At 35.4% G+C, this 288358-nt stretch overlaps 1 protein-coding gene across 1 annotated transcript; it reads right to left on the bottom strand.

The window, feature by feature from the left end:
- Positions 1-125637: 125637 nt before the first annotated feature.
- Positions 125638-270139, bottom strand: LOC150102708 (neurexin 1-like). The gene is made up of 17 exons (XM_090398723.1): positions 269407-270139; positions 195827-196137; positions 193324-193350; positions 177341-177499; positions 173904-174056; positions 166985-167282; positions 166565-166900; positions 161927-162144; positions 152511-152619; positions 151878-152074; positions 149519-150092; positions 149095-149214; positions 140561-140739; positions 137025-137196; positions 132445-132695; positions 130756-130846; positions 125638-126716 (listed from the first exon to the last, which is right to left on the bottom strand). Exons 1-17 carry the CDS (start codon positions 270137-270139, stop codon positions 126007-126009), a joined length of 4638 nt encoding a protein of 1545 aa, XP_090254849.1. The 3' UTR covers positions 125638-126006.
- Positions 270140-288358: the final 18219 nt, after the last annotated feature.

Here is a 288358-nt window from a genome sequence, read left to right as displayed (position 1 = left end):
TGATTTTGTATGCAAGAAGCTCATTAATAAATGATTCGATTTATCGTTTGCATTTTCAAAAAAATCTTGTGATAAGTACTTTAAGATAAATTCGATGCGTTCACTTCTTTTACGGTTAGCATCTTGAAGAATGATTAAGAAATAAACGAATCCTTGAAATTCAACATGCATAAGAATGTCACACACCAGTGATTAATGACAAATATTTCAGCAGAAGCCATTCTTAGTGCAAACAGTCAATACTCGGAGGCATATTACATCGATATACATGTTATTTAGCAAAACCTGGCAGCATATCTACCGCCAAGCCATTTTCAGAAATATTTTAAGTCATCAAACTTTTTTGGAAGTCGATAGCATGATTCTCGAACACTATTACAGGCTTATTTTAATGTTTTTATTCGCAGAATATCAATAACTAATCTTTAATATATATATGAAACACTTGTTCGACATTTATAATATCAAAGATATGTATTTATGAGAACACAAAGACGGATATATTAATGCCAACGTGTTCCTGTGTATGCCCAACAAGTCAAACAAAAAATACTACGACAGGCTAAGTTATTAATTATGCTATCTAGTGGTGTATTCTGTATCATATACTGAACTTTTCCTTTATGTTCTCGCATGAACATCTGGTTTTTATAGTCTCAGGAATTTGTTGAATTACGTAACTTAGCTCCGTATGCTTATTAAGAATTCATTTCTGTACGCATTTTATTCTCGCATTCCATTTTAATTTGTTATTGTTGTATTTCGCTTCTCATCTTTCGGAAATTTCACCAGTTAAGCCTAGAGAAGGCATTCTTGACATCCAGAGAAGAATGTGTTCAGAAGATGCTTTAGGTTTTCAATTTTTCTTGCTTTACTTACACATGAACCAAGTTGTATCTAAGAAAACTGCTGAAAATGTGTTAAAGGGATGTGAAAGATGATGCCGGAATGTACTTATTACACGAGATATTGATTTTTATTTTGTTTGTTTCTTCTTATGAGATCTCTCTCACGGATAAACTCCGGTCACGTACATGTTCTAAGTTAAACTGCAGCTATCGACAGGAACGGTTTCAAGACCGTGTTTTGCTGGCGGGGTTCCATCTTTTTACGGGTGTTGATGTTTTAAACTTTAACAAGTTTACGTGCGTGAGAAAAATTTTAATTTTATGTTTTTCGAGGAGAAGCAAATATTGCCTTCAGTCATACGTCTGTAGCTGGCGTGGAGAACATGACTGTTATTTTTGTCAGCTATCTAGTTTAGAATGTTTTTCCTGAACGTTAGGCTTGAGACGTGACAGTTTGATGCGAGTAACTGTGCACGAGAACATGCTAAGAAAATACTACGCCATGCCTACTTAAAACTCCCGTCACGGTGCCACTCTCCGTGTGTTGATATTAGCTTGCCTCTTAGAGCTACTAACGTCGAGTGTTACCTAAACATTATAGTTTAGCTCTATCGATCATGACTCGATTACAGGCTAGTGTACGGTATTACTCTAGAGGAAACAGATAACTGATCATTTTATTTGCTCTTTAGGGTCCGTTTTCAATGTATCACAACCTTCTTTTGCAGACAGCTTTTTTTCCTTAGCTTCCAAAGAACAACCCTTCCCATTATTATACATGCGAAAGAAAATACGGGTTTTCTATCGAAGCTGAAAGACAAATGAATATCCTGATAACTTTTTTATTGTATTCTGTGTTAGAGTATCTATTTATGCGGTATTCTCTACATCTTAAACAATTTAGATTTGCATTAAAAGATTTATCAAATACATTGCTGCATAAAATCGTAGAGGAAATTTTCGTCTTGCTTAAATGTCTAAAAGGAATGATTTACCAACTACTTATCTTGAGAATGGGCAGAATAGTTTTGTTCATAAGCTCACTAAAACAATGCTATCTCTTTTTTTTCCCTGAAGTAACACGATTGTTTCAATGTTCAAAATATGACAAACTAACGAGATCTTAATTATTAATAACTTTATTTCTAAAAAAAAACTGTTAACATCTAAGCCATAGAAAACCTTTGAAATAAGCTGCAGAAGTCAGCAGTATGTAGAAAGGCTAACTATTAGCATCTGATGCTGTGTTGACTAGAGCGTTCGCCAAGGACTATTATTACTGATTTAATGCCTGCGCTAACTTATTCAATAGCTATGCCATATACTGTTAGTTAGTGAAACGTTTCAGGAAAAAAACTACAGCACAACAAAGTGATAAAAATCATTGACATTATCTGTCGTTGATTAAATCACACACGCTGCTGTCTGCAAGTTACTAATTACGCAAACGATATAAAAGCCCATTTGCTCATTTCCAAGCTTAATAATATTTGGTTACGAACACAGATGTACGTAGATAATTCTGTGTATTCCACTAGACGCCTTATCTCTAATACTTCGGCTCAGCTATCAGAAACACTAGAATCCAATTACAAATACTAATTAGAGGTTTATTGCATCATGCAGTGGTCCATATTAGTGTCAAGTACCTTGTTTAATGGTGCCTTCCAGATAGGGTATAGTAGTATCCACACATCCCGATTTAAATAAATTTGTGTGTTCTCCACTCTGATGGATGATCTGGTGTGGTATATGTGCGAACTCAATTAAAGGGCTCTTCACAGGGAACCATATTTATAGATTAATTGTCTCTTCCTCTTCATCAATTCTGGTTTCAATTATTGCCTTCGTGACCTGCACCGTTTGTCTAAATTTAGTCATCAATCAACAGACTTTAATCCTAATACAGAAACTGACATTTGAATGATAAGAGCGACGCAGAAGTGATTTTCTTTGTCTGTTTTATTTAGAAGGAGAAAAGTTGAGTTCCTAAAGTTACGTTTTTAAAATAGTAAAGTGTAGTTAACGATCATCAATACATTATATTCAACTAATGAGATAAGAAAACTTCAACTCATTCTTAAAAAGATAGTTGTGTTGGAATGCAAGAATCTTTTTTTTATTTTTTAATAAGATAAGTCTAATGACTGTATGTTCGCATTTAGCACATTTCAGGATTTCACTGCAAGTCTCGTGTCACATGATTAATGTTGTATAGTAATTTATTGTATGATTTCATGCGAGGTTACCTGTCGCAACAACCACCATTTTTTGTGCACTTCCTGAATATTTTTAGGAAAACAAGTAATCTCAAGTGCTTGGAATATCTCCATCTTCGTTAAGAATTATTTAACATTTACTCTGTGTTACACCACGATAATATTTATTTTTACACTAACTACTCATTGAGAAATGACTGTATTCAAATCCCAAAGATCTTCTCTAATCTGGTACCTTTTTAAATGAGGGTGTAAATGAACACGCCATAATTTGATCGCCTAATATGCGCAGACATTGCTGAAGGCCGAGATAACTAGGTCGATTAGGATTTAGTTATATTTAATCCATCAGGCATCTAGTGATTTTTTATTACGATATTTCTACTAACAAACCTGAATATAAGGAAGGAAAGAAATGATAGTCAATGTACTGAAACCAAAACCCACGGATTCATATTACTTATAATTAGAATAGTTTGGAGTTCTTTCATTTAGTATCAGAATGCAAGTAGCTGTATTCAACCTCTGAAAGTAGACGGCTGTTCCCGTGTGTTATGAAAAATGATCTTGATTAAAGGTGGTTGGGCAAACGCTACAATCACGTTTAGTGGATCATTAGCCAAATTGCATCCACAGGAGACATTCCATAAAGAATTCATTTTGCACGAAGTCTGCCTTCTTATGCAAGTTTTCTAAAGAAAGCTTTTAAGAGTAGCGTTTGAAGTGTGCTAATTTTGTCCTTGATATTGGTATAAGTAAGCTCATCTTATTAAATACTTCGCTATTAAAAGTAATATCTATATGGTTACATAGCCTTAAGGTACACGAGGTAACTTTTTAATGTGTATAAAAAGTATTAGCTTATCATTTAAAAGTGCAATTACTAATTTTACAAGATTATCTCAATCAGGAAACTTTTATTTGTCAATTTAAATGTTTGAATTGAAAGACAACATTTACGTAAAATAAAACATTGTGCAAACTGTTGTATGACATGGAATCAGATTTTTTCATCATTGTCAAAACTTAAAATGAGTTTTAAAACACCGAATCTACCTTATTGCGAAAACATTGCCCGACATAGTTATCTCTTTACCTTCTCCAAATCTAAATATTCCTTCTAAACAGATTCCGATGTCAATTTGCCACTTATAGAAACGATATATCGGTGATACATACAACACAACCCGCTTTTGCACATCCAGAGACCGCGTGCGGATAAGGCACCCAGTACAGTGAGAGTAATAAATCACCATGACGCATACTTTATTAATGTTTAATTGCTCCGTGTAATTACCCCGATCTTGAGCTGGCCGTTAATTATATTAAAAGTTTACATTTTAGCGTGTGAAACATTAGTTGCAGTTAACACTGGACGTCTGCACCATTTAATATTGCCCACACTGAAACGCAACTTCTCACTTTCTGTCTCTTAAATCATTTAGTCTTCACTACTTCTAGATGTCAAGGGTTTTTTTAGAATATTCCAGTGACGAAAGTCTAATGATTGATGACCAAATGTACGCAAACGGTGCAGGTCACGAAGACAATAATTGAAACCAAAATTGATGAAGAGGAAAAGACAATTAATCTACAAATATGGTTCCTTGTGAAGATCCCTTTTGAGTCCACACACCAGACCAGATCATCCATCACAATGGAAAAGTGCAGATTTATTTAAATCGGGATCTGGGGACATTACTATTCCCTATCTGAAAGGCACCATTAACACGGACCACTGCGTGACGCAGTTAACTTCTAATTAGCATTTGAAACTGGACTGAAGTATGCTTCTGCTCCAGAGGAAACTATTAACTAGGTATCAACTAATTTTATATTTAACACAGTGAAGACAGTCGCCTACTAATATCAAATGCCATTTTTTTAAAAAAACATTCTTCTTTAATAATAAGTTTTTGAGCATTATCTATACATGAATGAAATAATCAAGGCCTTCAACTTTTATAAACTCGTGACTCTTCCTTATCCATAAATGACCCTTGAAACTAGGCTAATCCTATTAGAAGGTGGAAGACATTTGGAGCACAGCACGCTGCGTCTTGACACATCTTTTGTCGCCGTCCTAGTAGCTTTATGAATATTCCATCCCGTCCATTACTTGATATATTAGTCCTAACCCTTTGCTGTCACACTCTTAATCTGCTCTTTCTTTGTTACGCTGTCGACAGATTTCATCTTCCCATCCTTAATGTTGTTTACACAGTCAGTGGTTATCTGTGGGTTATTTCTGAAGCATATTTTTCAGCGGAGATCCTCGTTACAAGTTAGCATTTCAAATTAATTCTTTTGTCGAATGAATTACGACCATTTAATCCTACTCTTCGGAAAAGGAACATCAGAAGTCCATTGCATTTGCTGGAATATGCGATATGGAGACTTTGTTTAATACTTTTTTTTTGCTTATTACCAAGTTTTTAAAAATGATTTTAACATCGTCACGTTGACTTATCAGCAAAGCCGTTCTTTCATTCAAGAGAATACAAACCCATTAAGTAAAACTAATAAAATAAAATATTAACGTACCCAAAGACATTATTTCACATTTGTTAACCGATGGTCATTAGGGTTTTGATGTTTACCCCTAGATGGCGCTTTGGTTTTTTTCTTTACATCTGATGAAAAAACAGGAGAAACAATCGTCTGCACAACATAATAAAAGTAGACAAATATATTCAAGCAGCAGCTAATAGAAAACAAAAACATTGACGTGGCATTACTATGACTACCAGCACGTTGGGGTGGCTGTCTTACAGATAACAGCCCTCCCTTGCTCAGATTCCAGTAGATATCTAATGATATCGAAGCTAAATCCATAGCTATGATGGCTGCAGGGCATCCCACCGTCCCTGAATAGAAGAGGTAGTTTCTATACGTCTCAAAGCACCTTCCAGAATATCCCAGAGGTAATCGCGATCAGCTTGAGAGTCTGCGATTTCGCCTGTCATTCAAGACGGCTGATGCTTTTCTTGTTCCCCGAATCAGTTCCTTGAGAACAGTATAGAAACATATTTCGGATTCATAAAAAAAATAAATCCACCATTTTAAGATGATAAACACATTCCCAACACGCACAAAGGCAATTCACCTGAAGTAAGCTATTTGCTAATCTGCTGAAGTGAATTTTTCTATACAATAAAGAAAAAAAAAAGCAACTTGGAGTATTTTTACATTAAAAACTCGTTAAAACACCGAACAAGAAGCGTCAATTAGTAGCCACTTAGTAGCTCCCTCTTTCGGAAGAAAGTCTAAAAACTCATTTTTAACGAACTAGGTGAGAAGCAGTTAAATATAAATTTAATCGCTAATGATAATCTGGTACATGCGCCGAACCCTCTCGTTCTCCTATAACGATAATTAATTTTTCTTTCTTCGGTGCACCTGTAAACATTCATTATAGAAGTTGTCAACAAATGTTTATAGAGCGATCCAGGCTCATCGCATATAAAAAGACGAATGGATTTTTAATATCCAGTATGTAAATTTCTAAAAATAGGTTACAAGTTTTCTTTGTGAAACATACAAAAACTCATCGTTTCACGCTTACGGAGAACAGAACTCCCCATAGCCTTTACCAATAACACCAAAAGGACCGGATGTGTTCACGAAGAAAATCTGTAATCAAATGCGGTTTATTTTTTAAAGCAAGCCACGCACGCCTCTTTACATATGAATATAACAGAGGAAATGAATTAATTTTTGAAGTACTTTGCGCTAAATGTTTTGTCAAAATTCTACAGAACACTCCCGTGTGAAATAGAAACATCCTTTAATAAAGACTACGAGATATTAAAATTTAGAACGTATTATGAATGTACTGTAAATTCCTTGGGTTATTATTATGTGTTTCGTCGCTTCTTTTTGTGTCTACACGAGCGAAGCCGAAACATTAAAAAAAAAATGCTGCTTTGCTTCTTCAACAGTTACAACGTGCAGATGCAAGAAGCCCCAAGGGTTGAAAATACATTCGTGTTTAATGGGAATCGGTACTTAAATTATTACATTTTTCAGTCGACTTATTTCTTTTCAACAACAAAAAATTAACGTTGGAGCAGCGACCTCTTGTAGTCTACAAGTATTAGAATATGGCTCTCTCTAACACCGATCTACAAGTAGTTAGTATTGAGAGGGATCAAACGAGGACGTTATTTCTAATTGATGCTCTGAGTAACCGAATCAATCATAAAACAGATTCACCCTTGCAAGTTTTGACTGAATCGCTATTGTCCGGGAGCCTTATTCATTTAAAAGCGATTGATTTCGACTATTTGACGGCTTCGTTTTCTCTACATTAACCCTTTTTCATTGAATAGTTTTGCTCTTTCTTATTTACTTCTTTACAAACGACCATAGAGTCGTTAATTAACCATGTTCTTATCTAAAAGATCCTGATTCTTCTCCCAGCAAATAACATCATTTGTGTTCAAGATTTCTCATATTTTATTTTAAATTATCCATCGTTGGTTATCTCTAGCAAAACAGATTAGAACCAATTCCGGAAATTTATTTTCAAGTACTTATAGTATACTAATCAGCTCCCATTTGAAGGATCTTTTTTTTTTTTTTTAATCATCTCACGATGGTCATCACCATGATTTCGGCTTAATTAAGAAAATAATTTAGTACAGCATGTCTTCAGTCTCGCACTAATTAAAAATTTGTAATCTGTTCCACAAGAAGGATACATTAATTCAAACAGTCGCTTTATTATTATTATAATCTTCGTGTAATCTTTGCGAATGATTAACTTGTTGCTCAGAAATAGGCTGCTTCAAATGATTCCTTTCCGGCTGTTCGAGTTCGCATCTAATAGTAGTTCATCTACAGATTTCTGTTATTCATATCAAACTCAAACGATGCCGTATGATAGTTATCTTTTTTTAGTTTATTTCTTTGTCTTAGTTATTGATCAATAAAATAGGGTGCTCAAAATAAGATGACAAATTTTCGAGTAATTCCGCAACCTACTTATTGCAAACCATTTCGCAATGAACTGCCCGCAATAAAACCGGAAGTAGTTATTTGTTTAACCTAGCTATTTGGAAAATAGTTTTGATGTATATAAATTATTGCTTTACCCTTTGTGAGCTCGCAGATGTAAGCAATTCCTCACTACCAAATATACTTCTTTATTTTTTGTTCTTTTTATCTTATCTTGATTTCTGGGCTGCTCTCCGGTGTCCATTTTCGTCCATCAAATTGAGGTAAGCGCAGGCGTTCAGTTCAGAAAATGAAGAGATCTCTATCTCATCCGGTTCAGTGATTTCTCTTTCTTTCTTCCCACATCCGCTTGCGTTTAATTCGTACACTCTTTCCGGCCATCGTATTCATCGCTTACATTTAAGATCAGTTAAAATAGGCGATGAGACTTGCGTAATTCTATTTTATAGTTAGTGTTTATTAGAATATAATTCTTCCCCCCCCCCCAATTAAGGAACTAGCAGACTTCTAAATTATTTTTATAAGAATGGAATGATTTAAAATATTATGAAAAACTTGCTTTGTGAGAATCAAGTTGAAGGTTAATCAGAGTGAACAGACCGGCATTTCGAATAGGTAATATCGCATTCAGATGCTCATAGCATAGATATTTCTATGTGAAACACAATGAATGCAATGTTTTACGCCAGTGGCAAAAATTGCCTGCCTAGCATAGGACTAACGCGTTAGAAAGTTGGCTTCCGCTGAAGCGTCCTCAAATAAAGGTCGAAACCGGTTTGGATAGTGACCCTTTCCATCATACATGTTCGCAAGGAGATGTGCTTTGCATTATGGGATGCTAAGGCAAGTGATGTGAAGTCAGTCCACCTTCACCACGAGTTGTCCCAGTCCTGAAGATACTTCAGGCGCAAACTTTGTTTACTTACACTTGGATAAAGGATTAAACTAAATATATAATTTATAGGGTTAAAAAGTTATCAGAATATTCTAAGATTTTATCTGAGGTTGGATAAAATTACGTCCACTGGAGCTCTTAGTAGAGCATATTCTAAATCTGATTGGTCTATTTTGAGAGAGGAAGTCAAAGATTCTGTAATCCCCATATGAGATTACATTAGTTTAAATCTTTAGTTGAAAATTCTTCATAAATGGATTCGAATTTCGATCTCGTGTGCGAGAGGAAGGCAGCACATGCCATCAATCACAATGCATATGGTCATTCGCTGCTATAATAAATTAATTTTTAGCCACTTCAACAATCATACAGTGCTGTCCGCATGAAACAACTGAAATATTTGCCTCATCTGCTTTTAAAATCAAACAAGTTCAAAAGAAGTATCACTTTACGTAAGGGTCAAAATACTTTTATGCAAACAACGGGATTGAAGAGAATCTCTTAAATGAAAAGATTTACAACCCCCCCCCTCCCCTCTGACATTTATAATTCAGCTAAAATATGAATATTTCCCTTTTGTTTCCAATCTGAAACAAACTCCCATAACCGGTACTCTGTTGTATCTATCCATCGAATATACAAATTTCAGACTAACATAAAAATTCGTAACGCAATTTTGTTTATGCGTGCTGAACTGGCACTGCTCAAATTACCGATTAACAAGTTCATAAGTCAATTACCCATGACTCTTACAGTAATTAATGTGCGTATACCTAAGATTAAGGCTAACCACTAAGTTTGTATATCTTGCCATAGCCAGCCATAACAACAAAAGTAATGATGTGAAACTATTGGTCTAAACCAAGCCTTGGAAGTTTCTCAGATTTTAATACCTTCGTGCGTTTGCGCTGAGTTTTCAAAGAAAAGGTGCTGTTGTGTATGAGAAAACTACCGTTACATTAAGTTCTTTATAAGAATGAATTAAGTCCCGGATATTGCTGAATTTTTCAGGATTTTATTGAATACGATAAACGGATAAAATGTATTTCAATGAACAATTTTTCAGTGCTCCCTTTATATTTTTCCTCATTGTTTTATCTCCTATGTTACGCATCTTCTTTCTTTAGGAGTAAAACTGCGATACGAAGTTATATTTAAATTATAATCAGTCTTCTTGAGTTGAGTAAGACATTTAACTACACAGTCTAATAACGAGGGTTGAGGGGGAAAAAAGCTACAGAACTCTCTCTCTCTCTGTGTTGTCAAGCTGTATGCGCACTTGGCTACACTCGCATGATGTAATGCATGTTCTTCTCAAAGTCAGGTTGCACGCTCAATTAATTACATGAGCTCGTAGTACGGTTTTCAACAGATGGTCATGTGCAAGAAGGCAACAATAAAAACGCAAAGATGAAAAGTTTAGGCAGAAATTCGCAAAAATTTACGAGTAAGACAAATTAGCGCTTAGGACACCGTGAATATTTTAATGAGCAAAGAAAAGAATTTGTAATTAAATTCCATAAAGCCTTCAAAATTTATGAAGTTAATTTTGACCACATTTTCTCACAAGAGCTTTTTTTTATCTCATACGTGCATGCAGATTAGCTCGACTAATGATGCAAAATGACTGATTTAATTCGCTAATTTACATAATTTAATCATCACTTACTTATTGAAATTTATTGATTTGATTTCTTCTTGGACCGGATAAAATGAACTAATTCATCTTTTCCAAGCCTACGTTGTTTTTCAGTTTGTCCAGCAATCTTTTTTTACCACTGACAAATGTTGCGAAGTATCTCAAATACTTTCAGCATAAAAAAAATTAATTATTTTTTCATTATCTGGCACGTCTTAAAAGGCTTGAATACTACACAGGAAAATTCCTCCCACTGTTCATCAGAATTAATATCGTTAATTCGCAGTCTTTTAAATCTTAAAATACACATACTCGCATCTATTCAACAAGGCAAATTTCTCTTCCAATTCAGTCCGTTTATTGCTGTCTGCAAGTTTCCCATTTTACGCTCGATTTTATTATCCCAGCATTAAAAATTAAATGAAGATCTAGTTTTGAATTTGTGAATTTTATTTTCAACTTTTCTTTTTTGCTTCTCCTTCCAACTGTAGCTATAACCTAACTTCCGATCACTCGAAATCCATCTCTCTATGCTCAGAAAAGTTGACATTGACGCCTAGTGTTAGCACAAATCTCTATGGCAACGCTGTTCGAATGATCAAACAGCAGTTCTGTCAATGTTCGATATCCAATGATTGCCTTACCGTTGATGCCTCATCTTTACTGTTGACCAACACACAAGAGCAAACAGACTTCTGTTTTTCATAACGATATTGTTCAGCAGACGTATGACAGTGAGGGCGACATCCAAAGGGACGAACTCATCTAATCACTGTTCTCTCTTTCTGCCGAAGGACAGTGACTGTTGATTTAATATCACCACAGGCTACGTTCCGTCTCTACCTCAAACATAGACGACACCAGACATTTAATTGCTTTGTAAACATAACATTGTTTTGATTACGTAGTTGGTTCCCATTTTATCCTTCACTTGCTAATCACGTGATTTCTTGAACTACTAAGATGATACAGGTCGTTACTTGAGAGCAGTGCGTCTTCACGTTTAACAATTCCTCGTAGCAACTAGTCCGGAAACAAGAAGCTCCTCGAAGTGATCGTCCGCATGCAAACAACGCTTTTAAAATTTATTTTGAATCCTCCTCCCCCTCTCTAACCTTTCCAATAAACTCTTTCAAACATTCCACACAGTGTTTAAAGTTTCTCCAAGCATTCCTTTGTCATCAGTAGTCCTGTCCCGAATCACCTGGCGCGATCGTGTCATTCCTTGTTTAAGCTTTAGCATCCTTAACATTCCACGCTCTCGTTTCGTAGGTCGCAACCGCGCGTATTAAAAAGTAAAGAATTACTACCGAAGGTGATCCTTAAATGCAGGTAGATAATGACACTTATGAAGGCACTGCCAACGAACACGACACTCCTTTAATTAGCATTCTGCGCAGGCTGTGCTCATGTCTAATGACGTAATTAGTAACTAGCAAGACAAGGGACTTTTGCTACGGAGTCGCTCTTGACCTGTTGTTGACCGCCGTTGTATTCAGTGACTGTAACTAGTACGGCAGCAGTGTTTGGTCTTTTCCCTGGAGGGAAGCTGCTACTGATTGCCTTTAATGCTTTGACGGAATTCAAGCTATCATTTTCGTGCTATTTTATAAAAGTAAAATTATCGTTCATAGCTTTGTTGTCTCCTGATTATAATTAGCTTTATCGATCGAAAACAGACTGCTTTCCAATAGTTGGCCTGCATGAATTGGCAACAATATAATTTAAACAATGCATTGAAGCTATATTACAGTTGACAACAATTTAAAATGTTTATTTCGTGGAAAAAAAGTGGGAAATAAATATATTCAATTGTTGTCAACTATACTATAGCTTTAAAGCATTGTTAAAATTATATTGTTGAGTTAGTATTTGAACATATAGCTGTCATTCAATCAATCACACCTCTGAAATAAATATTCTCTGTAAAGAAAAGATACTGATTTTTTCCCCCTCAGATAAGCAAAGTTTCCTCGGCACAATCTTCCCTGTACATAACCCATCGACCTCATTATCCGAGATGGTAGCCTAGGGAATAGTCTCGCGAACTATTTGTTTTCTCCAGAAACTATGGCGCTCTTTAACTATCGGGAAATTTCAAGGGTATCCTTAAGGAATGTTTCAACCATGACACGAAGGGCAAAGGTATTTCTTGTCAAGCACATCTGTTCTCTACCGAGTTGTTAGTTTTACATTAAGTGACCGTCAAAGGGAGTTACTTGAAAGACTCAGAGACACGAAATAAAGAGAACACTTGCACGCAACAGTTCATCTCTCGTCCTTTCTGTAAGTTTCAAACTAACCGTTCACAAAGGCTATTTCCGGTGAGCGCGCACTATCAGTAAACTGTTGCCTGAGGCTCCATACAGAAGCGAACCATTTCAGAAGAAACAATAACATACTGCAACACAAACAAATTGCACCTATTGAACCACGCAGGGCAAGCAAGCAAAGGGAGAAATTTGCGCTTTGTATTAGTAGCAAGCAGCCGCTTCGAGGTTTGTAAAGTGAACTTTTATCACGGTGGAAACGCAAATAGATCCCTCGAGGAAACGGATTACTGGAACTATTTACGATTGCTTCTTCCTCCATATGAATTTAACAGATGCAATAATGAAATTGTAAAAGTAGTGGAGTGAAACTTTTACCATTGTTGCTATGAACTGAACTCGCGCTAATTGTTGTAGCACAAAGTTTAATAGAGTAACATTCCATTGTTACAATGACTGTAATTATTGTAGCACAAAACTAAAAGAGTAGTGAAACTTACAATTGTTGCAGTGGACAAGGAAAATGTTTCAACATTAGAATAGCGAGCATGCGTAGTGCATCATTGAGTGAAAAAAAAAAAAAGATCGTACGACAAGCCTTAGTTTCTTCAGATCGAACGTGTAGGCGATAACATCAATGACAAGTGACAAGTCCATTATATAACATTGGTAAGAACTAAATTGGATTAGATAAGGATTTTTGACACTTAAAGGTACTGAAATGCTTCGCGGACGATGGACGGTGTGCAAACAGGCCAAGAGATAAGATGCACGAAAGGAGGGTGGAAAGTGCAATTTGACAGCGTCGAAGTGATAGAAAACGTTAATCCAGTAGGTACAAGAGAACAGAGGAAATATTAGATTGGCTTAGTCGAGTAATAGCATTTGAAACAGAATGGTTTTATTTATTTTTAACCTTCTAGACATGCAGTCTAGCAACTCGTTCGTAATGCAACTGTTGAAATATTTTACGTGGAGTATATTGTCTTATTTGAAGGCCTAATTACCACTCATTTAAGCTAGTGCTTGTATAATCCTTTTCCAATTGGATTTTTTATTTTAGTCTGTTTAACATTCCAGACTTCATTATGTATCTTTTTTCCTGGCTACAGACAATTCATTAAACATCTAACAATGTTCGGCAGCATCTGCTCAACTTTTCTAACCTTATCACCGCTCTCTGGTATTTGCCCTAAAGCAGAATTCATCCGCGTTAGTGCGCACTTACATTTCTTTGTATTGCCATGTGAAATTTGCTCGACAGTCAGGATAACTTGGATATATCTTGAAGCGCTGTATTTTTCTGAAAACTGTGCACTTCTTAAAAGGTTTACGAAGCCATTAGCAACTTGTTTACTACCTGAACTTTTCTGCACTAGAACAGTAACAGTGTCGTATTTATTAAAAACGAACTACTGTACATCAAGGTTCTAAGCCTATAGTAGCATTAGTACCGTGAGTGAGCTAAATGTTTTGTTTGTTTGTTTCGTATTTTTCTTCAACCCTCTTTTCTTCAAATTTCCTCGGCCGGCGCGCGGGTGGTCTCACGCCGGCCGAGGAAATTTATCTGCCACTCAAAAATAATCGCAAGCATCCATTCCAACCAGCAAGCTTGCAGGTTGGATAGCGGATACGATAACTGGTCTGGCAACTTACAGTAATTATACCAGAGCTGTTTATTGTAATTTGTGCGTCCAATTCTTGTTTGAATTCCATTTATGATATAAGGAACACTTTATAAGAGTTTTGGAGAATTTTTCCTCGTAGAAACTCGGGTTTTTTTACATATCTTCACGATCCTTACAGAGCCTCCGTAGCTCAGTCAGTATAGACGAGCGAAACGAACCCAGGTCGGAAAGACCTGGGTTCGATTCGCGTCAGTGACGTGAGGAATCTTTATCTTGTCTCTTTCGACTAAAGGTGAGTTAGCCGGTCTCATACGGAGGTAGGGGTTTTCGCCCACCCATAAACGCATACATGGATTACAGTCATGAATACGTCCGAGATAAAATATGGGGGGGGGGAGAGCAATGGTCTATTATCCTGTAAAAATCTCACAAAGTCACTTACGATCGGAAAACGACACCAGGTCCACTGGCTTATCCCTTAGTTAACTCAGAATAGTCAATTAGCACGATAAATAAGTCGCGATTATTTATTGTAATTACGATCTTGATAATGGAAGGTCTAGTATCCCGTCCTGATTATTTAACTATGTATAGCCAAGAATCATTAGCATTAATAGGAGTAAACAGTTTCAATATTCAATTTTATTTGCTTATTAATGTACTGAAGCGGCTAAGATTAATCTTTTAGGTTATCCCCAATGTCTTACATCAGATAAGAAAAAATAAAAGTACATTGCCTGAGCTTTTTTTTTTTTTTTTTTTTTTAAACAGCCGAAGTCCAGCGTTTCCATCATTTATCGAAAATTTTGTATTACTTCCTCTCAAAAGTAACTTGCCGACAGCGCTGGACTTGAGAACAATCGTACGCCATAAAGAATTAATGAAATGTTAATAAAATCCAAAAGAGATCCTGAATGCAGTTTATAGATATTTAAATTAAGTTCTGCGCCTTTAATGAAAGAATTTTTATGCATTGAAATACATTAGCAAATTGGAAAGCTTCGTCACTGATGGAAACTATTTATTTCAGTTATTTAAGTTTCTTGAAGAAATGTTGGCACACTTAAATATGCCACCTGCATTTTAATATGGAAATAATGTCTTTCAAGGAACACCGCGCGCAAAACATATTACCCAGATTAATGCAAATGATAGGGACGCGCTTACAGACGGCCATGTAGCTCTTCTGTCCACGAAGGAGAAATGATTATGAGAATTTAGATTATTATCTAAGCGTTGGGAACATCGATTTAGAAGAAGTACACTAATACAATAGAGCTTTATCAAGATATTAAAATTTTTCCTTTATCTCTATTATTACGAACTAAAATTTTTATCATACCTAACAGAAGGCTGAATGGCAGCTTTCATTGAGGAATACATTCGCTGAAATTTAGAATACGAAAAATAAATATTTAATAAACTCGCAATGAAAACAATTGAATCTCGAATACAACAATATCAGCTTAATTGTTGTTTTCATTATGAATTTATATTGTTGATTTTCGAATGCAACAATATATACGAATTTCTATTGCTAAACAATATTGTATGATTCTAATTAGTTTTTTTTTTTTAACTGGGTGTAAAATTTAAGGGCAATTGTGCAAAGGAAGAAATTTGTTTTGATAACATTCGTTAATAAAAACTGGAATTATTCCAAAATAATAATGACATAAAATGACGTTAAAAAAAAAAACATCATTCAATTAAAATGTGCTGGGATGCTGATTGGATTAGCAATTACTTCTCAAGGAACGCCTAAGAATTACGTGCCAAGTAATACACCTCATACTATCAAGAATTGCAAATGCTCTGCATTTATAATGAAGTGTTTAATTAGAAAAGTGCAAAATGGGAATACAAAGAAAATTATTGATGGATGCAAATAAGAAAGTTTACTTCCCATGGAATAATAACAAAGGACTGCCAACAATTTCTTATTGTACTAAGTACATGTATACAGAATTTGAGTTTTCTAATGGAGGCCTAAAATTAACTTAAGCGTAATTTTTTAACAAAGAAAATATTGTGGAATTAATTCAAATGTTAACTGAAAATTGCAACGCATGAATTAATATCGATTTTCTTATCTCTGTGTTTATCCTGGGGGTTAAAAGAGCCGTCTGTCATATGCAAAATCTTGATTTTAGCAGTGAAATATAAAACTACATAAGAATTCCCATTTAAATTGAATTCTGAGCAATAATGCCTAAAATTGAAACCGACCAACAAAACTAGACAACAATTAAAGTTTACATAATTAACATTATTTATAACACAGTAAGGCGCTAAAGGAACAAAAGATGTACAACAATTAAATTCAGGTGGAAATAAGAGCCGCAAACACAAAAAATAACCATAATTAGACAACAAAAATCTATGCAACAAATCCTAACTTACATAATTATTAATTACAGCTTCAGGGACGTTAAATCCACGCTACAATGTCATATAACAATTAAAGTCACGAACAAAAAAAAACAACAACAAAGGAATTAATGCAACAATTAAAATGTGAATGCTGCGAGTAATGTGAGTGAAGCAAGAAGTGATAAAGTAGTCCTGAGGATACACAAGACATACTCTTGAGGATCGCACAAAGAAAGCATTCGGTTTATGAAGAACGAGCAGGTCCGCTTTTGCCGTAGCGGAGAAATTACTTGGGTATACGTGTGCTAGCTGTGATTAATGACTTATGCTAATATGTCACCTTCACGCTCAGCAAGTGACATTTACAACCAGCTGCTCCTGGCTCCGAAAAACTTAGAAGCGCTGACTCTGGAAAATAGTGTTGAGGTTCGAAGAGCAAAGAAATCTGCCGATTTCTATTCTTTTGGAATTAAATGGCCATTTGAAAGAAAATTTTCACCTTTTTTTTTGTCTGTGTGAATATCAATAAAAATAGCACACTTCGTTCCCAGATTGATCGGAATACGTTGAACTTCTGACTGCACATCTTACGTACAAATGAGATGAGGTCTTGAGAATTAAGCTGTAGAAAGGGCGATTTTTTTTTCTTTTGTGGCACACGGAAGTTAAAATTCTAGGGAAAATTGGATTTTGTATATTCGTCTTTCTTCCTATTACGTACAATTTTCAGCATTTCAACCAATATTTGCTGCCTCACAATACTTTTCTTTTTATTACGGAATTTCTTTCAATAAATATGGAGATCCCTTTCTTTTTACATCTCACAGTGATGCGGCCTAACTAGGTAGAACTTCGTTGTCAGCTCTACAATGGATACAATTTCTGAAGAAGTTGTTAGCTACAGTAACTGCCATCGGACTTGGTCGATTCCAGGTGCGCCCTCTAGGATCTACTGAACTGAATTTTTCATTTTCTTTTGCTCTGAATAAACCCGACTGACAGTGAGCCAACTTCGGAGCTTTGGGGGAAGAAAGGAAGATTTTTTTTTATTGGAAAAGGTTTGCTGAGGGTAAAATAGAATCCTTTTTTATTCGTTTTTGGATTTTCGTTCTTTTCTTGCTTCAAATTAGAAACAAGACAACCGCTTTCAACAAATACTGCCTCCTTACTTGATAGCTGAACTGACACACCTGAGTCACTACTGGCTGGCGAGTTAAATTTACCAAACTGTGCAAAGATTTCTCGTATTTTATTTTCTTTATATTACACAGCTTTCTTACCCATTATCTCCATTTATATTTCACTTTATAATACTGCTCCTTTTTAATTGTTGAAAATATTCAGTAGTTTTAGATAAGATCAGCTGTTTTATCTGTCCATTCATGTCAGTGTGTGGACAGCGGAGAAATAGATCGAAAATGCAAATAACTAATTATAATTATGTAATACTTCTCCCATTGATGGATGATATGAAGGCGAAAAGAAGTGAGTTCTCATTAAGACTGTAAAGCAGCAACCATACTAAGTATAAACACGTTTGTTATCATGTAATTACATGCTTATCCTCTGAATTGAAGTATTATATACTTGCTTACATTTTGCAGATAATAATTTACGGTCGAACAGTTCTAAATAATTTTTATTTTATTTTTAAATTTTACTCTACAGAGTTAAATTTCTCTCACTTTATTTTTTTTAGTTAAATTTAATTTAACTCTAAGTTGCTGTGATTGATACACAGAGTAGAGTTTTTGACTGACGAGAACGGACGCATTTTAGATTGATCCTGATTAGATTGCATATAAGGTTTTTCAGGAATCTCACATTGCACTTGCGTGAATTAGACCTCTTGCATGAAACATGCAAGAGGTCTAATGGCCGACAGGCCCCACCCGCTATGAGGACCAGTGGTGGCCAATCTAGGCCAAGTACATTCTCGACACTCCATTTCCCTGTTTTAGGGCAGTTATCTATAATATTTTGATGGTGGTAGACACCTGTGTCTATGGGATTTGCTAGTGGATCCTCAAACGGAAACAGGATTATCTGTAACCTGCTGGACACCTGATTAATCTCAATATCTTTGTCTGTCTGTGCCTTTATACATTTTTCACCTATTGTTATCATGGCAAAACCGTTGAATTAGGCCATATTTGAGGAGGTGTACAAGGAATTCTTCAGATTGGGAAAGCTGCTGAGTGACAACTGGCCGGGGAAAGTTAAGCTTTTTAATACATCCCCCCCCCTCAGCAGTCACAGAAGACAAAATGGATGTTTTAAGCGACGACCACACTACTCAGACGCAACAAACTTTGTACACTCCCCAAATTTAGAAGAGGATACATCCCAAGACAGCATCTATCAGACCTTGGAAACAAATACAGAATTCCAAACAGTCAAGAGGAAAATCTCCGCCAACACCGAAGAACCCAATGTACCTCCAGTTATCTTAAGGGATAAGGATAAATGGATTTCTGTCTCATCAACCCTCAGGGAACAAATCATCACATTCTGATGATGGAGTTAAAATTCAACCTGCTACAGTCATGGATTATAGAAGATACCAGATTTATGGACAATACCAATCTTCCACACCTTCACTTTACCCAGCGAGAAGAACCGAAGGAATCACTCCTGAAGACGTGATCACTGACCTCACAAGACAGGGCCTGTCCCCGGTTAAAGTCAGCAGGATACTCAGGTCGGATAAAAGACCAATGCCTTTGGTGCTGGTGTAAATCAGCAATACACAACAACAGATCTATGAACTAGTATTCTTTTTCTTTCACTACGCGTTATTCCCGCTTCCTATGCAGGGTCCGCGTGTAACTTAGATGCGACGTATTAGTACCTTGCCTAGCCTGCCGCTGGGGATATATTTTTGACTGTAGCAGCGTATGTTCACGGGGCTGGTTTGCCTGCTTGCGGGATGAAAAACGCCAGATAAACTGGCGGAAAAAACCATACTGCCCAAGACCGGCTATGGCTGAGGAAGATCCTCACGTCTTCGACGGAAATCGAACCTGGGACACTCTTTCCCCATGCACATGGTTGCGAAGCGCAAAGTCACTAGGCTAACCGCGCTGCGGACTCAAAATATCAACTGAGCCGCTTAGGAAAAGAGATCTGCAGGACAGTCTCATAGATGCCAAAGGTTTGGGCATGCCCAAAAATTATGTAAGGCAGCCTTCAGGCTTGAAGTGCGGCGAGGGACACCAAGCCACGCTCAACTCCAGCCTGCTGTGCAAACTGCAGAGGACCTCACCCCGCCAACTTCAAGGGATGCCCTTCCAATCCAAAAAATCGAGGATCAGCAAAAGTCAATCTTGTTCCTCCGCGTAACAACATTTTAAGCAACCAAGCAGGTCGTCCCCCAGTCCGAAACACCTCACCTTCAACCGCACAGGAAGGAACAAAGATGACCAAAAAAAATGCTGAGGCTGCAAGGACTAAGCTTCCTACATCTCTCGAGCTAGAAAGTTTTAACAGCCTCGCCTCTTACCATCTTACAGAAAGGCACTCAAACCATTACAACAGCCATCTGTCATGAGTAAAAAATTCAAACCAAAAACTCTTAAGATAATGGCATGATGAACAAGGTCTTGGAACTGCAAGAATTTGCGAATCTCAGTGCTGATATCATCTTGATTAGTGAAACACACCTAAAGCCAGCTAATAACCCAAAAATCCGTGGATACACTATGTACAGAAACAACACAATTGGCACAAGAGGTGGAAGCACAGCCATATATATTAAGAGTTACTTGAATAATAATACAGTAGCCAAGCCCTAAACAGTAAACCTGGAGGCACATACTTGCAATGCTAGGAGTCTCAAGATCTATGCTGCTTATAATCCCCCGAGCATTCTTCTGCCTACAACAGATCGGGACTCCATAATAATAGCAGGACACCTCAACTCAAACCACACAGCTTGGTACAGCTCTTCAATTAACACCAAAGGCTACACAATGCTCAACTCTGCTGTTGTGGCCGGTCCTACCGAGCCCACCCACTTCAGCCCTTTAGGTAACTCAGATGTACTAGACATCGTCATCTTTAAAAATATAAGATACCAATTCAAATTGGAATCAGTTTACGAATTATCTTCTGACCACAGTTCCATAGTGCTTAATCTATGTTCATCAGATCAATTCTCTCCTACGCACACATTCATACCATGGGATAAGTTAGTCAAGGTTCTTCCCGATCATATTGGTCCTGCGCCCAACATTAGTAAAAAGGAAGAGATAGACTCAGCAGTAAATAACCTAATTCTACAAATTCAGAAAGCAATAGAATCAGTCAGACAATCCACTATCTTCCACCCAACCAACCGTATCCTAGAAGAAATCATGGAGCTAATCAGAGCAAAAAATAGTGCCAAAAAGAGATACCAGAGCCCCAGAAGACAAAACAGTATTAAACAATCTAAACAGACAAGTCCGGGAAGCTCTTCAAAAACACAGCAACCATTAATGGCTAACATCAATACTGAAGATCATTCTGCCTGGAAATTCTTAAGAGCGATCCGCACCAAAAAGCAACTCATACCCCCCTATACAAACCAAGAAAGGGACAGTTCACAAAGCTGAAGCCAGTAGATAACCTTGAATCTTAGTGTAATCCATCTTATACAAATCTAAATATCAACCTTATATACAAGATTCACCGTCATGTTAGGTCAACCTTACGACAGAACACAATCACGCCTACAAATCCGGCAGAAATGATAAACATCATCACCCATCTAAACAGTAAAAAAGCTCCAGGACCAGATGGCATAACTAACAGAATAGTAACACTACTCCCAAGAAAGGCCATAGTCGATCTCGTCAACATTACAAATGCCATTTTTAGATTCCAGCATTTCCCTACTACATGGAAAACAGCCACCATCATGCCATTGAAGAAGCCCTCACTTCCCGAAAGCTACAGACCCATAAGCCTGTTGTCCAGCCTCGGAAAGCTGACAGAGAAAGTGATCCTCTCAAGATTCCAAGCAGAAACAGATAAATTAGGAATTTTGCCTAGTGAACAGTTTGGCTTTCGTAAGGCCCATAGTACAGCTCAATAAGTACACCGGCTGGTAGAAATCATTACTAAAGGCTATAACTGGAAACTCAGTACAGCTGGCATCTCATCGACACAGAGAAGGCGTTTGACAAAGTATGGCATCAAGACCTTCTCTACAAACTGATAAAATTTAACTTGCCAATCAAGTAAATAAAAATAATCCACTCTTACCTGAAAGACAGATATATGCAGGTCAGGGTCGGCGAAACGGTTTTGACCAGACACAGGGTCTCTTCTGTTCTCAATCTACGTAGCGGACATCCCTCTGAACCCAAGAACAACATTCACTGCATTATATGCAGATGATACTGCACTGATGGCAAGATATCTGAGCCCAAAACTGGCAACTAGAAGACTTCAAACCAGCATACACATTTTAGAAACGTGGATGGCAGACTGGAGGATCGATGTTAACCCCCAGAATACCTCAGCCATACTGTTTACTAGAAAGAAAATCCTGGAGGACATTTATTTATTGGGAGTAAAGATTTCATGGCAGACTGAAGTTAAATATCTTGGAGTGATTCTTGATAGTAACCTCCTATTCAGCAAACATATGTTACATTACCTCGAAGACATCCAAAGTCTTAGCACAGCTCTATCCTATGATCAACAGACAAAGTAAACTGGACACACAAACAAAATTAACAATTTACAAGATGGTAATTCGACCGGTCATCACTTACGCATCCCCCGTATGGAGTCACACCGCGAATACAAACATTCTGAAACTTCAGAGATTGCAGAATAAGTGCCTGAGGATGATTCTGGATGCCCCTTGGTTTATTAGAAACTCCCAGACCCATAGAGAAGTTAATATCCATTATATCGCTTCCCTTCTCCTAGATCGAGCTGAGAATTTCTTTACTAAGACAAGCAACCATCCAAACCTGTTAATCAAGGAAGCTTCGGAATATAATGAAGCGGAAAGTTACAAATATAAAAGACCAAAGTCTATCTTAAGTTCAGCTGAACACAGCTAATTTCACTGCCCTCAACGGGCGAGTGTAATTATCTCTAGTAAATATAGCTCACAAACACTCCATTCAAAGTTCTTTCATTACAGACAAACGGGAATATGAAAAGCAATTTTGCTTCACCCATCTATCTAGCCAGAAATGTTATTCGTTCGTTCGTCTTAGTTGCTGTTGTGAAATTATTCACATCAACTTCTTTTACGATTCTGGTTTTGTCTCTGTTTTTATTTTGAAATCATCTATTTTTTTTTTGCCTGGTCGCATTTGTATTTCAATTTGTTTCCATTATTTATCGGAAGATAGTGCAGAGTCCTTTTGAAGAACAACAAAAAAAATAATTATTAGCAAGCAAGAGAAATGAAAGAATGGTTTTGTATTCAGTTCGATACACCAAAGTATTTTTGTGTGACGCTTTCGCGATACAATTAAGTCAATTGTACCTTTAGCCCACTGAGATCGATTATTTCTTTGGATAAGTTGTACGGCGTTCACCGTGACACTCCTCTCTCTCTCTCTTTAGAACTTTTTTCTAAAAAGAATATCCGATCTCTTTCTTAAAAGATAAAGAAAGAAAATTGTCTGTTAAATCTTTGTTAAACCAGTTTTCCAGAAGTGATATTGATTGGAAAGTGCGTTTGCCAATTCAGGTGGATCGTATCAGAGTACCGCCAAGTGAAGATAAAAGCTGTCAGTTGTTCATTTATCCTGCGGTCTACAAACACTTCGGATAAAGATATTAAACAACTTTCAGGATCTAGTATTCGTTTACTGAGTAAGCAAGAACTGCACAGTGAGCTGTAGAATGCTGCATATTATCCAGCAATTCAAACGAGGCCTTTTTCTAAAAGTACTCCCAACAATGTGAGGCTGTGTGAGATCAAAAAGATAATGGAAGTCGCCTGAAATAATTCAAGTTTGGGACGCTTATCTTCAATAAAAATTCTCAGAGATCTTATGTTTTGTTGCTCATGTAATTCCTATAACGAGGGCTGCATATCTGTGGAGTAAGTTGAACTAGAACGCAAAAGTATTTGTCATTGCGCTAGGAGCATGTCGTCTATTTCGTTCTTGATCTAGCATCTACTTCCCGACAGTGAAAACAACTGAATTATATTTATAGGAGATGAAATGCTAAATAGATTCATAGGAACGTGTGTATTGCGGTTGCAGCACGTTATTTCTCCTTTACATTCTTTTATTCAATGCACACAGTCACCTATTTTTTCTTGCAAGTGAAACTGTTTCCGCTCAAAAACATTTGTTAGTTTTTTTTTTGTTTATTTTGGAAATACAATAAAGTTCTCAGAAGTTTTGCCAATTCTCTCCAGTCAGATGCACGCATGTGTAAAAGAAAAACACCTAGAAAACTTGTTGGAAGTAGCATCTTCACTTAGATTTCTTTTATTACTATTGTTGTTCAGTTTTGTAGCTTGTTTCGCATGTTAGCTAACTACTAGGTATCCGGCAAAGTTGGTACGTCCTTGATATGCTTTATTATGGTGCACACGCCAGCATTTCTCTTTTAAGCCTTTCAAGTTTTCTTTTGGTTCTCCTCCCTTGTTAAGGGGACAGAGACGTGTAATAGTCAGTATCTGTTTTCGTTCCATACCTACCACAATGCAATCAATCATTCCCGTCGGCTGGCGTCCGAGTGTTTCTTGCTGCATCAGATTTGATTCCCTGCAAATCGATAAAATCCTTAGATATTAGATGAAGTAGAGAGAGTTTGCCCTCAGATGTTGCTATCAAGAATAGAGGTTTCGCTTGATGTGCGATCATCTATCTTTATTCTCTTTGAATCATCAGTGCGGCTAATCATTTACTTTCCATTGATTCTTTGAGTTAAACCCTTTCCAGAATATTCTTTAGCTATTCTGAAGTGTTTTTGGCGTAATTTGAAATTCAGATCTTGTTTGCTGGCTTTCGAGCTACTACGTGGGATTAGTAGTGAGTTGAATAATAACTATCTAAGGAGAAAAGAGATGGATGAACTTTCACAGTGCGCTAATATATTTCAATTGGTTATTATTAACGTCCAGCAGGTAAAGTTCTTCACTTCCGTTTATGCTGAAGTAACCGGACGTGACGTGTTTGATGACCAATTCTTGCTTATGCGTACATTATAATGATAATGTACAATTGAAAGTCGACAATAGCTACTCTGTTTCCTCTCCTTCATAGTGTCTTTATTGTACATTTTAGCTGTAGTCACGTACTTTATACAAAGAAGGGTTTTTTCTACGATGATGACAGCAACAGTGGCATTCTTGGCGTTGCGCTCTAAATAAAGATCTCGCTGATTGGCTGTTCTCAGACAGGAAGTATGGCATGGTTATTACCGGATACAGAATCGAAGAGCGAGGAAATACATTGACAATAAATCCAGAAGAAGGGTCAACAAAAGGCATTGTAACACAGAATCCGCATCATCTTATGACAACGCCGAACAAGTTATCAGTTCTCCAAAGTCAACGACCTCAAAAAAGAATTTTATCTTTTTAGGTCAGCGAATTAATTGAAAAAAGATCTCTTTCCTTGAGAATACGTAACAAATATTTCTTGCGGATTATTTTGTAATCTTAAAAGGCGTTTTTTTTTTGTTTGTTTTTATACGAAAGCATTTAATAGTCGCAGGTTTTTTCGTATAAGGCTATCACAGAATTCTATGCTTAAGCTTCTTCCATTAGAGCTTACAGCATTAAGAAGATATGTCTAATAGATTTAGAACTTTCTTTTTACTTAGACAAATTTTTCCTCCTTAGGTAAAAGAAAGATTTTACGTGAGTGCCTCAGAAATTAAACGTACATTGACGTCACAGCTCTAACACCCGCTAGCAGAGGACAGAATTAATGATCAGACCACAAGAGGGGGGGGGGGGGTTACGAGTGAAGAATTAAAATCCAAACAAAAACATTAAATACACCGCCAGGCGTAACGAACTACTGCTGTAAAAGATAAAAAGAACAAAGGAAGCCGATATCTGTTGGGGTCTGTCGGCAGGAACTCTTCATTTTACAGTGGGAAACTTTCATCTCCATATGGTTTTAAATTAAGGCGCGGTATGGGAAATCGAAAGAAGCAGCGATGGTCAATTTCGGTTTCTGCATTTACTTAGAAGGACAAGAAGACCATTAAAAGCTTCGTATCTGTCAGCTTCCACAGTCGGTTGGTCTCCATCATTAATATACTCTGCGAACTATGAGAAAAACTTTGGATACGTAACCTTCCCTAGTTCTGCAACCAAAGCTTTTTTTTTTTCTTCTTACAAGTGAAGAATTAACATGATAATTTTCTACGTTTGTATTAAAGAAAAAGATATTTTTAACGCATCTGACAATCGACATTTTGTATTGAATTACACCGAACTTCGACAGCAACACCCTCTGTCGGTACGAACTAAAAGTAACGCAATTCACAACTTATTCCCTGAGAGAGCACTTCTCAATGCTCTTAGGGAGGAAGTTACTAAACAATATACTGCATCTTCCAAAGAGGTTGACGCTTTTCATTTTTGAAAATAATTGAGTTTGTGACCTATCTGTGTGGAAAAATGAACATTTTTATTGACGCAAGGGAGTCATTCGGATACTGTTGTGTATTATCCTGCAGTCTGAATGCTAGAAAAACAATCTCGAGCAGGTGCATAAATCGCTGAATAAAATCAAACTTATTTTCATAGCTACTTTATATTCCTGAAATTGAAAGTAAACACATTAAACGGGTAGGTGCATTTCCTGAAACTGTCTATTCATCATTAAAATATCATTGCTTCATCGCTATTAAAATTTTAATAGCGATGAAGGCTTTTGTATTTTTTAAATAGTTTGCTGTCGAAGTTAATTCGAAAATTCAAGACTTACAATGCAACCAATCAAACTCCTTGGACAGTTAAGTTAGTTGATCGTATTGCTCTTGGATGATTCCTGTCTTATCAATGGATAGTGGATATTTAATTTGGCTTAAGTTGAATTATCTTTTTCCCCGGAGATTAATATGGAAAGAGTAGCAAAGAAATTTTGCTAACTTCACAGTAACATTTCGCTTCTTGAAAAGATTTTTCTTAAGAAAATAGTTTCCCACAGACAAGCATTGTTAGTTTTTTATGATATCCTCTTTTTTATTTTATCCCTGCGTGGGATAAAATATTTATTACGAAGAAGCGTTAATTCAAATTACATTTGAATTAATGAAACAATTATTCACCTTTTATAAGCCCGCCATAAATTATTTTAGCAAAACTATCTCTTGTTGTTCGATAAAATAATTTTTAAAATTATTAGTCAAACGTAAAAGGTCGTTTCCAGTTACACGCAAAATCAGTTGCCATATAGTATTATGAAAATAATTCGAGCCGTTGGCGATCTGTGGAACATAAGTTGATTGCCACAAAGAGCTCCAATCTAGCTAATTTACGTTTTTTTAGTACAGTGCCACCTACAAGAGATGAACCTCGAGGACATTAATACCATATAAGGTTAAATAATTCGAGGATCTTCCCATCTACAGATGTAACATGATACTTTTTTTTACAGTCATTTCCTTCGAAAAATAACAGGAAACAAATATGGTCTTCTGCAGATTCTGAATCCAGAACTTTTTATTAAAGATATGTGCTCATGATCTAGGACCGAATCATAAATGCAATTTAGATATCAGTGTAATTGGAAGAACAATACGGGCCCTTTTTTGTATTTGAAAATACCTGGGCCCGTATTTTATATCATATACAAAGAGTTCAGCTGAATTCATACTTGAGCAAGCAAGCTTCCTCCTGTCACGCAGAATAAGAAAATAGCAACCGACAAACATCATGCATGAATTCTGTGTCATTAACTATTTTGACAAAATATTTAACAAAAAAAAACCTTTCTTTTATCATAATAAAATTATTTAGAAATATGTGATACACGCAATTTTCATGCCCATCATGTTTGTAGACTTACTAATAAAGATGAATATATTTTAAACTTATCTGATTTACTCCTGCTAAAACTAATGCCTAGACACCAGATCACACGGCACAGTCGGCTAACGATTGGGAGCAGGTTTACTATCTTTAGCCGACATGCTACTAGCGGGTCAGAAGATCGCATGATTTTGTTTAAAATAAGCAGAAAAAACAATCTTAAATGGTCTTCAATTGGAAACAATAGAGGGATAAACATTTCCCCCCTCTTGTAATAAAGATTATTTCCTCGTTACATGTGCGGAGATATTTGTTACTTGCTATACACATATAAATGAATTAGTTCCTTCATTCTATAGCATATATTAAAAAAAAATTAATTTGAACACGTTCACACACGTTGTGTAAGTTTCATGGAAGGATGGGTCAGGGTCTGTCATGTTTCTTGTTGCTGGACTTCTAGGGATGATTCCTCGTTCTACATATACTTGACAACCATGAAAATGTTAAAAATTTCGCTTATATTGAGAAACCAACAAAGAAGTTTGGTTTAGGAAAGAATTTCCTCACAAATCTTAGTTTGCACTTCTTCCAAGACGGTGCAATTAAAGTCTACATTGCAGACTAATTCTATTTATTTCTGCTACCCGGTCAATCAAAGACGGTTTCTATTATAGTGCAAACACTTTTTTTTTTACATTGCTGAAGTGAATCTTTTCAATTCCAAAAAAAAAAAAAAAAATGATGAATACTGACGTTATTATAGTATAAATATAAAACCAAAATGAGTGTGTGGATTTCATGCATATGAACTCCGCATCTCAAGATAGAAATCGTGCCTATTGAAAGATAGGAAATAATGATGGAAAAACGCGGCTGGGATAAGCTGGGTGTCTAATGAATTCTCAATTGACTGAAGGAAATAAAATCGTCTTGTCAGTCGGACAGACGAAACTTTTCCTGGCGTTTTGAAAAACCGAAATTAATTGTAGAGGGTCTTGCATAGAAACAATAATGAATAAATTGCTAGTATTATGAATATGAATCGCAGCGTACTTGGCTATTGACATTTCAAACATCTTTAAAGTTATAATTTTCTAGCAGTGTTTTTTTTTTGTCGTGTATCATTTTCTAGATAGCTGCATGCATCTTATAATTGACTTGTATCGTTCATATTGTAATGAGTTATCTTTGTGAGAAACAATATTGGATTAAATTTCCATTACAAGTTGCAACACATTTACGTTAACATTAAGAACAAATGTGGATCTAATGCTTTGAAAATCTAACCACTTCTCTTCGGTTGGACATTTATTTTGGTCCATTAATCGAATTTATTAAGCCTAACAAATGCCGTAATTTTTACTTTAGCTTCCTTGTAACATTTTGTCTTCCAGTGATACGAACATCATCCTAATTTGTAGTTGCGGTCAGGCTGCCCCTGGAAGAAGCACCGATAAAAGGAAAGACACTCGGCAAGAAGAAGACGGATCATAAAACGTGAAGCTAAACTCAATGAGGAGTAAATCGATCAGATAAAACAGAATATGGCCGAAACTGTCGCGTACGTATTGAATATTGCAGAAATTTTTCTAAATGTAAGCCGCAATAAATTTTCACTTTACGAAACTGTAGTTGAATTTCACATTGCACTAAATATAACCAAGTTTCTATTCTTATGTTAAATGGAGAACCAAAATAAAAATGCTTTCAAACTGGAAGAAATATGTCTTCTTAAAGAAGAAACTTTTGAAGCAATTTGAATACAGACACTTAATTTTTCCAGATCTCTACCTTCGATGGCGGCATCACTTGTGATCACTCTCAGAACAATAAATAATCCGCGACTCTGCGTATCTTCAAGCGTGTAATGAGGACTAACATCGTTTTAGTCGAAGCAGAAGGTTAAGAGAGAGACTGGTATGCTACACGCAAGGATTCCTAAATTAATTCTATTATTTGGGAAGCCGGAACCTTTGACAAGACACATTGGATATTAAAATTCTTGCCGGATAACTTTTGCTTGCTACTAAACAGACCGAGAGAGATCATTACATACTTGACAGCCTTCCCTTTGTATTGCACGGACTATAAAAACTATTTGGGGCGAACATTGGAACTGCTTCAAGCGTGGGTGGGTATCATACTTTCTCTGAGTTTTACCTGGAAGTTTCACTGGCGAGTCCAAATTTTAATCAGCCACTACAGATCCAATATTTGCATCGTGCAAATTATGACTGTTCCATTTCTACAGAGCGTTACTAAAACATAAAAATAATCTTAAAGGGGATATTAGTCATCGATTAATTATAAAGCAATTTATTTAATTATACTAAGGCTTATTCATAGCCAAGGACACAAGGTTTTAGTAGCATTTTCTGAAAAAGTGTCCAGGCCAATTAACTGTACCTTTTACTAATAGCGTAAATGTCAAATGGACAATACTGGAAACATTACCAATAATAGACTGAACAAAACCAACCATTTAATGGCATACGGGGATTCCAAAATAAAACATTAATATTTTCTAAAAGCAACCGAAGAATCAAAATTGTATCGTGGTACTGTGGGAGAATAAACTATCAGCTCCATCATCCTCAGAGGAGTATTTTTGTAACCACGGATGCTCAAAATACAAACTTTAAATCATTGATTTTTAATTATCCAGTAGGATGGAGTTGGTTATGCCACTCGGACGCACCGTTAGTGCCAAGGCTATCGATTATTCCGACCAGACACTTCTCTTGAAAGTTTTATCGTTTTTATTTCTCTCTCTTGTTTCTAAATGAGAGATTCTCGTGAATAATTGAGTTCTTGTTCTGCGAGAGAGAAATTTCGGAAATGATATTTTATAAACGTCACACACGGCTACAGTTTCCAAATAAGATCCTCTCTCTATTGTTATCTGGAGGGTACTCGATCCATTTGCGATGCTCTTTAAACCGTATGCTTTTCTTGTGTTTATAAGTTCCGCTCAGTGCGACGGCTGTGGTTCAGCAGTGCACTGGATTTAATATTCTATGTGACTTCAAGGTCAGTACCGACGAGAGATATTTGAAAAGCGTATCGATAAATATAAAGAGGCGCATAATTTCATGTGTGTGAGAGAAGAGATGCTGCACCTAATGTTGACCAGTAACGATCCAATTACGATAATGTGTTAGGAATGCACGGGTCCAGTCGATGTGATTCACCTAATGTGCTCAAAGACAGATTATCTATAGCAATAATCGTGATCAACAAATCCTCTTAATCTGAATACATATAAAGGAAAGCTGATTGGAAAGTCATTTTAAATCAATAGAGAAAATTATTCGCCTAAAATTGAACGAATCTCTAAGAAAAATCATAATTTCTGAAGATCACATTAGTGTAATAATCCTATTTTCCAAACTAAAAGTAAAAGAATGCCTTAATTTAGATTTTATCACTTAATGAGAGCATATATACTTTAAAAGCAGTGATTATGAAAATAATTTATGCGAAAGATGTGTTCTAACCACCAGTAAAAATGAAACTTTAGGTAGTGATGATGAGCCATCAATCCTTCATTGTATGGCACATGTGTTTGACAGAGAAGCCAAAATTACAGGGGAACTCCTACTACAGACTTGAGTATCGGAAATGTAATTAGATACCGAAGGTGGGGGGGGATGCAGTGAGGTATAATGTTAACTGCAACTACTCATCGACACTGCTACGGTGAGAAACATGTTAAAATACAGTAATTTAGGATAATGTAAAAGGGACTAACGGATAATCTGAAACTCTCAGTATTGATATTTTAGTAGTCACCGGAGACTTAAAAGTTCACTGTACAATGAACAAATTTAACGACTTTATAACAAGCTGCCTACGCTATTAATAACCCAGTTGGACTGCTTTATCTTAATCTGAACTTTGCTTAATTAACGGAAAGTGTATATAGGAAGCAAAACTTCATATTCCCATTGGTAATTACTATAATGACAGAATGCATATTATTATTGATATTTGCTGCACTCGTTTTGTATGCAATTTCTGCGCTTACTCACTGGAAAGACGCGAAATGGACATAGCACAACTATAAGAATGCAACGAAGCTTTATATAAAAAAAAAGAGCGTAGATGTTTGTACAATCGCAAAATCACGTGATGTTGCATAAATTGAAGTTTTTCAGACTGCAACTGAAATCACTGCCTAAATATGATAATTTAGGCAGTCATTTCGGGTATATATCTAAGAATTCGAAATTGTTACCTAATCTTAGTATATATTAGGAAGTTAATTTATATATGCATCTGAAATCATGCTTTAGTGATTTAAATGTGTCGAAACCATCTAATGAAAAGTATTCAGCACATGCATTAAAATGTCGTCTCTTCTAGCACATACATGTCGTTACAACTTCAACGACTGACTGGAATACTGAAGTAGGATTTGGGAAAAGAAGTCCAGTTGAAATGCTCTGATAAATATCAAAATTTTCCTATTCGCTCCGGAGCTCCGTCTGCAAAAAAAAAAAATAATTCAGAACTCCGAACATGTATTGACGGTCAAGAATATGATATATGTATTTTGGACCAGTGCCAGACTTTCCCTTGAAAAGACCTTAAAGTTCAGTCCTATCGTATGGCAAGTCACAGAATAGGCTTATTATACTGTACAAACACATGTTCTTCTACTTATCATTTCGGTGTGTCTTGACATCATTTCAAAAGAAAATCAGATAAGACTGCTACAGAAAATTCTCAAATATTTTTTTATAAGAGTAGAATATATTTCTTTGTTTTGTTATACACAGTGAAAATTAAACGCATTATTAAATAGGGAGCTTTACCGAAGTATTTTGTTTTTCAAAACAAAATTTAACAAACTAATCTCACAGCAATTAACAAGTCTTCTTTAGAGATATTTGCCCCAAGTTACTTAGTGAATTAAAGTACACCGAACCATATTCGTATTAATTCATTTTGGCGCTTAGGGCAAGTTATTTCCACTAAGTTTACCTTCAAAAGAAATGTCATGCACTTTGGCTGACTCTGGTGTATTTTCCGATTCGTTGGCATTAAATATTTCGCAAGATAAAATGAAATTAGCATAAAATTTCATTTAAATCTTAATTAAAGAAACAAAATAAAGGTGAGTATAAAAATTTAATAATCTCAATCAAAGGGTCTGTGTAGCGGGGTAAACAAAGTAACAAATACTTTTTTTTCCCCATAGTAGGATTCAAATCTTCCGATATACTTCTTTTTCACTGGAAAGGGGGGGGGGGAACAACTATCGGAATTTATTTTTATGGTGACAGATTAATACAAACTTCAGATTTTTTTAAAGGGAAAAAAAAACTAATTGAACAAGAATATCTCAGAAATTTTATAATTCTCTACATCTAGTCAGAGTATACTATAAATAAGTGGGTATTGCAATACTATACACACACTACGAGATTGAGTAATCATAAAAAGTTTATATAAGTAAACTCATCAATAGTCCAGCTTGCAGTTTCTTTAATAAACACTTATTATTAAATAAATGAGCATATGTATTTCAAGTTGCATGTTAGCGCAATGGTACTCTTTGCGTCAACATGCAAAATTTTAATATTGTTTTCACATCTTTGTAGAGAAATGATAGGGGAAGGTTTTTTCCCATTTCACTAAAGGACATACAAAATAGGTTTAAAAGTCTGTATACAATCTTAAATGTTACTGTCTATAATCCAATATAGGTAGTGACACTTAAGTACGGTACCCAATGTAGTAATTTATACAGCCAGTCTAGGAAACATCAAAGCAAACTATTCTGTTTGCTTTGATATTTTTTCATAGTGAAGTTTACTATAAAAAAATCACTCTCAGTTAGCAACCCAAAATAAGAGAGTGATAATTGTCTGTAAAGTGCAATTCTTATTGTTTCTGTTTAACCAAAATGCATGTATTTCAGGTATTTACTATCTTAAGAACTCTCTAAAAATGAAGCACGAGTTGAAAAACAAAATCCACATAGTGGAACAAGTTCCGATAGCACGTGAATTGCTAATGATATTTTCCGAAGACTAAGTGTGTTACAATTGCATGACTCTGGTATCGGAACCTGTTAATTTTACCGTGTAAGGTTGCATGTTCAGCAGCAATACGAAATTTCCAGCAGTTTTACTGTTTACATTCTGTTGGATAAAATTAAATCGGTTGTTTTGGTTACTAAAAATCGTTATAGAAGTTTCATATTTAGAGCTGAATTAACTGATTCTTCTATTGCGGCTAAACATGCAATTTCATAAGAGAGAAGGGAAAAACACATAAAACTTTGATATCGGAACATGGTACATTTCCAACGCCTGTGAAAAGCGCTATACATAGGGCCGATACCAAAGCCTCCAGTTAAAACCGAGCAAAGTTAACCTTCCACTGGCGATCCACGGTAGCTCGGGCGTAACGTGCTTGTTCGCGGAGTAGAAGGTTCCGTGTTCGAATCTAACCGTAGGTTTTAAGGAAGTTTTTCCTACCTTCTTCTACTCCGTGCTGAGTTAGTCGATCTCAGGCCGTGGACGTGAGGTTTTTCGCCGGGTACGCTGGTTTTTCCTCACAAACAGAAAAATCGACCCTGGAACCCACATGACTGCAGACAAATACACTCGCGCCGTTCTTGAAAATTCAATACGCCGTTTTTACGGTGTGTTGGGTTTTCAAGAATTCCAAACGGGAACCACCCAACCGCGGAAGAGGGTAGTTCCTTTCTCCCTTCAGATTTTATATAGAGAGTTAAAACTTTTTTGTTATTATTAAAACCGATTCTAATTACTTACATTGCAGTACAATGTTCATCACTCTTAAGTCAGTTTAAGGATATAAAATAAAAGCTGATGATATTCTCTTAAAATGCGTAAAAATATTAAACGTATAGAGCACTGAAGGGAAATAACGCAAAAAAAAAGCACAATTCCAGCTTTCATACAAGAAACTCTGTATCAGAATCATACTTTAAAGGTAGTAGATTAATATTAATCTACTACCTTTAAAGTTTTAATTATATCTAACACTGCTATGGAAAAACACACACTATAAGAAACATGCAGTAAATTGCCTGTCACGTGATTAGGAGAGAAATGGAGTCGCTAGTAGCGCCATCTCTCGACGAAAGAAAAAAAATTCAACATATTTCTGTTCACATGGCAACAATTGTCTGTTATACCAAATGCGTGCAACTCATGTCAATAAAAATAACGACCGATGTTAGCAAATCACAGTTCCCAGCTTAAAATATTTTAATTATAAAACCAGTCAATAATTATCTCTGTTTCCTTCCCATAATTATTCACTTAATAATCGGAATTAACTCAATCCTTTTCAATTGGACCGTAATATATGAATCGAAGCGGTTGAAAGCCCAAGGACAGTCATGAAAAGTCATCCAGAGGAGAAAGATTTCATGCGAAAATCTGGTTAGCATCCCCATACCGCGATAAACTGTGCTAGAATAATTAAATGCCGAGAACCAAATGATTTAACTAAGACTTCATTGTACACTATGTAAGAGCATCATAAGAAATGATTGTTTCCCCTCCAAAATGCTGATCACAAATCCAGACATGAGACGCCAAACTATACTTAGAGAAGTGTATATCCTCACTAATATAATTTCTCTGTTTCCATAGCAACATCACGTTGAAGCAATTATTTGTTCTGAAGAAGATGCAGTGTTTTTGTTTCTTGATCTTCTTAATGATATACCTGGGACAGTACTGCATTAAATTTCTAACGTTGTTTGCGAAACTAGACAGTGGGGAAGTCTCCTAGCACTTCAAGAAGTGCTAGGAGACTTACTAGCTTTGAAGAACTGAACGGTTTCCATAGCAACATAATTTAATCATGGGACCGAGTAAAATTTTACTTTCACCACTGTAAAAGTCGTAGTGTTGACATGTAAGCGAAGAGAATAGCTATTTACTGTCCTAATAGGAATTCCCAAAAGAAAAACAAAATTCCCAAAGAGATATAATGAAATCACAATTATTTTCTGACATTGAATTTCCACTACAAAATAATAAAATAATTTTGCATCTACAGACGCCACAACTGTTAGACTATTGTGACGTAGTTGAATTTGAAACAACCGAACACGTCACAATTAGAATACTGCAAGCTAACAAAACTTGCAAAACAGAATCAACAGCTTCTTCCTCGCAATATGTCAAAGCAGTCTAACAACTTAGAAAACCTTTTATCACTCAGGAAATTCTCCGCCAGGTGCGAGTTCACCATATATCCGCGGCTTTTAAATCCATTTCCGCAACTCGTCAGTCGTTAAGTTTAGGAACTCTTGAGTTCGAGGCTAACTTTGTGAAGGATAGGCTCTTGATGTATCGCAAGAGTCGCGAGGTGTGAAATGATTTCTGTGTTGACGTATGCTGACGACAGGTGAGAGATGTACTATAAGTCACCTGCTAGCGAGCGTTGCAAGCAAGGTCACCGAAACGAGGTACTGTATATTACGAGGCACGCGCTACTTTTCACCAAATTTCACCGAGAGAACTATTCCTTGTTGGATGTCAAACTAATAGAGAACGCCCATCACTGAGTCGCGCCAGTAAAGTGAGCGCGCGCTCTAAATATATTGTTAATCCTCTCGTTTCATACTAGAGTGGTAATTAGGAGCAAAATTTGGCAGCGATGCGAGCAATTCAATTCGCTGAATGAATTTTGCGACAAATGTCAAACGCACACACTTCGAAATCATTTTTCTTCAAATAAAAAAAGAAATTTTTGGTAATTTAAAAATTGTAATGTGCCTTGAAGCAGTTATAAAGAAATATAACAATTATAGATGGGGTTTTATACACGACTATAAAAATGCCCCCCCGAAAGCTATCGCAAAACTTCAATAACTTATCTAGAAAGGGTATGAAACTGACAGGCATTTAGGCAAACCAAACTGTTTTAATGCCAGTATGAATAAGAAGAAACACGGAGTCTGCCTTTTTCAAACAAAAACTAAGGGATATGCAAAAGGCATTTGCTGTTTCTTAAATTAGTTGCTAATATCGAAGTCGACTTAACAGATGACACTATTATAGAATAAGCAATTACATGATGGGTAAGCGGTTGCTTAATAAAAATAAAACTTTGGCGTAAATACGTAACAACAACAACAAAAAAAAAACAGTTAATAGAAGTTGTCTAAGTTACTTGTAATTACTACAATTAATTCATATTTCCAGCATTTTAAGTGCAACCTCAACTCTATTTACAATAATCTTTCTAATAAAAAACGAAATATAAATATTCCAACAAAAGGAAATATCCAGATGTGTATATTAAAATAGAGAAGATTATGGATCCAGCCATATTTTATAGCCAAATATAAAATAAAAAACTCTGAAAATTTCGAAACTTTACAAGAGAGCTTATGAAAATATACCCTTTGTTATCCGAGTTGCCTTGGTTTTCACTACTTAAAGACCCGAGCACTATCCAGGAGCCGGTTTTTTATTCAGCTATAAAATATTGCTGGATCCATAAATATTCTCCCTTATAATGTCTTACTTATGCTAAATTGAAGCTTCTCGGCTCTGTACTTCAGTCATTTATTCCAGCCACGTTTTCTGTTAATACAGAAATAGTTGTTGCCTAACCTATAAAATTGTAGGATATCAAAAGAGCAAAATATCTATTTCGGAACCCATATTGATAAGTCTGAATATTAATTTATTTTAACAACTACAATATAGAAATAACTTAAGTATTATTTTCTTTCCTCAGTCTCGTGTGAGTTTTTTATTTTATATACAAATATACAATACTAAAAATACTTAAACGACACTCTTTTTCTCCCATGTTTATGAACTAAATTACGTTGTCTGTGGAATAAAAATTGTATCTGGCTTTAAGGGAATCTTTCAAAAGCTATTTCAGTCATCTTTTACATGATGATATTGATGACCTATATCGTCATAAAAGATTACAGAGAGAAAAAAATCAGGTGAAAGAGAGCGAATGTTAGTTTTACAATTATAGTGAAACCTATAATCGATTTTGTATCAATCCATTTTTAAGACAGCGCATCACTGTCCGCTGGCCTACTTGTATCCGGACAGTCAGGCACGCACACATTAATAAAATAGTCCACTACCTGCTGCACGGAGAATTAACGACATCGCTAAAAAAAGAAGACATTTAGAGGAGTGTATTCATAATAGATAGCGAACGACTGTTCAAATCTCCTCCCACTTTAGAAAGAACTCCAAATAAGTAATGTTATATTCTACTTTTCCGCAGTAGAACTACAGTTTACTTAGAAGCATACGAAGCAACTGCTCATTAAATTAAATATACCACACTAAATATATATTTAAGGCACATGTGTGGCGTACAATAAAATTTACTTATGGTAAATAAAGTTTTACTTATGGCTAATGACAGGTACAAATAACTCATAAGGCAAAAACATCAATGACATTTCTGTTAGACTCATCGTTTCATACCTGGTGGCCTATGGGAACACCAAAATGTTAAAGGTGGCCATTTAAAGTTTTGCATAATTAATTTAAATATATCTCGTGATTTCATTTATCCTAGAAGACAAGCTTTCAATTGAACTGGATTTCAGGATATTTGCTCTTTAAGACGCTATAATAGATACTTATTACATTATTTTAGAAAACACGGATTTGACAACAGCCACATGGTAAGTCGAATAACGGTGCTCATCAAAACAACACCCTTTATTTATTTATTCAATCTTCTAATAAACATCTTACTAAAATTTTATAAAAGTTCAAACACATATTTCCCTGTTAAGAACAAGCAGTGTTTAGAATTTTTTTTCCAACAAAACTGCACGTGGAACGAAAGAGAAAACTATGAAGTGTTACTTGGCAACGATCCATATTAAGCAAAACAAAAACTGCTCTAAGTGATGTCGCATAAATCATTAAAAAGTTATTAACGATTCTGAAAAGCGCACAAACTGTAAATATCGTTAGATCTATCCTTCTTTGAAGAAAATACGTAAAAAAAAAAGAAGATACGAAATCTAGGGAGGGAAGTTTCTAACCCCTTTTCCTTAATGTGTTTCGCCGATGAAATTTTTAGAACATATTTGCTTTACTTTTATCAGAATATTCAGTTTTTTTTTTTTTTTTTTTAACGGTTAGGCCATTAAGGGGTTCTTTGAAAACAGTGAATTTCATAATCTGCTTTAGAATATGTAAAGTATATATTAAGATGGCGCAAGGATAGGCAGCTGCCTTAAAAATGGGAATATTTAATCAGGAGATATTCGGTCGATAGATCTTGTATATGACTCAAATTAAGTACAGCCGGCTTTTAAAATATACGCCAGTCTAATTATGTACGGCACTTAAAATAAGTCTCGCTTCCACTTCTTTAAGATAGCAGATAATCGCTGCAAAATATACATCGTCATTCCTTTGTTAATAGTTTCTGCAATATAGGTTTGCAACATCTTTTGAAAATGTTATAGAAATTCGTCCGGTCTTAATAGACAGAAGACTGAAAGAAATTGTGGATTTATTTCGTTGTCCGTTTAATGGACAAATGAATCCACACGTTATATTACGTACAAATAGGTGGTGGAATCGGTATTGTATAACAAGAAATGGTCCAAGTTCTAACCTCTCGCAATTAAGATATAAAAGCTGATTAGCCTAATATATGACAATATTTTGTTTTCTTCAGTAATTAGTGTTAAGATGTTTAAGCTCGTTTCTCACGAGAGGGGGGGGAGAGGACTGGTACGCATGGCAAGAGACTGTCAATGTTGGCTCAAACTACTTTAATCCTAAGAGCTCTTGGGTAAACATTGTTAGCTGGGTATTTACTGGAGACATGTCATTGCTTATTACATAGTTTGCGAAATATTTCATTTAGGGAAAAACAATTCTTGAAGAAAGGAGGCACTTGTTTTTATTAGGAGTAAGAAAATGATCCTATTAAACAAAACACGATGTAATGTGACAGGCTCAAGTTGGTCCAATTAACCACTGATTTCGGTGTGCACTGAGGCCCAGCTTTGCTAAACAAACTTTTCCGAGATGATAATGCCAAGTAAACAAATCGTTCGGGCCACTGTGGCAGATAAAATAACACGCGGATTTAATTAAAATGTTTTATTTTTGTATCTAGTCGACATTTTTAAGTGATGTTTCTTAGAATTGCTTTCAACGAAATCTTAATTTTCTAATGTTGCTTTGCTTCTCCCCTTATTTCATGCAATGCTTGACAATTGTATCAAATCTTTGGCACAAAATACAAACAGCACGGTGTTATCAGATTCTTCGCCTTCATCAAAAATAACTCTCCAACACCTGTAAAATATCTCCAAATATTTCACCAAGAAACCGTGTGTCAAACTCAAAATAGCAGAAAATTTCGTCAGTAGCGTAAATAACCCCGTAATAATTTTCAAAAAATAACAGAATATTTTGTGAAATAACCATTTCATTTGCACAGAATAACCTTGAGAAATAAATACCGTTTTCCTATAGCTTAGTGAGCCTTTCTTAGTGCTGTACAGCATTAAGATAATGGACCATTCCTAGGTCCATTAGAATCGACTTGTCACTACCTCTATGGCTACTAAATACTAAATGTTGCTGACCCAATCTAGAGGCTATTTAAATGATACAGACTATTTCGGATCTTAAGAGAAGAATGAATACTAACAATGAACAATAATTCCGCTAGCGAAATGAGTGATATTCTTTGTTTCACTCACGTCACTTCAACAAATGATCTGCTACTGGACCAGCATTTGTCTACACGCGAGATTCATGTGGAAAATAATGATTGTTGTTAACAATTATTTTTCGTCATTGTCTACGCAACTGCCAGGTCACAAGACGTGACAAAAAATTCTCGTGATAATGAAATGAATAAGTTTTTCAATTTTTCATTTTTGCAATGTCTCTGCCTTTTATCGTATTGCAAAAAAGAAACGGATCAATATAAGATCTGTGTATTCAACGTAATGACAAAGAGTTAAAAGCTCTGGGCTAATAAATTTGTTCTTCCCATATGATCGGAGATTTGTTTCATGTATTATCTAGAATCACTGTAGTTATTTAACTAAAAAAAACACAGTCCAATGGGGAAAATATTTCCTGCGCCTCTACAAAGGAACTAGAAGAATGAATTATACATATTGGTTGGAAAGAGAGTCCTTATCATTTCTAGGTCACATAGACTTTCATACTGAATTGTTTGTTAACCGAAGTCAAGGTAGCTGATTGGATATGCAGAATGAAAGGTTTGGTCACTTGGGACTCGTTCCCCCACACACCAAACCAGCCAACGAACGTACATAATTTAGAGACATGTCAATGATTTTATAGTCTTAGTTATCTTCACATAAAGGTCATCAAATTTTTTCCCATGATTTACTGAATACTTATCTGGTTTCTTCTGCTGCAGTCCCTCTGTGAATCAAAATATGGAGGTTCCAAGATACTGTCGCATTTCTCTAGTAATAAAAGGAAGAAAAACATTACATTCCCCCTGGAAATCCCATGAATTTTAATTTCTCCCCATTAAAATGATTGTCGAAAGTGAATTCGTAGAAACCATCGACTTACTCCAAGTATTTTTTCTTAACTGCATTTCTCAGCTCCATAACTGTAATTCTCTTGCGACCTCCGATTAAATTTACGAAAGTTGTACGGAATCTCTGCATTCAACCTGAACCTACAGCGTACACCAGACAGCTTACATAAATTACATAACTCTAAACTATCTAAAGCGTCTGTAGTCCGCAATATCAGCTACGTGCACCCGTTGACACATGCCGGAATGTTAGAATCGACGCTGACCTTTCAAAAGATCCTCCCGAGACATCAACAGTGTGTTCACGACACAAATGTGAACTGAACTTGCTTTTATCGATCAACAGGCCAAGCGCTCCTAGTTTTCAGTTACACTCACTACCTGTGTGTCGGTACAATCCTGATGATGTTAGCGTTCCATTAATTAGCAGTCACGTGACTCCCACCCATCGGATTAGAAGAGATGCACGAAACAGTGAATTAAGAAACCGGCGTTTACTTTAAAACGAATCGTTCATTGGAGTCCTGGGACACGAAGATAGTTTATAAGATTTGTAGTAATGATGTGGTTGCCACTTGCTATAAATACTTTCCAGGAAGCATAAATTCTTAAATAACTACAATTTCACAAAAAAAAAAAAAATAATAATAGCTCAGATAAAGAAATTATGGCCTCAATACTGACAAAGCAGTATTTAATGAATTTGGAGACAACGCAGTTATCAGCCTTGATACAATATCAAAATTGTCAAAGATAAATATAGGATTATAATAATCAAAATTGCGTATAATTTGCTTCTTAATATCTAAATCGCTATGATCACCTAGACCAGCATTTGTTTATTATTATTTGCTATTATAAAAAAAAAAAATATTTTTTTTAAAATCCAGAGCTAATGCGCCTATATAAGCATGACACAACATTAAGAGGATATCTCATTACTATTTAGTAATGCACGTCAGACAGATGGATTTATGCATGATATGTCTTTGTATGGTATTTAAGCTGATTTTTTTTTTTCGGGTGAGAAAAAAAAAAAAAAAATAATAATCCGTAAATACGGCACAGAAATGTACTGATTTCAAATTTAAAAAAGTTAGTAAATAAATGGAAAATTCTGAATGAGATGATAATATTCAATAGCCAATGTTTCCAAGATCTAGTGAATGATGGAAACAGACACCAGAACCTATATGAAGGCTTTTTTTTAGTAATCACAGTTTTAGAGAGCACAGTTTCCATCATTAAATCAAATATTCATATTATTAATAAGCAACTATTTTATTATTTTGAGACCGTGTTCTCAAAAATGTTATATGCCACGTGGATTCAAAATAGTCTTTACCGAAATAGCAAAGAAATTGTTGGAATTCCGGTTGTAAACAGGAAGCAGTTCACCAGCTGATCGCATTCTTGAAAAAAAGTTAAAAATAGTAATGACAATATTAACGAGAAATGTGTTATGACGTAGCAGAAGATGCTTGATTGTTGCCATAAATCACATGATTTCATTCATTGTTATCGAACAGAAGCATTCACTGCTATTCTTTGAGCTTTTCTACGACAATTTCTATATTTAATTGAAGAGCCGAAATCGTATCTTGCACAGATTGAAAACTCCTGAGCGGAATGGGAGAATAAAAGTACTAGTCATAACAAATGTCACTTTTTTTTTTTTAATATTATGCATTTTTTATTCGCTGTATGTTATCCGGTGTATTCATTCGTTTCTTATTTCAATGAGAACACCAAGTTTGTTAGTCGCGAAGAATTCCGAGAAGAAATTTTGAAAGACAAACACAGCAGTGACTTCAGATTTGAAGTTTATACGTTGCAGGCATATTTTCTCTAGAGGGAAAGTCACCGCCATGAAAATTTGACTTGCAAGTTATCGTATGTTTTGCTTGAGAAAGATTAACAGAAATCCTCAAACGTGCCCTTGGAAGTCAATTTGTGGGTGGAACTAAGAAAGTCACTGGAATGATTTTCGCTCCATTAGAGCGAAAAACGTTTAGTTCTCTAGCGAAACGAGACGTTTCGTTTCTGTAAGGAGAATTTTTGGTAGAAAATAACAGCGCGCGACGCCTCGGCAAAGAAAAGAACGCCGCAACACTTGTGTGTGTGTGTGTGGCAGGGGGGGGGTCGGTCCAATGATGGATCAATTCTTTGTTGTCGCGAGTGTGTTTTGATTTAGCACGTTCTTGAATACATCACGAAAAACGTTGCCCATTATGAACTCCGAAGCAGGACGAACGAAGGTGTGACACTACTTATTTGTGCTTCACGGCTCCTTAAGAAAAACTTCAGTCATCATGGGCTTTCATCCGAGTAAAAAAAAAAAAAAAAAAGGATTGGGGGCGGGAGACAAAGCGCGTGGAATGTTTACACGAGTAACTTCACTTGATAAATGTGCTCCCAGATTCAAGTTACAACGAAGTGTTGAATGGGGGGGGAGGGCGAATACAAAAAAAAAATTGTGGCAATCAGACTTCTGTTTTTCTTCTAACATATGCACTAACTTCCGGTTTTAAAGTCCAAACCGGAAGCTATTTTTTTTTTCAACGAGAATTTTTTTTTTTTGTAAGTCATCATTATTGTCATCTAATTATTAGGCGGTTTTTTTTCCTGATAAAAACGCATAATTTTCCGACAACCTGGAGTGTTTTTATTCATCATCATCGATTTCTCATTCACCTCTCTCCTACGAGCAACGGCATATCCGCGAAAGTAATAACGAAAAGGCCATCCATAATCCGTTATTATTTTTCGGAGAAGTGTCGTAAGTGAATGAGTAACAACTTCCGGCAGGCCATTTCCTCCGCAATAACACCCACGCGACACTGTTTCAACAACTGAAAACAGCCCCCCCCCCGTATTGCACAGTAGCTACTTGTGCTATCTAACTAGTTCATTTGATTACCCTCTCTCTACCATGAAGGGACCGGTCCCTTTCACTGTGGGGAGAGGCCATCACCTCTATTAATGATGTCTACTTACTCTCATCCGGAAACACAAATCCCAATAAAGTTTTATTGCACGGACGGGAAAAGTGGGAACGCTAACTACCTTCCCATTTTAGCAACCACATTCGCGCCATAAAAATTCAGCTTTACCCGTGCGTGCCGTATCTCGCATTAATGTGCCTCGGGAGGGGAAAAGTGACTTCGGTGTGAATCGTATATTTTTATATCCGGGAATACGTACGAAGACAAAAGGGCTAGATTTTATTGGTTAATTACATCGAACTGGTAAGAATGTAGAACGTCTTATTTGTTGCGTAGCTCTGATACAAATGCTTTGTGATTAAAAGCGTCTTCGATGGAACTACAAAACTCATACTACAACGACCCCTGGTATCAGTATTTAGATATGCAAAACGAGCCGTTTTTAACAATGGTTAATAAAATCAAAGCATTGTTACAAACATGAATCAAAAGCGTTGTATTTGTTCTCTCGTCTGACTTCGTTATTCTCAAATAATGACGTGCTAGTCTTCTTAATTACGCTGATTATGTTATCTAGACGGCAAGTGTTTTTTTTTTTTTTTATTTACTGGCTAGTGTACCTGCAAATCCTTCAGCAAGACCCATTATTCGCAGAGCTAGTAAGAAAAACCGAGCTTGAGAACTAGCAGAAGACGTGATGAGCAATGTTAGTAATTTGTAGTGTTGCTAATACACCAGGGTGCTGTCCTACAAAAGAATGAAGTAACATTTCCCGTGAAAGTTCGCCGAGACATTTGTATGCTGAACACCTTCCACTTCTCTTAAACAACTTAGGTGTGCAGCATTTTAAGAAAATTAAGTGTAATTAGTTTAATTTAATAACGTGTTGCCTACCTGAATTATAATTATCAATAAATGTGCGTGGTCATAGCAGACGCCATGAACTCGCATGCGCCCTCTTGTGTCGAATCTTTGTCTTCACTATTAATCTCCACAAAAAGTCTATTTTTGTTGTTTTCGACCACAAAACTATAACAACAACAAAAAAAAAAAAGCGCCAATAAGAAGCATGCACGGTATCTGTTCTGTTTATCCATTTAACTAAAATTACTTTGAAATGAAAGGATATCAAAAAGTAAGAACTTTTAAAAAAAAAATAATCTTTACAATGACAGTTGAAAAAACTTATTGTAAAAACTGTCCATTATTACTCAGTGAATTTATTTTTTATTACTGATGCAAATACTGCATACAATGATCGCCACATTGCCATGGAAACCAGACTAATAACCTAAATCTATCTCTGTCTGCAGCTGATAGTATGGAACCGAATACTGCATCACCAATCAGTTTGTGACGACATAAAAGAAAGAAAAAAAAAACTACGTTTAGGATAATAAAGGATTTAAATTAGTGTTTTCCTTCTATATTCTGAAATGAGTTTAAGTGTCTTTCTTGGCACAAAATGTAAGCAAGAGCACATTACCTTTAATTTAAACGCCGATTACAGATCTGGAAATAAATATGACAAACTTAAAGTGACGGTCTGTGATTGTCTCCTCGTTTACTATAACCATCTGTTTACGTTTTAACTATCGAAAATCGTATCTTCAACGGGCGCATTTAAAATTAAACTACCACACTCTGCCCGTAACAGTTCACATCGAATTTGATGTTGGCTAAAAATAACATCAATGAGAGTCGCCAAGAACAATTGAAAACTGAACAGCATCCAAATTGCGTGTCAAATACTGTAGAGCGCTGGCAAAACCATTTATACAATGTATCATTAGTAGAAGACTAGGGGAGTGTCGTTGCTCATATTTTAAAACTATTCCCACAGTCAAATTATAGTTTTTGTATATCCACAAACTCAAATAACAGTTTCAGATAGAATAATGGATTTAATAAATAAATGAAAACAAACTGATAGCATTTTAAGTTCACGTAGAGCCTTTTATATGTCTCCCCCCCCTCAATTAAGTTGGTTTACCTCATTCATTTTTAAAGGATTGCATTAAAGAGAAACGGTACGATTTCCAATTATACTTGTGACAACACCGGAGCTCTTTATACGTTCACTGTATGTGCTCTCAAAACAGGCAGTGAACTCCAACCTACTGGTACGAAGGGTTTACGAATTTGCGGTAGATAAAATTTAACCTCTCTGTATCCAATACACCATTATTATAAACCTAAAGTGGCTTGAAAATGTTCAATCCCTAGAGCGGGGTTTCCCGAGTAGCTCTTGACCTGTTCACAATATTAAAATAGGTTAGAGGTTTACAACCTTTAGTCTATGAGATTCACATTAAAATATAAACGACGGTAAAATAGTAATTTTCTGTAGCATACATAAAGTGGAAATGAATAAAAAAATAAGAATAAAATAAAACAACAGAATAAAAGCAAACAATCCATACCCCCTCCCCCCAGTTTTCGGGATTTACCCTAGGATGAAAAGAACTTCAATTATACATTACCAATGTGCTATCTTTAATACATAAGCATAGTTTATAGTTTTTGAGACACAAAACAGTTAAGGTGGAAATAAAAACTCATTTCACAGTCTAAAACCGACAAGGAAGCACTAGGAAGTGAGTAAACAAAGAGTACAGAACAAGTCCCATCAAGGCAGGAACGAGAATCAAACATCTCTTGCCCCTACTCGGCAAGCTAATAAGCTTTCCACAGACTCTTGTCTCCTTTTCGTGGGTATAGCCTACTGCATGATCATACTATCTCGGAGTAATAGACAAACAGTGGAAAGACGAGCTTCGCTCAAAAAACCTTATACAACTTTAATAGACAACGCTTTGAATGCAAATTTTGGATATTTTCGTGTATCCAATCCCGACCACTTCTTTCCTCGTAGGAAGCGCGTTATGCATAAGCCTTTTGCATATTTTATAGATGCGCACACCATACGACAAGAAAAGTGTGTTGGCTGCAAACCACTTACGTTGTTCATCAGAGATGACAAGGTATCCCTTATACTCTAACCAGAAATTTTTCTTTCGATCTTTGCCACCAGAAGTCGCGATGTGTATTGCAAATTTTAGAGTAACTTAGAATAATAAATTCTACTTGGTCCCGTCTATATTCTCCTGTAAAAGATAACACACAAGAAAAGAAAAAAAAACAGGAGAAAAAAAAAAGGAAGGATGTTAGCATTTTTGAATATACCTTCCACTTTTACGTGCGCCTCCACATCCTCTTGCTGCTGTACACGCTGGGGAAATTGGATAAACGACAAAACAGGATAGGATAGCGAGTCCTATACGAAACACGGGAATATAGATCTTGCCACGCATTACCGCTTCACGGCATTGTGGGGCTTTTACAAGCACACACTATCCTATTCCGTAGCACGAGGCTGATAGAAGAATTGATTACCTTCCGGACGACACACGCAAGGGAAGAAAGATAAAAAAAAAAAAAAACTTCTCCAACATGATAATACACACGTTACTAAAATGAATACACCGATAAGAATGTATTAGATGTTTCAGAATTACAATCGGAAAGAGTTTTAGATCTAATAAAGTTCCTAAAATGCAAATATCGAAGACTCTGATAAAAACGTATTTTGAAATTCTAAGGATTAGTGTTTATGGCGGGTATTCCGTAAGGGAAAAGCGGTAGGGAGATATGCACCGTCTGTGGGAACGATACGGTGATTCAGAAAGTCGGTATCGATATACAAGATATAACATTATAATATGCACTGGTACAGTCTGAATTGCATTTGTTCCAGTGCAGCGTGCAGTTGTTTTATATTACACTGAAATCACGTGTCTCTGTTGAAAGGCCACTAAGCGTATAATATTACAACACTAATTGTTGCTATTCTACTCCTTGCACGTAACTTTTTCTCAATAAAATAACTTTTTCTCAATAAAATTTTCTATTCAGAATTCGATTTTACAATTTTCTGATATGGTAAATCAGCATTAATCACCGTATGGAAGTATGCAGTATGATAATGAATAATTATTAACTATGGCCTTTTGGCGTTTGACTATTGCAATAATTTCTTCAATAGGAAATGATCAGCTGTAACGATTCCATCATAATGCTAACTACAACGCAACAGAGGATGCAACCCATTAACTACGTTCAACTCCAAATTCGCTAGTTTTAAATACTGAAATGACTCCGTTACAGAATAAAGCAAGCCTTTAACTTTTAATTTTTTTGTGAGGGTTGCTGCTGTGATGGTGGGTGGGGAGGAATAAGGAGCGAATACGTTGGCTTCCGTTTGGCAGGCCACATCGTCATTTAAGTAACTCTCAGTTTTCATCGGAGCATTCCCATAAGCGGCATTAACGGCTTCCTTGATTACAGAGATTCAGCTCATCAGCAGGGCGGGGCAACCGGTAATGAAGAGCATTTGGAATTGTTCTCACAATCGTCTGATCTGGTCCCGTTACTGATTATGAAAGGCGTTGTCGTGTCAAACACCCGCCCTCGACGGTACGCTATCAGCTAGAGTTTGCTGGCCACTGAGCGGGATCGATATTCTCACAGTCCATCGCACGGAAGAACCTGGTGTCGTGGCGCACGTGGACAATACCGTCACATTTGCAAGCGGTAGGTAGAGGTGTTTCCTGATGAGTCATTGTTTCGGCTATTCAGTGGTGTAGATCGCTTTCCGCACTGGGGAAAAGCGCATTGACCGCTATTAAATTAAGTCGTTTATATTGGTGAAATGAATGTGCTGAAAATTTTGACCTGGCTTTATTTGAAATCATCATTTGCGTTGCTAAGCAATAAGAGAGATTACTGAAACAAGCAGCCGATGTGGTTAAAAGCCTTGTCAAAACAATGTCAACAATTGTAACAATGACAACAAACATCTGCGCAATAATGAAAAACCTATCTCTGCATACGTGACCAAACTCAATACGATGGTTTCTAAGCAGTCACATGATCTGAAGTGGGCGATTGGTTGACAATTTTTTGAACTATCCAATAAAAATCCACTGGAATAATTGTACGCATGAAAGCCACTTTTATGCTATCATTCGTTACTATGGAGCCTCAATTTCTAGGATTCCTACAGGCACCTGACAGTCTATCACAAATAAAATAAAAAAAAATACAAAGAAAGAGCGGTTAAACGCCCTCAAGTGGATGAAAGGTCTGAAATATTTGTCTTTCCGCTGTTCAAATCGATGTGGGCTGCATTGGTGACTTGGCGTGTTTACGTGGGTCGTTAGATTAGTCTGACAGGTCTTCCTGCACGGGTCAACACACATCACTTATAACTTCCTGACATGTGCGTGTTCAACTCGAATTTTTTTTTTTTTTTTTTTTTTGTTCTTGCTTTAGAACCGTTTCGAGCATATCTAGCATAACTATTTAAATGCTTTCCAAATACACGCAGCGGGGAGTGTGACGGCCGGTAGGAATTTAATGAGCTGCAAGCACCTTTGAGACTTTCCATTATTCAATGAAATGAGTTTGGGTTTAATGAACAACCTGATTTCCGCATAGCTTGCTAAATATCGAGATTTTAGTTCTCAGAACTGCAATTTCACACACCAGGCATGACATTACTAATGTTTTATTCCCAATGTTCTGTTCATCAGAATATAAGGGCTTTTCTTCAAAAAAAAAAAACCATGACATACTTCATGAAGAACACAATTACTTTATTCTTCAGCTTTCCTTACATACTTTATTTAAGAGACCAACAGTTTCACTTCTTTTTCATCTTCATGCTAAGGAAATCATGACGTAAATTCCTTCTTAGAGTTTCTATTCGCAGATGTGGGAGGGGACACACTTTACTAAAGTGCACTATTCCGTGAGTGCGACTTCTTTACTTGGCTTTCTATTGTCGTAAGGAGATTTGCCAAAGGAACTGTGGTTATTTAGTTTCCGTGCACTGCTTCTGGACGATATAATGTGTCACTGCATGCCGGCACGCACCGCTTTTACCAAACACACTAACTTCAATTACTTATGACGGCAATCTGCACAAGAATTTCGCATAAGATGTTTGCAACTTAATCCTAAAGTAACCGCATTTATCCCACCCAGTTTCTGTTAGTGGAACCGATCCAACTACAGAATTATGTTTTTATTAAGGTGCGTGACGAGGAAAAACCTTCACTTCCGGTACTTGCATGAATGCAAATCCCCTTCAAGGAAAAACAAAACATCAAATGAAGAAAAAAGCTGATGAAGATAATTTAAAAAAAAAACTCTCTAAGCAACATGAGTGATTGTGTGTGTGTGTGTGTGTGTGTGTGAAAAATAATAAATGATATAACAATTGCTTATTTTTCGGAAAATTTAGTTTAAATAATGAATGTTTTTATTGTTATCTTTACATTCCTCTGAGAACTAACGATCCTGTTTTAAGCTATTTGTTCATATAGCGATAATCACTGTGTGGGAGAGAGAGAGAAGTAAACACTGAAACATTAAAATATGCAATGACTCAACAAAAGTGAACTGATTACTTTAGAACGTATGAAGTCCCAAAACGTGATCTTTCATAAAGTGGGTATACTTATCTACAATTACGCATTCCAATACTTCGTAGGTTTGCCAAAGGTAAGCTCTTGAAATTTTAATAAGTTTCCTGATTCGTTTTAAGGTAACTTCCAAAGAGATGACGTATCAAGGGCGCATTTTATTTAAACACATTTCCTCAGAGTGATCAACGTGTATATGCGAATGCATATATGATAAATCCTACTGTATCGCGCAGCAAACACTTCATAATTTCATCATAAATTCAACTTCAATTCTGTAAAGATAGCGCATTATTATATCATGCCAAACTATCCTCCATTATTTCAATTCAAGTCTCACAATCCATTTTTTTAAACGTGATAAATCCCAACCTAAGCATTTTTTCCTGATCTTTCGGAATAGAAATTTCAAATTTTTATTATCCAGTTTAGGATACCGCTGACTGTTTTGTGTATTCCATTGTGTTATTCTTATAAAAATAAATCTTTCAAAATAACTCCCAGTCTTCTCCTACGGTCACACTGAAGTATTCTTACTTCCACTTACAGAATTAAGTAGCGACTGGAGTTCTGTTTATGTACTTTCTTTCGATATATTTGTTTCGTTTAGTTTTCTTCTGGACACACTTGAAACTTGTTTTATCTCTTCTACTTTCAATTTAGTAACGCTAGTGTCTTAAAAGTCCCGAAATCGATTTAGAGAACGGCTATCATTGGACAGACTATGTATAAGGAATACGACAGTGTTAGTCACTCGCATTCTGTCGAGCAGAAAATAACATAAAAGTAAAGAAAAGTAATTGGAATCCCCAAATAGTGTTATGTTCCGCTTTTGAGCCATCACCTGGTTCGGTTTCCCGTGGTCATTTATCTTGGAAATGAAAGGTCAAAGAGAGAGATTCGGCGCAGATATTTTCTATTTTCAGTAAATTCTATTCCTCCGCTGAAATCCTCGACTACACACAATAATCCCGTATCGGAAAACAAAATCGCCAGATTTGATAAGCTCGTATGCAGTTGTATTACAATAACGATCAGAACTACAACGCGGCCTTAATACGTAAGAGCATCGAATCCCTCTGTGGGATGAAAAGACACTAAAGGTAAGTCCAATTGTACCTTTAAATTCCTCCGATGTGTTTGCTTCGGCGAGCATCTCTGTTACGTTTCGTAAACCCTAAAACGTTTTAAGCAAGTTCAACCATACGAAAATTCAATATAACATGCTTTAAGCCTTGGCATTCAGATTCACTCGTCAAGTAGATTTCATCGTTGGTTGTAGCATCATTGGCGCATCTAATATTTTTTTTTCTCTATCAAAAAGATTTTGTAAGATATTATCGCATCACTGAGTTTTATCTCCTTGCTTACAATGTGTAATGGATGCCATTTTGTAAAGATAAATGCTGGAATAATTCCATTATTATTGGTATACTACGATGAAACAATATCTGTTTGGTAATAGAAGGTTCAGTTAATTCGTGATAAAACTGTTCATTGATCCAAAACGTATTAAATAACATGTTAACCATGCCCGCATCAATGAAGTTAACCGCTCTATCTTCACTATCACTCTAATTAAATTCATCGTATATATTTCGGAGAGTTGATACTAGTGATAGATTATGAAGTTAAAAAGAAAATAGAAAGAGCTTCATAGATTCTCCCAGTTTTGTACTAGAAATAAAGGAAATATATAACATACAACTATTTATTCTTAAAATAAAAAAATTTGCTCTTACATTATTTTTATATTATTAAGCCAAGTTGCTCTTATATTATTTTCACATGATTCAAAGCGCTATTTGGCCCAACACAGAAACAAAAAACTCCAGAAAATAAATAAATCAGCAGAGACCAACAAATATTGCAGGCTGGATAAAAAAAAAAAACTTAAATGTAAGAATAAAAATAGTTTACTTATTTTTCAAAAAAGAGCTTAAGAAAAGGCTTTATACATAAGATACATATGTAGTAAAAAATAAACTTCTACAGAATCTTTTTTAGTGTGCCAGAAATGAATAATAAACATTTTTAACAATGAATATTCGGCTGCCAGTTTTAGGAACTCTCTTTTCATTCTAAGAGAGCTGCGTTGGGCATTTTTTTAAGAAAAATATTTTCTTATATGTAGGAGAAAAGGGATTTTATTACAATCCTGTTTGTTTTTTTGAAATCATCGTAACTTTTATCACTTTCTGATATTAAACAAAGATTATCTGAAAAATCACCTTGGCAATAAATAAACATTAACGTATTTGTGTTCTTGTATGTCAATAAATTACTAGTTAAGGAATCGTGTCATGATTTACTTTTTTGCAACACATTAAAATGGTGCCATTATGGAAGGTACTATTAATGCAAAAAAGTCTCAACCACACGTCTATTGAAAACTGTTTATGTGATTATTTTCATTTGAAACAATGAAACACAAGTGATTGTTTCAAAGAAAAACAATAACATCTTTAATTGTTTAAACACATTACATTAATTATAGGCTTAATTCTTTCATTATGCTGCGGATTTGCAACTATAAACAAACAAACCCTATTAAAGGGAAAAAAAAGTATCCGCAATGAACGTATATTTTGATATATTCAATTCTATACTTATTAAGGGCAACGTATGCGAAACAATTGTTTAAACCAGTAACAATTAACAGTATCATATGATGTCTCGCGACACCTTATAATACATCCTCTGTTTTGTATCAAACCACGTAGCATATATACAGTACGTGATTTGATACAAAACAATAATAGAAAAAAAACACGTGAAGTTTAAAAATTACTTCATAAAAATATATAAGTTAATTTTAAAAATTGTCATCTTTTAATATTTCGGAGGTAAAACCTGAAATGAACGAATTATAGAGTAGTTATTCACAGCAGTGTCAAAGAAAATCCTAGTCTTCAACGTCTAAGAAAAGATTTCCAACACCAAATGGTGTTTAAGTATTTATCGCGTAGAAAATAAAAGTTTCAAAAAGTGTAGAATAAAATGAAATTTTCAGCGTTTAAAGCGACGCTATTCTTACCATCAGGGACTCTTGGAATATTTAAGACATTCGGCAGAGCTTTGTTCATGATGAGTTCCAATTACAATACTCAATATTTTCTCTCTCGTTATTTGTTGCGTTATAACTTTTTAGTTCCTCTGAGGATCACATCAAGGAAGGACGAGATTTATTTGTCCATTAAGAGATTCACTGGCGCTCTGTTCTTACAACTGTTTTCCCAGCATCACAACGTTAAAGTTAGCTCGCGGTAACATTTAGGCTTAACATTAATAATGAAGCGCAGGTCTGGTGGGAATTTTCCTTATGCAATTATATGACTTGAGAAATTGAGAGTGCAATGTTTAAACATTTACAGGAATGTTTGTACGTCGGGGATTAAAAATTGTGAATTGATTCGAAATCTGTTTACAGTTACTGGAAAATTAGTTTCCATTGTTAATGGGGGAATTTGCGCAGTTACTCGCTTAAGCTTTCATTATTTGGTTAATAACAGTATATAGCTCAAGAAGATAAGTCGTATGTGGGTGAAATTATTTATCGAACGACTGGAAATCCGCTGCACATTGGATCGTGTGCAGCAACGTCATCCATTTTGTCTTTCAAATTGTTTAACTCACTAATGAATGACGATGTACTGTGCATTATAATTAAGACAACTAATTCATTTAATGGTGTTTAGCATATCGCTTTATTTTATTAAAATGTCTCAATTAGAACGTTCGTAAATGGGGAATAGTTGACCAATATTCCTTTGGAAATGCACAAATACCAGTAGGCTAGTGAAGTATAATAGACAGCAGACCTCACAGCATAATTGAGGATACAAGAGCATCCTCAACAATACACGCCTGCAGGCCCGACAACATAACTGAGGATAGAGGAAAGCCCTCAAAAATGTTCAAACAGAATGATCGGAGCAAAGATAACAATGCTCAGGAACTTGTAATTGTTAAATTAACAGTAATAATTAAAAAATTAAAGTTCTTCTGCGTTGTCAAAAAGGGTAATTTGGAGATGATTCTTCAAACTGTAGTTTTCAGTGTTAGAGAAATTCTTTCTAGAAATATCGCATTTCTTCTTCTGAACTAAAAATATCAAACGCATTCTAATAACATTTTTAGAATTTCGCATAACGTGATTATAACGCCGTAATATGGAATCACCTTCCAGTAACTTAATATACCATTTTAAAACCAGGAAGACGCAGTGTTAAATCCGAGTTTCAGATGACTAGCACTACTGCCGTATCATTTCGAACTAAAATAAACTGGCTGTATAAAAACACTAACTAAAGAAACAGTTTACGGAAAGCGAACCAATTAAAAAAAAAATTCGGATCAATAGTTCTAAAATTACGACACACACACAAAAAAACATTAGAGAAAAACATTAAGAAATACTGAAAGAGGGCGGATTGCATGTAGAGCTGCACTTTCAAAGGTGTATTGATTTCTGTAAAGCCGTCATGTGTAGCTCTTAGAAGATTACAAGCTCATTTCAACTGGCCATATCATAAATTACAAAACCCTAGAGGATAAAATGATGAAATTGTTAATAAAACTACCTACAAATTGAAACAAAGAGCTCAAACACAGCAGTAATACTATCAAGGACAAGAAAATAAATGATGTCCAACCAAGTTAAAAAAAAAAGTTAATTGATTCCTCCAAATTACTTCCAAAGTAATAACTTAAATTGCTGTTTAAATTTATACTCCACATTTAAAAAAAAAGTAATGACACAGCTGATCCAGTTAGGCTAGCGCGAAAAAAAAGTAGGACACGATCGTTTAAGAGAAAAAAAAAACAGTAATTAAATCTTCTAGGATATATTGCTCTTCATTATTAAAAAAGATTTTTGCATGATCAGGAAGAAAACCTGATCTTGGAAATTAAACAGCTTAAAAAAAGAATTGTTAGCCACTGATCGTGTGAACAAAAGAATTTTCATGATTAGGAAGACGTCGGCTTTGGAAATTAAACCAAATGGATTGCAAGTCATTGGAAGCGAATCACTTCCGGTTGATTATTTTCGCATTCACTTTCAAAGTGAAAGGTAATTAGAATGTTATACTGTGCGCAGCTCAACTCAGCTTGCAAGGAATCTAGCAAAAAAAAAAGAGGAATTCACAACACGTTGTGCTGGCTTAGTATAAATACATAGCAGCCGCCTGTGTGGGTTTTACCGCTATTGCCAATGCCATAGTTCGGGGATATTGCGTGTTATGTACCAAAAGAAAATGCCACTATACCGTAGCGTATATCAATTTACCAGCGCCGATAGTACACAAACTTGATTCTTCAAATGCTCGACGGTGAACAAGAAAGGACTCTTTTCTTGGAGTCTCCCAGGACGGAAACAGCGCACAGCAACCAGCTTCCATTTGCAGGAAGTGACCCACATGTCAACGCCTTTCATTCTCAGAGGCTTATATTAGTGGCCTTCTCAGTAAATAAAATCACGGTAGATTCTTGTTCGTTGGGTTCATCCAGTTCTTATAGACGAAAGGATATTGGTGTCGAAATAGATTGAAAGGAAAAGGGATAGGATGACCATACTGAATCCTAGTTATATCAGCGTCTATTTTTTCCGCTTCTGTCCATTAATAAACTACATTATATTGAAATAAAAATAAAGAATAGAAATAACTCTGCCATTCTATTTCGTTTTATTTTTTTACGGTCAAATATTTAAATTCGCCTTCTGAGAAGGCGAAAACTGGATGCTAACACTCGGTCACTGAGTGAACGGCATCGCTGTCCTCTAACGACAAGTAATACTATCTGTTGAATGCTTTGAGAGGAAAAAAAGAGATGTGACATTTAATATTTAGAAGGACCGGAGATGTTTCCTCTCCTCTTTCTCGTAGTTTGCGAACTTTTCTCAAAGCTCACTCGTTTGATCCGGCTTCTTCTGTTAAAAACCTCTTTCAGATCTAACGAAGAGACTTCCCAAACATTCTCGTCGGCACGAGTATTGATTGAAATGCAGCGACAAGTCGATAAATGTTGTTCGCTCACAAGACAGGTACCTGACCCCTTCCCGTTTTCTCACACACAACGAGATTCACAGGATGGTCGGTCGCACATCCTTTGCAGAAAGGGAGTTGTTGGCACTCGCTCCAACCAGCCAACCATTCGTTAAAAGAACTGAAAATAAATAGGGAAAAAGATCCGTTGCAAGAAATTCAACTGGGGATAATGTAAACGATATTTACTGTTTATGTTATGACAGAAGAAGGAACAAACGGGTATGATATGTTGCGGTATTGTTTTTGAAACAAGCTACTGTCTTTTTAACCAAAAGAAAGCGATTTTGAAGGTCAAATGTAGTGCAAGTTCTTTCTTTTTAATGCAATAGTAGTCTTATTGCTAGCGCTCATAAATAAAAATCGCAAACACTTGCTTCTGAACAAGCAACGTTCTTATATGAAGATGAAAACGAAATGGTTGCAGGATTACAAACAAGACTGCAAGTCCCATATGTCACAACAATGAATTCCAAGAAATTTATCGTAACAATATTATTAACATGCTGCGAGTAATATGGCGTCCACATTATGCTGCATAGAAATGCTGCACATGCGCGTAACATTGGAATATGTGATTAGAGGAGTAATCACTAATACAGGTAACCCTCGTATAAGGCGGTACTTATACAACGCGGTTTCGATATAAGACGGTGTACAAATTGTAGTGACCTTTTATCTTTTCATATATTTTTCACCGTCCGACTTAAAAATGAAATTTGATCTTAGTTAAATTTGCGTCTGCCCTATCGCGCATGTAGTTATAAATAGCGAATTTATATTAGGGGAAATACCCTTTAGCACGCATGTACACCAATTATTTGCCGTATAAAATAATTATTGTTGAAAATTGTCTTCGTTTTCTGCCAGGAAAGCGCATTAAAAATCATAAGTGTGTTAATCTCAAGCTGAGCACTTTATTTTCTGGTGAGTTACGTACAATATGTTATTTTTTTTTATGAAATTATTTTTAGAGTAATGGCCACTTAGAGCGCTTTTGCGATATGGCTGAAAACGAAATTAGTGAATTAATTGATGGGAAAATAGATTTAAATGCGGAGGAACTGGTACAATTAATAGATGACGTCGAACCAAATGGCGGGGAAAGTTCTGCCGAAGATTCTGATTGTGATGAATCCGTTAAAGAATTCAGTTTAAAAAAATTAGCAGAAGGATTGAACTTGGCAACAAAGTTATTTTATGGACGATGATCTCTCAATGGAGCGCTCCGGAAAATTCACGAGACAATTGGATATTTGTTTAGCGCCGTATTATGAACTTAATAACAAAATTTCAGCATAGTGGTAAGCAGGGTCTTATTACTGACTTCTTGATAACTAAACCAGCCGAAGTATGCAATGAGAATTATGCAAATGATGCCCAAGAGATTTCAAGCGATGACGACGTCCAGCCACTCGTAAATAAAGAACATCTAGGAAATGTTAGTTTTGAAGAGAGTGACGACGATTAAAATATACACTTTATTTTATTTTGCCTAAAATATTTTAGGCAAAATAAAATAAAGTGTAAAATAAAATATTGCATTATGTGCAATGAAGTTTACGTACAACTTATAATTTTTTATAATTGTATGCTATGTATTTTCTTCATAGTTTATATGTTTTCTTAACTTATAATAAATTATCTGAATTAAATGAAAATATATTTTTGTTGGATATGTGATTGTTGTTTACATAATTTAAAAAAATGATTTCGGAACATAATCCTACTTTTTCTATGTGATCTGAGTCTCGCATAACACGATTTATATAACGCGCCAATTCTATGGAACCTAACATCAGCGTTATACTAGGGTTACCTGTAATTTAAATAATAACCGTTTACTTTCAGTTAGATTACTTAATACTAAATGTTTTTAATTATTGGATATAAATAAATTGCATTTCCCTGGATATTTAAAAAGCAATTCATATTTAAATGCTTGAGACCAAATTAAAAACATTTGTGCATTCTTAAATCAAGCTATACGAATATATGTACGTCATCGTTTTTCAAAACTTGGTTTGTCTTTAAGAATTGTTATTCGATTTAAAAATCTACGTACAATTTATAATTTTTACCATAAATTGTACGTCGATTTTTAAATCTACGTACAATTTAAAAGTACGTAGATTCTTAAACCGTTTGCAGGCGTATCGAGTTTTAGGAACAGCTCCGTCTATCGCGTACAAAGAAGGTTTTTAAAAATGAAGCCTATTGGGGGGGGGGGTGATAATCTTAAATAAGATAGAATAAAATTTACTCTTTTGTGAATAGACAAAAATCGCATTTAAAAAAAATAATAAATCAGCAATCGTTCTGTTTCTTTTATCTATTCACTGAAATGAAAGCAAGGCATCTGCAGTTATATTTTGTTTTAGGCTTATTAAATTCTTAATAATTCTATTCACTAGTGAATTTAACTTCCTTCAATAATAATTCAACTTTACAGCAATTAAAAATGCTTACTTTGCGTACGTTCATATATTCGAGACGCTATCTTCTGATACGATTTGGGATTGTGAATGCTACTTGACTTTTGCTGGCACGACACCCTTTTTTTTCCACCTTCCTTGTTCTGGCTGCGACATTCTTTGCAAGTATCCTCCCGGTAATTCCTTCTCCAAGAGTATCTGAAGTTGTCTAACGTCACTTTCAAAATGGCGGGTCGCCCATTGTTGCTGTACCCAACCAAAGCTTTTAATGCTTTCTCCCAAAGCCAGGCAAGTCTTAGCCTGTTCTGCAGCACACCTGAAGACTGCAAGTTTGTTTTCTGTGTGACGCAGAATTATCTTTTCACCTGACTAGGTAATAACAGGCTGTCATCCGCGGTAGCAACATTTCTCCCCTGCTCCGTCATCTCCGTTGACACACCCTCCATCAGGACGACACATCAGTAGCCCTTCGGCTTCTCATTTCAATCAGCTAGGAAGAGGTTAACGGCTTATTGCGATCAATTCTTTCCTACTGGCAAATTTCTTTAACACCAGGATAACCATATTTCCTGCCAGAACTTGTGCTTGTCAGGAAAGCCTTTCACACCCATATTATAAGGAACGGACTTATAGAAGTACTCGGGATATATTTATCATTTTAATCTTATTAACTGTATCCACAGTACATTATTTACTTTCTTTAAAAAGTACTCCGTTTTTAAAGCGTCCGCAGACAATGAAGTAAAGTAACAATATCAGCAACAGACACATAAAAACTGGCTCATTGCCAACAATTAATTTATAAGAATGAATAATTAAAGAGATCTCAACAATATATTTTATACTGCTATTGTTTGTACTCATAGCATTGTTGGTGCTCACTCGACAATAATACAGAAGTTTATTAAACACTTTTGCTGATCTCTTTGTTGCATAGATGAGCAGGAATAATTCAAAGCGATTGTTAGATTAAATGGCTTACTATTAGAAATTAAAAATGAATCATTTAGCGTAAAATTTGAATAGATTACTAGCTTGGAAATCACTGCAAAAGGCTTACAAACAGCTTGAATTTTCTGGCTTTATTTGAAACCATCAAAAATATTCGTAAATGTTACCATAGAAAAAATTTATAGATCTATGGTGAAATATCTTCTGATCATTTCGATAATTTTTATGATAACAAATGTCTTTCTTGAACTAACATCTTTCCAACGATACTGACGCCACTAAAGACTAAAACAGATCTTAAATAAGCTGTGTTAATTTGAATTCTTTATTTCTTCCTTCTGTTTACAATCTTCCAGTAAAGCCTGATCGTTGCAAGTGTAGATAATTTTACCGTTCATCTCCTTAGAGAGAAATTACGAAAATCGAATACCAGTGCCATCTACATGAATGCAACTTTATTGTTTTTATATGTGATTTGGGAAACATTTAACTTCCCCAACAAAATAGATTAAATGCTATCAATAAGAATACGCAAGGTTTTGGTATACCATTTAAGCCTTTAACATTAGGCAGTGCGATATTTTATCAGATTATTGTTCATTCCTAGCGAGCTTAGTGACGTCATTTTATTGTTGAGTTTGGAGCGTGCCAGGAAGCTGTTATACTTTCTCTGTTCAGTTTCACGCTGTTTACAGCACGAGTTTGAAACAGAAGATGAGCTGCTGTTATGCCATCAGTAATGCTTTGTTGGAATGGATCGGATTTATCAGAAAATAAACTTTGATGTGTAACCAAATAAAAGTGTTGTTACAGATTTTAAGCCTGTTTCTGTTCTTTTATTTTTATAAAAATAATCCATAACAGTAGTTTTATTTCTGGAAGATATTTCTTAGAGAAAATATCATTTTTATTCTCGCTGGCAATGCTTTGCTTTTTTTCATGAAGTACATTTTCTTATTTAAGTTTTCAAGAATTTTGTTGTTTGCTGCAGACTTCCATCATATAATAATCGCCATGCATCTTCGTCATTGCAGCCTACTTATCTAATAACGATAGTGTTTATAGAATTCTCATTTTACCTCGATTTTTTAAACCTTTTTTTCCTTCATGCATGCACTGCTTGTAATGCACGTTAAGATACTCCCCCATCCCCTCTAATAGCTGTTAATCTGTTTCCGATGAAACACTTAGGCAAATGACGTGGATATAAATACCTTTTCAGACCATTTCCTAGAGGGCGTAAAGGATCATTTCAACGTCACTTCCCACACTTTTTTTTATTATTATTTCCCTATATAGCAACTTCGCATCTTGTGAAAAATATTCGATAGCTAATAAAAACGAAATAGATTCCGCAATGCATCCAAGAGATAAATCAATGTTTTATTTTATTTTTGTCCCTTCGTACTATTACAGTTCTTTTTAACGTCTTTCATATATTAATTTCTTTTTCTGTCTTTTTTTATCACTTCCGATTTCCATTAACACTTCATTTCCTTTGCCGTCCTCCTTATTCTCCCCTTCTATTTTTTTTCCCTTCTTACTTTCCGTCAACTACGTCCTCCAAAAACTATTTGGAAAGTTTCCGAACCTTCACACTAGTGAACACTTAGGAAAAACAAAACCTCCAGAGAATGAGGGGGGGGGGGGTGAGGTGAGATGCCAGACAAATAGGTATATTAAAACTTGTTAGCGCGTAAAATCGTCTTCCCTTATAACTCTTTGAGTTAGTCAACGACGGTCTGCTTACTTCTCCAGCGAACAGACATCGCAGACTGAGTGGATAGTAAGAAACAAAATCCATTCTGCTTGCCAGTAAGTTCCTGCTATTGGCAGACTTTCAAAGCAGGCGACAAGCGAGCAGCAAGGCTTTTAACTAATTTAGTAAACATCCAATGCACTTCTCTAACTTCCTTTATAGAATTCGCAGCAAAATCCTTGACAGAGGTTTCATTCAATTTACTGACATCATTCATGGTTTAAATTAACAGACGTTGCGACGCATTTCCTTAAAATAAACTAAGATAATTTAAGAAAAGATTACAAGGAGATATGTCCCAGTAACCTCAGTTACTCCGAGGGGGGGGGGGGGGTCGTCTCCTCTTGTTGAATATTACTGCATCCCAGAATGATTCCGCTAAGTGGGTTTAAAGACAATTGTAACTACTTAATCAGGAAATTTGAATTTACAGATTTTATTATTCGTTGTCGGTAATCACATTCAGTAAAAGCTGCAATACGAGTATTTTTTGAAGCTGATTAGATTAATTATGAACTGAAGTTTGCGAATTACGAAGGGAGGGGATGATGACGAAACACACCTAAAACTTAAGTGGTAAGTAGGATGATCGCGGTAAATATTTACCATTCCTAACGGTCCACAATGCTGATTTAGAAACGTTTCCCCCTGCCGTTAGAAGAATGGATGCATTTATGATCGTCTTTGGGTGAGAAATGATTTTCATCGCCTGGTGTGAAACCACCGCACCGCTTATTAGAGACCTGAAGTTACTTGAAAAATTCCCATTTTGGTTGCTAGTGCAGGGTTTTCGGACTGTGTAAAAATGAATAATACAAAAAAATCGTGCTATGTCCTATGGCTGTATCCTGTTTGTTCAGGGGTCCGGTCTGCCAGTTTGCGGGATGAAAAACCCCAGGATAAACTGGGGAAAAACCCTACTGTCCACGCCCAAGACCGGCTAACTTGGCTATGGCTGAAGAAGATCCTTCAGCTCCTCACGTCTCCAACGGGAATCGAACCTAGGACACTCCTTCCCCAGGCATATGGTTGGGAAGCGCATAGCCACTGGGCTAACCGCGCGGACTAAAAATTAATAAAATGGAAAAAAATCCTTAGCTTATCCACCGTACTCATGTACTATACCATAGAAAAAGTCATCTATTGATGTTGAAGTGAGAGTCAAGTCCCGATTGTCTTTGATTTTTCATTAAGTATTCATTCACTTAGTATAAGTATTCTTAGTAAAAGTTATCTTAAAATATTAAAGGTATTCTTAGAAGTATTCCCACGCATCCTTCAAAGATTAAGGCATTCTTGCAAGCATTCCTAAGTATCCTTAAAAGATTATTGATAGTACTGTAGTACAAAGTATTGGTAATGCAACTACTGCCTTCGGTATGTACTCATGAATTAAATTCAAACAAGTCTTGAAAAAATAGCACGCGGACTTTATCTAAATATGTTTGTTAATAACAAATCGATCGATCGCAAATATCCTAATAATTTTCTTTCAATACGAAATGATGCTAACCTTTCCCCAAATTCCTAATTTTCATTACTGTAACACACCGAAAACACAGCTAAATCAGTTGTGTTGCTACCTCATTCATAGCAACTGACAACATGCAGGAAACAACTGCAAACTACCGCATGTTTGATTTCTGAATTAAACAAACAACTTAATGTGGCACACGCACACTCACACACGTCAGAGGAGACAATTCCTCCTCGTTGCAGAATACAAATAAGTGTCCGTCAGATAATGACGGGAGTATTCAGAACCTGAAGGTTATATTAACAGGCCTCTAGGCCATCCCAGTTAATGAGATTGACAAACTTCGTACAACTTAATTGAGAATCTCCTCGGAGTTCGATATTGGCTAACCCCGACGAACCAGCTACGTTTCAGTACAAGCAAAGTACGAAATATTACAGCGTCATCCCTAAAGCAACAATTTTTCCGCATTCGACCCCCCCTTCCCTTTACCCTGAAGGGGTGGGGGGTTCACAGTATAATGGATTTCCAACTGATCCACTACATCTGTGGTTGAACGTTTTCATCTTGAAAAATAAAGTTTCTAAAAAGGAATCGATTGTGAAATACCTGCGTTAACTATCTGTGCGCGCTCGTGCTGCTCACACCCACACATGTACGCGAGCCTATTTGATACTCTGCAACTCGACTACCTTACCGTGAAAAGCAAATCCACTATGGCACTAGTATTCTCTTCGACCACCAGGAGTCGCAAATGTCGACACCTAACGTATTCTCGTATTACGCTGGCAGCAGGTAATTTATGAGGCTAATATACCAAGATTCGATATGTCAGAGCCTGATAAATTTATTACCTGCTGTTTCTCTGCGGTATTCTTTATTCGTCCATCCCCCTTCTTCTAGTTTCCCCATCGCGAAGTTTGGCCTTATTGTACTCAAAGGACTTTAAAAGTCCAACGCACCGGGGAAGCTTTGCATTCGTTGAGAGTTTACAGTTTCATCTTTTTACAAACAGGATTGACCGAACTCTTTTGCAAGGAATGATGCATTGGTTGAAATATCCGAACACACAATGGAAGAGAGGATTGCGCTCAGCTCCCTGCAGGGTGCTGAGCTCAGCCAATGAACTTCAACCAGCCATTTCATGCATTACAGTGTTAGGCGAAGTGTTCTTGCTGGAAACTATATATCATTGCACATCCGGGAAATGATGTCATAGAAAAAAAAACGATATTCTCCTTCAATACATACTTTTCAGCGAGCTGGAGAAGCTTTTCATCTCTCATGAAGAGTTTATGGTTTATCTTTCACAAGCTGTTATTAAAACACGTAACTTAATATTAACTAAACGACTCAAAGTGTGACAAAAGCAACTTTTTATGAATTTTTCTTATTGTAGAAGATTGTCAGGGATCACAGGAGATAGTAAATACTTTTAAGTGTTTCTAGTTTGCTTAAAAAGTGCCATGCTGCTGCTTTCTAAGTATGAACAGTAATCCAACGAGATTATCAGAGGCAATGGCTGCTCATTGGCACAACAATGAGAAGTGCCAACTCAACTATTGTCGCTCATGCAGCATCTGTTGATGCGACAGACTATTGTTGCTCATGCTAAATTATTGTTGCTCATGCAGCATCGTAATGCGATAGATACAGGAATTGTCAAAAAATTAAGAAATTATTTTTAAAGCGAATATAAATAGCGTTACGTCATGCGACAAAGAGTAGAAAACTTTTTGCAGCATTTAGTTTAGACAGATCTCTTTAAAAATTGCATTCATAAAATATTCATATCCATAATACACCTGAATTTATCTGCAATCGGTTCCTTTTATTAAGGATTTCACGCATATTAGAAATATTATGAATAAATAATTCTATTTAAAGTAAATGCTCGATAAAGAATTTTCTTAGCTTGCCAAACGCGTATTTCTCTTTTTATTTTATTTGTTTGTGCTTTGCACGAAAAGAAAAAAATTATCAAGCTGATATCATTATGTAAATCGAGAAATTAAGTTCCTTTTAAAGTCTCTCTGTACCCTTCCATAATTAACTGATTGGAACAGTCATCAAAGCAGACTGGATTCATAATTAAACCTCTCAGTCCTAACCTTAGAAACACCAATGAGTTCGTTATCTATTCCTTCTTTGCTCACAGTTAAACAGGGATCTTCTGGTTGATTTTAACGAGAGATCTGACGTCATAGTGAACTGCATGAGCCATGTAAATATAATCGGCAATAATACCACCGGGTAATTAATTAGAAACATCTCCCTTTTCACTAGAATTATCAGATCCAGTATTAAAATGTGTCTATTCATCTCTCTCTTTGCCTTCTCCAGTGAAAACGAACAAATTAAAACTTATTTCCAGAATTCCAAGACTAGTTCTTTGCATGTAAACCTAAACTATTTCTTGGCAACAGATGAATATTACTTAGGATAGGGAGGCCCATTGCTTTCACTTCGATGACATCTTCAACTCTCGATAACGTATCTTGAAAATCTTAAATCACCATTAAAGATTCCGCTACACTACCAGAACAAATTCTCTTACCACGGCGCTTCCTTCAACAATATCAATATAATCATAGTTCTTTCAACAATAATCATATAGTTCACGATTGGAATATTTTGCAACTTAAATTACCAAGGCAGCCACGATTAGTCTATACACGACCTTCTAAAGCAAGATTCTCGTTGTGAAGTCCTCGTGCCTTTTACAATTATATGGCTATTTTCCTCTCTAGTTTCCCACTACGTATCATAGTGTATTATATTTTTAATCTTAAAATGTCTCAGAATGCTATTTATCGCTCGTCAATGATAATGTCAAATCTCGTTATTGCATAAACAACGAAACTTGAGAACATCTGCAACTTCCTGCTTTAAATACTTGACTCATCTTATCCATCTCCTTTAAGATGGATTGAGTCCCCCAATGAAAGGTTCACGACGAATTTCATGCGACAGGTTCATCAGTCCTCTGTGGCATCCCCTAAGGGCAATATTCCTGACTCTAAAATCCACGTGTGTCTGTGTGTATATATACAGGGCCGGTTTGACTGTTATGGGGAACGAAAAAACCCGAGTTTCCACTTGAAAAAACCCTTCACTACCGTATGAGACCGGCTAACTCACCTTTAATCGAAAGAGACCACATAAAGGTTTCTTACGTCATGGACGGGAATCGACCCCAGGTCTTTACAACCAAAGGGCTTTGTCTATACCGACCGAGCTACGGAGGCTCTTTTAAATAGTTAAAAAGGATACGTTTATCTTTCAACGTATTCTGAAATCGTAATTCAGATGACACAGTCTAGCCTTTTTTTTCTAAATAAAAATATCTTCACCGTAACTATAATAATATCCAAATCCTCTTCGATATAAATAATAAATTTTGCTTTTCTCGCGGTTTTCATGCAGTTCTCTCGTAGGAACCATTCAACATGCCAACTAAAATTCACTTCATTTTCCGTATTCGCTCTGTTACACCATCCAAGTAATTGCGATCCATACACAGTTCACCTTTCAACTTATTAAATCTGTTTTTATTCTTTTTCCTATCTAACGGTCCTCTCCGAAACAGCCTATCATCTTCAGTAATCGCAAAACTATTCCATTGGAAAGAAATATCAACAATATTTACCCATCGAAAATCTATTAAACTTCTGCATGAACTATTTATGAGATGGAATAGTTGTGCATTTTTTACAGATTAAAAGGCTTCTGTCTAGTGGATAAATTCACGTCCTTTTGATTCGTATAAAACAGGAAATGCCTTCATTGGGATGCGGTTAAAGTCCATGCACTAACAACGTGGGATCGTTAAAGCATACATCTCGATGGGCTTAATGAAGACGGCACATAATGGCCTGTGACAACTGCTGGCACTGCTCTCTATAGCAGCAACATGACTCTGAGGCCTGCATTCTGCAACAATTTTTCTTTTTCTTTTATTCTCAGAGGCAGAATCTATTATCGTTTGCCGTGGAGTCAAGAAGCAAAAGAGCCACTTAGGAGTGGTCCAGCACCCGTTATGCGTACCGCCTACCATCGCCAACTCGTGGCTGACGGGAAGATGTTCTGACCGCAGAAAACGCGTCATTAGAAAAAGAAAAAAAAAAAAAGGGAAGAAGAAAAAAAAAAGAACACGTGATCTTAGCAACGAACGCAATCACGCCGTTGGGAATGACGAGCCTCTTCAAGAAGGTCACTTTCTCATGAAGTTAGACGATATGGGGATATACACTCGCTGGGGGAACGATGAGAAGACATTCGAGAATATCCACTACCAGACGACGGTTCACGCATAGCTGCAAACTGTCGTCGTGTTAGAGGTCAGAATATGTGCTCGAACATCAAGGAAAACTTTAAACTGAAAAAAAAAAAAAAAAAAAAAAAAAACTAAAATAAAGAACGAAAGAAAATAAAAACAGCCAACATGGTGATGTCACTTAAAGAGTTCTCGTAAGATTTTAAAAAGATATAAAAATTATTTAAAATTATAACTTTCTTTAGCGTTACTAATTAACAGAAGATACTGTTTCGATGCTCATTAGTGTTACCAATACTCAAATTGCTATCAGCATGGTGGGCAGTTCGGCGTCTTAACAACGATGTCAACATCCTGACATTTTTAAATTCAATTTTAAATACTTCAATGCATTTAAATACACAGGGAAGCCAACTGTTTACGATGTTTATTTTTTCTTGATCTGAAATATCTTTATCTAGTAATTGCACCTTTGATAGGCACTACAGAAGAACTGTACATACCTCTCGGCTAACACCTGCTTCAAAAATCTATAATTATATTTGTTAAGACAGACTTCCTATTTCTATGTCATTCCCCGAACTTTATGCCATTTTACTCTTTAGTATAATACCAGAAGAAAAATGTAATTCTAATCTCTAAATAAATGTACTTGTTTCAAGAAGAGTATTTGGATCTATCGATAGTGTGTGTTCTAAGGCCAGTTTGTTATTTTAGCAACGTAAGAATCTACGTTTATTGATGAAAAACTTGAAACAATCTCAGTCTGTGTTGCAATCAATCACTGCAATTGCTGAAAAGATATTTTTGTATATTTCAGTGGAGAAATCTTTCTGCATCTACTTCATAAGACGAATTGACAGGAATCAAACAAAAATGATTCAGAGTTTTCTCGTCTCGTTGCATTCAACGTAATGAGACAACTTAATTGTTGTGCTGCGTAGCTCTTCCTGAAATAATGATGTGTGTTGATGTTGTTGACATCGCAGAGTCGAACAACAATCTTGTTTTCTCTCAAAGGATCTCGTTCTAAGATAAAAGAAGATGGATTTGAAATTAGGAAATTTTCATTCGGGTAACGATGTAAATCGTGGAACGACAAGCACAAAGGTTAGGTCACAAATGTTTGAATTCTAGGAGTCGGGAAAAATCCCGTTAATAGAAATATGCTTGGTGTTGTCTCTAGGGTACGTCAGCAATCCACATCGTTTCTTCTTCGCTGTTGACACTAGAAAGTTGTAAGAACGAAAACAATTATGTCCCAGTGGATTATGGGTACGGCCTCGTACGAGATGTTGACTGCACTCATCTGTAAATCGGCTGCGATGTTGTTTGAAGGCCACTCGGCGATATTTCCATCTGCTAATGGGAACTTTCGCGCCAAGTTCTGTCCTCTTATTAACGACAACACCAATTTGTTTCTCTCCCGTAATAAATGCAATGCATTCTAGGGTCTTTTATATTCAATCACCAAATAATTCCTTATGCTTTTTCTAATACTTCTTTCTTGCATAAGATTATGTTGTATATTTTAAAACAGAGACACCAATGAACACGTTTTTAATAGGCCAAATATTCAAAGATTGTTAGGAAACTCATGGCGCCCTCTTTGAGAAGTAAAAAAATCACTTGATGCTAAGACGACGTAATGGTAGCCTCTTTATAATACTTTTCTATTGTTATATTTATCTTTAAATTTTGAATTGACATACACGCTTTTCTTTCCATTTATTTTCACATACAAACCCATACTATCTATCTCTCTTTAACAGATTTCATTCTCTCTCTCTCTCCTTACTTTCCTTTTCCCTCTAATATGCTGTCATTTAAGCAACTTTTGGCATTTAACGTATCAAGACTTTAATTTCAATTTTTTTCCCATTGGTTAGGACGCTACCTACTTGGCTGTCTTTTCTTGATGTCAAACAGTGCAACACGAACCCTCTCTTTTTATTCTTGTGGTTTTATTTAGGTTAAGTTTCGTAAACCACATCTTATTCATATTCTTTTGTTAATGAGGGATTTTAGCATTTCGGAATCACTTGTAATATGATAGTCTATTGTGAAAGATGTATATCGCCTTCCGAATAAAAAGATACATTTGCTCGTTATACGTGTATCAATCTTTGTGGTAGGTAAGCTGATCTGTGCATCCCGTAATTGACGATGCACAGATTAGCAAACAGTTGCCATCTGTACCAGTAAAAGTTTTTACCAGCTTATTCTGTACAATGGACGACACGTGTATTTCTAAAGGCAAAACAAAATAAAACAATAAACAAATGTGTTACCAAATAGCACTTAATTGATTTTACAAGCAAAGTGGTAATAAGAGCAACAACACTTTTAGTGTTTTCGTGCAACTAAGTGTGAATTCATGTTTAAGCTACGGGAGGGGGGGGGAAGAGATGTTCAAAAAAAAAAAAGTCCGTAAATTAAGAGCACTTGATTGCAGTAAATATGTTTTGACCTTAAGATTGCAGATTAACCGAAATCTTAAGGTCAAAATCGAAGATTTCGGCTTTTAAACATTTTGCCACAGTTTTATTTCTGCGATATTTTAATACGGAATTTTTTTGAACATTTCTAAAGTACGATGTTCCAGCTATTCAATATTGATGACTTAATGTTCTATTTCAAGAAAATCTGCATCAATGTGTGTGTGCCTCAGTGGCAATTGCTTCAGAAAATGCATTCTAAACAGAAGCAAACTTCTGCAGGTTTTTTTTTTTTTTTTTTTTTTTTTGTTAAGCTTTCCGAGAGCTCGCGAATTTTCTTCATGTTTTTGTTTCCTCTTCATCAAGGACTTTCGTTTTTTTTTTTTTTCAGTAGCAAATTTTCTTTATTCTGCTTTGTACTTTATTAGCGAGTCGACCTATTCTTGTTCTTTACACCATTGATTCTTATTTTACAGCTTGGCGTTTCCAGTCTTTTCTAGCGACTAATACTTTGCACTACATAGTTTTTTATCTTTCAGAGAACAACCAATGAAAACTATTTTTTTGAAACGAGTCTATTCTTCCCATGACTTTAGAAATTTTGAATTATACCAATAAGTGTCAAGTCAGTTTTAGTCCAAAAAAAAATATTCCAGCCATAAGAACTTCATCGCTAAAGAAACATCTGTTCGGAATATCAAAAAAATCTACGCTTAGATTCAAAATTCCTGCAGATTTAATTGCATTTTTACTCAGGTCAGGAGACACTTTAATACCACGTGGGACTTCCTTACAACATATTCCCTAACTGAATTGCGAATTAACATGCGCTACACAAACAGCATGAAAAGTCGTTAAAATAACTGCCTTCTCTATAGACTGCTTACTGGATGCTGCTTTTAAATTAATAAACATTCTATGAATGTGATACACTTTCAAAACCATAGTTTATATGAAAGTTCTGGGAAGGAAAAAAGTGAATTAGACATGTCTTTTGCATTTAGCAAGAATGTGCATAACATAGTAAACTATAAAATGAACAACAATCAAAAACTGTTCGCTTAACAATAATCATTGTTAGTAATAAAATATATAATTCAACAATGGAAAATACCATTACATTTTTACTGCTTAGTTTTAAAGCAGCTATTTTACGACAATAATTAGATACGTGTATTAAACAATGCAAATAATTAAAGGCTTATGTCTGAGAATATAAATCCAATAACAATAAGTCTTTTACGCTTCTATTTCCACTTAAATCTACCTGGTTAGCTAATAACGTGTTGATATCCGAATCACCTGAAAATGATCTCACCCGCACGGTCTTCTCTGAGTTGTCTGGAAGTGGATAAAACTAGGAAATTTAATTTGATCGGATGCCATTCCTCTTACTATAAAGGAGAAAAGTCTGCTTAAAGAAGAGGAAAGGAAATAATGGACCATCTGATAAAGAGAAAAGTGATAACAGGGTCGTAAAGGGAACACACACTCGGTGATTAAGTTGGCTATAAAAAAGGGGATGGCGAGGCCTTGTTTAGTGCAGCTGAGTACAAGAGATTATGAGGTAGGATGGCAAGTTCATCGAGACTGTAATTGGCGGCAAATGACAACACGACACTGCACGGGATAGGAGCCTCAGGGATGCTGTTGAAAAACAAACTTTTTTTATTTATTTATTTGTTTTTGCGTGCGTGTGTGTGGAATGGGAAATACTAAGTCGTTTAAGACGTTACCTAAAAATAATGAACCCAAAACTCTAAAGATAATGACGTATCGGTAATAAAGAATGTACACAATTAGCACTTCCAGTAGCACGAAAGAAGCAGACACAATTAAAATTCTAAGATGGAGAAAAACACTAAATACTGCTCTAGGATAACTTTTATACCAAGACGTCTTTGGACTTTTATATTTGTTTGAAGAAAAAACTGTTTTTTTTTGTTTTAAAAAGACGTTTACTTATTGAGTAATTTCAAAAATCTGAATACCAGAGAATAAGGGGTAATTCGATGATCTATTTACCTTCTCTGAAGACAGATGATGTAATTAGATTATAATTCACAACTTGGCCACCAGGTGGTCCAGAGTTCTTTTTTTTGACGTTGTTATATATCTTTTATATCCTATTGATGTATAAAAGCAACTATAATTAAATACTAATTTACTCCTTGGTCAATAGGCGGCGACACGGATTTTATTGTTTTTTGAGGGAGCGTTTTTACATTTTGGTATTCATTCGTAAATAAATAGATATGAATAGGTTATGATGTGGCGTATTCGGATGATAATTTTAACATTTTTCTATTCATTATTATAGCATTGCTTCATTATTTTTCCAGTTCCAGCGAAGAACGAAATGGCCCCAACTGCTATCAATTGGGTTTTCCATTTATTTCGTGGTAGTGTATTCGTGCATTTACGATAAGATAGTTACGAAGAATCTATGCAGATCAGTTTATCGGCAATATCCTTTAACTGGAAATTCCTAGGTTCGAATTCCGAACCTAGAAAAGTATAAGAACCTTTATTAGACCTTTTCTACTAAAATAATAGCTTAAAACATGAGCGGGAGTTGAAAAGTAGTAGAAACATTGCCATGGTATGGAATCTTTGCACTGTGACAGGTTCAACGTTTCGATAAAACTAAAAAGTGACCATTAAATGGTTTCTCAATCACTGAATGTGCCAATGATATGCACGTTTTTATGATAATTACATCAGAAGTGAATCTGTAGATTTTAATAATCGCTTTTTAAGTCAATTAAAGACAATTCCTCTTGTCTCGATTATACGCTGCATTAACCTTCACAAAAAAGGTACCGTGGTTTCGAAAATCAAATCTACTTTGGTTATTTTATCACTCCCACATTTTTTATTAAAAAAAAGCATCAGTAAGAAGTGAAGAATATTGCTTATGCATTATTGTTAACTTCAGTAACTAATCATTCGGAAACATGACAATTAGGAATTATAATAAATTATAATTTGACAGGTTCATTCACACAAGAACTCTTTTATACTGTCTGCTACTTCTCCTCAACCCATTACCGTTTCTTCTCCGCTAGCCATAAGAGGGCAGTAGGACAAACAAGCTTACATATAAAAGCTGCTGTTTGGAAGCAAAGTCTATGCTGTATGTAATCGTGTTTTCGGGGAGAGATTGGATTACTTTAGGGTTTATCTCCCTTCTGGCTGCTCCACATAAATGATTGTATCAACTAGCTCATAACGCGTTTGCGTATGCTTCTGGTTTCCATGGTTACTGGCGAACACAAGAAGGCAAACTCTTGCTTGTATTTAGGCGAAGACCGCTGCCTGCACCGCTTTTCAAGGCAGTAACTTCAAGGATTGCTTCATGCAAATATTGGTTTTCACGATCCTCGTGAGTGGCTGCATTTTCTTGGCAACACCGCTTTCTTTCGACAATATCTTTAGGTAAGTAGAACTACTTGATCTACGCTGATCCGCAATGCCAAGTACAAAACCTCTTGAGGAGGCGATGGTGGTGTCGTAAATTGGGTAGGAACACTTCCTAAGTGATCACGTTCTCAAAGCGTGTCACTGTCTCATTAAACTAATGGAGCGAGCTAAGAAGTATCCCGACGTATTGCAACACCAAGCAAGAATGAAAGAAAGTAAAAGGAAGGAAAGGTTTGTGAACATCGTTTGGAACTTGGAGGAGTTAAGCACATCTACTAAGTAAAAATCTGTATTTCACCTGGGAATATGGTTAGCATCCTTCCTTCCCCCAGACAACGCTGCTAAATTTAGTTAGCAAGTAAGGTGGTCAGAAAAATTAGCAGTGTCCGCCTTTTAAGTGGATTTTGTTTGGAGGTAACCACAAAGAAAGTTTATTAACGATTACAACGCCTTTACTGAGATAAAAGCAGCCACACATCATTCAGTCTACAATAGCTCTATTCTGTTATACGAAGTGGTGAAAGAATTAACTTTTGTTTGATAAAATTCAAAAGAACATGCTGTTGGTAGATTTCTCCGGGTTTAGTCAATGAATAAATGCATCTGATGTCATAAAATCAAACCTCATTCAAATTGTTAAAATAGTAAGAATGTAATGAGTTTATTTGTTTCAAAGTTTAGTTTACTTTTTTATAACAATCGACTGAGATGAGAAACTATACTAACCGAAGTCTTTGAAACAATCGAATGATTTCAAATAGCTGTTTCAATTGTTGCGAAACTGACATAACTAACTGTTTCAATTTCGCAACAATTGGAAGATTTCAGGTTCAGTCAGCATAATTCCTTGCTTCAATCGAATGTTATTTTTGTAACAATCGAAACGAGTTCAAGAGGAAAAAAGTGATTGAAATGTTAACCAGCTTAACATTTTTTTTTATCGGATTAAACAAGTTCATTCTTGCATGGAAGAAGTTGGTGTTGCAAAATACATCCAAGTATTAGACGTGTCACATGAAGGGACGCTGTGGGCCGTGAAGGTAGGAGCTTTTATCTTAGTGTCAATAAAATAAAAGAGCGATCACTGTAAACAAAGAAGAGCTCTTGGCCGTCGTTAAAAGAACAGAAAATTGTTGTCGCGCTGCTCAATACAATTTCGCGAACATCATACTCATAAGCTCCAGTCTTTCTCTTCGTGCCTACATACTGTCTCGCATATTGAGACGAGGGCATTAACTTCATATTTATTCCCCTCCCCCCACTGTCATTAGTCGACAGCTTTAACAGCAGGCATTAAGACTACAATATTCTCAGCGCTCCCTTCGCCTTCACCTTAATATTCAAAAGGTGTTTCAGTTACAGCTTAACAATTAATCTGCTTATCGACGAACCCTGGATGCATTTTTTTCTCGGTGTTCCTAGACTAATCTCAACATCTTAAAAGTAAACACCGAAACAGAAAAAAAATGAACAAATTAGCGAAATGATCTCCGAGTGCGCAGAGAAACTAATTAAGAATGGGAAAAATAGAAAGGATATCAATGTAAGGTGTGTTTCTCATTGCGAGAGGATTCAATTATCTTCACACATACTTCTGTTTGTAGCAATATTCAATCGATTCTCGGCGAACTTTTAAGTTTTTGTTTACAATGAAATAATACCGGAATTTTTCCGCTCGTGTGTGAATCAATAGAGGTCTAGATGGAAATATTTCATGAGAGTTTAAAGGAAAATCGCTCGGAATTCAGCTTATTTACGAGACAGGTGGAATAATCAGACGACTGTATTCAATCTGTCAGTCTTCTGTGGCACCCGTGGGTTTCAACTATCTTACACGAAAAAAATCGAGTTTGAAGAGAATCTGACTACCCCCATTCGAGTCACACGTGACGAACATATCGTACGTACGTACGTACTGAGTATCTTGGTTGGTGCAAATGACATTATGTTAATGGTGGAGTCCTGAGAAATGCTTGGATGAGGCCATCGCGAAATTCACTCTGAGGGAATATTTCGTTAGCATTTCGCACTTTCTTCTGTGTTGCAAGATTTTTCTGCGCGCTAAAGAAAATAATAATTTAAGTTCGTATTGGGTAAATTATTAACGATTTTAAACACTTCATCGCTGTCATTGGTTATAAGGGTTTCCTAAATAAATAAATAAATTCCGTGTGATGATACAGCGTTCTCCCTTTATACGGGAGTTCACGGTACCATCTAGTCCCCCCAAATTGTATCCGAGCTCCGGAACCGGCATAGGCTGACGAATCAGACTTATGGCTCGGTCAGTATTCCTGACTGTAATCCGTGTGTGTCCACAGACTGGTTTGCCTGCTTGCGGGATGAAAAACCCCAGATAAACTGGCAGAAAAAACCCTACTGCCAGCGCCCAAGACCGGCTAACTTGGCTATGGCTGAGGAAGATCCTCAAGTTCCTCACGTCGTCAGAGGGAATCGAACCTAGGACACGCCTTCCCCAGGCATATGGTTGCGAAGCGCAAAGCCACTAGGCTAACCGCGCGGACGGTTCCCTAAATAATGTTCTAACTATAACATCGATAACTGTCAGCAGACTCGTGTACTGTCGTTGATTATAAGGGCTTCATTTGTGACTAAAAGTACAATAAAACATGCTAAATAAAACTAAGTCAGGTCATATAAGAATCTAAAAATGATATTAAAAATAGTAGAGACAGTTCTTGTTTTTCATCCATATTCGTAAAGAGAAACTTCCCCCAAATCTTAACATGTCTTCAACATGATTCCAAGTAGATCAGAAAACCATTTATTTTAAACAATTCTTAAATGCCACATTATTGTACTAGGCACTTCCTGTGATTATAGGTTCATCTGCGAACATACAAATATTTTTATGGAATACTAGAATAAGTAGAAGAGGTAGAAGGTTCTTAATTCTCCCATTAAATCAGCGAATGTATTCAATCCGCCATTACAGCGCATTTTTGGCTTGTGTGACGTACACACTCTTATCATAAAGCAAAGTACTCGCATTTCGTACTAGTGGAGAAGCCTCCAGAACAAGTCATTCTTTAAAAATTCAGGCAGAACACATTTTTTAAAGACTTTCAAATTAAAAATTGAAAACTAAAAGCCGTTCAGTATGTCTGGAAAACCTATTTGGTTTTCTTTGGCTTCATTTCCGCTACCAGTGGTGTTAAAAATAGTTTGTTGTGTCGATCGCTCAATCAATTTTGAGCTTTAAACCAACGTCATTTTGGAAAACTTAAAAATTAATTAAAAAAAAAAAAAACGCCAACACTGACTCCCAAAAAAACAAACCGTGGAAACAAAGCTTGCTAATATGAAATGAAATGGAATTTAGTATTAATGTTATTTTTAAATTAAAAGAATGGACTAAGATTTAAAAGGAGAATTTATTTCATATGAAAAAATTGGTGCCGATTCTTATTCTCACACAGTTTTGTTTTCTTGAGACGAAATGTAATACCATATGAACCCATGGCAACTGTGAGTTATGTCTCCGTCTATCACATGGCCGTAGATTATTGAATATGCTCGTGACTACTTCTAAGTATTTGCATTGATTCATGCTTGTTTAGCGCTTTTAAGAACGCAACTGGCAATATGCAGGGTCACCCAGAAGAAACAGTCCTATCTGAAAATCTACATTTATCTAGAAAAAAAATATTAATATAATATAAGCAATGCACCTGCAGATCATAACAATTTAATACCATCAAACAAAAAAAAAATTATTTCAGATTTATAAAATATTAATGAAACTGTAGTGATTACTGTTCCGGTAACTGCCCTATTACTTCTGCGCTATTAATACGCTGTGCGTCCTAATCAAGAGTCGTATATATTAATAATTAATTATATTTTTAAAGAAATTTATGTGAAAATCATTTATCACACATTTTTAATTTTGAATTTATTATTTCCACAAATAATTTTTTGTTTGTAAATTAATTCTTTCATAAAATGTTTTTGCTAACTAATTTATATTTGGAAACGGAACGCAACTTAAAATGTTTTCAAATTGTAACTAACAATGAACTAAAGTACTTTGTTTACATTTTTTTTAAGAATGATTTCAACAAAATGTTTACAGGAAGTCGTTTGGTTTCCGATTCATATTTGAGTAATCACAACTATTAAAATTTTATAAATAATTAAATTCCTCAATTCGAAAGTTTTTCATAGTTTTATTTCTCTCTAAAAGTTCAATTTATGCATTCTCTTTAATATAAGCTACTTGATACTCGAAATGTACGCTATCCAGAATCATCATCATCAAATTCCTGACATGTACCCTCAAGGGGAGTACAGGATATGACAGTACTACATGAAAATTTTACATCATTACTAACTTATCTCCTATCTACAATTTTCCTCCAAATCAGTCTGTTACTTGACAAGACTCCAACATTATTAGATCTTATATTTCTATCGTCTAAGGCACTTTGTACCGTATCAATCCACCTATATCTTGGTCTTCCTCTGGATCTTTTTCCTGCAACCTGGCAGAGAACACTTGTTTTGCTAATCTTTCCTCGCCCATTCTGTTTAAGTGACCATACCACCTGAGATTAGCTCTGCTAACGCATTCCTGGATGCCGACAATATCAAGTTTGTTCCTAATATCCTCGTTTTTAATATGATATTGCCATTGATGCCATCTGTTCACGCCTATAATCTTTCTCAGGACTCTCATATCTGCGGTAGCTAGTCTTTGGTCAAGTGTTTTACTTCTGACCCAGCTCTCAGATCCATAAGTTAAAACTGGTTTGAACACCGTCTTGTATACACCTAATTTAGTGTTCCGACTAATTTCTCTCCTATTCCATATGAAGTTATTCAATTGACTTCCCACCATACCAGCTTTGCTGATTCTGTTGTCTATTTCTATATTTAATTTACCATCTTCACTAAAAACCGTGCCTAAGTAGCTGAAATGTTTTACTTGTTCCGCAGGTTCCCCGTTCACAACACAGTTGACATTTTCAACAATTCTACCTATTTTCATTGTCTTTGTCTTTTTAATGCTGATCTTCATACCATATCTATTACAACAGTTATTCAATTTAGTCAGGGAATCTTGCAGACTTGTAGCGGATTTATTTAGAAGTATAACATCATCCGCATAAAGCAAAGAGCTGACATTAACATCTCCAATTTTGATATCAAGTTTAATACCACTTTCCGTCATAATGTGATCCATATAGATAATGAATAACAGAGGGGATAATGTACATCCTTGTCTCACACCAGATTTAACATTAAACCATCTTCCTGTACTTCCTTCAATTCTAACAACTGACTGGCAACTCAAATAAAGACTAAGTATTGCTTGTTATAATGCCCCATTGACACCATATAACTGTAGCATATTGAACAGCTTCTCTCTTGGCACCTTATCATATGCCTTTTCCAGATCTACAAAACTCAAATAGAGATCTTTGTAATATTCCCATGATTTCTCAACTATTTGTCGTAAAGTGAAGATCTGATCCTGACAGACTCTATTTGGCCTGAATCCAGCTTGTTCTCCACCAAGCTTTTCTTCCACAATTCTTCTCAACCGTTTCTCAAGTATACTTGCATAGATCTTGCCAGGAACACTCAGTAGGGAAATACCTCTGTAATTCTCACATTCAGTTTTATTTCCCTTTTTATATATATGGGTACTATGGGAGCTCTACTCCAATCATCGGGAATTCGTCCCCCTGTCCAGGCTTTCTGAACTATGCAGTGCAGCCACTGTAAAACTTTTATACCACCATACTTCAGCATTTCTGGTCGAATATCATCTACTCCTGTTGTCTTTCCACATTTCAAGCCTTTAATGGCTTTTTCTACTTCAAGTATGGATATGTATTCCTGATTGTATATCTGTTGAGTGTTTTTTATCACTATGCTATCCAGAATATAAACTTAAAAATAAACTGATATTTTAATGAAAGCAGGAAAACAATTTCCGATAAAAGCTTGAAAGCTGTGAAATTCTTGGCACAAACTGCTTGAAATCTAAAAGTCAATTTTGGTAATGAACAACACGAACAACTTTATTTTGAAAACTTTACAATTGCCGTTTATAAATTTGGGTTTACGCTCCCATGTGTAGTCATCATGAATTTCGTATTTAAATGCTTTTCGAAACAAGTTCCGAAACTTTTGAAGTTAAATCACGAAACAGTTGAAATAGCACAGTTTAATTTTTACGTGAGTGTCTTAAGTATCGATTAAAATAAGATGAAATATTAAGATGTCGCTCTTATTTTCAGTATCTTTATTTTTCAATGAAATTAATTCACGAAAAAAAAAAAATATATATATAAATAAATATATTCGGTAAAGTGGATTTTGTAAAGTCTGTAGGCAACTGGAGGGATCCAAAGTCTCAAAAATGATCGCTATTATAATTCTTGTAGATAAACTTATACGTTGAAATAAAAATTGACATAACTGTCAATTTTTAGGTTAAGATAGCATATACTGTTATAATAATTAAAAAACTTTAATTAATACTTCCTATATTTCGGAAATGTTACATTACCATCTTCAGGGAACATAATATTAATGATATGTGCACGCAGGCACTAACACTGAACAAAAGATTGTTATTAGCGTCATAATTTCTAAAAATAGTTCATTTTATTTTTATGGAAATAAAACAATCTTTTTGTATTAAAATCGCAATGTTTTTAATATTGAGTATTTTGTATGGAGGAATTTTTAACAGAATAACCAAACATTGCGTATTTGTCTATTTATAATGTACTAGGGGGGGGTATCCCCCTGGCGCCTACAGCGCCCACCCCGAGTTCCAGACTAGTAGGCCGGTTTTCCTTGAATTCTGAAGACTCGAAATGGGGTTCCCCCCACCCCCGGCGCTTAGGGTAGTCCCTGAGTGTCGAGTCTTCAAAAGGGGTCAGGGTAGCCCTGAGTTTCAAAACGTTTCAAAAAACGTGACATACAAAGGCTTATTATATATATAGGGTAGATAAATAGACAGATAAAAGAAGGACAAATGAAAGAAATTTCTTCCAAAGTGACTTACCGTAGCATAAATCTAGTCCTATATGTAATATAAGTTTAATGGCCGCCATCCGAAGTAAACTAGATGACAACTGGAAAATACAAAACATCTGAAGTATTAGTGCTGTACATTTAACTCCCATAATATTTTAATGATAATAATATACGATCTATTAATAAAAGGTGATAATATCCGACTATTCATAATATGCATGAAAAATTATAATTTTCACTTTTCCATGAATTAAAAAAAAAATACTTTTTTTCCCCCTGTTTTTACGATATTCTGTACCAGTGTATTGTCGGTTGTAACAGCCACATACGATCAAGATTTCTATCTCAAATACTTTATTTTTTTAATATCATTAATGAACTACTGAAATGTACTTTTGTGTCTTTTAAGTGGTTTATTTTCTAAATGGTTTCTTTTCTTGATGATTTCTAACGTATTTAATTATTTTTTTTTTACTTTTAATGCTGTTAATAACCGCCCATCATATTAAAATCATGTTTAACATGAAAGAGATTCACCACAAATGAAACATATTTTTTACTTTTCCGTTGTGAATAGTGTTTTATTTATTAAATCATTTGCCAGTCCATTCGCTATGAGTAATCTTAAAGTGCAAGAAGCATTATTATCCTTTTATTTCTTTCTAAGCTAGTCACTGCACAGCTGCCAACAAAACGAAGAACTGTGGAAGGAACTGGAAACAGAAATTGTAATTTTGTTTGGGTGCATTTTAACAAAGCCAAAACCGACACAAAACTAATTCAAGGAAAATTCTTTAAGAGTCTAATTCAGAATGAACGTCTACTTTAAACTGTTATGCACGAGTTAGCAGAAGAATTAATTAACTTTAAAGAGCAGGAATGGAATATATTCCATTATAAACAGAGCATGTAACACCGTGTTCATTGCTGCTCCAAATTCCTTTCTTCATTAGATAAAATGAAAATTAAATTTTTGGGTGATTTGAAATTGCCATCAAATTAGTTATTAAGGCAGTTTATAGCAATTTCAGTGAATTTCGCATTTTACACAAAAGGATTAAAAATATTGACTGGGTCAAGAACCGTAAGAGCAAAAAATTGAGATTCTGAAACCATTCCATTTTATTAAGACAAAATGCATATACAACATATTGTATAATCGTAAAAATACATCTATTCCAATGTGTATAGTACACCTAAGTTAAAAGTAACTTATGGTTTTCTTAAAGATAACGATATCCACATATGCTGAAGTAGCTTTACGTTTGTCTTTCTCTAAATATGTTTATATGAGAAGACTACTGAAAACAGCCTTCACACCGTAATAGTTGTCTATAATTTTAAATTCCGATATTTTACAATATTTTAGGCAGATGAAAATCAAACTGCTGGTCATATCCATCTTGTGTGTTTTGTTAACTGTGCTCACTCGATTGTTTTGCAGCTTAAATTGTATTTTTATTGGGATCTCTCCACTGTTTACTCCTTTATATAACAACAAAAGCTTTTCCTATCTCGATGTCTATACACTGATCTGTAGTCGTTTCGCTTCATACCTCTGAAGTGAGTTAACCAACACGTTTAGGAAAACAATCTGTTCAGCTTCCTATAATTTGAAAAGAACCATCTTCTTTTCAACCAAGATATGATTTCTCATACATATTGCTTAATTAAACTAATTAATGTATTAATTATTTAAATAAGGCAACTGACTTCGAAGGATTACGTTATAGAGGAAGAGCTCCCAAGTACCTTAAGCTTAGCTAATTAGCACTTATTATACACAAAGAGTAGCACCAATTCAACGTTCAGAAATCCTCTACGATAATAAAATTATTTTAAAAGCATTGACATTTTTCTTTTTTGAATTCGTTTTAGATAAGCTGACAGACATATAGGAGAACGTAATAACAAAATTTTTCGATACAAAAACCTGTTTCGTACCCGACTAAACAACTAAATGCCTTTCAACGTCACAATGTGACGCAGGCTTGCAGCTCATGCGCAGATAAAGTCTGGTGGGCCTATTTCATACCAAACTTGCATTTCACACAAGACTAGCTCGAGTATAGAAAGCAAATGTGTGTTCTGTATTTGACTTTGTTTTATTATTTTCATTTGTCGAACCGCAGAAAGATGAATAATATTTTAATTATTTATTTATGTAATCAATGCTAGAAAGCAGAACTTTCTCCCTGTTCTGCCTAACTTACAAAATGGGAAGGATGCTAGTGTACAGAGAGCCAAATACTACTCTGGGGTTATGCACTCCCAATCCCTATTCCAGGGTTTCCCAAATTGTGTTCCGCGAAAAGTGAATAGGTGTTCCGTGATGTCAGTGACCAAGCCGTGTATTTTTAAACATGGAAGTAATTGGGGAAAGGGAATACCGCTGTTTATGAACGGTCATAAAAATCGCCTACAAGCCGATTACAACAATGGGCGGCGTATCCTCTGTTCTGGTAACTAAACGAAGTAACATCTGTGTTGCAGATGTTAGTGACCAATCAGCAAGGAAGTATAAAGAAAATTTTCCACTGAAATTGAAGATCAAGGTAGTCTGTATCCGGTTCTCAGATCTAGTAATACTGAATATTTTCTTCGCAAGTTCGTATTGCAGTGTGTAAGTGCTTGTTCTGAAACCGGAGTGCCATGATTTTTTTAGAAGTAATATGCCTGCAGATTTAAATTTTAATATGAATAAGAGACAAAGGACGTTGTTTAATTTTGGTATTAATTTTGATATTAAGAAATCTCTTATTGATGGTGTTTGTGACAGATAGTGGGTCATCCACCACCAGCCTAAAAAGTGATCTCCAGGATGTACAAAAGGAGGGGAAAACTAGCAGCACACAGGAGAAAAAGTCTGCATTCACTCGTAAGTACTTATAATAATATTATAAATTTTTGGTGATCAGAATGGGATATATCAATGAAAATCAGCACAAATTAATTTAATGATGTTGGCCTGAGGAAACTGCAATATGCTACAAGATTTCATTAGTCCAGTGATTGATAACTGATTTAAATGTAATTTTTTATATTTGTTATATTTGTCAACATTTCACACCGTATACATAAGTGTACTAATACTCTTTATGATTATGCCATAATTAATTATTAATATATTACAAAATAACCAAGATATTTCATGAAACTTTCAGGATTTGTTTAGTGCTCCGTCGTAGGAAAAATCTGAGAAACGCTGCCCTATTCTACAGTTACTATATTAATTCCGGCAAACTTTGCCCTAGCCATCTGTTAATACAGTAAACAATTATGACATTACCGAAGTATCATTAGTGTTATCAATTCATTTTTAGTGTAAATAAAATATTTATTTATATGAATGCTTAATTCAATATTTGCTGTGTCAAAATTTTCCTTATTTACCGTAAGGAAAACTATGCCGACGCTCTTTCTGATATCATTTCCTTGTCGAGCCCTGCCTGCCTTTTAAAAATTCAATTATTTTCAGACATGTTTAACAAAAGAATTCCACACGCACAAAACATTTCAAAATACAGAAGGGAACAAACTCTTTTCAATATTCAAGTGTTTCTCAGAGAATCTTTGCTCTATCGGAACTATTCAGAAATTCCAAACGGCATGACATACACGAACTCTTCCTAAGAAACTACAGCAGCAGAGGAAAGGCGATATTCAGCGAAGCTTCTTTGCCGACACAGCGGAAGTCCATTTCACGTCAGTTGTCAGAGCCATCTGAGATTTACAACCGCAGACTGTTGCTGCAATGATGAAGAAATGAAGGCTTTGTGGGAGTCGCAGATTTATGCACTCACCTGTTGTTGTCAGTGGCGTAATTTAAGAGAATATATCAATTATTTGACGGTTTAATCGTCTTCAAAAGGAATTAAATAAAAGAAATGGAACAAACTAAAATTTCAGAATTTTTTATATCAAATTTAACCGTCATAATTTTTTCATGACTGCCTATTGTCTACCGCTGCCTAAATTAGCAACAATACGATTCGGTATTATTGTTGCACTTATTACAATTGTTATAACTTTACCCTACATTGTTAGCACTGTTCAGTACATAGCTACTGGAATGTCTGCTGGAGTATGTATTGTTGTATCGGTTAGAATACGATGCTATTAGTGTAATTGTCACAGTATAACTTGCTGTCGTTGTAATAGTTTTAATTAATGTGACCACTTCTCGTCCGTTAATTTTGCCGTGTTCAGAGATGTGGGCGTCTTCGATAATAATATTAACCGAAATTTCTGATAGAAACAAAGCCAGGTGTATCGCATCATTAATTTCAAGGAACCAAATTTGCCCAGAGACGGATAATTAGCACCAATATGTTACATAAATGGATTATTAATGCAATTTAGTTAAAGGAAGTGTTAGTAAGCCACCATGGAGATAAGATTAATTAATTTTCATTACAGATCCATCTATTTACAATGCTGATGGTTTTGCTTTAGCCCTTTAATGCCCCTGATTACGTGGAGGGAAATATCAATATTCTAAAAGCAGCACGCCTTCAAGCTTGAAGCTAGTGAAACGAGTTTCGTACTGAAATAATTTCCTTGACTATAATTTGAAAACTTAAACTGTTCGTGCAAAATAATACTTTTTCCTAGAGCTAAAAATATTTGTATTTTCTGTATTACACGCAATCTGAATCGTATTAATCTGTTTGACGAGTTTTAAACACTACACAGTTCAGCATGGAATAATATTCTATCTTGTTAATTTAACAGGTCGTTTCATGAATGAAAAAAAAGTTAAATTATTGTAGTTGAAATGTGTTGGCTACTTATCCTTTCAGATGATCATGGATCACTATTGCCTGGCCACTAATCTATAATTTCGTGGTTCACTGGATGCCATTTGGCCACTAATTCATAATATGATGTATCATTGGACGTCCTTTGACTCCTCTTCTTTCCTTCACGTATTAGGCCTAGTGGCCTCTTCTAAGCCCGTCCCGAGGATAAGGTGGCTAAGACCTATACCTCCCGGTGTGTCCTATGACTGTAGCCTGTGTGTTCACAGGGCCGGTTTGCCTGCTTGCGGGATGAAAAACCCCACATAAACTAGGGAGAAAAACCCTACTGTCACCGCCAAAGACCTGCTAACTTGGCTATGGCTGAGAAAGATCCTTAAGCTCCTCACGTCGACGACGGGAATCGAGCCTAGGACATTCCTTTCCAAGGCATATGGTTGCGAAGCGCATAGCCACTAGTCTAACGGCACGGACATGTCCTTGGACTAATCTATAAAAGCATGAATCATTGGATGGCCTTTGACTAATCTATAAAAGTATGTGCTGTATGACCGTAACTTATTTTCAATTATACATATATTGTCTTTAATAATATATGACGTCACTACTAGTGAATTTTTCTACTTCCTCCGTATGTATTACACTAAAAGAATAACTTGCACTTCAGAATGGATCAAGTTTACGGTCGGCAATTGCACTTATAATCTGGAATTAAATGCGCAGTAGCTTCCATCTCGTAAATTTGCGTCTTACACTGCGATAGGCGTGGCGTGTACAACATCCGCAATAAATATGTCACATGAAAAGAGACTGGAATTAATATGGCGTAGCTGCGCGCTCACTTACTCGGGTGATCTGCACTTCTAAGCCTGTGGTATACACTTAATCAAGGCATTTGCGTAATTTATCTCTTCAGTTATCGTCAAGCAGTTCAGCAGAGGTGTCTTAATGATGTCTTATTCTATGCTTAACCGTACGTCAAATAAAGCAGGTTCGGGCTAGTTACCTTTCGTGCACATAGCTAGCACCACTGCACAATAAAGGCTTGCTTCACCTAATCACATGTCTAGACTGCTGAGGAATTTTAAACGTTGCTCACGCATCTGGCACTTTATTTAGCACCAATTCAGTGATATCGAGACTGCAAAGCCTCTCACTTCTCTTAATGCGCGCTATAGTCACGTGATGCATAAACTTCCCAGGTAGAGTAATGAAATACTTCCCCACAACGTATGACCTCTGAAGGTCTATCGTTACTATGGCAACTTATTGTTTCCTCCCTATTAGCATTCTATGTTAAAGATTGCTGTGGTTAATTCCATTGTTCACTTGTTCATTGTGACGTCAACAGCGTTATTGCTCTGAAGCAATTTTATTTCTACAGTAAATATTTATAGGAAATGTTATTCAACAGTTTAACGTTGAAAGAAAATTTCTCAAAGCAAAAACCTACCGATAGAAAACTTTTTTTTTTAAAATAAATAGCTGTCAAAAGTTACGAGTTTATTTTAATTGGCTTATTCATACACGTGTGGGCTGTATGAAATTATTACTTTGTGTTTATATTTCCCTCAAGTAATTTACTAAAGATATGAATTTTAAGGAGTCTATTATCCCAGTCTTTAATACAGCACAACTTCTTTAAATACACAATTTGTATAATAGAAAGTCAGTTGCAATCAACTGATATTCATTTAACAGCAAGCTTTGTACCACATGTAACTCATATTAAGTAAAACGAATTCAATTCAATAAAGAATTCCGGAGCGAGTAGATGTCTATAAATTGAGCAATACAAAATAAAATACACCCTCTGTCCAAAAAGAAACCGAACGTTTCGAAAATAGAAGAAACTAGTGGCGCCACCTGTTGTATCTTTTTTGTTGTCGAAAGCGGCAACCTTCATTAGTGTTGTGTCAACTGTTTATGACATTAGAAATCGAGTTATAGTGCCAAGAGTGACAGTATGTTTTGACGAACGGTCGGTCGTCACGATATTCATGCCATACGCGGCGAATTCTCGCTATCAATCGCTTCAAAACTTATAGATAAAACTCACCGTTGACCGTTTGGCCAGGCGGAACAAATTCTTTGTGGATAAATCCGTTGGAATCGCAGAAACAAATCGGCATTGTCTTTACTTTTGACTTCTCCAAGCGACTTTTTTTCGGATGCCACTCTTCTGATAAAGTCGCCACTCAGCACTCTGGCGCTTTGTTTGGGGTTCATACTCAAAACACCACGTTTCGTCACCAGTAACGATCGTTTCAAGGAAGTCCTTACGAACGGTTTTAATGAGGTTCTTGCAATGTTGAATTCGATAATTTTTTTTGGTCGGCGGTCAACTTGTGGGAACAAATCGCGAATTCAATTTACGAAGGCCCAAACTATCGGCTAAAATGTTGTGCACAGTTCATTTTAATCGCCAATTCATCTTCAATCAATCTCACGGACGATTTCGGTTTTCTTTGATAAAATAACGCACTTTTTGAATGTTAACTTCGCTCATTCCAGTTTTTGGACGGCCCGGCTTTTCGTCGTCCTCGAGCGTCTCACGACCACTTTGAAATCGCTTAAACCACTCGTAAACTTGAGTACGGGATAAGCATTCATCAGCATATGCCTTTTAAAGCATTTGATGCGTTTTGGTAAAACGTTTACCAAGTTTAACACAAAAGTCAATCGCAGCTCTCTGTTTCTCTCGGCTTCTAATGAAACAAATGTCATAAACATTTGTTTCATTAGTTAATAAACATGAATTGACATAACACTAAGGAAGGTTGCCGCTTTCGACAACAAAAAGATAGAACAGGTGGCACCACTAGTGTCTTCTATTTTTGGACAGAGGATGTATTCATTAATATGCATTCACGAGCAAAAACATTATGACCACCATTCTAGTAGTGTGTTGGCTCTCGTTTGGCAGAGATAACTTCTTGCATCCATCTTGGCACTGACTTCACTATAACACCGAAGGTGTCTTCAGGTATTCTTGACAACTAGATGGAATAATGTCCCGAAGGTCAGCGACTGAGGCACTGGCATCGCTAGCGGATAATGTGTTCCATATGATCTCACAAATGGCATACAAATTCCGAGAATTACGCAGTCAGGGGAATCGAACCATACTTGCACAATGCGAACCTTGTGACACAAGGCTGGAAGATCCATCTTGCTGGAAGAATCCGGGATATATCGGTCCACATTATCACCATGCAGGGCAACACCTGGTCAGAAAGAATCCACAGGTAAGAATTGGCAGTCGAGATGTTATCAGTAGGGATGAGAGGACCCTGCGATATCCATCAGAAAAATCCGATACATCCATGCGTGGTCTGTTTCAGGCCAATCGTGCAGTCCAGTTGGGCTGGAACCAGGCTGAGTGGTCACGATGTTTTTGTCTCATGAATGTATTTAATTACTTAAGGATTCTCTAAACATCGTGGACGGTTTAGAGTTCGCTCTGAACTAAAACCGAATTCTAATATCTCATAATTCAAAGATTTCTCATCCTATTATTTTTTAAATGCTGCGATGATGTTTTATAACTTCAACAACGATACTAGCTTTCTATGCAAATATATTTCGACTCTGAACTGGTTAACAATGCAGAGGCATAAAATGTGTACCTGAGAAGTGTATACGAATTAAAAAAAAGATACAGATAAAGATATTTGCTGCGTACTATTTAGGTAGCCGATGAATTTCATCGTTCCCGTATAACACTCCGATTACTGGAGGTCTCAAGTGGCAAGAAGTTTCATTGGTGTCTATAGTAGGAACCAGGATTATCTAACCCTAAACTCATTCATTGAATTAACGAACTTCTACGATAAGTATTAACAATCTTTTCATGGGGTGGTATTTACCTAAAAAATACCAGTAAAGTATGAATTGCGAGGAGAAAAGTGCATTGAAATTTAATGTAGCATTTAGGCAGTTTTTTTTACTTGAAACATTTTTTGATAAAATGTTTTATTTTTATATAAAAAAAATAAAAAACAACTGAAGTTTAAAAGCATTCAATAAGTAATCGGCCTACTGCTGCTTCTATAAACGCAACAGAATTAAAAGTACATTTTAAAAGGGATCGAATGTTTAGATGGCCATTAATCAAGTGTTTAAATCAACTTCTTATATCTCACTACCAGCCCTTGACAAATCTCATATCGGCGAACTAGGTACAAGACTGCAGCGATAGCTAAGTTACTGCTAAAGTCAACCAAGCAGTCAGCGAACAACTAACCTGATACAAGTGCACGTTATTACGTGCATGAGGCTGATTTAAGTTGTGGCTCTTTGAACAGTTCTGCCAATGTTTCTGTAGAGTGTGACATACTTCAGGGGATGGGGGAGGGGGAGAGGAAGAGTTTGTCAAAAACAGATTTTCAACGATGTTTTTGGAAAGATTAGAAAACTTCTCGTCCTCTTAACTCTTCCAATCCAATACACTCTTGTGGTTGTTTATCAAAATCAACGTCAAAGAATGATGTTGCGATTCTTCCACATCCCATCCATATTGATGACGTCGTTTCGCTGTAAACGGTGTATTCGTTAAACTAAATCGTTCAAACACCACAATAATCATTCATACGCCGAGACGTTTTCAAGAACTAAACGATGGTCAAGTCAAAAAGGAAAAAATAAATAAATAAGAAAGATGGAAAAGATGCTAATCTTTAATTACGTTCGTGTGTCTAGTTGGGAAGTGGAGTGTGTGTGTGTGTGGGGGGGGGGGATTAGGGAAAGCTGATAACGCGAATAAACAAAATTATAACCCAAACTCATCGCAATGAGGACTGATTTAATTTCATCAGTTTTCGCTTCCACGCGAGCTGTCATGTAACCCTAGTGAAAGATCCGGTGAGACGAGGGCTGTTTAGATACTTAACTCTAGTTAATTATGAAGCGTTATGAATTTAATTAAAACTCCTATTTCAATTTTCACGCTGTCCTACACGGCCACCTATAATTAACTGGGATTTTATGCAAATTAATTGTGAAGGTCCTTACACTTGTCTACTCTCTTTTGTCACGTGATTCACAAACTTTACTTGGAGCTTTTTCCTTGTCTCGACTTGTAAGGGATTTGTAAACTCTCTTCGTACATACTTTTGCACGAGTTCAACTACCCTGCTTGTGATCAATGTACTTAACAACCATCTTAGAAATGCTCTCCAAGTTTCTTTACTTAGAGTGTTTCTTAATTAAGAGAAACACATTCAATTCGTTTAGCAAATGATAGGTAAATCAAGACGCTGGTAGTGTAAGCATGTTCAAAATATACTATGTACTTTGTACTTGTGACGTAATCGGCATAACTAAAAAGTAAATTAGTACTGTCATATTACTAACATTGTTACTGTGCTGTACAAACATTGTGCACCTTGTTTGTTAGAAAAGGTCTGCTACAATAGTCAAATTGTATCCGAGATATCATTGTTATGACGCAACAATGATAAAAAAGAAACTGTTTTAAACCATTGTCAGTTATACAAACTATTACTGACTGCAATGCTAAAATTGAACAACACCAACAATTGTTGTTGTTCAATTTTAACTGCAACATTCTACAGTATCTAAAGTATGAAGCCTAGAAAGTCCTATTTTACGAGGACATCATTATAAGACTCTTCCATGAGCAAATTGACTATTTTGATAATAGTTATGATTTTATTATGTCCGTACAAGATATTTTACAGGAAGATTAAAATGAAAAAAAGGAAATTCCATGAGCTACTCCTGTAATATAACAGCAAGCAGCCTTAATTTCGTTTTAATAGAAAGGTTTAGATTAATGCAATGGACTAAAAGGCTAAACTATCATTTGTATTCATTGTCCTGCTTTTGTATCTGACAACTTAAAAAAAAATGCCGTTCACTTAACTTTACAGTTCTAGTTGGTGCCAACAATAATTACTTTGCCGTTAGTTCAGATGCCATACGAAGTTAGTCTTGGTGAAGATTACACTGAATAGCGTCCGGTACTCGAACTGCAAACTGTTGGGCTCATGTACAAAAAAGCCTTAATAACACCGAGAAAGCCAAGCCTGATAAGACTTCTTGAGCAGCAGAAAAAAGCTTCAGTCACTAATTACAAGTTTTTTTTTCGATAAGTTTCTTTATGTGGTTCTCTTTTCCAACTTAGATCACAGCAGCTCAAGAGATTCTTCAAACTTCAAAAATAAAGGAATTCCGTACACTTGTTCATATCCGCCGTACTGGAACTGCGTAATTATTATTGTCTGTTTTAGTTGCCAAGATTCGGTACTTTCCACCAGCTTTATTTCCGACTAATTAAGTTTCGTATTCTTTTGAAACGAGAACTCCCTAAAGAATTCCTGGTGTGATTTACACTGTAAGTCTAGATTGGTTCAGTTTCTTTTCATATCGGGTCTAAGAACTGATTCGTAGGTGGGGAGTGAGATAAAAGACATTTGTGCTATTTTGGCAACGAGTCCAGTATACTTTGTGAGCAAGAGGGGAAAACCTAGGCTGGGGTTGAAGAATCAATATTAGACCAGCTAAATCACCTTTAGCTTGAAATAACCGGGTTTTTTTGGTTCAACCCAAAGGATGCTGTTCCTAATAAGTGCATTGCAGAGGTGCTAAGTAAGATAAAAAAAATCACCTCTGCAATGCACTTAGCAGCTTAGATAGCTTCGGAAGTTCGAACAAAAACATTCCAACTTATGCATCCGCTTTATATTTCTATTAAATGCCAAGTGTTGTATTTCAACGCAGGATGAAGAGGAATCTAATATTAATGACATCTGACTGCGCTGAGGATCTCAATAACACATATATAACAATAACTCAATAATAACACATGTACCACTTGAAAATCTAGGTTCAAATCTCTCGTACAAGATTTTGATTTGTTTTTCAGATATCATTTATCAAGTGCACGATATGGCATGGATGACTGGCGAGTCAAAGTGCGTGAAATTGCTGAGACCATAGGCATTTCATCCATAAGAGACAGCTACAACATACATTGATCATTTTAATTGTCTCTCAGTAAAAGTAAATAACCAATCTTCGTGTTATCTCTCTCGTTTTAACTGTCTCTTCATTGTTGCCTTTCCCATGCATACACATCTCTTCCGTGTGGATATGTTCCTTCTGGATTGATTTAAAGACAATGGCGAGATAGAGTGCGTAAACAGAGTGAATACTATTTGTCAAGCAATTGAACATTAGTGAAGCCAAATTTTCTGTTTTGTTGCGGATTCCACCAAATCAGCGTGAAAAAACCAACTGCATTTTAAGCAAAATGACCACGAATATGCTCTCCTGGGTATTCATAATGAGATGCAATCCCAAGATTTTATCCGCACGTTTTGGATACAGTTCACTGTCGTTGCTGTTTGTTAAAATATGGTATTGATAAGATCACAATTACTGAAATGCCAAATAATAATAATAATAAATAAAAACTATGTATACGAATAAGGTTTCTAAAGAAGAGATTTTATGATGAGCTTGATTCAACATACTGGATGTGGGAGTCCAATCGCTTGCACTGACGTGTTTTCTGGCGACCGGGCTAAAAACACATAAATAATTTCTTTCAAACCTGATTAAAAAAAAAACAGTTCACATGTGCCGAGACCTTTGAAGAGATAATACTTTACGACATTCAAATCATCAATTTGTAGACTTCAATAACACTATTAGGACGAGATTGCAAGTGCGGATGTAACACCAGGTGGATTTCATAAGTGATATCATAACAATGCATCAAAAGGAAATTTTTTAAAAAAGTTTTGGCGAACAAATACTTGCTGCGTCTCTTTCAGTGGCAATGGTGGAATGGTCTAGGAAAAAAAAATAAGGGGGGGGAAGACCAATTATTGGAATGGTTATATCAGAATTTTTATATTAACTGAAGAAGCTTATTTGTGCTAATAGAGGTATTTTGAGAATAGACAGTTTCATATGCGGTTTCGGTAATGTCCAATAAACATCGTCTCCAACATGCTTAATGCACTGCTCTGTAGTGGGAAGAACGACCTTCACCTCTGGACTGAAATACTGGGGATTAGAATTCCGTATACGACGCGAGGTACCTTTATATCGACTTTTCGACTGAAGAGTCATATTAAGATGGCAGAGTTTCCTCTCCGGAATGTGTATTTCTCCTACACATCATACAAACGGTTGAACAGAATTTCGAACAAAAGCAACTAAAATGTCCTAGTCATTGCGAACACACTATTAAATACGTAAGCCAGTCCCTGAATACATACACTTAACATACATGAGATATTTTCCTAAAAGGCTTAATTGCCGTGATGTCATCATTAACGACAATCTTTGTAGTTAGCAGAGAATATGGAAAATAATCCAAACATCAGTTTCATCTAAAATTAACGTCTTTACCTCAATGATGACAATGGCTCTATATTTTAGATAACAATGCAATGGATAAACAGTCATCACTTAAACAATCGGTCAAGCTTGACAATCGTTTCCTAGGAAACTCTTTATTTGCAACGTGCTAATTCACTCCTTATATAGCTAATTATTGGGCTCATATTCTTATTATCGGCCATTACAAAGATGTTTTAACATTAAAATCAGCATACACATCTATCGAGAAAACGATATGTATGATATGCAATAATATTCGAAGCACAAACGCGATAAGTTCATCCTCAGAATCTTTCTAAGTATATTGATGGAAAGAAAACAAAAACTCCGTGTTATACAAAAGGAATAATGAATTTTAAATTGTTGCAAAAAGAAAGTCCGTTACGACGGAAGCGTACTTCCATTTGCCCACAGTCTCCAAACAAACTAGAATGCAACGTAGACCACGTCATCGGCATTATGCAGATTGTAGGAATGGAGAAGATTTCCATTTCTATCAGAGAATTACGTGCATCGATTGGATGCGAGGAAGAAAAAATGATTTATTAATGGAATAACATGAATAAGTCCAGTAGACTGTCAACCCATGGACTTCTCTCATAAAAAATTTACAAATATATAAAAAACAATGACGATAATACTAGAGGTATAAGAATTTTTTGCTAGCGAGACAGCCAGCAGACGTATAAATCCGGAGGTCATGTATTATTTCTCGTTTTGCGGCTACTTCATTCTTTCACTGCCTGGAAAAATGAATATTTATAATTTGAATTGGAAAGTTGTCTTCTACCTGAAATATCCCGAGTGGTTTCAAGTATGGCAACTACCCAGGATAACGAAAGGTAGTGATAGACATGATTTTTTAAAAAGTAATAATTAAACAGAGAAGGAAGTAAGGGTATTTTCTCGTTAGCGTCATGCCAATTGTTTGACAATACCCTTTTTCCTATTGTTTTCATGCTATCTGCTGTTAAAGAATTGTTGAATTTCAACAATTAAACTATCCACTAAACGTGTCAACTATTAAAACCATTGTCGAATTTCAACAATTATACTACCTATTGAACGTGTCAACTATTAAAACCATTGTTGAATTTCAACAATGATCACCTCTCGTGCATCTCATTTAATGCATTTTTACATTACTCTTGTATTGAACAGCATCTTTGTATGCACATGTTTTTTATTTGCTCAGGAGTAAATAAAACTGCGCAACTGATATCAAAAGAGAGATATTTCTTTTATTTTCAATCTACATAGTATAAAACCTGCTTCTTTTACCCAAGTAGATGCTCCCAAACGCAACCATTCCTCTAACTTCTAACTGCTGCAATTCTTACGAAGTGTCCAATTCTATTACAACATTGTTTCTTAATTACTTAGAGTTTCCGATCTCTCACAGTGGATTAAATTACGACTTCCAATCGAAAAGACATAGCAGACTAACAGGAGCATGATTCGGTTTCAATTTAATGATGAATGCCTGGGCCGCAACTTAATAAGACTGGTTCCTTTGTGAGCATTGTTTATGCATAGAAATTTCCTTGTACGCCCGCCTCAATAATTATTCATTGAAAATAAGCCTAATTACTTTAAGCAACAGACTGTTTTGTGGGAGAAAGAAAACCTCAAAGGTCACTGGTCCAGAAGACAGAGAATCACATCAGAAAGAGAACAGGGTTGGAGAGAAGGGGAGGGTACAATCTTTCCGTAATCGGATCCAAAGCTTTTCCATATAAAGCAGAATAAAAAACATTCTTCTGCTGCAGACAACTTTCTACACAACAGTGGCCAGTAAGCACGATCACCCAGTTTCTTTAATGATCGTTGCGTTAAAAGTAATGATCGAGGATGTTCTAATGGATCTTCTGTTATCTCGTCAGGGAATATCATGCGGTTTGTACTGGGTTATCAGCTGAAAGATGTACTAATATACAATCGCTAAAATACCGTAAATGCAACCGGAAATGAGTTTCTAATATTTGTATGAATTATTGTCTTATGAGCATTAAAAATTATGACACTAAAAATGTTTATAATCTCATGTATATTTATATGACGATTCATATTTAGAATCAAGTTCAAGATTTGCAATTGCAAATAAATATAATGGCCGATCAGGTAATGATGTGTATAGCTAATATCCTGTGCATATTTCTCCTGGCGAAGTGATGTCTACTGCATGCTGATTTCCATTTTCAATCATTTCGTCCTGACTTTGTTAACATTTCGAAATGGTTAACGAAGTCAGGCTCAACTTTAAAATATTTTCATATCGGAATTTAAATCGTATCAGATCTGCTATTTTGTAGAAAGTTTTATCTCTGGGTTACAAAGTACATTACATTTGATAAAAAAATTACATCCTTGTTTTAATCCTTTGCCCAAAGTTTGTTAATCGTGAAGTATCGTTTATGACCACGTAAACTTTCCTTATGCTTGAGTAAAGGATTAAAACAATAATATAATTCCTTGTTAAATCTACTGTATAATATAAAATAAGCTTTTTTTGTAACGTTTTTGTGTCACGGTTTTTGTCAAGTTATTCGAAACGTTTTGAAACTCAGGGGCTACCCTGAGTGTCGAGTATTCAAAATTCGAATCATCAGAATTCAAGGAGAACCGGCCTACCAGTCCGAACTCGGGAGGGTTGGGCGCCACAGGCGTCAGAGGCCCCCTAGTATAATATATTTTGTTATTTAATGATAACAATTCATGCACGTAATTTCCTCCTAAAAAATTAAAAATATAATTATCATCACATCAAGGATTTATCAAGGATTTAGGCCTAGAGTGGCCTGTTCCGGCCTTAGAAGTCATCATTGAATCTTTTAAGAGGACGTCCTGTTTTCGTTTTCCTAATGGCTTGTTTTTGTTACGAAAAATACATTGTATAATTCTATACCCTTTTATTTCTTGTATACATAAAATATATGAATTTTACATTTTATTTGGCGATCTCTTGAGCCTAAATTACCCTGATCATATTTAAACAATGTTCATTTTTGACATTCTTTAGGGTAGAGCGGCTGTTGCCGGTCTACCCTAAAGGTAGACTTGGCTTGGCTGACACCGAGGTTTGGCACTGTTGAAGCTGCCGCTGAGCTAGAGTGGTCCTTTCGGATGATCTCTCAGAGTTTTGGAGATGAAATCTCGCACTTAAATAGATAGAAAGAGATCTCAGTAGTGGCTCTTTCCACTACCGAGACATCAACCTCTTGATGTGAAGTCAGCAACCTCTGTATACAAGTAGCCTAGTCGGGAGGATGCTTCACCAGCAAACTTGGTTTGCTTAGGCATCAGATTAAAATAAGAAGGCCATTTCTTGTCGAGTACAACATACAACTCTGTTTTATTTGTATTAAAAGCCTCGAAATTCTTTCGTTGCAATAAAAATTAAATTATACTCATTTAAATTCCCACTTTTAAGCAGTTTCGATTTCGTTATGTGTACGTAGTGCATTACAGGTATTTCTTCAAGTCTTGATAGCTTTCACTACTTAAGAAAAAGAAAGTTGCAGTCGCGTCTTAAGGGTTGTTTCCGACAAGGTGCAACAAACAGGCAAATAACTCCTTTCATTTCTTTGAGGAATAAATTATACTTTTTAAAATGTAATTATTGGCAATTTTTGAATATTTTTACAAAAAAAATGGGAGCAGAGAATCCATTCAGACCGCTGGACTGCGTTTTTTTTTTTGTTTATGAACCTTTTAATGGAAGGCGATTTAACCTGTCAAGTAATCTGTTTGGAAACTGCCGAAGCACACGCATCAGAGATCAACCAGGATATGCGCTAAAGCTCAATTGGTCGCCGTACCTTTGGTTATCCTTTGTAGAAAAGTCAATTTTACTTTAAGTACGTATAATAGGTACCTATAACTGGTGACTCATCTTTCGACTGCATGGTCGTATTAAGAAACTCTGCTGTTAGTGGTGGCCTATTTAAAGGATCGTGATAGTTGGCTAACATGTTTATTTTTGTCTATTTTTACATCCATTTGAATGATGGGTGTGTCAAAACCTCGCCTCATACATTACCAATATAACATTCCTGTTTTTCCTCGCTTATCCCAAAAATGAAACTGCTGCCGCTTAGCCAAACAACCCCTCCCTATTTAAAGATTAACCACAAGATCATAAAATAGCTTTTATTCCCGCCACCAGTGGCACTATTATTTAATGGATTTTGCCAGTTATTTCCTCTGCAACTGGCTTTACAAATGTCAGTAGTATCGTCATAGTTACAATAATAACATAAGAAAGGGAAACTTCTTCCGTTACACTTTTAGTCAACGGCCAAATAATCCAGGGAAAAGGATGCAGCCAGGAAGAAATAATCGATCAGCAAACACCTCACTAATGTAAGTCAATGAAGATATATCCACCATGCCTGGAATTCTCAAAAAAAAATCAAAGAATTAACACCGACAGAGTGGAGATTATAAGAAAACCGATGAGCTTAAAGCATTTGGTAAATATCGGCAACGAGTTTTATCTGGTCGGTGTTGCTGAGAATTAAGACGTCTTACCTTGACGAAGACAAAAGAAAATTAACTTTCTTAGTGTATCCCCAAGCTTTAATTAAATGCGGATACCAACTAAGCCAAGGACTTTGAAGAAGTCTGAGTGTCACAATGCCATAATATTTCCTAATTTAAAAATTATTTTCCGTCTAGACGCTTTCTAATATCCACGACATCTTCCCTTTCTCTATTAATATTGATTTCATTCAGAGGAAAAGAGAGAAGAATAAGCCTACTTGATAGGCAAACGCGTTCCTTCCTCTCAACACTTCAGGGAATATGAGAAGGCAACCCGTGATTGATGGTCGGTAAAGTGTTATGGGAATGAAGGTAATCTCAAGTATGGGATTACGTTAAACGTCAAAAGATTTGCAGAGAAAAGCATACAGCAGATAGCTGCAATATGCTTTAAAACCAAGTCATCACCTTTCCATAAAATGGAAAGATGTATTCTATATCGTACGAATAAAAAAGTATAAAATCCATAGTGAAGTTGTAATATTTGCAGCGGCTTACAGAAGGAAAAAAGTAGATATCACTGGTTACTGTTATAGACATGGATGTAGCGTACTTTATTGAGGCTTAGATTGTCACTATGGTTCATAATGCTATGAACAGCAATCCGGTGATAACTTTGCAAAATAAGGAGTGATGGTCTGGGTTTAATATTAATTACCAAATCATTAATCCAAATGCTGAAATGAAGGATATTATGGAGCCATCCATATTTTATAGCCAAATACTGAAAGAAACTTAAGCTTTGAAATTTACCGACGTTCATGAGAATATAACCTTTGGCATCGGAGTTGCCTTGGTTTGCACAACAAAAAATACTACTTAATTCAAATAATTCATATAACTAATCAATAATAGGAGGGAAGTATTTCAGACACTTTTTGGATCATTACCACAGTTTGCATTACTTTAACACTACCAAGTATGGAGATGAGTGACTAACAATTACAAATGCACGCATGCATCGGATAGAGTAGGAAATAAAGTTTACTGGGTGGATGATTTACGTTCGTTTTAAATCTAACTCCGCGATATCGCACCTGAGTATGTTACCGAAATCGGCTTCATCGTTATCTGCATAGTATAGCGCTTATCTTTAAATTAGCTTCATTGGCGCACGTATAATATTAGGTGTTAAACTGTGACGAGACGCGAGAGATCACAGAGCATTTCCTCACGTGCAGGATCGTTCGCACAGAAGTGAAAGTCCTGCATTCTACGTTCTTTTGTGAGCGGTTATTATTTGGGACATAGTAAAGTGGAGGTCGCATTGATCATTCCCAACAATAACCTTTCGCAGATGCCTCTTCGGTGGTATGAATGGTTTTCCAGAGCTTACCTTTAATTTTATTGATTAACTAATTAAAGATCCACTAAAATCGGTGGACATTATCAATCACGCTAATGGCAAACCGTTTATCATTAAATGGTTCAGTTATGGTTGTAATTGGATTGTAAACGTTACCCTTATTGTTGTTAGTGTCGCCATCGGCCCATCTAAATTACCCATTTATACAAATCTATGCCAATTTGATTACATGTGCACTAATTCAGGATTTCGATTTAGATAATAGTGGGCTACGGACATGAAGTTCATTAGCATGAGTTCACAAAGAACATTCTTCCAAACAGAATGCCTGCCGCATTCAAAGCTTGTTTTTAAAGTGCTTTAATTTTTTTGTAAAAAAAAATTATAAAATGATGATAGTGTAATGGTAATTCTGGCTTAAAATAAAAGCCTTAAGTGACTTAACTAAAAAAAGTCTGACTTTAAAGGTCCATCGTTACGGTTGATGAGGAATTGATTCCTACACTTATAGTCCTTATAAGGATAAGTACTGGTTTAAAGGGGCGAAGCAAGAATGCTTTTCATCTTCCCCGTTATTATCTGTAGAGGACAGTGTAGGGATAAGATGTTATTAAGCTATTAAAGCTCTGATCATGCCAGGAGGGTAACAGCAATAGCCAAGCCTCAGTTAGAACTTCACTGGCTACAGCATTGCCATCCATTACCCTCCAAGGGTATTAATCACCGCATCTCACGGTCGAATCACGCTAATTGATTCAGTTACGCTTATACAGCAAGTTCTAAGTTATCTACGTTTATTATGAAAATCATAAAAAGGTGCCAATTACAAAGTTTATAGTATTTTTTTTAATTTTGAAACTAATTAAAAATAAACATGAAACGTTTAATTTTATATAAAACTATGTAATTTATTTCAGATAAATGTTATTTAAATAATTAGGATTATACATGATTCAAACGAAATGAATTTGAATTTATGCAAAGAAATATTCATATATCTAGAACTCAAATCATAATGGCACGGAGCTATTGGGTTTGCACTTTTAAACATCCTTGGTTCTGCTGATGAAGACGTGTTTATAATGGCGATACTGGTCAATTAGCAAGTTGGATATCACGCAGCTAAGAGCGGAAATTAATTAGGAATAAACCAGAAACCCTACTTTCCGTTTCAGATATTGCGTAAACAGATAAAGACTACTTAAGTTACATTATTAATTTAACGATACCAACCTACAGCCATGTAGCGGAGCTTGAATCTCATGGTAAACACTGTTACAACATTCGAAGCTATTTCCCATCAAATGAACAATCTTCGCCGTTCATCTCACATATTCATATCATTAGCAACGTCTTCATTTTCTCAGCGTCCACAGAACAGTTTTATGATTCTCATTTGAAAAATGACGCTACTACCGAGAACTCTAGTTTTGTTTCCTAGCAACGGAAAAGACATCAGAGTATAAACAAGATTTTATCTTTAACGTTGGAGTAATACCTTTTGTTATGAGGAGACAGGAAAGAGTGAAAAGGAAAAGAAAGAGAGAGTGAGATGGAATTAGAAGAAAATACCAGAAAGGTAATACCGATAATTATTTCTGGCACTGCATTGTCCCAGATGTGCGATGGAGACGACTTCCAGCTTGTTATATTAATTCCCAGTAATCTCCCTTTCGTTCGGAGGTTGAAGCCACGATGCTCTGCTTGTTATTAAAGAGATTACCAGGGAACGCGTTATTAGCGAAAACATGGATTAGCCTCAAGAACTTCTGTGCAAGCTACGATTCTTCTCTGGAAAATATCGATAGAGAATTTATCCCATTTGCAATGAGCTTAAATTAAAGGTAGATAAGATGCATCATCAGCGAGTTCCGATTCAAGAACATTGCATTCAATTCTAATTTTACATCCAGGTAAAAGTTACAAATTCTCACTTTAATTACAACGTATTAATAAGTTGCAATTAAAATATTCCACGCATTCCATTCGCTTCTTTTTAAATAAGAAAGCAATTGAATCAGTTATTTCATCTATTTTAATAAATTCTTAACATAATCTTATTAGAATTTATTGTACGCATTTTCAAATCCTAAACAGTATTTTATTTCTTCACATACTTTCGCAAGATATACGAACTTATTTGGCTTGGAACGGTCCGCGGAACATAAATTCACTAGCTCAATATGGTTCTCTGTTATAGAGTCATAATAAATTTTTTTTCTGTTTTTTCCACTCAAATACAAACTGCTTAATACCACAATGGCACATTTGAATCGGCATTTATGCTTTTGAGTGTACGCTATTATTTTAAAGTGTCATAAAACAGTTTAGGCCAAGGATTATAAGGATAGGAAAAGCCGAAATAATTTCCCCATGCAAATAGACTTCATCCATTCTTTGTGATAAATGAGATGAAATAAACGATTTCTCCGTATGGTGTTAGCCGAGGAGTAATTTCCATTTTTCTACTGTCATTTTAAATTTCCCTACTCGTTGTTTCTAAAGGAAGGATTTTTTTTTTTGAAATATCTTTTCCTGTATGCATACTTGTCCAGGGTTCTTTTTCAGCACTTGCACGAAACTGTTTTCAACTTTTCCAATTCTCAAATATAAGTTAAGTGTTACATTGTACGCATGCGTTTTACATAAAATAACAATTTAAAGTAACTGTCTTCAGCTAGATGGTAATAATGGCCGGAAAGGAAAAATTCTTTTTGTTGGCATTTTAGTAGATGACTAAAGATATACTTTGTTGCCTACAACTACAAATGAGCTCCAATTGAAAATAACATCTATGTTAACAGGGGTATGAGAGGGCTGCAGAGAGAGAATAAGAAAAAATAAGTCAGTTAAGTAAATTGAGAATCGCTTTAAACAAACCTATGTATGACTACCAAAATGTTTTAAGCGATCAAAAAAAAGTCTAAGTGTTAACAACACTTCACACCTCTTCAATATAAACTACACGTAACAATTAAGGTACATACACTTATACAGCAAGTTCCAAGTTATCTAAGTTTATTATAAAAACCATATTAAAATCATAAAAAGGTTCCAATTACAAAGTTTAAAGCCTTTTTTTAATTCTGAAACTGATTAAAAATAAACATGAAACATTTCATTTTATATAAAACTATGGAATTTATTTTAGATAAATGTTATTTAAATATTTAGAATTTTACCATCTTCTAACTCTGTGGTGTATTGAGTAAATTATGTATATGGTAAGTTATGTTTCATTTCACACTATCTCAATAAAGAAACTGGGGAACATAATTATCTTAAAACAGTTAATCATTATGTGAAAGTAAAACACATTTAAAACCATTTATATCTAAGATTAAATTTTGTTCCTTTTATTTTAACACCTCAAACATCATACACGAAAATCACTAAAAATTTAAATTATGTTCCATGGTCTTGATCCCTCTTTGACACCAGACGACATACTCATTAAGCCATTGATCGGAATAAGTGATGATCAGATGGAGCGAGATCCGAACTGTATAGCAAGTGAGAGAGAAGCTCCGGCTAGATTTTTTTTTGTTCAAAGGTTCCTTGCAGGTTGACATTGCCTTATTGAGGAAGCTTCCACTTTCGGTTGACCAACATGGGGTATAATGTTGAATGAAGAATAATAAGCTCCTCTAGTGACTAAAAATAATACTCTGCTGTAGAAGTTTCATTATTTCAGACAATACGAGTTAGCATTGGGCCATGGAATGGTGAAAGTTGTCGTCAGCCATTTCTTTTTCGCTGTCTCCCCTGAAATGCTCTGATTCATTAGTAGTTTGGGCTCACTATCAGTGAGCGCTTGAAGGATGGAGACTGACTGCCTGTTTTCAAAAGTTAATTTGGGCTAAAGGTGCTTACCGCCTGCTCCCATCGAAGAATAAAAGATGCTAGAAGTTGTATTTATTATTATTGATCAGCAATTATTGTGCACCCTTCTAGAAGAGGCATAAAATGGCCTATGCCCCCGAAATTCCAAAGATTTTTCTGATGAAGCAGAAGTGCAACTTCGCCAGGACAATAAATACTTGGGGATGCGTATCGGTTCGTGTGGAACATTTAGTCAGCTTCCATTGATCTTGCCAAATTGTTGAATATAACGGTACCCAATTTCTCTACGAGTACTAAGTGCATTGGCCTTCAATCTATGAGTGACTGCAGATGGATAAGATTGAATGGGTTTATGCAACGTCTTGGAATCGATGATCAACACATGGCTGAAGAAGAAAGATGCTACGCTACCAGTAGAAAAAGCGAAAATTTAAGTCCCTAGTTATTTACTAGAATATAAAAAATGAGTAATCATAATTATCTCCATATAGCACAACGCACAAAGGTTAACCTCTCTCTTCATTATTTTACGGGTCTGTGTTCGAGAATGATGTCAGGTTTGAACGTAGTAAGATTAAGTTTCTTCCAGACATTCTCTGGTGATCCGCATGCTATTGACAGAAATTATTCTATGGCGGTATACTATTTTTAAGAAAAAATACATGGTATACTTTTCTGTACATTGCTATATTTGCATATTACGTCACTAGTGTATTATAATTTTTATTGCTTACTCAGTCTAAACACATTTTCAATTGAATCTGAGAAAAAGAACTGACTAAAGAAAGTCCAGTTCTCTCATTAAACAATGTTGCTAACGCATTGTAAACAAATGATTTTCTATTGAGAGAACAAAAAAAAAAAAAAAGATTTATATATCACTTTGCAAGAACACGTTTTTTCCTGCAAGTGACTCTTGCGATAAATACTATCGCCAGCCACAGTGCACGGCTACTGCAAGAATTATCCGAGTCCAAAGTGCATTATCAATAGAACACTTTTATTTAGCAGAGCAACTGAAGAAAAAAAAAAAAAAAGCGAAAAATGTAGTTTTTCTTCTTCCCCCGCCCTTTTACAGGTACCACGTCATATAACTGATTTCAGCTAATTATTTCTCAACTGTTTCATCTGCTTTGCTTAAAGTGATATTTCACAATAAAAAATTTTTACATAAAAATTAACCAATCACCGAAGTAAGCTGGAGGTCGGCCGCAATTTAGAAGCGGATATTTGTCTGATGTTTTGTAATAGATATTATAACTTCTCTGAAACACGTGCAACACCGTAACAGTAGTAAGAAAAATACGCCAAATTCTTAAAATGTCAGCAAAGTAGCAGTCAATCTCCTGCTTCCTCAGTACTTGCCTCACATTTTACACACGATACAGATTTTAAGATATTTATATAAATGACAGGTAATTATTTATTATAAAAATACAATAAAAAATAAAAAAGCGAATAATAAAATAAATTCTGAAATCCGAGTCTGCTTTAATATGTAATTATGAAGCATTTATTGTATACACCTTTTCTTTTCTCTATATTTCGTTTTATAAAAGAAATTGTGGATCATGCAGAACTCTACTTATTAGCGTATTATGCAGCACAATAATTATATATCAGTGAGTAACTTTTATTTTAGCTAAATTCGAAAACGTCAGCAGTACAATCATTAAAAAACAGTCGCAGAACAATACATCGCGTATTAATTAATGATAGAACAAATACGTACATTTGAACCACGCTTTCAGAAAACATAAAGATCGTTGCTAGTTGCGAAGCGAGAAAGCCAAAAGAAAGAAGATCCAAATAACTGTTAATCACTATAGCTTATTAAACAGAGCCAGTACAGCCAAAATGAATGCTAGAAAATCTACGTATAAAATGTCTTTCTAATGTCTTCTTCCGTGAGAATTAATTCCATCCATCTTTGCTTTTAATTTTCTTCTTTTAAGCCTTCGTTTCTATTGTTTTATTGAACTCCCCAAAGAACCTGACGGTTCGTTTTAATTCTTTTCTCTCTCATTAGGCATCGGTATTTTGAGAAGATAAAGAAGTGATTTTAGGGGAAATTCTCAAGGGGATGCTCTCTAATTAGAAGTAAAGAAACAAGATATCACGGACTCGCATCACACTGGGGCGAGATTATAATCACTGTAGCAGACAGCGAGGAGACAGCTTCAGTGGAGAAGGCAAAACCTAACATCAGCAGTCAGTAATTCTAATTTATGGACTCCTGTTTTTGCTGCAGTGAATATTTTAGCGTGTCAGAAAGGGAAATAAGGTGTTTATCTTATTTAAGTTTAATGAAATACCTTCACGTTTTTTTTTTTCAGGTCTGTTAATGGAACATTTATTGAAAGTTGTATGCATTGTTGGGATGGAGACTAATTAGTAAGATGTGTTCGTCTCACTTAAAAGATGCAGTAAACGTCGTTATATCTAGTGAGACGTTGCAAATGTACGTTTATTAACCTTTTCGTTATAGTAATAAAGCAATCTTTAATCAACATATGGTGCACTCCCCCCCTCTCCATCAAGACGGTATACAAGTGTTAAGTGGATGTCATAACCGTGACGTTAAATTACACACGTGTCAATGCAAAAACAGGTCGGTTAAGTGTGCAATTTTTGCAAATATATCAGTAAACTACAAGTCAACGTTTTCTCACACATATTCCAATGTGCGACATTTGTCAAATACACTCGCATGTCTTACAAAATGAATGCGACTAAATGACCTTTCAACCTTTTTATCATCAGCCATTTTTCTGTCCACTGTTGTACGAAGGCCTCTACGCATCTGTCTTGCTTCCTACGGTCCTTTCGTCCTCTGGGGTACCATTCAGATATTTCTGTATTTCCAGTATAACTTCTTGAAATATCACCCGTCCATTGCACTTGGAATTTTTAATGGCTGTTACAACAGCTCTCACCCTCGTCTGTGCTCCAATCCAAATATTGCACTTTCTATCCTGAGTAATAAGCAATAATCTTTTCTTCTGAGTAATCCTCAACTTGGTCATTTGTAAGTTAAAATCCACATTTCACTTCCACAGGCATTATCGGAAATACACAATTGTCGAATATTTCTAAAACCAGATTGTAGGAAGAAACATGCCGAGATGTTTTAACAATCCAACATACAATGGGGATGAAGCACCAGGTGAAGATAAAATACCGAAAAAACTTTTGAAAGTTGGTGAACAAGTCATGACTGTGCCAAGTAAGAACTATACATCCTGCCAAAGACAAAAACTGATAGCAGACATTTGGAATAAGGTTTGTTCTTAATTATACAATAGTTTTTAAAGGGGAAAACATGGAAGATTAAAAATTAATGCCGAATCAGCCATCTTTTTAACAATAATACTATGTATGTAAAATTATAAGGATTCGTTCATATTTTAAGGTTACGTATAATGCTACGAGCAGACGGCAATTAAGAAGGCATCCTTCAGATCAAATGAACCCCCAATTTTAAAGGCCGTCTCACAACCGAGCTTTGAAAAGATCAAGAATGCAGACCAACGCAACCGTAGATAATTTAGCCAACGTTCATTTCAGCTACTCGAAAATGGAGCGATTTTGCTCTGGTAACTCGTTTCTGCTGCAGCATAAATAGTAAACAACTGACTGGGATAAAGAATACATGTGATAGTTAACACTGCAGAGTGTTAACCATCACGTAAATAATCCAAAGAACTTCGCTTCAGTGATGCAGTCCAACGTGAGGAGGGGAAAAGAATAGAGATTTGCATATATTGTTACTGGAAAATCCTGAGCCAACTAATAATTACTATCTTGGTCCTTAAGAAATTATTCAAAAATTATTTTGTCCACAGAATATCTATTTAAGTTCTTCTGATTACAGTGACGCCATGGAGACATTTCATTCTACCATAAACACGAAAGGGAGCGTGTCAACTTCTGTACTAAATGAAGTTTTCATTTCCTTTTATATTATTTCTATACGATCCTGAGAAAATCCTACACAAACCAAACATACTTGCTAGACAGAATGAATATCTCAAAGCAATCCACTTGGGAGGCAGCTAGGCTGTAAATGACTTTCATGACTAAAGCGAATTGAAAAAAAAGTTCAAATCTGGTCTCTAGATCAGATTTTCCGAATAATATGATCCTTAACCGACTGTACTACAACTTGATAGGTTAATACGTTTTAAAAAAATACGAATGTTGTGGTGGTGGAATCCCAGGTGTAACTTTCTGCCTTGTCGGCAGAGTGATTAACATACAACCGTATTCCGACGAGCAGGGTGAGGGTTCGAATCCCGGATTCGGCGTAGATATTTGTGATTGTCTGTAGATGAAGGATGAATTTTAATACCCGTGTGAAACCGCTTCCACGTATATTGGAGGTCTGAAGTGGCTTGAAAAAGTTCGATAAAAGGATTTCAGGATTATGTAGAAAATAAATTATAATTATTAAGAGAGACTGTCAGGGAATAAAGGACTCATCGAGGGAGGCCACACACTACAGGCATCAGCTATCATACTTGTTCTTGAACACACAACATCCAATGGCAATCCATTCCAATCGCGTACTAATCTATGAGAGAAAAATCTAGATTTCATCCCCTTCTTGGCATTAATTCTCAGCTTCTAAGAATTCTTCTCTTGTCCTTTCTCCATCCTCGATAAAATAAAAAAAATTCCATCTGATGAAATCCTGCATGTCCCTTTCAGAAGTTTGTAAGTCTCAATCATATCACCCCTTTTTCTCCTGTTTGCTAGTGTCTGCAGTCTACAAATTCTCAATCTGTCTTCATAATCAGTATTCCACAATCCTGATATCATTTTGACACTCTCCTTTGCACACACACCCTCTCTCTCTCCACTGTATCGGAATCAAAACGGAGACCAGACCTGCGCACAATAATCCAAGTGAGGTCTTATCAAGGCCTTACAAAGAGGCAAAATAACATCCTTATCTTTACATAAGGATATGTAACTACAATACAAAATAAATACAAAAAGGATATAAAATTGGCCGTAACTTTTTTCCCTACACTATTCCCACTTCTATCATACTCAGATGGCTCATTTGCAACATCACCCATAGAAAACGCTAACCTCCTGGTCACACACTTTTCCTCCAATGTCCACATAACTGACAATTGCAAACTGCTGTCTAGATTAGACACAAAAAAGTCTCCTGGCCCAGACGCAATTCCTCCAATTATCCTGAAGGTCTGTGCATCTGAACTGACTCCTCTCCTATGTCACCTGTACACACTCTCTTACTCTACTAGTATATATCCCAAAACCTGGAAACGTGCAACTATCCACTCCTAATCTACCTTGAAGGTACCCGGCTATTAAGCGACCACCAGTATGGATTCCGTCAAAGTCGTTCAACAGGAGATCTACTCTCATACATCACCCATCACTGGACAAGCGCTATGGAGAAATTCGGCGAATCCCAAGTAGTTGCATTTGATATCTCCAAAGCTTTTGACCGAGTTTGGCACAAAGGCTTACTAAGCAAACTCTCATCATTTGGACTGCCTCAGGACTTCTGCAGATGGATTGCCAGCTTCCTGTCTGGACGCACACTATGTGTGATGGTAGACGGCTCCCAATCCTCTCACCATCCAACTAATACCGGGGTCCCTCAAGGCTCAGTTCTCTCACCGACCCTCTTCCTTCTATATATCAATGACCTACTTCAGTTGACCTCTAACCCAATACACAGTTTTGCAGATGACAGCACACTACATCCCTCCCTTTCATTTGACAAACCCTACCCTACACAACTCACTTCAACCCACAGAACATCAACCACCACTGCCCTTAATTCAGACCTCCAAGCCATCCTCCGATGGGGCTCAGACAACCTTGTCAACTTCAACGCTTTACTAGCGTTTTGTTCTCAGAATTACCTTGACAACAAGCCTCTCCTGGCATAAATACATCACAACCATTGCATTCTCCGCTTCCAAAAAAAAAAAAAAAAACTAGGTTTTCTCTTTCGCTCAAGACGCTACTTCACCTCTAAACAGCTGTCAACCTTATACAAATCACAACTCCGCCCAGCTCTTAAATACTGCTCTCACATCTGGAGTGGGGCTCCAAAAAGCTCCCTAAAAATACTTGACTCAATACAGAGGAGAGCAATTAGACTAATAAATGACCCATCCCTCATCAACCTGCTCCCCCCACTTTCACATAGACGCTTGGTCTCTGCAATCTGTATATTCTATAAATACTTTCACGTGAAAGATTCATCTGAAACATCATCAATAATTCCCTCACCCTGTACTAAGTCCACTGGAACATGTACAGCTGCCACCCAACATCCTTTCACAGTGCACCTTGAAACCCACAGAACAAATTTCTTCTCCTCCGCATTCATCCCTGCTACTGCAGTACTGTGGAACAGTCTCTCCCCCCACAATGTATTACCCAAGGAATACAATATACAGGCGTCCAAATCAAATGTTAACAAGTTCCTCCTTTCCCCATCCCACTATCCATATCCGGTACTAACGTACTATAGGTTCACCAGCCAACCTCCTGTATATGGGCCCAAGATTTAAAAAAAAAAATGTGAGAGTTCGTTTCAGCATTGCAATTATCCTCTGATTTGTATTTTGCAATATTCGTTATATGGCCCTTGAACTTACTTCTTATCTACTAACACTCCAAGATCCCTAGCCTGATCAGTCTCTTCAAGCATAATCTCACCAATATGACACTGGATATTTAATCTCACCGAAGTGCATGACTTCGGTGGGATTAGAAATCCATTTACTAAATGTAAATTTATTTAGTAAATGCATTTTCATATGCCCACAGTTCCATCCTATTCAAACTATTCTTCAAGTACTGAATAGCAGACGCCTTCCTGATTACCCTACCTATCTTTACATCATCAGAGAATAGCTGTATGTCGCTTGTCAAATCCTCCCCCATATCATTAATGTATAAATGGAATAACAATGGACCATGGACTGATCCTTGTGGTACACCACTGGTTATCTTCTTGCAGACTCGCATCCCCCATATACCACTTTTTGATATGTCAGTCAGCCATCCTCTTTTCCAGGCTAATATTTTAATGCAATCCCATATTCTCCAATTTACGCAAGTCTTCCATGCTGCACTCTGTCAAAAGCCTTAGCAAAATCCAAAAGTATCATGGTATATGCATTCCTCATGTCTAACTCACTGGTAACATTATTATAGAATGTGGGCAAGTTGCTAAAACATGACCTTCCCTTGTTAAATCCATGCGGTTCATTGCAAAGTAGAGATTCAGTCAACCCATTTCTGAATGCGAGCCGTAACCAATTTTTACAAAATCTTCATCACCACTCCTGAGATACTAATTGGTCGAGAGTTGGATACGTCGGTCTTTGCACCACTCTTTTGTGCAATGGAAGTACCATACATTCCTTCCACTCCTATGCATTATTCCGTTCTGAGACTCAAATTTTCTAGCCTGGTCAAGGGAGTACCCAGCTCAGCTGAACACTTTTTTATGTACGGATAGGATATCAGCTGATATCCTATCCGTACATAAAATCATAAAGAAAAATTAAAAAAAAAATCGTAATTTACAATCTTCCGTGGGTGGAAGTTGGAAAAAAACAAAAACAAACACGTTCTTTTGTCCTTGAAACTGCCTTACAATCTATAATCTAAATACAGAGAAATTCTGTACATGGTTGAGATTTGATGGCTTCCTACATATGCGATATTCACATACCATACACCTTTTGGAAAATATCCTTACATTTTGTTCCAGGTATGTTATATCACATATGTAGGATCACGTGTTTTGTGGAAATGAAGTTTTATCGTCACGGAAGAAACTAAGGAACTCCAACTTAAAAAAAAAAAAAACTCCGGGGCAATCAAGGTAATGAAGCAAAACTTATTTCGCATAACACATTCGCGTGTTATTAACTTCGCTTGCATATTTTGGAAGAAACTACGAAGGTGGTCAGATTTTCTGACGGAAAAATCCGACTTTCCTGGAACGGGGCGTGAACCTCGCAACCCATTCTGATGTCAATAAGTACGGTGCTACAGAAGAACGCGTGAGCGCCGGAAATTTGTTCCGTGCTTCAAATTAAAAATGCAAATAAATAAGAAATAAATCAGGTGACGCCTTTTATTCCCAAAAGTAGCATTCGGAGTTCTTTTAGTCCTAACTTTTAGAAGATCAATCGGCAGTTCTCCATCCTTAACCGTCACCTACATCAGACATGTCCGCCTCCATCTTTTGGTCTTAAAACTCTAACAGGCATATATGTCTGAAGTCTGAAAGTTCTTCAATTGATTTTTTTCGGATGGTAAATCCTTAAGTTCGTGGAAGAAAACCTAACTGAAGTATACCAGAAAGAAGAAGGTGACTACCTGTGAAGAGGCTGAAAAGTTAGAAAAAAGGTCCTGTAGTCGGTAACTACAATCTATCCCATTAGCGTCTTTCTTTTGGAGGCTTAGCCCCCGAGAGTCGCAGTTTCATAGACTACAGACACGTAAAAATATTCTGAGCCAAATATTTCATTAAACATGTCAACTTTAAAAAATTTAATTTAAAAGGATTCGAATACGTTTATACGCTTCAATTGTAATTAAAAATTACAGTTGAAGTGCTACTTCTCTGAGATCCATGCTATTCACAAAATTGGAGTTACCAAAATAAGGCGCGCTTTACGCAAAACAATGGATTATGTTTAAATGGGTTACGTGCCTTTCGTAACCCATTTTAAACGCTATGAAAATAGGAAGATACAATCCCGACCGAGATTGGTTTTTACTACATATGACGTATTGTTAAATACTAGACATATCCAACTATTCCTACTTAAATCAATATGTATACGAAAAATGATAAAGGTTATGTTTGTCATTTAAAAAAAAGAGAACAGTTCGCGAGGATGTACCAGCAATGGGTTAAAAGTACTGGGCGTATGTTTGCCTAACAACTGCAGAAATAAACACATTACGGTATTTTAAATTTAATTCTGTATATATAATTGCCATATTCATAGAGACGGTTTGTCGAGCACTATTTTCTTGAAGTTGATTGCTAGGGAGTGCAATCATAAGTGGAAGGTGAACAGCACCTAAGGCTTAATGCAGGATCCTGAAACGAATAGCAACATGAATAACGTCAGAGTATGTTGCAGAGTTTGGAAGAGAGTTCAACAATACGTAACACCACTCAGAGGAAAAGGAGTGGACTCTCAATAACGTGGGGGTGGGGGGGATTTAGTTCGTGGAAGCTGATGAATTGCACGACGACCAGTGCTAAATCGTATTACCTGACAAGAGTGTATGTGTGTTTACATTGCAATATAAATAAATTCATATTGAGACACCAGCCGAAGACTGCAGCGTAAGCACCGTAATGTGCACCGAACTCTGCACGGCAACGAAAGAATATCAATAACTGATGTTTGGAAAAATCCATATTTCGTTTTTAAAAATGTAAAACGTACAATTTTCATTTTCGAGATGAAAAATGAACGCTAAAACAAGTTCATCTGCGAGTAATCCCCTTAACCTTTCTACGAACATAACGCCAGCTATATACATTAATCAGATATTTCAAATGCACCGTTTAAAATAATCTATTCAAAAAATTTCCAACTAATCAGCTTTAAATATGAAAATGTAAGTATTATTACGTTTTAAGTGTTAGATGCGATTACAATGTGAATTTTTCATGAGAACCAAATGAAGCCCTTTTTTCATAATAAGTCGGTACTTGGAAGTGACAGCCTATGTTTACATGAGATATTAATGCATCACAACAGTAGAAATACATGCACCGAGACAAACCGTTACTATAGAACATATATGTTGATTGTTATTAACTTTCAATGGTGCAATCTATTAAAACTGTACCTATAGCGAGTGCGGACATATTGGTGTAAATATCTAGAGTTAAGTCCCCCCCCCCAGGCAATATTCAAAGAGACATATTGATCAATGAATCGAACATCAGGATTATCAATAAAGATGGCTAGAAAATAGTACAAAAGTGATCAGAGGGGGGTGTATGCTGGTGTCCAATGTCGTGCGTATGACATCAATATCAGTCAAAGTGAGATGTACAACAGAGGGAGGAAGGGTTTTTATGGAAATATTGCTCTTCATTAAATTGGCACGATGTGAGGTTGACTTGAAAAGAGACTGCAGCATTGAACACCTGTTAACTATCATAATCCCCAGATTTAGAAATGTGTTGGAGCATCAAACACAAATGCTTCATCCCTTCACTTATTTGAGCGATGTGTTAATGCGATTAAAGATTTCTTTTGGGGAATGCAGTAGGGAAGAAGGATGCTCGCTTCGCTCATATTCAATGAGAAGGTTATGAATTAACCTTCTCATAGGAACGTCTGGGAAAAATAATCTCATTACAGATCTCAAATTCCATACTCTTGATATAAAAAAGTGATTTTCCTTGTGGTCGTTTTTAAAACTGTTTCTCACATTATTTCAGCTCCCTTGCCTTTTGCCACGAGTTGTTCAAGATAAACGTTAGAAAAACTTCGTAATATGTAAATAGCTTATATTTTCTTTATGGTTATAAGCGTAGAAAAGAGACTGCAGCAATGCGAGATGCCAAAAGGCATCGTCGAATCCGACTGAGTTACTGAGGCTCTGGCCGAAATATTAGTGCAACAACAACATAGTCTGACCGCTTATTTCGGCAATTTACGTTAATTGACCTTGCTTAGAAAACTAACGTCTGACAGATTGCCAACACAGGAAAATAACTTCTACAAATGAACATTACGTCTCTCACTCGGTATCCTTCTAATAATTACAATAGTTTCCATATTTAAACACTAAATTCACTTCTCACAGCTGACAAGTCACCTACAAATTCGCTTTTCTATGTAATTATCGCCGTATTTCAATTTATTCAAATGACTTTACTTCAAAATTACATTATTTCTATATTTTTTCGTAAAAACAAAGAGGTTTACAAACGCTACTACACACCCTTCAGATACGCTGACCAAAAATAAGCTTAGTCAACATAATATTACAGCCATTAGTGAACAGAAAAACAACGAGGAAAGCATTTCTAATACATCATAAGATATTTATGTAATATAATTGGCTACTCAGAATAAAGATACATTTATAAGATATTGAAAAGGGAATACGGTTTTGTTTAAGCACACTCTAAAAATTTGTTTTTTCCTATGCCCATACAAAATAATTTATGCAGTCACAATAACTAAGCCAGTTAAGTGCTTATTTATAATTACAAATGCTTCTATCAAACAGTAACGGATAAATTCTTCATTTTCCCTATGCTTAGCTAGTTTTCATTTAGACAAATCTCAGAAAATTAACATGAGGCACAATTTTTAATTTTTTTTAAATTCGTTCTATCTTATCTCATAAATTAATGCCATTGAATCGTATCAAATAAACTATGATATTATGATATTGAGGATTAATTCTTTTAAACCATGACGCCTTCAAAATAAAACAAAATTAAGAACAGCCGCGCATAAGATCTTGTAGTATGCGAAATGTATCAAAGAATCTTGCAGATAGGACCATCTGGAGAAAATTTGTGCGCAAAGAAATGGAGGGTGTGACGCCAAAAGTACATGAATATGTTATAAGCCCCGTGTGGATATGAGAGAAGTTCTGGTGAGTGATATATTTTATCCTGTTGAAATATTTACGAGAAACGTTAAGCCAGACGGCACATGTATTGTGTTACCGTGAAAAAACAATAGATGACTTCGTCAGGCACAAAAATGGCAAAGTAAAGAAAGAAGCGAATGTCATTGGGGAGCCGATAGAAATTTCAATGATGCAGCGCCTATCAGCTTTTGCAAAGTGTTGTCGTGTGTAATCTGTGTGTGGACGCAAGAAATATCCTGAATTTAATTCCGAGCTCTCCAATAATCTAAAATATTGCACATCGTTCAGAGAAAATGTGGCAACAATACATTACGTTGTCATGGTAACCAAAAATAGATATTGTTTTAAAACGAAGAATGCAAACGTGTCACGGGAATACAACAGAATATTTGAGTGAAGAATTCGTCTTCTGGTTGTTATTATTCCTCCTCTATCCTAGTTTTGTTTGAATTATTCACTGCTCAAAAAGAGACATTATTCCAGAAAATATCCCCAAACGAGCCTCGATTAGATAACACCAAGTATATTGCTAATAAAAACATATGCGATATGATAGCCCTGGGGGCAACTTCCTACAAGGGACTCATACAACTGCAGGTGAATATCATTTAATGCACGAAATGGATCAAAAGGAGAAGGCTAATTCCAGAACCAATTTTCTGCCGCCCTCTAATGAATACGCAGATATGACTTCTATAATAGTTATAGGTCAGAGGATATTATAATTTTCGTATGTTTGCTTTTATTTCAAGTCCAAACATGTTTAGCATCTCTATAGTGATATCATGGATGGATTGAAGTGTGGAAAGAAAACGTGAAGTGAGTTACACTGATTTGATTTATCTTTGGGCGTTTATGACGGACCAAAAATTAAAAAAAATGCCTTCAAGTCTCTAGACTATTATATCTAGACTGGGTAATACGAATAAAAAAAATAAAACTCAAAAACAACCAGGCAAATCAAAACGCGAGTGCCACAAGTATGAGGAGAGTTCTATCCTCATACCATGGTTTTTCATTATAATAATGTCTTCTATATGCCTCTATCTTTCATCATGTTGAACCAATACTGTATAAACACTGCTAAGTAGTTCTAAATCTCAACGCTATTTTATCGTAGGCGTTTAATATTTCTTATTACCATATCAATGAGACTGCATATAATTTGTTAGTACATTTCTCCTAAATGTATTCATCATTTATTTATGCAAAAGCAATAATAATGCTTAAGAAAATAAACTACAGTAATTTAAATCCAATAATTCACTTTACTGGTTTACATGCATCTGTAAATATTTATGATGAAAAAAAAATGTGCGACATTTTTCTTCGTACAATCCAATCCTTTCAACTCAGCGGCCTAATACACCGAATTAAACTGGTTTATGTAAACATAATTCTGTTACTAAGAGAGCTTAATCCATCTACATAGTTTGTCTGTCGTTTGCTCATTTGGGAGAGTGGAAAATTCTAACCTTTCTATGAAACAAGTTAATTGGTCTGCAGCTGAAAGGGCCTCGCGAGGAAATTGGATTCAGTGAGATTCCAATTCAAGTGTCCACTGGCCATTCGATATGTACTAAAGTATGAAGATTACGTGTACTCATCTCAGTTTTTTTTTTTTTAATTCTTTTTAACAGATGGAACTCGATGTTTAAATACGAAGCATAAAATGGTACATAATACTTAGTCACAAATGTAATAAGTTTGGAAAAAAAAAAACAAGTGAGATAGAATATTATGTACAATAGAATATCTAATAAGGATACAATACAGTTATTTCTAAGTCAGAGAACACCCCCCCCCCCTTTTTTTTTTTCTTCGCTGATGTAATTTTAGATATGATGACGCAATATTGCTACTGTTAGATTTCTTTTTCTCTGGCAAACGATTTCTGTTCTAAAACGCGCTTCAAATAAAAGCCACAGGGCATCGTTGCTTGTTCAAATGAAGAAGCCATTTTTTTCCAGATGGATAATAAAACAAAAACTTCAAAATTGCAACATAAAGTTATTTATAATCAAGAAACAAATAAAAGAAAGTGTCGCTGTAACTAAAGTCGAGGTGCACACTAAAACCTCCAATATTTTTTGGTAATTTCGTAACCCAAACACTGCCGGTGACCTCTGCTCTTGCATGTAGTTACAGTGTATCCGTAATTAATATTTCCCTACGAATCTAATGAACGCGGTAATTACCTTATCAAGGGCCACCTTTCTCATGATCTGCACACTGCAAGGACTTTCTTTCCCGCACATGTATAATTCTAGCTAATCGTTGACTCAACACACGCTCATTACTCACTGTCCATCGTCTATAAAATCATAAGTATGTCAAAAATTGCCCTCATCTACGAACAACGCGATGAAGAATTAATAGCTCATTCATGTCGTTGGATAGTGGGAAGTACCTATTATATAAGCGGCTTCAATTATCGATCTTCGCCAAGGAGTACTCCATCATCGGCAGACTTTTCCGCATTTCTGCCTACAAAGATTGCTCATCCAAGATAAAAATTTGCGTCCATTAAAGTTTTTTCCCCTTCTCCTTATTGTACCATCCTGTTTTGTAATTTGCATTATATATGTATCCCATGCCTTGAACAGAAGCCATCAGAAACAGATATTATGGGCAATTAACTGGAAGGGGGGGGCTTCTAATATTTATAAGAGCGGTGGCCATTCTCACGTTTTAGTAGCAATCATTTAGCAGGCAATGAGATGGAATTAATTTCTAGTGTTATTAATATTTAGGGTGGTGGGGAGGGGGGGCGGAGAAGCCCAGACTTTGCACACTATCGAAAACTAGTGGAAAATTAAATTCCGTGGTACAATAAATTTGCCGATTAAAAAACTTTTTTGTTAGAACAATTACTCATATGTATGATGCACTTTAACAAGTAACAATTCCAATATTATATTTAGAAAGGCAATGAGTAAGGTAACTGCAGCTTTATTAGTTAGGATTATATGAATATGCATACAAGTGTAGCGTCATTTGTTAGATTAAAAGCACTGGTAAATCGCTCACAATTAATTCTTCAGGAATATGATTCCTGCATCCTTGGGGAAAATTATCAATGTTTACACACAACGCTGTGAAGGGTACTTGTGCACAACGCAAGCTCAAAACACTGCCTCGAAGACTTCGGAAATCTTTCAAAAATTCTTGTTCAACTACTAAGTGGTTCGTTCATTAGTGTTACTGGGAATGCCTTTAAAACACGAGATGAATTTTTAACTCATTCGTGATTAGTAAGACGCATTTTATTTGGCAGTGAAAGGAATACTTTAATCGTAGATTCACTCCGCATCGCGATTTGAATCAACTTTTGAATAACAAAAATAATAATCATAAATTCCTCTTTGGCTGGAAGGTTTCAAAATGAAAACGTGTGACTGAGACTTCCCCATCATCTTGTCTATCCTTAGAGAACGTGAACCCCACAACATCTTTCGTGCCCAAGTCTGCCAAAGCGAGGAGTGTAACTTTTCTTACCTATTGTGCATTAGGCCTAGCGGGTGGCACATTACTGCACACCAGGCGATATATTGGAACTCAGCAGGCAGCATGATTTGTGTCTACTGCCTTATGGTTATATACTGAGAACACTAACAGCATTTCTTTTCTTCCTAATCCAAGTGACAAAGTATCTTAAAGTAACTTCGTTAGCTCATGAAAAGAAGAATGAACGTGACCTCGTGAAAAATTTTCGACCACCCGCAGTAAATGAAGTATCAGATCTAGTTGCATAGCTCTTACCACTCCACTTTTTCCCTCTCTAATATCACAAAATATTAATTAATTTCCTCAACTACCGGAGTAATTAGACAAGAATAATTTTAACACTTGTATGTAGCGTTAAAATAAAGTACTAAATCACGTTGAAATCCAGTCAGAAAGATGCCATTCAATTACCTTAAAATATATACTTAAAAGTATATTTTTACCATCTTGAATGCTGTTAAGTGGTGAAATATTTCATGTAAAAATATTGTAATAAAACAATAGTAACCGCTTGACTAGCACTCTAAGATGATTCAGTAAAAAATACAGTATCATCATTATTATTAACATATGACAAGAAAGGAAAACTGCTAAAATGTAATTTAGATTTTTCTCATCGTTTCAGTGAAGAATTGTTCTCTCACAGGACAGACACACCAACTTTCTTCACAGTAAAACTAAAAACTAATTCCAATAATGTACATGTTAATTCAGTCCATTATTGTATGAAAATATAAACTACTGATCTCATAGTTTTATCTCATTATAATAGAATCCCACCCGCAGTTATAAACTTATTGTATTTAAGTGCATGGAGTGGGTTAAGGGCAGACAGTACGAAAATTCTGCTCGACAGATGCAAGAAACATGGAAATATTCCTAGCCACTGAAGCCCTTCAATAAGCAAGATGGTGATGATGATCTCATATCGGGATATTAAATTCATCTATCACCTAAACGTTATGGAAAACGTGACTATCAGAGTTATAAAACAATTCGTAATAATTGTTTGTGGGAAAAAAAAATTTTTTTGACATTCTGCAGAGGTATCAAGTGACGAATTCAGAGGAGAGGAGGGGGGTGAAGAGAAGAATTACTGTTCCACTAGAAATCAGAGTAAAAAATATTGAATTTTAATTAAATAACAAATAAAAACTTTTCCAATTATTAATAGATTAAAATTCCCAAATAAATATTATTAAATGAAAAAACGAAACAATGCAAATTTCTCAGAACGTTCCTTCCTCCCGTTCTCAAATAAGGTTCTCAAATATAAAACTAACTAATAGAGATAAGCAAATGAAACCAATCACTTAAAATTCAAACCTAGCCTCTTTAACGCATTCCTCTCATTATTCTTCGAATAAATAGCGTGTCATGATCAGCAGGTTTGCACTCATGTACCTTTTACCATTTCAATAATATAACATTGAAAGAAAAAGTGGTTATCGCCTCTCCAGAGCGACAAAATATTGTACGTTTCAAGAACCGTTTCCGAAACTTATTAAAAATGAAAAAAACTGAAGATTACCGTTAGTATTCAATGGTGTAAAACTCACTCATGAACATGATCCATCTAACCTTCTGAAGGGGGGGGGGGAAGCATGCATTAATACTTGGCTTCGTAGCCTTATTCTTTTTTATAGTTCAACAGAACCGGCAATTTATCAAGCAGTTCACATATTAATGCAGGATTTATCAAGACAAAGAATTATAGAACAGTCAAGGTAGGGGCTGATTAAAACCAAAAATATGCTCACTCATCGGATCCATAATTTCGTTAATATTTGAAAATTGGGAAAGAAAGAAAAACATGCGACAGAATACATCGAGTTTAGCTGTCCAATAATTTAATTACTGCTGGTGTGAGGATTAATCTAAACGCAGTTCTCTTTGCCAATATCTGTATCCCCACAAACTTGAACTTGTTAAAGATTCCACGCAGATGAAGGCAACCGAAGCAGAAATACCAAAAACAGGCAAAGCAAATCACAATTAAACTATCTTAAATGAACTTCTTTCGTTTACCTGGGTCATTAATATATATTAGTGTGACAGATGATGTCTCACAAATTCTATGCTAATCTGGTGATTAATTGTGTTTAATTGACGATGCCATGGTTACGACCTTACCAAATTATGCCTAACTGCGAAATAACTTTTGTTCTGAAGGCAGGATCTCATTTGTCACGGACAAATTAAAAGAACAGTCAACCTCTAATATCTGGATTAATTTATCCAATATTAAACTATAATCAGATGTTGAAAGTTTGTAAATTACAGTAGAAACTAAATTATGACTAATTAATTTTCTAAAGCTGTCCCACCCTTAAATTAATGGGTCTTATAATTGTTTAACTGTAATCAATAAGAATGCGTCATTCAAATGACCTCAATACGAAACTCCCCCTGCTACCCTATGTTTTTTTTTAATACAAACAGAATCCCATTATGGTAAACGGCTCGAGGCGAGATGGCAGCCATCTTAACACTTTTAAAACATTGTTAATGTACTGTCATCTAATTTTATTTTGAAAATCCGATTTCTTCGTTAAGGGTGAAAAAGCAATTGTGAAAATCTACCTAATTGTATGCACGTGATATGATGGCGCAAGCTCACTCTCGAAGTGGAAGCTTTTTCCCGCTAAGTAGCACATGAAAATAATGATTTGCTAATATTTTTTTAAATTGTAATTTAAAAGTTCGTTCTACTTAGTAAGGAATGCACGACCAATGTGTTTATTTTTTACGTATGTTTCTCCTAATGTGCAATTTTGCTGAGCTGTTACCATAATAGTTTTAAAATTTATTATTTTGGCATGTATTTTTCATAATTGCAGACGTCCTTGATTGCTGCAAATAACATTAAATTTACGCTGGCACTGTGTGTATTATTAACTATTATCTGTGAATATAAAGCTTCGATGCACAAAAAGTAATTTTTATCACTCCTTTGTTGGTAGGCACTGGCAGTTGAAGAAATCTAGAACTCCAATTATGCTGGCTTAAAGTCGTACAGTTAAATTGAATTAGCGAGCCCACAGTATAATTCTTCTACGGTGTAATTATGAGCAAAAAAGTGGTCTAGTCTGTCTCGTTTACAACACACAGGTAAAAAATGCAACCCAAACAAACGGAGTACTCCAGAGATTTAGGAAGTAAAACACAGATGAAGTAATTTTCTCATGACCTATTTGTACGATAATGTTCGAGTAGTCACCAGTCTACCACCAGGGAAAAAAAAATTTACCTTGGTTGTTTCGCGGTGGATTTAGTTAAAATCTCTGAGTTATCGTGGCAGCGTCGAAAATTAAAAATGCATTTCATTCTTCACTTGTTCATTCTTCTTAAAGACAAGTGACATCTTACAAAATTAGATAGTTATGACTGTCAATAGCAATTAAACCGTTGCTAGCAAAAACTGTCATAACAGCGAAGTAGCTAATCGTCCTACCAGTTCGAACACGTTTACTAAATATCACATTTAAGTGTTAAGTTCCCACGACATTGAAACACAAAGCTATATTCAACATTTTCATAACAATTCAACCTACCTTAAATATGCCATTCTTAAATATCCTCTCGTCGAATGTAACACGTTATTTTTTCGTTTTAGTTGGACACACAACTATACGCAGCCATTTGTCTAATGACATCGCAACTTTGCAATTGTCGCAGCGCCCTCTAAGACTTGGGTAGCATATTGTGGAAAATATTATTAATTTCATTTATTATATTTCAAAAATGTTTTGGTTCCTTTTTTTCGTTAACAGAGTAAAAAGGCAAGACGACTTCCTGACATTTAGCTTCTGACCGGTTCTCAGAACAAAAAACATGGAAAACAAATAACAGGGAAAAGAGGATAAATTTAAAAAAATGTTACACAGTATTTACATAATCCCTTCGTAATAGAAGGGCATATTTATAGGAAATCAAATCGTTGTTGTAACTCATCCAGCAGGAGCAGGTTTATATGCAATGCAAGCTGTTATTATTTCAACCTTTCACCGGAAGATTGAAGTCCACAGGACTTGATCTCCTTTGGTGAAAGGTTGAAGTAATAGGTTCCTGGTGCTTTGAAAACTAAGTTCTCTGAATTGAGGTCTCAAAGCATCAGCAGATCTAAGTCCAAGGGACTTAGATCAGCAGATCTTGAGGTCTAAGTTGAGGTCTAAGTTGCTGCTGCTTAGGTCTCCAAGGAGACCTAAGTCCAGGAGAAATTAGGTCTCCTTGAATCGGGAGTAGCAACACCATTAATTGCATAAAAGATGCTTAACCAAGCGTCATCTTTCCTTTATCAAGAACAATACGAATGCTTTTCGGTATTCATGTGAAACAACTGTCACCGAAGTTGTGTTAATGTGATGTGATGTAATATAAAAAAAATACACGAACTCTTTATTCAGTAAAGATAAAACTTGATTTAATGAGTACATAAAATAAATTAACAAAACTTCAAATTCTTGTCCACTGGTTGCACGAAAACTTGGGATTTTTTTTTTCTGAAATCGTAACAAACTAGTAATGACATTAAATTTTGATACAAAATCCACTTTGACGGGTCTTTCCATTAAAATCTCCCGTTAACAGGCAATTACCATAAACTGAGAAAAAGTCTATTCTCGTGCTTCGTATTCTCCTTTTGGTGGAATAGTAATAGCCTCATACAAGTCATGTAACATGTAATAAATCTTAAGAAACTTACCAACAAAATTTGAAATAATTAGAGAAAAAAAAAGAGCTTAATTATATAACATTGTTGAGTTGCTTCTTTGCAACCGTTATTTAAGTTGATGAACTAACGTTTAGCTGATCTACATTCATTTTATTGCATTAAAAACGTTATCAAATTACAATTAAACTAACTCATAAGTGGGTGCATACAACGTTTCGATAGCTGCTGCTTCTTACTCTCAAGTCCTCAAATGACAATGGTTGAATTCAACTAGTTCTCAGCTAATGAGCAAACTCGTATAATTTGTTTTGAAACAAACAAATAAAAAACACTGACGTTATATTTAAAATAAAATTTCGGACACGCGCATACAGAGCAGTAACTGTTATTGGATCATAAATACTTGATTTCAATTGCAAGCTGTATCCATATACAATGCACAAAAGTTATTCATTGTCGAGATATAAATAACACAAAGCAAAAATAAAAAAATCACAAACTTTGTCAGCATAAAGCTACTACGAAGGATAAGCGAAGAGGGTTGTTATAAGTATTTTAGTTTCAAAACTAAATTACTAAGCAGGATTATAATCTGGAGAGCTAATTCCAACTTGCATCATCGTACTTTTCCCACGTTTTTTTTTTTTTTTTTGGTAGAGGAAGGATCTTTATTTAGGCGATATTGTTTCTCCTTCAGTTGCACATCTTTCATTGATTATATACGTCACAGGAAGTGTGTTGTGCAGTGCTAATTTTCCGAGCAGCTATGACTCCGCACGCATCATTCAGGGAGACATCCAAATGTCATAAAGTAACTGTTGAAGGGCTTTAATAAGAACTTGCTGAATTGGTTTTCTTATTTCGAGATTAATTAACACCCATCGAAACGTATATAGTATTGTGTTTGAAAGCGAAGATATTTCCATCGTACACTACCAACGATTACTTTTTCTTTCAGTAGGCATTGTCAGCTTTCTGTGATTATTGTGGAACCGGATGTAAATAAAATTATTGGAAGTAACCTTACTCTGCGAATGATGCACGCAGTTAAATTATCTTTGATTGCCGATCATTTCGCTTTCCCCGCAATAATAACCATACCCGGTAATATGTTATATTGTACATAGATTTCTAACTAATCATGACGTCATGAGTTGTCAACGTCACTTCCTGTGACGTCTGCTCTTGAGTTTCGCGCATGAGAAAGTAATACAACCAGAACAATACCGCCTTCCATTAAAAATAAATAAATAAATAAATAAAACTAAAGTTAATCAGCCATCCGTTCCTGTCCACTTGCATTTTTTTAACAAAATAATCCTACAATTGTGCTTCGCCGAAAATGATATGCAAAGAAAACAATTGCATCAACATTGTGTGTAAAATGTAAATTATTTTTATAATCGAACTCGATCATCTCCAAACTTGTGAATCGATTCACTGAAAACAAAAGTGTATTATGATTGATTTTGATCCATTCTTTCGCAGTCAAAAGAATGCGAAGGAAAAACGAATATCCGGTACCTTTCCCACTCTAAATGTCCTGCACCAACATTAGAAACAGTATAACAGTACAACTGACTTATGACGAAATAGCTATAAAATAATTGCAGATAAAATGTTACACTGAAGCACATGAAGAAAGAAATATAATGGCAGTTGAAGAAATGTCGAGTTATGGTTAGCGTAAGATAAACTGTACAAGGTTCTAGAATACTCAAAAACATCAAAGTTTGAAACTTAATTCTAAACTCTTCATTACTGGGCATATCGCTGAAAAAATGTTGACGTACACATAACTGCTAAAATTATCACCAATGCAAGGCAAATTTCATGTAGTACGTCATCACAAGGAATGCTGTAAATTGTTGCTGTTACTTTCTTGGTAACAACAGTGCAAAACCATAAATGACATTTATTTGACAACGATTTTACAAGCAGTCGAAACGTTGTAGCTTACTCTCTCTCTGTAAAATGAAAATCGGGGTATGAAATATTTGAATAACTTGGCAGCTACTCTTTACAAAAGAAAATGAGATCTATTTCTGCACAAAAAGAATATTTCTATGGCAACTCTTGCTTTGGTAGATTAATAACATAACAAAGAGATGAGTGCAACATGCTAAAGCACTTAGACCTGGCAAAAATGTCAGATTTTCCTAATTTATTGAAATGGGCCAAACCTGCACCTTTGATGGTCTTTAATATGAAGGTTTTTTTTTCGAAACTTATTTTGGAGAATTTGATTCACTCATATTCTTCTAGAAGAATTATTTTTTTTATTTCGTTTGAAAAAATGGAGCATCCCGCATAATTTTTAAGTTAGTTTCGAGACGGTCTTCTAAGGTAGACTAATCGATACTCGTGGACAGCTGGGGGGAAATGAAAATCAGATTACTGATCATGTGAACTGATGCTGGCATGGTGCTGGTGCACGTGACACTACTTTCTGATCGTACCGTGCAGCCTGACGAAAGCACAAAGGTAGTTAGAACATGCGAGGGGAGTTCTCTGGTGTTGTCAATGTGGATGGCTCAGATACAGGTCCTGGAATAAAAACTTCTGCCGCGGTTAGGAAAGAGCACAAGTAAGCACGTGGCCATGTATGTACGTTTATGTGTTGGTCATGTGACGTGTTATGTGTGTGTGCGTGTGTGTGTGTTGTACACACTAACAGTGTGTTTTGTAACCACGCGGCCCTTGGTAGAAACTGCAGTATGGAATTTAACTAAGTATGTCGTCCACTGTTCCTACACGTACCATTCTTTAAGGTCCTTATTGTCTTTCTTCTTGGACAGTTTCGTGAGCTTTTCACCAGTTTTCACACTTCCGTTCATATGAGATTGTTGTCCATTGAGCAGAGGGGGGCTACCGGAAACAGCCGAAAACTGGTAATTTTTACTTTCGTCTATTTTGTACGAACCTTCCGTCCTGTTACGTAACTTGTACACGATCAGGGCGATGAGCACGATGGCGATCAAAGCCCCTGCAATGATCCCTATCACCAAGGCAGTGTTGTCGGCAGAACTTTTAGATTTTTGGTTTGGCTTCTGTCTGTCCTTACCAGACCCTGTAATTTCAGGTATTGGAACTTCAAATACCGCTGGGGGTAGTCGAGTGGTCTTGTCGCTAACCGATGCAGAAGTAGTGCTGTCTTCTCCTATTTGCTCGAAATCTGAAGTTGATATGGTGACGTCACCGTCGTGGGTGCCTCCTGGTCCTCCCGAGTCTGGCAACTCGAAGACATCCACGTCAACATCGCTGTCCGGTATCAGCTGTTCTGTAGGGAGGGGACTGATCTCTCCAGATCCGGATCCGTTGTCCACACAGTCCTCATCATCGCATAGTCTGTCCTCCATTCCTACCACGACTGGACGGCCTCCCGACAAAGCTGATGATGGATCGCTAGTTGTAGATTGAGCGGTGGGCACGATGTATACTGGAGTGATTAAGTCGTCACCTAGGGGAAAAGGAGAAAGCACATTCGGGAATTAGTTTGGATTGAAATGTGTAACATCAATAGTTCTTAATAAACATTCAGACGATTCTCACCTAACACATCAGACGTTGGTTTGACTGATGTAATTTACTTACTCCAGTTTTTTTCGTTTCAACACATCTCTATGTCAAATATTTAAAAAAAAGATTTTTTTTCAGGAACCGGAAGCTTACAGTAATAATCCTGTGAGGATTATTCTCGTCCTACCCGCACATCAGTCATAGGAGAGATAGCGAGTAGCTACCTGCGGATCGATGCTGTTTATCATGGCAAAGGAAGTACTAGAATCGACGCACGCTATTTCCTTTTGATGCGTTGTGTACACACACACACACACACACACACACTGATATAGTTGGTTAACTGTTGCCAAAAGTTCTCCGAGTTGGTGATATCAATTTGTAGCCACTTTCCTGAATAGCCGGCCTTCCTGATGAATAACAGCCACTTCTGTACACTGCGGGGGTAATTAATTACGTTGCAAGCTAAACGTTCATTTAAAACATCAGTTCCAGTAGAAAGATGTTTATTATAGACCCCCTAGAAATCACACTTCAGCATATCGGACTTTCACAAGAGAATATTGGTAAAGGAATGGTCCCAATAAAAGACACTCACTTTTCGAATCCGCTCACGTAAGTATACAGGAAGGTAGTGCAGCTCCAAAGATGCGTGTGCAAAACACCATTACATGTAGGGAAGCAGCGTTATTGTGGAAACAGTACAGAATATCTGGTTTTTTGTAGCTCAGAAAATGTGCTTGTTTTCTGGGATTTGATGACATGAAATCGTATCGTTTGTCATGACAGATGCTAATTTTAATTGTTCATATTTGCTCGCTGTCCATTGGCAAAGGAAACAAATTTTAGCACGATACTATATAAAAAAAGTTCTTGTCTTTAAACGCAGGAAGATGAGATGGGAATTCGTATAAGATTTCTTACTTCATTTCCTCCTGCATTTATGGTTACTGGAGCAGTAGACAGAGGTCGCCAATGATTCTTTGCGAGAAACTTTTGAGCTCGTACATTTTTAATGATGTAGTTCGGGAAGAGGGGGGGGGTTCGACTGAACTCAATAAATTCTGATAGATCAGTGTCATAAGACAATAGGCCCTTCTGACCTTGGGCATTCAACAAGCCCATGTGGATCGATTTCAAAGGTATCTAGGCTATTTTTGCTTCCCCTCTTCAAATTTGTATACATGGAATTGGTTCTTCATGTTGAAAAATAAGGAATATTGGTAGACATATTTTATAATGTCAACTACCGTTTCTCTTTATATGCAGCTTTCTTCGTCAAAGGAATTCCTGGATTTCCGGAAAATGTAAAGAAATGATGGTACATTAAAAGAACGGTAATTTTTTATAGTATACATTGTAATACTTCAATTGTATTTGCCATTTCTGGTAGCTATTTATTATTTATTAAACATTGTTTTTATCATCAGTCTCATACGGAGGTGGCAGGAATGCTTGCAAAGGCTGAGTGCGCGTAACTGCCTGTTAGAATCAATGATGATATTGATGAAATTTTAGCATGCTATTCATCATCAAAGGACGGACAACATACTAAAATATTACATTCTTTTAATTATAATTAAGTGCATTTGAAAAATAAAGTAGAAAAATAAACTTTATTCAAAATAATAATAATTTCAGCCTTTTTTTTATCTCAAAAACTTTTTTCTCAAATATTTAGCAATATAAAAAATAAATGAAATTCATTAGAAAATAATAACATATTATTTTATATTGAAATACATATTTTTAAAATATTTATATAAAACATTTAATGAGTCAATTCAAATTTTAAAATATCTAAAAAATTATAAACAATCGCTATTTCTGTCACTAAGACGAGTTCTCATCTTGATTACAAATAAACCTCTTGCAAGAAAGATCAACTCATTTCACGTATTCCCATGAACCTAACCGAGACGCCGTTTCTTATAAATTCATTTCAAATATATATTTTTTTAAAACTAGGATTGCTTTCCAAACAGAGATTCAATACATTGAGACTATATTGAATAGTTATGTAGCAGAGACATAAATATCGTCTCCACAGAGTCAACGAAATAGTTTTCTTTTTCGTCCAGATGTTTCTTTCTTCTAAACGTCTATCAGTTTTGGAGAAATTACAATTCCCTCCAACCAATGAATGCTGATTTAATATTTCACGTGGATGTTAACCCTGAGAACATACTAACAATCCTGGGCTCAATGCAGAGCAGTTAGGCTAATTAACGACTAATCTATCGTAAAATCCTTCCATTATCTTTTACATAGATACTACTTCTGCTTGCATTTTAAAGATATTTCCATGGTTACTGTTCATCACAATTTGCATCAGCAATCTCTACTTTTTTTTCTTCTAATTTGGTTAAGAAAAGTGCAACAGATACCTAAAGATAACGTTAACCTCTTTGCGTTATTCTTCTTATCTAGCTCTTGTACAAATCACGAAGGTGAATCACCGTCTACTTTACCTGGAACATTGCGTTACGAGCTTCCTTTAGCCTTCAATCAGAAAAACATCAGAAGAATCTTGAACAGCTCGGATACAAAAAACTTATTAATCCTCACGGTACCCCACCCAATGTGCTCAAGAGACATGCTCCTGTACTAATGCTGGTTGGTTATCATCTCCACACTATATTATAATCTACCAACATCCACCCTAAAGTCAATCATGTACAGCTCCACAATCAACTTTTTCAACATCTGGAAAACTGTCGACTGCTCAGTGACGACCAATATGGATTCTGCTAGTCAAAATCCATAGCAGATCTCACCCACCTACATATGACATGGAAAGCATCGGAGAAACTTGTGCTGCTACATTGATACTTCCAAGCCATTTGATAGGAATTAGCATCGGGGGCTTCTCAGAAAATTTCCATATAATTTTCCTTCCAATCTTTGTAACTGATTTATCAGTTTTCTTTCGGATCATTCACTGCGAGTTTCGTTAGAGGTATTCTCTCTTTAGATTTTCCTATTAATTCAGGTGCTCCTCAGGGCTCTATTTTTCTGATGATAACATTCTCCATTCCTTCTACTCATAAAATATTGACAAATCTTGAGTGCTCGAACAACTTAAAAGCTTCAAAATCTTCTACTATCAAGTGCTTTAAACATTGATTTTCATACCGTCCTTTGGTAGCGTGACAACAATATTGTTAAATTTATTGCTTCCAAAATAATTTTGTCTTTTTTTCGCAAAAAAAATATCAGTTCTTCCCCCCCCCTCCACTACCACCACTGATAATGTTCAGCTCAATATTGAAGATCAGATCTCGCTTCGCGTGACACTTTTAGCATTTCCTGGCATAATAATATTACTTCTACAGCATCTTAAACAAACAATCTTTACAATTTTTTCATTTAAGACGTTATCTGTCGTCCACGGTATTAATGTACTGACGATGTATTTTAGTGACCTGGGTTCGAATCCCGTCTAGTATGCGAAGAACCATTATCAGAGTTTTTCAACTTAAGGTCTGTTTAGCCGATTTCATACGGAGGTAGGAAGTTTTACCTCTCAGAATTTCCATCCTGAAAATGCGTAAACCGCTATAAAAACGCATATATGCAATTTATAGACACAATACACTAGCCTTATAGCCTTAGTTGTTTTGGCTGTAAATCAAAAAAAAAAAAAAATGAAAATGTACTGCAGACTGAACGACCCAAAATATGGAGATAAAGACAATGTGTACTACCTCCCTTAACAAAAACTTGATGGAAGTAAAAACCTCCGTCAAGTTTTTGTTAAGCTCATGAATAAAAATAAGTCAATGATTTTGGTTATCTGAAGTAAATACATTCCACTTAGCGGCAAAAATTAAACTGAATTTATTTTTAAATGTAACAAAAATGTGACATTTATAAAAGAAGAAAAACCCATTGTTACTATTATAATCCAGCTTAATCAAATAAAGCAATACTACCAATTAAAAACCAAGTTCAGAAAGAAGCTATGCATCTGAACGTACCTGAACCAACGTCCACTGCTCCACAATCATCTTCATCATCCCAGCATCCTGATCCCGCTCCAGACGAAACCATGTCTTCACCTTCTGTCACCTATATTATGTACCGACATTAGAGAATTAGATTCAAAATTAATGCACGATTTATCTGTTATTTGACTTAAACATACTTTCATAAAGCGTGCAATTTACTCCAGTACATCTTAGAATTCATACATCTGCTAGGTCAACTTCTTCCATTAAAGTGGAGCACGTCAGTTACCTTATGTTAAATCTACAGCACGCATTTGAAATCATCATAACACTGAAGTGTTTCGCTTTCTATCGAACAACGCTGTAGGCTATTTGCCACTACTACAATTAACTACTGTGAAATCCAGGCCAAGTTCCCATAGCATCAGTGCTACGGAACTATAGTAAACCTTCCGAAACAAGCAATTCTTTTGGCCCAGAGTAGTTTGCAACAACGAGAGCTGGGTGCTCTCTCTGCATTTGTAGTTTAATATATTCGGTTCAATGAAGTGAAATACACGTGTTTACAGGATATAAATCTTGTTCAGCGTCTTCGCTGACTACCGGCAGGATGGGTGGATTGTGGCCGACTGAATCTTGCCTGATTTGCTATATAATCATGCTTTTTTGTGAGAAAACGTCTACTTATTAATAATAATAACAACATTTAAATATTTCAGGGACAATTTCAAGAATAAAATCTCTCTCTTTTTTTTTTTCAAAAAGAATTAAAGAGGATTTAAAAAGTGAACTAATCTCCCATTAATTGACCTTTGTTAGTAATAATAACATAAACACTTATTACAAGTACATCCCCGCCATTTGCGCAACTTAGTTTCTTGTTATGAGACTAACCCTAGCATAACGTAGAGATTCCTAACCGTTTTTTAAACTATTGTTCCTCAAAACGGTGAACTTGATTTTCGGGTTCCTATCGGTGCAATAGTTATAAAATATAATAATGACTTTAATAACGTAACGTATTATATAAAATAAATAAATACTCTAACGCTTTTATTCCTGAAAAAAAAAAGGAGTAGGCGAATAGTTTCAGCCCTAACTTTCTAAGGATCGATGGGCAGCCATTCTCGACTCAGCCGTCGCTGATAGCTAGCATAAGGCTAATAATGTTATAGGCATCCAGGAAGCAGAATATGGCAAACAACTGCTGCCATCTTGTGGTCCCTAACCTTAACGCAATATATTAAATAATAATAATATGAAATAATATGAATTCTACGGTCGATTTTATTGAATTTCGAGATGAAATTCATTAAAATTCAGTTTCAGAATTTTACTCACTGATGCCAAAGATCGGCTAACTAGGGAATTGGATGAAAAAAAAGACTTAAAAAAGTTCATCTAGTGGGCAGCTAGAATCGAAATTATAATCTAGTGTCTACAGCGCTATGGAGGTAAACGTCATTTTCACAAGGCCACACAGCCACCATATATATAAATATTATTATTCTTAATATATAAAATTAAATTATTATTCTTAAGTTTATTTAATTATAAAATGTTATGCGGAAGAGTTCTACGAAACTTTTTTCTTTTTGAGAAACAATTTTGAAAAATAACTTGCTGAATTATGATACTTTTTCAAAGTGTGGTTTAAAACTATGAATATATTTTTCTTTTTTTAAGGGTGAAATGTGAAAATCAACATCTTAGAATTACCTGATGCAACTGAGGTGTTGGAGAAAGCACATTTTGATTTAGGTGGGATGGAATTGACATAAGAAGTTCTACGTCACCTTCCACTTCGACACGAGGATCGTCTTCGGCAGCCATGTCAAGTATCCGATGTCCGTTGAAAACCAGACCGGCTATCACTCCCTGGAAAGGTCGGTCTGTTTTGCCTCGAATCGGATTTTTCTTGCCGCCCACCTGAATTTTAGAGTGGCTGTTGAAGATGGTGAGCTGCCTGCCTGGGAATACACGCATACATAGGGATTAACCTTTTGTAGCTCAGAGTGCTTATTTTTTAGGTTGCTATTCTGAATATTTATTCATTTTGTATGCTCCTGTTTATCAGGATTTTATCCCTATTTAAAATAACGCATCGCAAAGCAACAATAATTTTTTGTTAAATTTATAAACAGCAAAATAGCAATTATTAAACATTATGTATTAAAAGTGGTAATACTTTAATTTTTTTTTCGTAGGTTACATCTAAACAGCTTACTTCCCAAATAGCATAATATTTATATTGTAATAAGTAAAGGGTGGGCATAAAAATGTATAAAACGTTACTGTTTGGAGACTGTAATTTCATTAAATGTAAAAGAATAAATTCTTATTTTGCGAAGTGTATCTAGGGAATTCGGATTTTATACACAAAAGCCGCATGCTCTAGATATACTCAGCAAAGAAGCATGTTGATACACTGAAAAGTGTGTTCATGCATCATCGCAGGAGCAGTTGTTATAACTCCCTCCCGAACATGTTCAAAATTACCAAAGTTTGTCCGATGAGCACCCAATAACTGTATCATACAACAATAATAACAGAGTTATTGGGTACTCAGTCCGAAGTTTGCTGTAAACAGAAGGGATAAAGATTATGATATAAACAACTTTCATACTGTGAACAAGGAAACTAGGAGAAGGATGTTATTTGTGGTGTGCGAGGGAAGCTCTTTAAGTAATGGAGTGAGTGTGAAGGTAAAATAGAAGAGAAAGTAGGAAATCACAACATTAAAAATTTAAAGTATTGTTCTTCTTTTCCATTCTCACAATCCGACGATCCGTTAGACATAAGGAAAAAAAGGGGGGTCGCAAAAAAAATTGAAACTGCGATCTAAGACCTGCGAACTCAGATTTGATCAGAAAAGTTGCATCTTTGAAGGCATTGGAATTTCAACCATCAAGAAAAAACAGAATGCGTGATTCCCCCCCCCCCCCCAAAAAAAACCGTATTAAGTCAACTCAACCAGCCGCGTCTGTGTAAATGAGTCTCCAATTTATTTATTTCCTCTGCCGTGAGCCTCTTTTACGGGGAGGTACGGCACCATCTCAATCCCCACCCCCTAATTTTATCCGGGCACGGAATTGGCATAATTACGAATCGCGACTATGGCTGGGTCTTAAATATTCCAGACTGTAATCCCTGTGTGTTCACGGGGCTGGTTTGCTTGTTCTGTGGACGAAAAACCCGAGTTTCCAGGTGAAAAAATCCCCCATCTTTATGAGACCGGCTAACTAACCTTTCGTCGAAAGAGACCAGATAAGGGTTCCTCACTCACGGACGGGAATCGAACCCAGGTCTTTCCGACAAAAGGACTTCGTCTACACCAACTGAGCAACGAAGGATCTAGTCGCCAATAGAGTTAACTGAAATATGTATTAGTTAATATCACATTGTTTATAATTTAGAACATGATTTATATAAAATAAGACCCAATGTATATAAGATTTTGAAACACTTAAATGCAGATACCAAAGAAAACATAAAATTAAACACCGAATTGAAATTAGAAGAATTTCTAAATTACTACACAGAATTCTGGACAGATAAATATTTTAAAAAAGACAACTGGCAAACAATTAACGAAAATGAAAAGGAAATAACTAAAGAAGAATTAGAAATCAGCCTGAAAGAAACAAGAAACGGAAAATCACCTGGAGAAGATAAGCTAGGTTCAGAACTATATAAATACGCAGGAACAAGATTCAAAGAAAGACTCTTATTATTTTTAAATAAAATTTATTCAACTGGTATACCCCAATAGAATGAAAAAAAAAAGCAATTGTTATTCCTATCTTTAAAAAAGGTAATAGAGATGACCCTAAAAACTATAGAGGTATCAGTATACTAAATTCCTGTTACAAAATATATAGCAGAATCTTAAATAACAAACTAATGAAATATTCCGAAAACTTTATTTTAGAAGCACAGAATGGATTTAGAAAAGGACGATCATGTATAGACCCGGTCGTTTGTCTAAAATTAATAATCGAGAAAAGAAGAGAATACAATTTAGAAACACATATTACATTTATTGACTTTGAAAAAGCATTTGACAAAGTTAAAAGAAACATATTATTTAACATATTAAAAGAAAGACAAATACCAAATAATATCCTAAAAGCTATCACAAGTATATATGAAAATAATCAAATACAAATAAGATTAAATCACGAGCTATCATATACGAGAGAGATAAACCAAGGGGTCCGACAGAAACGTCCCCTCTCAGCAACTCTTTTCAATATTTACTTAAATGAAATAATAATAAAATGGAATAAAAATTTCCATCAAGGTATTAAACTTTCTCCTACAGTGAACTTAAACACCCTCCTTTTTGCCGATGACCAAATAATAATTACAAATTCTGAAGATAACTTACAGAAAGCTATTTTAGATCTAAATGAGATAACCAAAGATGGTATGATAATATCAACAGAAAAATCAAAAACTATAGCCTTTAAAGGACGAGATCCAGAAAAAACTAAAATAGTAATAAATAATAAGATCTTAGAACAGGTGAATTCATTTAACTACCTAGGATGTATGATCACATATGAAAATGAAAAAGATATAAACGTAAAAATTGCAAAATATTTAAAACTAACAGGTGTAATTAACTCTATATTTAAACCAAACCTAGTTCAAAAACAAACCAGACTAAAAGTATACAATACATTATTGGCCCTACCAGTCTTAATGTATGGAAGCGAAATCTGGACAATAAAACAAAAAGACAAACAAAGATTAATAACAGCAGAAATGAAGTTTATGAGAAAAACTGCAAAGTATACCCTATTTGATCACAAAAGAAATGAAGAAATTACGAAAGAATTAAACCAAGGACCAGTAATAGAAAAAATTAAAAAATATAAACATAAATGGATGGAACACGTTCAAAGAATGAAAACAGAAAGATTACCAAAACAAGCCTTAAAGTACAAGCCATTAGAAAAAAAGAAAATCAGGACGTCCTCTTAAACGATGACTTCTAAGGCTGAAACAGGCCATGCTAGGTCTCAGTCCTTGATACGCATGATGATGATGACATTACGCCTGGACGGTATGCAACAACAAAAAGAGAACTGATGAAATGATGTTGAATTAGCATGAACATGGGGGACGCGAAAGAGAAAAAAAAATTATCTATCAGGAACTAATACTAGAACTTGATCGAATGACAGTTAAAGAGGACTTCTCAAAAGTCCTACTCATAGAAAATCATATACAAAGGGAAGTAAAAATGAGAGAAGTTGGATTTGATTTATTGTTTGCATTTCGACATGAGGCGCCTTCATAGAGCAGGCGCAAGAAGGATACATGATCTTTGTTTTGCAAAATTTTGAAATGAAATTTCACGAGGTAAGGAAACAAGTCAACGTAATCCCAAAACTGTGAGTAGAATCTGGTATCAATGAATATATAAATAAATCTTGAGTAAACCTAATATTTCTCACTCCCAAATAGGAGTTAAAAATATATACTTCCCTACGCCAAAGGGTGAGTAACGTATGATCGGATTTTTAAAGTCAATTATGTGGATCCGTTTGTAGTCTGTAATTAGTAGTAAACATGTGTCTTTTCTCTGACGATCTAGCATCACAGAATCACCGAGAGGATATACAGACTTCAGGCAGTGAAGTTAGTCTATACGATGAATTAGCAGTGTATCTTTAAATAGACTTGATTCTTAGAAGCCGTTAAAGACCAGATATCTATTTTGTTTGGAACAACCGTTTTACCAGTTTTCTGTAAGAAAAGGTGTATTCTCAGGCCAACTTGTCTGTTTTGCGAATGTGTAGGTATCGTTCTTCCCATTAAGCCATAAAACTCCTGGTCATCAATGATAAACTTTAAATGCATTTGATAGGTAACACAGTTGATCACGAGTCGTAACAAGGAAATGGGAAGAAAGATGAAGAATGGTTCATGGTGTTACAGGAAAGCGATTTGAGAGGTTCTTAAAAACTGTGGAGATACAGAGAACCTGCAGGAGCTAATTCAGTCTAGAGCGAGAATGAAGACAAGACAAAAATATGACGCTAAAAAAAACATGGAAATAATTATTTTACGTTTTCGCAACGTGAAACAAATAATCAGGAACACAAGTAACAACAATAACAAAATCGTAAAAAAAATATGAGATATTAAAATACAAGAACTTCTTTTTAGGATTTTATTATTATTTTTTATTCATAAAAAATATTTTCGTAAAAGCATTATTATACTTCTGGTGATCTACCGGTCACTCTAGAATAACCAAAAGTCCTTTGTGTATAGTGGTTACTTACCCTTGGGATGTTTTGTCCTAACATTATGGTCGTCGATTTGAATTGTGGAATTTGGTCCGGACCTAGTAAAGCGAATGACGTGGTACTGACCATCACTTACAGTGACACTAAGTTCACCGATTGGGTGGTCTTCGGTACCCATATTGTATACCATAAAGACGTTTCCATCAACCTAGAAATAAAAATATTTTTTGATAATTGAAAGAATGTAAAGGATCACGTCTTTAAAAATACGATGAGCCTCAACCACAACATATTATAAGAAATTTTATCAAATGTAATTGAAAGTTTGTTCATTGCTCTTGACCAAGCTGACCTTTCTAAAAGATGTTTCTTCAGTTATTACATAGTGCAATCTTTTCGTTTATATAAATTACTGGAAATCATAGAGCAGACAGAAAGCAATAAATTTCATGCAAATAATGAAGAATTATTGAAAAGTACACGGCAAAGAAAATAATAAATTATTGGCAAAACGATAAATCACGTGCAGAAACATTAATTTATTGGCAGACTATATTAATCGTAAGCACTATTCACTTATTGACCAGGGAACACTCTGGAAATGATGCTGGAGTCAACAAAATGCATTATCCTGCTAAAATGAATCTCACCGCGCTTCAAACAAACAAAAAAATACGCGTATATCATAACGAAAACATCTTTTGACACCAAGCTGGTGAAATAGAATGCGTCATTTTCCTGTTTCCAGACTCAAGATGTCCTCTACTCCAGCTGCGAGACAGTCTACAGATCTCCGATCTATTTGTACAGGGGAATTATCTACTACGGCTTACAAAAGCGCACTACGATTCAGATCAAAAAAGATTTAATTAAAATATTACGTTTCTGTTTATATTATATATATATATATATAAATCATGGCATAACAACAAATGTTCACTTTATAGAAGTTTACAGGTGGTTGAGACATATGGCTCAAGCGCCTATGATTTATAAAGTGAACGGCTCAAGCACCTTATAAATTGTCACGCCATATGGTTCAAGCGCCCTGTACTCTTCTGTGCAATAATCCAACCCAGTAGAATGAAATAACCCGAAATAGAATTTATCGCTCCACTGAATCAGTTTACATCAATGAAACCGAACGAGGTCTTTCTGCACAACACTCTAAACCAAACAGGAACGTCACAGGAAGTGTGCATAAAGCAAATATCCCTGAGGTGATTTTTTAAGCTGATCGTATCCTCCAAAATGACTTCTTTATTTTTAGTTGGATAAATAATCATTAGAGAATAAGAATAATAAAAAGTTTTTTTAACATATTATCATAATTTCCTAGCATGTACTCTCTCATGAGGATGTATAGGATGTAGCCAAAACTCGATAGTTGTAAACAATTACATTTTCATTACAAATTTCCAGTATTTTTTTTGCAAATATATTTGAGAAATGATTTTATTCACAAAAAACAGAATTTACAAATCAATATCTCAATTATTTTTGGAAGTTTTTTTTTTAATTGTTGAAATGTTCATTTCTGTAATCATACGTCGCATCCGTTACCGTGAGGCTTCCACCAGTGAGTGAGTGAAGATCCTGATTTTGTAAACATAAGGAGTGGACTCACCTTACAGAAGTTTCTTTTCTTGAGAATCGCATATAAAATATCAAAGAATAAAATCAATTTTTCAGAAAATCAAATATTTTCGGTTCTTTTCTGTGCGGTGATTCTATACATCTCATCTCATGTTTCCTCTCTCTCTCTCTCTCTTTCTTTCTTTCTAAATAGTACTGATATTTGTCGTGACTCTTCAATACGTTCCAGAACGTGGTTGTGTACACGTCTGTCGTTAAATGAATTATCGGAATAATGTTCCTAAAACAAAATACAACGTTACAGCTTTTCTCAGATGCTGTTGTTTCTATACATCTAAACATATTTTTATGTACATCAAAAACATCATTTTTTATTTATTTAGTCTAAAATATATTTCTTTGAATAATAATGATTCAATACATCCGTAGCATCAACATTTTAATATTAAGCATGAATGTCTGTGCAATATAAAAAATTTAGAGCTCCCGTTTGGATTTTCTTTCTAAGGAAAATTCTATGGGAATGTATTGAATGTATCTTGTGATGCTCGAGGATATACTCGCGATCAAGAAAGTAACGAAAATGTCTTTATTTATGCAATATTCCATTTGTGATTTATTACGAAGCAAATGTTACTGATTTACAAGCTAGCTGAGTTTCAGTTGAGCTTAATTATTAAAAAAAACAGTTACTACTTAATGCAAAATAAGAAAAGTTAAAAATAATTGAATAGAGTTATAACAAAAACACAACTTTCTTGAATAAAGTGGAGGGCAACATTTTACTGTATTTTTTTATCACGATGTGTGTCTTTTTAGGTCTTGCTTCCGAATCGAAGTTTTGAACTGCAAATATTGATTTAGAAAACATTTCCTCTCCTTTTGTTCAAAGTATCGTAAGATGATATTTGAATTCGCACGCTAACTCTGAATTACGCGAATTATGATGAGTATTAGGCTTACTAGTCCAAGGATAAATCGAAAAGCAGTTTCCAACTGTTTTAATTTGACATAACAGTAATATAATGAGCATTTCGGAATATAAGAATGAAAGACGACTCATTTCAAATGGATTTCACTGTTTTTGGCAGTTGGCGAAGTTGAAATCACCTCTAACATTACAAGCATGACTTTCTGTCTGTTGATTCATATGCCAGAAGAAAAAATGAAACGCGATTAAGATTTTAGTTCCAGAATATCGCACTAAACACTATTTATTCATGAATAAATTTACTTATCATGTATTTATTCATCACCTTCTGCTCCCTCTACTCCCCCCTCCCCCAAAAGTCGATATGAGAATATCAGCGCAAAAAGTAATGTTGACTTGGACAATAAATGAATCACTTCATCTTATTCAATGTTTGCTGCGGTCTTAAGTATTCCTGCTACGTCGATATGGTTCAACAACAATAACATCTTGACTATTAGGGAGTAGAAAGATCCTTCGTTATTCTCTTTATATTCCTGACAACCTTCATTGTTTGCTCTTTGAACGAGAACTTTGCTAGTCAACAAAGAAGCAAACTCAGCAAACGATTTGCTTTGAATGTGTCAACAATTGGTCATATTGTACAACAGAGTCATTAAGCTCTTGGTATGTTGTAACAATATTTTAATAAACGCTTAACTGAAAAGCTAATCTTAAACATTAGCTTTTCAGTAATATATTCTAAAATGTTCATAACGACATAATAACAAGTATTGAAAGACATATTTCTCAAATCCCTCTTATTTTATCGGTCAACAGTTATAATTATATTAGAAATTAGAATCTTTTCGAAGAACTCGTTAGGGTGCAAAGCAGTGTATTAGCAACTGTTTCATTGAAATGTAACGGTATATAAACAGAGTAATTACGGCTATTAAGCTACGATACTCCCTCCTCGGTTAAAATGAAGAAAAAAGGAATGTAAGTTTATGATGATATACTTCCAATCTTTCTAGAAAAAAATGCAACTAAGGATGATACTTACGATTTCTAGTTCCATGTAATCATTGCTACTTCCGCTGTCGATACGAACGAGGACGGCATTGTCGGCCATGGTTATAAATCCGATGGCCAGGAGATCACTTTTGGTGTCAGGCCTTTTTTCAGGAGGATATGTAAATGAGATAAGACCAGTCTTCGGGCCAAATCGGTACGCTATGCTTTCTAGAAATATAACAATGAAGATCGCTCACTTTATTTCAAGTCAAGTGGAATATTCTAAGGTACAATATTTTACGTATGTTCCATACAAAATATATAAATACAATATTAAAAAAAAGATTTAGAAGCACAGAAAGGGAGATATTCACTTAATAATGAATAGTTATTTCCTATTTTAATCATCTATGTGCTCCAATAGTTTCAGAATAACCTGTCCTCACAAAAATGCACAGAACAATGCACAATTATGCATAAAGCGACCCCTAGTATTCAACTCCAACAATGCAGGTTTTTAAACAAAATCATACAAAAATGTTAGATTTTTTGAGTACAACGCATCAATGCTATGATAAGCAACTACGTTTTTTAAGATTTTCCAGGAATGCAATAGTTGCTAGAAGTCTTCGGAGGTCACGATAACAGGTGAAGAAGAGGACGTTGACGTATTCTGATCAAGCATTTGGAACCCACATCTGTTGCTAAAAAGCCGGAGCCAAGAAATCGGTCAAGGCAACGTGGAACACCATTATCCCTAAGTCTCGCTTTGTGGTATGATGAGAGCATAGTAAAAAAAAATACATATATTAATAAAAAATAATAATAATAATAGCAGTAACGGAAACTGTATCGATTGAACATATGTTCCACGAAAGATCAGAAGAATTTCTCACCAGACGTTTGGAGCATTCACAGGCTATACGTTACTAAGAAACGTTTTTAAAATAAACCAACCTTTCGCCGTGATCAAACCTAAACGAACTTTTATTTGCAATTGAGATATATGCTATTAATCATAAATAAATAATTTAAAAAACGAAAAAGCTTTCAAGCAATGCATCATTATCCGTGTATGTAAGAATTCATATAAACTTGCACAAGAATGTTAGAAACTGCTCATAGCTGGAAGGACTACTCTTCATGACGACGAAAAGGTGATAAGTTGCAACTGTTATGCTCTACTGTGGATTGGTGAAAATCATCGAGTTTGTGAAAAATGTTTTTATATGACACAAAAACAGTGACGGTGGTGGTTTGGTAAGTGTCAGCCAACGTTACCCCAAAGTAAATAAATCAAAAATTCAAAGTCTTTCATTTGTCTTCGATATACTATGAAAGTGATGAGGTGATTTTAAAAGGGTAAGTAATTTATGCAAAAACAAAGATTAATTGTAAAGCTCGAACATTCAAGATAAAAATAGTGCACTTTAAAATAATGAAGCACATTTGAAACGATTTAAGACAGTTCGTAAACATATGAAGAAATCACAAAGCAAACCGAAGAACGTTTAAGGTTAGAAAAGATCCTGCATAGTAAACACTATTACATCTCGCTATTCCAGTAGCTGGGATCAAAGAGAAAAAAAAAAGTCAGGCTGTGCCTTCTCCTATTTCATCAAGAGAAAATAACAGCACACGCTCGTGCGACAGATGTTGCTGCAGTAGCAATAATCGACATGCGATTTGAATTAGTTTAAGCTCTTCCCTGTTGCCTATTTGGTCTCTAGTGATATATTCTTACTCTTGGATATTATTCGTTAATAACACTTTTAAAAAAAAATAATAAAGATTGAAACTTTTTTTCCTAGCGTGTAAATAAATAAGCCAAGTTTAATCAAACTTTTGCAAAAGATAATACCAAAAACTATGAAGAAAAAAGGGTTAATAAAAATGAGAACACCGAAAAAATATTACGGACAGGAACAGACAAACAGGCATTAAATCAGACAAATTAAAATACTAAATCCACAGAGAGAGAGAGAGAGAGAGAGAGAGAGAGAGAGAAGTGCAGTTAACTTGAAAAGGAAATAAAATAGAACAGATTAAAAAAAATAATTACCTGTTATATTTCAGCATAAATTAACTATTACACATGGAGAATAAATCTAAGTTGTGCTATTATGACCAAACTTTAAACTATTTATAAAAACGAATGCGTAAGTTTCTATGGTTTAGCCGTTTGGAGATAGCTTCTGCTATTGAGACCACATGTTTTATGATAAATAACAAGTTTCGTAAATCGTCAGACTTACATTGTCAGGGGTATTAGCATAAGCTGTACAGAAAATAGACTAGAAACAATTAGTTAGACATATTAGATGTTATCAGAACTTCATAATTGGTATATATAAATAAATAACCCAGAATAAAAACGTTAAAATAATTACTATGTATATGTGTCGGAACAATTCTAGTTGTTTCTGTCACGTTCTGTAGCATCGCGTATCGTACTGTTATTAATTTTGAAAATAGCAACTGTTTTGAAGAAAAACAGTTGCAGTGGTATGAATACGCGAGATAGCGAATGGTTTCTGAAAGGATTCTACAGACTCTCAGAATAGAAGCTGATACTTCTGAGAGTCTGCGGAAGCCTTTTAGTACAATGCATAGAAACGATTCAAAATTTGTTGCATAGACTTGCGCAAATGATGCGATAGTCTCATTTGCGGAGGAAAATAATGAAACTTCATCTTTCCTGATTAGACATATGCATGCTTAATATATAACTTTACGTGATGTCACATCTCGTTACTCCTTTTCGGTAGAGAGAAATGTATGCAAGCCAAACATCTCCCCCAAGCAAACATGGTGCAAAGGTGCCACGATTAAACAGTAAATTGAAACAGTCCATTGAAAACGTGAGGTATGGGATAAAGAACACACATCAGTTCTATCGCATTAAGTGTAGCGTGACTGCGATAACATGGCGGGGGGGGGGACGTGTCTCTGATTTAGACTAGAACCAGTTTTAATAGTTTAAAATGAATTCTAAATGATATGTTGCCATTTTGGACAATTCCGCTTTGTCTACCCTGCATATCATCGATCCAGACTGAATCTTCATTGGAGCTATAGAAGTGATCCAGGCAACTGACCGGGATCACCTGCTCTCGAGACCGAAGACCTCCAAGTGTAGGGAAAACGGATTATCTAATCGTTAGCTCATCCACTGAACTAAACGTACAAAAGGTTTGCAGCTAAAAGGGACTTGCATAAGTTTCATGTTTGGTCTCAGTGCATGGTTTCCAGACCATGCAAAAAAAAAAAAAAGAAACAAAAATACAAAAAATTGTAAAATTAATTAAAATAGATAGAAATCCTTAGCTTATTCACGGTACTATTGTACTACAGTTTTACAATTTTTAGTGTGTTGGAGTCGTATCAATAAATTAAAAAAAAAAAAAAATGTATTGAGATCGAGCTTCCATGCCGGTCATTTCAACCTTTGCACTCCTCTTTCCCCAAACAATATCGCCACAGCTTTGGAATATAATCTGTACACTGTCATGATACTGTAATACTTACCTTTTTTTCTTTTGTCCTCAGTATCTACACATCAGACATTTATGTTAAAGACCGAGTTTTTACCTGTATAGTGATAATCAAACACAGAAAATCCAACTTACTCTTGAAATTTCTAAACGCTTAAATCGACTCGTCTTAGGAAAGAATTAACATCCCAACTCGGTACAAGTTATATATCAGCAAAGTTGGTACATGGAATGATTCTGTTGGCTTATTTGTAGTCGGTTTTTATTTCGTACCATAATAAATAGCACCCTCTCTCTACTGAAAAAAAAATGGAGTTCCCTATAGGATTCTGGGACTCTAGAGAACCGCGAGCTGTTGTACTCTGAGTTAGCGGCGCGCACCTTATTTTACCAAGCATTCTTTCCAAATCAATTGATTTGTTCTTTGCGAAACAATTCCTTTCTTAAATCTGACTTTTTTTTCTTTTTGCAATATGTAGATGAAAAAAAAAGTAACGAAAATGTTCCACATCTTTTTTTTATTATTTTTCTATATATATCTGAAATCGATACATTTAAATAACTTTATCCTATTGACTGTATTTACTATGCTAACTCTTCAGATAAGTCTAAAGAGTTAACGACAATGAAAAATAAGATTAGAGTAGGTTTTCTTTTGCATCCCAAGTGTATCTCACTGGTGCATCATCCCAAGATGATGCACCAGTGAGTTATATTATCATCGAAAGATGATCACGTGTAAATGGCGTCACATCCCCTTTTTGACATACATGACCTATTCGCTAGTGACAGAATGAAGGAGGAGAGTAGGAATATGGGAAGTGTGTACAATGAAAAATAAGTATTACATGAAAATGAATTGCCGTCTTTATTTTAGCGAAGTAAACTTTCTTAGTTATTGGAGAATTCAAACAGAAACATCTACTGTTCCCGCATTTATTTTGCCGAATGTAGATTTTGAATTATACTAAAGGTGTTTTGTCTGCGCATTAACACACGCAAGGGTTCACAGCACCATTAATCAGTGCCCGCTTCTGGAAACTAAAATATTTATCAAGACGCAATTAGGCTGGGATGTGCCAGTACATGGCCCATGCGTGACGGAAGGATAAAATAGCAGCGCTACTCCACCCTGTCTGTTCACATTTTAGACACGTACTGCCAGGTTTAGGAACAGTACGTGTTGGGTCTCAGGTGTGGTAGTGGGGAGGGGAGACAAGAATAAAGTAGTGAGTGGGGAACAGTTGGCGTTCTGATAATAGTAATACTTTCTCTTGGCACAAACCACTTGCAACAAATTCCAGTAGCATTCTGTGGAGAACATGGAAAAATTCGAATTGCGAAGTGTGAAGTGGTTAAAACCCACTTTGCACGTTACGTCTAACGATCTTGGATATCCCTCCCATACATCTTGCTTACTGTTTCCACTTTTCTCCAACTCAGTTGTTATCCTTGTCGTTAAACTCGTAAAGACAAGGTTCCACGAAAAAGTGTATACTTACTGGTAAAGAAAATAAAGTTGCTTCTACTGTATTAGATTTGACTTCCTTTAACAATGAAAGAAGATGCAAAAACATATCACTGATATTTTATGAATATCATATTATATTCACCTTGTTTATGTAATCGTTTGCTATCCTATAGGAATATATACAACAAAACACATCACGCTAAACAGATATCTGTATGAACATCAATAACAACAACAAAAAACTAACTGAATGCTTCCTCAAATCACAACAAGTACATAAGCCGTAAGTTTCGTGTATTAACTCATGGAACTCAGAAAGGAAGTAAGGCATAACTTCGACTTGAAGTTATTCTAAACAATCGGGTTTATTGTTAATTCACCAATCAAACTATTAATACATTAAACACATTATTAAGTTATTAGCTAGGAATCTATGAGTTAAATTACTAAATTATTAGTTAGGAATCTCTTAGTTAAATCGTTAGACACTTAACTAATAATTTATTAGTTAAATCGTCTATGATTAATATATTCTAAACTATCTAATTGTAATTTATCTTATATTCAGAATTATTCAACCAGATCAAAAAATATACGCATCCAAAACACAAATGTAGCAACTTCGCATTATGCAGTATATAAGACACATAAATCTCTTCTTGCGATAGCAAAGCTTACTTAACAGTCACTATTTCTTTTTTTTTTCTCCTTTAAAATGATTTTCACGGAATTCTGGTTATCTTGTTCAGCTAATGAACAGATCAATTTTCACTTAAGCTTTAAGGCATAACACGAATTCGGACTTAATGAGATCAACGACTTTTATATTTCCGCAGATTAAACTAACAGCTGTACGATTTTCAACTCTGTATTAAATATAACCTTTTTATTTTATTTTTTCTGTTGTAAGCAATGGTGCAAACGAGTAAATGAATGAAATTATTGATGAGATAAAGAGTTAATTGCACAGAACTCTTCATGACAGCTATTTAAATAGTTGATTTATTAAATTAACGATACCTTGAGTACTTATTACTTTGATGGAGAATTTCTTCTCTCTTAATTTTAATTAAGAAATAAATTTTTCTTTTCTCAAAACTAGTCTTAAAAAGAATCATTAGTTGTTAATTAGTTGACCTTTTCTTGCATGTTTCATAATCAGATAATTTTCGCTGATTAAACGGCATAGTACAGGAAATTATACCTTTTCACTTATGCGTGCATATTTTGCAACACTTCCAGTTTATATCAACAGAGAATTAGCAAACTGCTGCACGCTGTGTAATGGCTCAAAATGAAGCTTATTTGTTACGTGTGTGTGTCGTCATTTCCTCACGATAAGTTGCCATTTATTATTCATAATTAAAAAGGCAGGTGTGATGATATGCTTGTTTGCAAAATAATGAAAAATGTATGCGCTGAACAAATTATTACAGTAAAAGCATTATGTAACCGGAAATTATACAGAATAGTAGTAGAATATTATTTGGTTTCAATAGTTTTCAAATGCAAAACAAGCTGTAAAACGAAAATAGGGAAATAGATTCTTCGTTGATAAATGTCTCATCTTACGATCTAATTCAATTGTTAATTTAAGTTATTTGTTAAGTTAATTTATTTTATTGTAAAAGTAAACCAATTTAATTATTTATAATGATGCCGTATGGGAGCTTTCCAAGCGCTTTCACACATCTTGCATAACATGCTCAAGTGCATGTAATTAAACCAAGCACGGTGACAAGCAAGACAATAAGGCCACAAAGCATTTTTTTTATCGGAAGCAACCAATAACGAAGATTAATTTTTGAATATATTCAAAATATAATTGCGCTGGAAAACAGAATTATTATTCAAAAAATGGGAATAAAAATCTAATGAGCAACAAGGTAGATAAGAGGAACTTCAGTCCGCAAGATTATTAATAAGTGCTCTTTTAGTAGTTAAAAATAAATTTAAAAAATCATAAAGGGCTGGAGGGAATGTACAATTTATGCATCTAGGTACAAAACTGAAATTTGCTTAAAGCGTCATGAATTGGCTCTGCCCACAAGAGTTGGAAGTTTAGCGCTAAGAAGCTAAAGAATCGAAAGGGTTTGCGCTTATATTTCTCACATAATAAACATAATTATGAATGTATATAATAATTGTCAGAAGAAAATTACTGGACATGCCATTAATCTGAAATAAATGACTACGGACCATTGTTAAAATTCAAAGGATTTAATCTCATTGCAGTCTCTGGTCCGATACGTATTTGCAAAGCTGCCAAAGATGTTCATTTATATCAGCATTTCTTAAAATTTAACGACAACAAAAAACTTTACGTATCTGTCTTTCCGTTATTCATACTAATACAGAACATTCTGTTTAATTAACGTGAGTCGTACAGCAGCTTTCATTGATAAACCTGACTAAATAGCATCAAACTCCAAGTTCGAATATTTCCGCAAACATGGAAATTATTACATAGCTATGGGATTTCGGAATCGCTCGCGCCGCTTTCAATAATATGCAAATATATCGGAATAATTTATGACATCTGATGGGACTAAATCACTGTATTCACAACCGAGCCATTGTTACGGCTATTGGCATTCCGTTAGCCCGAAAGTTCAGTAGGCGGAGAAGGAATTCATCTGTAGAATATTACCTGCCTGTCCCATGCTTCCATTGATTACTATATTGTGTCTGGATTTTATAACGTTACGGACTAACAAGCGAAGTAAGTAGAAGAAATGCTGCTACTCAGAATGGACCATTAAAGAAATATACGAATGCAGACTAAAGCAATAATTGCAGGTCGGCAGGAGGAACACTTTTTTCAAGGAAGAAAATACCGCACGTAGATGATTCAAATGGACTCAATGCGAGTACGATGGTGATGTTCGCCTTCAGTTTATTGGACTGATTACAGACAGGGTGACAAATTACCCTTTTTTCCTGCTCGATGTGATCTTTTCCGATAAAAACCACTTTTCATTTGGAAGCGGATGCGAACAGACGTAACTGCCATATAAGGGGGTATAAACATTTCCCCCACATTGTTGGAGAACATGAAAGAGACGCAGCTAAAGTGAATGTCTGGAGAGCATTTAGCATTGATTCTCTTTACCGCTCCTTTACTCTTGCAAACTGCCACAGTCAACAGTTAGTCTTATCTTGTAATGGAGACATTTTTCTTGCCACTACGCCCCTTATCACAAGACACTACACACTTATTCTCTAACGGAAGACGAATGCTCTGTACCTTCTCGTATCGCAAATCGGGAAGTAAACATCAATCCAAACATTAGCCATCATGTCTGCGGCTAAAAGGGATGAGAGGAGAACTTCGATGAGAATTCAAAAGATTTCTTTGGGGAGGGGAGGAATAACGAGGCTTGAGTTCACTGTGTTCCTGTTTTCAATGAAGTGGATGTGCAACTTTCCTCTAAAAATAAAACCCATTCCCTTAAATGGATTAAAATCTCGTTTTTAAGTTTTTTCACTCACCCGATATCAGAATCTAAACCGCCATTATTATCAAATATCCATGCTGAAGATATCTATCGTAGACAATGTAAAAGCATCGTTTGATACTACAAGAACTCTTGCAAGTAAAGAACAGAAAACACTTACCATCGGAACAAGTTGGTCCTGTATAGGAAGTCATATCACAGTCGCACGTGTAACTGTTCCACATCTGAACGCAGATTCCTCTATTAGCACATGCAGTGTTGCTGCATTTGGTCACAGGCCCTAGAGATACACTTGATAAGAATGATATCTGACGAATCAATAAGTCAGACTACATTAAACGCAAATTTAAAAGTTTATCATGCATTTTATTTGTATAATTGCTGACTCCGTAATCCTCTAGTCTTCTACTGACATGAAATTCAATTTTATATTGATCACAATAAGTTTGCATTATTTTACACTGCAATCACTTAGAGCGAGACTTTTCCAGATCTCTTAATTTTGAATTCAAAGCAATATTAACGGTAAAATGAACCGTAACTATTTCGCTTTTTTACGCATAAAAGTCTTTATCTTTACTTACCGGCACACCCATTGGAAACTAGGGTGCTTGGAATTAGCGCATCTTTTGTTGGATCCAAAGTTTCCCCGTTCAAATCGAGAGAAGCTAAACATCCTTCGAATCCATGTCGAGACTGGATCAGCTTGGGCAGTGTGGTGTACATAGAACGTCTAACGCCTCCCAAATAGAGTAAGCCATCGAGGTCCAGATGAACGTTAAGTCCAGTGCTTGTTACTGTTGCAATCATATCGTCAACCATTAAGGTATGTTGTTTAAGGGATGGACGGCCAATTGTAACAGCATGCCAATGGTTGTCGTTCAGCGTGTTTCTTGTGTTCGAACGAACCTTCCTAGGACCATCACCGAGATTAAAGATATAGTGTAGATGTCCGTCAACTAGTTCAATGGCTATGAAGTCCTGACCTTTTCCTCCATTGTAGAGGATGAGGCCATTGGGTTCTAATGTTTTAAACTGAAAATAGAGGTTCATGGACGAGTAGGCTTTCAACTGAGGGAAACCGATGAACGTAAACTTGGATTTAAATGTAACAGGGTGGTGCACAATTTGTTCTTTCTTCCCAAACTTGGCAGTTACCTGGATAATGAAGAAAACAGGTTAACAACAGGGAAATTCGACCGAAAAAGTAATTTAAATTACTGAAATACTTTAAAAACTAATTTCATGCCGTGATATCTTTTCATTTTTATGACTAAGTAGCCTGAATTCCTATAAGTCTAATTCTGAAATGATAGGACGGTTATTCTTATATTTATCATATATTATACGTGTTCTTTGGTGGGTTTGTCGATTTTTCAGTTGGAAGAAACCCTGAATCTTCAGTATAAGATCAGCTGACAGACCACGTCAATGAATAAGTAATTCGTACTGAACTCTTCTAGTTAGCTACACCTTTATTTACATCTAATGAAAATTAGATGTAAATAAAGAAACACTAACTCCAATGCAAAGATATATATTTCAATACAAACAGTACAATACTGCTGCTCTTAACATAAATCATATCTCACGCAATACTATGGGAGTTACGCGGAGTGATTATTCCATAAATTTAAAAGTTCATGAGAAATCGGTTTTTGGCAAAATACGGGAAAAAAGGTAAGAGAAGTTGTTACAAATCGTGCGTAAGAATTTTTTTTTTATCTGGAATAAACCATTACTTTTTGGATACATCACTGGTAAAATGATGTTGTAAAATTTACGGCGTTGCATTTGACATAGAGGTGTGTAGGCGTCGTAAACCTGGCAGTATCTCCGTAACATTTTTAAAGATCGATTTGTCCAGTGGGCAAACCATAACTAGATAAAAAAAAAATTCCAACACTTCAGACAAAAAAAAAAAAGACATGATAGGCAACGACATTTCCCTCTTATGTTTTCCATATTTTTCCAAATAACTGGATCTCTTATGATGTCAGACATGGGATCCCATCACCATCACTACCAACAACAACAGCGGACCGCTCTTAATTTCTTATCACTAAATGTTGGAAATAGGACTACCATGTACAGAAGGGTCCACAGGGGACAACTGGACGCGATACAAATTTAAGCTTGCGAATAGAATACTCTACCAATACTTTCTAACCAAACAGATCGATCTGGTAAAGTAGTGGTTCGGGACTACCGAAAGTCAATAAAAAGCCGATTTTATGACTCGGATCGTAACATTTGTCGAGGAATGTCCCGTCCACTGAAATGTAGTGTATCAGAGGGACAATGATAGAAGAACGATTCTAAAGATGGCAAGAGATGATTGATCCAGTCAACGAATAAATATGAATATTGTACAAAAATACGAAGACTGTTGTTAAATGTGTCTAAATCAGTGACTCTGAACTGGTACGATTCAATCTACGTTATTATTGATTGGATGTTGCGAGAGTGAGCATTGAATGCCGAGTCTTTTGCAGATCTATTTTAATACACAAGTAAAACATGTCAATTCATCCTGGAATTCAAGGCAGTAGGACCTGATATAACGCGTTAAAGTCAGTCTGACTTCCATCACACTGTTAACAAATCAAGAATCTCAAGATAACTTAATTATTCAGTTTCCTTTCATAATTATGAAATCGAAATAAATTTATCTATTTTTAATTTAATACAATAAAGAAACAAGGACAAGGTGATGCGAGGTGATTATTTTTTGCTGTATTATTTCTTCACTTACTTCCAAGAGAATTATTTCAGCAAAAGTTTGCTTTAAAATGGTCATCTGCCATAAACAGACAGACCAGCCAGAGAACACACGCAATTAACATACTTATGCGATAAATGCAGAGGCTCCATGGAGGTGCCAATAACAACAATAATTATAAATAAATGTAGTAAATATAATATAAACAGAAGATATCATACCTTAAAATTTGTCATTTGTCCACTGCGTGCCATATCAAAAAAATGATTACTGTTGAATATCAAGTGTTGCATATGTCCGATAAAGTTTGCCATGTCTTTGGCTGGATTCAATGCAGAAAAAGTAACACTTCTGTCAGGCGTAACAGCTCCAATGTGCATAGAATGAAAGTCTAGAGTTATGTGCTGTCCACTTAGTTCTGGAACGGAAATTAAAATCGTTCAAATAAAAGTCAACAACAGGAAATTAATAATAATCATAATAGAACAACGCGTATACGAAACAACAAAGCTGACCATACGTCTATATACACATCTGGTTCTTAAATAATCTATTTTGTTTTGTATCCTGAATGATAACAAACATATAATGAAAAGTAACGAGTTCATTTTATATTTTTATTGAGTATTTTAATTTTTCACTACTTTTTTAGGTTTTTATTTGATTTCATTTTAGCCTTTTCTTAACTCAGGCATTCTTTTTATTGCGAAGCATTTTAGGGAAGGGGAAATACAGCATTTATTATATATGTAAAACGATCTGCTGAGCATAAATTCTCCGATATACACTTTTATATATTCATGGAAGGCAATAACCGATACAAGGATATTCCACTAAAACAGCAATTTCTTTACCTCTGCTGGTTGCCTCGGAATCCACTTTTACATCTATGCTTTGACCTCTCCGTGTAATTTGGATAGCATGCCACTGATCGTCATTTAACCCTTGTCCTATATAGAACACCTGAAGAAAGGGATAAGCATTGCTTTCTTTAGATACTTATCAAACGCGTCTGCAACACACACACACACACGCACGCACGCGCACGCACACACACGCACGCACGCACACACGCACGCACACGCACACACGCACGCACGCACACACACACACACACACACACACACACACACACACACACACACACACACACACACACACACACACACACACACACACACACACACACACACACACAAAATACTTCGTTTTAATAACAAAACAACGTAAGCTATAAATACCAAACAGTAAACAAATTAAATCATATTCAATTTCAATGAAATTTTCATGTTCTGGTGTGCTCTATAGAAGAAATTTTGAAAAATACAAAAAATTGTTTTATCTCATTACGATACGTCATTCATATTTATAGTTTTAATTATTATTTATTCGAAAATTATGGCTGATACGTGTATGATATTTAACAGTCACTGATTAAACGTCTTCACGCATTCCATTACCTCCATCTTTTGATGAAGGTCTTTACGACCGGCAGTGCAGTGTAGCTACGGCTCATCTTCAACTAACTAAGTTGAGTCGCAGCGGTGCTGGGCGGCATATTTTACTACCCTTCATCCATTTTTAAGGGTCTGTAGCTGAATCTTATGACTTTGTATATATAGAAGACATCGATAAAGACATTTGGCTCCCTGCTAGCGATATCTATAAACCACTCGGAGAAAACCGATATATGGGTATAGCCTTTTCACAGCACAGTTGAGTATTGAGCTTGCTCGTCCGCATGTTCGTTAGTATTCTTGACTGCACACACCATACGTGTGCACAGAATATCAAGTACACTATATGAACATGAAGGTTGTTGTCAAGGGTCTTTCTAAATCTACCGTATATTTAGAACTAATATTTACTAGCGAAAGACAGTAGCAACGTCCATAATAAGTATACGAGTGTAGAGAAGCTGCAACTTTGAAAGAGAAAGCAGACACGAAACATAAAAATAGGAAACGAATGTAGGTTACAAAATTCCCATGTTGAACTAAAATCCTGGACGACCGACATGTATAAAGGAATACAAACCTAGTTTAGAAATAAAGTTAGAAGAACGCTTTAAGGCTGTTGCATTATGTATTCTGGATTCGTGCATCCATATTTGTGCAGAAGATATTTATGGTAATCCTAAATACGAAAAGTTCATAGGAAAAAAGATGAATCTCATTTATTTTATTATAAGATTGTAATTTTCAGGAAAATAAGAGATTTGCTTAAAAATAAGACTTGGGTGGTAAATCACGAGGTTGAAAAGTTAAATTATGAAAGTTTGGTGCTGAACTGTAAGAAGATGGTGTCTCCTTTCCGCCTGAGTTTCAGCAGGCTTAGATGATTATTATCAGGTTCAGGTTTACGAGATAAACAAGTTTACAGCGAGGCCACCAAATGGATGTAAACGAAATTATCGGCGCTTCATTTTTGGTTAATCAGATTTCGGTAGTTTGTTGCTATGCTCTGGAAAGTTCTGATAAATACCTAGAACAAAAACGATATTAAAGAAAATGATATAATCGTAAGAAAGAACATAGGAGGATATAAGAATATAACAACATAAGTAAGTTAACTTCATAACTCTACTACTGGTATGTTCTTTCTTGTGGTTATATCATTTGCTTTAATATCGTTTGGTTCTAGGTGTTTATCAGAACTTTCAAGACCGCTTTTCCCCTCGTATGTTCTTTGTACGGTTTGTATTTTTTCGGAACAACAAACTCTGAATCATCAGTATCAGATCGGCTAACCAAGCTTCAGTTAAAAAGCATTTATGCGCCTTTCCTCCTAGACAGAACTCGAACCAAAGGAACGAAAAAATCAGAACTATGAGGCTTGTGTATTGTCTGTTAACTGAGTTTTCTGTAGGAGGCTTATCGGCTTTGCAAAATGCATAACATATATTATAAGTATAATATATATATATATATATATATAATATGAAATAATATGTAGTATAATATAAGTCAGTAATTTATAACGAAGAACAAAGTTCAAATTAGAAGGACATAATTTCAAAAGTATCAGGATTATGCGAAAAACAAAATAAAAAAAAGCACTCTTCCATTCTCTTAGAAGAATATTGGTCATGCCATAGAGTAAAACTCGTTGGCTAAGTTCTAAGTAAAACGAGGATTAACATATGAAGTGTCTATTTCAACAGAATTCTACCCTCAGTTCACCTTTCTTTCCAGCACAGAATTCTGCCATCATTGTAAAGTTGCATGAGCGGACACATGTAGCTAATTTCAAAAGGCAGAAAACATAGGCTATAAGACAGACGTCTGCTTTGTTTTCTGAACTTTTCTACAGGTGTTCTTCCACAGGCTGGTTACATTAAGCATGAATACTCCGTTATAGTTGGTCTGTAAAGATCCATTCACAGAACTACATTAGTGATCACGAATTAGATGTAAGTTGTTCGCAGAGTATAAGTTCGCTGTTAGTAGATTTTTTTCATTACTTTACACAGCGTATAATCGAATAACTGCCCGATAAAAAAAAGTAGAAAAATGTTGGGATCCAAACTGTTACTTTCTTTTAATTCATACCAGGAAAAAATTCTAGGAAGATATTCAATACATACGGGCATGAGATTTGCTCTTGCTCTTTGGGAAACGATGCAAACGTTATCTACTGTCAGAAGCAGCAACACTTACTGAATGCAACCTAGGATGATAGCGAGATAAAAATAGGGACGTCACGAACAGTTTTATAAAGGGGACCTAAAACATGAATGATGTTTTGAGTTTTTTTTTCTTTTTACATTTGGTTTCTCGAATTTTTGAATTAAATTGCTGAATTTATAAATAACATCTTTACTTTCCAAAGTGTAATAACATACCCATAAAAAACCAGTCGAAGTTTTTAAACACAGGGAAAATTGTATTCTATAAATATAACACAGTAGAGATCTTATTTTCTACATTTACTACAATGCAAAAGTATATTTGAATGATGAATTTTAATATTATTCTCGCATACTAATTTAATTAAAATCATATATCTCAAAGTATTCTCAATGTATAGTATTCCCTAACAGCATGCAAACACTTCTTGGCTGATACTGAGCGATATCTGTAGATGCCACGATAACAGTTAAAAAGTATGAAAATAATCAGAATTAAAAAAAAAAGATGAAGCACGATAATTAATTTATTATTTGCATTTGTAAAGTATAATTTGTATAATTTGTATAATTTCGAATCATTTGCCACCAGATATGTTCCAACTGAAATCCAAATGAAATAACGCGATAAATTTTAGTAAAGATCATAAATACCAAATTTAATAAAATTTCATCTGGGTGGAGTAGAGTTCCTATACGAGGTACATACGAATGAGAAACAAAACGAATTAACAGGCACTTATGCATTCTCCGAATGGCACCACGAACAGAAGGTGTGGAATTAGAAGGGAAATGCAATGGTGATGCTGTCCACTAGAGTTGTGACTAGCAAAACAACCATCTGGCAACATTTTAAAGAGCGTAGTGAATGTAATTCAAAATTATATATTAGAATTTTTAACAGTTGGTCCAGATAGTCTGCAATAGGATTAGAACAATTAATTGTGCGTCCTACAGAGGACTTATAGTTAGCAGCATATACTTACCCATAAAAAATATCTATAAGCAAATTTGGTTATCTGGTTACTGTTTCATCTGGTTATCCCCAGATGAAACAGTAAGCAAACAAATTTATCATATAATAATAAATACTAGGCACAAGACGCATACAAATTTTTCTTATTGTATAGAGGACCTGATGCAACTACTGATCATTACCTGGAAATGACACATTTCCGGATAAAACCTTTCTGTCAGATGGAGAAATGTTAAAAGAAACAGAAATACAAATCGATATAATATTGAAAAATGTGAGGATGTAAACATACGAAGAAAATATGCAGAAAAGATAAAGCAGCAAATACGATATTCAGACTCTCCTACACCTGAGAGAAACAGAAAATAAATGGACTCAAATCAAACATATTATTACCCATTGTGAAGAAGAAATCCTTCGGTTCACAAACGGAAAGAAACATAATAATGTTTGTAAAGAAAAGTAATAAGATTAGATTAAAATGCCACAGAACCCATCACCAGAAAATATTGAGAATTATAGAACCTGAATAAATTTAACTAATAAAATATTGCGCGGAGAAAAAAATAATTGAAGAAATGGAAAATAATACAAATAACTCAGAGATTCATTAGACACAGTGGGATATTTAAAAGAGGATATAAACCACAAACTCGAATACTGACTAACAACCAAGGAGATTTAATTACCCAAGAGAAAGAAATTGTTGAAGAATTCAACAATTTCTTTCTCTTGGGTAATTAAATACTAAACAAGTCACCATCATCACCACCAGACGGAAACCTTACACCAGCGGTACAATATTTAGAAGAAAATGTGGAAGCACCCACAAATGATGAGCCATCTCTGATTAAAGTTGAGAATATTATTAAAGCATTAAAAATAATAAGGCACCCGATGAAAATAAAATTACAGCTGAACTTCTAAAAAATTTGATGAACACTCTTAACAATCGAGATTTGTGAATTCGTCAAGATGATATGACAAAAAAGAATACAGTCATACTGTGTCCTATATTTTTAAGGAGACTATCATAACCAGTAGCTAATGAGGTCTCTCTCTCTCTCTCTCTTTCTCTCGGACACTTGCTACAAATTAGTCTACACTGATACGGAAAAGAATTAATGTATAGGCTCTTCAGTGCAAGGGAAAATTGATAACTGATCATATTTTCACGCTCCCATAACTATTACAAAAACATCATGAATTTCATAAAGAATTACATCTAGCATTTGTGGAACTATAAAAAAGCATATGACGGTATACGTCAAAATGGACTGTGGGATGGAATGAGACTTTTTAGAATACCACAGTAGTATATAAATATGATAAGGCTTTGTAACCTCCACACGCTCTGCAAGGTACATTTCCTCCAGAAAACGTACCTTCAAGTTTTGAAATAAAACTTTGTTCAATCTAGTACTTAAACACGGTCATTAGAGACCTAACCGAACAGAGGGTGGAAATTAATGGGAACAACAACCTGTTGGTTTATGCTGATGATATTATTATACTTGGAGAGAAGGTTATATAAACTACATCTACACCCTCTGTCCAAAAAGAAACCCAACTTTTCGAAAATAGAAGCTAGTGGCGCCACCTGTTGTATTTTTTGTTGTCGAAAGAGGCAACCTTCATTAGTGTTGTATCAACTGTTTATGATATTTGTTTTATTAGAAGCAGAGTTATAGTGCCAAGAGTGACAGTGTGTTTTGACGAAAGGTCAAACAGAGAGCTGCGATTGACCTTTGTGTTAAACTTGGTAAATGTTTTACCGAAACGCATCAAATTCTTCAAAAAGCATACGGTCATGAATGCTTATCCCGTACTTAAGTTTATGAGTGGTTTAACGATTTCAAGGACGACGAAAGGGCGTCCAAAAACTGGACTGAGAGAAGTTAACATCCAAAAAAGTGCGTGAGTTCTTCAAAGAAAACCCGAAATCATCCGTAACATTGAAAACTGTGGGATGGAATGAGACTTTTTAGAATACCACATTAGTATATAAATATGATAAGGCTTTGTAACCACCACACGCTCTGCAAGGTACATTTCCTCCAGAAAACGTACCTTCAAGTTTTGAAATAAAACTTTGTTCAATCTAGTACTTAAAAAAGGTCATTAGAGACCTAACCGAACAGAGGGTGGAAATTAATGGGAACAACAACCTGTTGGTTTATGCTGATGATATTATTATACTTGGAGAGAACGTTATATAAACTACATCTACACCCTCTGTCCAAAAAGAAACCCAACTTTTCGAAAATAGAAGAAGCTAGTGGCGCCACCTGTTGTATTTTTTGTTGTCGAAAGAGGCAACCTTCATTAGTGTTGTGTCAACTGTTTATGATATTTGTTTTATTAGAAGCAGAGTTATAGTGCCAAGAGTGACAGTGTGTTTTGACGAAAGGTCAAACAGAGAGCTGCGATTGACCTTTGTGTTAAACTTGGTAAATGTTTTACCGAAACGCATCAAATTCTTCAAAAAGCATACGGTCATGAATGCTTATCCCGTACTTAAGTTTATGAGTGGTTTAACGATTTCAAGGACGACGAAAGGGCGTCCAAAAACTGGACTGAGAGAAGTTAACATCCAAAAAAGTGCGTGAGTTCTTCAAAGAAAACCCGAAATCGTCCGTAACATTGACTGAAGATGAATTGGGGATTCCAAAATCAGCTGTGCACAACATTTTAACCGAGAGTTTGGGCCTTCGTAAATTGAATTCGCGATTTGTTCTCCACAAGTTGACCGACGACCAAAAAATGTATCGAATTGAACACTGCAAGGACCTCATTAAAACCGCTCGCAAGGACTCAAACTTCCTTGAAAAGATCGTTATTGGTGATGAAACGTGGTGTTTTTAGTATGAGCCCGAAACAAAGTGCCAGTGGAGACCACCAGAAGAGGGGCATCCGAAAAAAAGTCGCTTGGAGAAGTCAAAAGTAAAGACAATGCTGATTTTTTTCTATGATTTCAAGGGCATTATCCACAAAGAATTCGTCCCCCCTGGCCAAATGGCCAAGGGTGAGTTTTATCTCAAAGTTTTGAAGCGATTTATAGCGAGAATTCGTCGCGTACAGCATGAATATCGTGACGACCGACCGTTCGTCAAAACACACTATCACTCTTGGCACTATAACTAATGAAACAAATATCATAAACAGTTGACACATCACTAATGAAGGTTGCCGCTTTCGACAACAAAAAGATACAACAAGCGGTGCCACTAGTTTCTTCTATTTTCGAAAAGTTCGGTTTCGTTTTGGACAGAGGGTGTAATTTAATCAGGGCAAGTAAGTCTATCGGTCTTGTCACAAACCCGGAAAAGATATATGTGAGTTTCAAGGAACTATCAAGATAGATTCTACTTGGTTGCTAATAATTATATCGTTGAGCAAGTGGATAATTTTAACTATCTGGGAGCTAACATTAATAGCCCCAGTGATATGCATCACGAGATAGAGGAGAGAACTGTGAGGGCCAATCGTGGATATATTGCGATTTTCAACTCCTGTAGTCTAGAATAGTATCAAGAAAACCCAAAGTACAACTCTATCTAAACTATCTATGACAGATATTAACCTACGGTTGCGAAACAGGGTCAACCAACAAAGGGAGATAATAGGAAACTTATCGCATTTAAAAGAAAAGCACTGAGAAAAATATTTGGACCATCTTACAATCAAAATACTGAACAAAGACACAATGAATAACTACGTAATATGTTTCAAAGACCCAACATCTTATATTTTATAATAAATAACAAAAGTTGGTTTACGTTTGGAGAGCAGATGACCAGTTAATGAAACAAGTACTTACAAATAGAATTGACAAGGAAAGATTTACAGGAAGATCCCTGAACACGATGGATGGATGAGTACGATAATAAAAGATTTCTAATCCATCCACATATGAAGTGGTTATTACAATAATATATACTGCGCATGTTTAAAACAGCGCTATACTATTATTTATTTTTATATATTTAATTGAAATACAATGCATGGGGATTCCCTCCCCAAAGTCACGCTGTTGTGTCAGGATTCCGCTATACATGAATGGAAAGCAGTGTATTAATCGTGTTACACTATCTCTATGCGGAAACAACTTTATTCTTTCAATAACTACAGCCTATAAAATTTTTATCATTTACAAAGAAAGCCTTTTTCGCCTTTTTTAGAATGGCTCGAATAATTGCATTTTTATGAATGCTCAAAGATTTGTCCTAAGGGAAAGCCTAATCCTTTCAATGATAATAATAAATCATTAAATTCTTGACGTTAATAATTACTTTATAAGTTCTAAATAATAGAATTTCCGAAGTTGGATGCTATTAAAGAGAGGATTTTCATTTCAATAATGACCGTGTATGTGTAATACAAGAAGGGACGGCTGAAACTTCTATGATTGCTGTTACGTAGCAGATCGCAGTTTCTAGTTGGCAATATCACATGAGACAAAGAAACCAAAAGAAATTTAGAGACTTAAATAGGTAATTGTCAATGAAAGGCTATCAGTCGCTACCATGGTAACGGTTTAGGTAATCTAAAATAGAAAACAGAGAACGAACGATCATTCGGCTTCATTCATTTTACTGTTAATGAAGATTATAAGACGAGAGGAATCGGATCGCTCTGTTGTCATTCTCATCATCAAGGATTGAAGAAGGAAAATTAAATTTTGTAACTTATATGTGAGTGAACACTGAAAACATAACGAAGTAAATATTTAAAGTCTAGAAATTATAATACTTTATTCGAACGCTTATGTACCAACTGCCTTATAAGCGGGTTTTTCGCACCTCAACCAACTCCGAAGGTTTGTAATATCATTCCATTTCAGTTAAATGTGAAAGGCGCTGATAATATTACAATAAAAAAAAATGTTACTAAGAGATTACTATTTTTATTTTTTAATCGAGAAAAAGTCTGAATTTTAAGTGCAAATTTCTAAATGCATCAATAAGCTATGACTAGATGAATTGTTATATGAAATTTTCTTTCAGCGATTTGATTATCTAACAGTGGTAGAAACCACAGCAAGATGTTCGTCCTAGTTTTGGCATTTATCTATACAGTCATATTCTTAAATAGGATTATGACTGCATAGAAATCAACACAAAATTACAACTACAATCAAGCCTTCCCTGATCTTAATCATGTGGACTTCTATTGCTTTTTAGAAGTCCACATGATTAAGATTAGGACAAGTAATTATGGGTGTCAAGTTCGATTGATTTCTGGTCATTTTGTCTGTTTTAAGGGAAAATCTTACTGCCAGCTGAACAGTACATGAATATTTCTTTTTGTCCAAGATGGGAGTAAGTCCAGATGTTTTGGCTAAACGGAAATTGTCCTTCTTTCAACTGTGCTGCGAGTTCTGTTTATAAAGAGATTTATATATCTGTTACAAAAGAAAAAAAACGCGGAAATATTAAGCCCTGAGCACACGACTTTTCCATTAAAAATTCTCGCAAAGAAGTATTTATAATCGCGCTGAGATCCTCATAGAACTATTCGGGTAACTAAATCCCTCAAACATCGCTTGTGATCTGTTGGCTTTGTAATCGTTTAAATAACCTTCGTGGCCTACTATTTGAAACGCATCCAAATCCATAGTTCGTTTCTTCATTATGAATTCATGAACCCTTTGGTTGACCACTTACCTTGTTGCCATCTCCTAGATTGAGGACCACTTTGGCTCTTCCAGATTCCAAGGCGAGAACTAGATGGGTAGAGGACTTATCTGATGTTGTAGCAAGAAGTAAGCCACTAGGTCTGGTGGTACGGAATCGTAACTTTATGTCCTCGGCTTGAGTATTGGAACCCTCTGGCACTAGAATCTTCATGTACTGACCTCCGTCAAAACTGAGAGTTGTGGCATCTGCAATATAAGACTACAATTTTCACAAAAGTCTAATATATATACTTCTTAAAAATAACAAAGAGAATTTGCATAATGAGAGGTGTAATTATCTGCTTACGATATTACGAGGCAGTTTTCAGTCCTTAGAGACACTAAGAAAGAGAAATGATGCAGCTGTTATCTTAGAGAGGGAGAGATGATTCGATATCTTTATGTTCCCCCCCCCCCACTCTGGACAAGTATACTTTAGATCTATTCCTGTTTGTAGGAGTCAGTATGAGACCGTGAGAACTTGACCAGACATGCCAACTAAAGCTACCCAGTAATCAATAACGGCGGGGCGTTTACCTGCCAATGTGTTAATGAACGTTGTATACAGTAATGTGGATAAAAGAGAGAGAGAAATAAGCTGTTCAAATACCGAAGAATGAGTCGTGTAAAGATTGCTCAGAAATTATAGAGCGGTGTGATTGCCAAGTATTGTAATGAAGGAAAGGGAAGTAATTTGGAAATTCAAAAGCTAATTTTGTTACTTTTAAGGGCATCAAGTAGTAGCTGGTGCTTTGAGAATCGATGTTTCATACAATATTGGTTTCTAAGAAAGTGGAATATACCCGTTACTAAGCAAAGATATTAAAATAATTATTTTAAATACTGACTATTGAACTAACAGTGCGAATACTTATCAGTGGTAATGTAGACATACACAGCTCAAAAGAAAACGAATTAGATATGTGGAGCTTTCATTTTCTACTGGCCTCCTACTTATCTAATTGGATGCTAGGAGGAAAATCTTTCTTTTTTATTCGTAAATAGAAATTTATAATAATAAGATATTTAGTTTATATCAGAGGTTGAAATATTCTAATGATATATATTGTTGACTGAACAAGAAGTTCCATGTATCAAGTTATCTGCATCCATAATAGGTTTCGAAAATAGATTTTCTGATAAGTGTAGAAAGGATGTATTGAAAAGAAAACTATTTTCTTAGTTTCGTTAGTGGAGCATATATTCCACTATATAATCCAAGACCGAGTAAGGTCCATGTTCTTTGGGCGGTCAGACTGGTTAGCGTGTCCACTTTCCAGCCAACATGCTGCTGTCAGTTTGAACTCCGCCGTGGACATGGATGCTTGGGAAGAAAAATAGACGGTTCATCATCTATCTATCTGTCGCCATACGCTCACGCATAGACCACTCTGCAAGAGGAGCACTAATAAGAGCACGACGCAAACACATTAACTTCGCAGAAGCAACCAAAAAGTATTTCTTCTCACTGGAAAAACGCCAACAAGAGTGCACCACTATATCTGCTATAACAACAGATAGGGAAACATCAGAAAATCATGACGAAATCCTCTTATATACCTTGAATTACTACAAAAATTTATACCAAGCAAACTCAACATCTTTGGATGCCACGAATATAATTCTCTCTGATGTGAAAAGACTCTCACCAGCAACTAGGCGTAACACAGAACTCCCCATCACACTACATGATTTGACAACTGCCTGCACCTCCTTACCTAAAGAAAAATCTCCTGGCATAGACGGGCTCACAAATGAATATTACCAGTCCTTCTGGGAACAGCTTGGACATATCCTCTACAGAATATATGTGGACGTCAAAACCAATGGCTTCGCACTCAATATGACAACATCTGTTATTAAACTTATTCCAAAGAAAGGAGACGAGATTAGGGAACTGGAGACCCATCTCCATCATAAACACCGACTGTAAAATAATATCAAAAGCCATTGCCAACAAACTTAAACCAGCTCTGAACGAAATAATAAATAGGCATCAGAGCTATTCTATCCCTGAACGATCTATCCACGAAAACTTACGCCTCATAAGGGATCTCATAAGCATAGCCAACAACAACAACAGTGAAACAATGGGTCTTGTAACGCTAGACCAAGAAAAAGCTTTCGACCGCATTGAACACCTATACCTATTCAGCTGCTTGAAAGCTTTCGGCTTTGGCTCAGGCATCATTCATTCTATTAAGATGTTGTATGCTGCTTAGGGCATCCAGTCCTAAACTTTCCTACCAAACCATAACCCTGATAGCATATGTTGATGATGTTACAATTATAGCCCGCAAAGAAGAGGATTTCCATAACATACAAACAGCATACCAACAATACCAAGCAACCTCAGGAGCCAAACTAAACGCACATAAAACCACAGGACTGTGGTGTGGAAAATGGAAAATCCGAACCGATTCCCTAATGTCTGGTCACTGGTCCACAGAAGGAAACAAATACCTGGGGATTTACCTAGGAAACACGCCCTCTTATGCGGATAAGAACTGGGAAACATTAACTAAACGTTTCAAGCAAGTACTGGGAAAGTGGGCAGCAATACCAGCCTCTGCCTCCACAAGAGGGAGAACAATAATCGTTAACCAAATAGCCACCAGTGTCCTTTGGCATACACTAAAGATTCTCACGCCACCAGTGCAATTCATCAAAAAAATAAAGTCAACCATCAATCGATTCATATGGAACAAAACAAACTGGCTTTTCTACTCCAAGCTATGTTCTTCTCTCAAAGATGGAGGACAAAACTTGACCTCCATTGACAACAGGATAACAACGTTCCGCACTCGATTTCTCCTTAATACCTTACAACAGGAAAAAGCACCCAAATGCACCACTGAATATATTTTTACTTCTGCCACTAGAGGTCTCTCTCTCTCTCCATAACCTTAAGAATGACAACAGCGCATGTGCCAGCGAATCTAACAAACTTCTACAAAGATTCCCTTCGAAGATGGAAGCTAAACATCCAGCACACAGTGAAGACAGCATCCCTTCCTGAAATCCTCATGGAACTCATCTTCCACAACACAGTGGTAAGAAACCCGATCACTCAGAAAGAGATTTTCTTTCCTCTATGGAGCTAGCGAGGCGTGAGGATCTTGGGTGTGACATTCTTTCTCCGAGCCTCACCTGGCGCTTTCCAAAATCGCTTGAAAACCTGGAATACGGGAATCAGGCTGAGCAGATGCACACTGTAAAGGCCGCTTTTCAAGCCGCTATGCCTGATAGCATAACGCAAGAGGGGCTTAGCCCTCCTCACTCAGAAGATCCGGTGTCTATCTTTCTGATTAAAACTAATAATTCATGGGAGAAACTTACACCCAGAAACACCAACAAAATCTACAGCACTCTAACATAACAGTCGAACCAAAGAACTTTATTGGAAAATCCTGCATCATCTCATCAAACACCATTTCAATGGGACCTATGCACAAGAGCCATCAAACCTGACGCAGAAATTCAGTGGAGAATGTGACACAATGTATTACCCACTCCAACTATATTACGAAAATTTAACTCAGATGTCTCAGATAACTGCCTTTTCTGCTACCGATCAGGAACAGTCCGGCATATCTATTTGGAATGCCCAGTCAATACCCGATTAATCAGTTTGTCTCGAGAAACGGCAGCTCTCACCTGTGGTAGTCTTCATACAAAAGAGGAGTATTTCAATCTTGTCCATGCAGAGTCAAAAAATCATTCCTTCTGCAATTACCTCTTCATCACCGCTAAAGCGGTAATATACAGCTTCTACCTCGACATACAAGATCAGACAGCACAGCAACTTCACAGAGAGAGGTAGCTGACCAACTCCTTGCAGCCTTCAAACAAAAGGTGAGAAGTCGGATCCTACACGAGCATCACCACCACAGGCAAAACAACACCTTAGATCTTTTCCACCGAGACTGGAATCCACGGAATCAACTCCTGGCTGAGCAAAGCGACTGCATCATAGTCCACTTTCCAGCATAGAAGTGACATCATCCCCCCAAAGAAAGGGAGAAGAAAGAACTTTGGGCTTAACAGTGCGAACATTAATCAGCTGTCATTCTCGTGTAAATAGATAATATTGTCCTACAGCAACTATTATGTTCTTCCACATACATGTCAGATTGTATGTTTTTATAATGTATTATGTCAAAATAACTGTTAATGGCTTAAATTTAAAAAGAAAATGTAATTCATCCATAGATGTTTATATATTATTACAAAAGATTTTAATAATTGTCATAAAGATCAGCTCTCCTCTTTAACCAATAAGGAAAGTCACCAAGAATGCTTATTAATAACGACAGCGCAATGACCTAATCAGTGTAATGATTATATCACTATTGAACATTTTGACTTTCTGATTTATTTTGCTTCTTTTATCTTCAAGCACAAGTAGTAGAAATTTTAACATTTTTCTCTAATAATCATTGAAAGCCATGAAAAAGTAAATAACTCCCAAGTATCCATCGTATCGTGACATTTTCGAAGTTACAAAAGATAGTTACAAAAATGAAGTAAACTCAAAAGAGTTGAGAGTTTACTTCAGTGGTGCATTAAATCTAATAGTTTTGATAAATATCATGCAACGAGAACTTCAGGTAAAAAATAGTATTACCTTTAGCACAAACAGGCCCTGAGAAACTGGTATGGGAACAATCACAGATGAAGTGATTCCAGCCTTCGATACAAAGGCCTCCATTAAGACAAGGCTGACTATCACATTGTGCAGGAGATGTGTGACACGCCGGACGAATACTTCCAGAATCTTGCTTCTGAGCGTACGTTGCAATGTCCACTACTCTACCATTGACCACCAGATCTCGCATGCAGCCGACATACCCATAACGAAGACTACCTGACCATAGCTCACTGGGTACCATTACCCCTTGAGCACTTGTTCCCACTCCGCCGATGTACAAGGGTCCTTCTAAGTCCAGCTGGTTGGAGTTACCTACGGGAAAAAAAAAGTATAAACTCAGAAGAAAAGGTGCGAAGTCATTATAACCCATGTGGGGAATGTTTGAGGAAAAATTACCTGGTGTTGTGAAGTCAACAGCAGACTCGTCTACTGTTACTCTTCCAGACTTCCCTGTTCTTCGAAGGGACACGGAATGCCACTGACCATCGTCGACGCGTCTCGTAGTAGCTTTCACTTTGACTGCTCCAGAACCAAGGTTTAGCAGTAGAAACACATGACCATCTAATAACTCGAAGGCAAAGAAATCCCCTTGACTTGTGGCTCCGGTGTTGTACATAAGCACCCCATTCGGTTCATTTGTTCTAATCTTGAAGGAAATAGTTCCACTGCGAGCTGTTTCCCAACCTGGTAAAGCCTACAGAATGTAGCAAAACATCGACGTATTATTAATTTTGTAATAATATTTCCAATAACAGATAATATGAGATATATTTATCTTTTATTTTCTTATCCACGGTTCTTTGAATACATTAAATTCCTCCATTCACGACATTCACTGATGCATTTTGGAAGGAAATGCATCAGTGTTGTTATCAGCCATCTTATCCCTTCCATCACTAAAAAAATCTTGAAACCCCACCCTACCCCCATACACGCAGGTTATTTGTTATTTCTTCCATTTGTAGCAATGCGTTGATTTCTCTAACAATTTTATAACTTCCACGTATTAAAAGCTACCACTGCAACGATGCTATAAATACTGACTGAAGGAAGCCTTAATCAGTTTTCACATAAATAAGTGCTTAAAGAAAAAAAAAACATATTGGCTATAAGACTGGTTTTCCACTTAACACGCACTCACATCTAGGAATGAATGCGATTATGCACTATTGAACTGTAAAGTCCTTTCAGCAGTTCACTGCATTTAATCTGTTTTATTATGAATGTTGAGAAAATAATTATTCGAATGAGAAAGAATTACCCCATTGAAAAGAATTCTGTCATTCACAGCAGTATACCATTTTTAGGAGTCTGCAAAGCTATTTGAAAACATTTTTTCTTGTTTTTATATGGCGGTTTAATAAATTTGTAAAATAGAAACTCCGAGCGGATTTTTAGGGGTAATTGCTGTGTTTATTGGTAACATAGTTAGTTGTATGAGGTCTTGCTATATGAACACCTCTGGTTATTTTGCAGCTAACATCAAAGTAGACTTTTAGAATAAATGAAGCGAATAAGTATTCATGTTGTTAGTATCTTATGTACGGTCGCTGCTTTGCGAATAAAGATCATCTCTTGATCCCAAAAGATCAGTGTTATCATTTTGTAACGATGATCGTTTGGGCTTTTCATATGACTTATAGATTAGTGCTTTTCTGCAAGGAGCTAAGCTTTTTGTTCCCGGCAGTTTGTTTTAGAGCTGCTTTATATGGCATTCGCGTTCAAGTCGGAATTACAGTAAATGCCAAGGTATCGCATTGTTTAAACCTAAGTTATGGGTGGTTTTACTTATATGTGTTTTTTTTGCGTGTAGGACAACGAATGTTTGATCGTTAATTGCTTATTGCCAACTTGCTGGTTCTGAAGATTTCTGAATATCATTCATTTTTGTCTTATTGGAGTTTACGTGGATGAAGATTAAGTTACGCTAGTCAAAGACCAGATGAATGCGGTATTTTATGTTTACTTGGACAATGCTTACATCGTTACGGTCGATACCATAGCTGTATCATCTGCGAATTGGAATATCTTGCTTATAAGGGGTAACTTAATTTCATGCATATGTAGATGTTAAAGGGGAGATAAGCACGACCTGCAAGACTCCATACATTACCCAATAACTCTCTACTACGCGATGATGCGCGAGATGTTTTCAGTTTTGTGGGAAATTCTTAAACCATCGGGTGCAGAAGACTACCTATTTCAATATTCCTCACGACAACAAAGGGAACCCTGACGAATTTGTTTTTATCTACCTAGGTAACATAGTCAGGTTTTCTGAAGTTTTGATTTCTACAGGGTGGTTCAAAATTCCACGTACAGACTTTGAGGGGAGGTAGAGAACATCAAAATCAACCATATTCACATAGGAAAGCATGGCCGAAAACGCCACCGGAAGGTACTAACAGGGACACAAAGATACAGAAATAACACAAGGCAGTAAGTAGTGTAAAAATACTTTTAGGCGTAACTGAACAGTTCAATAGTAGTTGGATACATAATATGGTAAACGAGGTGCATGTCTGCCATCTCAGCGTTCGTAAAACGACGCATGTTCTTCGTATGACGTCGAAAGCTTGAATGAGGAAGTCCCAATTGCTCACCTGGAGCTCTGGCGAACAGCGCCACCAGGTGAGACTTTCCGGTCATGGTTTCCTATGTGAATATGGTTGATTTTGATGTTCTCTACCTCCCCTCAAAGTTGATACGGGGAATTTTGAACCACCCTGTATAGACTTTTAGTTTTGTGACTTTTGTAGGAATGTGTTCGCATCCCCTCCCCCCCTTGTCTGGTGTAGAATGGTATTATATACTCTATAGACATATCGTCGTATTGTCTTGGGATATTTTAAAATTCTTGGCGACTTTCCAGTCTTCATGCTTTCATGAGATTTTCCCTTGAAAACATGTCGCAAGACGAACCACAACAGCAACAGAGAGTGAAGATTTTTTTTTTTTTTTTGCGATAAGGGAGGATAGCCGATATGCAAACTAATATTTAGATATACAGAATAATAATAATGATGATGATAGTTAAGACTGCGCCTGCTGTTGTGAAATAGAGTCAGAATTTTCTCTTTACAAAAATGTGCTATGAATTTTTTTTTTTTTTTGTGGCTTCCACCGATTAAAGGTTTTCGTAAACCTAAAGTGCATTCAGACCGTGGGTGGGCTAAGGATTTTGTTTATAGTTTTATTAATTTATTGCATAGTCTAAAAACCCTACTCTAGAATCCAAACATGAAACTTAGTCAAGGACGCACGATGCAATGTAAATGTGTTTGTGTGTGTAAACATATAGTACATTATTCCCATGGGCTAACTCAGTAAGGGTTAAATAATTCGAAGATCCTATTTTAGACAGTAAACATGGAACTTTTCATTTTAATCTTCCAATAAGCAGGATTGTGCTGACGGTATCACGCTTGCGATGAAATTCGTATATAGTAGATAAATATGTTTATGTTTGCAGCTGACAGATTTTAATACAGTTCTATCCATAAAACATTATCATTTCTGAAATAAGATTATTTCGAAATTAGTTTAGGCGTAACTGTTACGAATGAATTTATAAAAATATAAAAGTGTAGGGATTAATTATAATTATCAAAGAAAACAAACCAGTGACTCTTCTGTCGTATTTCTCTAACACAAAAGAACAACTTCTTTCAATTCAATGTTAGAAATAAATAAAATTAATGCACTATTAAGAAAAGAAGTATCTTTACAACTGGGATGTTCGGTTAACAGAAATAAAAGGACGGTAGATTTTCTTAAATTATACATAACTATTAGTTCAATAAACACTGCGGTGAATTTTCGTGCTGAGAAACTGCCCTGCTTTTTGTTAACTTATTCCCAGTTAGACCATTATCAGGAGAGAAAAATCTTTGGTGTGGAGAAACAGAACAAGCGTCTAACGAATAATAGGAGTTAAAAATAAAGAAAGGGACCGCAAGATGCAAAGAACAAATTGGAAAGGCTGAAGAAACAAAACATGGGATGCTGAGAAAAATTCGATCAGGGAAGCAAGTAACTGAGACTGGAGGCTAAGAATAGAATGTGTTGCTGGATTGTGTGAATTTAATCCAAAGTCTTTGGGAAGTGTTAAAAGTGATGAACCAACACAGAAACGAGATACAGACTTAAAGAGAAAGAAAGTAGAAACAGAAAATGCAGGCCTACGGTGCAAGGTAAGAGGAGAGGGGAGAGTCAGTGTTAATGTAATTGAGACATCAAAAGACGGTGGGAACGAGAAGGACAGAAACTGCCACCACACAATAGAAGGAAAATCAGACTCCAGGAAATAAAGCCGATTGCAACAAACTAAAAATAAAAAAATCAATGGAAGAAGAAATAAACCATGCACATGATCAGAGAAGTCTCAAGAGCTTGTTTTCTACTGAAGGCAGAAGCGATTCTTGTGACGCTAAGTTTATGAACTGCAGAAAACAAAAGTCATTTTAACTTATTAATAAATTCTCAAATCTATGGAATATTTTGTAGAGAGTAATAAATGGGGACGTTAATGAGCAGCACCTTAATTACTACTAACGCGATACAGACAATTGTTCGTATAAAGTTTGATTTAAAGGTACATCGGCAATGAAGATCGTTGATTACTTCATTATTAATAATGAAACATGGTGAAATATTATTGTTAAAAAAACTTAATATTACAATATGCGTTGAACAAATTATAGATATTCCCCGTTTTTCTCGAATACTGCGCAGTAAAGTACTATGCGGTTAGTATATACGCATAACATTTGATCATGGTGATTTGGACGCGATGGATTATGAGTGATTTGAATGTAACTCAGGAGTCTTTACAAAAATATAATTATTTTATTTCTGCATATAATCTTAATGTAATGGACGTAATTTAGAAATATCGATTGCATATTCGCATATTTGTGCTTCAGCGTGAATAAAAGTTGAGCTCAGAACTGGGATAAATTTTGGTTTGCTTTATTTCGAAGTAGCTGTTTTATATCTTTTTCTGTTAACAGACTTCCGAATTTTGGCTCATCAGCATCTGATCCAGTTTCAGTAAACGGGGAATATTGAGAAAATTTTCTAGAAACTTCTGTTGTGGCACATCGTGTGTGTATACGTGTCTGCGGTCTGAACGACTAGCTAACACAAGCCCTCAAGCTACAAAATCTTCGACACTTAAACACGTGTTCCGCTCAAAGAAACAATGACACAAAACGACACCGACTCAAGGAAGACAGGGCAGTGTTGTTCGAGTCACCGTGCATGTCAAACGTGACGTAAAATAGTTTCAATACGTAGTGACTCTTGATCACTATATACTCAAGGAAGCTGAGTTTAAAGAGCTGTTTCGCATTCACGAACTACAGCAGAGTTCTCTTTTCAAGTTTTTAAAATGCCTGCAAGATTTTACAAGAAACTAAGGAATTACGTGTGTCAAATGCCCAATTGATAAGATCGGGAAAATAAAACAGGCTAAACATTACTATCAGTTGATTGAAAAAAAGAGAAGGAACAGGAAATAAATTCACCTTTTGGATATTATACTGTGCAAGACGGATAAATATCGTTAAACAAAAGTTACAATTCAATATTGATAATTTGAGATATATCTCCCGTTTTTTATGGATTGAAGCATTAATTTACAAAAGGCAGCTTAATAACTTTTAAGAAAAGAAAATCTCATAAATTAAATGTGTTATATTATACGAAATTTATTTGTCTACTTAGTGAGCAATATTCAAACGCTTACAAATGATTCATGATTAAAAGCATGACATGATGTTATTATGGCTAGCCTGGCTGGCTGATTAATAGCGTCTCTGTTGTTCGACCGACAAGCCGTGGGTTCAAATGTCACTAAGGACATGGATGTTTCTTAATGTCTTTAGGTAGGAGATGATTTTCATAGTTCAGGGTGAGATTACCACCATCGTCTTGTTCAACGAAAGTCTGGAGTAGCCAGACAGATTTCTATGTTTATTGTTCAGGACAGTTTCTGGATTACCTAACTCCTCCCCACCTCTAACCAATCGCGGGTGAAATTCAAACAAAAACAATTAATAATTAATTAGTTCTAATATGTCCTTTATTCACAGAAGCCTACAAAACGAAAATAAAACTGTGAATCGGAACATGTATATCAGTCAGTAACCAACCTTCATCAGGAAGTCGAGTACTGAATGAATAGATGAGCAAAGGCATTTTCCGGTCCTTAATGCCTTTACAGGTATCCAAGAATACTCTACCCCTGAGTATTCTTGGATAGTAAAACGATATTCAACAGAATTCAGTATTGGCATCACAACTATGGCAAAGCAGTCTCAGACACTTAAAAAAATTCCAAGCAGGCTATGTATGGTTTCAGACGAATACATGCAGATATAATACATTAATACGTGAACTTTCTACGATCTCGGAGCATGATATGCAAAGCATAAGTACAGCTTTTAATTAATTAATTTCTTCTTTCTCTTCTCTGGATTCTTAGGTAAGGATTTTATAAAGATCTTTTTCATTTCACTTTAAGGAGAGTGAAATCTTGGAAAAGATAAATTAGCACCTACTTTTCAATCACCACTTTAGTAGGTGATTCATTCTGCTTTCAATGCACTTGAAAGCAGAATGAACACAATGGATACTTGAGACACATCAGCTTAGAGTCATATTTCAGAACTAAAGTTTGTATGCTTGCAACATGGGTAGGCAATAATTGACGAATTAATCAGAGACAATTTATTTTCGCCCGAATGGATTTTATTCTGCTAAAGGAGAACCAACTCATAAAGCTTGGATATTTTTTGATCCTGAATCCTGAATTTTTTGTTGCTTTAAGAATTCGAATCTGGGATATCCAGAAATCCCTATCTGCAATTACCATTTGGAAAAGATCACCATGAAGACAGAGTGGTGTTGGATAAGAATTCCGTTTCAATTACCAGGATTCGTCTTTACAACGATATCAATCTCTGTTTATGGAGATAATATGTGTATGTACTTTTCAATCCAGTAATGGTACAGTGCCAGCAAAGGAAATCCCTTTAGTTGTTAAAGGAAGTATAATCACAGCCTACAGGCATTTTTAGTATCGAAAAAAAAAAAAGAAGGAACATATTCCGAGGTGGATACAAATGTTCTATTTAGTAACGATTTATCGTTACTAAAATAGAACATTACTTACAGTTATTAACAATCTAAAAGTGACTATATATAGCAATATTACATAATACAAAAGAAGATCATACAGATATGATTCCAGTATGCATTCAAAATACATCTAGAAGATACAGTATATACTTCATGCAAAAATGAGACTTACCAGGAAGGATTCCTTGGTGGTGAAAGTAACTGGATCTGCTGCTTCAACTTCTTGACAAAGAAACTGAAGATTCCCGTTCTGTCGAATTAACTTACTCCCTGTTCTGGCAAGCTCTATTATGTTCAAAGAAAGGCTATCCGCTAAAAATTCTACCTGGAACAAAGACAGTTCACCGAATTGCATTCAATCAAATGACTGCAAAGCAAAGGAAGAGAAGATAAATAACTACGTATAACTCAGTGTGGGAAAAGGACTAAGAATTTTAAAATGAGTGAATGCATGCGCATCTAAGTTAGGAAAAAAAACCACTAGACGATAAACAAGCTTATTATAACTAAACAATTAATAAACGAACCAATCAATTACTGAAATCAGATAACTATTTGCATTTAGCATTAAGACTAGAGATGGAAGAGAAAGTACTGGCAACGCTTTCGTGGTTAGGTAGAGCGCAACTATGTACGAGACACCGATAAATGCACCTACGGGGAATGTAAACACACCCACCATTCAGAGCAGACTAGCGGAACAATTCAAACAATACAACCCACATTTACACTGATTATTAAATCCAGATTGGCAGATGATGGAATGCAGACTTATAGGCTCTGCCGTATAAGACAGCGAGTGCAGAGTGGGTATCAGAACTATGGCCGACATGGAAAATTTTGACGTAGTTCTACTTCATGCTCAGAACGCCATTCCATTTTTAGCCGAAGATATTGCAATCATTATTGCAGGTGGACAGCACGGAAACTGGGCACAGAGCATTATGTTTCCTTTGTGGCAGCATTGTGCATAGTGCAGGACAACTTGGAATTGTGCAACATTAGTGAGTTCCTTCTTCTTGTGGACCTTGTCATCAGTGATAATTCCATTCTCTCGTAACCTGAATTTTTATTCCTCTTTCGTAATGAGCTTTACAGCTGACGGCTCGATACTTGTCTCAGCGATCTGACTAGGTATTTATATGCCCAAAGAAATATATTAGTGCCATGCGTACTAGTATGTGATGTTCTACCCAACCACGAAATTCTCCATACTTTACAATGATTATTATGAAAACTCCAGCGCATACTCCCAAGCTGAAGCAAACCAAATTTCACACCCAGTCAGACCGGCACTTTCCCTTCAAATATCACTTGTTGCAATAAAATTCGCAAAGATTAGAGTACCAGCATTAAGAGTAGTGGAAGTCAAAAAAGCTCTTTATCTGTGAGTAGACAGGGATGAATAGATGGCCTTTAGTATCAGATGAAAAATCAAGAAATTCTTCACACATAAAAACCTCGCCACATACCGTATCGACTGCATACTGCAGCTGATACGACTTTTATTTCAAAGGGCGCCGTTTTTGGTTTGCCTGAGCTCTCGTAAATATTTAATACACATCATCAGTTATCAATTTATATTGATAAAAATTGTACATATCTGGCTATCAAGAGAACTTACTCTTTTTTGGCCTAAAACAGTAAAATTGTCAGATAATGTTATCTTGTCTAGAAATATAACTGTACATTTTTTTTGATTTGTTTATAAAAATTCAAAATTCTGAGTGAAAGCGTATTGATATGCTCGAAAGGATCCGATGTGGCCACATAAAACATCAGCGCTGTAGACGATTGTATAAGGTTCTTCAAATTGGCTGCAACTGAGAAAGGATGATGTGAAGTCGCTCCATTTTCAGACTTCCTGCAGTAGCTGATAGTGAGTGAGGCTGTTTTATGACCAGATACTTTCTCCCAATGACTACCAATCCACGTATCTGTCTCAAATAAAGGTGGACAGTAGTTTGTGTTCGGTTTATAAGCATCAAATGGAAGCAATCCTTAAAACAAATCTCACGACTGAGATCTATCTAACTCAGAATAAGAATGAAACAGAAGCTGGTTTTCAGAAAATGACAAGGAAAGGTTTTATAAAGTAGCAGCAGCGATGGAACATTATCCATGGGAGCACACGAAGAAAAAAACAAATCGTTCACCAACTGGTAACCCTCAATCAACAGAGTAAGTTGTCGCCTGCGTTTGTATATGGTGGAGGAATCATCCTTAGATATCACATCACTCGCTTTCCCGGACTTCTGGACTATCCTTCCTCCAAGTCAAGTCCGATTCCAAATAGTCTAATTCACCCTCACACACAAACTTTTGCCTTCAAAAGTTTTTTAATAATCTAGTTCTCTAACAGAACAAGTCATTTTCCTATACCTGTCTACCCTTGGTAGACAAAGATTTTAAACTGCTCAACGGTTGTATTTCTCATACAAATATTTACAAATTTTCTAAGAAAATGTTTGGATATTTTAAGACCTATTATCATGATGGATACATGTCCTCCTTATAAGAGCATCATGCTTTCTCAATCCCCTCCACAAGTATGACTTCAGTTAAATCGTAGTTTGCATCACTGGGAAGAGAGAGAGAGAGAGAGTATAAATAAGAGTTGGGTTGGATTGTTTTCAATTATTGCGGAAGCAATTAAGGATATGAGGCTCGTGTATTATGTATTAATTGCATGTGTTTTGCTGGCTGGTAAAGCATGTTTATGGGATGAAAGCTGAGGGCATAAATAAGAGACAAAGATAAACTGTAGCCACAGTAAAAGCGACATAATAAAACTCGACGATGCTAGGATTTCCACAGAATATATTCGTAGTTAAGTGAAGGAGATTAACAACGCACGTTGTCATAAAATTCTCATTGTGCAGACGGTGCAAAATTGAATAATTGTAGGATGATGTATAGTATAGTAAATCACTGTGTAATTGGATAACTTCATGAAAACCATGTTGCTTTCCGGTGCAGAAAGCTAATGATAATTTCAGGCGATTTTCTGTGTGAAGGATTTCACCATTCTCAATTCGAGGATGTCACTGTCAGCTTTAAAACATTCTAGCTCCCATAATCCTAAAACTGAATCCTAAAGGATACTTATAGAATCTGCTTGAGCGTTGTGTAAGACAACAGAAGCATTCACCATCTACAGCTACCTATCTGTGCTGCACACCAATAGAGAAGTTTTCAAGAATCCTTCGGGAGAAGAGAAGAGGCACAAAAACACATTATTTTGAGTTTCAATAAACTTTCACAATTGAAATTTCATAGGAGGCAGTCCAAACTGAATTTAGAAACTAATAGAAGGTATGTATAGAATTTAGGGAAACGTGTCTAACGAGAAAAAAAGTACAGTCCATTTCTAGACTATTTATTGCATTACCATTTGTATTAGGTCGGAGAAGAGTGAGATTTCTTTAGCGCCTCACAACTATTACTTATTTTATCTTAAGATGAGGACTATGCAAAAACAAGCGTGCCTACTGCAACTACTACATAAGCCATAAGCCTTCACAGCTACATGTACTGACAAACACCTAAATGCCTCTCTAGAGAGAGTGTTTAAAGCAGACAGTGCAGTGAGTTTTGAAAACATCATACCTTTCGAATACATCCAACGAAGTTATTCCGGGATCGAGATCCAGGGTAGCTCGCAGTCTGTATACTTCCCCCAACAAACATCACGCTGCTGGATAGAAGAGAAAACGTGCCAGCTGTGGATCCCCTCTCGGTATACACTCCGTCGACGGTAATCGAAAACTAGCAAAATATATGGGGGGGAGTTTAATATCACGAGGAATTTTAGACAGTTTGCACACACTTAGTGCACACAACGTCAAAAGCTAAAAGGAAGATAGAAGTGTGAAGAAGGTAAATATCCACATTAAGTTATGGAAATAACGTCCATCAGTGGGAATCAAATTTGCTGAAGAAAACCATGTAATGCTAGTAGATTTTCACTTTAATTCATTGATCACAACTTAAGTATATATTTTATTTATTTTGCGGCGATCAATTGGCGAAATCGAGCATTCCTGTCAAAACAGTAGCCTTATTCTAAACAGTTTTAGCAGCTACAGGAGAGAATAGTTAGAGAATATTTGAAAACGCTTCTTTATTATTATAACTAGCAACTTTTTAAGAAAACTTCTTCCAAAACTTTTGGCAGTTCGTTACTATGACGACGTAACAATCTTGCATATAGAATGAGGTTGAACTACAGCACTACTCTAGATGGGCAGAATAATGGCAATATTGGATTCGAATGTTCATGGGCAAATCTGTAAATAACATTTAAGATAGGATGAATTTGGATTTGTACAGAGTAGCTCAGATAGAAATATGATTCACATTGGAATGCTACACGTGGTCTGCTGTTCAAAAAAATATCAGAGTTACACAAAGAATTAATGGTGTTCCAAGTCACCGTTAATTTCCTTCAAATAAGACTCTGCTCCAGCAAATAAAATTTGCCTATCATTTCAGACATCGCTAAAATATTTATAAAAATTCATTTTCGGAATGATTAAAGTTTCCTTCATTGAATTTCGCTTAATGACCTCAGTGACTCCATAGAGCACCTGTAACACAGTTGGTAACGAACATGCCCTTTTTGCTGAATAGACACGGTGTTCGCATCCCGTCTAGGAACGTGAAGGCAGACCTAAGGACTTTTAAACTGAATGTAAGTTAGCTGTTTTCATACGGTCTAAATCTTCCTAAACTGACTGAACAACTCCAGAACTTGTGTAAGAAGTCCAAAAACAGCATTCATATGATATTTTCAGTAAAGTTTATGTCTGCATATATATTTTTCCAGTTTTAAAACAAAATGTTATATGTACATTGCTCTGTACCTTTGGATTCATAAAAATCGCTATGAAACAAGCATTGGCTCGCATCAGACGCCACACAGTGTGACCAGTGGGCTAACATGTCCAAATTTACACAGAATATTTCACTCGTATTTGTCATATTATTACTCGAAAAGCTTTAAGTTGATGTTCTTCCAATATTGCAAACTTTAATATCGGAAAATGGTTCTTTATTCAAACATCAATACTTATTTTGTAATTCAGGTCAAAATTTCCATGACAATCTCAATAAAACTAACATGTAATTTATCTCGAACTTTTTTGTTTCCTCCCATATTCGTTATTTGCTGATTCTTCACTGGACATTATTGTCATCGATATTTGTGAACATCTTATGGTCATAAGTATCCGAATAAGAGCGATAAAGCAATAATAAAGAAACAGTATATCATCGTGAAATGCTTCCATAGCTCATCCCTTTGTAGTCAAGACTAAGATCGATTTTAATTACTAGAAATGTCCGCTTTCTATTTATTATTATTACTTTTTTTTTATTGTTGCGTTGTTATGTGTTTGTGACGCTCAGGTAAGAGTGAACGAGAAAGACGTTAATGATTTACAAGGATTGTGAATCCTAGAACTTGAGAAATGAAACAGAACAGAGAAAGTGAAGAATTATGAAAATATCAACCTGCAAGAATCGTTCATAATTTGCTAAATTACTTCAAGTTGAAAGAAAAGAGATTTAAAAAATCCAAATAAATGGACTCGAAAACATTATCCTATCATATAAAATACATTTCTTCAATGCTAAGAATATTAATTGTACTCTTCTTGTTTATTCAGAACAAAAAGAGTACAAGTAAGAAGAAATAATATGAAGACATAATCAAATAAATAAGTTCTGTTAATCTCAAAGAGAACAGTCTTAAGTAATAATATTTTATTAAAGAAACTGTCAAATCTTTACCCATAAAGATGTCCTTCTTTTCTTCAACCTTACAGATTAAGTTTTAAAAATGTAATTACTAGGTTTCCTTCATCTTTTTCTTCTTCTGCTTCTTCCTTTGATGTATTAGTTTTTCTTTCACTTATTACAGGCAAGCAATTGGTTTACATAAACTTAATTTTGACAGAATAATGCCGTCAGCCCTATCCTAATAATTCTTATTAAAGAATCATACTTACCTCCATTTCAGTGTTACAAACTAAAAGAAAAGGAATACTGCTGGCATCCGTTGGAGTTAGATGACATCTCTCTCTTTCTCTCTCTCTCTCTCTCTCACACACACACACATATTAGGGATATTCATCAGCAAAAAGTTTATTTTATTCAAAGAATGAAAATAATATTTTCATGAAGTAATGTACTGAATTTAATTCCAGAATCTTCTGGAGAGAAAAATAAAATAAACGAGTTCATCTTGTAATGTTAATGTCATAGTTTTATTAAGGAAAGTAATCCATTTCTGAAGAAAAGATCGAATACAGACTTCAGAATATAATATGGCTTACCAATAAATGAAACCAACCAATCTGCTGAAGTTGTTTTCAGAGTGCTGAGGAATATACTGAACTGCTCAAAATGAAAAAAAAAAAAACGGGAGATTTCAATAAGAGTTTTTAAGATCTTATTAATTTGCCAAACATTATGATCTTTACAGCTATTTCGAGAGAGTAGTTAATACATAACTAAGAAGACAGAAATGCGAAATCCCTCCGAGATTTGTAAATAGAGTTCCGTTTGACGCTAGAGTAAAAGCTATGATGGAATGCTGTTGATTCTTGTGACTTTAGAGGCAGGGTCGACAGTGTTTACTTCAGTGACCGGTGATACCAATCCATTTAAGAAACATCACACTTCACATCTGTTTTTCTCATCAAATTTCGTTTTTTTTTTTTTTGAAATTCTCTTTTAGTTATCATATGCTTCTCGATGTATCGTCACGTATTCTATACCGTACAAAATTAAATCTGACGTCATCCCCCCCCCCCCCCCCAAGCACGTCGTACTCTAGACGACTGCGTATCAATAACGTGAATGTTGCTACTCTGTAAGAGTAAAGCCAAATGTTATTGAGCAGTTTTTATAATTCACTAGTAAACCAATTAACAGTATTGTAAGAAGTATAAATTGATTCGATATATTATTTTGCGAATCTCATGACATCTCAGGTGCATTTATTTCGCAAAGTTGCTAAAATAACGATGACAGTAACAGTAGAAGTATGTTAAACTTATTTCTTCTTATTTATTTATTTTTATTTAGCGTATGATGATATAACGCCCGTGAGCCCCTTTTACTGGGGAGTAAAAGGGGCTCACGGGCTCACCATCTCAATCCTTCCAAACTTTTATCCGGGCTCGAAACCGGGATAGCTGACGAATCAGCTATGGCTGGAGCTTATGGCCGGCTCGTGGCAGGGGCGAAATGGGCGCGTGCCGCAGGCGGAAAAGCGAAAGAGCGGAAAATTATACTGGAGGCAGAAAAAAAAAATTATAAAATAATAATAATTAAATTGGATATATCATATATTTTAAAAATATTAAATGTATATATACATATTTATAAAGATAATTATATTTTATTCTAATTATATAAGCTCCAAATAATTATTTTTATTTTGATAATCCCCGGGACAGAAACATTTAGATCCAATTTCATTGAGAAAATTTGATTTTCTTATAAATAGAATATTTTTATTTAAGAAACAGAATTAATCTGAAATTTTTATTTAGTAATTTAATATTTTAATATAAAAAGTTGATATATTAAAAATAATATAAATATGAAACTGAAGGGCGGAAAAAAAATATTTATTCGACCGAAGGGCGGAAAAAGCAATCTTGCACACACTCAAAAATTTGCTCGGGAAGGCGCTGCCGGTTTGCCTGCTTGCGGGAGGGAAAAATCCAGAAAAACTGAGGAGAAAAACCCTGCTGTCCACGCCTAGGACCGGATAACTTGGCTATGCCTGAGAAAGATCCTTAAGCTCCTCACGTCGGAATCAATTTGAATTAAGGAGAAATAAGTTCGCACGGTTAGTCGAGTGGCTATGAGCGGACTTATTTCTTCTTAATTCAAATTGATACCTAGATTTTCAAAAATTTGGAAAGTAAGAAAGGATTGAAGTATATAAATTAAATCAAACTATCAATTTTTTCTCCATTCTTTTTTTTTTTTTGCTGTCATTTTATTGGTAGTAACAAAATATCACCTTGACGAACTGGTGTGTACAGCCAGTTGGTTTACACAACTTTTACTGAGTAGATAGGAGAGAGAGGATCACAGTAATTTGAATATTATTTTGCAAAAAGTTTGGACTATTTTGATGAAGAAACAAGTCCGATGCTTGCTATGTAGAGACGTTAAAACAGAAGATATTGTTACAGTTGAATGCAAATTTGTAGTTTAAAAATAAAACTCCATTATATCTCCCCCCCCCCCCACGAAATCAAAAAGTGTAAAATCCAAAAATTGCATGCCATAGTCATATAATACATCGAACGGAGATTGTAAGTGCGCACATAATCTGCTTTGACAGCCATTGCAGTGGTGCCGCAAATATATCTCTTAAATGGTAGGGCTATTCTTATTACCTAATGGAATTCTGGGACAGATCGCTCTGCTATTCCACTCCGAAATGGGAGTCAAGCAATTTATCTGACGTACAATCGATGAAATTACTGATTCTTAGGCACCGTTACAATTATTAAACTTATACGGCCTAATATCAGTCCCATTATGGTGGGTTAGGGCTGTAAACATCTGCAGCCATCGTCAAGGATATGAGTCTCTTTTATGGTGTGTGTCATCGCCACAGCGAACATTCGGTTGTTTTTATTACTGACGAGCCGAGACGAAGGTAACGATTCTGCCTGAATGTTCAGAAATCGCACAGTTGTTTAATCCTATTCTGGTGTGCTGAATGTTTGGCTTATCCCCTTTTCTCTAAATTATACCCATTATGTAGAAACTATCTCCTAACAAACTGCTGAATCTTTTTGGTTATTGTTATGTATGCTCCAAACAGTTTCATCATCATCAGACCTCATTAGGACACACCTGTATATCTTATACATTATTTGGTATGCGTATATCAATAACTCTTCTAAGGTGTGACAAAAAAAAGGCCAAGATTCCGTATAAATCTATTTCAATACTTTATACGAATAGAATTATTCGTATGCAGATGGATGACTCTCATGTTGTCATAGTAACATTATTCATATATATTTATAAAAAAAATTAATTTCATTTTTGCATAGAATGCTGTACACATCGTTCATGCTCGAAACTAACACGCATATATCAGTCGCGGAGATCCAAATTTCTCAACAAACAGCTCCCGCAACGGCATAGCAGTCTTTTTCATGTTGACCTCAATCGATTTGGAAAATGTCCAATATGAATGGCTACAAAATAGAAAAATGATATCCGTTTTAACAAGAAGCATATTACAGTTACGAATATCCATTAGTTAATGTTGGCCTAGTTATTAACTGACATTTTCTATTATTTTACTCGAAATGGATGTATTAATGTCCATGTATAATTGCCATTATGGAATGCAATACAATGAATAATTCTTGTACGGTTCCAAACATTGCATAAATAAGACTGATTCGCCTATCGAAAACATAACACTGATATTATGGGTGGTCAGATTGAACTTTGAAATCATACGTGTTGAAGTATAGTAGAATATAGCATAATAAAATACAGCACTTCTGTTTTATAATAGTTATGTAACTACATCAAGCTACAAATAATACAATATACAACAATAAATACACCAAACGTATTACGAAAAATAGCCAATGACAGCTTAACTATTGGTACGATAATTGGCTGCTTAGTAGCTGGAAAGCTTTTGCAATAAACATTGTCTATCTTTATATGTCTAAAAACTTTAGTGACATCACAACTAATCAAATAAGAGTCTAGAGGAACATTGGAAACTATCTATCGAGCAAACGCTGTTTATTCCGAGACTCCAACAGACGGAGAAACTCGATCGTCGCATCAGCTACGAGAAAACAAAAAAATACGAGCTCTCATGAAAATCTGATATCCTGGGGTATTGCGTTCTGTTGCAAATCCATCTGCGAAGTAGTGTAGTGGATTGTGCTTGGACCTCCATACAGAGGTCATTCGTACGATTTTCTTCTTTTTCTTTTTTTTTTCCCCTTTCCCATGTGTCCCAATCGAAATTGGTGCAAACAGTCGAGACGACAGAGGCGTGTGTGAAATGCTGCCATGAATGATCATTGTGATCAATGCCACGACAGCAGTGTGGTGTCAGGCGAGGTTAAATGATGCCTTGGCAACCATATGACGCGGAATAACTGCCGATACTGGACTGCCAACAGCGTGCATGATCATCACGCAAACATTTTTGCAACTGTTTTCTAGCGATCGCGTGCAGCCTCACAACCACAACGGCGGCGTTGCCATCACACACACACACACACACACACACAATGAGTTTTTATTTTATTCTTTTATTTTCTCGTCTGTAATTTCAATAGATAAAATTCAGCTGATATAAAAGAAAGTTATAAAGACAGATCGCACGTATTTTCTTTATTTTTGGATTGGTTAATTTTAATTAGTTGTACTAAACCCTATATGGCCCTAAATATTTATTCTTATAGTAAACAGCCAAAAAGTAAAATGACAGGATGAAGAGAAATGACAGAATTAATAAAATTCATTAAATCCCATTGTTAATTAATGCTTTCTTTGAAATAACTAAAATCGGCTTATGGGATTCTTTGCTCTTCTTATACGCTGCTTTCTGTGTTGCAACACATCGTATTCAGCATTTTGTGCAGGGTTTTGATATTTTCCCTGCTTTCATTACTAAGTACAGTTATAGTTTATCTTAATTCTTTCTCGATAATAAATTTATCGCACAATTTTCTTCCCGTTAATTTTTTTTACAATTTTACTGGAAAAAAAAAGAAGTATCTAGATGCAAGAAATAAAGATCAATGATGATATAGTTTCTCATCATCATCATTATCATCACGTTGAGTTTATAAGGTGCTTTAGCATCTTTCACCGCCGGCTTAGTTGTGCTGGATTGATATGTCTATCGTCTTCGCTCTCCATCTTGCTTATTAGGAGTCTTAAGTGCAAAATTATCATGCATGGTCTCTAGAAAAGAAGTTCCAGGTTACTTAAGTCGATCCTAATAGGGAGGGGACACACTCATATAAAAAATCGCTGGAGTTAATTTTGAATTTGCACTATTTTTCATTAGTCTGATTTCATTCGTTTTTTTTTTACTTCGAAACTTTTGTACTTCAGGCATTCAAATAACGATACTGTTAAGTGATTTGAATGGGTAAAGCTAGCAAGGATGCAGTGGAGACCGTTAGAGGAACTTACATTACTCGAAAAGAATTCTCGAATGTCAGAGTATCGTAAATCAAAGATAACCTTTCACCATACTTTCCACGCCACGAAAAGGATTTACTGCAACAGAATTACCGATGGCTTTTAGATGAACAAAGAATAAGACAACTTTTACTGCTGCACTGCTGAAGGAACGAACTGGCAAACAGAAGCTCTGTGTTGAAACTATTTGATAAGCGACGTATTTTGTAGGTTTGTTCCGCCAAAGACTGTCTTTCTTCCTTTAAGTATCACGTTCAAAGCCTCTACAGAGAAAATTCTCGTTCAAATTAATGTCTAAATCTGGAAACGTTATCCGCCACTTGCTCAACTGATGTAGTTACTTCGTGTCCTTGCATCGGATTAATGTGAGGCTCAAGTTGCAGCAATCCCAAGCTGAAATGAGGCCATCGGAGAAGAAATAATAGGTCAAATGATCTGATGGAAAGGATAAGGATTAAGACGAAAAGAGGTTCAAGAAACTACTGTAAATGCAATCCGAAATTGTGGATTTCTTAAATCTGTTGAAAGTAGTGATTTTGTTTCGGAAAAGCTTCTAAAGAAATAGGATTTTACCATGGAATTCATCACTCTGTTTAATGGAATATTCTTTTATCAATACGGAATATTGTTAGGAGTATTCTACCAATATTTGGAATGGGTGTGGTAGATTTTCGGTATTTAAAAAGAGATATAAATCAGATAGTTATGAAGGTTTAAATGTTTAAATAATTACCGATGCTACATAGCTATTTTTGCCTTGTTGGTAATAACAAAAAACAACAACAACAACAAAAAAAAACGCAAAACTTCGAGCCGCCATAAAATGAAATACCGGCATGCATATAACTCGTCGAAATCATAGATTCTCAAGATTAGAAAATTATTCCCACTTTTGTGTGACTTTTCAAAATGCTTCGACAGAAACAAAAAGTCAAAAAAAATTGTGTAGATTTCTCATAATGACATGCAAATGAAGGAAAAATAGATGTCTGTGCACTCTGCGAAACTCGGCTAAAAATAGTACTTTTCTAACAACCACATGAAATCAATAACCCCCCCCCCTCAAAAAACTACCTTTGACTATTAGTGTTTCTCTAAACTATTGGTGGTAGCAGGTTTCTCTAACTAGTGTCTCAAAATTTCTAATCCTCAGTATAATGAAGATGTAAAACAAACAATAATACAGGTTAATTTGGTAATCTGGGAATTTGGTAACAGCTACGATGCTGAATCTTGAGCCATCTCAAATATAGAAGAACACATAATACCAGATTAAATAATAATATGTTCAGTTTTGACAGCCCCTTTAACTGTAACAGGTTTGCTAAAAAACGGGCAAAATACTCTATACTTTCTCAGTCAATTCGAACAATATTTATTTGCAAAGGGGCAAATAAATTAATTTCGTGAGAAAATTAAGGAAGAGACTTTAGGGTATTTTGCAATAATTTTTTTTTAAATTTGTAAATAAACAATACTTTTGTTGTCTTATCTCCTTGTTCTGAATACTGACTTGCACGTAATTATATTTTCCTCGATATCTCTATCATTTCTGCATGAGTGAATTCATCAAATTTGTCGTCTGAATCTTCCAAAGAATAAAATGATATTATATTAACATATCATCAATAAATTAAGTGATTTCTGCCGCACTGTTCCTCCTACCTAGCTCCTTCGAGAATGAGAGGAACACAGTCTGGACGTAAATTATTATTCTAAGCAAAGTCATTCCAACCAAAGCTAAGTCGGTCTTTCAAGAGATTTACAGCTAAAGATGAATTAGTCTCAACACGGTGGTGGTGAAAAGATTTTTTTTACTCCAATAAAACAGACAAACCAGTCGGGGAACTTGCATGCTATTATCAGAGAGTACACACTCACTTCATAGCATTAATTCGTTCGGCGTGATCCTAAATTGCATATTAGTAGCCTCACTACATCAAGAGAGCATCTTGGATTATTTTATCCAGATTTATTCCACACGCAACTCATAGTTCCATTATGTTTTCATCCTTAGACATAAAAGGAGTAATAAAAATTTTGTTTAGAATTGAGAATTCTAAAATTCTAGTTAAAAAAATTTCATACATTTCATGAGACCTAGCATTATCTGAAAAGTACTAAATTTAAAAAAAAAGCAAAAAAGAGAGAGCTTTTTTTTCTGAAACAGGGTTAGTTAATTAAAATTTTCTTAATACATTTAGGAATGGTTTTATTATAAATAAAAGTGACGGTATCTTCACGCCTTATAGGCTCAGGGGACATTCGAGGAATGCAACTTTTTCATGGATGTTTACAACAGCGTACTACATTAGTTTGAGGTGTCAGCCTTGTAAATACGCAGTGTCAAAATATATACTTATTTCAGTGAATATTTTGATAATGAATAGAACTCACTGCAAACACATTCAATTTAAAAAAAAAAAAAAAAAAACCTACTGAATCTTTCCAGAATAATTTAATTGTGATAGAGACGTTAATGAATAAAGACGTTTTGACGCAGTTAACTTTTCAGCAATCATCCTCGTTTTGAAATTTATTGAAATCTCAGTGCTGAACGATGACATTTAGTGAGGGGCGGAACTTAAATAACAAAAGAAAAACAAATGATTCACGTTACCCGAAACAGTCAAGCTAAAGCGAAGCGGCATACATCTGTATACGAACAATATTTATTTGCGTAGGCAGAGAACAGCTAAGTGATTTTCTCGATCTAATGGCAAACTTCTACTAATGCAATGTCAGAGGTGCTATAACTCTTGATGATATACATCTTCCGTAACCTTTTTCGAGACCAAAAGATAAAGCTAGCATAAAATGACGGGCTAACTAATAGCATCTCTGCTCACAAATGTCCTTTCTGAAGAGACCATAATATTTAAAGGGGAAAAACATTAAACCCAGTGTAATATAATTCTTCGGCAATGACACATGCATCCATATAAATATCTGTGCATCTATAATTACTCACAATCCTTACATGAAAAAAATGAAAACAGAACATCAGATATAAATACATTCGACAAACTAAAATATACTTGGGATATGTGATGGCATCGTCATTTTATTTATATCACAAATCAAATTCCGAAATTTCTTCATGTATTTCAGCAGTTAAAATAACAAACTTCAGCGCATGTTAGTCAATCTAAAGTCCCACGAATCATGAAGTAGTCTCTTTCGGAATTTGAAATAACTTATCTGATGAAAGAGAACACAGGAGAAATAAATTGCAAAATTAAGTGATATTTAAAAAAATGTGGGAGAAAAAAAGAAAAGAAACTTATGAATATTGATAGACATTTTCTGAAAGGATGAATTTATGAGACGATGGTTAGGTTATATTTCCTATGGAAATACATATTTAAAACATGATTTCTTCATGAGGAGGAAATTTGAATTTTCGAAATGTTCTGTAACATTTTTAAAATGGCATTTTTATGGTTTTAAAATTCTTTAAAAGAGAACTCTTTAAATTATCGTTTATTTTTCACAGTCCTGAGAAAAATTTCTCCTATAGAAACATGAAGAAATTAATTCACATAGAAAAAATAAATTAATAAAATAATTGTCTTAAATGGAAGGAACTATTGGTGATCAACCGACAAAGTAGCTTGAGCGAATTCTTCAACAATAAAACAAATCACATCCATTTCAACAGTTTAGAGTCATTATGTGCATAACAAATTTAAATGAATGGTATTAGCTATTCATTTCAAGAAATCAAATAAGCAGCCATGAATTCCAGTTCATTAAACGCCACCCCTGGAATTTAAAAAAAAATGGAAGCAAACCAACAAACAGCTTTCGCTTCTAGAAGTTCTGGTAAACATAAAATCCCACATCATCACTATTTCATATACTGTATGGAGAGAGAGAGAGAGAGAGACTATCAAACATCGATGCTCGAGGAACTGTACGAATATACTAAAAAAATTGTCAGGACTCTGATAACTACAACAACTAGAAACGCAAACGAGATCAACTCGCTACGGCAGAGACTGGCAAACGAGAAGTCTCGGAGGAGGCTGAAGATATTCTGCCAGCCATTTGATAAAGCATATTTCATCGTTCGTTGTTTAGGCAGTCATTAGCTTTAAAACGCTAGATACATGGCAGGGCGTAATACACCGATGGATTAAAAAGAGGAACATTGGCATAGAATGGCACTGGAAATCATATATCAATTCCTAGTAGATGAGGAAGAAGTCAGTATAATTTATTATAATGATGTCAGTTCTAAACTGTCCTATGCCGTAGTGGAATGTGGCATCGCTAGGGGCTGTTAGAATTATTGCTTTTTAATGATTCTAATACTGAAAAAAAAATTAAAAACTATTCACAGTATCGTTGTTTTCAGTCGTATTTAGGCAGAGTCAATCTAAACTTGTAATGTACACAACAACATTCCAGTAAGGAGAAAAAATGAAAGAAAAATAAGCGATTGGAAACACAATTTCTGTAAAGCTTCCAACAGGTTATATTTCCTCCTTTTACACTTGTAAATAACTGATTGTACTTCATTACATAACACATTACCTAAAGAGTTCAATGACATTTAGAGTCTCAATGCAAACATCACATGAAAAATCCGATTTTATTCTTCTAAAATGCAAGAATCAACCTTTGAGATACGAATTGTGCTTCCAAAATGAACTATAATATTGACCAATGCAAGAAACATAGGCAAAGCCTGTATTTCATCAACTGTTTTAGATATGGTTTAGGTCATTTATGCTGAGGACAACATTTGAAAGCATAGTTGTTTCGAAACAAACTCAGAGAATGTCCAAGTGATTACCAGAAAGAAACTTTGATCGAGTGCATGTGACATGAAACAGTAGTATACACTGAGTGGCAAGTTTATTAGAGATAATCCTTGAGTTCACGATATTGTTCAATGGGAAATGAGACACTAAATCCATTGTCCAGAATGGAGCCAACAATGTTCTATTAGGCTGAACTATTCAGATCTTGCTTTACTGATAAGCTAAGGAGTGCCAGGAAAACATTTTACAGACTATTACACCACCGCCAGTGCCTCTCACTGTTCCAAACAAGCATGATGAGTTCCGCGGCTTCTTGTAGCTGTCACCATACCCATTATTTCAGTATTCACATGAATAACAGAAACTTGGAGTCATCACTCAATGTCACCTTTCTTCAATCTGCAGGTGTCAAATGCTACTCTTGCTGCATGAGTCTTAGAGTTATGTGTTTCATTTCGTTTGATGTCCAAAGAGTTGTATTTTCGATGGTCATCTATTGTTATATTTCGACTCAGAACATTGTACGATGCACGTGAATTCAGATAACTTCCTAGTTCTTTTTTATTTATTTTTTGCAAAATTTGGAGTCATTTTCACCACTGTGAAACATCGGTTGGATTCATCCGCCTCTAACATCGATCATCTGTTCCCGAGGATCATCTGCTTCCAATTATGCTCAACGCCACATTCCTGGCGTTGAGCATAGTTTGTAAACACTATTTTCGGTATAACTGAAAGCCGTCGCACTTGTCTAATCTAATAGAGTAACAGCATTCTTACTGGTCTGGCTGACTCACATTATCATCACCTATTCTAAGTCATTTAGCCCATTATCACGCACTTTAACGCAAATACTATCACATTTCGATAGCTGCGTGTTACTCGTAGATTTCATTCAACACGGCAGTTACCTCTTATATTTATGTGTGCACTGAGGAATGAAGTGCTAATATTTGGCGTAAATAAATATACAGGAGGTAAGGGCATGCAACACTGAAAATTTCGTTTCTTTTTCTTTTGATTCTGCGGATCAAACTTCTCTTTAACAGAACGGGATTGTTATATTTGCACTCAGTGCACCAGCGAATGGATGAATAAAACAATGAAATTTTTATATCTCTCACGCTAGTCATCTAATTGCACAGTTTCAGTTCTTTATATATGCGTTTAATGATGTTTTCAGTTTTCTGTTCAGAATTCATACATTTAGAACCAATCTCTCTCAGTTGTTACGGTTATTTTGAATTACGGTAGAAGCAACTAAGGCTTTAAGGCCAGCATATTATGTCTGATAATTGCGTGTGTTCTGATCGATTTGTCTGTTTTGTAAAATGAAAAAGCGCAGCTCATAAGAAATATGTGCATGCGTGAGCGCACATGCGCTCGTCGCGCGCGTGTGTGTGTGTGTGTGTGTGTGTGTGTGCGTGCGTGCGCGCGTGTGTGTTTTTGTGTGTGTGTGTGTGTTGCTTCCGTATAAAGCAAGCTAAAATTTAAAAATTAAATATACACGAAAAGCCAGGACCGAGTGTAATATAACTTACTCCGGCTTTCCAAGCCTAAAACATTTCCTTGGTATGTCTACGGTCCGTTAAGAGACCTTTGCCTGTCTTTGAGACTTCAAAAAAGGGATTTGTTGTTGTTTTTTTTTAATGGCAATCGCTACTAGTCTCTTTTTTGATAATCACCGCGACATATTCCAGAAGATGACATTTCGATGATACAAAAAACTGTCACACTTTCATAAGTATAAAGAAAACAGTCCGAAGGAATATAAAGCCGAGGTATAAGGCAAACAATTTGAATCATTAGTTTTGAAGAAGCATGCAGCAAACATTACAAAACATGAGAATTATTACAAGCCAAGTAACGAAAGGGCAAAACTAAACAGACATTAAAATTTTATGTAAAGTAAAACAAGAAAATATCAGATAATCAACGAGGTTGGCGATAGCATAACGAAAAAATTCAAGGAAACAAGCTAAATGCATGAAACCACGCACATACAACCTTTAAGCTTAATCAAAGGTGATTTCAGTAATGAAGTACGGAACATCTGAAAGAGCCTAAAGCTTTCAAAATGGGCGCAGAAAACATAGAAGCACTAAAATTAAGGAATACATTTTCAGTTCTAACCATAACCGTAAGATGCGTTAACAAATATAAGCAAATACCGTGACAAAAGCTAAAGTAGCTCTATGACTTTAAAATAGCAAGGAGAGCAAAAGTACACTTTGAATCTTTTGATAATGACAGGCACGGCATTATTTGAAAATTTTCGCTTTAGTTAAAGCCTCCCGAAAGAGTTCTATCCCTATTAGGACTATTGTTTTTTGTTTTTATCTCTAAAGACAACCGAACTACAATTTTATAAGCCACAAAATTCACATGATACATCACAAGAATTACATCATTGCAAAAGTAATCAATCAAAAAGACGAACACAAAATGCTATTTACTGTAACATGGTCGAAATATCGACAAACAACAATAATCAACAGACTGCCAAGCATCCCATTTAATGATTTGGTCAGGTCGTTTCTAATGTTAGGGAGCTCTCCCCCTTTCCAAAACATATCCATTAGATCTCATGGTTTTTCCTTAATATAGGACTTTTAGAAATTCTCTTTTTCAATATGTATTTTTTTTTTATTATGGGAACAGAGCAATCCTACTAAGTTCAAAGTTCATGGAGATTAAAAAATAAGAGAGAGAGAGAGAGAGAGAGAGAGAGAGAGAGAGAGGAGGATGCTAAATACTTAGTCAATGTAATTGTTTATTATTGATGCTCACAATTTTCTTGTGGAGTAACCGAAAAAAAAGAATGAAATTATTTATAGTGATAATTTCAAAAATAACAGAAAAAAGTAATAAATTTGTAATCATGTGAACACAAATAACGTCTTAGCAGACCATTTATTCTAGCTTGATAGGTACATCTTTGTATAATTTGCATGCAGAAGAAAGCAAATATTGCTTGAACTCAATGCAAGAATTGTCATCTCAGAATAATCCTTCATCTTTTCTGAAATTATTCCTTCATAGGATGGCTGCAAGGGAAACACTGAAAGCAAACTACAGTCAAAGCATTGGTTTGCTTTAATTTTTTTTTAAAATACATCGGTTTGATTATGATTATTTTATACTTTATTTTAATTTAAGATAAATGAAACAGTAAAAGTATTTTACACAAAACGTTCTAGTAAAATATTATTCTCAAAGAATTCTCCATAAATTATAATCATATTCATATGAAACACAACGTGGTCGATTTAATGCTTACTTCTTGCTGATCCTTCAGGAACTCAGTATTTGATAAAGGATTCTGATTAGTGATAATTGAATTATCCATCAAGCCGTTTCAGCAAATTAACTTTGACCATTGTTTACTGTCCATCTGAGAGATCCACAACAAACAGAATAAGTTTTCATTTTGAAAACTTATTCTGTTTCATTTCATCTACTTAAATTTCCCTAATTCTTTTATTAAAAAATCGAATTGCAAACTATTGGGTTATGATTTACGAGTTGATATTTATTAGTATTTTGAAAGAGGAAATATGAACAGTGAAATAATAAGATATCAAATATACTTACATGACAAAAACTAGTAGCCCTTGTGATCTAAACAGCCGTGGTCCAAAGGTGCACAAAACAGAACAAAATATTGAATTACTGAGTATTCCTCTCAATTAAAAGTATTATATGCAATAATTTCGAACAACTTCAAACAAATTGCAATGTTATTACATTTAGCTGGTAAAAAAAAAAGTTATTATTCTTTCTATGAGCGTGTCCGTATGCCCCAAACGATTTTGATTACTTTAAACTCATTTTGTAAACTTCTACTGTTTCACTTTCGACAATAAAAGACAGTTTAAATAAAATATGGTTTATGCCTGAAATCAGTTTGTTATATTTAGTGATATCCAAGAGTCGAGACGAAATGTTTTGTATTACCTCCGAACAAAAACTGACAAATATGAGAAATTTCTCTCATTTCTCTTGCTATCACTTATATTGTTGAACGAGAACAGTACATTTCTTGTAGAGTTTTCGGGCAGGAAAATATCATCTTTACATGAGATGATGGAGATAATTCAAGAAGGATTAGTTTGTTTGTTTCTTAATTTGTATCAGGAACAAAGCACAGATATATGCGTATTTAAATTATTTTAACATTTACTTAACTATATTATAGTTGCATCTAAATCGTCCGTTGGTGATCTTGCCAAATTTCCACCCGATAATATGCCCTTTAAGTTTAGACTTGGAAGAGAAAAAATAATTGAAATAATCTCGATAATTTACAGTTTTGTATAGTAGTTCACTTGCTTCACTTGCCTGTTATTCCAGCACATAATTTTTTTTTCAGAAGATGGTGGTTTAATATCCACGCCTGGTCGATAGAAAAGTGGATAGAAAAATCCACATCTTATTTGTTCAAAAAAAAAAAAATCTCTCTCTCTCTATATATATATCGATTCTATCAAAGTAATGGGAATCGGTTTAAACATAATGATCATCATTGGGATGGTAAAAGAAAAACAGATAAAACAAAACACGTGTAGTCAGAAAATAAACTCTTCTACCATCTTTTGGTGTACTTTATTAAATTTTGCACTTTCGTATCAAGCATATTCTCTACCAGATACTCGTGAAGTCACAGAAAGAGCTTTGTCCATCTACAATCTCATTTTTCGTAACTCCGTTCTTCATTTTACTTTTTTCTTATTATAACTATTCATTCATAACCATCCATAACAGTCCATTAGTCACATTTCTGTTGAGAGCATTGAAAAGCCATCATTCAAGAACATGAAACTGATGCTAAGTACTCTGCATTTTTACTCTTTTATGAAAGTTGTGCTGAACAAGCAATCAAAGTTTCTAGCATAATTCTTCAAGTCTTTAAAAGGTGATATCGGAAACTAATTCTAGTTTAGAAATATCTTGCAGTCAATTTAATTTGAGATTCGGATTGTTCGCCAGTTAAATTACTGGTGAAAGATTTACCATTTTTAATATCATATGCTCAAATAATCAAATTCCATCTTCACTTTAAATGGTATTAATTTTATCTTTTATTACTATAAATAAGCTTATCATACTATATCTTCTGCAAATTCATAATATTACTTTACTCCTGACCTACTAGGAACGCCAACCCAACCTATCTACTCCATGTTAATAGTTACATAATTGCGGTTTTCTAAAAATCTGCATAAAGAATAGAAAATGTTTAAAATAACATCTTAATCTCTTTCAGAGATTATATTTACTCCAACTTTTTCGCAAGGCGCTGCTACCTTAGTTTTTTATTCGCTATTTGAATAAAGGAATATCAATCACAAATTAAGGATGCACATATGTATGTATTTAGCTGAACGAAATGCTCAATTCTTATTCTTTTCTTCTAATTCAGAAAGTGTTACAATGACTAAAACACGAACATCATATTGAAGTAATGTGGCACATGTCATATTCTGCATTATGCAAAATATGACATGTGCCATATGTTTTCAATCATTAAACACATGACGAGATGTGATATATGTACAGTTTACTGTTATCATGACTGATTCAGAGTAAGTAAGTGCATTATGGTATATCGGATGACATTTAAAAATTCACTCCAACCTAAATAGCTGCTTCGATCCTTACAACACATAAGTTTCGGATATCCAAAGATAATACTTCTTATTAAAGAAGTATTATCTTTGGATATTTTTATATAAATAAATATATATATATATAAATTATAATATATAAATTATATATATATATATATAGTAATCAATGCGAATATTTATTTATTTATATTAAATAATAACCACGTAGGTACTTTGCAGAGGATTCTGCTAACTTGATCTGGTGTAAAGTCTAGGCATCTCTCTCTCTCTCTCTCTCTCTTTCTCTCTCTCGCTCTTCCATAGAATAACACAAAGTCTTATTTGTGTGGTGGACGGATGCTCTGTAGCGAACTTTCGGAATAACCACCGTAAGCAATTCCAAGGCTAAGATCCTTTATATACAGATTATTAACCAGCCATACGTAGCATGAATATACGTTTTTCTAAGTAATGGAAACCCGACTTACCTCCCGGACCTTTCTGTGCACTAATACTTTATGCCACTGATTATCATCGAATCGAACACGAGCAGGGCGAACAAGTTTCTCCAAAGAACCGGAGCCTAAGTTAACGGTAAGCACGATTCCTCCATCTCGCACAACAAGAGAGAGGTAGTCATCCCCGTCTCCTGTATAAAATAGCATTCCACTTGGCTGGCGGGTCTTAAAGAACAAGGAGATCTCATCACTGGAACTGATGATGGGTTCCGCCCCGAGAGATTTCAAGTCATAGAAAAGATATTCCGATCCGCGAAACGTCGCCTCGGATTGCTGTTTCTCTAGAGTGGGAGGAGAGAGAAAAGAAAGGACATAATTGTTTTATATACAGTGGATGGACTGAGATGCACACATTATACCGAGATCATCATATTGCACTAGCAATCAGGGAACGAAGTGAATTGGGCATAAAAATGTGAAAAGATTTCCAACTATTCTATTAAATCACCTTTTGCCTCAATTCCGACTGCAAGCCATTTCATATTTCGAACTACAGCTGGCGATTTCTTATTGTATTTTATTTTTATTCATTTTTTTTTTTGCTTAATCTTGCAACTAGTAAGTGTAGCACTTCACTTTACTCATCAATCTGAAGCTGTGACAGTGAAACATTTTAAAACGTTATAAAGAAAAAAATAGCACAACCAGTATAAGATTGTTGTTCAAAATCCACTAACAAAATACACTCCTTCCTAATTTCTGAACTACTTATAAGATTCCATAGGCTTATATTAAACTATAAGTCTTTATTAGATTAATATCATAATCAATCTTATAAGAACAATTAAGTTATTAATGAAATAATAATCTACAAGTTCAGCGAAACTTATTCAAAAAATGAAACTTAAATGCTAATATTAAAAGTATAATGAATAAAGAAAGAAGAAAGTAATTTTAATCTGAAAAATGAGACGATTTTTAGATTTTATTTTTCAAATTTAGTAAAGAAACACATCGCAATTTATAAATACTAAATTTGGACAGCAAGAAATTAACAGCCGATGGATATTAGGAACATCCTGGCCAGAACACATAAAAAGTACAATAAACATCACCATTATTTATAACATATTTCCGAATGAATAAAGACAAAAATCACGATTTAATAGTTTTTAAATAAGGTTATGATGTGGATGCTAGAAGAGTATTCACATTCATACTATCATGAATGTATCGCAAACAGCTCTACATCATTCATAGTCATACCATTATGTCTGTAGATGATATGCTTGTATCGCAAGCAGCAGCCATAGTTCAGTGTAAAGGCGTAAATCTTATCAGATATAATCCATATATAACAATAAACCAGTAAAGTGCATGTGTTTGGAATGCACTGCCCAGAGCGCCAAGTGCTGGTGTGTGTGGTGGTGAAGAAAACTGTATAATTGAAGAAATATTCCATATTGGTCCAAAATGCGTTTAGCAACACGACTTAATTCACTGCAGTTCTTATTCATTTAGACGACAGCAGATGATCTGACCGTTAATTTTCTAGACACGCACACATACACATGAGAAAAAACTGCACTTACAGTGAACAGACAAACATGGAAATTAGTCACCTGAATTTTGTGAACTTCTCCCAGGTATGAATCGTATTTCAAATATACCAAGCAAAAGGAATAACCAGAATGAGGAAAGGAAGTAGAAGTAGTGCAATTCTATAGAATTACTGTATGATCGGGACATTGCCAGATGTAGGAAATAACATAACGATTAAATGGATAATTTTCTGGTACACAACCAGCTGCTACTATAAGCAACATCTAATGGAACATCTTTTGTAGAGGAGCAAATTTCAAGTTTTATACTAGCAATCGTGCAAGTCCATATAGAAATAGTGCACTGGTTTTAGTATTAGCCAATGATATTACCACTGTGAAAAGAGCGATAGAATGAACACAAAAATTGGATATTTCCCCTTCTTGTAATTTACTTAAATTACCTTTCCCATATTACCATAAAGTTGCACTTGGGCGGACGTTTTTTTCCCATGAATTTCAAACACAAATAATTTCAGCTAACAATTTTACTTCAGAATAATCTGAAAAATCTTTCACCTCGCCCAGATTTATTAGATTTTTAGGTCCTAGACTGGTATTTTTTATGTACTTTATTTATCATAATTATAATGAAATATTTTATTTTGTAATACAAGCCATAATACATTGAAAGGCTTACTTTATATGAGTTACAGTTTCTAATATCCAAAGTCTTCTAATAATAACAGTAATGTTACACTTTCAAAAAACGAAAAACACACTACAACATACGGCAAAATAGGGAAACTGCTTTGATTTTGTTTTCATCCTATTCCGGGGAGGAAAAAGGTATTATTCAGTTTGGTTCATTTTTAGATGTATTATTTTGTGAAAAACCGTGACATGAATCGGAATCGTGACAGTAAGTAAAGCTTTCTACACATTATCGGTTATAATTAGCAAGACATAGAAGTGGTTTCCCCATTGACATCCTATAGAAAATTTATTACAATGACGTAGAATGAATAAGAATGCTGATTCATTTTTCCATAATCCTATAACTGAGAGATGCAATCTTGTTTTCATGGGTTAGTGTTTAGCATTCCTGAACAATACTTTTTTATGTGCACTCAATGTCAAGATAAACTGAGATGGTTTTGATAACTAAAGGTTATAATATTGGGTGATGTCCCTAATCAAGCGATCACTGCATAGAGAGGAGATTCAGACTCTAATTAATTTGTGGGAAGGATAAGAACAAAGATTGAGATTATAAGATTTTTAGAATGTCTTAGTAATTCAATTAACTTGAGTTTTTCACAAATAATGTTTATCTGAAAACTTTAATATGTATTAGAATTTACAAAAATAGAAAGAGGGATCTGATTTTATTAAATGTAACTGATTCATAAATTCAACTGTATCCCACACTGATGGTATAAATAATCAAGACCGTATAAGATAAGAATGGTATGAGATTTTGCTGATTGCAGCTAAAATTCAAAATGTGTGCGTGTAGTAATCATTACGTTTCTATCCTTGTTAGCGTATAGCTGGGATCGCATATGGAAGTTCACTTTTGCAAAGGAATATAAGGGAATCTTCAGCTCAATGTGCAAAGCTAACCTAGGAATAATTTAAATTCATGAGTCCTCGTAACTCATCGGTTTCTATGAAGTTCTTCCGTTGGAAGACCTGGGTTCGAATCCTGTGTAGGGCGCAAAGACCCTTTATTAGTGCTTTTCAATAGAAAGTGAATTAGCTGGTCTTATACGGCGGCAGAATTTTCCATTTCTTCAAATAGCAACCCCCCCCCACACACACACCATAAGAACACACGAAACTAACAGATATAGCAAACTTATAAAATAGGATATCAGAGTAATAATTAAGTTTCTATAGAGTCATACTGTTTGATCGCGACAAGACACTGAACTTAACGTGGTGAAGGTTGATGATGAATTCAATGGCAGAAATCTATGGTCTTTCAAAGCATTCTGAACCATGGGAACAAAATTAAAAAAAAAAACATTCTCTACTGAGCTGTCCCATCGTTAGTATGTGCAAAGGAATTAGAGGCCGTCAACAAATGGTTTTCTCATTGTTCCTCTGTTAACAGATATAGCGCGAGTTTTGATAAAATTCATTCACGAGCAGAACTTCATTTATTTCCTGAGCTGCAGAAATTTATGTACATTCCAACTTCTAGTATGTGGCATAAAGTTAATTGCCAATCGTTTCGAAATAATTGTGTATTTTGTCTAGTTTCTTTATTTTCTACGTTGATTGTTCTAGAGCGCAAATACCTTTCCACCGATATTGAAATCTCTCAATTGACAGAACTACTCCAGATGTATAAGTCTCAAAATAGCATTCCCATATGGCATTTTCAGTAAACCTTCTGTTTCGATAGACGCAATTTTATTTTGTACTTCTACTAGGTTCGAATCCAAGGAGGACAAAGAATCTTATCAGTGCTTTTTAAGAGAAAGTGAGTTGGTCTCATACGATAGTGTTAAATTTTTTCCTTCCAGAAAAGAGGGTTTGTCATCCCGCAACTAGGAACCAGATGGGGGGAACACATGCAGTTTACACACAAGATTGACCTCTTCATTCTAAAATTGTGGTTACGAAAGCTGATCTGAGCAGGTCCAGTAGTGGGTCTTAAGGACATTTACTGCGGATTGTAATAATAATGATAATAATTATTATTGTTGCTGTTATTGTTGTTAATTCAAAGTTAAAATAAGTTCTAATTCTGTAATTTCAAATTTCAAATTCCATTTGTGGTGCGTTAATAGTATTCCGAAACTAGTTAAATCTTAGTCATAAGTGTAAGAAAGAAAACCAGAGATTCTTAATCTGAAGATTCATTCCTTCAATTTGAAATAATTTCTTTTCCAAAAGGAAGGAAATTATTTCGGACTGAATGAATATCAATTAACTAAGAATTCCTATACATTCTTATTTTAAGACTACTCTTTTCGGCATCACGAAATAGCCACTCTTCTAATGCAATTTCAAGCTTATTTTTAGAAAATCGAAAGATCCCATCCAAACCTGCATGCATAGTCCATCAGTCATAATTTAGCATACATAGCATGATATGCTTTAGTAAAGAATAGCCGTCTTCTTCTTCTTCTTCTTTAGGATTTGCAAAGAGGATATAATGTCATGAAATTGATTCAAGAACCATTACGTCTGAACACCTGGAGAGTGCTCTTGTAGCTTGATGTGTTAATGCATCTGCATGCAAATGCTTGAAGTGGATCCACAGAAGAGCGATGCCATCGTGTGTTGATAAACGGAACATATACACGTTCATTCGATTTCGAATAAGACCGACGTGCTGTGAAAGACATGATAAAGCAGCCTTTAGCAGAGCATGACAAGAAATACAAATCACTCTACATTAGACTAGGAAAGGCAGATGCAGCATAACAAGACCTGCTTGGTTTGCAATTTCTGTTCCATTTGGCAATGCCCACGCATACATGAAATACTCTCTATCCTGTGCTCTTAGGTTCTTTTGGAAAAAAGAATAAAAAGCAGTAATAATTTTTCTCTTATGTATTGGCTATGGCTGTCTACGGATTTGGACTACTTTGTCCCTTCTTTGTCAATATGAGTGTTAACATGACATGTAAAGCATTAAAGTCGTGAAAATATTGACGCATCCGGAGACAAAAAACTGGATGATATCCAGTAATAACAAAGAATGGAGCTAAAAGAGAAGCACATGAATAGAAATCAGTAGAAGCAACAAATAAAAGAATCAACACTAGCCTAGTTATTCAAAGCAATTCGTTCACCTTTATCGTAAACACCATCGCTGTAAAGAGAGGACTGAATTATCACTTAAGTTCAAGTATTAGAAAATATGGGGATATATACACATAAACTTCTATTTATTCATAGAATCTGGTAATTCTCGGAAATTAATTTTTAAGTATTCCTTTTAATATGATAAAGTTCTGTATTGTAGGTTTTATTTTCTTTCTTTATAAAGTCCTTTCGAGACATTTTTAGCAAAAATACCAAAGCGAATTTCTCTGTCTCCTATATGTGTCATAATTGTCCAAGTTTCGTTACAACTGTGGTTAACAAAAAAGTGAGGGGACTAATAAACGAAAGAAATCATTAAGTTCTTTGATCAAACTCTCTCCTTATAGTTCGTTCGAATTTGGAATGAGTTGGAGTAAAATTCTCTCTCTCTCTCTCTCTCTCTCTCTGGATAACAGTAATTTCTCCACGTTTTTTTTTTAATTTACAACGTGAATAATAAAAACTTTCCGTCACTATAATACAAATGCTAAAATGAAATCGTACAAGCGAGATTTCTGATAGATTGTTTTGGGATCAACATAGTTTAATATTGCTCCAACGTTTGATAATATAATTCTGAAAAAAACATATGATAAATGGGTACACAGCATTTTTTCTTCTCATTTCCCATCGCGCACAGCCACTACAGTTTACCTCCAGTAATGATACTTACATCCATAATCATCTTTCTCAGAACCGCTTCTCTCTGTCTATCCTGATCATTTCCTGAGTGTTCTGCCACCTCCTGTCTGAGTGCTGAATTAACTAGTCATCTTGCAGCATAAAGATAATCTAGACATTTTCATTTGGATCGTCTCCAACTTCTGTACTGTACCCTGAGGTAGAGGTACAGCATCACACACACACACACACACACACACACACACACACACACACACACACACACACACACACACACACACACACACACACACACACACACACACACACACACACACACTTTCTCTCTCTCTCTCTCTCGCTATTCTTATAGTTTCCATCCGGAATTCTTTCTGCCAGTTTCTTAAACGCTGCAAGATGGAGAAGATTACACCTGAAAAATGACAGGTTATTCAGCAAAGGTGCGTGCTAGCTCTAATTTGTCTCTGTCCGCTGTTCCGAGAATAGTCTAAACTATCCCACGTATACTTTCCAATGGAGTTAGCATAACAGCAGTTTGTACCTTCGTCCAATAAGAAAGGCGTGTGCGAGGTCGTTAACCCCATCACAAGGCTCCCGGTATTGCTTAATCAGCTACTTAATGACACCAGAAAGGAACTCATATATACTTCTGCTTTCATTTTGTTATCAGAACTCTCAAATAAAGAAAATAAAACACGGACACACATACACACTATCTAGAGATTAGCAAAGACCTGAATAAAGTAAGTAGGTAAATTAAAGTGACCTGATTAAAAAAAAAATGGAAGAACAGTCGAATAAAAAGTTATCAGCTGAAAGATTGAAAGTGGGATGGCTGTCTGCTTTTTTGTAGGAAAATTTAAGACCTGATTACTGTTTATAATGTTCGGAATGATATTAGCAGCTATCATTAAGCTGTAATGCCTACTGTTCGTCCTGAGACAAAGCCACCTAAGTTTTAAATAATCATCTCAGAACACACCCAACTGGAAATTACTTCAATGGAAAGAATAAACTTATTTTTGGAGCGATTACCTTCCAGATGAATTCTATCTGACTCGAGCATCAATTAAGAAGGTGGGATAACATTTCACAACAAAGGACAGAAGTCAGACGTTTGGAAGAGTATGACTCGAAGAACGCTTTAAGTCATACTATGAGAAATTGTATAAACGAAGAGATTATCCTGGTGATAAGACTTATACATTAGCTATTTATAACTGTATTTTTATGGAAATTACCATGTAGACTGAAATAAAGCTAATTCATACTTCCAATATTTTGGCAAAGTCAAATTGCCATCATCAGGGAACAAAATATAATAAGATATGTGCACGTAGGCACCACACTAAGTAACGAAGCTGAAGCGTGTCAACTGAGCGTAGGCCTAAATTCCTAAATAGTGCCCTAGTGGGCTATATTGGGCGTACTTGGCTTTGGGGACTGAAGGAGGATGAGCGCCTCTCAAATTTGGGATAGTTTCATGCAACCAAGTTGGTTGAGGTTAGGATAGTTTCTTAAGGCAGAAGCAGATTCAAGGAAAAGTCCTTCGTATTTATATTTGCTGCGATGGAGTAGAGTGGTCTTCATCCAGCGTATTCAATGGAGGATGTCCAAAGCAGGGTCAGCAAGTCTTGACTGGCTGTACTGATGGAAACGGATATAATCCTTACGTTGAGCAATTCTGATGTTAGCTGTCCTGCCTGTTTGGCGATAGTAGGACAGTTTATAACTACAAGGGACCAGGTAAACACCTGGCAGGTCTAGGGACTGTGGTTGGTCTTAGGATAAGGGATGCTCTTTTTTAAAATGGTCTGTAAGTGGTATTTTTGTTAGTTTTTCAGATGTGCCTTGGATATATGGAATAGCAATAGAAATAGTGATAATGACAAGAAGAGATTATGCAGATAACTAATAAGTCGATGTTTTCATCTGCTGCATTCTTTAGTGCTTTTGTGCACATTTGCTATGTTAATGAATTAGCAAGAAATACTACCACCTATTTTTATGAAGGGGTTCATTGGGATGCTAAAGGATAGATTGATCATCTCCTATTGATGAAACAGCGTCTTTATTCTTTGCCGTTATGTTTTGCTGTAATTGCTAGAATAAATAAACGAAAAAGTTACTTCTTCACCGAGACGGTTTCTTATTTGCATTCACTGTAAAACTTGGGTCTGAAGTGTGACTACGAGTAGCATGCATGCATGGGGGAAAACGTGAACGAAACGAACGTATTCTCATTCTCATTCTCAGCATGAAAAACTGGTTTGAGGTGTCATTGCAAAGAAATATGATATACATTTAGAAACTAACGAGTCAAAGTATGTTTCTTTTGACTGTAAATGATCTGATTTTGTTAACGAAAGATCAGTCTGTTCTTATTTGTCATGTAAGTGCATCTATCAAAGTTTTATTACTCATTTTTTACATTTTTCGAACAGTATTGTTGGCAAATATAACGATAAATAGGATAGATCGAATTATCTCAAGCTTTCTATTGCTTCTTTCACTCACAAATCGTTTCTTTCTTGCTGTTCGTGATTTCTTCCACTTTTATTTAAAGCAATTCAAGTGAATGAATTTAATATTTCTTTCTCCGTGATTATTAATGCCAGAGCTGTGGTTATTTTGTAACATCCCACTTTCACACTCTAGTTGATCAAGAGAGCAGATGGAGGAAAAAAAAACAAATTCAACATGACTAATAAATCCAATGCATTCTTTGCATTTTTGCTTACTTATGTTTATTTCTTCTACCCGGTAACTTCTAATTCTTAATTCTGCTGTAATCATTATGAGGTAATATGCCAGCTTATCCTATTTAGGTCATAATGGGCTACTTGTATCTTTTCATGTCAATATTCATTTCCTACAGTACACATGCAAACAGCTCATTAGCAGCGTGTAATGTAGCCCTTCCCTCCTTTTACTAAATCAATCAAAAACGTATGTTAGGAATGAAGCCTAAAGTAAAATAATAGCTACTTTTGTAGCAAATAGTCTCTCTCTCTCTCTCTCTCTCTCTCTCTGTCTAAGATTTCAAGCACTGGATAAAAAATTCAGAGAAATCGATCGTATTACATATATTAACATACATATGAAGCTACACAGTTGCGAGTATGGTATGAGAAATATGGAAGGACTATTTTAGTAATTTTCTTATTGTATACTGCACTACTGAATGAGAAAATTTTATTTTGCGTATAAGCATGCGACTGCCAATACCGACCCTCTTGAATTCCCTGTGCATATTTCGGCGAGATATGGATCGGGAACAGCTTTCATTAAATTCATTAAATGCTTTGGTCAATCGCTGCACACAGGAAGTTGTGTGTATCCGTACAAGCCTCGAATGACGATGAACTCGTTCCAGACAGACTGTCTTTGGACTATAGTTAAGTCTCTTAGACAATCAACGTGAGTTATTTTTCAACTGATTCAACATCCGGGATATCTCAATTTTCGAAAACTACTCAGCTCTGCTGTTTTCAAAATCGTGGCTCCAGCCAGACAGGCATCCACAATAAGAACGTTATCAAACTCCGAAAGATCCTTTGTTTTTCACATTGTGATCAACTCTATTGACGATTACTGACCATCAGCATTCTTAAATAGTTGCCTAGAACACCTGGTGACACACCTTACCAAGTATTTTGCAAATATGCTGCGTAAGTGATGTTTGCGTACATCTGTATGAATATAAGCAAGATGTATGCGGTTGCTGTATGACAATCGATTATAACTGTAAAAGGGACGTGAAGAGCCTTTGAGAAGATGCGTTTATCGGTGATTGTCTGGCAAGGAGTTTAATAACAAATGACTGATACATTAATAATCCGATTGAGCTGTCTTAGTTTAAAGTTTAAACTGTTGCATATCAAATTTAGCTAATGATAACACAGAAGATAAATCCTTTCTCGCTAATCCATCCTTTGTTGACACATGAATAAACTAAATGCCATTTCAACAACATGTTCGAAATTAACAATCGTTAATTTGTGAGAAATAATCCAACCATATGACAACTTTTTGTAACAACTGATCAACTGTGAAATAACGGACCTACCGTCCAATAAACTGGACCAAAGTAATATCAGGACATTTATTCCACGAGGTTCCGATGGGACTCTACACACCCTACACGCATCCAACTCCGACTGTATACGATAAACTTCTGCAGTTCTATCAGCTTTGCTGAGGATGAGACGTTGTCTAGTACATCTTTTTACGCCATATTTCAAAGGCTCGATGGGATTGAGATCAACAACGTAAGAAGATCAATTCATTAAGTTCTTGTAGCTATTCCAGGACGCAGTGCTCTCTGCTATGGAGCAATATCCTGTTTGAAGCGCCTTTCACATGCAGGTTAAACATTCCAACCATTCATCCTGCATATGAAGCACACTTTAAACAGGATATTCTCACGCTCCACCACCCTACACTGTGAGATCAAACATGATGCATTCATGGCTTCGTGTTTATATCATCATATCTTGTCCTTCTGTGCACTTGAAATAAAAGAAAACGAGAATAGTCATTCCCAGCGATCTCTAATCCCCGTGTGTATAAAGATAATGTTCCTTCATTCATCTGTACTGTGGCTGCTTGTCTTAGACAAGTGTGATATCCCAAATGGTCTTCTGCCCGTATACCCAGTTCGGAACAAAATTCAATGAATGGTAGATTCAGACACACTTTTCCGCATGCCTTGATTGTACTGACTAATTTGCATGTCTATCGAATTTTACAATCATGTGAATTCTTCGTCTACCTCTGGCATATACACCCTATGTCCAAAAAGAAACCGAACTTTTCGAAAATAGAAGAAACTAGAAGCGCCACCTGTTGTATCTTTTTGTTGTCGAAAGCGGCAACCTTCATTAGTGTTGTCAAATGTTTATGAAATTTCTTTCATTAGAAGCTTAGTTATAGTGCCAAGAGTGACAGTGTGTTTTGACCAATGGTCGGTCGTCACGATATTCATGCCGTACGCGACGAATTATCGCTATCAATCGCTTCAAAACTTCGAGATAAAACTCATCATTGACCCTTTGGCCAGCCGGAACGAATTCGTTGTGGATAATCCGTTGGAATCGTAGAAACAAATCAGCATTGTCTTGACTTCCCCCCAAGCGACTTTTTTTCGGATGCCCCTCTTCTAGTGGTCTCCATTCAGCACTCTGGCGCGTTGTTTCGGGATCATACTCAAAACAGTACGTTTCATCTCCAGTAACGATCGTTTCAAGGAAGTTTGCGTCCTTACGAGCGATTTTAATGAGGTCCTTGCAGTGTTCAACTCGACACATATTTTGGTCGTCCGTCAACCTGTGGGGAAGAAATTGCTAATTCAATTTACGAAGGCCCAAACTCTGGGTCAAAATGTTGTGGACAGTTGATTTTGGAATCCCCAATTCATCTTCAATCAATCTCACGGACGATTTCGTGTTTTCTTTGATGAAATCATGCACTTTTTGGATGTTAACTTCTCTCAGTCCAGTTTTTGGACGGCCCGGGTTTTCGTCGTCCTCAAGCGTCTCACGACCACTTTGAAATCGCTTAAAGCACTCGTAAACTTGAGTACGGGATACGCATTCCTCACCGTAAGCATTTTGAAACATTTGATGCGTTTCGGTAAAACTGTTACCAAGTTTAACACAAAAGTCAATCGCATCTCTCTGTTTGAAACTCATTTTCCGATCATTCGTCAAAACACAGTGTCACTCTTGGCACTATAACTCGGCTTCTAATGAAAATGTCATAAACAGTTGACACAACACTAATGAAGGTTGCCGCTTTCGACAATAAAAGAGACACAACAAGTGGCTCCACTAGTTTCTTCTATTTTCGAAAAGTTCGGTTTCTTTTTGGACAGAGGGTGTATATATGTCTATGCACATGCCTGATGGTGACTTGATGTTTCTTATTTATCACACTGTTCTCTACAATACAACAGTGTGATAATCTGACATTGTTGCCTGCTAGGCTGGCCGGATTGGTTCCTGTATCCACTCTCCAACCTACAGGCTGCTGGTTCGAATTTCGTAGTGGGCATGGATGTTTGTGACTGTCTTTAGGTGGGAGATGAATTTCATCGCTCGGTGGTCTCACACCATCGCTTATTGGAGGCCTGGAAAAATTTGATAGAGAAGGGTTTCCGGACTATGTAAAAATAAGTAAAAAGTACAAAATATATAAAATTAAGAAAAAAATTGGGAAAAAGATCCTTACCCCCTCCTTTCGTCGTTGGGAGTAACATAAAAATACAGAAATGGTTGCATTATTCTCATAGGTAACCGTTTCTGAGATACTTGTTCATCTAGTTCTCGCTGTCCATTACTCAGTTCTCTCTCTCTCTCTCTCTCTCTCACACACACACACACACACACACACACACACACACACACACACACACACACACACACACACACACGCACGCGCGCACGCACGCACACATGCACACACATTAACGTAGATACTATCAGAAGCAATTTATTGTCTATTTGTAGTGTCGGCCATATCATTAGTCGCGTGATACTGGTAGATTCCATTAGAATGGACATTGCCTCTGAGTATAGTACATTATAATGATTTACATTAAGCAAACATAATCAAAATGAAAAACAAAATGAATTGCCTACATGACAACAAAATAATTTCTGGCTACTGTACATTTTGTATGAGGAATAAAAATAAAATATGTTGCGTTTTTTAATGTTGATCTCTCCCCCAAAAAGTTGTAATGTTGTGCCACTTTAGAGCTGTGGGTGAGATAAGTGTTACATAATAAGGAAACTATGCTCCAGAGATCAAACATGAAATTTCTGCAAAACATTCAGACATACATCCAACAAGCAAGTCGGTGGTCTCACACCAGGAAAGGATATTAATGTACCACCTAAAGACACTCACATACTCCGCTGCTCACAGTGGGATTCGAACCCACAAGTTTTGGTAAAGAGCGGAGACACTATGTGCTCCCACCAAGGACAAATATACAAAACAATTTAACTTATTTCTGAAAATAAGTTGCTTTAACCTAATAATATCATTGTTTCTTATCGGCAAGAAGCTTATGGTTAATGAAAACATTAACAAAATGTTTACATTAACATTTGTTAATGTAAACAAAACTTATACAGAGAGCACCGTGAAAGCAAGCAATGTAAAGCACTGATTTATTAATGTAATTCCTTTCTTTGTGAAAGTAATTTCTTGGTGCAAATTAATTAATGTAAAGGAAATAAAATTTGCTTTAGTGTTGAAAGAAATTGAAAATTATTGATTCATTATTGAATCTCTTCTGAAACGAAACCAACAAACATAACATTAACGTTATATATATGTGGTTTTCTGGTTACCATGGCAAAAACTTCCAGTGATACAAACTTGGAGATATTTGAGCATATTTATATGATAAAATAAATTCCTTCACTAAATCATCCGCCTCGTCTGTTTCTTAACAGCATTAGTTGTCTTGCCTTTCGTACAATGATCATTTCTTTGGTAAAAGAAAAAAAAATTACGGAAATTTTTATTATCTTTTATTTCTCTCTTGTTTGTGTGGATTTCCCATGCTTCTAAACTGTGTGCGTATCGAAGATCAGTGTTTCACATCTTAATGTTCTGTGCATGTTTCGCTGAGACTCACCTCCACTGTAATTGCTCTGAGTGGCCTCCACAATGTAGAAACAGCTTTAACTTCACACGAGCGCCTGTAACTTCTAACTGAAACCGCAGTAAGTGTTTCTTTGTATTATTTTTCGTTCTCCCTCTTCAATCTATTTTTTTTTCTTTCGTTTTTGTTGTTGTTCTTTTTCTGATTACCTCAGCACTTTAGCAGGTCTTTTTCTTTGATTTATATCCTGTTGCTAAAAGCAGTAGTTTTTAATGCTTATACAGCCAGCAAAACTAAAGTTAAATGCGAATGTCTTCCCTTCCTTTCAAAATCACCCATGAAAATTCTGGAATACTTTTCTCTATTTTCCTTACTTTAACACAGAAACGAACACTTCTCGTTTTTATTAAAAACTTCATAAAACAAGCACAGCTTCTGAAAAGAATGTTTATGTAAAATAGCTACCTTTCTAGCAACAACCAAATTACGGTGAACCCTTATTTAAAACGAGTAGCGAATGGAAGAGACAGCGATAACAAAAATGTGGATAAAACAAACACCAAATGAATGTTTTACATTCCTTTGCTGATTATCTCAGTACTATTTTTTGATTTATGCCCTGTCGTTAATATTCATAAAGATAGGATGCATTAGAATCATTTGAAGTAACTATTTATTTCTGTGTGTTGTTTAACTGCAGTTCGTTATTTTAATCCATGTAGCAAGTAAGGCTGATGGAGACATCCTGTCTGACGATTACTGCATTCAATCATAGTTGTCTAGCTCATCAGACAGTTTCATGGCTTTGCGTTCCGATAAGCTATTCACAGTCAACGTTATTAGCTGTTATTATTTTTATATCATAAGCAGTCTATTTCTCGATATTGAAAGAATATAATAGACAGCTGCATTTAATACTACCGAACTGTCCATTGCATTCCATAATTTCAGTTTTGTTAGGCAGTCAGTGTAGCTCGTTAAGTTCCGAAATTATATTCTCAGAGCTAATTAATCCACAAATCATTAATAATGAAACCAAAGTAAATAACAAAACGCATGGCTTATAAAATTAGTAACTCAAAAATAGCTTCAGGGAATGATTGAGTCCTTAAATCAGCAATTTCAATTTTCCTTCCGCCCCCTCCCTCTACCCACGCGCGCGCCCGCCCAAACACACACATTTAATTGATAAAGTAGACTACAATTTTTACCTCAGTCAATAGTTGAAGTTAACGATAATTCAAGTTATGATACAGAAAATTTTATGCAACCTAACCTTTTTATTTTGATCCAATATTCGGATTAATTATTTATAAATTAAGCATTATTTTCGTAATTCGAGCTCTATATAAACATATTTATAACTTTTAACTTGTTCCTCACATCCCAGATGTGATTTGAAGACAGCATCTACAAAACTTTTCCATTTATATTATATTAAAATTGCCAGAGTTGTTAATTCTGATATATATAAATGAAGGGATAGACCATTAATGGAATATGCCGTTTACCGATTTTAATTCATTAAATCTACTCGATAAAGATTTGGCATCAAGGAGTCAATTGTTAATTGAGAAGTGAAGATGTGATGTTAGCAGGTACTATTTTTTTCGAGGATTGTTGTGAATGAAATTTCAAAGGTGAATAGAATTTTTACTGTAAGAAATTTAAAAAAAAATCTGTTTTAGGGAGAATATATAAAGGACTGAAATAACAATTAAATACTACTGTTGATTGCACTCGATATTTATTTAAGAATTTCGTTAACGGATTAAAATAAGGGAGTAAAAATAGAGTAATAAAGCTCACAAGTAAGTTAGACATTTATAATCATTACTATTTATGAAAAATATAATAATGCTTCAACGTCTTCCTGGTTACTGTGCATAATGCAATCACTAGATCATGATGTATGTTTGCGTTTAGGAGGTTTTGTGAAGTACTAAATTATGTGACACCGATCAATGACTTTTAGATGATATGACAACATATACTTACCACAGGAATAAAATACGGCGAGATTAAATTTCAAGAACAGGTATATTTGGGTAATATTAGTGATTTATTACATTAATAAGTAATGGTATTTTACTGCATACTCTATATACCAAAATATTCCGAACTAGCTTACGTTTTCTAGCATTATAAACGAAAAGTCATATTTCATTGGAATTTGTTTGATACTTTTCCAGTAGGAATTTTGCTACTTTTTGTCAGGACATTTGTTTATTTCCTTTATTTTTAATGTCAAAGGTCAAGAATTACGAAGGTGTGACTTTTTTCTCTTAGGTCACCATATCTTGAAGTTATTTTATGACAACTCAAAACTATCTTATAATGTTCTTTATTAATTCTGCATTCAACAAGTTCTGAGTTATTTTACAAATACTGTAACTTTACTGGCGAACGATTAATCTATGACTAAACTTCCAAGCACAGAACGAGGGCGACAGGCCAAGTCCACATTCCTTTACTGCTGCGTATGTTAATAGCTTGAAATTAAAGGTTAAATCCGAAGAACCGATCCCAAGAATTCAGCAGAGAGCAACAAAAGACGGGCTCAAGAATGATGCATCATTCTCAGGCATTAGCCAAGAAGATGACACTTTTGTTTTAACTTATAGAAAGATTTTTGGAACTTTAATAATCAGAAATTAATAGCCAGATTTTCGGGTTCTGAAATCATAAGATTTTAAAAATAGGTAAGGATGATATGTTTCTAATCTAAAATATTCAAAACTTTCTAAGAAATTACTTCGATGTTTTGCAACACATCAAAGTTTATGATGTGTCACATTTTCTTGAATTCCTGTCTCTCCAATAGCGCGAGACGGGTTGAGTATTATCATAGGGCTATATATCAGGTCTAAGGTTTGTGTGTGTGTGAAGATTAATTCCTCAAGAAATTAACCCTCTGAAGTTTGGACTGCATTGTAATGATCGCAGGTCGTTATTTTGAACTTGGTGATTTAACATCTTGTTATCGCAAATCGCTGTCCAGTAGCACATTTCGTTGCCGTTACAAAAATGAAATATATGTCGCCATACTCATCGTACGAAAACTTAGCCAGCATCTTTTCAGTGAACGCGCACAATTAGACGCAGCCAACGCATTAGACACTGTTTACAAGTTTCAAGAACGTATACGTTCTTGAAAGTCGAGTAGCACTGTAGTTATTAGCAACCGAATATTAAAATGGCCATCTATTTATTCGTCTAGAATCAACCTCTTATTAATATACAAGCGTTTTTGTTAAAAATCACTCAAAATCAACCCTTGAAGTTTAAAAGATTCTTAGTAGGGCAACTGTGTATATAGATCGTTACATATGTAAGTGCAAATGAAGATTCTTAGAAATCCTTCGAAAAAGTTCAAAAACTTATTCGAGGTAAAAGTAGTTTTTTAATGTTTAAGCAATATAAGATGAACAAGTGGAACATTAAAAAACTTTCATTTTTTAATGTTCCTCTTCTTCTTAATATATATTGCGAAGTTTATATTTCAGTGTGTGTGCTTATTTATCATTCATTTATTATTCCTATATTAAACATAAAATAAGGCTATTAATATAATAAATGAAATGAAATAATGAAAATTATATATAAAATACATAAGAAATAGAACATAAAGTTAGTCGAAGTCAATTAACAGAAAATTATTTTGATAAAAATTTTAATTCCTTGTAAAAATGTAAAATATTTTCTACTGCAACACCCACACCCACCCACCTATCCCCCCCCCCACACACACAAAAGAAAAAATAAAAACTCGATTTCATTTCAGTTTTAGATATCGATCTGATCTGTTTTGAGGTGGTTCTAAATATTCACTTAAAATATACTGATTTTAGTGGCGTCTGCTTAGTCGTAACATAACCTTTTCATTTCAAAATAACAATTTACACGAACACGTCCGAAACTCACTGCCTCAATATCTATAAGTATTCGCCAATATTTTGTTATATATTGAGAATTTTACTTCATATAATGTCTTCTCGCTAAAACGCAATTACAATATTTTTGTTTCATTTTTAAAATGAAACCTTTAAATCAAGCATTTCCGGAAAAAAAAAATTTTTTTTAGAACTTTTTTGTATTTTCGTAAATGTTTTATGTGTAAGATATATTGGTTGCATACGGAACTAAAAAAAATCCAAAATGGAATTTGTGCGTGATAAAGACAGCGGTTTAATTCCTAAATAGAATTACATAAGAGGGAGATGCAAAATTGGAGGAGTCCAGTGTCTGTGCACAGTGGAACTGCAACCCATGACTTTATCGACCTTACGCCGTACATCGATTTTATGTACCTCGGGTAGAAGCAATTTCCTCTCGGTCAGAAATGCTGCATCATCTACATATATTAAGTTACTTACACATGTTCATTCTCTCTTTATACGTCCGTTTGGTTCATCACCAGTAACGAGAAACATCATTCGTAGTTGTATCTTTCGTGGACCATAAAACGAACTTTGTGATTAATCGGCAGCAGTTCGTCACTTGTTAATCAGCAACGAGATACGATTTACTGGCTCCAACTGTATGATGACCCTCATACAAGGACAGGGAAAGCACGCATCTGTTGCATCATCAACAATAACAACACGCGCAGTCAGTGTGTCAGCTATGTGTATGAGTATGATCAATGTTATCTCTTTGGGGAATAACAAATACTTCATCATTTCCATTTCTTTAATTACCAAGATGCATTAATGATTGTGTACATACACATCTCCTCCTCATCTTTTTTTTTTTTGGTCCTCAATTTTTTCCCTTTCTCTTGTTTTCTTTATCAGCATTTTTTATTTATTTTTCTCTCAGATAAAAATAAACTCGAGTGTTGCCATGGCGCCCAAACTGCAAGAACTGGCAATAGTATAAATATCTTCCATATTCATGTATATAATTATTTGTTAATTTTTTTGATATATTAATAAATTTACAGATTTTTTTTTATTTTCTTATTTAAAATATATTTTTAAAAAAAACACTTTAATTTTAAAAGAAACTATTTAATTAACCGGTACAAAATGTAAAAGAAAAATGCGAAATTCAGCTTAGCTTAGGTATGCTTAAAAACTATATGTGAAATAAGCATTATGCAATTAATCGGATAAATTTGTAAATAGAAACGTAAAAAACAATTTGCCATTTTTAATTTTTATGCAGATAAGCGTGATATAAAGTGAAATGTTATGATTTGTATATATTTGGGTTTACTTGTCAGCGCAAGATTTACCAAATCGTGGTTTACAAAACTTATTTTGTAAACCACGTAAAATTCATAGTCAATATAAATAAGCAGAATGGCATTTGTTAATAAACTTACGTTTAAAGCAGAAAATGGAACTAACTGGAGAACATTTATAAGATAAATGCACTATTTTGTTGTATAAAACTTCGTTTGATGTTTACACTAGCAATTTATGGCACTAGTTTACGTACTTATAGTCTGGGAATTAACGTTTTGGATTTTCGCTTTCATACATTTTGAATGTTTGTTTAATAGAAGTGATATTCACGAATAAAGCGATATATTCTCAATAATAGACTATTATTGGGAATAAATAATTATGTACTATTGTTGATGACTTCCCAGTTTGTGTATTTTGTAAACAGCTGTTGGTACCACGACAGTAGAATCAATGAGTTGATAAGCAAGGCACGAACATAAAACATCTACATAGCTTGAACGCTATTTGTACAATGTTTCTGATTAGGTGGGATGTCCACAACATCTTGACTGACAAACGGTCAGAATACTGGCAAAGTGAAAAAAATTATTTCTAAGGGAGGGACATTTTATATTCACATGCAACAACAGCGGTCTCGATAAAGGGCACACAAAGGGAATCAAGTGTAACTCTAATGCTAGTCTCAGTTCTCTTAAAAACTATACAGAAAATAGTGGTTATTTTATAAATAAGTAAATAGATGAGGTCAGCAAATACTGCACACAGTTAGTACATCGTTTTACAAAATAATATTAGCCATTTTTCTGCTTTTTATGATCAAACATTTTAATAATGAAAATTAGCAAGGCATCTGCAGCCCTATGAAGATACCGATTGCATTCACAGGCCTACGCTGCCATGAGAGAGAAAGTTCTAAATTCGATTCTAGTCGCCTCCTAGAGGAAATTTTCATAAGTCTTTCTTCGATCGGTTACTAAGTAAGTCGATCACTTGCCGAAGCAAGCAGATTTTTTCTTTTCTTTACCTGATCTCAAGAAAATTGACTACAGACCTCAGACAATAATATACTCGTATATAGTGTTCGGGACGACAATATAGTGGCAGTTGCCACTATCTCTGCTCCCTGAACGCCAATTGAAATCATCGATAGTCTTGGGCCAGTCACTGTCTTCTATCCCTCCACCCATTTCCACCTCTTCTGGGAAGTAAAAGGCGTGAGTGGATTTATTTATTTATTTTTACCATGAATGTTTTCATCTATAATGAAACTTACATACTTTACTATAAAAACATTTTAAAAATTGACAACTTTTTCGCGATATAGCAAGAAAGTACAGCTTGGTAAAGCGACGATATGCTTTGGCAGTAATGACCAGCATCGAAGTCTGATTTTTTTTCTAGAATGTGAGAAACAGCTTTTTGAGTAAAAAGATTTTAAATTGAGTTTTCAGACTTTTTTGTCCGGAAAAAATTCGATTTTTTTTCTCTTCCCATAGAACAGCCAAACCGACCAACGAACAATTTATAAACATAACACATTTGTGTTATGTTTATAAATGGCAACAACAAGCAAGCGCTGTGAATAAGAACGATACGTGTACCGTTTCGAAATGCTTGCAAGAATGTATACAATTGTTCAATAAATGTATAAGGAACCGAAAGTTTTATCTATAGTAATCGTGATCCCATATATGGAGAATTATTGCATATTGTAGGAAAGTTTACAAGGAAACAGTAATAGAAAGTAAAAATCTCAAGAAGTGCTTCAATGCCCATAGATTTAAAAATGATATATGTATTTTTTGTTGCAACCTCGCATAACAAAATACCTAACAGAATTATTAATGCTACTTTCAACGCTTCTAACCTAAATAAATTAAAAAAAAAAAACGCCTCTCTTTGATTTATCAATGTCTCACATCCAATTATCTCGTAAAATAGAATTCCTTCTACATAATCTGCTTCGGGCCAGTAAAAAGTTCTCGTTCCCACTCGCTTCCTCATTGAGCGCATCGCATCAATCATTATTGAAACTAAGTTGCTATGCACATCAAATTACAAGTGCGAAGTGCACATTTTATTTCAGCCAGAAGTCAGAAAAAATAGCACACTCGGGAAGGTCAGTAATATATACAGGATATTAAATTTTAAAGAGAACAATTCCTTGAGTTAACATGGTAGAAACAAATATAATTATGAATGATCGTGAAGCATCAAAATAAACAAGCAAAAGTATTATTCTTCTATTCCTAATGACAGTTCTACATAAGGCCGTTTTCCTGTAAAGAAATTAAGAAAAAAAAAAAAACTTTTACATGTATAATTTGCCGGCCTGGTTGGCCGAGCGGTTAGTGCATCCGCTCTCCAGCCAAAAGGCTGCGGGTTCGAATCCCGCCATGGGCATGGAGGTGGGTCGTAGTGGTGGTCGGCGGTAGATGGCGTTGGCGTAGATGATGAAGGTAGTCGCAGTTGGTGGAGTGGTGGAGACGGAGAGTTGTAGAGTACGTACCCTCCCTCGATGAGTCTTTGGACTCCCTGGAGGTGCTGTGTAATAATAATAATAACAATAAATTTTACGCTAATCACCAATGCACTCCAAAACAACTGTGCAGAGGCATTTATATAATACTAACGCAATGGTTTACGACATCGACATTCGCCTTAGACAGTAATTCCCAAACTGGGGGGAAATATCATCAAATAGAAAAACGATATGAAATATTTGTTTGCCTCTTGATTTTCGACCCAACCTTTCCAATGATGCAAACTCTCTCTTTAAATTTCTATAGAGTAGACGATATTGATTGATTAAGATGTCACTATAGCTGGATTTCAGCTCCTTTTGTTTCCTGCAGTATCCCTTTTTTTTACATTCAGAGTATCAATGATACCCTTGAAGAATGTGGCAAACATAAGAACCTCCTCCATTCAGTACTAAAGTCCTATATTCTGCTACACTAAAAGCAATTATATTTGATGCTTCGGTATACATCGACACCATCTTGTGAATATATATATATATATATATATATATATATATATTAATTATTAAGTATAGGCTATGAAAAGGAAAGACTTTTCCCATTAACCTGCCTTGATATTTATCAAACTCCTGTGTTTATATTACTTTGGCGAAACCTCCAAATCCTCAGTTGTTCATTGAAGAACATCCAAACCTTATTCGATTCCATGAGCAAGTAACCGATCTAGATTTGTCAAATATTTGCTTCTCTAAACAGAGGATTGGAAGAAAACTAAAGTCTTCATCTCTCCTGATACAACATTTTCATGGGAAAATGTTGTATCAGGAGCGATGCGAAACCTTGCTACATCGCCTTAGTTCTAAATTGTTCTGAAGGGTTATCTACCTACCTACCTCCTGCATGGGAAAATGTTCTTCACATGGTTCATCCAAGTTCATTAAAACAACATCGTTAAATAACATGAGTGCAGTTCAAACCGTGTTACACTGCATTATTCACGTGTTACAGCCACCTTTGAATGTTTGATTCTTCAATTGCTTACGTTTATGTTGCTCTTGTATATTTTAATATAAAAATAGTGAAAGCGAAACGGAAATGATTAAAAAAAAATTCCAATCGTTATTTAAGATCACATATATATATATATATATATATATATTTAATATTTCATTTTAAATCAGTTTATCTACCGATGTATAATTAAGTTCTTCATTTTTTAAAAAATATATTTATTTTATTTTTTTTTCGTTTCTTGTTTTCAAAATATTTCATGCAACTCTAAGCTTCTACATATTTAGTATTTAATTTAGGATTTTGTAACATCTTATTAAGAATGTTGACGTTAATCTCTTTAATGAATTGGAAAGTCATAATATTGTGGTTGTTGTTTAAACAATATTTTTACTATTTATGTCTACTTTTTCAGATCTCAATTATAAATAAATGGTTAACTGAGTTCATCATAAATTTCACTAGAAATATTTAATCCAACTCTCCCATGCGTTCGACTTTTAATAGGAATCCAATATTGTTTTCTTTTAATTTCTTCCATTTTGTAATTAAATGAAAAAAAAAGTGATTCTGTAATATCAAAATACTGAACATCTTCCAAAATTATTTTTTATCAGGCATTGATTACTAAGCTTCAAGTATGAGAATTAAATAAAGAGTATTAATTGCATCTTTGACATACTTTGAAATACCAAACTAGTTTTGGATTTCAATTGATGTTTTGAATTTGTGCAGTCTTCATTTAGTTACGATATTTGATATTTGCGTTCCCAGATTTTGAAAGGATTTTGTATTGCTTTTATAGGGATATTTATGTTATAGTTAGTATTTAAAGCAGACAAAAAAAAACATCAGATTTCGACTGGTTTCTATGAGTGAAACAATACTTAATTATCAACTTTGATTTATTTCGGACAAACCATCTATTTGATGGTTTGTCCGAAAGATAATTTGCCAAACAGAGGACACTCTTTTGCGCATAATCAAGTACATCTCAAAAATAAAATGATTGTGCATAACTTTTGTAACCGCTAGAAGAGCAAATATATGGAAGGGGGGGGGGGGGAGATTGATTTATTGTATTTCATGCAACGTTTTAAACCGAATAAAGGCTTCAGTCATATCAGTCTTTGTTTATTCAGTATCGGTGTCTAGTTAAATATATTTCTATTATCGTCATAAAAAAATCCCAACTAAATTTCAGAGCTTATCAGTCGAAAAATTTGTATAGTGTACAAATTTGTAAAATCTGATTTGAATTTTACGACTGTATTTGTTGCGTTACGCAATATGTCAGTGAAAATCGTAATAATAAAACCTATAGGTCTCCTATAGGTTTTATTATTAAGCCATAGAAACTGTGCAAACAATAAAGAAAGACGGATTTCTCTACCGCGCAGTTGCATTTATTTTATCTCACCTGCCAATAAAATTCGGTACTATTCGAAAGCTAGATCCCAAGAAACTATCATATTTGAGATTCAACTGTAAGCAAGTATGTTCAGCTGACAAGAAATAAAACATTCAATGTTAGGTTCGCACGATTTCTGGTCACTACTAACAGCACGCACGGATATTCACGTGCAAGAAGCGCTACTGAAAGCAGTAGTTAAGAGTTTCCTCCTTGCCCAGATAACTACTACGAAATGGCTTGCTGATATCGAACACTACGTTCATAGGTAGATAAGGAAGGAAACGATAGACTGAAATGGGATATTTTAGGCTATTACTCATAGAGACCTTTGCCCTTTCGTACACTGCATTGCCAAGGTTATCAGTGCATATTTTCCAGTATTCGCATTGGGAAAAAATGATATCCAGAAGGGAGGTAGGTGATTTAAAGTGAGATATGTTCTTCAATTCTTCTGACTTTTTCGTGCATATCTATAGAAAAATAGCTTTGCATATACCACCACTAAAAAAAAATAAATAAATAAATAACAGCAAATCCTTTAAATTCGTAGATTTAATTTGTCAAGTGCACTCAGCAATAAATTAAAGATAAAACGGAAGCTTCAAAAAAAAAAAAAAAAGTAATCACCGATTCACAAAACTAAAGGAGACGACAAATGCATGTCATTCACAAACTAAAGAAGAACAAGTTGATGTGTGTGTGTGCGTGCACGCACCAATCACCAAATAATTACTGCATGTGGTACGTCTAAAGATTGAATAAAACATACGCGTTTAAAATGATTATAGATGAGTTACACTGAGGCCGCGAATTTATTATCGCTACTGGTGGAAAACTGAAGAGAGAAACGAAATCGACTAACAATACTTGTAAATAACGCTTCTAAAAATTATAACGTTTAATATTAGGAAATTAAAGGATCAACTTATCGATTATATACTAGAGTTCATACTACACTGAATGATTTACCAATTGAAATAAAAAGAGAGCGTAATTTCCATGCTAATATTTACTCAAAGCAGCAACTACCTACTAATGTTACCCCGATTTTCAGTTACTCTGTTTACTATTTTATATGGCCATAGATAATTCAGACTTGCTGCATCATCATCTACGCATTTGGTTTTTATTCTTAGTCACTATATCAGGTGTGAATTTCCAAGAGTATTGACAATTAATGATTTGACATTCATAAGAAATAGTAAGCACCACAGCAAAACGGGTAGCAAGAAATCTTTCGGGTGAAGAGATCCAGGTTCAAGTCTCGTCTGGAATGTGAGAACTATTAACTGTATATTGCCTACAAATATAAACAAATATCACAACATTAACTTTTAAATAAGATGTAAGCCCATTTTTGGCGAGAATCACGATATTTGGCCTATTCGCACTTCATCCCACAACTATCAGTTCAAAATGGGATGGAAGGGGCTACGAAGTGGTATCCTTTAAACACGCTTTGTTATCCTCAAATGAACCAACCAATAGACTGCTGTGTTACAACATGTGGAGGGAGAGAGGATTGTCTTGCCGGGACAGGTATAACTCTTTAAAACAGAATTACATTAATGCATCTTTATCCAGGATTTAGAGCTATTACTATCAGTTAATGGATGATTATATAAGTTAACTGCGAAACTAAGGACAATTCAGGAACTTGTAGATTGCAAAGTTATAACGAATATAAATGCAGTTTTATCTTGTAGGAAAAATTTGATTAAAGATGCATAGATCCAAACAAGTTACATACATATCAAACACTAAGTACTACAAATAAACACAATACTTTGGCGAAATTAGTTTTATTATCCGATGGAAGTCAAATAGAGGCCCACTTAATTCGGTTTCTCTTTTAAGGTAAAATATTTTAAAACCACATTATTTTAGTAATAACAGACGTTAAGTACGAAATACTACGAAAGATTCCCCCTTCACACTTATTACCACCACTGCTATGCTTCACAGAACAATATAGTCCAGTGTACAACGTTTCCGGAATGGCGTCAAATTAGGTTTTCTCAAAGCAGATTATAACGAGAATAGTGCTCCAAAATGTCGGCCAGTTCATCTTTCAGTTATTAAAGGATCGGACACGTGGCTAAGCATGAACTCTTGTTACCACGTTAAAATCATTAAGGTCCGCTCGCAGTTCTATTTTAGTTTAAATTGAACATGATGCGTGCTGAAATCTCGTTTATATACGTGTACATTAAATACACCTGTACATCAAATATTCATTCATTCGAATGGAGCATTTTCATTGCTTCTATTCGAATGTTCTTTGTGTTATGCGTGCGGTTCTGCTACAGTGTTCAAATACTTTTGACAACATAGTACATAAGTGACTTTCAGCTTGTGAGCTTGGTTGGTCAAATGCAACTGCATTAGAAGAATTCTGGTTTTCTCTTTTTTCAGGTTTTTTCTTCTTCAAAACAAACAACCAGCAAGTGAATACAGACACTGACAGACTCACTGCACTATGAGAATTGTCTTAACCGCCTAATAATCTTGATTGACAGGTCAATCACCCTAATATTAATTGCAGGGATGATGAAAAGGTTAAGAAATAACATTCCTAACGTGTATGTTTACCGAATTGTGGTGGCTTTAAATCTTTAGCGCCATCTAGTTTCGGAAGTATGTTGTATTATCATAAACAAATAAATGTTTATAATCCTTTATTTAATACCATTCGCTACACTAAAGATATTTATATAATGAAGAATATTCACTTAAGAAACTACGCTGATTTCTAATGATTTTCCACTGACTTTTTAATCGTGTATGCCATGAATTTTGCGATAACCATAATTCCACCTCTACGATTGTGATCTCTTTAGTAATTCGTAATATTTGCCATTTAAGCTACGAGTAACGGTCCTTTAACTGCTGGAACACGTTGTTTTCCATAAATGCTGAAACACCATTTTGATTCCTGACTTTGCGTGACTGAACAGAAAAAGCACGAACAACTCCAGGTATTATTGGAGACATCACAGTCTGGCATGGTGCCAAGTTATTTATGGAACCAAGAGAATAATTTATGTTATGCAGCTAGGTTGTATATATATATATATATATATATATATATATATATATATATATATATATATATAATTCTAGCAAACGGAAGTCGAAAATATTCGATGGTCTAGAAAACTAGGAAAACGAATATTACTTGTCCATTCTTTAAACATCAGAATTTCACAATTTTCGATGTCTCGTGGCGAGTTTCGATTATCCGCTAGTGGTCAACTTTAAGTTGAATTTTTTCCCCTAGAATACAGTTATGCACTTGAACAAAAATCTATGAGTTTGCGCACGATCTAGTAGAAAATTCATGTTACTAAGTGAATGATGTCAATTTCGATTAATTCTTCTAACAGAAAATTAGATCAACTGGAATTTTCCTCCAATTTTTTTTATTATTTAGTGTGGATGCAAAATGACTTAGAGCCCATGGCATATTACTCCACTTCTATGAAGAGAATTTGCTTATTGCTACAAAAGTAAGGAAAAAAAAGAAATATCAAAGTCAAATCTCATATCAGTGATTCTGTACATAGAAGGGAATAAAATAGAACCAGTTTTGGTATAAGAAACAAATTTTGCTGTTGTTGCTGCTGATCGATGAAGTGTATGGCAGTCAAGAGGCTTATTTATTTTATCCATTGTCAGCGTGAAAGGTCAAATGTACTGGTCTTCCTATGATGATGATGCTTTGTTCTTAGAGCAGAAGATCATCCGCTTGTTGGAGTAAAGTTTTTGTGCTGTCATGTCTTATAAGTCTGAGATAAAAATTGTAGATCACTCCCTTGGTGATAATGAAGAAACAGTTGCAGATGTGGGTGACTGATCATGGATGAGGTAGAAGTATTCATCTTCTATGTTTATCCTAACGGGAGAGACTTGCAATTGCCCAAAACGAATGGATCATTTTAACTGACATGGCATTCGAGCTAGATAAGCACAGGATAAAGAATTCCTGTTGGACAACAGAAGAGACATTTTTATAATTCTGGTTTGAATTTGTGTAATATTCCAAGAGAGCAGGAAGAGCTACATTCAACAGGGAATTCTCCATTTAATGTCTACATCAAGTTTGATGGTTCTGCTCCAGCAAGATAGATCCTAGTAGGATGGCGTTTGTTGGGATGTATAAGGGATTATCTGATGAAGTGTTTTTGCTGAGATTGTTGGATCAAAGTGCTGTTAACCTTGTTCACATTAGAAGGTGTAAGACTAGTCCATTCATTATTGGTGTGAACGGAAAAGATAAGTACCGTGTGTTCTACCATGTGAGATCAGAATTCTTCCTCAAATATACTCTCAGGTACAGCAGCCTGAAATGCAGATTTAATCATGTTTATCTGTTCGGCCTAATTCTAAAATTCCAAATTTGATTTGACACTTTCCAAAATCCCAGAAGCTATCTGTGTAGAGCAGATTTAAGTCCTTTCTTTTAGAGAAGCATCTCTTTGGAAATTTGTTAGCTTTATTGGCACACGATTTGTTATCTTTTTTTTTTTCTAAATTTGAGGAGAGCTAGAGACCTTGGTAGTACCTTTATGTGCTCATTCCTGTAGATAGGTCACAAGAATGAAGAAAAGCAGAATGCGAAATATTTTTATCCTGTAGTTAAGATATCGAGTTTTGGTCTCGTTTTTAATACGCCATAGCTCGAAGTAAGAAAGCCAGTTCATTTTGTTCCATATGCATCGGTAAATCGCTGAGTACACGTGCTGGGGGAAGAATCCAAAGGAAATTACTGTATGCCAAAAAAAAAAAAAAAAAAACCTACTAGCAATTATTTCACGGATAATTATTACTTTTCCACTCCATTTACTTTCCTAGTACTTGCTTAAATTGTTGAATTAGTATATTCCAGTTTTTTTTAATATGGCTCACACTCACGAAAGATTTACTAGTAAACGTACTGTCCCACCACAGATGCGAGGCACTCGGCTGGCAATGTGCCAAGAAGAGTCAACTGATGTTCAAGGGAAGATAGGAATAAGGTGATGTACGAATTGGTTATCAACACGCGAGATCAAGTGCTTTATACGTAAACTTTTCCAACTCTTGTACAAGCAAAATAGTTACCACTTTAAAAACTAGAATTTTCATTAAAAAAAAAACATAATTTTCCGACGTACTGTACGCCCAGAGATGCGAGATCCTTCGACACATCTGCGCATGTCAGAAGAAGAAGAATCCATTCCGATAATAGGGTAATCAGATTATATAGAGAAACCTGTGGAGAATTCATGACTAAGTTTAACACACGTGAACCACAGTAGTACGATTTTTTATTACGTAAATATTTCGTCCTAGGTATCTTAGGACATCATCAGTACAGTAAGGCAATACTAGGAATGACAAAAGAAATGGCGCATACGTACAAAGGAATCCAAATTGCGTGCAGTGGCACGTTGCGACCTGAACTTAAATCGAATTAAAATGAACTGAATTACTTAAATTAAAATTAATTACAGTTTAGTTATTATTTTACACAATTTTGTATGACAATTTCCCATAAGGGATGGCAAGAACATCATTGCGGTTTAGAAAAATTTGGCATCGTCAAATCACTGGTAACCAGAGCACACAGATTATGCTCCGGTTACCAATGATTTGACGATGCCAAATTTTTGAGAGGGATGATGAGCTGAAGTATTTTGAATGTAGCGGCCTGAAAATGTCGGTTTGCGATAGACAGAGGTGGAGATGGAACTGTCTTCTTTTCTTTGGATGTGTAAATCCAGAAAGGGGATGCCTTGTGGGGATTCTCTTTCTAATGTAAATCTAATGCGTGGATGAAGACGGTTGATTTTTTATAAAAACTGAAGTAGCTCTTGTTCGGAATGACTTCAGGCTGCGAAGATATCATCGACATATCGATGTTTTGGTTTGGGTTTGAATGCGATGGTTTTTCTTCTAGATGTTCTATAAACAGATCTGCCAAGTTGGTTGACAAGGGAGACTCCATTGCTGTTCCCTCCTCTTGCTTGCAGATTTTTCCTTGCCATGTGAAGTAACCAGAAGTGATAACAAATTTGAACAGTTCAACAATGTCCGACGGAAATTTTTGATTTAATAGGTCTACAGTTTCTTTATGGGGGATATTGGTGAAGAGAGAGACGATGCCGAAACGAATTAGCATATCTGTTGTCAGCAGTTTAATGTCTTTTATTTTAGTGTGAAAAATCTGTGGAGTTTTTTATTGAAGAGGTTGGATGGCCTATGTGGGGACGGAGCAGGTTTGATAAAAATTTTGATAACTTGTAAGTCGGGCTGCTAATTGAATCAACGACAGGTCTAAGTGGGACGTTGTTTTTGTGAAGCTTGGGTAAACCGTATATTCTCGGAGGTCTAGCATGGTATGTTTTGAGTTTTTTTGAAGTTTCTTCATCGAACGACGTTGTTTCATCGAAGTAGCTTGTTCAGTTTCTTCAGCTGTCTTCAAACGACAGCTGAAGAAACTGAACAAACTACTTTGAACAAGTTTCTAAACGCATTTCGGAACATCAAGACCATATCCGCCTCATGAAACCGCATAAATCAGGCCTTGCTCTACACGGAGTTGAAAACCCAAACCATGGGATCCATTGGAAAAAGACAAAACGTCTACGCAGATCTTCATATAAATATGAACGTTTATGTAAAGAAAGTGCTGAAGCCCTACTCCACAGACCAAATCTAAACCACAATGATGTTCTTGCCATCCCTAAAGTATGGGAAATTGTCATACAAAACTGTGTAAAATAATAACTAAACTGTAATTAATTTTAACTTAATTTAAGTCATTCAGTTCATTTTAATTCAATTTAAGTTCAGGTTGCAACTCGCCACTGCACGTAATTTGCATTCCTTTGTACGTACGCTCCCTTTCTTTTGTCATTCCTAGTATTGTCATACTGTACTGATGATGTCCTAAGATACCTAGGACGAAATATTTACGTAATAAAAAATCCTACTACTGTGGTTCACGTGTGTTAAACTTAGTCAATAGGTGGGATGAGTTGTTTATTATTACATATCGTAAAATTAACTTTTCTTTTATGAACATCGAAGTTTTTAAAGTGGTAACTATTTTGCTTGTATAACAGTTGGAACATTTTACATTTATGCACATGATTTCGTGTGTTGGTAACGAATTCGTACATCGCCTTATTCGTTTCTTCCCTTCAACAGCTGAGAGTCTCGGATCTGTGGTGGGAAAGCATAATAATAAACACTCATCGCACGAAACGCATTGATTACCCTATTATCGGAATAGATCCGCTTTCTTCTGGCATGCGCAGAAGTGTCGAAGGGTCTCGCATCTGTGGTCGCACAGTCTATTACATTCGTACCGTGGGTGAGCTAAGGATTTTTTTTAATTGATTTTATTTTTTTGTATTTTTATTCATTTATTATCTAGTCCGGAAACCTTTATCTAGAGACGAAACATTAAACTTTTCAAACCACTTCAGGCCTCCAATAAGCGGAGAGGTGGCCACACACACCGGACTATGAAATTCACTCCTACCTAAATACACCCTTTTATTCACATAAAAGGGTGTATTTTCTAGAGGAATTCTTAGAACATGCTTCTGTTTGCAAACTAATGGTCATACAAAGGAGCGTCAATTCTGCCTCTAGTTCCACAGGAATTAGTTTACAAACAGAAGGATGTTCTAAGAATTCCTCTAGATTTTTTTCTTTTCCGCTACTTTGAATCGTCTTTAATATCAGGGAGCTTATACAGCTGTGTTATATAATCCGATAAATAACAAAAAAAAAAAACGCTAACATACTATCACATTTCATTGTTTTATGGGACATCAGCCAACTAAAACAATGGAGGGGCATTTCTTTTATTTAACTGCGTGATTCTAACTTCCGCAGTTCGAAATTAAAATATCGCTTTTCGTCTTCATTTTTTCAGTGAACAAACTTAATCAAGGAGATTTCGTTTTTAGCTTTAAAAGATCAACCGATGGACGTTAACAGTGTACCGGAAAGTTAGCAACTTGCAAAAATTAGAAGCAATGTTTGAATGATGTAGAATTTTTTTGAGGTAATTGAGATCCACTCCCACCTCTCTGAGTAGCAAAGTGTTACAGAGTGTCAAATCTTTGTCAAGATTACAAAGAACAACAGTAACTGATGGCCTGGTTGGCCGAGTGGTTCGAGCACCCTCGCTAATAAAAGACTAGAGTGGGTTTGGTTCCTGCCACCAGCCTGGATGTTTGCAATTGTGTTTAGGTGGGAGTATTCATCGCCCAGTGTGAGACGACCGCCCCGCTTATCTGGGGCCAGAAGTGACTCGAATAAATTCCATGTTTGATCTCTGAAGCAACGTTTCCCGACTATGTAAAAAATAAAATAAATAAATAAATAAGCTATTAAAAATAATAATTAGAAAACTTTCATAATTACTTGTAGTACTAATGTACTATAGGTAGACAAAAAAATCACGTAGCATTTTTTAAAATAATATTCATGTTAAATTTCTATGTTTCGAGAATGTGTCGACTGCATTTTATGATATCAAAGTGCCTTCAAAACCTATTTATCAAACAAGAACGATTATTCGATTCTCAAACGGCTCAATTATGTTTTAGTTTAATATATGGGTGCATGTGAAATAACTTGTTCATGTCATATTCCATAATTTTGGACAGGACAGAGAGATTGAGATGGGGGGGGGGGTAATGAACACACAGGATGCCACACACACAACGCTAAAGACAAAAAGGATTGCACTCACATACCACAAAAAAATATTTTAAAAAAAGTCGCTTGAATTCGATTCGACTATTATGCCTTATCTCTGCAAAAGACTACAGGATTATCTTAGTGAAAAAAAAAAGTCACCATACGACGCTTAATTGAAACTCTTTTATAGATAGTAATATTTCGTTCTCTATCTTAGCTCCGTGAAATACTAAAACGTTTGGTTTAATGTTTGTCAGAACACAACGAAAAAAGACTAACCTTTAAGGCTAAAATGCGTGATGAGCAGTATTTCACAGACAGCAATAACTTAGATGTTATAATTTTCAAAACGTCTGACTTATGTTTGTCAAATGCAGTTCATTATGTGAGTCTGTTGCACTTATTGTTTACTAATATCTTTCCTCGCCTAGTCCTATGTAATTTGCGAAAGAAACCAATTCGACGTTATCTATAGAAATGTCAAGAATAATTTAAAATAATCTGATATAAAAAGAGAAAGAAAAGAAAAGTAAGCATTCTCTGATGTATTTGGTTCTTATTTTTGGAAAAAAAAAGAAAAAAGAACAAAGGGAAATAGGAATAAAACCCGAAATATTTTGAAAATATAAAACACTTCTACAGACGATTTGAGACTAAATTTTATGTTACTTGCTTTTTAACAATATTAGAATAACTACAAACCGCATTTATATTCAAACAAAGCAAGCCAATTCAAAGCATTGTTATCAATGATTGAAATTTAGCAAACCGAACTAAGCAAATAGTCTAAGAGCTCAAATAATCTCTTTGCATATGCCTTTCTTTCCCCCTAATAAACAAAAACGTGCACATTCTACTTAATAAAAGTGGAACACAAATCAGTTATGATAGAGCACTTTATCAATCGATCTTTACAACTAAATAAGCCCTGTCTATTGAGTTCCCCTGAATGTCGTTGAAATAACACCTGTGATGATAATCGATCTAAATCACTAATAATAGAACAGCAAGAGGAGATAATCAAACTCGTGATTCAGATAAAAGAAAGCAGATACATTTGCTAGTAACTACTCACTTATTTCTATTTCCTTGAAAGGTTGCCGACCTCTGTATTAAACCATTAGCCAGCTTCCACGTGAAACTGTCACTGTTTCGAGATTGTAACTAAAAAGAACATCTGCAGTTTGCTATTTTATTTCTTCACTGTGATTATACACATTCACCAATTGTTTAAAGGCTGAACCGGTAGTTTTAATTATTCTAATTATCCTTTTGTGTTCATAAACTGTAAAAAGTTAAAAATCCATGCCATGCGTGTGCGATATTTCTGTTATAATCACCCTATTTTTATCGAAGTTCCCCCTGTTGTAAAAGCGTCAGACCGTAGCCAATTAACTGCACACATAACGTATCGAAATTCCGATTAAAGTTTTCATAAATAAAACGAAAAAAAAAAATAGAAAAAAAAAATAATATTATTAATTTCAATTAACTTGACGCTTCAAATACCGGATACGACAAGTGAATAGGCAAATAAAATAGATGGTCTCCATTTTCTTAATAAAGGAATACAATTATAAGGCAATGCAACTATTTTAAAGTGATTTATAAGCAATGCGGGTTGAAATCAGTTTTTCTACATAAAACATTTATTATCTGGTAGCAGACGGTGGCCAAATTAACTGTATTGCGTACTTCATCTATTGTATCCTCTTCCTGCCACTTCAAGCGTTTGTGTGTGCGTGCGCGCGGAGTCGTAAATAATTCAGAGAACGCCGAAACAGTGACACAACGAGGCTATATGGGACGAAAATTACCTTAAGCTGATGTAATGGACTCTCTCACATTTATAATAGCAGCAGTGAGAATTAAAAAGGGAAAGTTCTCCCCCTCCCCCCCTAATGAGCTTCGCGTGTTCTTAATGGCTCAAGAGACGGAACGAAATCACGAGATCTCTTTCAGACCATGTGCGCTTCTACAGGGTCATTCTTAGCTGCCTTCCCGAGATAATGGTTAGGAATTACATTTATGATGTAATAGCTCAACCACTCCCGATACCTAGTTTCTAATGTGGGTTATTTTCGGGATTATCCGCCCTTCGTGTAAACTATCATCCCATAGTTACTCAGGAATAAATGAACAAATAAATTAAACACAGCTAAAAAAGATGCTCGTAGAGGGCGCTTCACCCAGACTTAACACGAAGAAACTCAGTATCATCATGAATAATTATAGTCCGCTCAATGTCGATAACTACTCCTTGAATTTTTCATTCTTCCCAGTTGAATGATAAATTCTGTATGGCCTTCACTACGTGCATATTCTTGCAGTTTTCTATCTTAGAAATTGCATTTGGGATCATTTTCTCTCTTTTGTAGCTGAATGCGTGAGAGATTTACTTTGTTTTATCTGCTCTTGTGCTTTTCGCTTCAAAAAAAAAAAAAAAAAAGAGTTGGCCGTGGTCTAGTGATAATGTAAGGGAACAGACTTCACCATTTCAAATCCGTATTGTTCCACAAAATATGTAGCCTGATTTTTCAATTACTAGGACTACAAGAGATCGCTTTTTTTTCTTGCAGCGGTTGCCACTAATTTTCTATCAAGTGGTCAACAACTGAAATTCAAGAAATGCAGAAACTCTTAAGTGTGCAATATATTATGTAGAATAAGATACCATCAATAGTGTGGTGTGGAATTCGTGGACGTGTGGAATGAGTTTGATGGGCGAAAGGACTTATACAAGATGGATGGCCTGCATTTGAATGGACTTGGTGTGCGGAGACTGGAAAAAGTGTTGCTGAATGAAGTGAAAATGGATGTGCAGAACCAGGGAAACTAGAACTACCAAGGAGGGGGGAAGTGGATATCCAGACATCAGTGAGACAGTTGAGTGTAAAAATGTATATAATGTACCTGAGCCAACACTAAGGACAAAAAATGGGAATGGGACATTTAGAATAACGCATCAAGATAGGGTGGGACAAAGGGATCACTGCAATTCATGTATACTAATGCCAGGAGTATTAGGAACAAGAAGGAAGAATTTTTGGCCTTGATTGGCTCTTCCTGGCCACAGGTTATTGGCATTAGTGAAACATGGCTGACGGAAGATGATATAGTTAGTGGGATAGAATGTGTAGGTTATAGTGTGTTTAGGAGGGACAGAGAGAATAAAATTGAGGGAGGGGTGTTATTGATGATAGCTGATGAACTGCAGCCAAGGAGAATTGAAGTATTGCAGGATAGTGAAAGGAGCTCATTTGAGGCTATTTTGGTGTGAGATTGACACTGGCAGAATAAAATATACAGTTGGGTGCTGCTATAGACCAGGTGATGGAATAGATGGTGGAGATGGTATGCATAAACAAATTGATGAAATCAGTGGAAGGAGGGTAATTATTATGGGGGATTTCAAGTATGGTAACATTGATTAGAAGGAGGAGAGGACACATGTGAGGAAGGAAATGGATTTTATTCAATTATTAAGGGATAACTATCTGAAACAGCATGTAATTGAAAATACTAGGGGTGTGAGAGTGCTTGACCTGGTAATTGCATCTCAAAATTTGACTGTAATGAATATGACCATGTTGCCACCTATTGGTGAGAGTGATCATAAGGTCTTGACCTGGGAGGTGGCTAAAGGTGTGCAATTTGTGATTAAGACAGGGTATATGTGGAATTACCGTGCTGGCAAGTATGACAAGCTTAGGAGATTGCTTGGATCAGTGCCATGGCATGTACAACTGCAAGGGCTGGACGTCGATAGAGCATGGGAAGTGGTCAAAGAGCATTTACAGGAGGTTATGGCTGATTGTATACCTAAGGTCCGAATAGTGAAACAAGTAGGGGTTAAATGGATGATTAACACCATTAAGCTTGAGCTGCAAAAAAAGAAACAACTATGGAGGGAATTTAAAGAAAGGGGTGACCTGCAGGCATACGAACGGTATAAAGTGCAGGCCAGAAGGGTAACGAGTGTGGTAAAAACAGCAAAAGCCGATTATGAAAGGAAACTAGCTATGCAAGCAAAAGAGAATCCCAAACAGTTCTTTCAATATGCTGCAAGCAAGAAAAAAACTGTACATGGCAAAATGATTTTAAGGAATGACGATGGTAAAGAATTCACTGAACCAGTCGATATAGTGGAGTTACTGAGCGTGCACTTTGCAAAAGTATATCATCCAGGTGGTGACGTTGAAAAAATGAAGGAACCATTAGTTTATACGGGAATTGTGATGAATGAAGTGGAGGTGAATGGTCTATTACAGAACCTTAATGTGAATACATCTGTGGGATTGGATGGTATACCGGCACGGGTCTTGCATGAAGCGGCTAAGGAATTATCAGTGCCCTTGACCATGTTGTTTAATCTGAGTCTCGGGTCTGGCTTAGTCCCGAAGGCGTGGAAAGAGGGGAAAATAGTTTCACTGCATAATGGAGGATCCAAGACTATGGTTGCAAATTACTGACCGATCAGCATATCAGGAGTCGTTGTCAAGGTCTTGGAGAAAGTAGTCAAGGGAAAAATACAGGAATGGATTGATGAAAATGAGATACTGTACAGAGGACAACATGGCTTTGTGAAGGGTAGATCATGTCTCAGTAACTTGCTCAAGTTTTATAACAAGGTGACGGCTGAACTGGATAAGGGAAATGGGTTTACAGTGATACTGCTGGACCTGGCAAAGGCGTTTGACAGGATACCACATGGAATTCTAATCCGTAAACTACAACATATGGGAATGGATATAGGGTTGGTGAGATGGATAGCTGGGTGGTTGATGGAGAGATATTAAAGAGTAGTTTATTCAGGAGTAGAGTCCAAAAGACGGCCAGTGACTAGTGGTGTGCCACAGGGTTCTGTTCTTGGACCACTGCTGTTTAATCTGTTCATTAACGATATAGGGAAGGGTCTAAGTGGGACAGTTCATTTGTTCGCTGATGATGCAAAGTTGGGTAGGGCGATAGTGAATGCAGAAGATGTCAAAGTCTTGCAGGATGACTTAGATCGATTGGAGTTCTGGACTAAGGAGAATGGATGTCAATTTAATGTGACAAAATGTAAGGTTATGCATTTCGGAGTGAAAAGATTAGCAGCAGTATACCACATTGGTGGAACTGTACTCCAAGAGATTGATGAGGCCAGGGACTTGGGAGTGTTGGTGGATAGGGAGATGAAGTTTAGGGGGCACATTGCGAAAGTAGCTAAATCAGCTCATCAACTCACTTGGTTGTTGAAAAATACCTTGACGAGCAGAGACAAGCAAGTTATTGTACCTCTGTACCGAGCCCTGATAAGACCTCATCTCGACTACTGTGCCCAGATTTGGTCACCTCGGTTCCTTCTTGATGGGGAGGAGGTGGAGAGGATCCAGAGGCGAGTGACTAAGATGATAGCAGGTCTATGGAATGAACCATATGAGAACAGGTTGAAGATTTGTGGGTTGCAGAAACTAGTTGATAGGCGGAAAAGGGGAGATATGATTGAGACATTCAAATTGCTAAAAGGATTCTATAGGATTAATTCAGAGGATATTTTTGAGGTCAGGACTGGTGGTGGGAGAACTAGGGGACACCCATGGAAGCTGGGAAAGAGCGTGGTTAACAGGGGTGTTAGAGCTGGGTTCTTTACTTTTAGAGTGGTAAATGAGTGGAATAAGCTGCCAGAGTCTGTTGTGGGTGCTATGACAGTGAGCGAGTTCAAGGCAAGGTATGATAGATACTGTGAGAATGTTGACCAGTTGTGTGAACATGATGTTTAGGGCCTCCCTCGATGAGTCTAAGGACTCCCTGGAGTAGCCCGTAGTAGTAGTAATAATAATAATAATAATAATAATAATAATAATAATAATTTAGATTCCTTATCTTTTAATAAGTAATCTTTAGAATTCACTGATCTCAGATGGTATTTTCTTTGTATTTCTTTTCATAAAATCAAAATTGTTCTTCCGCGAAATAGACAAATCACCAGGGTAAACATCTGATAAACAATCCACTTGCTTCGAGGACTTAGTGTAGACATTAATTTTAATTAACAGAATAAATCTTCCCCACTTTTACTCAATTTCTAAGTATTCCTGATTGCTCATTAATTTTTAGCTACAGTCTTTTTTATTGTAGATAAAAAAATACAAATTATAATTTTTCTATGATTAATTTGGATCTAAATCTATTTCAAGTTGAAGTTGGCATTGAATATAAAAAGTTGAATCTACATATTTCATAAAATTAAGAAAAACATTATACGTGCTTGTAAATCCACAATGATGGGAAGACCTATCAGTCATACAGAAGTATATTTTATAATCTGTAGAGATTTTAAGGAAGCGTTTCTAAAACGGCCTTCGTTCGAAGTATATTAACACTTGGTACCAATCAACTACAGGTTTTGAAACCTCACGCATGTGGAAATGAAATGAAAAATGAAAAAAAAATTAAACTCATATACAATAAGAAGAAAAAATTCTATAAAATGCAATGAAAAAATTCTATAAAATGCAATGAAAAAATTCTTTAAAATTTATTCTTTAAAAAACGAATTTTAAAATGTGTTTTAAATTTAAAATTCGAAATTTTCAAATTTAAAATTTCAAAACGTGTACTGTAACAATATATAAAATGATTGCACAGTTTGGATGAATGCATCAGAATTAAAAAATATTCATTGCAAAAACTCCCCCTTTTGTGATAAGACACTGAAAAATATGCGGCAACCACTGAACTCGTCTCGGTGGGAGAATACGTCATTTTCCTCTGTAAATATAAAAACTCTTAACATTCCAAATGGTCAACACAACATATAGATGGATTGTAGCCATCACCCAACTGTGTTATACTACGCGTAATTTAGATTAGTAGTGTCGCCCTAATACAACAATAACAGTTCACAAGTCCAACTAGGAAAACAGTCACCCTGAGTCAAACAGCATCTTTTATTCACTACATTACGAATGATTTGGCAACAACTCATTATTTATTTAATTTAAAACGTAGCCTAGCTGATATGGTAAAAAATTATCATTTACTTTAAAAATATATCCCTTCATCAGAAAATTTTTCTATTGCATTAACGAGTACTTTGTTTAACAACCCGTACGTTGTTATCATAAAAATAAATATTTGCTTATTGCCATAATATTATTTTGTAAAGAATTACTTGAGAAAATAAAGGTGGGATGAACTCCGCACTTGAGTTTCAACTTTCAGTGAGAATATTTTAATGAACTGAGAGATAAATCTAATAAATACTAAAAGGAACGCAGCATTTTGTTCGAAAGGCATAGATCTCACTCATACATAAATAAGTAGTAAATAATATTTTTTACTAATCACGTAGTAAACAGTAAATTGCCATTTACTACATCAATAAGTAAATGCTATTTAGGTAATGTGGACTGTGAATCTCATTGTGTTTGTAGTTAAATTGCTAACAGGAACTAAATTAAAAATATAACATGCTGAAAACAATATGGAAGATCCGTTATATTTATCGAACATATAATCCATCTGCAATAAGGTTCTCTTTCCCTCTGCAGGAAGTTTTTTTTTTAAAGAAATATTCCTCTTTGTTTTCAGTGAAACTGATCGTGCTATGAAAGGATGCCTTACTTCATTTTTTCATAATGTAATTTTATATTTTTTTGGCGTAGCTTATTACATTTTCATCTTAATTAATCCTTACATCAATCATTAGTTTATCCAGTAGGTAGACAGTTAATTACATTCGTAATCTGCCTTAGGTCATACGATCATTTCTTGACGTCGTTAAAACTTTATAATGATAAAAAGATTGAAAATAACTAATCAACTTCTGCATGGTGGATTAGTGAGATAAACAAAGTTTCTCCGAGTATAAAATTTATACAAATAATTCAAATAATAAAAAAAAACTATGTAAAATGCGTTTATCAAAGTCTGGTTATATTAAGACACGAGATACAAATCAGTATTCTTAATTCAGCTCGATCCTTAAACCGAAGTGGATATCCCTTCATCAGAATGGCATAATAAAATGCCCTTCGGATCATACAGGACTGAAATCAGAAACTGGGATCTCCGCTTCGCCAAGATTTCTAAATTTTCTGGTAACTTATTATACTTGCGTGCTGATACTTGTTTTGTTCGCAGTATCAATCGGAGAAAGTGCCTAAAATGTGCAACTTGAGTATAATGTATTCAAACTGCCACTATTCGTTTTTTTTAATATATTGCTCTCTCTCTCTCCTCTCTCTCATTGAAGAAATTGCGACAAATGAAATAACCTAAAAAAGGCGTTGTAACTGTATATCTTATCTAGACTATGATCACATTGTAACTGTATATAATTTGTAAGAATTAAATAATAAACTGTACAAAGTATTTAATTTCAATGCATATAATATTTACCGTATTTCTTTTTATAGCATGGTAGGAGTTAAACTATTTCATCTGCACATAAGCATTTTTGTTCAGGTATTAGTGTAATTAGTAATACTTTAATAGCAATCATTTGAAGTTTTCTAACTTATGTTCTAGCCTGGTTGCCACGCATCCGCTCTCCAACAAATAGACTGCGGGTTTGCATCCCTAATTTCGTGGAGAGTTCCGATCCTACTATATCTTCTTCTAGCAGCGATTTCACTCCCAACATCCTGAGGCGTGACGCGTCAAAGAGACCGCGTTTAGAAATTCTAATTTTCTTGTTTTAGAAATTTCCTGATCTGAAAAGTGAGTATTTCTTTGAATCACATTTACACGCTTATTCGGATTTATTATGGGAACAAACACATGATTGAGATAAGACGAATTAATTGTATCAACAAATGCTCTAATATGGGATAAGATCATAATCAAGATAATAGCAATAATCTTGCAAGATAATGTGCATCGTCCTTGTTACAATATTGGATCGGAAGTTTCATTTTTATGTGAATTCTACCCGAAAGTTTGAAAACCTAAAATACATCATTACCGTGGATTTCCAGATTATCTAAGCGTTAGGAAATACAAATGATTCATTTCTATTTTGTTTATCATTATTACAAAATATGGATTTTAATAGAATTGTTAAAAACGGCATCTACAATTGCATGGTGTGTTACAGAAAATATTCTGCTAGTTACACACTTTGTAAAACATTCCGAAGTAATAACCTTAATATTAAGCCTGATCATGATGAATGCAACAAGAGCTAAAGTAAATATTAAAGTAATCAACTATTAAACTACACGTCAAAAAAAAGGAGACAGTTCAAAATGTAATCTACAGTGTCTATATTATTCCAAAGACAAACTATTGTCATAGGATAAAATTCACTGCACATACTCAGAATACTGAATATAACAATATTCTAAACTTCCTGATTTAACGCCATTTCTAAACAGCTAAATCGAACTATGAAGATCCATTATTAGTCTTAGTACGAAGCAACTGACGTGCAGTAACGTGCTATGTACGTGAAAGAAATTACAGAGCGTGTAAATATATGCATTAATGCTTCGTTTCCTAGTTACAATATTAGCATATGGGATATTTACTGTGTATATAACAGGTGATACATGCGATACTCGTTTTCCATTATTAGGATCTCGTGAAGCCAACAATAGTACAATTGATATACCATGTCGGGCGCCACGCGAGCTGCTCGCCTAAGTAAGAGCATGTAAATTTCATCCAGATTTTGGTAATTACTTTTGGCCAAACAGGAATCAGAGAATGAAAATGTGTGGAAAGGAAACATCATACATCTGGATGTGATGAAATAGACAACGACTTGGGTAATTTGTTAATTAGTTATTATTGTTCGTTCATTGTTCTTTGCAATGTTTTTTTTTTCATTTCTTGGAGATCATCCATATCCAAATACCATCACGTAGTATATACTGTTTCAACAAAACAGGCATTAATTTGCTTCCACAAATATTATTTTTGTCCTTCTTGATAAAAATAACACGAACTACAGCATTGCGTGACTGAATGGTGATATTGTGAATTTTGTAAAAACAATGCTTAAAACTGCATGTGTATAACAAGAGAGGGAAGATGAAACCATCTTACAAGCTATCGTTGAAATTCTAAGAACTTCGCCTATTATTGTAATTTACTGTTTGTTAAAAAAATGGAGAATTTCCCGACGCTATGAAATCGCATATCATTTTCTAAATTATTCATTTAGTTCAGATTTTTCTGTTAATTCTCTGAATATTTTCGTACATAATTTCAAAGAGTTCTCCAGCACTGCTGTTCATTAGAAATCTTTCTCTTCAATGAATTGCATGCATTCACCGTCACATCAAAAGACTGTTTGTAACGCATCGCACACCTAACTTCAGTGTTTTAAGCTTAAAGCTGGTTATTCATCAGGAAGGATCTCATACGGAACGTGCATACACCTTGCGATGGCTAGTGTTGTTTGTGCAAGTGCTGCGCGGTGTTATGGATCGAGAACAAAACTGTAGGAAGCTTTTCTGGAAGCAAGTACTGCATCATTTGTATTGCAAGAAGTGCAATCACTAAAAGAAGTGCAATGTTCACGGTGTGTGACTTCACAGATATACGTTGGAATAGCTTTTATAGGACATTTGAAGTACTTTTTAAGTCTCTTTTAAACGTCTGTACGGTATGCAGAAAACAGAGTAAAAGGAGAAAACTTGTATACAAATTTATTTTAAAAATAAAATTTTATTTTTAAAATAAATTTTAAAAATATTTGTTTTGTTATTTAGATATTCATATAAAAATATAAATGTGGAAAATTAAATAGCCTAATCAATAATTTGAAGGTCTGATTGGCCAAGTGGAATTCTGCCGTGGACAGACTTGTAATTGTCTTTAGGTGGGAGATGAATTCCTCGTTCGGTACGAGACCACCACACTGATTATTGAAGACCTGAAGGGTCTTGAAAAAGTTCCATGCCTTGTCTCTAGAGCAGGGTTTCCGATTATGTAAAAGATAAATAAAAAAATACCAAAAATATACAAGAAAAAATCTTTAACCCGTCCACAATATGAATGTACTATAGATTTGTAGAAAATCATGAGTGGGAACTATGTAAAAAATATTTTTAAAAAAATGAATAATTGAAGTTAAACTGTTACCAAAAATTAGCCTGGATAAATTATGAAAATGATAAAGGATTTTTATGCAAAACGCATTAAACTTACCGGCATGGTTGGCGAGTGGACGTCTCCGCTCTCCAAGCAATAAATCGTTAGTGCGAATTAGTTAGTCGTTAGTTATTACGCCCTGGACGTCTGTGAATGTCTCTAGGTGGGAATCAAATTTCATCACGTGGTGTGAGACTACCCCAATTACTAGAAGCTTGAACTGACTTTAAAAAAGTATTTCGAACTCTAGGGTTTCCAGATAATCCCACTTAACATTTCGTGTTAAGTGGGATTACAGACAGCAATGGTAGGTTATTAAGACTTGCATATGATTGGTGCGGTAATAACAAAAGATCGCTCGATGGAAAGATAAAAGCAAGCCGACAATTGAGTTGAAATGCTAACTCTCTTCAACCGAATTCCATATGTGAAGCTGCCATAACAACATTCACTATATATATATATATATATATATATATATATATATATATATATATATATATATATATATATATATATATATATAAATCATTCACTATACTTCTTAGTTTTAACGTGTTTACGTTCGGCTGAATTTTATTGCTGCTTTGCAGCAGCGAACTTACACACATCTAATTAATAACAATAGTTTTTAGTTAGATACTGTGTTTGTAGGTGCAGCATATGGTTTTGCTTGAGTCTATGCAGCATAGTTTCTATATGATGGGACATGTGATTCATCCATTAGTGTCGTTTTTATCCCAGTTGTCTCTAATTGCACTATTTGTTGAGAAATATATTACACAGAGTGCTTGTACTCTGTGTAATATATTTCACTGACATATAAAAGTAGTTGCTTTTCTTGCCTCTGCAGTATAGTGGCTATTGGGGAGGGCGTGTTGTTTACAGCGGAAGCAAGTTACTATCGCCCCGACGTGAACGTGTTTAAGCATTTTTTCATGTGCGAGGTATATGCGAAACTTTTTAATTTCTTTTTTTCGAAAAGTAAAATCAGGGGTGCGAGTTATATGCGAGGGCAAGTTATATTCGAGTAAATACGGTATTTCAACTATGGATAAGTACATTGGTACCTTCTTTAAACGGAAAAATAGCTCGAATGACAGTCATAATACAAAATGAGTTTGTAATGACAGTTTGTGTGTAGTTTCTGAAGAGAAAGAGGTCTGTAACGAATCCACAGAAACACAGACATCCCATCAGTTGCAATGCGATAATATTAATATGCTGAACGAAAGCAAAGTTTGCTGACTTGCTGGGCACTCGACCAGTGGATAACATTCAAAGCTAAATGCAATTGGTTATTTTGTAGGAACATTTTTCTGTTTTGTGACTTTTCTCCCTTTATGGTAATTATGCCTACATTATTGTGTTATTATTCAACAATTATTCAGTTTTGAATGTGTATATAAAGACAATATCAACAGTCGCGTGATGAAAGGGACAGGGAGGTTTGGAACTTATCCGGATAGCATACAAAGGTAAATTAATTGGTTATTTTGTATAGGCCCAAACTTATTCGTGTAGAATTTAACCACTGGTGTTAGGCTCAGTGGCCTGTTACTGCCAAGTAGTATGTAGCTTTCTAGAAACCTGCATACTGCTTATTATAGGGCAGTTAATCGTGCATTATGTGCTATGACAGTGCATTGCGTGTGTTCTTCTGGCTGGTTTGCCTGTCTTGTGAAGAAATCCCGAGTTTCCGGGAGGAAAGCCCAGCTACCCTCATATGAGATCAGCTCACTCACCGTCAAATGAAAAGTCCTGAAAAAAATTATCTTCCGAAACTAGATGAGATCCTAACCCAATTCGTTCCATCTGTAGAGCATCCTTGATACTGACCAGTGGTGCACCCAGAGGGGGGGGGAAGGGGCCCGGGAACCCCCAAAGAAAAAGGAAAAAACACTAGAAAATTTTCCAAAAATATTTTCATAATTAATAAAATTGACTTTTTTATTTATGTTGTGTCGTGTTTTCTGTTTCTATACTACTTATGAATTAGCAATCATTGCAGATGCTCAGTCATAGGTCGTATGCGATGCGTAGTGTGTATTCTCAAATCGTCTACTCAACTCTCCCCCCCCCCGCACAAGATTAAATCCTGAGCGTGCTACTGATACTGACTGTGCTATGGAGGCTTTTTTTTTTTACTATACCAGAGGTTCCTGATAATGTTCAAAAAGAAAAAAAAAATGAAAATAATAAAAGAACACAAATCTCAGCCCACATATGGTGCTAATGTACTACAGGTTTATTCCCTTTCATGGTGGGAGATAATAAAAATATATTGAAATAAGTCATTTTTACATGGAATCGTTTTCTGAGATAAGTCACTGGATAGTTATAAAACCTATGAATAAAAAAGGAAAAGCCAAAAGATATAATTTCATAAGATGTATTAAAAGCTGGTTAAAAAATCCATTTTATTATATAACAGTCATGGACAAACTTCCTGAGTATATATTAATAAAAAAAATTAACTTACTGCCTATACGGAGTACTGTCTGTACTCCGAAATACAATATGTGGGAAAAGTAAATATGCTAATTGCACTTTGGATCTATATGACTCAGAATAACTATCTCAATTTGGGCATTTTAACTCCTATGCTTTCAAACTTAAAAAACATACTGTGAGGAATTTATTTACTATGATTATTTTGATGGTTATTATTTAAATAGGTCCATCTTTCACCAATGGAAAAACATAGCACCGAGCTCGTCTTCGGTCAGATCAAAGTCTCATGTCCAGTGGATACGAAGAAAATGATCGACCGTATTCACTGCATCCTTTGTCATAAAGGGTTTTTCACAGTCCATGCAACATGGCAGCGTGGAATTGCTAAGCCACACAGATGATGGAGCACCAGTAATGAAAGCGGATGCTTTCGCCATGACGCAAGATTGTAAGCGCTGCTCTGGAAACGTTTGGTAGTATTCAGCATTGAGAGTTCGGTCCCTATGTCTGCACGATGTAAAATGATACAACTGATATCCCAAGCCACACTCAGCATCACTTTGGCATCATTGGATTACTAACGTAGAGAACATGGATGGATGGTCTTATTTCTTCGAATACCCTTTCATTTAGGATTTAAGAACGTGGCCAGATTTTGACAAGGACTATGATAAAGAGCAGGATTGCGTTTCCTTTTTTTTTTTTGACTTCCAAAAGCGCAGTTTTTTATAAGCTAAACAGGCAAGTAATGAATAACACACACAATTAAAGGCATAATGCACTGACCTCACAGTTTTAGTTGCGTGTGCATAATTCCGAACAATTAGCTTTCCGAACAAAAAGCTAATTGTTCGGAATTATGCACACGCAATTATGTTGAATGTAAACCCCCACGAAATTATGTTGAATGTTACCATAATTAACATTCAACAATCCATATTGAATGTTAATTATGGTAACTTTCAGTATGGAGGTTTGCAATGGCTGTTTGCGACCAATTGCAGATCGATTGATTCCAACATTCACGGACAACTGGTACGTCATCCACTGCTCTTTTCAACTTCTCGTCATGATTTTTATGAGCTGCGCTTGCTCATCAGGGGCAAGGGAACAACCTGCACTCCACTCACTACTCAGTGTGCCAACCTTAGTGAAAAGTTTCCACCGGCCATGCGCTGGTATGACACGACAACACGGTTTTGCCATACAGACATCTCCAACACGCTTACGTTGGAGATGTCTGTATGGCAAAACCGTGAAATTGTATGTATGTGAAATTGAATGTATCTCCACATTCAATTTCACACTTGATCAAGAAATGTTCTTCCAAAATCAAGAACAGGTCTTAGGACGGTATTATGAGACGTTAACCCCCCCCCCCCACCGAGCTTGATCATACATAATTACACGCAGCATTTCCACGTCTTACAGGCATGTAAATAATGTGTACATCAAGGCTATGGTCACCTAAGAGCGCTGTCAGCTAAATCTAAAACTAATGGGGGCCACTGCATTATGTCAGCGAACAGCGTGTGTTCTCTGGCCAGTTTGCCTATTTTTGCGGTTGAAAACCCTGCTACCTCAGAATCCTTCATGCATAGTTAGTATTCTCTTTCTGAGGAAACAGGGTTTTCAACCGCAAAAATAGGCAAACCGGCCAGAGAACACATACTGTTCACTGACATAATAATATATTACATCGTATGTTACTCGTATATTACATATAGGTTACGTCAAGTACATGCATAATATGCTACAGTTAAAATTATACAAGTAAAAGGAGAGATGGTATTATTCTAACAGCATTTTAAGTTGTACATATCTCAATTTTGTTATGTTTTAGATTTCTTAGGACTCTTAAAATATATCGTCTTTACTTCGTTTTCACATTCAAATTTTGTTTTTAGGGTCATTTTACAACGTGAGTATAGACCCGAAACAAAGCGCCAGAGTGCTGAGTGGAGGCCACCAGAAGAGGGTCTGAAAAAAAGTCGCTTGGAGAAGTCAAAAGTAAAGACAATGCTGATTTGTTTCTACGATTCCAAGGGCATTATCCACAAAGAATTCGTTCCGCCTGGCCAAACGGTCAATGGTGAGTTTTATCTCGAAGTTTTGAAGCGATGGATAGCGAGAATTCCTCGCGTACGGCAAGAATATCGTGATGCAGACAGCTGGTCGTTTTTGCACAATAATGCACCATCTCATCGTTCGAACATTGTGACAGGGTTTTTGAGCAAAAACCAACTTTGTGTGTGTTGGATCACTCGCCGTATTCACCTGATTTAACACCCTTGACTTCTTTCTCTTCTCCCGACTTCATTTGCCGATGAAAGGAAAGCGATACGATACCATTGAAAACGTTCAAGCGGTAGTAACCACGACCCTCAACAGTATCCCAAAAACCGATATATAAAAGACTCATTTAACGAATTAATTGACCGGCCAAACGCTCTATCGAAGCTGAGGGAGAGTATATTGATTGAATAAATGATTATTTGAATAATTATAATTGGCCTCTGTTTTTATTTTCTATCAAAAATTCCGTTTCTTTTTGACAGAGGGTGTATATCCCTCTATTAGCATGAGAAATACACACGCGCGCGCTTAGAAATGTGATACAGCGTTGCTGAAATATTTGGAAACAGAACGAAACTATTATCATTCTTTTCTCGTTTTCATATATGTTAAATAAACTACCATTTGGAAACAGAAATATTGTGAATTAAATAATGATTAGTTGACAATAAACTACTGTATCCAAACAGTAGTTTATTTAATATACGTATCTGGAAAACAGAAATTCTAGGACGCTCTTTAATTGTTGCACTGACATCTGATACAGAGAGTTGTTTCAAGTTCTGTTCTCGGAATACATGGTTTTGGATATTTTGTAGCTAGAATTGACATAAAACTTTAGAATAACTGTGTAATGGTGTAGGCTTTTTAACTGGTATTTTATGTTCTGTCATTGTAGTGTGAATAGAAATCACATTATCAACAAAATGCATATGTTATTAACTATTTTAAGATTTTCACATAATGCCTCTACGAGGGTAGTCTGAAAAGTTCTCGGCCTAACAATGAAACAACGAATTTATAATTTCAAAATTATTTTTATTTTTCAACATAATCTCCCTTAAGACTAATACATTTATTCCAAAGATGCTCCAGTGCCATTATCCCGTCTCCCTGTAGCGGTTTTCAGTAAGATCTGCAAAATACCCCTCTACAGCTGCAATCCTCCTCTTGATTCGAAGAAAAAGGCGGATCAAAGAGGAAGAGTTTTAGTTTTGGGAAGAAACAGAAATCAGAGGGAGCCAAATCAGGGGAATAGGGGGGTGTTCCAACAATTCATAGTGCAGATCCCTTAATTTTCCTATTTCCAAAACACTTTCGTGGGCAGCTGCATTGTCCTGATGAAAGATGATTTTTTTTTCCTTCTGCAAAGGTGTTTTCTCACGAATTTTTTCCGTCTAGACTGGTTAAAAGATCGGAATAATATTTCCTTGTTATTGTTTTACCCTTTTCAAGATAATTAATAAACAAAATGCCTTTAGCATCCCAAAACACCGATGCCATGACCTTTCTTGCTGATCGAACTGACTTTGTCTTCTTTAGCGCTGAACAACCGGCTTTTGATTGCTGTTTGGATTCTGGTGTGTAATGGCGAATCCAAGTCTCATCCATAGTAATAAATCGACGCACAAAATCAGTTTTATTCTTAAAATGCTCCAAGCACTGTTCGGAGATTTTCATGCAAGTGCGTTTTTTATCTGATATGAGCAAGCTCGGCACCCATCTTGCGCAAAGCTCTTTCATATGCAATTCTTCATGCAAAATATATCCTACACGTTCTGTTAAAATGCCTATCATCCAATACCACATCGTGCACTTTATCAATGATTTCTTGTGTTGTTACACTTTTTGCGCGTCATTCACGTTGATCATCTTCAAGGCTGGTACGGCTACGTTTAAACTTGACAGCCCATTAATTAAGAAATTCTTAATTGTCGAAAATGAACGAGAAGAGTGCCCATAAACTTTTATGAACTTCGAATGAATTTCTTTTGGCGTTAAACCTTCTTTTACAAAGAATTTTATAACCGCACACTACTCAATTTTATAACCGCACACTACTCAATTTTATCCATTTCTAGGGATACTATCTTGCCGATAGTGTTGCCATCTATGGTCGAGGCGGAGAACTTTTCAGATCACCCTCGTACATCAGTGTTTTTATTTGTATAGATCTGTCTTTTAGCCATATAGTTTGCTTACTGTTATCGGAAATCGCTTTATACGGAGGCTGTCCAATAAGTTATAAGACTATATTTATACAGAAAACAGATTACCTTTAATCGTCATCATTTACATGGTCTTTTTAGAAGTAACTACCGTGAGACGCGATGCATTTGTCCCAACGTTACGTACACTTCTTAAACATATTTGAAAGTCCGTGTTTTTTGAGAGTTCTTTCAAAACCGCCTCCGCAGCTTTTACACATGCTTTGTTGCTTTCGAAATGGCGGCCTCTTAGTGGTTTCTTGAGCTGAGGAAACAGCCAGAAATCGCACGGTGCGAGATCAGGACTGAATGGAGGGTGTGGTAGGCTATCTATGTTGTTCTTCTGCAAAACGTCCACTACATCACCAGCAATATGTGGCCTTGCATTATCGTGGTGCAATAAGAAGCCATTCTTCAGCAATGAACGCTTCCTTTTGAAGTGCTGTACCATTGTCCGTAAAACATCCGCATAGTATGAGCCGTTTACAGTATTCCCGGGTTGCGTAAACAATGCCTTCGTAGTCAAAAAACATTATGGTCATAACTTCACCAGCCGATTTTACAGTTTTTGCTTTCTTGGGGGTAGGCGAAGACGGATGATTCCATTCACTGCTTTGTTGTTTCATTCTAGGGTCATAGTGATACAACCAAGCTTCATCTGCTGTAATGATGCGTTTTAAGAAGTTGTCGCCTTCTTGTTCCAGTCTTTCTTTCCATTCTGTGCACACATCCACTCGATGCTGCATTTGCTCCGGTGTCAAGAGTTTGGGAATCCATCGGGCGCAAACACGTTTCAGTCCCAAATGTTCAGCCATGATTGAGTGAACACTTCCCACAGAAATATTCAGGACAACATGCAGCTGGCGTACTGTAATTCTGCGATCCTCCTTGATGATAATCGCTGCTGTGTTGATCATTGTCTCTGTGATGGACGTTGAAGGTCTTCCACATTTTGCCTTCCTTCCTTAAAAGTTTTATGCCAGCGAAACACACTTGCCCTCGACATTGCTTCATCGTGGAAAGCTTCGCGTATCATGTTAAAAGTGTCCGATGCCGATTTTTGCAAACGCACACAAAATTTAATCGCATAACGCTGTTCCAAGGACGCTTCCATTTCGACGACTGGTCGCGGATCGAAGGCGCGCCGAAACAAGCTTGCGTTTAGTCACGTGACACTCTGGCACATCATCCCGTATACGCCATCTATCAACCTCTTTTGTTAATAAAGACAGCAACATTTCTTTATTCCACAGAAATTAATATTGTGATGAGTGGTTTCTCGTAGATAATTTCATATGAGTAATCCAGTACATACAGACATCAGACATTATCGTAAATCATACGTTATCATAATATTTAAGCATGAGTGATGGTGATAGTTTTGCTGATGTTGGTTTTATGTCTAGGAGGGCGGTAGTACTATCTTTACTTATTATTAACTAACTGATTAGATGGTTTCTGAATTTTCTTGACTTTATCTTATCGAAGTTTAGGTAGTTTACGGTAAGCTAGCTAGAGATCATATTGCTGCTATTTGCATGCTCGACTGAGCAATGCTTACGTCATTATGAATGAACACTATGGACATATCATCTGTGTTTTGAAAGATCGTGCTGATGAAGAGTAACTGGTAATAGCACGCAGATGGTGTGGGACTTCGCTGGTACTGGTAACTTTTTCTACTGAGGGTCGATTCGATGCGTGGGATTTGTTTTCTGTATAATTCTAAACAGTGAGAATGTCATTGCTTCAGTATGAATAATCTTTCTTCAAGCCACCTATGAAGGGTATCTCTAATAAAAATTCAAATTTTTTTTGGTCTTCCACATAACGTTTATGGACTGCAAAGTCAGCCGTTTTTGGGGGTTTTTTTTTTTGGAATTTTTTTAGACATTTGAAGTAATTTGTTTCATATAAGAAATGCTTCAATCAAGGAGATTTTGGGCGTAATATATTCCACTGAGTGTAATTAAAATTAATAAGAAGTCAGACTTGCAGATTCAACCTAGAGATTACAGGCTAAAGTCCAAAATAAATTTTGAAAAAAGCGCTAAAAATACCTAAAATAACCAAATCTTGAAAAACAAATTAGCTCGACTAAAAATATGAATAAGAAAATACAAATAAGAAATCAAATAATACAATCCTTGAGAATTAAAATGCCAGTAAAAATCAGAAACTTTATAATCCAGAAATAAGCTGTGTTTGATTTTAAAACCTAAAAAAAAAAAAGGGCGCTACCATTAATATGAAGCAGAAAGAATCTAAAATATATGCAGAAGTATATTATAAATTCTTCGTATAAAGGATATTATGATAAAATAACTTGCTTTCATATTATGCAGCTTCAGACTACATGATTTCACTTGGAATGACCCTAGGAGAAAATATTAGGTTTGGGTGTAGCTATATGAAGGAAAATCAAATTCTTGCACGTTTAGCAAAAGTGATTATTGTATTGGCTGTCAGGTCAACAGGCTGCAAGTTCGAATTTAGCTGTGTGGTGCATGAAAAATTTTAATGGTTTTTAGGTGGGAGATTAATTTCCTCGTCCACAGTGAGAAAACCGTCCCGCTTTTGTGAGACTTGGAAAAACTTTCATGTTTGGGTTTTAAGAGCAGGGTTTCCAGACTATGTAAAAAATTAAAAAAAGAAATAAAATACAAAAATATATAAAATTAAAAAAATAATAATAATTCTCTACCCCACCCACGGCACTGTCCTATAGGCTTACGAAAACCTTTCCTGGGCTAGAGTCGCATTAAAAATAAAAATTTTCATAGAAATTTCCATGCTGTACTCATAAAAAAATATTAAAAACATATGCATAAGGAAATTAGTTTTACTTTCAAAATTCGAATATCAAAGTGTAAATGAACGACTGGTAGTGCTAGTTTTGATATTAGAAAAGGAACGGTTATTGTTTATTTTTTCTCTCTCACCCTACCCCAATCTACTGTGTATTCATAGAAGTGGAAGCTTCCCAAAGAAATAATTCAACCAAAATAATAATCATCTCGCTAATTATACATACGGTTAAATACAAGAACAACGTCTGGTGTATGCTTGCCTTTCTAGAGAGAAAAAGTGAAGATCGGCACGTTCTGCTCGTTATAATCCAAATTTAGTCTGTACATTTCATCTAAATGGATAAGCTGGATAGGCATATATATACAGTAAGCCCCTACGACAATTGCACAAAGTCTGTCAGTTGCTTGTCTTGTGTTCACAATGTGATTTTTTTTAATATTTTAGAGCTGGAGAACAAGCAGCCAATAGACATAATACATTGGCCATAAATACTTACTCCTTTGCAATTTTAAGCCCCCCTCTCCATTCGAAAAAGGCTACCTCAGCTGTGAAGATATGCTCATGATAGAATTCGAACTTAGGTCTTTCCAAATGGACTTCTTCACTCCACAATATGGAAGCGTCTTTCATGTCTAGCTAGCTATGACTAATTTCCTTATCACATATTTTACTAAGTAAGCAAATCACATTCTCTTTTGCTTCTAGATGCAAAAGTGGGTACTTTTCTTCGAAGTATTATGTTCAATCATAAAAATCTTTATAAATACTGTACTGTATAATTTTATAGAAAGGATTTTTCTGTATAATCACGTAGTTTAAAAAATGGAACGTAATAGCTTTTATATGAATATTGAAATTTCCGAGAACCCGGAACGGCTGGTGTTGGATTACCGCCAAGGCAGTTTAATCTTGAAGAATTCATTGTTATGTCAGAAAAATTCATTGTTATGTCTGTACTCAACGTTCTCATTGTCCACTTAACGTAGGAGGAAAAACTCAATTTTTGGCCTTGGAGAAATAAAATAACTTTTATTTCTCCAGGACCAACTAGCTTTGAGTTCAATAATGTTATTTAATTTTATTTTTTAAAGAAAATATCACTTCGTTTCAACCAAGAACGTGTCCAACTTCTAAGTAACTGTATCTATAAATATGAAGCCTGTTTCAGCAATTAATAACTCCAAGCCTTGTTCATGATGAAAGTTATATTTGGTCTTTTTTTAAGATTAACACATACTATTTGGATTACAAGACCATAGGTTTTAATACACATATATACATATGTGTATTAAAACCTGATGTTAACCGTTACTGAATTCCTTTTTTTTTTTTTTTGCATTTACTAGTAGTTTTTTACCTTCTCGTCTTGACAAAGCTAGTCAGTTACAGCTAGCGAAACTAGTAGACGTTCTTGTATACATGTGTATTAAAACCTATGGTCTTGTAATCCAAATAGTATGTGTTAAACATACCTTCTTTCTTTCATCTTACAACAGCAGAATCCCTTCCATACAATGGAAGAGAATCCCAATTATTCTCATTGAACATCTTATTATTATCAGGTCTTTGGCAAAAAGCAAAATATACAAAATATCATTTTGGCATATATATATATAAAGATAAGTCGAAATTTGAAAAGTTTTTATGTCACTTTTTTTGTCTCTTCATTGTTTTGAAACGTCCAACAATGTGTTTGCCTTCATCAGACAAACACATTGTTGTCTCATGTCTCGAGTCATCAGAATTAAAGGAGAACCGGCTTACTATCCCGAAACTCTGGGGGGGCGTCTCCCCCCTAGTATTTATATATAATTATTGCCGGCCTGGTTGGCCGAGTGGTTAGCGTATCCGCTCTCCAGCCAAAAGGCTGCGGGTTCGAATCCGCCGTGGGCATGGAGGTTTGTAATTATCTGTGAAAATACTAGTGGTGGTGGTGGGTGGTAGATGGTGATGGTGTAGCTGCGTTCATTGTACGTAATGGAGACAGAGAGTTGTAGAGTAGGTGCCCACCCTCGGAGTCTTTAGACTCCCTGGAAGTGTCACGTAATAATAATAATAGTAATAATTACATGAAATCCCTGGACTTATCTCGATAAAGAACACCGGACCTGTTTTGCGAGGAAAAAAGTTTCCCAGAGAAAAATCCCAACTGCCTCCGAAATAGACACTCCTTCAGTTGAAAAGTCGTTATAAATAACTCTTCACTTCCTAGAAGGAATTCGAACCCTAGCTCTTTCCAACCAGAAGGTATCGTTGTTTCGATTGAGATAAGGAGGATAATATACTATGCTCCCAAAAGAACTGGAAAGCAAATAACAAAGAAATTTAGACTAATTCTACCAATTTGTGATGTGTTCCAAAGTAAGCGTTTTAACATTCCACAAGCAGTTCATCTTTTAATGAGGACAGAAGAGGCCCGGTATGACGATAATGTATGGATCAAGTATGAGCTGATTCTAAGTCCAACTCATCATCCAGTAGAGCATTTGCAATTTAACTTACAGTGGTGGATTAGAATGATTCACGGAGGAATTTTTCTTGTCCTCATTAACAACTCCTCAGATAAGAGGGGGGTGGTAGTTGTTAATTGTCTACGATACTTCATCACAAAAACAGTGTTGCATTACCAAAGAAGTTTTAGTATACTGCTCTTGTCGTTGAACTATTTCAAAAAAGTGTAAAGTCATATCATAGAACTCGATTCCGATATGAACACACACATACACACACCTACTCATACTCCACGAATAGGACAATGCAAACCAGATGGAAAAGGGTTTCGCTAGACCCATATACAGATCTTGAGTTCAGCTTCTGCAGGGCAAGAGATCATTGTAACCGTTTGCGTTTGTAAAATTCCTCTATCTTCTTCGTCAACGCATCTGAGAACGGTTTAGGACTTTTTTAAAAAAAAATATGCAATCCGAGTTGACACTTTAATACTGATACGATCCTCTCGCCTGATGTGTGCGCTTAAAAATGTGAAAGTATTCGAAACCAGCTGATCCATCCGTGAACAAGTAGATGGATGTTGCATTGCAGTTTGGAGTGTTCTGCTGAACACTCAAAACTGAAGTTTGCAAATAGACGAAGTACATTACACTGTGTGGTATTATTGCCCATATTTTAATACAGTGTGGCTAAATCCAGGAATGTAATAATTTTTCAAATCTGATATATAAAATAGAAAAAAGTGTATCTGCTGCGCATGTATTCATGCTGTTGAAGATAATCGCCTATTGGAAAGATTATGTGGGAGGAAATGCAGAATAAGCGAAGGATCCTTGAGATATATCACTAGACTATACCAGCAAATCCAGATGCTGTCAACGAAATGTCATAAGAAAATTACCGAAAGTGGAACCCAAAGAAGAAGCCCCCCCCCCCCCTATCTCTGAACAACTGTCATTTAAATTAAATGTTATAGAATCCTTCATTCTGGCATTGTAGTACGCTCCATTTATCTAGAGTAGCAATAACATAGAAGAGCACAATCGAAATATCTGTCAGAAGAAGAAAAAAAAAGGAAAAAGAAAGAAAAAGAAGATAATCATCTTATCAACAACTCCGAGTGGTTCTTCTTTGGATTTTTATTATTTCTTCGATATTTGTGTATCACAAATGCATTACGTGTGGAGAAAGCAAAGCAGAGTTTTTTTTTTTGTTTCTCGATGGTCACGCGATCCATGACCACCATGGAAAAAAAAACGTGTGTCTATCAAGGAAGACGAGAGAAAAATTTAACAACATATTCCTGACAGTACTCATCGAGCAGCCAGCAGTTTTATCTTGTCTACGACCTCATGATCGACCGCCATGGCCTGTTCACTTTGCTCCGTTTGTTGCTTGGACAGTCTGAACTGTACACATGTAGAGGTGCGTGTGACAGTGTAGGGGAAAAGGGGGTAGATAGAGTTACCTCTTAGGATACACGATCAATGATAAAAGCGATAGGTGAATAAACGGAAATACTCTTGGTGAACAATATGGAGTATCGCGAGAGATCAATTTGCTTTCTGAGGATAGCAAGAACAACATCCCGTGGGAACCAAAGAACGAGTTAAAGTTTTATTCAAATATAACTATAAACATAACCTTATGTCATAAACCATAACAAAAATTTGTGCAATTTCAGAAGCAAAGAAAAAAATAAAAGCAAACATTATATATACATATACAAAAATAAGGAAGGTTATAAAATCAATAAAAACGAATATATAAAGGAACTGGCAGTGCAGTTATTCCATGAACATAAACTCCAAAATAACATACCACATATTTAACGAAGAATTGATAAATGAAGCTGGAATAAATCTACTGCAATGCTGTAAGGATGATGAGAATAAAGAATAAATAATAAACATTTTGAATAAATTTAACTACAGCATAAAATGGCATGGGAAAATATAAAATAATCTGAAATATACTATATCATAACTTAAAATTCTTTATTAGTTATAATATAGTATATTTTCAGATTATTTATATTAACGCTTATATTTTATACTGTATAAATATTATTTTCATTTCTCGTTATTCTTATAGTTAAATTTTAGATATTCTCGTTTATGTTGTAGTTAAATTTTAGTTTTAGAAATGATCGATGTAGGAAAGATGTAGATATACGAAATGACAATAAATTATCACTAACAGGTTTTAAAATTTTGAAACTAGATAAAACAATAAATTAAAATACAAAGTGTAAAAATACAGGACAGAATTATCTCGACATTAAAGTTTGTACTTAATCATGAAATAATTCTGTCATATAGGCTTAGGCCAAAGAAACTTTCTAGATAAAAGATAAATAAAGACAAACAATAGACGAAAATGGACTATTATTCAAAATGTTATAAAAACCGTTTGAAAATAAGCATTAGTAGAAAATATTAGTATAAAAGTGAGATGGGTGAGGATGGAGTATAAACCTAAGATGAGTATAAAAGTAAGATGACTTCCACCTTCGATTAGTTATATGCTAATATTTCTGGTATGGAGATATGAGAAGAGAATTCATATTTAATAGGTATTTATGTAAATATAGATCTAACAGAACAGTACATGAATAATACTAAATAAAACAAAATACTGAAATGAGAAAAGAAAAAAAGTAAACAAGAATGTTAAAAGTATTAAGCGCTTGATGCAAACACAGAAACGGAAGTTCTACAAAATTAGTCATTTTCTAAACCAGATTGTTTAACTTGAGTATCAGCACAAACTCGATTCATAAAGAGCCGAAGGACAAAATAATTCCTTTATACACGAGTGAAGCTAGAGCTGATGCAGCCAATTATAGACTAATCTGTATCTCTGAAACAGTGATTAAGGTATTAGAGAAGGTGGCGAGAAAGATTGCATTTAGAGGCGGGTAGATAACACTTCAGACTTTTATAGAGGAGAGGAGGGGGGAGAACACGGTTTTGTGAAAGAGAGATCTGGTTTTACCAAGCCACTCATGATTTACAATAGACTAAGAGCGAGGATGGATAAAGGGAATGAATATACCATGATTCTTTTATTTGTCAAGGCATTTGACAGAATTCCAAACTCAAACATACATACAAAGAATACAAACTCAAAGGGATGAATATGCAAAATATACTTCTGACGTGGATTTAAGAGTGGTTATCTTATGGGTAACAAATCGTAATGTACACAGACGTTGAATCTAAGAGAATGGAGACAAACCCCAATGGATGGTGTTTTTGTATAACTCCTATTAAATAAATTTAATAGAGACGATATAATAAATTTTCAGTCTATTTTTCAATCCACTGCAAGGTGAAGGTCTCTCCTATTGAGGGAGGTTTCGGGTCTACTACTCCCATGGTGACCCAATATGGACTGGGTCACCATGGGAGTAGTGACCCAGTCCATACTGGGAGAGAACAATCACAAACATCCATGTCTATACGGGATTCGAACCCGCAGCCATTTGGCTGGAGAACGGATACGCTAACCACTCCGCCAACCAGTGACCGAGTGGTTAGCGATGATGGTCAGCCGGCTAACTCCAATTATACTTGCATATTAATGACATTAGGGATGAGCTGGAGATAAACACCCAGTTATATTGGGATGATGCAAAGTTGGTTCCGGTGATAAGCGATGTATCGGATGCGTAATCCTTGAAGAATAGTAAGGGAAAGTAAGGAAAATAAGGGAAAGAAAGTTTTGAGTAAGGGAAAATAAGAAAAATAAGGGAAAAAAAGTTTTGAGTAAAGGAAAAGTTTTGAATGTACTGCCTGTGACTGATGAATTGACTGTCCACTGTAATATTTACCATATATACGGAAAAGATTCAGCTTCACAAACTAAAATCATATCTAACTTGTGGAACTCTACATATCAAGAGAGACTGAAGGAGTGAGACAAACAAGGTTTGGGATATGAAAGGAGAAGAGACGATGACAGAAATATACCAGCTAGCAAGGGAATCTTTCAGTATAGATATAGGGTAAATATTGCAGCTCTTGAAAGATAGGAGGAGGAGAACTTGGGGATCATCACTGGAAGCAGAATACAACATAGTATATCATGCTTCCTGACTACAGATGTGTAGTCAGGAAGCATGTGAAGTCCAGGATTATTTTCATGGTGTGGAGTAAGTGAATGGAATAAACTGCCAGTAGGCATTGTCAGGGTATTTTTGGTGAGTATTTCCAAGGACAGACCCTGATTCTCTAGCGGTTGGTGCCTGTATGATATAAAATAATAACAGTTCGGTAATAAATACAGCATGAGGGCAAATTAAAGAAACCAAAGGAATTAGGCAAAAAGATCCATTAAATCTTACTTATTTAACTTGGTAATGGATGAAATAATAAAAGAGGTAAACAAAACGAAAAAATGTAGAATAAAACTTACAAACGAAAAACTAAGAATAATCGAATACGTCAATGATATTGTTTTACTAGCTAAAAATGAAGAAGACTTAACAGCGATAATTTAAATACATTTAATAATGCAGCAGAAGAAATGCAAAATGAAGATATCAGCAGAAATGAAACAAACATTACGATAATCACTGCAGAACCCCCAAGATGCAAATTAGAAACTAAAGAAAAAATAAATAACGAAAAAACCTGATAAGATAAAATATGGAAGGAATACAAGTATTATATTCCTTCCTAAATTGATCTGACTGCTCTTAGGAGAGCATCTCATCCTCTTGTACTTCATTTATTTTTGTATTAATATCATAGTTGACAATACTTAATACTTAACATGGAAGGAATACAAGAATTGTGTTCCTTCCATGTTAAGTATTAAGTACTGTCAACTATGGTATTAATACAACAAAAAAAAAAAAAAAAACGAAGTACGAGAGGATGAGATGCACTCCTAAGAGCAGTCGGATCAATTTATATATATGCAAAAAAAAAAAAAACATTGAAGCAGTAGATCTTTAATTTTTATATTATTAATTACTAATATCAAACGAAATTATGGACATACAAGTCAGAGAAAAGCGTAAAATACAACCAATAAATAACTTTGTAAAAGAAGAAAAATGGAACACGCATATATAAAGAAAACAGGATAACACAGACTACAAATTATTAAGGCACTGGGTACCTGGGAAAGTTAAGCAGAATAGAGAATATTAAGAATGTTAAGGAGTGTCTTGAAAGCAACTAAACTTAATAAAAGAGGAAACATTATCAGCCTAATAATACTGTAGACTATCGATTCACAACCAGTGGTACGTGTACACCCGGGGGTACGTGCTGGGTCGTTCAGGGGTACACGAAAAATAATCAGTAATGGCGGAAAAACAAGTAAAGTAAACAAAATTCAAAACGTTAGTTATAGAACAATAAATGTCAGTATTTAAAAACAAGGGATATAATTTATAGAAATGGGTTTAAAAGGAGTACACAAGCGGAAAAAGTTTGGGAACCACTGCGTAGTGGTTTTATCAAGCAGTCCAGCACTTTTGGTTAGATAATACAGATTCGAATGATCATATTAATAAAAACATGCAAAGCATGTATAGGATTCATAAAATAGGACACGCATATTCGATCTCCTGTAGTCATGTGACATGCAGAATTATAGAAATGAAACACAGAGAACTGCTGTACCTGTATCATATTGCATGCATTAATACATTACTAGTCACGTAAGAATCAATCATGAACAACTATTGATTAACCAAGGGAATTAATGACAGTGTTATTTTTTAGGGATAGTCGCAAGTGCACTCTTTAGCGAATGCCATAGCCAATCGTTACTTTGTTCCCATGGTAACGTAATACACACTTAAAATGACAAAAGCCACGTAGATGTTCTTCGTCAGGAAAGACAAAACTTCTCATGAAGGGTTCGTTGTGTGTGTGTGTGTGTGTGTGTGTGTGTGTGTGTGTGTGTGTGTGTGTGTGTGTGTGTGTGTGTGTGTGTGTGTGTGTGGAGCACACGTGCTTGTATAAGGAGAAATAATAATAAAAAAATATTGAAGAGTAAATGAGGAACTGAACATGTCATTATGATAAATTATGGTTTATATTGAATGAACCTGGGAAGAAGAAGAGGAAGAAAGTACGCAGATACTCACATGAAACCTCATTCTAAAGACAAAATTATTATACTATACTTCGACTTTAAACTTTTAGCTATTGCATACTGTGCCAGTTAAATTGGGATTTCTGTTATGCTTTATTATTATCTTCGTCCCTCTCTACTGTAAAAAATAAAGAAAAAACATACTGGTTGCTGTTGCCTTATCCCATAGTTCTTCTCACCCGTATAACCACGAGAATCCTTATGGTGGGCTAATGAAGGCAACTGTGCTCAATCAGAGGAAACCACATTAATGACATAAGACTTAACTGCCGCTAATATGTTCTCTCAGTAGATTGTGTATATCCTCTCGCTGGATTTTTCATCCGGTAAGAGGATAGAAGCAGTCAGGGAGAGTCCCAAGTGCTCCCATATGAGGCCGATAAAATCATCTTTAGATTAAATGTTCTTGATAAAGGTTCCTCTCATATTGCGATGTGAACTCGGTCTTTCCAACCAAAAGAGAGTTGTCCAACTTACAACAAGTTACACTAGCATAATTTACATAATTACGGCTGATTTACAGGGGCATATACTTTTACGTAGACCAAAATAACGGCATACTGACCGGTCCATTTTTTAATGCTGTTTTGTAGAATTTCAGATACTGTATATTGAATTATCTCTTACTATGCGATAGTACTCAGTGCCAGGCGGTATCTCAAAAAAAAAGAAAGAAAACTTGACTCCCTCACCTTAGAAATCTCATACGTACGGTAAATACAATTTCCAATAATGAATGTAGAAAATTCCTACTACAAACCAACGTGTGTGTGTTTATTTAATGATCCTGTAGATGCATACATGAACTTTTTGCGCATGCGCACACGCAGTTAAATAAGACTGCTAATACTCTGGAGTCTTTCATCATGTACAGTTGGCTTACAGTTATGTGCGGACGTTAGTAAACGTTTTTACAAGATACGTAATCTAGTCGATGAGGTAAGTGAAAGTATCGGTAAGCGCAAGATACTTGGAGAGAAATCATGGGTGTGGTTGAATACAGACGCCAGGCGAATATCGTATGAATTAAATCTTTTTTTCTCTCAAAAGAAGATCGCATTTTTCCTAATTGAAAATCTTTGTGTTTAACTCAATGACTATCATTTTAAAGAAACTTTCTACGCCCTAGAACTTCATCGAAAAGTACAATAATTTCCCTATTTGACCGAAAGCCAAAATCATGCAGATTTCTTGAATTTATCACAATGAACTTCAGATAATGCTCATCTTAGAACAAAATAAGACATTTCACATTAAAAGGATCGCGGACACAGTGCAGTACATCCATTGGAGTGATTATTATGTCGCGAATATGGAAGATCACTAAATATTTCAGTGCTAAGAAACTACTGGGTGGGAGGGGGGGGGCTTGCGAAAAATTTAAAGGATCCATCTAAAGATCACAAAAAGTCCGGTAAAAACTTGTCACGAAGGATTATATTAAAATAGAAAAATACTCATTATATCAACATAATGCCAACATAAAACCTCAGTCAGCAGCATATCATATCGAACTTGAATAAAATCTAGTCCATCCTATAAATTCCAAAGACAAGACTGTCAAAAACAATTTCAAACGCTTGTTTAAGTTAAGGGATAATTGAACAGTCTGATTACATCTATGGCGAAATGAGTAATTTTCGTACGAGATTATTCTGAGTGCATGCAGATATGCAATAGATAAGTACAGTGGTGTAACTAGAGCCCTGGACGGTCCCCTTGAGTTTGCCGCCCTCTCAATACACATCAATAATACTACAAAAAGTCAAAACGATGTATAGGGAAATATATTAATGTTTATTTATGAAGTTAAACTTTAATTCCAACACTCTAAAATGTTATTTTTCTTGCTTTTCTGTTAGCAAAATCGTCGATGACATTGGCGAAGTCTATTTCATAGTAATGTAGGTAATTCTTAATTAATTTTATTTAGAAAAACTCCTCTCACAGCTAGCAACACTTACAGCATATGTGAGGAAAATTCGCAGTATTATAATATTTGGAACTGAGTTCTCGAGACTGTATTTTAGAATTAACTGTAAAAGTTCAAAAGGTTCAAAGTGCCGGAGGGGGGAGGACCGCCCCCTCTAACTATGCCTCTAGATAAGTATAGAAATCATAAAAACTCCGCTTGAAGAAAACCCTTCTACCACCGTATGAAGCCAGTTAACACACCTTCAATTGAAAATTCCTTATAAAGGTTCTTCACTTCCTAGACGAGAATAGAACTAAGGTCTTTTACAATCGAAGAGCATCTTTGATACAGACTGAGCTTAATGTAATTACTGTATCTTAAAAGTAAAAATTAAAAAAATAACTCTATGGCGTTGAGACGCTTGTTTAGAATTTACGTTTTATATCTTTAGCAGAATTTAATTCAGCTAAAGATATGAAACGAATGTGTTATGGTTGTCGATTGCATGTCTACTCTTTCACATCCGCCTGAAAAAAAAAAAAAAATCAACTTTTGAAACACAAAGAAAAGTGCTTCTCGTGTACTTGAGGAAACGACCTTTCTGATCAAAGGAAAACGGTTTGATTTTCCGAATGCGCGCGGGAGACGGTCCAAGCTACAGCACAGATGAATAAAAATATTCATGCCAAAATAATTCTTTCGCATTTAGTCGTGCAGGTTATCACTACTTAAGACAGATCGCTTAGTAAGCCCATTAGGGAATAATTATATACTTCAAATAACTAAGTATCAAGTTAATAAAATATCCAAGATAGAACTTAGCATGAGAAAATGAGAGATTGAAGTTTTATTGTTGTTGTCAGTATCTGGACAACCCATTATTCTGCAACAAAATTAATTACCAGATCCCAAATCCAAATATGGTTAAACTTTGGATTCCTTAAATCGGAATCACTGACCTGAAGGAAGAGTACTATCAAGTAAGTTGCTCTTTGCACTTACTTGATATCTTTTAACGTATTCAGCTACATAAACCATGAGTTTCTTTTTTGTGTATTGTGATATATCCATCCATTATTTCTCATCCGTCCAAGACGGGTTGAGTCCCCTGATTTGGGATTTTAGGCAGCCTAATGTAGTCAGCTTGCCATTGCTCTGCATTCTAGGGTAAGTATTTTATGTCTATAGATCCGTGTATGTTCGTGGTTCTGCAGACATAAAAGATCCAAACCGAAAGGTCTAGTAAACATGCCACCTCACGACCTGTGGAACTATAACTTGCCATATTGCTGCTAAAGCCGAAGCTTCTTTGGCATTAAAGAGGAAGACGTTATTAATTTAAGCTAATTTTTAATTTACTCTTATTTAATCAGAATTAAAAAGCAGATTTTTTTTGCAAACAAATTCTTATTATGAACAGGATGAAGCACTTCATTAGCAGGCAAAATAACATTGCCAATAAGGTCGTTAAATCAAAGGAAACCATCAGACTTTTCCAAGAATATATAAGCATAAATGATATATTAAAGTGGATACAGTATTACTAAAATTTAGTATTCGTACCTTTCATTTCATTTTAAGTTTTTAAATATGTAGAATTTTTTTTATTTTAAAGAAAGTAATTTAATTAAAAAATGAATCACACCGTAATATTAAGAAAGAGTCGCAAAATATCACTTCGCATCTGTTCCTGCATCCCGCTAAGACTATTCATATTAGTCACCCCCTTCGTTCAATAATGAATTCCATACAGTTGCTTGCACTGGGACCGCTGGGAAAAGTTGTCTCACCCTTTTCAAATGAGAGGCACGCAAGCAACAGCTGCTGCGATCACCTATGGTGATCGCAGCAGCTGTTGATAATCTGCAGATGCCTATCGAGATAAACCAATGTGTACACACACACACACACACACACACACACACACACACACACACACACACACACACACACACACACACACTGTGCTTCTCTTTCTGGAACATAACATTAAATAGCACTACTCTGTATGCTATGTAATTCTGTTACAACCGTGACAGCAATACAAGTAATAGTAGAAATGTTTCGAATATGTATCAATATATAGTCACTCCTGGAACTAAATGGCTTAATTTGCATATCATGTAAATTCTGAATCAGAATTGGCTGATGGACGGAAAAATAAGTTCTACCTCCAAGAAAATCTAAACGAGTTAGAAAATCTAGGATCTATGGAGAAGTTCTGATAAAAATTGTTCGTGCCTTCTCTGTTTACTTTATTTGATACTTAGTTTATGCTTATCCTCTTAGGACTCAATTTCATTCCCTTCTGTTCCCAAAATGATTTTTGGATATTCATGGAAATTCTCGATCGTTTCTAAACATGTCTGCAGATTAGCAGCAGAGCTTTGGACTCTGTTTCTATTAAGAAGTATTATGTAGTCTGGTCTTGCGGTGGGGAGAAGGGATTATAGACGGTGAGCTATACTTTAATTATTTACTAAGTTCCGCAGCAGTCTTTCAATCTTTGAAATGAGGAGCTTTCTTAGCGCTGCTATCTCAAGGATGCAATATTTCTAGCCTCTTCAATCTATCTCTCCAGATATACCAACATTCTATCCTTCCATTTATTCCCTTGGAAATTGGATTTTTGCATTTACTTCGTGCATCAATAAAGCCGAGAGAAAGAGGAATAGCTTTTCTAACTAGCAGCATGAAAAATTTATCGTCTCGTATCCGATCAGCATAGAGAAATGAAGAATGATAAACTCGGATAACTTTTAAGAGAAATCAAGACAGGAGAACTAGTCGTAGGCAGCTTGCAGGTCCCTCTTTTGCCCATTGGACACTACTAACCAACGGGAATGTTCATATTAATTACGATGTAGATTTTTGGCAGTTAAAATTGCATATTGTGTTCAATCTTAATGAATACCAAACCCACAGGTTTCGCAGAGCATTACAGTCAAGGTTATTAACCTGCGATGATCGCATGCAACAACACTGGTCCTATATTTAACCTAGTTAGAGCTTCGTTCAGGAATGTGCTCTCTCGCTATTTCAAATCTTCCTGTAATTGTGCTATTTCAACCTGTCAAGTTTATGAACCTGCATTTTTATTAACAAAGGAAAGCGTGATACTGGAAAAGGTCACATCAGAAAGAAGGGAGAGAAATTGAGAAAAGTAATCAACGCGCAGGAATAAAAAAAAAAAAAAGAAGAAAATTATAAGAGTTTTGTTTTAATTGAGAACAACAGCAGCTAATAATAGAACTGCCAGAACGGTGCATATTAGAAACAACAGCAAATGTTAGCAATTTTAGAATCTTCACAAGCATTTAGAAGAAAAACTTACCTTTGAAACGGTGCTCTATCCAATCATACAAGATTATGGAAATGGGAGAATTTTTTTCCCTTGTGTGTGTGTGTGTGTGTGTGTCTTTGTGTGAATATATATGTATATATAGTCACACTATTTTGTTATATAAACTTGTATATAAGAAAATCGATTCTAAGTTCGCTGTGAATGTCTGATGGTCCAAATTTAGTCTTGCATTATTAGATTACAGGGATCTTCTTAAGGTCGATCCAGATCGGATTATAGTAAAGTGAAAAGGTGGCATGATGCTATTACTAGAATGGCAAAATGCTAGAGACAGAAGGATGTTTCTATCTACACAATTTGGTAGAGTGTTTTGGGATTCGATTTCCTACTCTGGTTCAATGTCTTGTTAACTTCGATTTTAAGTTAGTCTTCAGGATCAAACGGAAAGTGATCTCAGAGAGAGAGAGAGAGAGAGACTATTTAGCCCTTAATGGAGATGGTGGATTACGTTCCACATCTTCAGGAGGAAAAGTGCACGATTCACTGAAGTAACTGAAGAATAAATACCATCAGTACCACATAAAGTTGCTGTTTTGGAATTACGGCGAATGCAACTAAGCTATCAGAGGATGTTACCAGTGTATTGTCTGTGAATTGCGTGTATTCTTCTGGCCATTTTATGTGTTCTGAGAGATGAAAAATCTAAAATTAATGTACAATGAATTATATGACAGTTACTGTGTTGTATAATAGCTCACCAATATTTATTCATGTCAAGTACTACTTTCACTCTAAAACAACTAGCCCTGACAGGCATTAAAAGTTTTAAACTTCCGAATAACAGTAAAAAAAACATTTATTATCAACTACTTATGAAACATTCGACAATCTGAAGGCGCATTTTCATGCTATTTTATTCCATAAAATTGTTCAGATCATGATTCCAAGTTTTATCTAAAGAATGGTACTCCCACATTAACAATATGCTACGTGTTAGAACGTGCTGTAGGTTTTCAATTGTGCTAAACTAGATGACATGAAATGTGCCGGTCATGGTATAAAATAATATTCAGTTCTACTATAACCCAAGACCAAAGGCAGTGTTGCTCAGGTTATGAGATGGAACTTTTTGGAAAATGAAACTCGAGCTGGTTTCATCTCGAGATGAAAATAGAAACTTTGGAAAGATCTTAAAAATATTAATTTCTAATTCCAAGCGAACTTAAATTTAAGTGAATTCGTAAATTAAAATTTATGAAAAATTTAATAAAGTAAAAAGCAAAACTGAAAACATACCGTTCTATATTGCAGATAGATATTTTAGAAATAAGAAAAGAAATACTGAAAGGTATTTATAAGCAACTTCACTCTCGACACGTTTGAGAAGAAATCAAGAACATTAAAATACAGGCTTTCGATAAGTAATACCCTTGATTGTCATAATTTTTCCTACAATTTTTTGTTTGTTTTTCGAGTGCTGCTTAATTGCATTCGTTGTTGTTTTGGTGTTTCCACTGGAGATTTTCTTTTTATTCTGAAGAATTTTGTTTGTTCATACTTTATACGTTTACTAAAATGTGTCAATCTGATGTAACTGAATCAGCTAAAATAGTGGAATTACTAAGCGAACACTTTGCAAGAGTATATCATCCAGGCTGTGATATTGCAGGAATGAGAGAACGAATGGCTGATACAGGAATCAAAGTGAATGAAATGGAGGTGAATAGTATATTACAGAATCTTAATGTAAATACATCTGTGGATTGGATGGTATACCAGCTCGAGTCTTACGTGAAGCGGCAAAGGAATTGTCAGTTCCCTTGACCACGTTGTTTAATTTAAGTCTCAGCACTGGGTTAGTCCCGAGGGGGTGGAAAGAGGAGAAGATAGTTCCATTGTATAAAGGAGGTTCCAAGACTGCTGTTGCAAATTATCGACCGATCAGCATATCAGGAATCGTTGTCAAGGTTTTGGAGATATTAGTCAAGAGCAAAATACAGGAATGGATAGCTGAAGATGGGATACTTTATGGAGGACAGCGTGGTTTTGTGAAGGGTAGATCATACCTCAGTAACTTGCTCACGTTTTATAATACAGTGACGGCTGAACTGGATAAGGGTAATGGATTTACAGCGATACTACTGGACTTTGCTAAGACCTTTGACAGGATACCATATGGAATTCTAATCAGTAAATTGCAGCACATGGGGATGGATACAGGGTTTGTGAGATGGATAGGAGGGTGGTTGATGGAGAGATATTCAGGAGTGGATATTTATTCAGGAGTGGAGTCCAAAAGAAGACCTGTGACTAGTGGTGTGCCGAAGGGTTCTGTTCTTGAACGACTGCTATTAATTTGTTTATTAATGATATAGGAAAGAATCTGAGAGGAACTGTTCATTTATTTGCTGATGATGCAAAGTTGGGTAGAGCAATAGTGAATGCGCATGATGTCAAAATTTTGCAGCATGATTTGGATAGATTGGCAGTCTGGGATAATGAGAATGGATGTCAGTTTAATGTAGCAAAGGCAAGGTTATACATTTTGGGGCGAAGAAATTAGCAGCAACATATCACATTGGTGGAACTGTACTCCAGGAGGTTGATGAAGCCAGATATTTGGGTGTGTTGGTGGATAAGAAGTTGAAGTTTAGGGGCTAAATCAGCTCATCAGATCACTTGGTTACTGAAGAATACTTTGAGGAGCAGAGATAAGCAAGTTATTGTTCCTGTTTATCATGCCTTGATAAGATCCCATCTTGACTACTGTGCCCAGATCTGGGCCCCTGAGTTTGTTCTTGATGGGGAGGAGGTAAAGAGGATCATCCAGGGGCGAGTGACCAAGATGATAGCTGGTCTATGGAATGAACCTTACGAGAACAGGTTGAAGATCTGTGGGTTACAGGAATTGGTTGATAGTCGGAAAGGGGGTGTCTGATTGAGGCATTCAAATTACTGAAGGGTTTTTACAAGATTAATTCAGAGGAAATTTTTCAGAACAGGTCTAGTGATGGGAGAACTAGGAGCCATCCATGAAAACCGAGCAAGGGTGTTAGAACTAGGTTTTTTACTTGGAGAGTGGTGAATGAGTGGAATAAGCTGCCAGAGTTTGTTGTGGGTGCCATGACTGTGAATGAGTTCAAAGCAAAGTATGATAGATACTATGTGAATGCCAGGTGTTCTTGATATGATGTTTAGGGCCTCCCTCGATGAGTTTAAGGACTCCTTGAAGTTGCCTGTAATAATAATAATAATAATAATAATAATAATAATAATAAAGAAGCAATTCCTCATCCCCTTTTTGTTAAGGAACAGTTTCGAAGCCATGATCCGAACAACCCAAGACTGAATTAGTTACCAAAACCGCTTAATGTTACCCTCAGAAACAAATGAATTAGTCTAGAAATGACCAGATTTTCGGACCATGATTCTGAATTCATTCATTAGATTAGCTGTGAATCTCTTCTGCTAAGTTTATTCAGGCGGATAAAAGTTTATTTTAAGCTATTCATTTCTACTATGATCAAGAGAAAATCGGAGATTTTCAATAAACTAGCCCACCGAAGCAGTAGCGTGCTAAATATCCTGTATCGTCCTTTTATTCTTGTTTTAAGCTTAAGTTTATGACGTAAGTTGCATCGAACACAGAACGCTTGAAAGTATGAGTAGCAAGGTCTCTCTTAACATTGAATAGCTGACAGCTCGGATATTTCGCACTTGAAAACGAAACCTAATGATTTTTTTCTCGTAAACAAAATCTGCTGTCACAGAGACCTGGGAACATGACGTCATGTTCACCTCAAAACGATGGATACTATTTGATTTTATATAGTTGATTAAGTGAATTATTAATATGCTATTAAAAAACATTCATAATTTTAAGGATTCTAAATAAAACATACAGATGCAGCAATGTGTATTTCGATTCTCGAATTGCGTTCTTCACTATCCACAGGATGCACGCCTTTTGATTAAAAACGTGCAGTTTCGAATCCTGTCAAGGACAAGAAAATTCTAGTTCTGTTCAAAGGAAAAGGAATTAGTCGGGCTCAATAGTGCAGTTTTTTTTCTTTAGAAAGCTCCAGTTTCTTCAACCAACGATACTTGGTCATATAGCATGCAACTGCGTGTGAAAAGACACACGGTTTTATTAGTTGTCTGTCAATCAACTAAACTTGCTGTAGTGGTACATATATAAAAATCATTCCAGTTCGCTTCCGGGCAGCAGCAATAATGCAACCCTCTCCCGAAATCGCAGTTCCCTGGTTCTTGAACCTACTAATACGTCACTAATCTGAGACAACAGCGACGGATGTGAAATCCGCCAATTATTCAATTCTTACTGGGTACTGAACTAAACCTATACTAACAAAAATTTGTTCGAAGCCAGTTTTGTGCTTTTGTGGATACTCAGTGCTGGAGATTAACAAATGATATCAATAACAAGTTCCTATATTTCATATGTAAAACAATTCTCTAATTATAATTCCATCTGAAAACATTTCTAGAAGACTTTGAAAATCAAAGTCTTCTAGAAATGTTTTCAGTCTTCTTCATCCCTTCACTCGCATATGCACAAATAAGCGTATTTTGTAAACAAAGAGGGAGACTGTGGAATATAGTTAGCCTTTAAGAAGAATTTATATCTGTAAGCCGAAAGATCGGTACACAAAAACTCAATATTAATAACATATCGGAAATAATGTGAAAAAAAGTTAACACACAAGATTTAACTTCTCTTTAAGAAAATCTGATTATGCCCTAATAAGAGACCATAAATTCTAAGTGTAAAGGTATGTACTAAAGTAAATCTTTTATTGTGTACTTTGCGCTGTTTGCAATATAATAACAAGCTATTTAGATGATGTAAATGGTGGAGTGTCTGAACAGATTTGTATTTGTAAATATTGAAAATCAAATTATAATTTATTGTATCCAAATCTATTAAATACCGAAATTAAAATCATAAGTTATAGCTAAATACTAGCACTATATTGAAATGTAGACAACTGAATAAATATTAGCTATCGAAAGCTCTGGACCAGGAGTGTCCAACCCGCGTGCAGCCATGGACTATTAGTAATGCGGCTCCATAAGATCTTAAACTTTTAACATTATTATGTGATGCGAAAAATATGCTGTCTTTCTTTCCGTTTTGATACAGGAATTTGAGAATAGGTTTCAAGATTTCAGAAAAAAATATCAATTTTTTTTTGTATATTTGCGACTCCATTTTCAGTTTACATAAAACATTACCTTCGAATTTTGGAATGTATAGAGTTGCAATCAGATATTCAACTCAAAGAAAAATTTGTTCATGTCTCTTTGATAGATTTTTATAAGACCTATCTTCCCAGAGAAAAATATCCTTCACTTCACTTCACAATCACGCTTTATTCATGTCATCGCTTTTTGATAGTACGTAAATTTGTGAACAACTATTTTCTAGAATGAAGCATACGCACAGTAAAGTTACATCAAAAATTTCTGACGAGAACCTTGAGAGCTCACTACGAATTACAACCACTTTCATCGAACCAGACATTGATGAAAGTGGTTTCACGTAAACACGGTCCAATATCTCACTAGTTCTGTGTTTATGCTGTCCTTTTTTTAATGTTATAATAATTTTTTTAAAAAAATAAAGGAAATTTTGTTACTTATATACATTAACTATATTATAGATTTTATATGCGACCCAAGACATTCCTTTCACTCAATGTGGTCCAGGCAAGCCAAAAGATTGGACACCCATGCTTTAGACTAAAATCTCAATCGATAATTCACCTTTCCTAATCCCCCCCCCCTTCCAAATACACAATATCTGAATTAAAACCGATAAGAGTCTTTGGTTTTAATTAAGAGTTTCAGATGGTAGAGCGTGTCTTTTGAGTTGTATAAAACTCAAAGTTACATACAACTGAATGTAACTTTGAGTTCTGATCCTCTGAATTAATTTATATTGATAACATTCACTTCCCTCGGTAAACATAATAACTGAAATCAGGTTGTTTCGTACTGTGATCACCATTATAGTGATATTTTGAATGAGAGTATATGTTGTTACGATTGAAAAATTTAAATTAAAAAAATTAAAATTTTTTAATTTGTACCCCTTCATCCTGACCACCGGCTCATATATAACATTCTGAATTAAAAAGAGGTCAATCAATATTGACAGAACTGTTAAAACACTCATTCTTCATTTAGGAAAAAACCATCACTGTGTCATTTCTCTTAAAGTATTATATGAAAGCCTTCATTAACTAAAATAAATCATATTTTAAACTTACTTGAATTAACCATAGTTCATCATTTTTCAGAAAATAGGCATGAATAAAAATTGAGAACAGTGACATTACTAAGGAAAAACATACCCTTAACCTCTAGCTTCATCACTAAATTAAGGAAAGTAAGAGTAAATTATTGTTCATTAACTTTCGACATATGTTTGGTTAACATAGCAAATATCGAAATTTGAGGGATTTAATATTTTTGAATATGCTTAGAGATCGTGTACTTTAATGTAATACTATACAGAGTTATCCAAAAGATCTTTTAATGTATTATGGAAATATTATTTGTTCTAAAATATGACACTGAAAGCATAGTCGCAGAGGAAACAAATAAACAGATATTAGTGAAAGCACAAACTAAAATCTTTTTATATTTTTTTACCGTTTTGAAGAGAAAATTCGAAATAAAGAAATTCTACTTTTAACACTATTAAAAATAAGAAATTAAAGAAGACTTACCTTTCTCACAAAAACTGCCATCATAATCGGTGTTCCTGCAATCACACACTGCACCACTGTCCGTACTTATGCAACCCCCACTGTGCTGACAAGGATCGTGATGAGTACAAGCATCCAACTGATTGTGACGAACTCCTTTAAATTCGATCTCCTGCTGCATGCGTGGAGCACCCTCATCGCTAGAATAAGCAACTGATCGAACAGCCCCTTTCAATCTAGGTTCGAAAAACACAGAAGGAAGAGCTAGAGTCGTTAATTTTAGACCGTACCAACTAGGAATTCCCCCTATGTAAACATAACTGTTAGTGGAGTAATTACCGAAATGAAACTCTGGACCACGAGATATCCGACTCTGGCTATCTTCGTCAACTCTCAAGATTGTCTCCTCAACGTTCCGTAAAATTTCGACTCGATGCCAGTGGCCATCGTGGAGATTCCTTCCAACTGTCATGATGGACGCACCACTGCCTAGATTGAAACGAAGTCTGAGAGCACCATCTACTAGTTTTAGTTCGAAGAAATCGAACGTGCCGCCGTCATCGGTGTACAGTATCAGCCCGTTAGATTCCTCTGTCTGGAACTCAAATGAAAGCGATCCATTTAGGCCACAAAACCATTTTTTGAACTGAGCATACGATGTAGGGGATCCTTCTAGAACAACCGCTAATGTACACCGATGTATCAATAGGGATAGAAAGAGTCCCCACCCCCATATCCAACGTTCGTTTTCCATTTCTTAAGCAAACCTAACGTCACTACATCTTTATACCCAGTTCTTTTGGTTTATTAATCACCAAGTGAATAACAAAGTCCTTAAGGGTAAAAACAGTCTCCACTTCCAGCATCAAGTTGCACACCGCTGCAATCGTTCTCCGAATTTAAGTTCACTGATGTCCAGCACATCCTTCTTCGTCGCCCACGTGTTCATAAAAGTGATAGGACACATTTCCTGCAAATAAAAGTAATAAACGTCAGTAAGCATTCATAAGTGCAAAACATGAAAGACATTATATAGTTTCACATCTACAATTTGTATTTTCATCTGAAGTTTATTATTAAAGATACAAAGAGAACTTTTATGAGAATTTAAACTGTAAGCAAATACAAACCTGTATATAATAGCACTGTTTACCAATACGTAATGTTAATTGCATCGTGCAGCCAAGAGTGACATTTGGTGTCAGTTACTAAAGCTAGTAGATTATTTATAGAACATGGAATATACTGCTCCAACATCACCGTCCATGCAGGACAACCTCGCTTAACGCGATTAACCAATCCATCAATTAATGCGCGCTAAGCGAAATCACGTTAAGCGAATACAATAAACACAAATAATTATAATGCATCCATCGTTTAGCGTCAATTTGTAGTATAAGCTATATTAGAGGATAAAAATCAATTGCTTAAATTTTTATTTAAGATAACTTTTTATAAATATTTATTTAAGAACAAGATAACTTTCCTATGGAATACGTGTTCGGTACTTCGTGGACTTCATGCTTCGAGAAATTCAGTACATTGTGAGGGATAAATGATTATATGCACATACTTATAACTCGAATTATCGAGTCCTACATAAGTACATCCAATAAAATTATCAAATCGTGTAATCTCTCAAAACTCGTGACCTCGTGTAATTTCTCAAAAGTTACAAACTTAATACATAATAATAAGAGCGTAACAGGATATTATCCATCAAGTACAAGAAATTTATAAATAATAATCAAATGCAAAACTACTTTTCTTCTCGATATTCATACTGAATATTTGTGATGTTACTTAAAATATGACGTAGTTATCATCCGTGTGAGCATTCAGTCTGTAATCACGAAAACAGAAAAACAGCACTTAATAATAATAATAATAAACTACGAAAATTTATCCATGCATAATATCAACTTCCCTTTTTTCAGAAAATGTTTGACAATTTTACTTTAATGGATTGGATAAGCATGCTTTAGTGACCAAACATGGAACACTTGAAGCCTCGAGTAAGCAAAGTGATATCATACCGCTATCTCTGTTTTCCATATTGGTGAGTAGAGATAACATCTCTATTCTCCAACTGTGCATTGGAAAACAGAGAAGAATGGTAATTATTGTTTACAGCGGACATGAAAATCTGAAGAGCATGTTCAAAGGAAGAAGACAAATATACCAGACAGTTAGTATGAAATAAACATGTAAAGGAAAGAAGAACAATACATTGTGATCATTACTTTGTCTGTAATGGACGTACGTGATCTTCAAACACAAATGGGAACACAGCACCTGCAATTCGCAAGAGTAGGTCAAGGACAAAGCCTTGCTCGGAAATCCAGGAAATGTTCATTCCGTAAATTCATTTGTTTACTTCATCCATGTGGGATTTTTTTTTTCTTTTAGTGAATATGCATGTCTTAATTCGGAGTTTTATTTAATTCTTTATAACGATGCTTATATACATTTTAAAAATAAGTAATGAATATTTTCTGCTTTCGAATTAAACATACTTATAGCCTACACTGATGTATATCAAAGCAGATGGGAGAGAGAGTTGACTATAAATCTGGAAACCGTCATAATATATGGGAAAGAACTTAACGGACTTCGAAAAACGAATATCGTTCAGTGGCCTGTTCATCTATCTTCAACGCTCCCTTTTTCTCACACCATCGTCACGACCCTGCCAATATATTATCTCGTTAGCATTCAAATGAGTAATTTCGATAAAACTGGCACAGCTTAGGCAATGCAAAATGATATATCCAGAATATCAAAATAACGTTCTCTGCCCATTTTTCCAAGCACAACCACCAAGGATCATCGTAATTCAAACGAGTATATGAGTTCCGTCACACGATACTACAACCATATTTAACACATGGAAGGATATGCATACTCTAGAAATTAATATTCTGGTAGTCGCCATGCCGATACACAAATCTAATTTGAGGAGTGTACAGCGTTATGTTATTCCATGCCACAGCTTGCCAAGAATCTTATCGAAGCGTGCTTTTCGCTACGCAAGTCAAAAAACCGAGCACAATATAAGGGTTTTACTTGTATGCACCAGCCCTCTGGAAATCAAGCCTATGGAGTCAATGTTCTGGAAGAAACTGTAGTTTTTTTTCCCCTAATGCAAAATAGACAACCACAGCACAGAAAACTAGTAAATACATTATTGGCAGACTAATGGCTAAATGTCACTGTCATTACAAAATAATTAAGTTTATTAAATCCAAGTTACTTAGTTATAACAAGCCATTGAGACCACAACGTAGAAAAAGACAGGCTAGGATATACGGTAGTGCTGCACAATTATATCTTGTTTGGCTATGAACAGTACTCGGGAAAATAAGCTCTATTCAAATAGTTCATACACATAAAGATATTGTTCATAGTTCATACACATGAAGGTCAGAAAATTTTAGGTCAGAATATTTTAAAATTCTTATTTTAAAAAAACTGATGCTGTATATATTCATCATTGTAATTGGCCGATACTACTAGTGGGATAAAAATTACTTCGAATTACATCCTTCAGTGGTGAACATACTGTTATGCCTAAACTTAGGATCCACGTGTTGGGAAAGTTTCTTCTGATTTTTTTTGAATACAGTAAATCAATCTTTGCTAGACAGGAATCGCTTTACTGGAGCCACCGGCAGCTAGATCACTGCCACTTTCATTCCTTTAAAACAAGCTGATAAGTTTTCAATGAAACTGTATCATACACTAATGTTCATCGAATGTATAAGAAAAATCAGTTAAGGTAATGCTTATTAGATCTCCTCAATATCAGTTGCGGGTTCTGACTGGTCCATTTATAAACATGTGCCCCCCCTCCACCCAAATTCCCGATGAGCATCTTAAAAAATTGAACTGAGTTGTATGTTGGTAAAGCTTAGAGGGGGCAGACTTATCGTTTTCATAATTCCCTATTGCTATGAGTAACAGCGTTTGTAATACGTCATTATCTTCTGAAGACGCCATACAAAAAAAGAGAAAGAAACATTTAAAAACCATAGTATTTAAGGTTTTTAGATAAAAGTAGGTAAACTTTGTGTTGTAGCATTAAGATAGTTTAAAATGCTGCATTAGTAGTCTGGAGATTGCACCACTTAAAAAAACATGGGCTGGAGAGTGAAATTTCGATTTTTTGGTTCCGATCGAAAAAAAGCAGCAACTAGGATAGCAGCAGATCACATAACATTATGTAGTTCGTTAGTTACATAGTACTAGGAGATAGTGAAAACGCTTAAATAAATAAAAAGAAACATTTTCAAGCTTAGTAATCAACTATTCCGACAAGATTTCAATTCCCTCTTCTGCACTCCTCTGAAATGAGTTTTCTAGTAAAATATCAAAACACTGCATGCGTGAGTAAAGTCTTATACGTTTAATAAATTATGATGATACCACTTCTTTCACAGACTTCAGAAATACGTAGCATAAACAGGACTTTGTATGTTTTTATAAGAAACAACGGAATCTTATTAAAAGTAATACACCCTCTGTCCAAAAAGAAACTAAACCTTTCGAAAATAGAAGAAACTAGTAGCGCCACCTCTTGTATCTTTTCGTTGTCGAAAGTGGCTACCTTCATTAGTGTTCTTTCAACTGTTTATGACATTTGTTTCATTAGAAGCCGAGTTATAGTGCCAAGATTGACAGTGTGTTTTGACTAACGGTCGGAAAATGAGTTTCAAACAGAGAGCTGCGATTGACTTTTGTGTTAAACTTGGTAAACGTTTTACTGAAACGCATCAAATGGTTCAAAAAGCATAGAGTGATGAATGTTTATCCCGTACTCAAGTTTACGAGTAGTTTAAGCGATTTCAAAGTGGTCATGAGACGCTTGAGGACGACGAAAAGCCGAGCCGTCCAAAAACTGGACTGAGCGAAGTTAACATCCAAAAAGTGTGTGTTTCATCAAATAAATCGTATGTAAGATTGATTGAAGATGAATTGGGGATTCCAAAATGAACTGTGCATAACATTTTGACCAAGAGTTTGGGCCTTCGTAAATTGAATTCGCGATTTGTTCCCCACAAGTTGACCAACGACCAAAAATGTATCGAATCGAATACTGCAAGGACCTCATTAAAACCCATCGTAAGGACTCAACTTCCTTGAAACGATCGTTACTGGTGACGAAACGTGGTGTTTTGAGTAGGAGCCCGAAACAAAGTGCCAGAGTGCTGAGTGGAGACCACCAGAAGAGGGACCGCCGAAAAAAAATGGCTTGGAGAAGTCAAAATTAAAGAACGGTGCTGATTTGTTTCTACGATTCTAAGGGAATTATCCACAAAGAATTCGTTACGCCTGGCAAACGGTCAAAGGTGAGTTTTATCTCGAAGTTTTGAAGAGATTGATAGCGAGAATTTGTCGCGTACGGCATGAATATCGTGACGACCGATAGTTCGTCAAAACACACTGTCACTCTTGCCACTATGACTGGGCTTCTAATGAAGCAAATGTCATCAACAGTCGACACAATACTAATGAAGGTTGCCTCTTTCGACAACAAAAAGGTACAACAGGTGGCGCTACTAGTTTCTTCTTATTTTATAAAAGTTCGGTTTCTTTTTGGACAGAGGGTGTATATGGTATTTTTACGGAACATCCCTTAAGGACTATACCAAACACGCAACTTCTGAAGCCACTTCACATCTCCAATCAAGACCTATTAAGCACAAAAATTTCTCTACAAAAATCGAGTACTCAGTCAGTTCTGAATAGGTCTGAAAGATTTTCCCCCCTGTCAAATCTGTGGACAAGATTGCATAGCGTTTTATAATACAGGTTTTCTATTGTGATAATTTTTCCGTGCTGAAATTTCGTGGTATTGTTATATACTATCTTCACCATTCACCATTACATTTTTTCCTTCTTCTTCAGAGAACGAGATGATTGAATGATTAGCTCCATACTACGTGAATTTTTCTTCTCTCTCACCTCATCCATCTGAAGGGCGAAGAGCAACTGTGCCGTCAGGTTTTGAATATTTTTCTGGTGTCAAAAAACTTTTTAATAACGTTTTCTGTAAATCCAATAGCAACCGTACGTCATTCTTGAGATATTGAATTTCAAAACAGAAAGAGAGTTTACAGCCATGCTGTATCTGTTAGTGGAGTCCCGATATATACCAAGAGAGTCGATAACAAATGGATTGATTAGACAAGTAGAATGCTCAGACAAAGGAGATCAATAGAGTGAGGAGGCAGTGGTAAGTCTTACGCAGACCTCATGGAGACTGCTTCCTTTGGCGAAGATCGAAGTGCATGTATGTGTGTGTGTGTCAATCGGGATTTCTACAGTTATACGAAGAAACGAAGTAATGTTCTAATTTGTTGCCTCTTCAAAAAAGATTACTACTATTTGCATTTCCTGTTCAAAATTATTTTGTTCACTGTTTACATTAATATATTTTGCGGTAATAAAACTCGGTAACAAAACTAGAAGGAACTGTTGTTTTTATTCTAAAAAATTAAGATATAAGAAAGCATTCGCTACATACTGTTTTACGAGTTTGCTCACCTGTGCGGAATATTTATAATAAAATACATTATACGCTAATATCGTACATATACCGAGACAAGCCACCGTGTGTACAGTTACGGCCTAAAACTCTCATTTCTATGAAAAAGCAAATGTTTGTAGGCCATTATTGGCACTTGATATATTTTTAAGTTTGTTACAGTGCAGTATGAAAAATAGTATGCATACAGTACCACCATAAATAGATACTGTATAATAAGCAAAATTGCTGAAACATTATTTGTCAGTCGGTGACTTTTGTATTTTAAAATGATATTTAGATCACATCCGATTATCCACGAGATGTTATCATGTAGCTGGACTACGGTATGCTAATTTCACTTCCATGTCCACAGTACTTAACTCGCCAAGTCAGAGGTTACCTAATTCTTCACTCCTCTGCCATAAGCAAAACCAGAACGCCCCGGCAAGAAGCAAATAGCATTCTGCGATGTCTTCCAAAAGTAGATTAATATCTTAAAATTCAACAACGAGAGCTCAAAAATTATAAAATGTTCTTTGAAATGTATCTATATTTAGGAGAATAATCGCTTATTTATCAGCTAATACTAGCATGTTCATAAATGTAAAGGATTATACAGACAAAAAAAGACATCATTTTCGCATTCCCTTTATGTATTAGCAGATTTTCTGAAACGTTCAGGTCAAAACTAATCATTCTTGGGTGGGAAAAAAAAATTACTGAATGGCCAAGTGGATCTTTAATCTCCAATAAAGACGACGCAGGTTCGAATCTCACTACGGTCATTGATAATTGTGGTGTCTTTAAGTGGGAGATGAATTCCATCCCCCGGCATGAGATCATCGACATATCATTTTAAAATAATAAACAATATGTAAAAGATAATTAAAAAGAATAAAAAAATCTCTTCTTATATATATAGTTAAAAGAAGACGTTCGAGCCTCTTATTTTTTAATACACACACACGCACACACATACAGATGCATGCGGATACGCAGAGAGAGAGAGAGATTATTAACTTAACTATTGGTCATTCTTTCTTAGTGATAACAAACTTAAGTTAAAAAAATTCCCTTCAAAAGTTTGCTCTATATATTAAAAAGCTCAAAATGCATACCTTTTATTCAAGCTTAGCTTATATTTTAAGTGTTTCTGATAGTTTTCCAGTTCTTCCATGCAAATTCTTTTCATAGCAAGTATTGTTTACTTTTTTGTAGACAAATATTATTTACATAAAATCTTTCGTTATATTAGAATTTTTAATTACCACTCCCTCGAGATCTTTTATAGTACCAATAAAAGAAAATTTCCACAAATTCGTAAATTTATGGAAATTTAGGAATTTGCATAAAACTCGGTAACAGCTTTTATTAGCTAAATTTAGGCTCCCTTTTTCTGCATTTTTTAAAATAAACTCTTACTTTCTACGTAGGTGGTTTGGATTTAGAAGTTAACAAAAAATCGATTTCGTAACTTTTCCTTTTAACTTAACTAATTTTTAAACACAAATAGCATAGATTTTGTCTTTAAAAAATAAAGGCATTTTTATCTTTAAAAATATCTTTAAAAACAAAGATAAAAATTTTTCGCAATGTTAAAATTTTGTGCAGCTTTTAATTTTCAAACGTTTATTGTTAAATGTTGGAAATTCTGTTATTTCTTGTTTATTGTCGCTCAAAGCAGAATTACCCAAATTTCTTCACAACATTAAATATTATTTAGTTTATATATATACACCGCTTGGAAAGAAGTCACGGGCACCATAGTGTGAGAAACACACAGCCATAGGACCCACCTTAATAAGACGTAGGACCTTTCACTGCTATGCCTGTAGCAATTCTACGGAGCATACTTTCCACAAGCGTAACGATAGCGATCAATGGGAATTTTGGACCATTCCTTCTGTAGGCACGTAATGAGATCCTGAACTGTCGTGGGGCGGACGTCCCTTGACACCACCCGATGTTGACCTGCCCTGATCTCAACCCTACTGAACATCACAGATGTTCAGTAGGGTTGAGATCAGGGTTCTGTGGTGGCAGGTCAAGTACGCTTATCTGCAAACCACGCGGTTACAGCAGCAAACTTACGAGTGTGACACGATGCACTGTCTTCCCGAAAGAGACAATGGTCGGTTCCTTAGAAATGCCGCAAAGTAGGAAGCATTGCATTATCCAGAATGTTCAGATACCTCTCGGAATTCGATGTTTGTGGCACTACAAACAGAGGTCCGAGGCCAAATTAGGAAAAACAGGACCACACCATCACAACGCCATCTCCAAATTGTTCACCGAGCATCCGCCACATCCATATCAGTCCATCTGCTCGGTGGACGCGGGATTCGTCGCTCCATAACAAGCTTTCCAAGCTTCCACATCCCCACCGCACACGCTCTTTGCACCACTTCAGTCGACGCTGCACGTTGGTTCGGGTAATGTGGGGCTTGCATATCGCGGTCTTACCATGGAAATCCGTGTTGTGAGCCTTCGTAGCACCCTAAAGTCACGTTCAGTGAGTGTGATGGATCGCCACTGAACTTCCTGAGCTTCCATCCCAGAATGATATCACAGATTGTTGACCTGGGATGTTCCAATTTGTCAACAATTTGTCGAACAGATAGGTCTGCAATATGGCATTTTATCACAACGCCTCTTTCAAACTCCGTCAGTTCCCTTCTCGCAGCCATTTCACCTGGACACAATTTGCAATAACTTGGAACTATCATTGCCCATGGAGTGTCAGTTAACTTCTTTCCAAGCTGTGTATATAAAGAGAAAAAAAATTTTTTTTTTTAAAAAGGAATTTTCTGAAGAACAGACTGCAGTAAAATACGATAGAGTATTTGTCGATCTTACAATGTGTTACTGTACAATCTTCTTCATGACAGCGAAGTCAGTAAACCATGTCATACACGGAGTAGAGTTGTACTTCGAGGAAATTTGGGTATCATAACAACTCGAGCCGACAGAGCGAATCTGTTATTGCGATTAAAATCTTCTCTCCCCCCCCCCTCCAAACAAGAATGCCCAAATTAAAATATCCAATTAATGATATTCAAATTTATGTAATATGTGTTACTATTACATAAATACCATTACGTATTTATTTAAAATTAATAAATTTAATTTTAAATAAATTAAATACTTACTATTTTATATTATACTATAAATGTTTTTATAATATAATATAAAATATTTTATAAATGTTACTATTACATAAATACTATTACGTATTTATTTAAAATGTCATTAAACGATAATGAACAACATTTAAGCACACTAGTTCTCAAAATATTCCGATTTTCAATAGGTCAAACGATCATAAATGTTTGTATGCGTGCAGTAAAAAAAATGAGATCTAGATCTTCTCAATCACGAACTAAATAATGACTTACCTCACTTTCCGCACTTCTGAATAACTAACAAGCTCATAGCTAGTGACTAGAAGGTGACTTAGGACTACATATCTTAAAGACTGGGGTGCTTCCACTAGTTAGCCAGCAGAATGAGGGCAAGTGCTGTGATGCAGGAACACTACATACAAGAACAGTAGTCCTGTCTAATAGTCTTTTTTCCTGACAATGTTAGAAGATTAGTTATTGTGAATTCTAGAATGTAAACATCAATTTTTCTCAATGCCACCACTACTTGAACTGTTTTTTTGAAGTGAACAGCAGTCATCTATCACTTGAAAAGTCGAGTGTTTCTGTTTCAAATTACTGTTTGCAATCCGATTCCAATGGATTCGCTTTTCGTCAACAGCTAAATCGAATCACAAACGAAACGTTTACTGTTATGAAGTCTGTGATTTCTCAGACAGAACTCTCTGATTTTAGTTGGCTGTCACTTCATCGAAAGTCAATTTCGCATTGTCTAAAGTGAATAGGTTTTTGCAATGTTTTTATCAGTCGTCGATGTCGATGAATGAATGCCCTGCTCGTTCTTTATCAGTAACTTTTTAAAATCTCGCAATTACAATGATGTTTCATATTTATGATTGGCACATTTAACATTGAAAAAAAAAAAAAAAAACCAAAGCAGTCATGGTGTATACTTTCTAGCACACTTTGACTCAGAAGCAATAATATGTAGATGAATACACTGAGTAAAATGAAAAATCAATGCACTGTTAAAATTTTTTAGAAATTTTTTCATGACACTGTTAGTTATAATTTATATTTCTTTTTTTTTTTCATCTTTTCAGCAGTGCTATGGGCGGTGACGACGCCTTTGGCTGGAAAAACCTGGATTCAACATCTAGGCCATGAGGACGGTTATAGCGACTTTTGTCCAAAAAATATGTTTACCGGTCTCAGTTAGGTTAGAAGGGTCCTATGCAAAAGAGATAAACAGGCCAGAGAAAAAGGCACCCTGACAAACATGGCAGAGTATGGATATAAAATTAATTGCTTTATCGTACCAGACATATATTACTTGGCCTTAATATTGGGACAAATATATAAGGAAGAGATGAGATGTTTCTTTTTTTTCTGAGAGCGACTTGTTAATAAAATTTATCACTTACATAGGTTCCAAGTCCATATGTAAATCTTTCCTGTCGCCTCCCACAATTCCACACAACCATCATGTGAAATCTCTGTCTTTTATTTCTAGAGCATACTGACAATAGTGGAAACGCAGGCCAAACTGTTGAAATGTTGACTTGTAAGGAAAGCATCGCCAATAATTAATTTTAAAATTTAAGACGGTAGAAATAGGAAGTGATTCTAATGCAGCCAGTAGAGAAACACACACACACACACACACACACACACACACACACACACACACACACACACACACACACACACACACACACACATTTTTCTGTAACGCTCATCAGACTGCGGAGAATGAGAGGCCTTATTATAAATTTATATATTTCTGATCAACAGAAAATTGTCACTGGAATTTGTACTAAAGTACTTAAAAAAAAACGCATTAAAAATTAAAAAACGAATTCGAATAACAAAAATACAAAAATAAGACAAGTTGTCTAGCATTACTTCTTTAGGTACTCATCTTGTGCCTGGTATTTCGGACTGTGAAGTAGAATTGGCAGTTTACAAAAAGGATCATTAAAACTGCTAAACTTCCTTCGTGTATCATAAATATTCGGAGGTATAGTGAACAAAATTAGCATAATGGTTTTTTAACTGTTATACAGCTTGATTATTGTTTAGTTCGTTATGCTGTTTCTAACTTGACACTGCACGACGCTTCTTTTATTTGATCTATCCGTTACTGATCACATATATTAGATCAAATTTTCTTCGTTAAAAAGAGATACTTTTTGTCTGTTGTAGCGCAGAGCGTTCATGCTTTAGGAAATAGCAGCTTATGTTATGAATAACCTTAAAAACTAGCATTTAATGCATTTCCATTATTTTTATTGTTAAACTAGCATACGTATGTTAAACTTACATACGTAAGAAATATTTTTCAACAATTGCAACTAGCTCGTTAAGAAACAACAGTAACCATTTCAAAAGAATTTCATTCAGTCATATACTTAATGTTTCCGAACATTTATTTTGTAAAATAAATGCGCAATGACAAACAGAACCAACGACTCTAATAAATCCATGTGACATGAATGTTTCTCTTAATAATTGTTTTCCAATAGCGATGAAAGATAATGGGCTCAAACTTTGAAATGTAATTTTTGTTTACTGATTTTAGATATGCACTAAAACCGAACATCGTGCTTAATGTGTAAGGTGTTGGTATGGATGTAGTCTGGAAATAAATGCCTCATTCAATAATTTCGATTATAAACAGAAACTTAGTTCTTTTTTTCATTTCTCGATTGCCAACAACAGATCTCAATCTCAAGGTTGTTTGCTTTATTCTGAATTGTAGAGACGCAGCAACTAAGACTGGAAGCCCATTTTTGTCTGTTAACTGCGTGCGGTTTTCTGGCTTGTTTCCTGTTTTGTGAATTAAAAACCTGACTTTTGGTGAGGTAGAACTCTTCGACGTTCGTGTGCGTACAATCACAAAACGACAGCTAATATATGTAAAAAGAAGAATCTGTCTCAATATAAGAAGACTATTTGAGTTTTCCGTAGCTCAATCAGTTTCGACGATGCCCCCTTGGTTGGAACAACATTGGTGCAAATGTCATCTGTAAGGAAGAACCTTTATCAGGACTTTACAACTAAAGATGAGTTGGTCAGTCTTGTACGGAGGTGGAAGAGTTTCCTCCTCCTCGGAAACGGGTTTTTTATCCCACAAAAAGAGAAAAAATGGTCGAAACACACGAAATATACACATAGGCGATTACGCGAATAAGGATTAAACACCCTACTCCACTGATCTGATTTCGTCTGTCTGAATGGTATGTTGTGGGTCTGCGCTCAAGCGTAAAACAGAACAGAATGAATTCTTAATGAAACATTACTGTATACATCTTCCTGCAATGCTTTATTATGTGTTATTATTATTATTATTATTATTATTATTATTACGTGACACCTCCAAGGAATTCAAGAACTCATCGATGGAGGCACTGTACTCTACGATTCTCCGTCTCCACCTACACATAACCGCTACTACCATCATATCTATACACAACGCCATCTACTGCCTACCACCACTAGTATTTTTTGTCTGTAAATGAGTGTGTTTTCAAGACCGAGTTGCTTATACGCGGGATTAAAAACTGAAGTTTCCGGGAGAAAAACCCTGCTACCCTACAACTATATGAGATCGTATCAATATACTAGTAATATGAGCTTTGTCTTCAGCACGGATGACCTTTGGTTCTTTCAAATTCTAAAATTTGTACAATTATTGTCACTTGGCCGAAAACAATAACTATTCTCTCTCTTTCTCACGTTTACTTGCTCCGGTAGTATTAAGTTTATAGCTATCGGCATTTTTGATCGCATGTTTACAATCCTGCTGGACAAATTTATGTGAAAAATAACTGACGAGGCTGCTTTTAAATAGACGGGGACCACATGTAGCAGTTCTTTGTTAGAAGTGCACCGAGATTAGGTTACAAAGCATATGTTTTGACGGAAACATCATAGAAACACTTGTAAAGAAGTCTCTTAGCAACTATTCTTGGCTAAATAAGTGTTTACTTGACATTCTCAAGATCAATGCAGTACGTAACTTTGAAATGCCTACATTAGAAAGCCATCTTGTTTTTATATGGCAGACGAACGCAAATCATACGGTTCTCATCTCCTTTCCATAATTTTCTAGAAATTTATGGAAAGCAGGCAGTAAATAAACAAATATAACGTTTGTTCACTGTAAATAAATGGACTTTAGGAAAGTGAAGAAATCCTACCAACTTTTGCTAGCTAACTTAGTAAATATCTCTTAAATGAAATAACATTACAAAATAGTCATTAAAAATGAAGCTTTGCTCTGTAACGATTTGATATCGGAATTTCAACTGGAAACATTAAAAGCACTTCAGATAATGTCCCGTGCTCATGTCAGTAACCATCTTTTAAAAAGACATGAAGTATTTATTTCCATTAAATATCTTTTGAAATTATAAAAATATCTCAGATATTTTTATGTAATGCAATGTATTTCTGATACTAAGAGTTGTTTTCCATGTGCACAATTTCAGAACTAAATTTCGATTAAAAGTGCCCAAAACGTAATGTTCATTGAGTGTATATACCGTGTATTTCGGGTTTGTTACGAAGTTATATATAATTTTTCGTTGGGAATCATAATTTATTTTTATTTAAATAATGCACTTTAAATAGAAATATTTTTAGTTCTGTTTAAGGTGCAATTAAATACTTCGGAATTAACCATATAAGCATTATCTTTTTCTCCTTCAACCCATGCGTTCAATCGCATTGGACGGGTCATGGTGAATTAATGCAGCCATTTTTTAAGGCCTTCACAAACATCGATGCCAACGGTGGAATTCGAATTCCCAGCGTGTTAGTAAGGAAAGTGGATATGCTGCCCATTCGAAAAACCATTTGTAAATCATTTGGTTATTAGATAAAGAGGGACATATATGTTTTAGAGGATCTGTTATGTATTAGTTAGACATGCATTATCAACTACGTTATTAGTTTCATTATATACCTAGTTGAAAATGCATTTCTTTCATTAAAATGTCATTATCTTCTGAAAATAACTGAGAGTAAAGATTTTTTCAAGTACTATACACAGATTTTATTAGCGCGTGTTCGTTTAAACTTCACCATTCCTCCATTTTCTTCCAATACGTAAATATATTGAATATATATGCAAATAGTATATAAATATACATAACCGAACTCAAGGAAAACAATCTGATTCAACAATTAACGTAACAAGGAATTATACAGAAATATATATAGATTAAAACATACAAAGTTGGCTAACTTGTAGTTGACTCGCTTTTAATATGATAAAACCTGCGTAAATTATCTTTTTTTTTTGTAGCCACAAACAGCAAGTTTAAAAATCAACCAAATGGGATCCACTATTCTTAATGAAATTACTAAAACCTAAACAGAAGAGTATATTTAACTATGAACAAACGATACTACAATTTAAATTGTATCTGTGCGCTTCGTAGCCATATGCCTGGGGAAGGAGTGTCCTAGGTTCGATTCCCGTTGGAGACGTGAGCTTCCTCAACCATAGCCAAGTTACCCGGTCTTGGGCGTGAACACTAGGGTTTTTTCCCCAGTTTATCCTGGGTTTTTTATCCCGCAAACCGGTTCACGAGTTTGCGGTTTGAAAAAACCGCAAACTCGTGAACGATACAGCCATAGGTTATAGTACGGCAAGGAAGGCAAAGGGAAACCACCTTGCTCATAGTCACTTCCCTAGTATGGTAGGGAAGTAACTGCCCCTACCATCCCTATGGATGAAAGGAAACTCATCATCAAATTATATCTTACAAATTATTTTAATTCTCTCCAGCACTGCCAAGATATGGAAATTATTTTAAAGTTTATTTTAGATTTTCAGTTATATTTTCTGTATGACACAATGTAAATTGATTATTACTTTTACATATTAAAAATGTACTTTATTATCAACAAAAATGGATGCGACTCAAAAAATGGCAGTTAAAATATTATTAGCTATAATAAAACTGCAGTCAAACATTTTAATCCACAATAGCATATTATCTGATTTTCCATCGGAAGATAAACTGAGCTTAAAACAGCACGCAGAATTGACAAAGCAAAAATAAAATAATAAAATAAATAAAAAGTCATTTTTTTTTTATTATTCGTAAATTTCAGATGCAGCAGAGGCAGAGTAACTGACTGTGCTACGTATCAATAACCGCAACAAGAAATGTAATTCAACTGTAGAGGGATGGAAATGGGAAGATACTAAGAATACATAATTCAATTTAGTTCTCAAGTAGTGCATTTCATTCCCATTTTAACCCATTAACGAAAAATGAAAAATGCTATTCTACCTACTTATTCGTTTAACTTTTATTGAAGAATGAATCTCTTATAATGATGCAAATTTAACTTTTATAGTGCACTAGGCTTCACTCCTCTTTGGCATTCCTAAGAAAGAGATATAATTGCTTCTGTTCTACGCGAGTTTTTCTATTTTTAGAAGCCAAATCGAAGTGTATATACATGAAAGTTCTACCGTCTCATTATTACACCAACCACTGCAACCTCGTTTGGTGCAACTCAGAATGCATCTCGCATGGTTGACTCGAAATGATGTTTGTTCCAACCGAGATGTAAATATCCTATTAAAAGGCTGTTGTGGCTTTTAAAGATAGCATAAACGTTTTATACACCTAGCATAAGCTACGTTAATTCTGTTTTGAAATTCTTTTTCGATGCTGTGGTTTTAGGATCTGCATTTCAAACTAGTATATGCTAACAAAGTCACTATTCTTTAGAAAAACCATTTTGAAGATGCCATTACGCATTGAAATTCTATTATAATCTGCCTTCCATTTCTGTTATGCTCTCCAAATATCCCACCTTTTTCATTACCTTTTCGACTAAAAGCTTCACCAAAGCTAGTCTCTTTTCCTTCATACAAATCGCGCTGTTAACTAATCTTTATATTATTAAGTAGAAAATAAGTAGAAATAAGTGATAAGTAGAAAATTTTCTTACACAGAGAGAGCGAGTCCATTAATTTCTGAAACAACATGTGCATCGTAAGGTGACCTCATGGGCTGATTTAACGAATGCATATCGCTATATACTTCTGTAGTACTATATAAATAGCTTTAAATTAATATCACGGTTTATAATATCAGTAAAATGGCCAGTAAAATCCGGTTTTTGTTTCATATACCAACTTAAACATGGGAAAAATTTATTATGTTGAAATTTTATCTATTCATTTGGTTGCGCTGTTATAAAATCTAAAATGGAAAATAAATACACGTGTATGTATCATCATAATCACACGGCTAAGCGCGTTACCATGGAAACAATTGTGGGACTTGCAATGAAAATAAGAAATCAAAGTTATTTATTATAATATCCAAGTAGATGCCCTAGAGAATTTTCTTTTTATCGGTGAAAAATTAGCTTTACCTAACAGTCCATTCTGCTGAAACTATACAAACAGGAGATTCTTTCTTGAATATCCACATGATTTTTTTTTAAATGTCCACTAAAATTATTCACGTTCTCCAAGACTGTACATATTACTTTATCTTCCCCTTAGTTTCTTTTACCCTTCAAACAGATTGGTATACTGTTTCAGGGTAAAAGTGCTTCGGATCAAACTTGGCCTTTACATGTGGGGCGGTACCATAAGAAAATTAATCATCTCATGACAGCAGAAAGAACCGACATTTTTACCGTAGTCTTACCCAGGTAACGGGTATAAAGAGGAATGCAATAAAAACAGTGGCGTCCGCCGCCTCCTTGTTCATTTCAGGACAAGCAGGCGTGAACGAATAAAACCTCACATGCTACAAAATGGTAGGCAAAGAACTTCCTGTTCAAATTAATGGCTTTTAACGACCCAAAACTACTGGTCCACTGTGGTAGTAGCCATGGCACCGGCTGTGAGATAAAACAGACGATGACTGGTATCTGATGTCCATCACTAAATCTATCGATATAGCATATTATAAAATATTTATTCTCATTCATGGCGAACATTACACGAACTTTCAGTCTAAAGAAAGTTATCGACCGATGCTTCCAAACAATGTTTGTATGGAGTTCTTGTGAATATCGCGTGTCGCGAGACCAAGAGACGCTCTTTTCATCATGCAACGACACACACTTGATGTGCTCTTGTTCCATGTTTATGCTCAAAGCCTGATGGTCCTCTTGACGATACAAAAGTAATGCTTCTGTTGCACGTCTTGTTCCTTGTAATGATTTCTTGCCAACCAATAGCAATAATAACGATGCAAAATTGATATCCCGTTCATAGCCATGGAACGCTAATAAAACAAACTACCTCCACAGTAGAAGCTTACTCTTCGGGGGGATGTAAATAAATAACGTTACCGCTCACCAGTGTCCTTGATACAACGGACCACGACACTCTGATTATTGGACATTATCATAAAACGTTTGCCTGAGACGCCATTATTTTCAGTATGTCCTTTCAATGCAACATTGATTTTATGGCATCTCCTATATTTTTTTTTCGTACGGTTTAGAATAGAACATAACAATATTTGTTATTATAGACAATCATCATCGTGCTATCCTTTAGTTTTATACCGCAGAAGCACTCTCTAAAATCGGAGCACGATAACCGTAAACGCGAGCCTTCTGGGTTCAATTACTAGCCTTAATTTTTAATGAAAATTCTTTAGGTGATCATAATAAGTGACATATATTTTTACATGCATGTGATAAAAATCTGCAGCCACTTAATGGATTCCCCAATCTAGTAATCTTGATTTATCCCACTTAACAGACCTTCAATTAATAGCCATGAGTATTAAAATTATTCCTGAACTTGGAAACACTGAAAATAAATAAATATTATACTCTGAAATTTTACGACATACAAAATATGTCATAAAATAAAAAACATTAAATTTAGTTAATATTACACCCGACTATTTTCAAAATTTTATCTTATTTATTTGTTTATAGCATTTTTTGTTGACTCACATTCCCAAGTTATTTATGATTGAGTATTTTCTACTTGAGCGATCCTACAGAATTTTAAGACATAATTACTATTATTTTTATTACATGACACCTCCAAAGAGTCCAGTGAGTAATGAGTGTCTTAAAATTCTTTTATTAAGATGTTACCAGGTGGAATAAATGACCCGGCTCTCGCAAAGTAACACTGTGAAATCTTAGAGTTGTTACAACGATTTAATGAATTAGTTACTACTACGAGTTTCTATATAAGAACGGAACATAAAAAAGTAGCTAAAATCATGATTAAAGTGCCGATTGAATGGGGAATAAGAGGGGTGGTAAGAAGTCGCATGATGAGAACCGTATGGATGGTAATTAAGAAAAATGGTAGTATCAGGCAATGTGA

This window comes from Typopeltis vanoorti, chromosome 10, assembly GCF_054136105.1.
Source record: "Typopeltis vanoorti isolate ZY-2024b chromosome 10, IOZ_Tvanoo_1.0, whole genome shotgun sequence".
Lineage (NCBI taxonomy): Eukaryota > Metazoa > Arthropoda > Arachnida > Uropygi > Thelyphonidae > Typopeltis > Typopeltis vanoorti.
Note: the sequence above shows the minus strand (reverse complement) of the source record. Positions and strands in the feature narration are given on the sequence as shown.

Coding starts and splice junctions, on each gene's coding strand:
- LOC150102708 (XM_090398723.1), bottom strand. CDS start 270,139: ATGGAAAACGAACGTTGGATATGGGGGTGGGGACTCTTTCTATCCCTA. Junction 177,500..193,323: donor GGGCTACTAGTTTTTGTCAT/GTAAGTATATTT, acceptor ATATTTTGCTAG/TTTTCGATTACCGTCGACGG. Junction 132,696..137,024: donor TAGGACAAAACATCCCAAGG/GTAAGTAACCAC, acceptor GTGTATTCCCAG/GCAGGCAGCTCACCATCTTC.